Raw genomic sequence first — 288358 nt, 5'->3', positions numbered from 1 at the left:
GAGACTGTCCCAGCATCTGCAAGAGAGAAAGGCTTACAGGATTAACATGCTATTTAAAATTCAATACATATAAAAATCATTCAAGTTGAACAACAATCAGCCCGAGCATCTCCAGCATGTGACATATAAACATAAAAGCCAGACCTTGAAATACAAAACTATAATGGTGCCCCAAGATTAAAAAGAAAATGTTTTTTTTTTAAATGCTCCAGTTGAGTCCTGCATCATTAAGACAACCATAAAACATTCATTAGCCGACAGGATTAAAAGGCTATGTTTTTAATACATTCACAACTGTGCTGGGAGACGGATTTCAGATATTTCAAAAGAGTTACACATCAGCAAACAACTATTTTCTCGTGGCATATTATTATAGATTTGTTGCCATAGAGATAAATTAACGCGTGCTTCGCCATGGGCCATTGTACAGCAACAGTGCACAAAAGCAATGAAGAATCCAAAACAAACATGTGCAAACTTTGGAGGTGGATGGCGACATTTTGCAGGGAAAAAAAAAATCAAACTGGTTAGGCTTTTATTGATCCACCTCTAATCTTACTGCGTTTTGTGTATTTTCTCCACCTCTTGCAACATTTAGATGATTTTACTTCTGAGCAGACTACATATATGGAGATACAAAGCTAATCACTGTACTCATTGGGTCAATAGATCCTATTATCCCCAACAGTGCTCGGCATACATAGAATGCATTGTAAGGAGGCATCATTCTTCCCCTGTAGTGCGAGTGTGTTTTTAACAGTATGTGGTAAATAACTGTCAGATATTGCATAAATTGGCATAAAGGATTATTGCCTCTGCTTGGACCATCTCAGAATTATATTACTCATCTCTTCCCCCAATTCCATTCTGTAATGTATTTGCTTCATGGATTCTTTCTTAAGAATTCATAGCAACACATTGCTATTAAGAACTAGTTGGTTCATTAACAAAGGTTTAGCAATCACACTACACATTACCAGTTCATCCACTAGGCTCACAACATTGTCGTGGATGACCTAGACCCAACTGACGGTGGTTTTATTGAGTCTTGTGAATCTCACGTGACTGGCTAAGCCACTCACAATGCAACGGTTCTACAACTATTTTGTTGCAAGACAATAATCAAGTGCCTCCTGATTAAAGGGGGGCACACTCCAAAAAAATTTCTTTGCGTTTCTTTTTTGAGGGCACCAACACGCAAATTATACAAGTGCCAACTGGCTAAAAGGTGGTGGTGGGGGGGTGGGGGGGACACTAACACCGACACAATAAACAAATTAAACTTTCGACAAAAAACATCAAATTAAAATTTGGTTGCCGGGGGTGACGATGCACTCCAGTCCCTCCGGCGCCCACCTCTCATGGAAGGCCACGAGCGTACCGGTGGACACCGCATGCTTCATCCCCAGGGACACCCTGGCTCGGATGTAACCGCGGAAGAGAGGCAGGCAGTCGGGTTGAACAACCCCCTCGACCGCCCACTGCCTGGACCGGCTGATGGCCCCCTTGGCCATGCCCAGGAGCAGTCCTACGAGGAGGCCTTCTGACCTGCCCGCTCGCCTCAGGAGTGTGGGACTGAAGTGCAACCAGAATTTGAGGAGCAGCCCCTTTAAATAATGGAATAGGGGCTGCAACCTCGCACATTCCATAAAAACATGGAACACGAACTCTTCCAGACCACAGAAATAGCAGGCGGCCTGGGAGCCCGTGAACATAAGAATAAGAACATAAGAACATAAAAATTAGGAACAGGAGTGGCCATCTAGCCCCTCGAGCCTGCTCCGCCATTCAACAAGATCATGGCTGGTCTGGCCGTGGACTCAGCTCCACTTACCCGCCCGCTCCCCATAACCCTTAATTCCCTTATTGGTTAAAAATCTATCTATCTGTGATTTGAATACAGTCAATGAGCTAGCCTCAACTGCTTCCTTGGGCAGAGAATTCCACAGATTCACAATCCTCTGGGAGAAGAAATTCCTTCTCAACTCGGTTTTAAATTGGCTCCCCCGTATATTGAGGCTGTGCCCCCTAGTTCTAGTCTCCCCGACCAGTGGAAACAACTTCTCTGCCTCTATCTTGTCTATCCCTTTCATTATTTTAAATGTTTCTATAAGATCACCCCTCATCCTTCTGAACTCCAACGAGTAAAGACCCAGTCTACTCAATCTATCATCATAAGGTAACCCCCTCATCTCCGGAATCAGCCTAGTGAATCGTCTCTGTACCCCCTCCAAAGCTAGTATATCCTTCCTCAAGTAAGGTGACCGAAACTGCACGCAGTACTCCAGGTGTGGCCTCACCAATACCCTATACATTTGCAGCAGGACCTTCCTGCTTTTGTACTCCATCCCTCTTGCAATGAAGGCCAACATTCCATTCACCTTCCTGATTGCCTGCTGCACCTGCAAACTAACTTTTTGGGATTCATACACAAGGACCCCCAGGTCCCTCTGCACCGCAGCATGTTGTAATTTCTCCCCATTCAAATAATATTCCCTTTTACTGTTTTTTTTCCAAGGTGGATGACCTCACATTTTCCGACATTGTATTCCATCTGCCAAACCTTAGCCCATTCGCTTAACCTATCTAAATCTCTTTGCAGCATCTCTGTGTCCTCTACACAACCCGCTTTCCCACTAATCTTTGTGCCATCTGCAAATGTTGTTACACTACACTCTGTCCCCTCTTCCAGGTCATCTATGTATATTGTAAACTGTTGTGGTCCCAGCACCGATCCCTGTGGCACACCATTAACCACCGATTTCCAACCCGAAAAGGACCCATTTATCCCGGCTCTCTGCTTTCTGTTCGCCAGCCAATTCTCGATCCATGCTAATACATTTCCTCTGACTCCGCGTACCTTTATCTTCTGAAGTAACCTTTTGTGTGGCACCTTATCGAATGCCCTTTGGAAATCTAAATACACCACATCCATCGGTACACCTCTATCCACCATGCTCGTTATATCCTCAAAGAATTCAAGTAAATTAGTTAAACGTGATTTCCCCTTCATGAATCCATGTTGCGTCTGGTTGATTGCACTATTCCTATCTAGATGTCCCGCTATTTCTTCCTTAATGATAGCTTCAAGCATTTTCCCCACTACAGATGTTAAACTAACCGGCCTATAGTTACCTGCCTTTTGTCTGCCCCCTTTTTTAAACAGAGGGGTTACATTAGCTGCTTTCCAATCCGATGGTACCTCACCAGAGTCGAGAGAATTTTGGTAGATTATAACGAATGCATCTGTTATAACTTCCGCCATCTCTTTTAATACCCTGGGATGCATTTCATCAGGACCAGGGGACTTGTCTATCTTGAGTCCCATTAGCTTGTCCAGCACTACCCCCCTAGTGATAGTGATTATCTCAAGGTCCTCCCTTCCCACATTCCCTTGACCAGCAATTTTTGGCATGGTTTTTGTGTCTTCCACCGTGAAGACCGAAGCAAAATAATTGTTTAAGGTCTCAGCTATTTCCACATTTCCCATTATTAAATCCCCCTTCTCATCTTCTAAGGTACCAACATTTACTTTAGTCACTCTTTTCCGTTTTATATATCGGTAAAAGCTTTTACTATCTGTTTTTATGTTTTGCGCAAGTTTACTTTCGTAATCTATCTTTCCTTTCTTTATTGCTTTCTTAGTCATTCTTTGCTGTCGTTTAAAATTTTCCCAATCTTCTAGTTTCCCACGAACCTTGGCAACCTGAAACGCATTGGTTTTTAATTTGATACTCTCCTTTATTTCCTTGGTTATCCATAGCTGGTTATCCCTTCTCTTACCGCCCTTCTTTTTCACTGGAATATATTTTTGTTGAGCACTATGAAAGAGCTCCTTAAAAGTCCTCCACTGTTCCTCAATTGTGTCACCGTTTAGTCTGTGTTTCCAGTCTACTTTAGCCAACTCTGTTCCTCATCCCACTGTAGTCCCCTTTGTTTAAGGATAGTACGCTCGTTTGAGACACTACTTCCTCACTCAATTTTAAAACTTATTGCACGGGACTGTTCCGTGCACCACCCTTCAGGCCAAGTCCCCAATTAATAGAGGGAGGACTCCTGCGTAGAGTGCATCACCTCTACAAACCTGTGAGCATACATTACACATTTCAACGTGGCACTGTTTCTTCTATCGGTTTCAGTGCAAAAAGAAAATCTTTTTTAATGAAAAGTTCCATCTCTGTTCGTTTCATACTTAGTCAAATCTTTGGGTGAACTAGGAAGACAAATATATTTGTCATGTGTATAACAAATTAACAAAACTCATTAAATTGCATCAAGTAAAGCATTAAATGTGAAAGTAAGTTCAATAGAAAAAGTTTAGACTAGTCTCTTAAGATTACATTGCTTTGTATTATGAATGCAGCAAGTCCAGTTTTACACAGTGGTCCAATAAAATGGAGCACCAATCAATAGCAGAGTCAAGTCACGAGTTTACGTCTGCAATACCCCTCCCCTTCCCCACACACAATGCTGTGGAGGAAATGATGTTTTCCATAAGAACATAAGAAATAGGAGCAGGAGTAGGCCACTTGGCCCCTCGAGCCTGCGCCACCATTTAATAAGATCATGGCTGATCTGATCATGGACTCAGCTCCACTTCCCTGCCCGCTCCCCATAACTCCTTATTCCCTTATCGCTCAAAAATCTGTATCTCCGCCTTAAATATATTCAATGACCCAGCCTCCACAGCTCTCTGGGGCAGAGAATTCCAGAGACTTACAACCCTCAGAAGAAATTCCTCCTCGTCTCAGTTTTAAAAGGGCGGCCCCCTATTCTGAGACTCTGTTCTTTAGTTTTAGCTTTCTCTATGTGAAAATATACTCTCTGCATCCACCTTGCCGAGCCCCCTCATGATCTTGTATGTTTCGATAAGATCACATCTCATTCTTCTGAACTCCAATGAGTATAGGCTCAACCTATCTTCATAAGTCAACCCCCTCATCTCTGGAATCAATCGAGTGAACCTTCTCTGAACAGCCTCCAATGCAAGTATATCTTTCCTTAAATACGAAAACCAAAACTAAGTACTCCAGGTGTGGCCTCACAAATACCCTGTACAGTTGTAGCAGGACTTCTCTGCTTTTATACTCTATCCCACTTGCCTTCCTGATTACTTGCTGTACCTGCATACTAACTTTTTGTGTTTCATGCACAAGGACCCCCAGGTCCCTCTGTACTGCAGCACTATGCAATTTTTCTCCATTTAAATTATAATTTGCTTTTCTATTTTCTCTGCCAAAGTGGATAACCTCACATTTTCCCACATTATACTCCATCTGCCAAATTTTTGCCCATTCACTTAGCCTGTCTATATCCCTTTGCAGATTTTGTGTGTCCTCCTCACAATTTTCTTTCCCACCCATCTTTGTATCATCAGCAAACTTGGCTACATTACACTTGGTCCCTTCATCCAAGTCATTAATATAAATTGTAAATAGTTGAGGCCCCAGCACTGATCCCTGCAGCATCCCACTAGTTACTGTTTGCCAACCAGAAAATGACTCATTTATCCCGACTCTGTTTTCTGTTAGTTAGCCAATCCTCTATCCATGCTAATATATTACCCCAACCCCGTGAACTTTTATCTTGTGCAGTAACCTTATCGAATGCCTTCTGGAAATCCAATTACACCACATCCACTGGTTCCCCCTTATCTACCCTGCTCGTTACATCCTCAAATAACTCCAGCAAATTTGTCAAACATGATTTCCCTTTCATAAAACCATGCTGACTCTGCTTGATTGAATTATGCTTTTCTAAATGTCCCGCTACTGCTTCCTTAGTAATGGAATCCCAATGACAGATGTTAGGCTAACTGGTCTATAGTTTTGTGCTTTTTGTCTGCCTTTTTTAAAAAAATAGAGGCGTTACATTTGCGGTTTTCCAAACCACTGGGACCGCCCCAGAATCCAGGGAATTTTGGTAGATTACAACCAATGCATCCACTATCTCTGCAGCCACTTCTCTTAAGACCCTAGGATGTAAGCCATCAGGTCCAGAGGACTTGTTTGCCTTTAGTCCGATTATTTTATTGAGTACTACTTCTTTGGTGATAGTGATTGTATTAAGTTCCTCCCTTCCTTAAGGTCCCTTGATTATCGACTATTTGGATGTTTTTAGTGTCTTCTACTGTGAAGACCGATACAAAATATTTGTTCAACGTCTCTGCCATTTCCCTGTCCTCCATTATTAATTCCACAGTCTCATCCTCTAGGGGACCAACATTTACTTTAGCCACTCTTTTCCTTCTTATGTACCTGTAGAAACTCTTACTATCCACTTCTGAAATACTCTGACGAAGGGTCATCGACCTGAAACGTTAACGGTTTCTCTCTCCACAGATGCTGCCTGACCTGCTGAGTAATCCCAGCATTTTCTGTTTTCTGAAATACTCAAATTATGCTTCCAGCATACTTGTGCATGTATTAAACCAAGACCTTTTAATCTTTTAGGCACAGGAAGAGAAGGATTATTTGAAGAGGAGGCATCAGCATCTCAAAATGGCCAATTGAGAGGACTATTGCAGGGAAGATCTGGGAGTGGATTGCCTGTCCAGGTGTTCTCAAAGCCACATTGCTACATGAGCAGGAAGATCAGAGAACAGGGAGAACAATATAATGGAATTCTATTATCCATCATGATGGAGGTCAGCTCTCCTCCATTCCCGCCAGGGAAAACTATTTGGTGGTCCACAAGCATGGGAATGAAAGCAAACAAAAGAAACATTTGTGGGTTTACAATGAGTCTCGAGCCTTTGGTGGATAATTTAGATGGTGCACAATAGGAGCATGGATAATTGCCGGTGGAATCTCCAATAAAGCCTCGAGTTTTACTTCCAAATATACTGAATATGTGAAATGACTATTGCCATAATACTTTTACGAGGCTTTACTGAATAATCACAATTATATTGCTGAAAGGAAAACCACCACACAGGAATTCAGCAAACACAAAACCCACTTTAAAAAAAAGTTAACAAAAAGCAAAATACTGCAGATGCTGGAAATCAGAACTAAAATCACTCAGCAGGTCTGGTACCATCTCTGACTAGAGGAAGGTAGGGTTAACGTTTCAGGTCTTGTGTTTTGCAATTCCACCTACTTTGATCACTAATTCACCGACATGATGCTGCATGAAGTGTAGATAATCCATTCCCCCTCTTGAATTCTGCCAAATGATTTTCTAACATAAAAGCAAATCAAGAAATTCTTACAATGCTAAAATAAAATAGTGCAGAGCCATTTGCACGTTTAGTGGAGCAGGATTGATATTTACTCTTCATTATGGCGAGTGTTTGGTATTGACTTTGTGGATACCAGGCAGGTGTGCATTTCTGGCAATGATTTGCCTCTTATTCATGATTTAATGTCCAATCAGTGACCAGTAGGAAATGTTTAGAGATCGCTAGCAAGGAAATGGCTGGAAACAGAAATTGCAGCTCTGGTGCTAAGCAACCATATAATTCATTTAAGAAAACAAAGAGATTATACCATCTAAAAAAAAACACATAAAAACGATCAGAGTTGTAAATAATTCATACTCTTTAAAGTTAGTGTTTAGTTCAGTTCAGTACATTTGATGCAATCTTGGGAGTCTGACTGAATGTAAAAATATGATTAGCCTTCTTCTCAAGAGCCAGACAGCTTTGGAAGGGATATGCCATCAACACGAGACTTGAATATGATCGATAATTTCCTTTACATTCTGCTTCGTGCTGTTGGTAATGTTGCAGAAAATAAAGCTGATCTCTAGAGCAGCAAAGAATAATCGAGACTGATTTACACGTCAACTGTCGCAACATTGCAAAACAGATCCAATAGAGTTGTAGCTTTAAAAACATAAGAGGGAAAGCCAGTTAATGAAGAGAAGTCTAGATAAAAGAAAATGGGATATAGCAGAGCGAAAGAGACTGGCAAATGAATAATTGAGAGAAAGAAGATAATTGTACAAACTAACATCAAGCAAAATAAATAAACTTGGGAGAAAAGCATAGTGATAGGAAGATAAAAATTTTTCTTCAAATTTTTAAGTTGTGAACACACAACAAGCTCCTGATTTTTAATGTTGATGTTTCGAAAGGAAATACTTCATAACACTGTCAAACCCACATAAAAATCACCATTTCAAAGTCATTAGTCTTCCTCAGTTCATGTAAAAATGGTGCAATTTTAACGAAACTGTTGTTTTACAGTTCATATATTGTGCACCCTCGGGCATCAGATTAATGCTTCAAATTTTACTTTAAAATCTTAATTCAGTTGCTCTTTGTCGAAATATCAGCTCAATACCTCATTATTCACTGGAGTCGAAGTGAAGTTGTCTTACTAAAAGCATGTATTTTCAAAATACATCTGACTTTGTGTAACGAGATACTTTATAGATAATTCTCGAGTGTACACTAACAGTCATTATGAAACCAGAAACCAGCTCAGAGACATAAGAGGTGCACTGAATGAAGGAGGTACAATCGTAACAAAACCTTCTGGGAATGTGACAACTTGGAACAGAAATAGGCAAAATAAGATTCTTCACAGCTCCCAACAGCATGATTAAAAGCAAAATGCTTTACGCAACAACGTAATGAAATCTATTGACATTTAAAGTGAGCAGCGAGACATTCACGGGATATGATATGCAAAACACACAACACTGCACAGAAAGAGCATTAAACAATGGTTGGCTGGTCTCATATCTGTAAAGAGCAACACTGCAGATTTGCTTCGCACCAAAATCCAAGCTGATGCCTGCAGATGGAAATCTTTGTACGGGACAGTGTGTTTTATGAAGCTCAAATTATAATGAGAAGGAGCACTGGAGTACCACAAAGGAAAAATGGCACAGGTTGCCCTCACCCAATCTCTGCTGAACTGCCAGGGACAGAAGCTAGACCATTGCTCATGCATGTCCTGGCAGCCAGTTACAGAGTAGGAATGGAACAGGTCATCCATCTGTGATCACACACACAGAGTTCATGGGTAGTCTTGAGTCAGAAGCAGGAGTGTGACGTTTAGCTGTGAAACTGGGCTGTGCCTTTCACACCTCTAAGTAAACCCAAATAATGGCAGCTACTTTCAAACTGCGAAGAAGAAATCAGAAGAAAGGTGTAGTTGCTTGGAAATGTTAACCTCCGGATGAGCCATCGGCTCTCTTTCTCTCTTTTTTTGTTGGATTGTGTCACAAATGTGAAACCGTGTATTGCTTGGTGTGCCAGACATGTGCTACACGTGAAGCATTAAATATACAACAAAAATCTCGGCCGGAGTTTTATCTTGGAGGTGGGTAGGGAGCAGCGAGCCTGGAATGCTGATAGGACACCTGGGAGAACGGGTTTCTCTCGGGGCCCTGCAGAATCTAACGGCAGGGCCCGATTCAATTTTTTTAAATTTATGTTTCCCGTCTGCAGCCAGTCAGATTGAGAGGCTGGCTGGCTGGCAGGTAGGCCTGGGGAGCAGCGAGAAGGAAGGCCAGGAGCGTCAGGGGGTCAGAGATCAGAGGTCTCGGCTGGGGGTGGGGGGGGGGGGGCGGTGGGAAGAGGGGAAGGGTGGTTGGCGAGACAAGAACGCTGGATCCATCAGGTAAGTGGAAAGGTACGAGAGACCCGGCCACCAGGCGTTAAATTTAAAATGGAGCTTCAAAATGAGGCACTCAGTCTCATTTTAATATTTAAAGTGCCACCCCAACTTCTGGGGAGCAGATGAACTGCCCCGACCCCCACACCCACCGTCCCATCCCATCTCCGTTAAAACCGAAAGTGGGCAGGTTTCAGATTGTTAGCACCTTAACCTCCCACCCCACCCCAAACCTGTTTGAGGTTAAAATGCCCCCCTTGTGTCCAGCAGGCGTCTGTCACACTCCAGAGGCCACAGTGCTGCCGATGCGAAACAATAGCACTATAGAAGTTTACAGCACAGGAGGGCGCCATTCGGCCCATTGTTTCCGTGCTGGTTCTTTACGAGAGCAATCCACAACAAATATCAGTGCCTTGCTCTCTACCCATAGCCTTTTATCCTTCTCTGATTCAGATATGTATCTACTTTACCCTTGAGATACAATGGTTTCTGCCTCGACCACTTCCCTGTGGAGCATGCCATGCTCCAACAACTCTCGGAATAAAGAAATTCCTCCTCACTTCCCATGACAATTTTAAATTGGTAACTACTCCTGTAAACTTCTATGGTTCTAGTCTCATGTTACCAAAATTGGGTAAAAGAAATACATTTGTTTTGTTGTGTCTACAAGGCATAAAGACAATGTACAAACGGTTTCTTCAAGAAACTATAGGATAAAATCACCGATCATACGTTCCCAGCAGGGAGCGCATATAAAGGGAGCTAGGTCGCTGTATCTGCACTGTGGCCCTAGTTTTGGAAATGTAGGATAAGTGAATTGACTCTTGTACGACCCTAGTGAAAGCAACTTTCGACAATCCAGGTGTCTCTCCTCGGTTTTGTCCATGTTTGAGAACCTCTCAGCCACTCATCCCAAGGCCAGCAAAACCTGTCCCTATATTATCGGTCATGCATGACATGCAGACTGAAAAAGAGAGGAAGATACCCGGTTCCCTGTGGATTTGGGCAAGAACCTCATTATTATAATAAATCCAGTATCGCTATGAAAGGCTTTTGTAATTGTTTAACCCTTTTGAGATTGACTCCTCAGTGTCAATCATCATCTTTTCAGTGATTTGCAAATTAATTAGTTGAGAAGCTACATTGGCCAACATCAGTTCTTGCATGTTGAGAAATCAGGATATTATTAAGTTATAGATATTTTTTGTGGGAATGTTAAAACTACAATTTTAAGCATCAATGAAAGGTCTGATTTTAGTAGTTTAATTGGGAGTGAGTTATTGGACATCCATTGTCACTTTTTCATTGAAACATTGCTCTGTCCTTCAGGGAAGGACAATCCTCATAAGGTCCTCAGATACCTTGCACATGCTGAAGTGTGAACTTGGTTTCAGGATGGAGATCGATATGTTCTGGCAGCTGTATAGGTCTCACCTGTAACACCAGACTTGAGTGACCGAGTGCCATTCCTGATCGATTAATCTTTATAGTACCAAAAACCACATTAGAATTGCTATACAGGTGCAGCGTCGAGAATCCAGAGTTCCGGAATCCGGAATGTTCCAGAATCTGGACCGATCCGTGGCAGGGTCGCCAGGAATCCGTAAAATGTTCCGGAATCCGGCGACCCTGCCGACCTCGGGCCTCGCCTCGCCGCGCTCCACCACTGCTGCCCTTACCTTGGGAGCTCCTCGCCGGCCCGCCCAAACACCTCCTTCGTGGGGCCGGCCCACCCGACGATGACATCCTTGCTGGAGCCGGATGGCCCGAACAGCTCTTCAGCGGGAATCACCCTCCCTTTCTGACTTTCTGAAATCTGGAAATACCCGAACCTGGGCTCAGGTATTTCCAGATTCGTGACGTCAGAAAACAAATCGAAAGTCCGGAAAAGCCCGGAATCCGGAACGGCCTCAGGTCCCGAGGGTTCTGGATTTTAGGCGCTGCACCTGTATTATAGTTGAAAGAAAGACATGGGGCTGGATTTTAGGCTCTTACGTTTTTGGGGTGATATTGGTGACGGGGCGAGAAAGTTAGCGGCTGGAAATAGTTTGCACCTCAGTAGGTAAGTTTGGGCTTCTGGGCCCTGCATCGGGGGCATGTTAAGCGAGGCGTTGTACACCTCTCTTGGCGCTAGGAGGGGAAGGTTTCAAGCTAAAGAGCTGGCCCAGGAGCACTCAGAGACATCTGGGGGGGGGGGGGGCGGGAAACCCAAAACAAACCCACAAAAACATTCCCAAAACGTTGCCCGCACCACCACAACACAAATCGCTTAAAAAAAAATGAAAGAAAAAGCAATCACACTTACCTTAGGAGCCCATAACTCACCTCTTCACCGACAGGATGGTCGGGCCACCATGATTTCCCAGGGGGCCATTGCGAGGTGCGCTTCCAGGCGAACTGGGTCAGGCAAGAGCTCAAACTCGCGCCAGTGTCGCAACCAGGGGCGTTGCAGACCTGCGCAGCTCTTCGGGGCAGTGCTGCTCCGCACCGCCGCAAAATCCGACACGAGGATCGCTGTGGGGCGCTGGAGGCTGACCGTCCGGCCAAAATACCTCATCATCATCATCATAGGCAGTCCCGCGAAATCAAGGAAGACTTGCTTTTACTCTCAAAGTGAGTTCTCAGGTGACTGTATAGTCCAATACAGGAATTACAGTCTCTGTCACAGGTGGGACAGACAGTCGCTGAAGGAAAAGGTGGATGGGGTGTCTGGTTTGCCGCACACTCCTTCCGCCGCCTGCGCTTGTTTTTTGCAAGCTCTCGGTGACGAGATTCGAGGTGCTCAGCGCCCTCCCCGGATGCTCTTCCTCCACTTAGGGCAGTCTTTGGCAATAACCACACTCGACCAGCTCCGTTGGGCGGGCCCGACACAAGACTCCCAAAGCAAGCACTCTACTCGGAACTGCTACACGGCAAGCGACCCCCAGGTGGGCAGAGGAAACATTTCAAGGACACCCTCAAAGCCTCCTTGATAAAGTGCAACATCCCCATCGACAACTGGGAATCCCTGGCCAAAGACCACCCTAAGAGAAGACCTCATCACCGCCCTTGCTAGTGCTCCAGGGTGAAAAAGAACGCAGAAGACCGGAAAATCCAGCCCCTGGATTTATATAGCGCCTTTCACGACCACCAGACGTCTCAAAGCGCTTTACAGCCAATGAAGTACTTTTGGAGTGTAGCCACTGTTGTAATGTAGGAAAGTAATGTAATGTAATGTAATGTAATGCAAGAATAAATAAATATTGAGAGAAACTTCAAGGTTAAACTTTCTATATGCTAACAGTTAGCAAAAGTGGCACAATTTTTCATCATGACACTATTTGAGTAGTTTCAAACAGGGCATCTTTCAAATCACTCAAAAATATGGAGATTGGATACCCCAGAATTGAACAAAAGTGTGTCTTGCGGAAGGAAATGACTGATCAAGTACAGCTAAATCCAAATGAGCACACAACTATTTTATGATTAGGATTATACCTGGGATTTCTATAAACTGCGGATAAAAATAACCAATTCGTACAAGCCTTTGTTTAAAATCATTCATTCGCTTAATGTTAACCAGACCACAGAAAATTCTTTCTGCACAAGAATTTAAGAAAAGCATCTGGATTTCAAAATGGGTCATTTCTAGCTTAAAATTTGATATTGAATTTACTAAATCCAATGCCGTCAGCATTAAAAAGAACAAAAATGTTACACTTCAATTGAAACTTCATATTTAAATGATATAGTTAAAACAGGAATTCTACATAAATATGAAATGGTTTGCTGCATTAGAATTCTGTGCTGGGGTCAGATGTGAATTTATGAGGAGTCAGCTGTATTAACATTCAAATCATGCCTGCTCTGACTGTACTAACTCACACATGGTTAAATGGAACACAGATTTGCACCACTTGTATTTTTTCCATGTCATGCAAGAACTGTGGGTTTTACTTTATATGGTCCACATTCTGATGATTGCACAGTTTCAGCTAAAGGAAACATCGAAGGGACGTGTGTATTAGGATAATTATACTGTCTTTTCCATTGCTGGTAAAATGGTTCTACTCCATCAGCAGTGATTTAGAACAGTGGAACCATGCATTATTACTAGTGTTATGTATATAATGACTCAAAATACTTGTTACTGTAAACTCACTCAGGTGTAAACCTGGTCCACTTTATTCACGCCCAAAGTGACTACAAGCACTTATATACCAGGGCCCGTACACATGCACCTACAGCCCGATGACCTCCGACAGTGGCGCCCCCTGGTGTCTAGTGACCCAAGCATCAATACATGACAATTAGGAATTCTAGTTTTTAAACTCAATACATCCTCTTTACCAACCAATTATCTGGCGCAGGATGTAGCAGAAACTAGGGCTCTGCATTAAATATTTCTCATTAAAAGTTAATGTCCTGGCTGTTAATACTCTTATTAAAAAATATAAATCTTGGGTTACAAAGTGCGAGTTTACTTTTAAAATATTCATAAATGAATGGTCATGTGGTACAACAATACCTTTCCAATTGGATGATATTGGGCCCCCTGTCTTTTGATTCTGTCTTTTACCGCTGCGATGAGCTTTTGCAACTTTTGGCCCATCAAGTCGATGATGCAACTTGAACAACCTATATCCTGGCAATTGATCACCAGCTTACATTGGTAGCCGGCATTGGATGCGGTAACCTGAACTATGCCACCCTTCTATTTGAAAGCCTGGCTAGGCACACATGCAAGGTAGGTGCCTCATGAGGGAAATAGGAGAAGAATTGTTGATGTTCCAATATATCCAATGTTGTAATTGAAAACTTAGAAAGGAGTGCTTTCATACTGGAGAACTTATAGGCAGTTGAAAAGTTCCTGGCCTGTTCATAATCTGCTCAAAGCTCATCACGTTGGTTGTAAAGAAGCATTTGTCCAGCAGTAGATGCTATATCGGCTTTTGATGCAACCTTTTACAGCATGTTTTGAGGGAGGATGGGGTGGGATTGTGAAGCAACAAGTATGATTAATTCCCTCACCTGGTTAGCATCACATGACTCTGGGCCACAACCCTGCCCCCATTTGAAATCTTGGCAAAATATCTTGCAAGATATTCATCAGATGGCAAAATCTCTAAACTACTGTCCACATGAAGCCATGATGTACGCAATGTTGTGGATAATCACAACTATCTACATTTAAAATCTTAGGTCTGTGTTCCTTTTCTGATAAAGTACAGCTGAATCCAAATGAACACACAACTAATTTAGGATTAAGATTATGCGTGGGTCAGGAGTTATATTAACGACAGATGGAAATAGCCAATTTGAAAATCTTTACACGAGAGCCTATTTAACATTTTCCATCATAAATCCTTGTGTCCACATTTATAAAAGGAACTGCCTAGGTCAGTTTATGCTGCAATTACATATTCCAGCCAGTGGTGACATTATACTCTCTCAGCTGCTCATTTCCCAGCCCCTCAGTCTAAACTGCACAGAAACTCCTATGCTCCACCTAGCTCTACTTATCTGCTTGCCAAATTGTCATATATTTTGCTATTTAATTATAATGTAATATCAAAATATCATAATACTGAGGACAGAATGTGTGACTTTAGAATGGGTCTGAATTATATCTGCATGCTCTGATCCAATTATCCTCCAGCTTCTAAACCTGAAGGCCATACCTGGTTTTGACGTTCTATGCGCAATGTAATAGGAGATTATATTAAAAATAATTGTGTGTACACAAATATGTTCTGCACAAAAGCTTCACTTCCTGTTGTCACAATTTGTGTTCATGTTTTTTGAAGTCAATATTGAACATTAAAAATGCCTAATCAGTTATAATGTGAATTAGAAACACCACCTCTTCCACATTCCTCTCTGGCTTGGAAACACTTTGCTGCTCCTTCATTGCATCTGGGTCAGGATCCTGGAATTCCCCAACACCATCACTACAAAGATTGCAGTGGTACAAGAAGAGGGCCCATCATCACCTTCTCATGGCAACTATGGAGGACAAATAATTGCAGCCTGGTCAGCATCACCCACATCCCAGGAACAAATAAAAATGTTTTTTTTTTAAATCCTTTTGTAAGCAGGTGTATGTGCAACCATTCATCATCATAGGCAGTCCCTTGAAATCGAGGAAGACTTGCTTCCACTCTAAAAGTGAGTTCTCAGGTGACTGAAGAGTCCAATACGGGAACCACAGTCTCTGTCACAGGCGGGACAGACAGTCATTGAAGGAAAGGACGGGTGGGGAGTCTGGTTTGCCGCACGCTCCTTCCGCTGCCTGCGCTTGCTTTTTGCATGCTCTCGGTGATGAGACTCGAGGTGCTCAGCGCCCTCCCAGATGCTCTCCCTCTACTTAGGGCAGTCTCTGGCTGGGGACTGCCAGGTGTCGGTGTGGATGCCGCATTAGTGAGAGTAGTTCCACTGTATCGCTGTATCCTCTGACACACCATCGGAGATCAAGTAGTATTAAATCCTTATTTGTGGGGGCAGCCAATTTCATAAGCCAGCAACTTGACACTTGAAGGTACTCCTTAAATTAGACTTTACTTGTGATTTTCTTCACTTATAATTGTATCTCTCAATTCGGCACAAAGGGTGTAGGTTCAGATCCTAGGGTTTCAGACACTCAGATCTGACAGCTTCAATTTCTTTACTCTCAAGTTGTGCTACGAGAGCCAGCTCCTCAGAGAGAATCAGCTGAGAGAAGACAGGCCAGTGATGTGAGCGATAATGAGAGAAAGGTAAAGATGAACAAGTAGAATTGAAAGATGCCTTGATTAGAAAATTTGAAACAAATCATTGGCACCGGATAACCCAAAGTGAAAACTGGAGTGGAGAAACAAGTATTACAGCCTGTTACAGCCTCCAACTATATCCACAGGGCTACAAAAATAAATGCCTAAATAGCAAAGTGTTGAGTATTTTTAATGCTCATCAACCACTGCTGGGCAACGACTTTCATTTGTCAAATGGGAATACGGGATAAACCTGGTTTACACAAAAGTGAGGAGAGGACTTCTGCGCAAATATTTTCCTTTATGAACGTGCATTTTCTTCGTCAATTTGATCAACCACGTTGACCCTTATTTGTCGAGCCAGTGTAACACCGCTGACTATTAAATGAAGAAAAATGATTCCCTCTTTACCCATAAAACAAAATTCCAATGTAACACAAAGCAACAAAACCACCTGATATTTCAAAAGGTACAAGCTGAACACTCCATTTCCATTGCTCTGGTGAGGCTGTGGACTATTTTACTCACTGGATAAAAATAGCTTCAGATTCTTCAACGTATGCTCTCCTATAAAAATCATTAGAGGAAAAGAGGGAGTTGCTGCTCGGGACTAATGATCCTTTGGAAAGAGATTAAGACACTTGAACCTCTGTTTCCAATACCCTGCAAACCTGTTGCCAACAATTGATATTTTTCACCACATTGGGGAATTTTGTTACTGGTTTTAAATTATACATGTAATCATTCCCTTTGGAGGAGGCATGTTGCAGTTGGATAAAAAAAATGTCCTTGAAGAGGTAAGGAAGAAAAGAAATGTGTGATCCAAAACGTAACAAAAACGACCAAAGACTAAGATAAAACACACAAAAGCCTTTTTTTTTAAAAAGCACTTTTGAATCAGTTAACTTTGAAAATGGCTATTAATTAAATAAATCTCATCTTCAGTAGCAATAACAATGTGCATTTATCAATAAGGTTTCATATAAATTTGCCTCGAGAGTTAGTATAGATTCTTTTGCTGTGACAACGGGGATGCTGAATAGTTGAAATATTCGCCAGGCAAATTATATCGTGCTGCAAAGAAAGAGAAAATTGTCATTCTCCAATACTCAAAAATGTAAAACTACTCATGCATACAGACAGCTGGTACAAACCTTCTACAGCAAATACACATGGCCCTTGTTAATAGTCTAATGGTTTTGAAATTTCATTGATAAGGAACAGCATTCAGCAAATTGCTTTTAAGCTTTTACACTAAAAAGTATTACTGTGTTGCCGAGCATCAAATAAATGTTGAAATACAGTACTTTTAATTAGTGGCACTTTAGATATTCAGCAAACCGTGTAATAATTGTAGAAATTCCATCATGGTACAGACAGAAGAACTCATAAATCTGGTTCATCAAAAAGAAAATATCTTCTCAACACGACAGCCTTTCTTCAATTGTATTAAAATAAGATAGAGTCCAACAATGTAAATTTGGTACGTGTTGAACTTTAAAAGCCAATTGAAATGGAATGTTATTATAAAAATGATTCACTATTTTGTCGGGTTGGTCCAATTAGCATAAAATGGATCTTCCAAAAAGAACCATTAGAAACACAAAACACAGTCTGTGAGGCTCTGCAAAAGGGACATCATTTATTTTGCTTAATAATTATTACAATGGCACAGCTTTATTCAGAAAGAAAATGTGAATTCACCAAAGATTTTCTGTGTCTTTATAGGTCCCCAATTCAACCTCATCATGTTGACCATCAGAACTATAGAGAACATGAGGATGGTACGGCACAGCGAATGTGTGAAACTAGGCTTTTGCCCTCCAAGACTTGGATTTGAATGCAGACTAAACCCATGGGGGTCAAAGTCCAACCCGAATGTTGCAATATCCCCCTTATATTTATCATACTGGTTCCAAGCTCATCTTTGTGGAGACTATGCTGAAAGTGTGAAGTGATTTTCCAGAGTGCTTCTTGCACCAGTGTCAGAGGGACCTCCTCAGTCACAGAATAATTTTAACTGTGTAAAATGGGCACCAATCAATCGGCTGCCCTTCACATGCCTTGCGAGTTTCTGCTTTCCATTGAAGTTAATCGGGTACGGGTTACAACAGGCAGCCAATCTGATATCACCCACTTCACACTGATCGCCAAAGTTAAAATTACACCCATCCTCCCTTGCTCGTTCATTTCTGTAATATTCCACCTAGCAACAATACTGAGCTTACTTTGCTGGTCAATGTATTAAATCAGCATTTGAAAGTATTTATGTTTGTGTTATTACAGAAGGAAAAGAATAGGAAATGAAAAAAGTACACTTTTATTAGGGAACAAAATCAAGCAACAAATGCAAAATCTTAGTTAATAAACCATAAGAATTGTATTCTATTGTAAAGGAAATACCAGCGACTCCTTCAATAGCTGCCTAGTCATGGGATAAACATTAACCAATGCAAATTTTCCCATTTAATTAATTGATCTTGCAATTTACAGAAGTTAGAATGTACAGCAGCTACACTACAGCCAGCAACTCTCCATACCACTACATGTTATATGTCAGCTGTAGCTCAGTGGGTAGCATCCTCACCTCTGAGTCACAAGGTTGTAGGTTCAAGTCCCACTCCAGAGACTTGAGCACAAAAGTCTAGCCTGACTCTCTAGTGCAGTGCTGAGGGAGTGTTGCACTGTCAGAGATGCTATATTTCAAATGAGACATTAAACCGAGGCCCTGTCTACTCTCCCCGGTGGATGTAAAAGATCCCATGGTATTATTTTGAAGAAGAGTAGGGGTGTTATCCCCGGTGTCCTGGCTAATATTTATCCTTCAAATCAACATCACTAAAAAAACATATTATCTGGTCATTATCACGTTGCTGTTTGAGAGAGCTTGCTGCGTATCCTACATTACAACAGTGACTATACTTCAAAAAGTACTTAACTTTACTGTAAAGCGCTTTGGGACATCGTGGTCATGAAAGGCGCTATATAAAATCCAAGTCTTTCTTCCTCATCAGCCTTGTTGGGAACAGCTCCCATAAGTTCAGGGTGCAATAATACACATTTGAAGAACAAATTCATCAATCATTGCACAAATCCACTCCCAGATATCTAGCACGATGAGGGTCCAAGGTACCCAATTGAATGCTGGCCAGGCAGAATAAAATGCTGTTCATAAGGGAGGCATAAAACAGACTATAATTTAGCTCTAACTGGTAATCTCGCTCACAAGGACATACAAGATGTCCAAGGTACAAAACAGATGCATCACACTGGTGCAGTAGGGGACATGACTAAGGCTGAGCCTTGTGAACGAAGCTGTACGACACAACCGACTCATGGAAATGCAGAATGCGAACAGGAGTTGCAAAACTAGTGGGAGATCAGATTCTCCAGCACAACATCGTTCACTTTGCAGGGTTATTTAAAAAGTGCTTTTAAAAGTACTAAATAGAACATTATTTTTTTGAATAGGATTTTGAAAGCTATAAAAGGGCATTCAGCTCTTAAAGAATTCAATTAAGTTACATTAACACCCTAGCAATTACTGGCATCTATGTTTAACAGTATATTACACAATTAGTTTGCTGCCCATTTTTAGACCAGCTAAGAAGACATTTGTGTACAAGAAAATATACATTAAGTAAGGTGTACTGGTTGAGTAATCGATAGTTAGTTAGTTAGTTAGTTAGTTAGCTACAGATAGACAGACAGACAGACAGACAGTATATTCTCAGACACACACATGTACGCACGACTTTGCTACACATTATTCAGGTCATTACCTACTGCGTTTGTGAACTGCAAATGAAGAGAACTTACTGCTCCATTTTTAGATGAACTACCTTCTAGATAAAATGTGGCATTACAAATGAAAAAGATAGGCATGGACTGTGCTGGTGCTTACAATGCTTAATAGTAATGGATTTGCTATTTTTCTCTTTAGTCCAGGATGTAGCTGCTAACCTGGATGGAGCTTTAGGTTGCAAATTATCAGACAACGGCAGCAAAACACACACGCACTATTCGATTAAGAACACATTAGCTTTTTAAGAACTTAGATTTATATAGCACCTTGAACATAGTAAAATGTCCCAAGGCATTTCACAGGAGTATTACAAGGCAAAAAATTTGACACCGAGCCACATAAGGAGAAATTAGGGCCGATGAATGAGGTAGGTTTTAAGGAGCATCTTAAAAGGAGGAAAGTGGGGTAGAGAGGCGGAGAGGTTTAGACAGGGAGTTCCAGGGCATTGGGCTGAGGCAACAGAAGGCACAGCCATGAAAGCACAATAGCTACTTAATAAAGCGGTGTCACATGTATAACCGCCATAAAGTTTATTTGTTCTTCAAAACTCAAAAGCATGAAGCCAAGGTAAATAGGACATGCAATTCAGAACTTGGCCAATTATTTGCTTTGCCACTAGTGAGAAAGGATTTCTCCCCCCCGCCCCCCCTATCTCCCACAAAATAATTATGCTACTCTCCTTGTTCAAGCTGGCAGATATGTCAAGGTTACTTGCATATCTCTCACTGACCATCATCAACATTGCTTCTTGGTCAAGCCATCAGGAGCACTCCCTCAGCAATATGGAAAGGAGCCCTTTTCATCTCCCTCCCCCTAGCCTTTCACCTTCCACAAAATCAGTTTTTACATCCTGTATCAGACAACCTGGCTAGGTCCAACACAAAAAAAAGATATCCTACAAAGGAAGTCAAAATCCAAAACTCTCCAGATCTTCTATAAAAAGAAATCAACACTGGACCTTTATAGCTATCATCTTTCTAGTCACATACAGCTAATTAATAATATTTGCATTTATATAAATCCATTTACACTGAAACAGCTCAGGACACTTTACATAATTAATTACTTTTTGAAGTGCAGTAAATCTTGTGTAAACAGAGGTTACTATTATAAATTCTGCTAACTTGCTGAAATATGCACAGGTGAACTGCTGGAACACTAAGTTTGTTCAGCACCTTTTGAAATGTTTCCTACTTTTTCACCATATTACTGCTGCAAAAATAACTTTCTGGATCGTTCCAGAACTACAGAAAATATTCTTCACCTCATAGAATGTCTAAACTAGCTTTATTGCTCATCCCATTGATCAGATCAATTCCCAGTAAGATAAACCCAATCAGTTGAAAATGACTGCACTGATGAATTGCACCATTAATTATCCCTTCCACAATTGGAGTCAAATATATTCTGTCTTGGGATGGAGGCCAACAATGGACCAATCTGCAGGCTGCAAGATAAACAAATGGTGCGTTCACTTTCAGAGCTTACTTAATATACAGGGACTAGAGCCAGCAATGACATTGCTTTGAAACTGAGAAACTTGAGATGACATGACGACACATAATTAATCTCTACAATCAAGTTTGCACCATATGGGTGAGTGCGCTGTTGATTTGTCCTGTGGTTGTGCTCCAGTTTGACATTGAAACATTGGTTCGGTAGCAGAAATTTTGTAAAAAACAAGAAAATACTGTGCTGCTAGACTTACATCAACAACAAACCTTCATAGACTAACTTCATTCAGAAACAAAGCCAAGAAAACAATGAAAGCTGTGGCTTCCAGCTGAACCAACAGTTAGATCAAAATCAAAGGACTTACAGAACTTTTCCCTCAGGAGTGCAACAATGAGGCACGGTTGCGGAGGAGGGGAAACTGAAAACTGGTTGGCATCTACAATGTTGATACAGCAGTGGAAATCACACGCCTCCAATGAGGATTCATTGAGCAAAAGCTCTTAAACCAGATACTTCCATGTGATTTTTCCCTCACTTGAAAGTGAAGAATTTGAATGTACTTGGAGGATAAACGAATTATAAAGTACAAAGGCATGGTGTGCTGGCATGAATAGATGAACAAAAATAAACGTAACGTAAATGGGAATTGCCCAACGTGGCTGTGATTTGAAAAATGCACGAATACAACACAATTTTGCTACAACAATGAGGTAAATCTAAATATAACGAGACATTGATATCAACCGAAGGATGGGGCGGGGGCGGCAGAGATATAGGGACAATACCAGCTTTTGAAGCAAGCGGAGACAGAAAGGAACATAGGTCATACATACAAGGCAACAAAAAAAAAGAGTCGAGGAAAGATGTCTCCCTTGTCTCCCGGTGATTGAGCCCGAGTCCAAGCTCGGAAACGTTCCATTATTTGCAAGGATCAGATTCTTAATCTATGCACTTTGACAAGAAAGAAGTATGAGGCATCCTTTGATCACTTCCATTTGTAGTGTTTTCTTTAAACTCTCTCACACGCAGTAAAATTATGAGGATTCAGATGACAAGTTCTACAAGGGGGCATGAGGAGATTATTGTCTGAGTGGAGGTATCATGCTGCTAATTTGAGCCTTTTAGAAAAATCCCATATATCTAAAATGTCTGAAAATAACGTGAAATTGTTAATGGTCATTTTAGAAATAAAATGTGCCTTTTATATTGAAATATATTATTTAAATCCATCCCACCCCTTCACTTGCAGTGTCAGCTATGGCTCAGTGGGTAGCACACGCGCTCGAGTCAGAAAGTTGTGGGTTCAAGTCCCACACCAGGGACTTGAGCACATAAATCTAAGCTGACACTCCAGTGCAGTGCTGAAGGAGTGCTGCACTGTTGGAGGTGCTGTCTTTCAGATGAGACGTTAAACCGAGTCCCCATCTGCCATCTCTGGTCAATGTAAAAGAACCCATGGCACTATTTCAAAGAAGAGGAAGGGAGCTATCCCCAGTGTCCTGGCCAATATTTGTCCCTCAATCAACATAACAAAAAACAGATTATCTGGTCATTATCTGCTGTCTGTGGGAGCTTGCCATGCGCATACTGGTTGCCGCGTTTCCCAAATTACAACAGTAACTACATTCCAAATGTACTTCATTGGCTGTAAAGTGCTTTGAAACACCCCGTGGTCACGACAGGGGCTATAGAAATGCAAGTCTTTCTTTTCAAAAGGAATAGAAGCTTGCAGACAACAGTTAAGAATTGCTTGACAGTGAAAGCTCTTGGCATCTATAAAAGGGTTTTATAGGGTCCTTTCATACAGCTATACATTCCCCTTGATTGGGAAGCAGTAACACAATGATTTATAATAGATTCAATATTGCCTGCAACAAACACAATTCGAAGAATCAGCCAGCTTTGCTCTTTGGTAATAGGCTCTTCTAAAACATGGCTGCTGAAAATTTTGGAAATCAATACACCATGTCAAAAGAGTTATAGAAGGCTCCTAACACATTTGCTAAGCAAGCCACATGGTGCACTTACTCTTCAAGCTACAATATAATAATTTGCAAGAGAATGCAATATGACAAGCAGACAATTTATTACATTTGCTTGTCAAACACAAATGTAAATGTGCATACACTTGGGAGTACTTGTATTCGTGTAGCCAAAATCAATCCTAATAAATAATGATTGACAACCTCTTTAATCTTGCTCACTTGCCCTCTGTGTTTAATTTTACTCCCCAGGGTAACTGTCTGAACCCATCTCCTATAATCTTCAAAGACAACACATTGATATTTATGGCACATTGGGACAGAAGAACAAGTCACATATTATGTGTGCTAGTTCACATTTCCTCTCAGGTATAACGATGAGAAACTGATGCAAGTAGTTTAGGACAGTATTAATTAAGATTAGCTGAAGGCCAGTGAAACATCACCATTTCATAGATCTTGGAAGAAATGCAATAAAACCAATAGGTAAATGCAAGTCAGAGGTTTACTGGCCACTATAAGTGTTGTAAATCTAGTGTGTCACTGTAGCAATAAATCATTATTGCATTAATTCAGAATTATTCATTTCATGAAACAGTGATCTGTTATAGCATTCATATTAATGGATATATTTTGGCTGCAGCAGTTCTGCCTTTAAGCCAAATTAAAAGGGACATATATCTTTAAAAAAAAGACTCACGAGCCATCAAGGACACACAAGTAGATTACCATACTGCAGTGCATTGTTATACATACAGAATAACAAATTACTGAAAGGGAGCTTCAAGGCTGTAACATAATTGAAGCGATCTGATTACATTATGAAACTGCAACAGCACAGGTTATGTGGTTTATGAATGTCATCTAAATCCTGATTGAATTAGAGTCTTTAACACTCTCTCACCTCCTGTATTGCATTATTTAAAGCATATGTAATGTGTCTTTGTGTAATCAGTTAAATGAAAATCAAGTAATATGCTACTCTAGTAAAGCCCTACTTGGCATATGAATACTGGATCTGTCTCAACTCTGTAGCACCCCCTATGAGGGAACTTTCATTTTAGTACAGACAGTCGATCAGTCATGTTCCATAATTCAGGAGATAGGTGGAAGGGAGATATCATTTAATGTTGAGATATTTATGAAGGCACGATTCCAAATCATTCCAACAGATAAGTGGACAATTTAAGCTTCCCCATGAAAATTCCTACAGCCCTAGTAACTGAGGCCATTGAGGTATTATGGAGATAGTAGGCAGCCACTGAATCTCTCAGAAATTGAATACTTTCATCCAGCAAGAAGCCAACGTTCCTCATTTTGTTGCCAAAGCTTACTAGATATTCAGCAAAGTGGGAAGAGATTGATTGCTCAGCAACTTAGTGAAATACAACCTTAACATCTAGCCATGTATGGATAAGGTTAGTACAATTGAGGATCCTTCCTCAAAGAGTGACTCAATTGCACTACATGCACAAGGGTAGGTGTTGGCACTGAGACTCAGAAGACAGTATCTGCCTCCGTAGTCTGCGAGACTGACCTATTGTCTCGCCCTTTTGGGAAATATTAACGAACATTAGAGCCAAGGGAGATGGAATAGCCATTGGTAATGATCCTGAAATACGTTCATTTGACTTACTGTTAGAATTCCACATCAACCTGCTGGGACAAATTAAAGTCCTCAATTTTAAGATTTTTGTTTTAAAGTTTGTAGTTGGTCTGTACTAGATCCTTTACCTTTCAAATTCAGTAATAGAGCTAACAGGAGAACCTACTCTTAAAATGTAACTGGCAGTCGGATGTAAACAAGCAGTCATGTATGCGAGCTAGAATGAGTACTCTGTTGCCGTCCCAATTTGACAGCATCACAAGTGAAGCAATACAACTCCGTGCTATCACTAAGAGCTACTGTATAACTGCAGCATTAGTGTTCCCTCCCCCTCCACACACACACACACACACAAAATTAACTGTAGTGGCGAATCTTTCTGCACACATGTACAAGGGTACACATTTGGTACTTTATGAACAAACCAACAAAACTGAAATAATACATACCAAATAACAGATGCCTGGAGTGTATTGCAAATACATTTCAAGGGATTGGAAGATATTGTAAATCATAAGGGTAAAGCTCGCCTTGTTTAGGAGTGACGTCCAAACCCAGGGACCCATTACTCCTTGAAGCAGAGTAGAGATGCAAGTGACACAGGCAAGATAGCATTTATTGTCCATCCCTAATCTGCTTGAGGGCATGAAGAATCAACCATATAGTGTGGGGCTGGAGCCACATGTAGGTCAGGCCACACAGGGGGTGGCAGGTCCTCGTTAAAAATTGAGCCTGCTGATCCAATTGGGTTTTTAAAATGGCAATGCAGCAGTTTTCTTAGGCATTTATTTTCTGGCTCTAGCAAACAGATTTATAGAATTCAGTTTCACAACTTGCCATGCGAGGAGATTGGAACCGGTCTCGTAGTGAGACAACTTACTTTATCTTCACCTAACCCCCGGCCCCACTCCGCCTTTAAATAAATATGTAAAAATAACTGAACATCCGAGTCTGATATTAGTTGCAAGAAGATTTTTTAAACCATTCCCTGGGTGGCATAGTAGTCACACTGTGAAAGTCAACAAGCAGTGAGTTGAGTTTATTGTTTATTGCTGGTGGCAGTAGAGGTGTAATAAGTTGTGCTGTGACAGCAGTCCTGCTTCATGAGATTGTAATTTATTTGAAATCAGTACCTAAGATAACTTACATTATACTAAACTAGGGGATTAACAGCCAGTAGGAATCATTATTTTTGCTGGATTGTTATATTTTACTTCTATCATATAGATTTACATAACAACATACAAAAATAGGAGGAAGAGTAGGCCATTCGGCCCCTCAAGCCTGTTCCGCCGCCATTCAATGAGATCATGGCTGATCTTCTACCGCAACTCCACTTTCCTGAACTATCCCCATATCCCTTGATTCCATTAATATCCAAAAATCGATCAATCTCGGTCTTGAATATACTCAACGACTGAGCCTCCGCAGCCCTCTGGATAGAGAATTACAAAGATTCACCACCCTCCGAGTGAAGAAATTTCTCCTCATCTCAGTCCTAAATGGCCAATCCCTTATTTCTGAGACCGTGACCCCTGGTTCTAGACTCCACAGCCAGAGGAAACATCCTCCCTGCATCTATCCCGTCAAGCCCTGTAAGAATTTTGTATGTTTCAATGAGATTACTATTCTTCTAAACTCTAGAGAATATAGGCCTAGTCTACTTAATCTCTCCTCATAAGACAATCTCCCCCATCCCAGGAATCAGTTTGGTGAACCTTCGTTGTACTCCCTCTATGGCAGATATATCCTTCCTTAGGTAAGATCATCAAAACTGTACACAGTACTCCAGGTGTGGTCTCACCAGGGCCCTATTTAATTGCAGTAAGATGTCTTTACTCTTGTACTCAAATCCTCTTGTAATAAAGGCCAACATACCATTTGCTTTCTTAATTGCTTGCTATACCTTCTATAGGCTGGTCAGCCTGACATCAGTAGTGGGTAAAATGATGGAATCAATTATTAAGGATGTCATAGCAGCGCATTTGGAAAGAGGTGACATGATAGGTCCAAGTCAGCATGGATTTGTGAAAGGGAAATCATGCTTGACAAATCTTCTGGAATTTTTTGAGGATGTTTCCAGTAGAGTGGACAAGGGAGAACCAGTTGATGTGGTGTATTTGGACTTTCAGAAGGCTTTCGACAAGGTCCCACACAAGAGATTAATGTGCAAAGTTAAAGCACATGGGATTGGGGATAGTGTGCTGATGTGGATTGAGAACTGGTTGGCAGACAGAAAGCAAAGAGTAGGAGTAAATGGGTACTTTTCAGATTGGCAGGCAGTGACTAGTGGGGTGCCGCAAGGTTCTGTGCTGGGGCCCCAGCTGTTTACATTGTACATTAATGATTTAGATGAGGGGATTAAATGTAGTATCTCCAAATTTGCGGATGACACTGAGTTGGGTGGCAGTGTGAGCTGCGAGGAGGATGCTATGAGGCTGCAGAGTGACTTGGATAGGTTAGGTGAGTGGGCAAATGCATGGCAGATGAAGTATAATGTGGATAAATGTGAGGTTATCCACTTTGGTGGTAAAAACAGAGATATAGACTATTATCTGAATGGTGACAGATTAGGAAAAGGGGAGGTGCAACGAGACCTGGGTGTCATGGTACATCAGTCATTGAAGGTTGGCATGCAGGTACAGCAGGCAGTTAAGAAAGCAAATGGCATGTTGGCTTTCATAGCGAGGGGATTTGAGTACAGGGGCAGGGAGGTGTAACTACAGTTGTACAGGGCCTTGGTGAGGCCACACCTGGAGTATTGTGTATAGTTTTGGTCTCCTAACTTGACGAAGGACCTTCTTGCTATTGAGGGAGAGCAGCGAAGGTTCACCAGACTGATTCGTGGGATGGCGGGACTGACATATCAAGAAAGACTGGATCAACTGGGCTTGTATTCACTGGAGTTCAGAAGAATGAGGAGGGACCTCATAGAAACGTTTAAAATTCTGACGGGTTTAGACAGGTTAGATGCAGGAAGAATGTTCCCAATGTTGGGGAAGTCCAGAACCAGGGGTCACAGTCTAAGGATAAGGGGTAAGCCATTTAGGACCGAGATGAGGAGAAATTTCTTCACCCAGAGAATGGTGAACCTGTGGAATTCTCTACCACAGAAAGTTGTTGAGGCCAATTCACTAAATATATTCAAAAAGGAGTTAGATGAAGTCCTTACTACTAGGGGGATCAAGGGGTATGGCGAGAAAGCAGGAATGGGGTACTGAAGTTGCAAGTTCAGCCATGAACTCATTGAATGGCGGTGCAGGCTAGAAGGGCCGACTCCTGCACCTATTTTCTATGTTTCTATGTTAACTTTCAGTGATTTGTGTACAAGGATATCCAGGTCCTTCTGAACATCAACATTTCCCAATCTCTCACCATTTAAAAAAAGACTCTGCTTTTCTATTTTTCTTACCAAGATGAATAACTTCATATTTCTCCACAATATATTCCATTTGCTATGTTCTTGCCCATTCACTTAGCCTGTCTATATCCTCTTGAAGCCTCTTTGCATCCTCCTCACAACTTATCTTTGGATCATCAGCAAACTTGGATATGTTATATTTGGTCCCCTCATCCAAATCATTGATATAGATTGTGAATAGCTGGAGCCCAAGCACCGATCCTTGCGGTACTCTACTAGTTACAGCCTGCCAACCTGAAAATGATCCGTATATTCCTACTCTCTGTTTTCTGTCCGTTAACCAATCCTCAATCCATGCTAGATTACCCCCAAACCCATAAGCTCGAATTTTGTTCAATAACCTCTTGTGTGACACCTTATTGAATGCCTTCTGATAATCCAAATACACCATATGCATTGGTTCCCCCTTATCTATTCTGCTAGTTACAAACTCAAAAAATTCTCAAATTTGTTAAACCTAATTTCCCTTTCATAAATCCGTGTTGACTCTGCCCAATCCTATTATTATTTTCTAAGTGCCCTGTTACCACATCCTTAATAATAGATTCTAGCATTTTCCTTACCACTGATGTCAAGCTAACTGGTCTATAGTTCCCCATTTTCTCTCTTCCTCCCTCCTTTTTTAAATAGCAGGGTTATATTAGCTACCTTCCAATCAGCGGTAACCATTCTGGAATCTATGGAATTTTGGAAGATGACAACTAATGCAACCACTATCTCAATAGCCTCTTTCAAAACCCTAGGATGTAGGCCATCGGGCCGAGGGGATTTATTGGATTCAGTCCTCATTCTCACTGGATCCTTGATTCTCCACTATTTCCGGGAGGATTTTTGCATCTTCTTCCATGAAGACAGACACAAAGTATTTGTTTAATTTCTCTGCTTTTTCCTTATTCCCCATTATAATTTTCCTGTCTCACCTGTAAGGGACCCACATTTACTTTTGCTAATCTTTTCCTTTTTACATACCTATAGAAGCTTTTACAGTCTGTTTTTATGTCTCTCGCTAGTTTACTCTCATATTCTATTTTCCCTTTATCAATTTCTTGGTCCTCCTTTGCTGAATTCTAAAATCCTCCCAATCCCCAGGCTTACTACTCTGTTTGGCAATATTATAAGCCTCTTCCTTTGATCTAATACTATTTTTAACTTATCTTGTTAGCCACGGTTGGACCACTTTGCCTGTGGGTTTTTTTGTGCTTTAAAAAGGAATGTATGTTTGTTGTAAATTATGTATTCATTCTTTAAATGCTGGCCATTGCTTGTCTACCATCATACCTTTTAATGTAGTTTCCTTAAAGGCCCCTTTACTACATTATTAATTAACCCTTTCTAAAATAGCCTGCTCCCTAGTTGGTTCCTCAATATACTGATCTAGAAAACTATCCTGTATACATTCCATGAATTCGTCCTCCATACTATTACTGCAAATTTGGTTTTCCCAGTCTATATGTAGATTAAAGTCCCCCCTGATTACCCTTGTTACATACACCTCTAATTTCCTGATTTGTACTCTGCCCTACATTACAACTACTGTTTACAGCCAATAAACAACTCCCACCAATGTTTTTTGACCCTTGCTGTTTCTTAGTTCCACGCAAACGGACTATACTTCTTGATTTTCAGAGCTAAGATTCTTTCTCTCTAGTGTCTCTACATATATTTATAAAAGTATATGCTGCACAAACAGCTTCTAAATAAGGTTGAGTCTTGCGGGATTAACTGTCTGTTTTTAGGTTGGAAAAGGAATGTGTTGCAGACAGAAGGTGGTTATTAATGCTAGCGGTTCTGTTACTAGTGAAGCCCTGTTGGGATCAGCATTTGGGCTATTGCCCTTCATCATCTTAATGTAGATATCTGGGAACTGTCCACAAGTACATGGGTGGAGGACCTTAGATGAAGAGTAGATCTAAATGAAATGGGGTGGGGGAGGAAGAGAATGGGCCTATATCTAGCAAATGTCTTTTAATGCAGATATGTGGGAAGGGCAATACCTAGCATGCGTACACCATGCAGAGTTGAGTGCTGAGTGGAAGGCAGACTTGAGTGCTAATAGTTCATAAATCTTTGAAGATGATTAGATTGGGGAGGTGGGTAAAGAAAAAGGGGATAAAAGGATATGGGAACAAGGCACGTAAATACGATTTGGGCTATTTGCTTGTGTGGAGGATCAACACCAAAATGGACTGGTTGGTTGGACCGAATGGCCTGTTCCCATGATCTAACTTCCATGTCCTCAACCATGGCCAAGCAAATGAATTGTTGGGATGTATTGCCAGTATCTGCAAATACAAAACAAGAAATACTATTCTGTTTCTGTACAATGCCTTGGCTAGGGCCTCATCTAGAATAGTGTCCAGTTATGATCCCCTCACATGATTGGCGTTAGAGGCCTTGAAAAAGGTTGAAGGAGGACCACTAGGGTAATATTGCATTTAAAGGCCAGTTACCATGATAGAGAGCCAAGACTTTTTACTTTAGAAAATTGTAGGCGGAGAAGATTTGATTGAGCTCTTTAATATAATGAAAGGCTTAGATTTGGTCCACGTGGATAGATGATTCGAGCTAGATAGATTAGGGGATCAGAAAAGATGAGTACAAGTTAGGTAAGCATAGAACTAAGTTAAATGTTAGGAGGTAATTGACCGCTGAAACATGTGTAGTCACTGCAAGCAGTCAAAATGGAGCTGGATGAGTTCCTGAGTGTGATCAACAACACTGAATATAAAATGTAGCTGGGTATTGGGCAGTGTAACCCAGTCAGCTGGAACTTGTTTGATCATCTTAGATAGTCAGAAAGGAATTTCTCAACTTCTTCTACATTTGCCTGAGGTTTTCCTGTTTTTTTTGCCTCTTCCAGGATATTGCAGACTAGTGGCTGAAGGAGAGACTTGCAGGGGGTGGGTGGCGCAGATGGAGTTCATGGCATGCTTACATTACATGACAGTATTACATTGAAGCGTTGACCACACTTGATCAGCTCCACTGGGCAGGCCACATCGCTCGCATGCCAGACACGAGACTCCCAAAGCAAGCGCTCTACTCGGAACTCCTTCACGGCAAACGAGCCAAAAATGGGCAGAGGAAACATTACAGGGACACCCTCAAAGCCTCCCTGAAAAAGTGCAACATCCCCACTGACACCTGGGAGTCCCTGGCCAAAGTCCCTGGCCTAAGTGGAGGAAGTGCATCCGGGAGGGCGCTGAGCACTTCGCATCTCATTGCCGTGAGCATGCAGCGGAAAGAGTGTGCAGAAAACCTGTCCCACCCTCCCTTACCCTCAACTACTATCTGTCCCACCTGTGACAGGGACTGAGGCTCTTGTATTGGACTGTTCAGTCATCTAAGGACTCATTTTAAGAGTGGAAGCAAGTCTTCCTCGATTCCAAGGGACTGCCTATGATGATGATGATGATGGACAGGATTAATGGACCAGTTGGTCTTTTGCCATCCTTCATTTTCATAAATGTATTAATCTGTTAAAACACTCCATTATACAAGGTCAAAAAAAGAGTTGGCTGTTTGGTTGGCTGTGCAAATTGTACTCTTCCTGAACCCATGTACAAGAAAGAATCCTTACTGCCCATTTTTCGTAGGAGTTTCAGACAGCCAACATTATCTAGCTAGCTAAAATTATCATCTGATGTATGTAATTTATTTAGACTTCTAATCAATATAAAGTTTAATAATACAAGTGAAGCCTAAAGCAATTTAGAAAAAAAAACTTATTTTGTCTGGTGCTGAGATCTTGACATCTCAGGCCTGCAAAACTAATTGGACTCGTTTATTTATGTTTTATCTCAGTGGTCTCTTTTTCAGAAAATCCAGTCAATTTACAACACTTTAAGAAGCTAAACGTTTTCACAGGAATCCTGGCAGTTACAAAGGTAACATCAGCATTGCTAGCAATGGGCTATTTCGATTACTCAAGTGGTCTTGGCCAGTGCTGTAAATAATGACCTTGCAAGCAACAGTGAAATAAATATGGTTAAGGACGAGGTTTAGGGAAGATCTGAACTAGAAAGGCTGCCGTGGTCGCCCTCAACTAATTGATCATGCATACCCTCCGAGTCCTTCAGGACAGACTCATTTATTTACACTCAGAGCCAGAGCTGAAAGCTGATCTTGAGCATTCAGAAGCACAACCTGTCTGTGAAACAGCCTGGTTTACACTGCTGGGTTTATACTGTAAGGCAGTTTCACAAACAGGAAGGAGAGAAAGCTATTGGCTGTGACAGTGATGAAATGTAGCCTTGGCCAGCCAGCTTCCTACTACTTCCTATCCACTTCGACAGTGCTTTTACTCCAGTCCTCGAGCAGACATTTCCTCTCACCATATGACAATCAATTTACAATTAAAAAAATGAAAGAAAAATGTGTGAAAATCCCGTTGCAACTAAATATGAATACATAATCAAATAATGAGAGGGGCTGAGACACGCTGAATTGTTTCCAGAGAGGGCACTGTTTGAAGGTTAGAATTAACTAACCTAACTAAACTACATACACTTCAATAGTTCGGAATGGCCAACAAAGACAGTATCATCCCAATACTTTTAAATCAGCAGAAGACCATACCACAAAATTACTTTTCATTTTTATAATAAACCTGGTATAGCTAATGTGAACATTTAAATTTAAAGTTTAAACTATCCTTACAATAAGTACACAAGGCTAGGGCATTCAGAATACTGTCAGTACGGCTTGGGGCCAGAAGAGATGAGGGCCCAGGGATTGCACGGGCCAGCCCACACTGTGATATGTGTGCGCACTAGGTCCGGGCAGCAGAGCAGGTCTCCAATCGTCTTGGATAACCCTTGCCACTGGACCAAGACCTAGTTTTATCAAGCCCATGCGGTGGCTGGTGTGCAACGGCCACCACACGTTAAAAAAATCCACCCACAGGTATCTTCCACCCTTCAATATGTAGTTCAGGACTGGAATATTAGGTCCTTCATTGAAACACCTGTGAACTCATCCTTTTTTGGCATAGAAGCAAGTCATCCTCGATACGAGGGACCTCTATGATGATGACGAAACCTGGTATGTGCATATGCAAATACATACAGTATCGATAGATAAACACACACACACACAAAGTACAGGAATAGCAAGATTGTGATATTTAGACAAGTGTACATAAACCAAGGATCTAAAATTAAGGCTCTTAATTGTCTTGGTGGCAACAATAAATTTTAATTAAATGGACTGCACAATAATGCCTCTGGGATCCAGTCCAAAAAAATGCAAAGATCAGAATATAAAATCAGATATAAAAATGAGAAACACCCGATTCAATGGCAAATAGACATTTTCAAAAGGCACCTTGAAGGCACTTTCCAAGGATTTGTAAAGAGATATGTATTTGCTCAGGTTCCGACTGCTCCAGGACAGTGAAGCAGTTAAGATTAGGATATCAACCTGCAAGTTGAAATCAAGATGGACAAACTAATTGGGGGAATTGAAACAAAATCGCAAGTGCCCAATTGCTCGAGTCTTTGGCAGATTGGAGGACTTGAATTCCCCGTTGCTTGGTTATTTGCGCGAGTTACAAATGACCAAGCAGCGAGCTTTGGGAGAGGAGGACAGCCGGGAGTGTAACGGGATGACATTCTTGGGTTTGTTGAACCATTGTTCCTGCCAGCGATTATGGAAAACTGCCGTGCCCTGAAGACAACAGCAGCAATACTTAACAGTTAATCGGATACAGGTTGCAGTTTTAGGGCAACAGGTCGGTCGCAGGAATTAATCCTGGTCAGAAGCGACATTGAAACCATTTCACTTTTCGACTACAAAAACGGGGCACTGGCACTTTAAGAACTGTTACAATTAGACAGTCCTCATCTCGCTCATTCATTCACTTCTCTAAATGTTGGATACACCGAAAGGTTCGCCACGTGTTATTTTGATAAGGTACAAGTCAGCGACACAAGGTTTGGGGCAGGACAATGCAGCGAATGGAGATGTATGCAGCGGAGGGCGCTCTTCCGAAGCAGGAGTTAGACCACATTGTGCCGGCAATATCAAACCAGCTCGCATTGCAAGTGCTGGTGACTCCGGTCGAGCCTTTGCCGCGAAATAAAGCTCGTGTTAAGATAAACATCCATTCTTTTTTGAATTCTGCTTTTCTTGAAGGCGGAGGGAGGACTGACTGCCCTCTGCTTTACTTTGAGCCGCTCCAGCAAACTGAATGTATCCACATTAAATCTCGCTCTTCGTCAAGATTTCTCATTGCGATTTCGGGGGGGGGGGGGGGGGGGGCTACAGTCCAGAAAACTCTGCATCGAAAATTGCTCCTACATGTAATAAACTTGTACCGTGTACAATGTTTAACACTCGCCATACCAGCACCCGGAATGTAACTACACTCATTCACACGCCAATTAACAATTCTTCGTTGCTTCATTATCTGATGTCAATTAGTTTAATCAAAGTCATGAAAAGGGATAAACATTGGGATTAGAAATGCTTCAGTGGGAAATTCTTCAGAACTTGTGAATAGATTATTTGTCTCCGCAGTGATTATGCACATACGCATTAGAATGGCAATTATGTAGACTGCCAACTCTTTAAACAGACGGCGCGACAATTTGTTCAGAAAATATCTCGATGAAATCCAATAATCTAATTTACAATATGGACTTATTGACAGCCATTCGTCATTCAGTTCCCAATAACTTGGGTTGCCATTAACTCTTCCATCCGCGCTCCCTGCGCAACATGAGCACCTATGGATGGGCAATGTTCCACACTGCCCACCAGATGATCGTTGCCCCGAGGAAATCTTTGACCAGAATGCCTGCATGTGCGACCAAAACCCAACAGCACATTACTTTGAATGAAGGGTGAGAGGAAATACTCTCGATTTGTGTTTCTGTTACCGTGCACGTGAATCGTATCCAGTCACACAGCCCAGCCCGCTCTCAGCACACTTCATTATTTTTTTAAACATGCACATTATAGAATTTCTGCGGCTCTCTTCCTCCAAGTCTTACCTTGGCCGTGGACCCGCACCAGGAAAGCCAGGAGCAAACATAACGCGTTCATTTCCAATCGTCGGAGACAGAACGCGCTCTTATCCATTCCAGAGGTTGGCAGATCACCACGGCAGGCTTTCGGTTTCTTTCTGGTCTTTGTCTCTTTACCCCCAACTACTTTCCGTTGCAAATGGAGACAGAGCCCCCTCTCGCTCCCCCCCCCCTTTGCCCGTCCCCTCGCTCCGGTGAAAGAAGTGTCTGTTGGGTTGGAGCAGTTCACTTGGCCGAGGCGATGAGCGCTTTGCGCCAGTGTGAGGAGCAGCGTGTGTGTGTGTGTGTGTGTGATGTTCTGTGCAGCCGCGGCTGCCGTCAGCACCACCGACAGCTCCAGCCGCCAACCACGCACAACGTGACGCTCAGCCGCCGCGATTAAACTGACCCGTCAGACAGCGGCTGTCTCAAGTTGCACTGCACCGTCAGCCCTCCCTTCCCACTGAACCCTCCACTTCTCACTCCATCCCCTCACCGGCCACCAAGGCTCTCTTCTTCCTCCCTGCATCTGTCGCTGGGTTATTACATCGGCGGTTACTTCTTCAGGCGTTGCTAACCCTGTCCCTCGGGAAGTGGCCGGTTGCCCTTGTATTTTTGTTTCCCCTTCCCCGAAGTGTACACACAGGCAGCAACTAAACATGTACAGAATTTACATACATTCGGCGAACGGTGGGCACCAGAGGGACCGGAGTGCACGATCACAACATTTTAATTTGACGCGTTAAGGTTCGTTTCACATTTATGTTAAATTACAGTTATTTGTGGTGTCCCTTTAAACAGGGGGTTCAACTCTTTTAAATACTGGCAATTGCCAATTCAACATACAACATGTGCCTCCCTTTTAAAGGGGCACGCCCAATAAATACTGTACATTAACACATTTAAATGAAACTTAAATTAAAAAGAGAGCACGTACTTGACTTTGAATTGGCAATTGCCAGTATTTTAAAAGAGTTAGCACAGAAACAGATGCACCGGAGGGACTGGAGTGCATAAATCATAACCAGGAACAACATTTTAATTTAATTTATTTTAGCTACGAGGAAAGATTGGGATAGGCTCGGTTTGTTTTCTTTGGAACAGAGGAGGCTGAGGGGAGACCTGATTGAGGTGTATAACATTATGAGGGGCCTAGATGGAGTGGATAGGAAGGACCTATTTCCCTTAGCAGAGGGGTCAACAACCAGAGGACGTAGATTTAAAGTAATTGGTAAGATGTTTGGAGGGGATTTCACCCAGAGGGTGGTGGGGGTCTGGAACTCACTGCCCGAAAGGGTGGTAGAGGCAGAAACCCTCATCGCATTTAAAAAGTACTTGGATGTGCACTTGAAGTGCTTTAACCTTTCAGGCTTTGGACCAAGAGCTGGAAAGTGGGATTAGGCTGGATAGCTTTTTGTCAGCCGGCACTGACACTATGGGCCGAATGGCCTCCTTCTGTGCTTAAATTTCTATGATTTATTAAATTTCATTTAAAATTTGTCAATTTAAAGTATTTATCGGTCGTGCCTCTTTAAAAAGAGGGCATATACTTGACTTTTAATTGACCATTCGGCCCAACTGGTCTATGCCGGTGTTTATGCTCCACAGGAACTTCCTCCCACCCTATTTCATCCAACTCTATCAGGGTATCCATCTCTTCCTTTCTCCCTAATGTGCTTATGTTTTCTGATTATATATATGTATATATAGTGTGTGTATGATAAATCTGAGGACTATTCTTTATGGTAACATTTCCACAGTAGAGGCAACCTTGGGGAGTGTTGCTTTAGTGTACTCATACCTCATACTGTTTATCATTGCTGTTTGCCTCTGGGTTCTCCAAGGATATTCAGGTCCGAGATCACTGGTATTCCCAAGCCACAGAACTCGATTTCCCGCGGATTCCGTGAACAAAGCTGGAAGTCACCGAAAGAAAGGTTTAGACACAGTGTCTCTGAAAGTAACTTCAATATCATTTATAAAGTACAGATATCTTTCCTTCACCACAATTTCCCTACCGATTATAACCCCACCCTGGAAAATGGGTTTAACAGCAGAGTTTAACATGCTTCTGAAACTGACTCCTCCACCTTGAAACCCTGAATATGTTCGCAACCCTGTGGGCTGGAATTAAATGATTCCCCTCCCCCCTCTGGCTGCTGAGCTGTATTTCAGAAAGTTGTCATTACAATGCAACTGTGAAACGCGGCTGCTCTCGAACACGCATCTGATTGTATCAGGATTTTATAATGTTGAAAGCGAAGAGCCAATGATTAATGGCTATCTCGCCACAGACCCTATTGCAGCACCTCGTGTAAATAAATGGCTAATAAAATCACGCCGTAAAGAAGATTTTAGAATAAAATGTTGACACAACGACACATTTTGAATGCGCAATTACATGATGCTTTATAGATTAGACTACTGAAACCGCCACTCAAAACCAGCAATTGCACATTAAAATGAAAACGGAACAATGCAATCAAGAATCATAATACCAGTCCATACTCTAAACATAAACAGAATGGGCAGACAACTCCCCAGTTATACTGGTACATGAGACTAAAATGTCATCAGAACCAATTTCTCCCAATCATTTAGCTTTATTTTTGACACTGTCCAGCATCTGCTGGCATAATCCAAGGAATAAAAAAATGTCCCTCTTTTCTCCATACATTTCTACTTAATCACAATCACTATATATGTGTGTGTGTGAAAGAAGGTGTATCTAGAGGCAGTGACTTCATCATGAATCTTTTGATTTGTGTAGCAATTAGAAAGGAAGTCACTTCAGAACTTAAAATTGGAAGGGGATATTTTTGGGCCAACACACACTCTCTCTATTCAGTACTATGAATATGTTTGATACGGAAGGTATGGTTATGCTGCCACTTCCACGCTGATGTGAAGTGATTTTGGTGCAAATCGGCACTAAGATGGCAAGTTAAGTCCTGATCCCAGTAGGGTTGAGAAAGTGCTGAAGTAGGGCTGTTCATCTGAGTTTGATATATGACACAAATATTCTAAGCTGTGGTCTGAATCTGGATCCCTGCTATACCTATCCTGGGTGTACTTGATGGTGGCACTGGATAGCAAAAGTGAGCAAGCTCCCATTTCAGCATCAACATTTTTACATAGGATTACATAGGATTATACAGGATATACAGTCCAACCTGTCCATGCTGCGTTTATGCTCCACTCCAGCCTCCTCCCATCTTTCCTCATCTAAATCTATTCCCTTCTCCCTCATATGCTTGTCCAGCCTCCCCTTAAATGCATCTATACTATTCAGTTCAATCACTCCCTATGGTAGTGGGTTCCACATTCTCACCACTCTTAAGTTTCTTCTGAATTCCCTATTGGATTTCTTGGTGACTATCTTATATTGATGGCCTCTAGTTATGCTCTTTCCCACAAGTGGAAACATTCTCTCTGTATCCACTCTATCAAAATCTTTCATAATTCACTCACTCCTCAGCCTTCTTTTTTCAAGAGAAAAGAGACCCAGCCTGTTCATCCTTTCCTGATATGTATACCTTTCATTTCTGGTAACATCCTTGTAAATCTTCTCTGCACCCTCTCCAGTGCCTCTATAGCCTTTATTATCATATGACAATCAGAACTGCACGCTGTGCTCTAAGCTTTTAAGAGCCCCAAATTCACACACAAGTATAAATTTAATCTCCTGGGGGAGACAACTTCCAGGAAGAGAAAACTGAAGTTTCTTCTGACCTCTACACTGCAGGATATCAGTCTAAAATCTGCATTATGTTGCACTGACCAGTTGTACAAAGAATCCCTGGAGCCATATAATGTTCTGTAGAGTATTTGATCATCTGCACCTACACTGAACTCTGTTCCGCAATCCCTTTCATAACCGGATATTCTGAAAGTGTGGACAGCTCTTTTAGTGGTCACCTTGCATTTATTAATATTTTTATCGCCCTTGGCAATAACTAATTAATCTGCTTACAGCTTTAAACTGAGCTTCCAAAGATGATCGGTAATAAAACTTTGTACATTTTTAAAAAAATGAACATCATTTTAAAAATCACACAAAGAGAATCATGCTGTTTCACAGAAATGTTGTTATGTGTTTGTCTGGATCTTGAAAATCCTGGTTGGTAACCTTGACTGGGAACAAAGAGGTGTACAAGTCGTGGTTTCAAAAAGAAATTTGTCACACCCATTTTGCAGAGTAAAGAAGTAAGCAGCTGGAACCATTATTGAACACTTTTGTGAATTAATTTAACAGCATGGAGAGAAATTAATTCAGTAGGCTTCCGTTCGCCTCCTTCCCCAAGCATTTAAATGCCTCATGGATTGTATAAATTGGTGTGGAATGTGAGGGGGAAAGCAGGTATAAGTGATTAGCAGCATGAAATAAAGTCATAGGCCCAATCTTATTAATATCAGTCCTGTGGCTGGAATGATGCAAAATATTAATGTTCAGCAATACATAAATTAGAAAGAATGTATTTATTTCACAAGAAGAATTTATCATCATACATTAAAATAATATGAAAAAATTCAACTCTGTCCCCATCTCCAGCTATACCTTAAATTGCCTCAACACAGGTTGTGTGATATGTACTCTGGCATAATTTGAAGATGACATAACAAAGAGTAACCTTATCAGGTATCAAGTTGACATTGTGAATATATACCACATTTAATTCTGAATATAAAATATTGATACACTTACTGAAACTTAAGCACATGATCTCGGCCAATGCTTCAGTGTAGTACTGGGGGAGTGATGTAATGTTGGAGATGCTGTCTTTTAAACCAAGGCTCTGTTTACCCTCTCAGGGGCACTTTTCAAAGAAGAGCAGCGGATTCCTTCTACAAAGAAAGACTTGCATTTATATAGCACCTTTCACGACCACCGGACATTCCAAAGCAGTTTACAGCCAATGAAGTACTTTTTGAAGTGTAGTCACTGTTGTAATGTAGGAAACACTGCAGCCAATTTATGCTCAGCAAGCTCCCACAAACAGCAATGTGAGATTGACCAGATCATCTGTTTTTGTTATGTTGATTGAGAGATAAATATTGGCCAGGACTCTGGGGATAACTTGCTTGCTCTTCTTCAAAATAGTACCATTGAATCTTTTACATCCACCTGAGAGGGCAGACGGTGCTCCCTCAGCACTGCACTGGAGTGTCAACCTAGATTTTTGTGCTCAAGTCCCTGGAGTGGGATTTGAACCCACATCATCATCATCATCATCATAGGCAGTCCCTCGGAATCAGGGAAGACTTGCTTCCACTCCTAAAGTGAGTTCTTTGGTGGCTGAACAGTCGAACACGAGAGCCACAGACCCTGTCACAGGTGGGACAAACATTCATCGGGGTAAGGGGGGCTGGCACTGATTTACCACATGCTCCTTCCGTTGCCTGTGCCTGACCTCTTCACGCTCACAGCGTTGAGATTTGAAGAGCTCAACACCCTCCCAGATGCACTTTCTCCACCTAGGGCAGTTTTCGGCCAGGGTCTTCCAGGTGTGATTGGTGATGTCGCACTTCACCAGGGAGGCTTTGAGGGTGTCCTTGTAACGTTTCCGCTGCCCACTTTTGGCTCATTTGCCATGAAGGAGTTCTGCGTAGAGCAATTGCTTAGGGAGTCTCGTGTCTGGCCTGCGAACTAAGTGGCCAGCCCAACGAAGCTGATCGAGTGTGGTTAGTGCTTCAATGCTGGGGATGTTAGCCTGGGCGGGGACACTGATGTTGGTGCATCTGTCCTCCCAGGGGATTTGCAGGATCTTGCGGAGATATCATTGGTGATATACCTCCAGCGACTTGATGTGTCTTCTGTACATTGTCCATGACTCTGATCCATACAGGAGGGCGGGTATTTCTACTGCCCTGTAGACCATGAGCTTGGTGGTAGGTTTGAGGACCTGGTCTTCGAACACTCTTTTCCTCAGGCGGCCGAAGGCTGCACTGGCGCACTGGAGGCGATGTTGAATCTCTGCATCAATGTCTGCCTTTGTTGACAAGAGGTTCTCGAGGTATGGGAAATGGTCCATGTTGTCGAGGGCCGCGCTGTGAATCTTGATGACTGGGGGGGCAGTGCTGTGCGGCGAGGACAGGCTGATGGAGGACCTCTTTGTCTTACGAATGTTAAGTGTAAGGCCCATGCTTTCATATGCCTCGGTGAATACATCGACTATATCCTGGAGTTCAGCCTCAGAATGTGCGCAGACGCAGGTGTCATCCGCGTACTGCAGTTCAACGACAGAGGTTTGGGTGATCTTGGACCTGGCCTGGGGAGCTTGTTGACAGTGAGGTGGAGCATGGCAGCGAGGAAGATTAAGAAGAGGGTTGGGGCGATGACGCAGCCCTGTTTGACCCTGGTCCGGACGTAGAATGGGTCTGCAATGGATCCGCTGGTAAGGATCACGGCCTGCATGTTGTTGTGGAGCAGGCGAAGGATGTTGACAAACTTTTGGGGGCATCCAAAACGGAGGAGGACACTCCAAAAGCCTTCACGGTCGACAGTGGAAAAGGCCTTTGTAAGATCGAAAAAGGCTTTGTATAAGGGCTGGCGCTGCTCCCTGCATTTCTCCTGCAGTTGTCGTGCTGCAAAGATCATGTCCGTCACAACTGTCTGACTCACAGGCGAGTGTGCTATCCACTAAACCACAGCTGACATAGGATTAAAAAAAAATTGTGAGCACATGTGAAAATTGTGATGGCACATACCATTCCATCAGTGATAAAGTGATGAAATTAAGCACAAACAGTAGAAACTAGAATGCCAGATCCAGCTAAAGTGACTTATAGCAGCTGGGTCCAAGCTTTTCCTCATCATGAGCCACTTATATGCTTGCTATGGAGCCTCAGAGCCCATATATAAAGTTTAAATTGTATTCATGTGATTTAGAAACAATTCACCAATGTGGCAACAGCTCTAAGGATAACCTTTGACAAACCTCCAGCCCCATAAAATTCAAACATGACAAACCAGTAATAAAAAACAAGTGCAAATAGGGTTGTGTTGTCAGGGCTGAGGGGCCACTTATTTGGGCACACATGCTTTATAAAATCCAATCAGGTAACCTTCCCGACCAATGTACTTATTCAGGTGCTTGCTACTGATTGTATCCATCTTTTTAGTTGACTATTTTAGTGTCACTCTGTTCCATTGGTAGCACTCGTTCCTCCGAGTCTTAAGGTTGTAGGTTCAAGCCCCACTGTAGGACTTGAACTGCCATTTAAGTTCAGTAGGTCAGGAAGTTGGTTCTGAAGCAAGTTGAGAAGTTCGAAGGATGTGATACGGTATTATATAAATGCAAGTTCTTTTTTAAACTGTCATTAACTATTGTATTGTTTTAACAGAAGAGTTCTGACAAAAATGGCTGTCAAATTCAGTCAAAAAGACAGGTGATTGATTTTATAGAACCTTCACTGCAGCACTATATTCATCACCCTGCCAAGGGAAGAGTTCTTTTCATCCTGCTGACATAAAGAGGTCTGGCTATATTCATTAATCTTGTGAAAACAGTATGAATGTTTAATGAATTATAGTTGTCACGTTCCTGAATTCCTTTCTATTTTGCTTTCATTAGAAGATAACCAAATGCCAAGAAAAGAGGAACACTCATTGTACCTGCTCTTCTGTAATGGGGACATCTCAACAGGATAGGGTAAGATTGCAACACTTAAAAAAAAATAACATTACAATGGGCCTGGATACTCAGGGTTCCCATCAGAAGTGGGATAGGGTGGGACTTCTGATTACCGGTCTAATCCCACTGTGACCCTGTCCCATTTTCCTGAGATGAGGTTAATTATGTGTTCATCACAGGCACCCAGACTATATGCATCTTTAATTCGTTTCCCACCAACGACTAGTAGAGATATCCTATGCAACCGCAGCATTGCACTGAACAACTGCTTATGGGTGTTGTCTAGAAACAAACTAAAATGCAGTATCCTCCAAAGCGAAACCCTCTTTTAAATAATCCTTATGGGGCAAGGTTGGAAGAAGCTGAAGGAACTTTGTAATCATGCTTACTCTTTCATTCCCAGTGCCAAAATACTGCAAATGTCTTTTTAATCCAGGAATTGCTCCTGAGAGGTGGAACAGGGCTGGGAAAGTTGGAAAAACAGTCACTGGAGCAAGCCTTGCCTATTTACCACTAATTACATGCTGGGGAGTGTAGAAAAATCTCAGTGGCCATTTTTATGCGTGGGAAATTGATGCGAGGCTTCCCCATCCCATATTCCTCTATTACTTGCCTCAGTGCTACCTGTTTAGTGTAGATAATAGAAGAATAAGAGACAAAGAAGCCACCTGCCACATTCCCCTCCCTAAACAAATGTCCACCAGTGTTCCTGCCCAAAAGGGGTGGAGTCAAAGCCTTCAGCTTCAGCCCATGCCACAAACTCCATAACCTTGCAAGCAGTTTCATCCCCTCCCCGGTCGTGCTTCAGGCTGAACTGGACTGTTTTCAGCCTCAACAATCACCAGACTGATTCCCGGGATGGTGGGACTGACCTATCAAGAAAGACTGGATCAACTGGGCTTGTATTCACTGGAGTTCAGAAGAACGAGAGGGGACCTCATAGAAACGTTTAAAATTTTGACGGGTTTAGACAGGTTAGATGCAGGAAGAATGTTCCCAATGTTGGGGAAGTCCAGAACCAGGGGTCACAGTCTAAGGATAAGGGGTAAGCCATTTAGGACCGAGATGAGGAGAAACTTCTTCACCCAGAGAGTGGTGAACCTGTGGAATCTCTACCAAGAAAGTTGTTGAGGCCAATTCACTAAATATATTCAAAAGGGAGTTAGATGAAGTCCTTACTACTCGGGGGATCAAGGGGTATGGCGAGAAAGCAGGAATGGGGTACTGAAGTTTCATGTTCAGCCATGAACTCATTGAATGGCGGTGCAGGCTAGAAGGGCTGAATGGCCTGCTCCTGCACCTATTTTCTATGTTTCTATGTTTCTATGTTTGGCCCTCGGCTAAACGTTGCCCATATCCTCCCCATTACAAAGACCACCTAGTTCCCCCTTTGTAACATCACTTGCCTCCGCCCCGACCTCAGTTCATTCACTGCTGAAACTCTCAACCCTGCCTCCGTCACCTCCAGACTTGGCTATTCCAATGCTCTCCTGAGCGGCCACCACCGGTGAACTTAAGCTCATCCAAAACTCTGCTCTCTGTAACCTATCCTGCACTAAGTCCCGCACACCCATCACTCCTGTCCTTGCTGACCTGCATTGGGTTCTGGACCCCCAGTGCCTCCAATTTAAAATGCTCATCCTCTTGTTTAAATCTCTTCTTTGCCTTGCATCCCTCCCTATCTCTGTAACTCTCTGTTCCTACAATCGTGGCCTTGTGCATCCCACCTTCCTTTCACCCACCATTGGCAACCATGCTTTCAGCTCTGGAATTCTCGTTAGAAGCTCCTCTCCTTTGAGACCCTCCATAAAACCAAAGTGTCTGACCAAAATTTGGTTCAACCTTTCTAATATAACCTTCTTTGGCTTGAGGTTCCTTTTTTGACTGATTATAACAATAACTTTTATTTATATAGCGCCTGTAACATAATAAAACATCCCAAGGAGCTTCACAACAGTGTTACAGACAAACAGATAAATTTGACACCGAGCCACAGGAGAAATTAAGGCAGATGATCAAAAGCTTGTTTAAAGAGGCAGGTTTTAACGAGCGTCTTAAAGGAGGAAAGAAAGGTAGAGAGGTGTAGAAGTTTAGGGAGGGAGTTCCAGAGCTTGGGGCCCAGGCAGCTGAAGGCACAGCCATCGATGGTTGAGCAGTTATAATGAGGGATATTCAAGAGGCCAGAATTTGAGGAGCGCAGACATCGTGTGAGATTGTGAGGCTGAAAAAGATTACAGAGCTAGGGAGGGGCAAGTCCATGAGATTATACCTCATGTGAAGTGGCTTGGGACATTTTTCTACATTGAAGTGCTATATAAATGCAAGTAGTTGTTGTTGATCTGGTATTGGCTCATCTGTGTTTGATTAAATTCATTTACGTAAAGGATGGCATTTTGGAGAATTTTCAGATCTGACTATTACTCTATCAAATATAAATTACTACCAGCACATAATACAAAATGTAGAAGATACTATCTGAACCACATGGACTTAATGTCTGGTTTTCACTACTCAACAAATTAAAACCATACTGAGTCCGAATGTAGGCTGCTCACGTGTGATGGATTGCTGTTAAGGATCCTAAGGGAGATCAATTTGGATGTCTCAATTAAGTTCAGAGTGGCAACGCATGCCTTTAAATGAAGCATTAAACTGGCAATCTTGCAAAAAGGTAAAAATGGAAATATCGTGTGGATGCTGTGTGTCTGCCAGTCTGATCGTATGGGAGCGTACTCGATGCAACGGATGAGGCTAAAGAGGGTTTTTATTCCAAGCTCGAGACATTCCTGTCCCGCATCCCCATGGACGACAAATTGATCCTCCTAGGTGACTTTAATGCCAGGGTCGGCAAAGACACAGCCCTCTGGGGTGGCATGATTGGCAGAGAGGGGGTAGGGAAATCCAACTCCAGTGACACCCTACTCCTGACAAAATGTCTAGAACATGAACTCCTCATCACTAATACCCTGTTCTGCCAGAGGGACAAATACAAGGTATCGTGGCAACACCCTTGCTTCAAACACTGGCACCTGCTGGACTATGTCATCGTCCGAGCCAGGGATCGCAAGGATGTGCGTGGAGCTGACGACTGCTGGACGGACCATCGCCTAATCCGATCCATCATCAATATTAACATAGCCCCAAAGCAGAGAGGACAGCAGAAGCAGTGCCGCAAAAAAGTTAATACCGGGGCACTTAAAGATCCAGCTAAGAGAGCCCTATATAGCCAGCGCCTCACAGCCATTCTGGCATGCCTTGATGACCCTGAGATGCTCAATGCCCACAGCGTTTGTCTGCTCTCCAGGCCTCCATAACCAGTGTCTGTGAAGAGACACTTGGTTACTCAACCAGAAAACACCAGGAGATCCAAGAGCTAATAGATCGTAAGCGCAGAGCATTTCTGAGCCTCAAGCAACAACCCAACTCGGGAGCTACAAAACAACATTACAGATGGCTCAAGGCTGAGGTCCAACAAAAAACCCGGGACCTAAAGAACAGGTGGTGGTTTGAGAAAGCGCAGGAGATACAACAACTGGCCGACAGCCACGACACATGAGGATTCTTCATTGCAGTCAAGGCCACCTACGGTCCAAACTCCCAAGGCCCCACCCCACTCCTGGTCAAGAATGGGGAAACACTCATCAAGGACACCGAGGCTGTCAGGGCCCGCTGGAAGGAGCACTTTGAAGATCTCCTCAATCGAGACTCTGCCTTTGACTCAAGTGTTCTCAACTCTGTCCCGCAGCATGCAACCCGCCACCATCTCAATGAAACGCCAACGTTGCATGAGGTAGGAAAAGCCATAAAACAGCTCAAGAACAACAAGGCTACGGGAGCGAATGGAATCCCTGGTGAGGCGCTAAAATATGGCGGAGAGGCGCTGCTGGCGCGGATACATGACCTCATCTCTCTCATTTGGAGGGAGGAGAGCATGCTGGGAGATCTCCAAGATGCAGTGATCGTGTCCATTTTTAAAAAGGGGAACAAATCCGACTGCGGCAACTACAGGGGAATCTCCCTGCTGTCAACCACTGGGAAGGTTGTCGCTAGAGTTCTCCTCAACCGTCTTCTCCCTGTGGCCGAGGAGCTCCTCCCGGAGTCACAGTGCGGATTTCGTCCCCTACGGGGAACAACGGACATGATCTTTGCAGCACGACAACTGCAGGAAAAATGTAGGGAGCAGCGCCAGCCCTTATACATGCCCTTTTTCGATCTTACAAGGGCCTTTGACACTGTCGACCGTGAGAGCTTATGGAGAGTCCTCCTCCGTTTTGGATGCCCCCGAAAGTTTGTCAACATCCTTCGCCTGCTCCACGACAACATGCAGGTCGTGATCCTTACCAACGGATCCATTGCAGACCCATTCCAGTCCGGACCACGGTCAAACAGGGTTGCATCATCGCTCCATCCCTCTTCTCAATCTTCCTCGCTGCCTTCCTCACTGTCGACAAGCTCCCCGCTGGAGTGGTACTAAACTACAGAACCAGTGGGAAGCTGTTTAACCTACGCCGCCTCCAGGATCACCCAAACCTCTGCCATTGAACTGCAGTATGCAGACGATGCCTGCGTCTGCGCACACTCTGAGGCTGAACTCCAGGATATAGTCGATGTATTCACTGAGGCACATGAAAGCATGGGCCTCACATTTAACATCCGTAAGACAAAGGTCCTCCACCGGCCTGTCCTCACTGCACAGCACTGCCCCCCAGTCAACAAGATTCACGGCATGGCTCTCGACAACGTGGACCACTTCCCATACCTCGGGAGCCTCTTGCCAACAAAGGCAGACATTGATGCGGAGATTCAACATCGCCTCCAGTGTGCCAGTGCAGCCTTCGGCCACCTGAGGAAAAAAGAGTATTCGAAGACCAGGCCCTCAAACCTACCACAAAGCTCATGGTCTACAGGGCTGTAGTAATACCCGCCCTCCTGTACGGATCAGAGGCATGGACGATGTACAGAAGGTGTAAAGTCCTGTCCCCTCAGTACAGATTCACATGAGGCATGTAGTGAAGTCAAGGTCACGCTGGACCTGCACCTTTATTTCACAGCTCTGGAATGCTGCACTTACCTGAGACCTGTCCTTATATACCTGTCTCTTGCAAGTGCACCCCTGGTGGTAAGGTATGCTGGTAGTTGCAGGTCATATCTTATTACAGTCATGTATAGCATGTTAGGATACAATTATATATAACAATGTAAGATACATGACATCACCCTCCCCCAAGGTCTTATTGTCTTTATAGGTTCAGTCTCTCAGGTGGTCTACGCTCTCACGTGGAGCATCTGAGTTGTGGTTCAGTTGTTTGCCTTGGTGTCTGGTTTTCTTTGGGTGTGGTTGCTGATATCTCACCTGGGCTGTCTGTTTCGATTGGTGTGATTGTTGTTGACTCGCCTGGAATGTCTGTTGGGATTGCCCTTTCCTCAGGTTGTTCCCTCTGTCTGTCCACCAGGTGTGGTGCGAGTTCCACATTGTAGTCTGCCTCTGGGGTTCCGCAGTGTTGTTGGTAAATCTGCTTTTGACTTGGTCTACATGCCTCCGGCAGGTTTTGCCATTGTCCATTTGTAGCCTGTTTCCTTACTTGCCCGTTACTGTCCCTGCAACCCATTTGGGACCCCTGCCATAGTTTAGTACAAACACTTTATCCCCTATCTCATTCCATCTCCCCCTTGAATTTCTGTCATGGTACTCAGTCAGCTTACTGCGCTTTGCCTCAATGATTTCGTGCATGTCTGGGAGGATTAATGAGAGCCTTGTTTTTAAAGTCTTTTTCATCAACAGTTGCGCGGGGGGGATCCCAGTCAATGAGTGCGGACGAGATCTGTATGCCAGCAGCAGTCGCGACAGGCGACCCTGCAGCATGGGACCTTGGATTTTAAGCATGCCTTGTTTAATGGTTTGCACTGCTCTCTCCGCCTGGCTGTTGGAGGCCGGCTTGAACGGTGCGTCTTGACGTGATTTATGCCGTGGTCAATTATAAAATCTTGGAATTCTGCGCTGGTGAAGCACAAACCATTGTCACTGACCAATATGTCAGGGATTCCATGCTTTGCAAACATGGTTGCGAGGCTCTCCACAGTGGTGGAGGTTGTGCTCGAGTTTAAAATGGTGCATTCGATCCACTTTGAAAATGCATCTACAACTACGAGGAACATTTTGCCCATGAATGGGCCTGCATAGTCTACGTGCACCCGCGACCACGGTTTGGTAGGCCAGGGCCAGAGGCTCAGGGGAGCCTCCCTGGGGGCATTGCTGAGTTGGGCACAAATGGTGCACCTTCGGACGCAGAGCTCCAAGTCCGCGTCAATACCAGGCCACCAGACGTGGGATCAGGCTATGGCCTTCATGAGAACGATCCCCGGGTGCTCGCGATGGAGCTCCCGGACAAATGCCTCTCTGCCTCGCAGAGGCATGACTACTCGGCTGCCCCACATCAGGCAGTCTGCTTGTAGTGATAGCTCATGCATGTGCCTGTGAAAGGGTTTTAATTCCTCGGGGTAGGCATCACGAGCCTCTGCCCAGTCACCAGTTAGGACACATCTTTTTACTAAGGATAACGTGGGGTCGCTGGCCGTCCAGGCTCTGATTTGGCGAGCCATCATGGGCGAACCTGTGGACTCAAAGGCATTGATTGCCATGACTATCTCACAGTCCTGTTCGTCAGACCTTTCCGTGGTTGCTAGGGGTAGCCTGCTGAGCGCGTCAGCACAGTTGTCTGTGCCTGGTCTGTGCCTTATGGTATAGTCGTAGAACGCCAGCATGAGTGCCCACTGTTGAATTCGCGCTGAGGCGTTGGCGTTTATTGCCTTGCTCTCGGATAGGAGGGACATGAGGGGCTTGTGATCGGTTTCTAACACGAACTTGGCCCCAAAAAGGTATTGGTGCATCTTTTTGACACCGTACACGCACGCGAGCGTCTCCTTCTCTACCATTCCGTACTCGCGCTCCGCCCGCGAAAGTGACCTGGAGGCATAAGCTATGGGTTGTAATTTGCCCGCACTATTGACATGTTGTAAAACGCACCCGACCCCATACGCTGACGCATCGCATGTGAGAACTAGCTTTTTACCTGGATCAAAGAAAGTCAAAACACTGTTGGAACACAGAAGGTTGCGTGCCTTTTGAAGGTGCGTTCCTGGGCGTCCCCCCAAAACCAATCGCACCCCTTCCTGAGTAGCATGTGGAGAGGCTCCAGCAGCGTGCTTAAGTTCTGCATAAAGTTCCCAAAGTAATTGAGGAGCCCGAGAAAGGCGTGCAGTTCTGAGACATTCCAGGGCCTGGGTGCCAGGCGAATTGCTTCTGTTTTGCACTCTGTTGGGCGGATTCCATCAGCGGCAATCCTTCTGCCCAAAAATTCAACCTCGGGTGCGAGAAACAGGCACTTGGATTTCTTGACTCGTAGGCCTACCCGATCCAACCGCTTTAGTACTTCCTCCAAATTACGGAGATGGGAGTCGGTGTCCCTGCCAGTGATAAGTATATCGTCTTGAAATACAACCGTCCCCGGGATGGACTTGAGCAGACTCTCCATGTTGCGCTGGAATATGGCAGCTGCCGACCTGATGCCGAATGGACATCGATTGTACACGAAAAGGCCTCGATGTGCGTTGATGGTGGTGAGTAGCTTGGATTCTTCGGTCAATTCTTACGTCATATACGCAGATGTGAGGTCCAGTTTTGAGAAAAGTTTACCTCCAGCCAATGTGGCAAATAAGTCCTCCGCTCTGGGCAGCGGGTACTGCTCCTGTAGGGAGACTCTGTTTATGGTAGATTTGTAGTCCCCACAGATTCGTACGGATCCATCAGACTTCATGACTGGGACGATGGGACTTGCCCAGTCGCTAAATTCCATAGGTGATATAATGCCTTCCCGCAGAAGCCTGTCTAGTTCGTGTTCGATCTTTTCCCTCATCACATAGGGTACAGCTCTGGCCTTGTGATGGACCGGTCTAGCATCCTGTGTGATGTAGATTTTGACTTTGGCCCCTTTGAAAGTGCCCACACCTGGCTGAAAGAGATGTTCAAATCACTTTATAACTGTTGAGCAGGAGGTCCGTTCCTCTAATGATATGGCATGGACATCATCCCATTTACAGTTTAGTTTTGCCAGCCAGCTTCTCCCCAGCAGTGCTGGGGGGTCTCCGGGGACAATCCACAGGGGAAGTCGGTTCACTGTCCCTTTGTGTGTGACAGAGAGCATGGCGCTGCCGAGGACTGGTACGATTTCTTTGGTATAGGTCCTTAGTTTGGTGTCGACCCTTGTGAGTTTTGGTCTGTCTCTTTTATGCGGCCACAGTTGTTCAAATTGTTGAGCGCCCATGAGAGATTGACTCGCTCCCGTATCCAGCTCTATGTTGACAGGTATCCCGTTGAGTAGGACCCTCATCATTATAGGAGGCGTCCTGTTGTAGGAGCAGCGGCCATTGATCGTGTTGACCTGCTGTACATCGGTGTCCCAGATACTGTTCCCACCGTCTTCTGGTCCGCTTTCCGACACATCCGATTCGTATACCAGCCGAGCTGCCGTTTTTTTGCACATGCGGGCCAAATGCCCCGTATATTCAAAGTTCCTGCAAACAGCCTGCTGAAATCCACATCCCCTTGACGAGTGCCCACCCCCACACCTCCAGCACAGACTGCTTTCATTGTTCCCAAAGAATGAGCTGCGTCTGGCTGATCTCTCTTGAGCTTCTCTCAGTTTGTAGTTGATTGCTCGCATTGTGGGTTGATGAGGTGTGAACGGCCGTTCCTGTGGCCCTTGATGGCTTCTGGCGCCATTGCCTGCTGTCGAGAGCCTGTTCTCCTGTTTTTTTCTGTGTGCGGGTGTAGTAGCTTGTCTAATACTGTGAACTCCTTGTTCCATTATTTCGTTAGTTGTCGTACCTGCATTGTAAATCAACCTCGTTTCTTCTTCCCCTACCAAGAATGTCTGTGCAACCAATGCTGCTGCCTCTAAGGTCAGGTTCTTGGTCTCTATGAGCTTTCGGAATATGCCTGCGTGGCCTATTCCTTCAATGAAAAAGTCTCTCAGCATTTCTCTCCTCAGTTCATCAGAGAACTCACATAAACTAGCCAACCTCCGAAGTTCCGCCACGAAGTCGGGCATGCTCTAGCCCACACAGCGTCTGTGGTTGTAGAACCTGTGTCTAGCCATGTGTAGGCTGCTCACTGGCTTCAGGTGGTCTCTTACCGGTGTGCTCAATTCTTCAAACGACTTGCTTGCTGGTTTCTCGGCTGCCAGCAAATCTTTCATTAAAGCGTATGTTTTTGAGCCACAGCTGGTCAAGAGATGGGCTCTTCTCTTGGTCTGCCTTATCGTCGCCTAACCAGTCTTTGGTTACAAAGCTTTGCTGGAGCCTTTCTATAAAATCCTCCCAATTGTCTCCAGCATTGTACTTTTCATCTGATCCGTTGTTCGCCATTCTGTGGATTCTGTAATCCCATAATTCGTCGCCACTGTAAAGTCCTGTCCCCTCAGTACAGATTCACACGAGGCATGTAGTGAAGTCAAGGTCACTGTGGACCTGCACCTTTATTTCACAGCTCTGGAATGCTGCACTTGCCTGAGACCTGTCCTTATATACCTGTCTCTTGCAAGTGCACCCCTGGTGATAAGGTATGTTGGTGGTTGCAGGTCATATCTTATTACAGTCATGTATAGCATGTTAGGATACAATTATATATAACAATGTAAGATACATGACAGAAGGCACCTCAAGTCGCTGGAGATATATCACCAACGATGTCTCGCAAGATCCTGCATATTCCCTGGGAGGTCAGATGCACCAACATCAGTGTCCTCACCCAGGCTAACGTCCCCAGCATTGAAGCACTAACCACTCTCGATCAGCTTCGCTGGGCAGGCCACATTGTTCGCATGCCAGACATGAGACTCCCAAAGCAAGTGCTCTTCTCGGAGCTCCTTCATGGCAAACAAGCCAAAGGTGGGCAGCAGAAATGTTACAAGGACACCCTCAAAGCCTCCCTGGTGAAGTGCAACATCACCACTGACACCTGGGAGACCCTGGCCGAAGACCGCCCTAGGTGGAGAAAGTACATCCGAGAGGGCGTTGAGCTCCTCGAATCTCAACGCTGCAAACGTGAAGAGGTCAGGAGCAGGCAGCGGAAGGAGCGTGTGGTAAACCATTGCCACCCCGCCTTTCCCCCGACAACTATCTGTCCCACCTGTGACAGGGTCTGTGGCTCTCGTGTTGGACTGTTCAGCCACCAAAGAACTCACTTTAGGAGTGGAAGGAAGTCTTCCTCGATTCCGAGGGACTGCCTACGAGAATGGGAGCGATAACTCATTCCAACAAATCTTAGCAAAATAGGGGGAGACTCTACATTTTACGTCTGACTAATGCAACACTTGAACCGGAAGCTGGATGTTGTCAAAACAGCACACAGTTTAGAAAGGCTGCGGTTAAAAATTAGAATTTTATTCTTTGTCACATTTATCCCTTGGCTGTCTGACAGATTAACGCAGTTACATACAGTTATACTTTGAGGTGATCCAATTGCAAAGACATCTGAATTCATAATTGCAAAACAATGTCAGATCTCAAATATTCAGTTCTGCTTTGACACATGGAGGTAAAGCGCCTCACGATCTTGTTTATAGAACTGTTTACTAAGATAGTAAAATATAGGAAGGTTTATGCTTATATCTATCACAATTTTCCTTTTGTTTATTTGTTCCTGGGATGTGGCATCGCTGACAAGGCCAGCATTTATTGCCCATCCCTAATTGCCCTTGAGAAAGTGATGGTGAGCCGCCTTCTTGAACCGCGGTGGTGAAGGAACTCCCACAGTGCTGTTAGGGGGGGGGGGGAGTTCCAGGATTTTGACCCAGCAGCTATGAAGGAACGGCGATAAATTTCCAAGTCAGGATGGTATATGACTTGGAGGAGAATTTGGAGGTGATAGTGTTCCCAAGCACCTACAACCCATGACCTTCTAGGTGGTAGAGATCATGGGTTTGGGAGATGCTGCTGAAGAAGCCTTGGCGAGTTGCTATAGTGTATCTTGTAGATGATACACAAATGTAAAGTAAAGAAATGTATTGAATGGAACTGCGGTCAGCATCCAAATGTAATGTACGAAATTGCTGACCGCATCCAAATGTACTGAACTGCTTTCGAATGTATTGTGCAAATTTTTATATGAATAAAGTATATTTTGAAATAAAAAAAAACACTACAGCTACAGTGCGCTGGTGATGGTGGGAGTGAATGTTTAAAGCAGTGAATGGAGTGCCAATCAAGCGGGTTGCTTTGTCCCGGATGGTGTTGAACTTCTTGAGTGTTGTTGGGGGGCACTCAGTGGGGGAGTATTCCATCACACTCCTGACTTGTGCTTTGTAGATGATGGAAAGGCTTTCGGGAGACAGGAGATGAATCATTCACCACAGAATACCCAGCCTCTGACCTGCTCTTGTAGCCACAGTATTTATGTGGCTGGTCCAGTTAAGTTTCTGGTCAATTGTGACCCCCAGGATGTTGATGCTGGTAATGACATTGAATATCAAGGGGCGCTGGTTAGACACTCTCTTGTTGGAGATAGTCAGTGCCTGGCACTTGTGTGGGGCGAATGTTACTTACCACTTATTAGCCCAAGCCTGAATGTCGTCCAGGTCTTGCTGCATGCGGGTATGGACTGCTTCATTATATGAGGAGTTGCAAATGGAACTGAACAATGTGCAATCGTCAACAAACATCCCCACTTCTGACCTTATGATGGAGGGAAGATCATTGATGAAGCAGCTGAAGATGGTTGGGCCTTGGACACTGCCCTGAGGAACTCCTGCAACGATGTCCTGGGGCTGAGATGATTGGCCTCCAACAACCACAACCATCTTCCTTTGTGCTAGGTATGACTTCAGCTAGTGGAGAGTCTTTCCCCTGATTCCCATTAACTTTAATTTTACTAGGGCTCCTTGATGCCACACTCAGTCAAATGCTGCCTTGATGTCAAGGGCAGTCACTCTCACCTCATCTCTGGAATTCAGTTCTTTTGTCCATGTTTGGACCTAGGGCAGGACTTTGTCTCCACAAGGACTGTGCAGTGGTCACTCCTACCAATACTGTCATGGACAGATGCATCTGCGACAGGTAGATTGGTGAGGATGAGGTCAAGTAGGCTTTTCCCTCATGTTGGTTCTCTCACCACTTGCCCTTCAGGACTCGGCCAGCCTGGTCAGTAGTGGTGCTACCGAGCCACACTTGGTGAAGGACATTGACGACCCCGCAGCCATAGTACATTCTGTGCCCTTGCTACCCTCGGTGCTTCTAAGTGGTGCATCAGTTGAGGGAGGGCGGTAGGTGGTAATCAACAGGAGATTTCCTTGCCCATACGTGACCTGAAGCCATGAGACTTCATGGGGCCCAGTGTCAATGTTGAAGACTCCCAGGGCCACTCCCTCCCTGACTGTATACAACTGTGCCACTAGGAAAAAGGATTGATATCACTGTCAGAGATTCAGTAACTTCTAAATAGGACAGTTATATTGCAGCATTAACAAGACAGGTAACAATATGCAATATGTAAGTACATTTCATCATAAAGGTGCTATATTATGGAATAATCTTTGCAAAGAAATAAGAATCATGGCATTGCCCTGTGACTTTACATAGCTTTGATTGAAGGCTGCCTTCATTTTGACTTCCATAAACTTTATCTGTTAATTATGAATTTTGTATTTTTTTAGATCATTTTATATACAGTACTGTATGATATTAGTTTGGTATTTGTGAAATCTGTCTGTTAATGTGTTCAGAAACTGCATAGCAAAATGTCAGATCTGAACAAATGCAAAAATGCATGAATGTATGATAACAACGTAGTGAGCATGGATGATGTGAGGTTAATTAATGTTATGTTTCAATAAGAATTAATAATGTTACAAATCCATACCCCGTCCGATTCAGTGGGCTGTCTTTAATGAGACTCGAGACTGAGGGTGTAAAAGTCATTCTAATTTACTTAATAGAGATTAAAAAAGAAAAAGACTTGCATTTATATAGCGCCTTTCACAACCACCAGATGTCTCCAAATGCTTTACAGCCAATGAAGTACTTTTGGAATGTAGTCACTGTTGTAATGTTGGAAACGCGACAGTCAATTTGCGCACAGCAAGCTCCCACAAACAGCAATGTGGTAATGATCAGATAATCTGTTTTTGTTATGTTGATCGAGGGATAAATATTGGCCAGGACACAAGGGGTAACTCCCCTGCTCTTCTTTGAAATAATGCCATTTTACATCCACCTGAGAGAGCAGACAGGGCCTCGGTTTAATGTCTCATACGAATGACGGCACCTCCGACAGTGCAGCACTCCCTCAGCACTGCACTGGAGTGTCAGCCTAGATTTATGTGCTCAAGTCCCTGGAGTGAACCCACAATCTTCTGACTCAGAGGAAAGTGCGCTACCCACTGAGCCACAGCTGACACAGTTGTCTACATAGTTATGTTATAACTAATAAAATATTTGTTTAGGATCCTGGAATACTATCAAAGGGCAATATCATTTTTCAAAATTGTCTTGTAATATCAACTGTCCCACAGAGTAAAATTGTAGATAGCCAGTTGATGGTTTTGCAACCTGTTAAAAATAATTGTCACAATATTGTTTGTAGAACAGCTTTAAGGATACAATTCAAATTACGTCTTGAAAATGACTAAAACAATCTAATGGAAATGATGGCCGGGTCAATGAAGGCCGTCAGATTGTATACTTCCACTGTGAACAAGACACCTATAAGATGATACAAGCTTAGAAACTGCCGTGAACGATTTTGACATAAAATTGCTAGCAGGTTTGTATCAAATTCTTCTCGCCCCTATTTTAACAAACCCATCATTAAGCATTTATACGGTAAACATTGCTTTTTTCCAAAATGTTTCATAATTCTTTCTTCCAATATAAAATCACAAAAGGCACAGAAAATATATGTCACAGATATTGTAAGATAAATAATACGAATATTCTTGGCTAGCCTGGACAATCAGCATTCAGACAAAACCAATATATTTTCTACTAAAGATAATTAGAATATTTTATTGTGTTGGTAAATATTAAATTGAATAATATTGATGTATTGCTAATATGGAAAAATGATATTGCAAATTAACTTTGTTCATAACCTGGTTCTTGTCATTCTTGAATAAGGCTTAATAAATCAATCCACCAAAGATGTTGTAAAACCTGTATTTGCTGCAAATCTATTAATAATAACAAGCATCAAAGCACTTTTTCTTCATCTATTATATTTTCTCTTTCACTTTCTTTCACTTTCTTTCAGTTTTGCCCGTGTCCTGCACCATAGGCCTTAGTTCATCACCTTGGTTTCTCAGTGAAAAAAGACCACTGAGATTTAAATCTAGGTTCCAAAAATGGCAGTGTCACCTACTTGATTTGTGCTGGGTTTATAGTCAGGACGGAATTCAAAAGAGCCGGTGCAGACTCGATGGGCCGAATGGCCTCCTTCCGTGCTGTACTATCCTATGATTCCATGAATGTTGCATTACAGTTGAGTTTGTGGCAGAGGTGGGGGTGATGGGGAAACAGAAGAGGGTCCGTGACCGCATTTAACAAATTGTTAATCCCAATAAATTACATTTCCCTTGGCTTTGCATTGACAATCATTTAACAAATAGTATCAGCATTTCCTTTTAAAGAGAGACCAATCATTCTGTGGGCCGGGCTGGCCAGTAAATTAAACTGGAAGACATCTACTCAATGCAGTGTTTCCTCCCAAAGCTGTACACACTGCCTTACATTTACATGTTAACCATTTAACACAGCCAAGCAGAATATTCTCTGCAGTGGTACCATCTTTTCTTCAGACAAGAAAACCAATACAGATTTGTTTTCTTTAAGTGAATTGGATAACATTCATTGACTTTAGGCTTAGTAAGCGATTATTCAAATTTTTTGTCTTTCTTTATTTGTTTTTCTGAAATCTGGGTCCATTTTTAAAAAGGCAAACCGCTGATTTTAGTAAATTGTACAGGACCAATGAATGTAGAATTTAAAAGTGTTATTGCTGTAACTACATTCTGCACCATGAAATTAAAGGGGTACCATCATCTGTTTTGTTAAAAGGAATAACTGCTAGCAGAACAAGGAACGAGCCAGTGTTAACTGAGACCCGCAGACAGCTTTTTGCTTTCAAATGTGCCAAGTTCAGATGAGAAACAAAATGCTGCTGAAATGTCCCACGCTTCTGTGCTTTAATTAATCCTGTGCGGTCTTAGATCAAATGAAGCGCAGAAACTCAAGATTTATTTAAATTTAAGCCGATGCATCTTTTTTTTAAGTGAAAAATGATCAGCAGCCAGGCGTGAATGCTTAGCTGTCCCTGCCTCATCTTCCTTATTACATGTTCTTATCCTTCCTACATTCTGAAACCCACCCATACAAAATTGAAAAACATTCTGACAACGTGCTGAAAAAAAATGTAATGCACACAACTGCAGTTAGCAATAATGTTTTTTTGAGATACGACTGGATAAAAAGCTGTTGCAAATTTATGTAGTAAAGCAAAACTTTATTTTACTGCTGCATTAAGAGAATGCTTGCAATATTTTATAAGCATTTATCTTTCACGGCATTTAAATTATTGCAGCATCCCCTGCATTAGGCATACCATGGGAGATGGTAATGACGCTGTAAATCATATTTAAAAGCTAACTCTCAGCATTCTGAATACTTACATTTACCACTGTTGAGATATATCAGAGAACTATTATAATAAGTATATTTATGCCTAAGATTTTATAGTAATGTGGTGTTTATAACTATATTTATGCTACCAATTATACATATTTCACCAACCGGTAATGTAAATTGCATAGAAAAAAAAGAAATTAAAATTCAACAAAATTGTTTGAAATATTTAGCAACCCCACCTCTTGTATGAAATGTCACAATTGTAACGGGCATTAGTATTTTTCAATTAGGCATTTCTAAAAGGACAAAAAATGCTGCCTACACGATATTTTATTAATTATTTTTCAAAATATGTAATCACCTACAGGATCAAAGTTCAACATTTGCAAGTATTGCTGTAATTCATTCGACATCTGGCCTCTGATAGGAAAGGAAAGCATTAGGTTTCCAGATACTCATTAAATTTTAGATTTGTGACACAGAGCCAGTGCATTTATAGAACAAAAAATTGATTGGAAAATAAATCACGCTACACATGGACAACCTAAACAACTCGGTTAGCAAAAAGCTTAGCACTGCACAATGTCATTACCATCTCTACATTTAGCATGATTGTGAAGACAACTTCTGTGACAAAATCAAATACTTTTAAAATATATTTTGCACCACTGGAGAAACTGGAAATATCAGTTGTTTTTTAATAAGATCATTTTTTGACAGAATAAATCAATGTTGAGGTAAATGATCTTGAAGGCCCTTCAAACACCTTTTAAACCCCCTGTATGAAAATCTACGACAATACTAAGCAACAATCGCCCCCATTAGAAGTTTCTCAATTACTTCATCTCAGTCTTAATACATCGAGAGTTAAATCGATAAATTGAACATATTAAAAAGAGACTTAGCAAGTAATAAAACACCAGACCTAATTTTAAAAAAAGCAGCCTTAAGAAGGAACATACCCTGACACAAATTATCTTTAAAGGACCTAGGTTTTGGTTTGGTTTAGACCAAAGCTGCCTCAGGCATTTTAGATTTAAATCCACTTTACACAGCAAATCAGATTAGTGCCTTTTCACACTGATCTGTCAACATGGTTTCTATTTTGCAAAGACAATCCCACTGGGCCCTAGTGCTTCGATTGTCTTTGAGTTTCCTTGTCTTATTACATTGCTTGCTTAACAACTACAATAATCACATTTGAAAATGGTTACGCTTCAGATACAACACGGACATTTGGCTTACATCTCTTACTTGAAAGATATATTCCAGTTTAATTTCCACAGTAGTCATTCTTATGTCCTATTGAATCGCACATCCACTGTTTCTTATTTGGCATAAGAATACTTTCAAATTGTGGGGTCACATTCCTTACCTTATCAGCTCTTATTATTGGCCCACGCTCATCCTGATAGGCCTGGGGAGTTCGAAAACAAGAAGCAAGTGAGAAAAAAATGTTGATCTCATTAATGGAGCTCCCTTGTTCCTCTAGGGTTTCAAAGAGTTAATTTGGAGTGCTTTCACAGTCATTAATTTAATCATGTACAAGAAAAAAGAAGAACATCTATTAGATAAGGAAACTGCTGAGTTATCGATGGGAGGGAGTTCAAATGGATTAATGAAGACCAATAGTCAGAAACAACTTTATCATTAAAGTCGGTGTTTTGTTTCATTCTTTAACTGAACTTTTTTTTTACCCTAACATACTAATGAAGCAGGAAGGAAATAAGAAGGATTGCACTGATGCCCAAACTGTCACCACAATTTCTTGCTGCACTTTTATGCCAAAGGATGCATATATTAGCTATGGCCTACTCCACCTAATACTAAAGTTGGGAAGACTGCCAAATTCTCAGTCTAAAAGGTCCGACATTAAAGTCACATGTAGATTGACTCAGCAAGGTGTATCAAACTGCCCTAAATTGCCCACGGGTAAGTATGTCCTTAGTGTCAGCTGTGGCTCAGTGGGTAGCACACTCAACTCTGAGTCAGAAGGTTGTGGGTTCAAGTCCCACTCCAGAGACTTGAGCACATTAATCTAGGTTGACACTCCAGTGCAGTGCTGAGGGAGTGCTTTCGGATGAGACCGATGCCCTGTCTGCTTTCTCAGGTGGTCGTAAAAGATCCCATGGCACTATTTCAAAGAAGAGCAGGGGAGTTCCTCCTGGCCAATATTTATCCGTCAATCAACATAACAAAAACAGATTATCTGGTCATTGTCACATTGCTGTTTGTGGGAGCTTGCTGTGCACAAATTGGCTGCTGCGTTTCCCACATTACAACAGTGACTACACGACAAAAAGTACTTAATTGGCTGTAAGGTGCTTTGAGACGTCCCGTGGTCGTGAAAGGCGCTATATAAATCCAAGTCTTTCTCTAGGAAGATACAATAGTAATCAACCTGGGGATTATTTAAATGGATGTTTTCTGCCGTAATCTGTTCTTTTAATATAAAACAGTTCCTGTTTTTTTAAACATAAAATTATAGACATGAACAAAGCTTACCAAGTAAGAACTGAAGGGCACAGCCTGCAGCATAGACCTGAAAGAGATACAGAGGCAGGATGGGGCAAGATTATGAAGAGATGCGTAGACAAGAACGAGGAGGTAATTTTAATCTAACCCACCCGATGGGAAACTGGCGGGATCTGATCCTCCACCCATTTCACACCTCACCGATTGACTTCAATGGAAGGTAAATGCTGGCAGGGTGCACAACTGGCAGCCAATCCAATCAAGTCAGTTTCCTAGCGGGTGGCTTAGGTTAAAATTACCCACAAGGATTTAGAATTTATTTCATTGGAGGATACTTAAGGGGTTGACAGTGGATGGGCAATGGCAGACATTTAGAGACCGAATGGATCAACTACAGCAATTGTACATCCCTGTCTGGCGTAAAAATAAACAAGGGAAGGTGGCTCAACCGTGGCTATCAAGGAAAATCAGGGATAGTATTAAAACCAAGGAAGTGGCATACAAATTGGCCAGAAATAGCAGCGAACCCGGGGACTGGGAGAAATTTAGAACTCAGCAGAGGAGGACAAAGGGCTGGTTAGGGCAGGAAAAATAGATTACGAGGGGAAGCTTGCAGGGAACATTAAGACGGACTGCAAAAGCTTCTATAGATATGTAAAGAGAAAAAGGTTAGTAAAGACAAACGTAGGTCCTCTGCAGTCAGAATCAGGGGAAGTCATAACGGGGAACAAAGAAATGGCAGACCAATTGGACAAGTACTTTGGATCGGTATTCACTAAGGAGGACACAAACAACCTTCCGGATATAAAAGGGGTCAGAGGGTCTAGTAAGCAGGACGAACTGAGGGAAATCCTTATTAGTCGGGAAATTGTGTTGGGGAAATTGATGGGATTGAAGGCCGATAAATCCCCAGGGCCCGATGGTCTGCATCCCAGAGTACTTAAGGAGGTGGCCTTGGAAATAGCGGATGCATTGACAGTCATTTTCCAACATTCCATAGACTCTGGATCAGTTCCTATCGAGTGGAGGGTAGCCAATGTAACCTCACATTTTAAAAAAGGAGGGAGAGAGAAAACAGGGAATTATAGACCGGTCAGCCTGACATCGGTAGTGGGTAAAATGATGGAATCAATTATTAAGGATGTCATAGCAGCGCATTTGGAAAGAGGTGACATGATAGGTCCAGGTCAGCATGGATTTGTGAAAGGGTAATCATGCTTGAAAAATCTTCTGGAATGGACAAGGGAGAACCAGTTGATGTGGTGTATTTGGACTTTCAGAAGGCTTTCGACAAGGTCCCACACAAGAGATTAATGTGCAAAGTTAAAGCACATGGGATTGGGGGTAATGTGCTGACGTGGATTGAGAACTGGTTGGCAGACAGGAAGCAAAGAGTGGGAGTAAATGGGTACTTTTCAGAATGGCAGGCGGTGACTAGTGGGGTACCGCAAGGTTCTGTGCTGGGGCCCCAGCTGTTTACATTGTACATTAATGATTTAGACGAGGGGATTAAATGTAGTATCTCCAAATTTGCGGATGACACTAAGTTGGGTGGCAGTATGAGCTGCGAGGAGGATGCTATGAGGCTGCAGAGTGAGGTTGGATAGGTTAGGTAAGTGGGCAAATGAAGTATAATGTGGATAAATGTAAGGTTGTCCACTTTGGTGGTAAAAAGAGAGAGACAGACTATTATCTGAATGGTGACAGATTTGAAAAGGCGAGGTGCAACGAGACCTGGGTGTCATGGTACATCAGTCATTGAAGGTTGGCATGCAGGTACAGCAGGCGGTTAAGAAAGCAAATGGCATGTTGGCCTTCATAGCGAGGGGATTTGAGTACAGGGACAGGGAGGTGCTGCCACTGTTGTACAGGGCCTTGGTGAGGCCACACCTGGAGTATTGTGTACAGTTTTGGTCTCCTAACTTGAGGAAGGACATTCTTGCTATTAAGGGAGTGCAGCGAAGGTTCACCAGACTGATTCCCGGGATGGCGGGGCTGACATATCAAGAAAGACTGGCTCAACTGGGCTTGTATTCACTGGAGTTCAGAAGAATGAGAGCGGATCTCATAGAAATTTTTAAAATTCTGACGGGTTTAGACAGGTTAGATGCAGGAAGAATGTTCCCAATGTTGGGGAAGTCCAGAACCAGGGGTCACAGTCTAAGGATAAGGGGTAAGCCATTTAGGACCGAGATGAGGAGAAACTTCTTCACCCAGAGAGTGGTGAATCTGTGGAATTCTCTACCACAGGAAGTTGAGGCCAATTCACTAAATATATTCAAAAAGGAGTTAGATGTAGTCCTTACTACTAGGGGGGGTCAAGGGGTATGGCGAGAAAGCAGGAATGTGGTACTGAAGTTGCATGTTCAGCCATGAACTCATTGAATGGCGGTGCAGGCTCGAAGGGCCGAATGGCCTACTCCTGCACCTATTTTCTATGTTTCTATGTTTCTATAGCGAGCCAGTGAAGGTCAGTGAGGTTGAGTGAGGATAAATGTGGCTTAATATAGAACGGGATGCAGGTGGCAGAGTTTAGACAAGTTGCAGCTCTTATTGGTAGCACCAACTTCAGGAGAAGTTCCACTCAGTCTCACTGCAAGCGCTGCCTTTTATTGTCATGTTCTATCAACTTCTTAACTAAAATAGTTGAAGTTAGTATAGTGAGGAGCAGGTGGTTGTTGGGGAGGTTATTGGAGAAGTCAAGTCGAGCTAACAAAGGCATGGATAAGGATTTCAGTGGTGGTCCAGGTGACATTGAGGCAGAGTTGGAAGGCAGAAATAAGTGATATTGACGAAGGCTAGAATAGAAATGATATGAAGACCTTAGAAAGGCTGCAGAAAAGATGTACAAGAATGATTCTCAGGATGAGGGACTTCAGTTACATGGATAGAGCAAATAAGTTGGGGTTGTTCTCCTTAGAGCAGAGAAGGTTGAGATGAGATTTGATAGAGGTGTCTAGACAGAATAGATAGAGAGCAACTGTTCCCATTGGTGGAAGGGTCGAGAACCAGAGGATACAGATTTAAGGTGATTGGCAAATGAACCAAAGGCAACATGAGGAAAAACTTTTTTACGCAGCGAGTGCTTAGGATATATAATGCACGGCCTGAAAGGGTGGTGGAGGCAGACTCAATCATGGCTTTCAATAGGGAATTGGATAAGTACCTGAAGGAAAATAAATTGCAGGGCTCTGGGGAAAGGGCGGGGGAGTAGGATTAGCTGAAGTGCTCTTGCAAAGAGCCGGCACAGGCTCGATGGGCTGAACGGCCTCTTTCTGTGCTGTAATCATTCTATGATTCTGATTCTATGGAGTTCAAAGTTCAGCACAGGGTCGAACAGACAAATATTTTATATGTAACCTTATCAATAAATTATACAGAGAGGAATGATTTTGTTTTCTTGTCTGTAGCAAACTGGGGTGTAATCAGGGTATTAGCACGCAAAGTTAATTTATGAAAGATGGATGCAACTATAATAGTAGCCCAAGGAACAGCTGAATCCATGATTATTTGTGTTGCACAGAATTCCATAATGTCTGTTATTAATAGTGAGATGCAACTGTTTCTCTGAAACGTCCAATTTCTGCCTCTAAACAACTCCATGGATCTATGAATAGGAATTAATTCATCAGGGGCTTTAAATTGATCATTACCATTTCAATTTGGCCCATCATCCCTTTTGTCTCTCTAATCTCTCCTGTCTTTCACCCTATCTCAGACCTTCCCTTTTGTTCTTTCTTCCCCTCCCCTTTCCTGTGCTTGTTAAGAATCTGTTCTTTCCGAACACTCTCCAGTTCTGACGAAGGGTCATCAACCCGAAATGTTAACTCTGCTTTCTCTCCACAGATGCTGCCTGACTTGCTGAGATTTCCAGCATTTTCAGTTTATTATTCTTCCCGAAATAGGAATGTGCTTTGGCTTCATGCCATGAAACATGAAAAAGCATTAGCTTAAAGAAACATCACTTATGGTTTCATTTTCTTTTAATGCCCATGTTTTCTGCCCTTTTTTATAAGACCTCCAATGCCACTCCGATTCCCCGTGCAAGACGAGCAGTAACATACTTCAGATATCTGCCAATGTTGCTGTGTTACAATCACCTTGGAGGTGGGTGGGAGAAGATCACCAGAACTTGCCTTACCATTTTCTCCTCAGTCCCTTGGTTCTGCTCTGTGCCTCCACCTGTAGTTTTCCTGGGAGCAAGAAAGACGAGTTATAAACACACCAACATTTGAAATAGTGCTGGACGGTATTGGTAACTAATACGTTAATGCACCTGTATAAAAGACCTCAACCTGAAATTTGAATGAAGCATTTAATTTGTTTAAAATAAATGGGTTAGGGCTTTCAATAAATAGAGGACAACGGATATTCATGTAAATACATCAGCTCATTTGTTACTGAAATTCAACCCAGAAATGTCTAGTAGTGTGATTAAAACCATAATTTAAAGTCCTGGTGCTGCTGATGACCATGCTCTGTCATATTTAATGAGCTCATTAGAACCTCTTCATTAAATTTCTTTTCTGGTAACTCATCTCCAGCCATCTATTATTCGATCGCTAAAAGTTACTGTCCTTTGAGACCCTACAGAGAACACAAGCAGGTCATTTCGCTAAGCATGTTGTAGAAAGGCAATCCTTGTAAACTTTTCTGTGGTTTATGGTTTAGTCAAGTTCAATCTGAGACAATAAAATTACTCTTTGCATCAGGAATGCTATACATTTAAGAGGAAAAAAAGCAAGACCATAACATCAATCAGTGACTTTAATGGATTAGGCAGTGGTTAGATAGCCATAAACAGTCAGTGAAACTACTTAAAGCTGCCAGATATTATATTCCCCTTCCCTCCCCAACCTCTGAATAAACCATTAAGTAAATCGATTAACAGCTGCTGTCCTGCCTTTATATAAATAAATACCGAAATCCACACTCATTCTTCTTACTTTGTGAATTTTCTGTCACTGGTTTTTAGATTGCATTGACTAAACATTAGGAATCGGAATGAAAGCCAGCCTACAAAAAGAATATTGAATTTCTACTTTCCAAAATGGCAGCACACTTCAAGTCTGCCACAATCTTACATAGGATTACATAGGATTACATCGGATATACGGCACAGAAACAGGCCATTTGGCCCAACCAGTCCATGCCGGTGTTTATGCTCCACCCGAGCCTCCTCCCATCTTTCCTCATCTAAATCTGTCAGCATAACCCTCTTTTCTCTTCTTCTTCGCATGCTTTTTTAGCCTCCCCTTAAATGCATCTATACTATTTGCTCCAACCACTCCCTGTGATAGCAAGTTCCACATTCTCACCACTCTTTCGGTAAAGAAGTTTCTTCTGAATTCCCTGTTGGATTTCTTGGTGACTATCTTATATCGATGGTCTCTAGTTATGCTCTTCACCACAAATGGAAATATTCTCTCGGTATCTACTCTATCAAAACCTTTCACAATTTTAAAGACCTCTATTAGGTCACCGCTCAGCCTTACATTTTTCAATGGCATTTGATCTGAAGAGCTTCAACAGCAACAACTTGCATTTGTATAGCACCTTTATTGTAGTAAAACATCAGCGCCCTCATTCAGGCTAACATCCCCAGTATTGTGTTCCTAACACAGATGAGACTGCACACAGGGAGGTTAAAGTAACAGTGACCTCAGTCTTTATTAAGACACACCAGAGTGAAGAACGGGCCTGAGGGGCTGGCTTATATACAGTGCTCCCAAGGGATGCTGGGATCCCTTGCAATTTCAGGGGATGCACTCCCTGGTGGCGGAACATGGGAGTGCATGCTTTACAGATACACAACATCACTCCCCCCCCGCCACCCACCAAAGTCAACGTGAAAACTATTTACAAGGTGAGGCGGTCGGGAGCCTTTCTTTCCCTGGTGGACCGCCTCGGTACAAATGTCTGTTCTGGTGTGTCGGTTGTGCCCTCGCTGGGCTGGCGTGTTGTTGGCCCTGCAGGGCTGCTGGGTGAGCCTGGCCTTGCTGGGCTGTTGGGCGTGATGGGTTTGATTTCCTGGTCCAGGGTGGTGTCGCTGATCCTTTGGGTGTGTGTTGTGGGCTCGAAAAAGGTGGTGTCTGCTGTGGGTTGTTCAGGGCAGTCTGTGAACCACAGCCTCGTTTGGTTCAGGTGCTTTCTGCAAATTTGTCCATTGTCTAGTTTGACTACAAACACCCGACTCCCTTCTTTAGCTATCACCATGCCCGCGATCCACTTGGGACCATGTCCATAGTTTAACACATACACAGGGTCATTCAGATCAATTTCCCGTGACACAGTGGCGCGACCATCATTTACATTTTGTTGCTGCCGCCTGCTCTCTACCTGATCATGCAGGTTGGGGTGAACCAGCGAGACTCTGGTTTTAAGTGTCCTTTTCATGAGTAGCTCAGCCGGGGACACCCTTGTGAGCGAGTGGGGTCTCGTGCGGTAGCTGAGCAGTACTCGGAACAGGCGGGTTTCAAGTGAGCCTTCTGTGACTCATTTAAGGCTCTGTTTGATTGTTTGTACTGCCCGCTCTGCCTGCCCATTGGAGGTTGGTTTAAATGGGGCCGAGGTGACATGTTTGATCCCATTGCGGGTCATGAATTCTTTAAATTCGGCACTGGTGAAACATGGCCCGTTGTCACTGACCAGTATGTCAGGCAGGCCGTGGGTGGCAAACATGGCCCTCAGGCTTTCAATGGTGACGGTGGCGGTACTTCCTGACATTATTTCACATTCAATCCATTTTGAAAAAGCATCCACCACCACCAGTAACATTTTACCGACAAACGGGCCCGCATAGTCGACATGGATCCTCGACCATGGTCTGGAGGGCCAGGACCACAAACTTAGTAGTGCCTCTCTGGGCGCACTGAGCACACACTGAGCACACACGCTGCATTGCAGGACTCTAAGTCAGAGTCGATACCGGGCCACCACACGTGGGATCTAGCTATCGCTTTCATCATTACTATACCTGGGTGTGTGCTGTGGAGATCCGAGAGGAAAGTCTCCCTGCCCTTTTTTGGTAGCACTACATGGTTAACCCAAAACAGGCAGTCTGCCTGAATGAACAGCTCATCCTATCGCCGCTGGAACGGGTTGATTAGCTCTTGCATTTCAACAGGGATGCTGGCCCAGCTCCCATTCAGTACACAGTTTTTTACTAGGGACAGCAGAGGAGAGGAACTTGGCTGGTCCAAATCCTAATCTGGCAGGCCATGACAGGTGATTTATCATTTTCAAACGCTTCCATGACCATCAACAAGTCTGCGGACTGCGCCACCATCAACAAGTTTGCAGGCTGCGCCATTTCCACCCCCGTGGTGCGCAATGGTAGCCGACTGAAAGCAGCCGCACAGTTCTCGGTGCCTGGCCTGTGGCGGTTGGTATAATTATACGCTGATAGCGCGAGTGCCCACCTTTGTATGCGGGCTGAGGCATTAGTATTTATCCCCTTGTTTTCAGCGAACAGGGATATGAGGGGCTTGTAATCGGTTTCCAGCTCAAATTTGAGGCCAAACAGGTACTGATGCATTTTCTTTACCCCGAACACACACGCTAATGCCCCTTTCTCAATCATGCTGTAGGCCCTCTCGGCCTTAGACAAGCTCCGGTGGCATAGACGACAGGTTGCAACTTCCCCGCAACGTTAGCTTTTTGTAATACACACCCGACTCCGTACGACAATGCATCACATGCTAGCACAAGTCTTTTACACGGGTTATATAATACAAGCAGCTTGTTGGAGCATAAAATATTTCTGGCTTTCTCAAAAGCAATTACTTGTTTTTTTTCCCGATACCCAGTTCTCACCTTTGCGCAATAACATATGTAGGGTCTCTAAGAGGGTGCTTAACCCCGGTAGGAAGTTACCAAAATAGTTGAGGAGTCCCAGGAACGACCGCAGCTCCGTGACGTTCTGTGGCCTGGGCGTGTTCCTGACCTCCAGTCATTGGAGGACCTCCTCCAGGTTTTGAAGGTGCTCGACGGTGTCCCAACCCGTGACCAATATGTCGTCCTGAAAAATCACCATGCATGGTACCGACTTGAGTAGGCTCTCCATGTATCTCTGGAAGATCGCTGCAGCTGACCGAATTCCAAACGGGCATCTGTTGAAGATGAACAGTCCCTTGTGCGTGTTGATGCAGGTGAGGCCCTTCGAAGACTCCTCCAGCTCCTGCGTCATGTAGGCCGAAGTCAGGTCGAGCTTGGTGAACGTCATGCCTCCTGCCAACGTCGCAAATAGGTCGTCTGCCTTAGGTAGCGGGTATTGGTCCTGTAGCGACAAACGATTAATAGTTACTTTATAATCCCCGCAAATCCTGACCGTGCCATCACTTTTGAGTACTGGAACCATCGGGCTGGCCCACTCACTGAATTCCACTGGGGAGATGAGGCCCTCGCATTGCAGCCTGTCCAGCTCGATTTCCACTCTATCCCTCATCATGTGAGGTACCGCTCGCGCCTTGTGGTGAATGGGTCGTGCCTCTGGGACCAAGTGGATCCGCAACTTCGCCCCGGAAAAGTTTCCAATGCCTGGCTCAAAAAGGGAAGGAAATTTATTAAGAACCTGGGTACATGAGGCCTCATCGACATGTGATAGTGCTCGGATGTCATCCCAGTTCCAAAGGATTTTGCCCAGCCAGCTCCTTCCAAGCAGTGTGGGGCCATCGCCCGGGACAATCCAGAGTGGCAGTTCATGCACCGTGCCCTCGTAGGTGACTTTGATCACGGCGCTGCCCAGAACAGTGATAAGCTCTTTGGTGTATGTTCTCAGTTTCGTGTGGATGGGGCTCAGGGCTGGTCTGAGTGCCTTATTGCACCACAGTCCCTCAAACATCTTTTTACTCATGATGGATTGGCTAGCGCCAGTGTCCAGTTCCATGGCTACGGGTAAGCCATTCAATTTTACATTTAGCATTATAGGTGGACATTTTGTACTCCTGTGTACTTCAGCATCTGCCTCCTCTGAGGCTCGAAATTGCTTTGATCCACCATGGACCGATCTTCCTCTGCCACGTGGTGGTTAGCAGGTTTTGTAGAGCTTGCAGCTCGTTTGCAAGCTCGTTGGAGTTGCCCCATTGTTCCTCAGCTCTTGAAGCGGCATGAATAGGCTGAATGGAAGCCTCTACAACACCAACAAGGTGTGAATTGCCTTGCATTCATCCTTTGTTGCGAACTCTGAGTCATCTGGGTCACCTGAGACCTGCTGACAGTTGCAGACTCGTGGTTTCTGCCCTGTACATTTCTGCTCGCAATAGAAAATAAGAACATAAGAATTAGGAACAGGAGTAGGCCATCTAGCCCCTCGAGCCTGCTCCGCCACTCAACAAGATCATGGCTGATCTGCCCGTGGACTCAGCTCCACTTACCCGCCCGCTCCCCATAACCCTTAATTCCCTTATTGGTTAAAAATCTATCTATCTGTGATTTGAATACATTCAATGAGCTAGCCTCAACTGCTTCCCTGGGCAGAGAATTCCACAGATTCACAACCCTCTGGGAGAAGAAATTCCTTCTCAACTCGGTTTTAAATTGTCTCCCCCGTATTTTGAGGCTGTGCCCCCTAGTTCTAGTCTCCCCGACCAGTGGAAACAACCTCTCTGCCTCTATCTTGTCTATCCCTTTCATTATTTTAAATGTTTCTATAAGATCACCTCTCATCCTTCTGAACTCCAACGAGTAAAGACCCAGTCTACTCAATCTATCATCATAAGGTAACCCCCTCATCTCCGGAATCGGCCGAGTGAATCGTCTCTGTACCCTCTCCAAAGCTAGTATATCCTTCCTTAAGTAAGGTGACCAAAACTGCACGCAGTACTCCAGGTGCAGCCTCACCAATACCCTGTACAGTTGCAGCAGGACCTCCCTGCTTTTGTACTCCATCCCTCTCGCAATGAAGGCCAACATTCCATTCGCCTTCCTGATTACCTGGTGCACCTGCAAACTAACTTTTTGGAATTCATGCACAAGGACCCCTAGGTCCCTCTGCATCGCAGCATGTTGTAATTTCTCCCCATTCAAATAATATTCCCTTTTACTGTTTATTTTTCCCCCCAAGGTGGATGACCTCACATTTTCCAACACTGTATTCCATCTGCCAAAACTTAGCCCATTCGCTTAACCTATCTAAATCTCTTTGCAGCATCTCTGTGTCCTCCACACAACCCACTTTCCCACTAATCTTTGTGTCATCTGCAAATTTTGTTACACTACACTCTGTCCCCTGTTCCAGGTCATCTATGTATATTGTAAACAGTTGTGGTCCCAGCACCGATCCCTGTGGCACACCACTAACCACCGATTTCCAACCCGAAAAGGACCCATTTATCCCGACTCTCTGCTTTCTGTTAGCCAGCCAATTCTCTAACCATGCTAATACATTTCCTCTGACTCCGCGTACCTTTATCTTCTGCAGTAACCTTTTGTGTGGCACCTTATCGAATGTCTTTTGGAAATCTAAATACACCACATCCATCGGTGCACCTCTATCCACCATGCTCGTTATATCCTCAAAGAATTCCAGTAAATTAGTTAAACATGATTTCCCCTTCATGAATCCATGTTGCGTCTGCTTGATTGCATTATTCCTATCTAGATGTCCCGCTATTTCTTCCTTCATGATAGCCTCAAGCATTTTCCCCACTACAGATGTTAAACTAACCGGCCTATAGTTACCTGCCTTTTGTCTGCCCCCTTTTTTAAACAGAGGCGTTACATTAGCTGCTTTCCAATCCAATGGTACCTCACCAGAGTCCAGAGAATTTTGGTAGATTATAACGAATGCATCTGCTATAACTTCCGCCATCTCTTTTAATAACCTGGGATGCATTTCATCAGGACCAGGGGACTTGTCTACCTTGAGATCCATTAGCCTGTCCAGCACTACTACCCTAGTGATAGTGATTGTCTCAAGGTCCTCTCTGCCCACATTCCCGTGACCAGCAATTTTTGGCATGGTTTTTGTGTCTTCCACTGTGAAGACCGAAGCAAAATAATTGTTTAAGGTCTCAGCCATTTCCACATTTCCCATTATTAAATCCCCCTTCTCATCTTCTAAGGGACCAACATTTACTTTAGTCACTCTTTTCCGTTTTATATATCGGTAAAAGCTTTTACTATCTGCTTTTATGTTTTGCGCAAGTTTACTTTCATAATCTATCTTTCCTTTCTTTATTGTTTTCTTAGTCATTCTTTGCTGTCGTTTAAAATTTTCCCAATCTTCTCGTTTCCCACTAACCTTGGTCACCTTATACGCATTGATTTTTAATTTGATACTCTCCTTTATTTCCTTGGTTATCCACGGCTGGTTATCCCTTCTCTTACCGCCCTTCTTTTTCACTGGAATATATTTTTGTTGAGCACTATGAAAGAGCTCCTTAAAAGTCCTCCACTGTTCCTCAATTGTGCCACCGTTTAGTCTGTGTTCCCAGTCTACTTTAGCCAACTCTGCCCTCATCCCACTGTAGTCACCTTTGTTTAAGCATAGTAGGCTCGTTTGAGACACTACTTCCTCACCCTCAATCTGTATTACAAATTCAACCATACTGTGATCACTCATTCCGAGAGGATCTTTTACTCGGAGACCGTTTACTATTCCTGTCTCATTACACAGGACCAGATCTAAGATAGCTTGCTCCCTTGTAGGTTCTGTAACATACTGTTCTAAGAAACAATCCCCTATGCATTCTATGAATTCCTCCTCAAGGCTACCCCATGTGATTTGATTTGACCAATCGATATGTAGGTTAAAATCCCCCATGATTACTGCCGTTCCTTTTTCACATGCCTCCATTATTCTCTTGATTATTGTCCGCCCCACCATGAAGTAATTATGTAGGGGCCTATAAACTACGCCCACCAGTGACTTTTTCCCCTTACTATCTCTAATCTCCACCCACAATGATTCAACATTTTGTTCATTAGAGCCAATATCGTCTCTCACAACTGCCCTGATATTATCCTTTATTAACAGAGCTACCTCACCTCCTTTCCCTTCTTGTCTATCATTCCGAATTGTCAGATACCCTTGTATGTTTAATTCCCAGTCTTGGCCACCCTGCAACCACGTTTCAGTAATGGCCACCAAATCATACCCATTTGTAATGATTTGTGCCGTCAACTCATTTACTTTGTTTCGAATGCTGCTTGCGTTTAGGTAAAGTACTAGTTTTTAAACCATGATTTTTAGTTTTAACCCCTCCTGCAGCCTCTTTATATTCATACATATTGTCCCTTCCTATCACCTTGTGGTTTACACTTACCCCTGTGCTACTCTCCTCTGTTGCCTCCTGCCTTTTACATCCTTTCTTGGGGTTCTGTTCATCTGAGCTCTCACCCACTCTAACTAGCTCAGAGCCCTCTCCTGGGCTCCCATCCCCCTGCCAAGCTAGTTTAAAGCCCTCCCAACCGCACTATCAAAACCACCCGCGAGAACATTGTTCCCGTCTCTGTTGAGGTGTAACCTGTCCGACTTGTACAGGTCCCACCTACCCCAGAAGCGGTCCCAATTGTTCAGGAAAATAAAGCCCTCCCTCCTACACCAATGCCCCAGCCACGTATTTATCTGACTAGCCTTCCTATTTCTACCCTCACTAGTACATGGCACTGGCAGTAATCCCGAGATTACCACCTTTGAGGTCCTGGCTTTCAATCTTACTCCTAGCTCCCTAAACTCAGCTTTCAGGACCTCACCCCTCTTTCTACATATGTCGTTGGTACCAATGTGGACCACTGGCCACTGGCTGTTCCCCTTCCCTCCCCAGAATGCCCTGCAGTCGCTCAGTGACATCATTGACCCTTGCACCAGGGAGGCAACACACCATCCTGATGTCACTTTTGCTGCCGCAGAAGCACCTATCTGCTCGCCTAACTATTGAATCTCCTATCACTATAGCCCTTCCCGTTTTCTTCCTCCCCCCTGTGCAGCTGAGCCACCCACGGTGCTGTGGGCTGGGCCCTGGCTCCACTCCCCAGAGGCATCACCGCCCTCGCCAGTAGTCAGAATAGAGTACTGGTTGGAGAGCGGGATAGCCTCAGGGGACTCCTGCACTACCTGCCTCGCCATACTCTTGTGTGCGACGGTCACCCATTCCCTATCCTCCTGTACCCTTTTAATCTGTGGGGTGATCAACGCCTGAAATGAGCTATCCACGTACCTCTCGTTCTCTCGGATGCTCCTCAGTGCCTCCAGTCCTCGCTCAAGCTCCGAGACTCGGCGCTCAAGTTGGAGGAGCTGGAGACACTTCCTGCACATGTGGTCATCCCCATTGCGGGAAGCATCCAAGAATTCCCACATGGCACAGGTGTTGCATTCCATTTGAACAAGCTGCCCTGCCATCCCACTAGTTACCCTTAAATTACCCAGCAAAAACACTGACTCCCACTACACACACTAAACAGCTATTTAGTAATTTATCCTCTTATCTATTAGAACACAAAATCAAAGAGATATACTCACCAGCCGATCAGCCAATCACTTACCAGCTTGGCTGTGACGTCACTTTTTGATTTCTTGTCCCTCCTCCCCACACTGCTCGCTCACCGACTGCCGCTGGGCCTTTGTAGGCCGCTGACCCCAGACTGCCACTGACGCTGCTCCTCCCCGCACTCTGACGTCACACATCGATTTCTCAACCCTTTATCTTTGTCTGCAGCTGGTTGGGCTGGTCTCTGGGCCTCCGTCTCCTACTCTCACACTCCTTATCAGCTGCTCTAATGTCAGCACTGGTAGGAAAAACAAGACAAAACAGCACCTGCCACCCCCGCTTGCCCGAACTCATCCACTTACCAAACTCACAAATGCCACTCTATGCTGCTGCACTCTGTGCTCTGCACGAGCTGCCTCTTTTTAAACTGTATCTAGGTCAGATGACTCACTACTGGTCAGTCGTTTACAGAACTGGTTTTAACTAGCTGCTAATTGCCTCCTGCTGGAGAGTTACCGCAAACACAGTTCCAGTTAATTTATGAGCATTGCTAGCACTTGTGTGCTGAGAGATTTGTTTGGTGTTATCACTGGTGGACATAAACGCCTGTGCTATCGCAATGGCCTTACTGAGGGTCGGTGTCTCTACAGTCAAAGGTTTTCGTAGGATGGTCTCGTAGCCAATGCCCAGTACAAAAAAGTCTCTGAGCATTTGCTCCAGGTAGCCTTCAAACTCACATTGTACTGCAAGTCGCCTTAGCTCGGCGACGTAGCTCGCCACTTCCTGACCTTCAGATCGCTGGCACGGGTAGAACCGATACCTCGCCATCAGCACGCTCTCCCTCAGGTTAAGATGCTCCCGAACTAGTATACACAGCTCCTCATACAACTTAGCTGTGGGTTTCACCAGAGCCAGAAGATTCTTCATGAGGCTGTAGGTCCGTGCCCCACAGACTGTGAGGAGGAACGCTCTCCTTTTTGCAGTGCTTCCTTCTCCGTCCAGCTCGTTGGCTACAAAGTACTGGTCTAGCCGTTTGACATAGGCTTCCCAGTCCTCACCCTCCGAGAACTTCTCCAGGATGCCCACAGTTTGCTGTATCTTTGCTTTGGATTCGTATACTCGTTGCCAGTTATTGTGTTCCGAACACAGATGAGACTGCACACAGGGAGGTTAAAGTAACAATGACCTCAGTCTTTATTAAGACACTTCAGAGTGAGGAACAGGCCTTAGGGGCCTACTTATATACAGTGCTCCCAAGGGATGCTGGGATACCTTGGGATTTCAGGGGATGCACTCGCTGGTGGCAGAACATGGGAGTGCATGCTTTACAGATACACAACACCCAGCATTGAAGCAGTGACCACACTCAATAAGCTCCGCTGGGCAGGCCACATAGTCCGCATGCCAGACACGAGACTCCCAAAGCAAGTGCTCTACTCGGAGCTCCTTCATGGCAAACAAGCCACAGGTGGGCAGCGGAAACGCTACAAGGACACCCTCAAAGACATCACCACTGACACCTGGGAGTCCCTGGCCCAAGACCGCCGTAAATGGAGGAAGTGCATCCCGAGAGGGCGCTGAGCACCTTGAGTCTCAACGCCGCGAGCGTGCAGAAATCAAGCGCAGGCAGCGGAAAGAGCGTGCGGCAAACCAGTCCCACCCACCCCTTCCCTCAACGACTATCTGTCCCACCTGTGACAGAGTCTGTGGCTCTCGTATTGGACTGTCCAGCCACCAAAGAACTCACTTCAGGAATGGAAGCAAGTCTTCCTTGATTCTGAGGGACTGCCTATGATGATGATGATGATGAAAACAAATTGTGTAGAATATAATGAGGTAGAAATTCCAACGTCCCAGGCTTGACAGATCGTAGACATATCGGGAGCGAGGACATTTCTTGGGCAAGATTGCGGGATTTACGCATATCTTGCCCAGCAAATGTCCTCACAAAATCTTGCACCTGAAAAAGCAGGCACATAGCCTACTTTTACAGACGCAAGTGTTTTAAAACATAGAAAAACATGATAAAATTAAATTCTAAACACATCGTTTATTGTTAAAAACCCTCCCCACTACGGTAAGTTTATTTTTAACCATAATTAAAAAACCTTTTTTAAAAATAGGGAAAATATTTTATTTTTATAATTCATAATAACTGTAATTTCAATTAATTTTAAATATGTATGGTCTGTTTTTTATTTTTTATTGTTTTGTGTGTTTGGTTTTGTTCCCATTAATAGCACTGAGAACTTGTAGATACGTGAGCCTCAGTGCTATTAATGGGAACCTGTGAAATACTTACCTGATTGGCTGAACAGTCACACGTGACTGCATCTTCTGCGTGGGACGGGACCGCGCTTCGCAGCATGGGTAGAGAAGGCCTCCCCACCGGAATCCAGGGCGCTACCTAGACCATCAGGCACTTTTGTAAAAAATCTCCAGCAAAGAGGCAATTGCCTGCAGGAAGACCCCCAGAGGAATTTCTGGGCCAATATGTCAAACAGGCACTATTTCAATATTCTATGCAATTTAAAGATCGTGGTAAGCCCCACTACCCACACAAGCCGCAGCTTATTCGTTCACATAAGCTTAGTGACAGTGGCTCTTCAAGTATATTATTTCTCAAGTTACCCACTTACATCTCCCAGGCCTCTGGCTCATTTTTCATGTTGGAACTCCACGGTTGGTATTAAAATTGCTTATAGATGTTTAAATCCCCAGCAGAACTAGGCAGTTTGAGAGCCGCTGCTGTTGGATTTCTGAGTAATCAGCAGTAATTTGTGTAGATTGGCCAGTGACAGAAGCAATTCTCAATTTAAGACTTCAGAGGTAACCTGCTCAAAGGGGAGGCTAGGGATCTGAGGAGCATAAGAAAATCTGGAAATTTATCATTGTTTAATTTGTATTTTAACTTTAAACGTCTGTGTCATTATTTCTAGGAGGATCAACAATACATCACAGCCAGTCAGGGCAAATTTGGGCTATTAGTTCAATAAACGGGCTTTACATAGGTTTTTATTGATGCTTATGTACTCCATTTGTTCAGCTGCGTCTCGTTTGTGTCAGCAGTAGCTCAATGGGTAGCACCCTCACCTCTGAATCAAAAGGTTGTAGGTTCAAGTCCCGCTCCAGAGACTTGAGCACATAAATCAGTGCAGCGTTGAGGGAGTGTTGCACTGTCAGAGGTACCATCTTTAGGACGAGACGTTAAACCGAGGCCCCATCTGCCCTCTCAGGCGGACGTAAAAGATCTCATGGCACTATTTAGAAGAAGAGCAGAGGAGTTATCCCCGGTGTCCTGACCAATAGTTATCCCTCATTCAACATCACTAAAAACAGATTATCTGGCCATTATCACGTTGCTGTTTGTGGGAGCTTGCTGTGTGCATATTAGCAGCCTGTCAAACTCTCTAAGAATGTAATAAATTTCAATGAGGTCACATCTCATTCATCTAAACTCCAGAGAATATAAGCATGCAGAGACAACCTTGGGGCTTATAGTGGTGGGCGGAGACCACGATCGGTAGAGGAGGGGCCGAAAACTTCCTTGAGGGGATAGGGGGCACATTCCGGGTCCTCCTGGCCCACAAGGTGGGCTGCAAAAGGCACTTACCATCTGGAGCCGGCAGCTCCCGAATCCCTTTCACCGTCTAGTTTCCGATGACACTGTGGGAGTCTGATTTAAATAGGTTAATGAAGTGTTCCATTTCTCGAGGGCGGGACAGTGCACAACACGAAATCCTCTGCTGCAAAAATGGCAAGGGGCACATTGAGGGAACGGTAGCTTAGCGGTAATGTTACTGGACTAGTAATCCAGAGGCCTGGACTAATAATCCGAGGACAAGAATTCAAATCCTGTCCATGGTAGCTGGGGAATTTAAATTCAGTTCATTAAATTAATCCGGAATAAAAAGCTAGTATCAGTAATGGTGACCATGAAATCAGATTGCTGTAAAAACCCAGCTGGTTCACTAATGTTCTTTATGGAAGGAAATCTGCCGTCCTTACCCAGTCTGGGCTATAAGTGACTCCAGACCCACAGCAATGTGATTGACTTTTAACTGCCCTTTGAAATGGCCTAGAAAGCCACTCAAGGGCAATTAGGGATGGACAATAAATGCTGGCCTTGCCAGCGATGCCCACATCCCGTGAATGAATAAAACAAATAAGTAGCGGGTTAGGGATGTGTTCTGCCTGTTGTTGTGGAGGGAGGGTTAATATCAAGAACTTAATGTTAGTGTGTAGGTCATATTGGGTAGGGGTGATATTAATGAATAATTTGGGTCATTTGTTTTTCTTGGTACCAACCTGCAAATTACCAGATTAATTGAATTTCATTTCCCAATTTTCCATGACAGGATTTAAACCCATGACTTCTGGGTCACTGCTAGTCCACTGTCATAACCATTACACCACCATATCCTAATTGAGGACACACAATTCAAAGAAATTCAACAACAACTATTACTTCAGTGCTTTCACGAAGATGCTATGTATGGAAAACTTTTGGGGGCATCCAAAACGGAGGAGGACGCTCCATAAGCCCTCACAGCTGACAGTGTCAAAGGCCTTTGTAAGATCGAAAAAGGCCATGTATCAGGGCTGGCGCTGCTCCCTGCATTTTTCCTGCAGCTGTTGCGCTGCAAAGTCCGTTGTGCCCCGTAGAGGCCAAAATCCGCACTGTGATTCCGGGAGAAACTCAATGCCGCGAGCGTGAAGAGGTCAGGCGAAGGCAGCAGAAGGAGCGTGCGGCAAATCAGTCCCCCCCCCCCCCCCTTCCCCCGACGAATGTCTGTCCCACCTGTGACAGAGTCTGTGGCTCTCACATTGGATTGTTCAGCCACCAAAGGCCTCACTTTAGGAGTGGAAGCAAGTCTTCCTCGATTCCGAGGGACTGCCTATGATGATGATGATGTATGGAACATGTGGGGAAGCTCTTCCTGTAATTGTAATTGTAACAGTGTAAGATTTGCTGTGTAGTGAAGATGAAGGGATTTACAAACTGCATTGATGCTAGTCATAACCATTTTACAGTTTAACCCCAAAGTGTTAACTTTCTAATGCGCATTATTACTGATTCACGTCGTTGCCTCGGCGGTTCATTTCAAGTAGCATCCAGCACTCACCCTCATCACATAACCATAGACCTGCCACTCAGTCTCGTCTTCTCGAACACAGAAGGTTGTCGACTTCTTGCCATCAGATACATTTACTGTTGAACATGCAATTCCCCCTCAATCTTTCACCGATGGTCCCAGGACTCTGCACCAAGATGAAGATTACTAATTATAACGCAATCTTGCATGGTGTAAAAACCCTTTCACTATGTTATTCCTCTAATGGTGATTGAAAGTCATATCTACAGAAAATAGAATTTAACAAATGACTTACTTTAAAAAAAAGAGCTTTTTGTCCAGATACATTTAATGAGAAATAATGACTGAAATATTGTCATTCCATAATATTGTCATTAACAGTACAGCGCGATACTTCTTAAACGATAATAACATTAAAGAATAATATTGTGGTATCTCCATGTGCGACAGTTTCGAATTAATGCCTGGAGGCGACGAGGAAGGTGAACTCTGTCACGTCAGATTTTATTAATGCAAGTGTTTATGCAACCCAGAGCATACCTTGTCTTTAATTAATGGAAATGCACAGAGATCAAAAAAGATCACAGGACTGAATAACAAATTAACTGCTCATTGCTACACAGCGCTGTGCCCACGTGTAAATTATTATTTTTAAATAGAATCCCAAACCGACAGCTAAGTTTCAGCTCCGGTTATTTTTCCTTATCACAGTCTGCTGCATTGGAAGTCGCCCTTGAGATTCAATCGCGGTGGTTGCATGTCAATCATGCAAGAGTGCCCAAGGTGGTTTTAAAAAAAAAATTAGCTTGTCAAGTCAGCTTCTTGACAGTCAGAAGTCGTCAGTCACTGATGCAACTGATGAATTGAAACTGAACGTTGGGCAAAGAAAATGCTGCAGTGCATGCCTTTTGAGTCTCGGTCACAGAAAGTGATTTTATGGTCACACCTTCCCAGTGTGCGTGGCCATTAGATTTTGCACTGAAGTGCTGCTGATTGCGATGGTGTTCCGGCCTCACCACGGCTTGAACGTATACATGGCACTGAAGCAAGGCCGAAATGCTTTTGGTGATCAAAAAAATCATAATCGAGGATGCAAGTGTCTTGCAACAGACGGGCAATTAGTTTGGGAAGCATTTGTTCGGTTTTTGGTTGAGCACTGGCTTTTTTTTTAAAGCATCCAATAGATGCGTTCGCGTTACATAATACTGTTATAATCGGATGTTTAATGAGTTTGTAGAAACAAATCGACATGAGTGCAACACTTTTTTGCATTGTTCTGATAATGTCACCTACTATGATAGAATAAAGGTTGGTGTAACAGTAACTCAGCTGCAGTATGAGAAATGAGTCATTGATCAAGTTTTGCTTAATATTTTGTAGCCTAAATTAGATATATCAGCTGAAAAATACTTTTTATTTCATGTCTCCCACAACAGGAACAAAGAGAAACACATCCAATATGATATTTGCCTTGAATATGTAATTCAAACAGGAATATTTTTCCACAGAAGGCATAATTCTGATGCACAAGCAGGATTTTAAAAAATAACTCCCCCCACCCCCCCACCCAAAAAAAAATTTTTTTGTACCAGAACCAATTACAGTCTATATAAGGTGTGTATTTTATTTACTCTGTGTCTTATTATTGCCAAATATAGGGGAGTTTGGGGATAAAGGCTAACTTTCATCTCTTTAACCTGGGCAGGATTCAAACTCAAGTTTCACCAACAACAATAATTGCATTTATATAGCGCCTTTAACGCAGTTAAACATCCCAAGGGCATTACCAAACAAAATTGGGCACTGAGCCACATAAGGAGAAATTAGTGCAGATGGCCAAAAGCTTGGCCAAAGAGGTAGGTTTGAAGGAGCATCTTAACGGAGGAAAGAGAGGTAAGAGAGGCAAAGAGGTTTAGGGAGAATTCCAGAGCCTCGAGCCTAAGTAGCTGAAAGCACAGTCACCAATGGTGGAACGATTAAAAACAGGGATACTCGAGGTCAGAATTGGTAGAGCGCAGATATCTCGGGGGAGTGTGGGGCTGAAGGAGATTACAGAGATAGGGAGGAACGAGGCCATGGAGGGATTTGAAAGCAAGGATAATTTTGAAATCGAGGCGTTGCTTAACCGGGAGTTAACAGTGAAAGGATGTGGCCTTAACATATTGCTGAAGGTTGGTATCAATTTTAAACAATACAGAATATAAATGTTTCAACGAACTTAGTGAAAGATGATGGGTGATGGTGCATGAGAGGTCAGAGCCTCCTTTGGTCATAGTGGGCGGTTCACATCTCAAAATTATTACAGTCTAAAAATTACTATTGATCATATTAATAGCCAAATCATAACATGTTCCTCTGTCTGCTATTTTAGCATAGACATTAATGTATTTAATTTAAATGGATCAAGGGCTCTGCTGATATAGGGGACAGAGGAATGTTGTGTGAATACATCAGGGGTTCAAAATTGCCCCTTTTTGTGCTGCCCATTAGCACCTCCGGGGTCACAAAACACTTTTCACCTGGGGGTAGGGGGTGCTACCGGCTCTTGGGAAATTGCCCAGGAGTTAGCGGAGTTGCTGTCACGGCAGTGCCGCGCCCCGCGGTTAGCACCCCGGGTCGCCACACAACTAGCGATAACGTTATCGCGTGCGTGGTGACCCCCTTAGCCTCACGTGTGGATCTCTTGCCGCCCCGTGGTGAATATTGCCCCGCGGCCCGCGAGGCCGATGCGAGCGGGTGTCAGTGCCAGTCTCACGGGTTGCGAACTGGGCCGACATCCGTTTGCGGGGTGGGGGAGGGGGGGAAGTTAAAGGGGAGGTCGCAAGCGCCCCACACCGCCATCCTGGCGGTTTGACGACTCACTGCTCGGCTCCAAATCATCTCTCCTTGTGTGGTCCGGGTGGCCATCGTGCAGCTCGTCACGACGTTTTGGGTGCTGGGCTGCAGCCCAGGTACCACGCTGCCCTGGTGGCCTAGTGGAGGCCATCAGAGGCCCTTGCAGAGCGCGCAGTGGCCCTCCCCTTTAAGCGAAAGGGAGGGGCGTTGAAACATGTTAGCGCTACGCAGGGCATCTGCGTAGCGCTGCCGATCGTGCCCCATTAGCACCACTGGACCTGCCCCAAGAGGAAGTGGAGTACGCGAGATTGCGCTCCGCTCCACTTCCTCTGAGGGGCGGTAAGACCAATTCCGCAGCCAGGGCGGGACGTCTGCACAAGTACCACCTCGAGCAGGTTAACATCCCAATCGGGGCTCATGCCAATTTCTCCCCCTAGATATTTATCTGCTGATATCACCACCAGTCAAAAAATGGATTTTGAATATTATGTTACTGGTACTAACTGCTGAACTTGATGAAGGGAAGCTTTCCGTAGCGTATGTATGTGCGGATTAGGTTTGATTCGTCCTGGATTTTTATTTTAAAGCTCCACAAAAAAAACAGCCAAAAGGCTGCTCCTGTTTATAAAAGCAAGATACATGTCATCATAAAAAACATAATAAATCAAAACAGAAAATGCTGGAAATACTCAGCAGGCAAGGCAACATCTGTGGAGAGAGAAACAGTGTTAACATTTCAGGTCGATGACCTTGCGTCAGAACAATCCCAGTTTTTCTCCATGATGTCCTGTGCACTATTACAGAGGATGGATCCTAACTGGAACTTAGCACATGATGAATGGAGAGATGTGTGTGAGCCAGTGAGTTTGAAAAGAGCAGGATCCCTGCAGCACGGTGATTCCTGTCCAAATAGAGTAATGTTACCAGCACTGAACCACTGTCTGTGGTCCTGAAATCTACTGAACTTGCATCTTCCTACTTTAATCCCTATTCATTTTCTAAAGTGCAGTTGTAGATATCATTAGTGCTAATTGTAATGAAATTGATGCCATTGCTGGTAAAATATCGACATTAGTCAATGACACAAAAAACAAACCAGAAATTAAATTGACTTACTACGTGGTATGTGACATTTGGGGCCTTATCTATTGCATTCTAAAGAGAACACAGCGATGGACTAGAAAACAATTACAAAGCAACAGTGGTATTTATTAATATGACAACACAATAAAAATATTAATATATGATGAAAAAGGGATCTTAACTTTCAACCTTGGAACAGAATAACTCGCCAATTATTGGTTTTATTTTCAGAGTGAAATGAGGGTTGAGATTCCAGTCTCAATTTCAAAACCTGGGAGTCAGAGCTCAGTTGCATAAAAGTGAAATGATCCAAAAGGAAATTTATTTTCTTTTGAACTGGGGTTTATGAAATATGTTGGTTGAGTGAATAAATGTGGTTATGTTACAATGCCCATTGGAGTGATAAAAATTAGAGATGGATTTGGCCCACCATAGCCATTTTATAATAACATGATATCACTCATAGAATCATAGAATGTTATGGCACAGAAGGAGGCCATTTGGCCCATCGTGCCTATGCCGGCTCTTAGGCAGAGCTATCCCGTTACTCTCACTCCTCTGTTCTTTCCCCATAGCTGTGTCATTTTTTTCCCTTCAAGTATTTATTAAATTGTCTTTTGAATGTGACAATTGAATCGGCTTCCACCACACTTTCAGGTAGTGCATACCAGATCACAACAAATCTGTGGTAAAAAGATTTTTTCCTCAAGTCACCTCTGGTTCTTTTGACAGTCACCTTAAATTTGTGTCCTTTGGTTACTGACCCTACTGCCAGTGGAAACGTATTTTTCTTATTTACTCTATCATTTATTACATACATTATTTATTTACTCTATTATTATAATAACTATTATTTACATCTCCTTATTTACTCTATCCCTTCATGATTTTGAATACCACTATCAAATCTCCTCTTAACCTTCTCTGCTCTAAGGAGAAGGCTTCTCCAGTGCCTTCACAATAACTGGAGTCCACCATCCCTGGTACCATTCTAGTAAATTTCGTGTTGTGCCCAGAATTGAACACAATACTCTAGTTGAGGCCTAACTAGTGTTTTATAAAGGTTTAGCATAAATTCCTTGCTTTTGTACTCAATTAATTAAGCCAAGGATCCCATATGATTTTGTAACTGCCTTCTCAACTTCTCTAGCCACCTTCAAAGATTTGTGGACATACACTCCCAGGTCTCTCTGTTCTTGCAGACCCTTTAAAATTGTACCATTTCGTTCATATTGCCTCTCCTCATTCTTCCTACCAAAATGTATCACTTCACACTTCTCTGCGTTAGATTTCATCTGCTCAGTGTTTGCCCATTTCACCAGTCTGTCTATGTCCTCCTAAAGTCTGTTACTATCCTCCTCAATGTTTACTACATTTGCAAGTTTAGGATCATCTTCAAACTTTGAAATTATGCCCCGTATATCCAAGTCATTACTATATATATATATATACATAAAAGAGCAGTGGTCGGGGTACACATAACGGCCCCAAGTTTCCACACGCGGCGAAAAAGGCGCACCTCAGAGCTGGGCGCCTGTTTTTCGCCCTGAAAACGGCGTCGGAAAAAAAGTGCGGTATTCCCGAGCTCCTTGGAGCTCGATGTCTGCTTGGCGCGGCGCACAGGGGGCGGAGTCTACCTCTCGCGCCGATTTTGTAAGTAGGAGGGGGCGGGTACAATTGAAATGAGGCTTCTTGGTGCCGGCAACCCTGCGCGTGCGCGTTGGAGCGTTCGCGCACGCGCAGTCTGAAGTAAACATTGGCACTCGGCCATTTTTAAAAGTACTGCAGAAAAAGTGAAGATTTGTTTCTTGGACCCCTGCAAAGGCTTGTATTTTAATTTTCTTGATATTTCTGTGTGTGAGGGAGTGCTTTTAGCAGCACTGCTGAATAAATCACCTGCTGAAATCAGTGAGTTCAGTTTTTCACTGCTAAACTTGCAGAACCGGTGCTGCATTGGTGCCTGCAAATTAAGGACTGTGTGTTTGGAGAAATAAGAGTGCCAATTCAACTTTGCAATGGATCAACGTCCACCAAGAACAAAGAATTTCTTGCATGAGGAAGTGGAGATATTAGTCAACGTAATTGAGCAGAGATGGCAGGAGCTATATACCAGCAACAGAGGTCGCATAAAAGTGCCACCAAAAGAAATGAAGAAACGCTGGAACCAAGTTGCAGAAGATTACTGCGCAGTGGTGCATACCAGGAGATCTGGAAGTCAGTGTAAAAAGAAATGGCACGACCTTGGTCAAGTAGTTAGTGTAAATAATATTTCCCATTTTTAATTTAATCGTAATTGTAACCTGGCTATCTGTATGTCCCACCTTGCAGACTGACACACTCTGTAAAAAGTTATATTTTATTCTTTGCAGAAGAAATTGGCCCACAACAAAAGGGAGGCAACTCGGACAGGAGGAGGCGTGCCCAATCTGTATCCACTGACACCCTTGGAACAAAGGGTACCTGCTATGATAAGTCGTACATAGAGTAAAGCAATCAGTACAGCACAAGCTGGGCCCGCACGCGAGGAAGAGGGTAAGTCCTGAAAATGCATCATGGCCCTTTAAATCAACCTGCTGCCTGGCCTGCTATGTGTGAGAGTACTCATGCCACCCACCCGGCCCCCTCCCTTGCTGTTAAGCATTTGACTGTTCTGATGTATTTTGCAGAACATGATGATGATGACGATGATGATGCCGATGATGACGATGCTGCTGCTGCCAACCCTGAGGATCCTGAGGGTACAGAACAAGAACCAGTACAACCAGCTGCGGACGATCCAGACTGGATGATGGCAGCGATGACTGAAATGTCTGCAGGGGAGAGCTTCCAATTTAATGTTTATGAGCCCCCATCAAGGGGCATCAGAGTTTCAACCCCTAGCATAGGTCTTGGTTCCACCTTCCATGGTTTCGCTTCCGATGTTGCGGTCCCAGTGGTGCTGCTGGTATAATGCAGCATTCTACAGTCAGTGCACTGCCGTCCCAGCCTGCGCCTCCCTCTCGCATAGGTTCTGGTTCCACTTACTATGGTTTTGATTCCGACGCTTCGGGTCCCAGTGTTGCTGCTGATATCATGGAGCAGTTTACACCCATTCGTCCAACATCCCAGCCCACGGCTCGCACTCGAGTGCTGTCGTCTGGAACACCGAGCGTCGTACCGTTCCAGCCCGAGCCTCTCCCTCTAGTTCTGCCATCTGCAACACAGAGCATCCCACCATTCCAGCCCGAGCCTCTCCCTCCAGTTCAGCCGTCTGGAACACAGAGCGTCCCACAGTCCCAGCCTGCGCCTCCCTGTGTAGTGGTGCCGCTTGTAACACAGAGCATCCCACCGTCAGTGCCTGCGCCTCCCAGTGTAGTGGTGCCACGAGGCAGACCCAGGCAGAGGAGGAGGAGATTGGAGACACGCTCTCCTGAGATGCAGCGTGCAACAGATGCGGCTCAGGTTGTGGCACTGGGTATGGAGACCAATGAGCTTACCCGATCACTCATCGGTGGCGTCAATGCAGTAGGTGAAGAGTTGACGGTCCTGATGGGAGAAATAGCAGTAATGACACGGGAACTTAGGGAGAGAATGTCCGAGGGAGTGCAATCGACGGCACAGGCCGTCAGGAAGGGCATGCAAGTGTCGGCACAGGCCGTCAGGGAGGGCCTGGTTGAGGTAGCTGCTGCAATAAGGGCACACAGCCCAACCAATCAAATGACACCCCCATGAGGAAGTGAACATTCACTGAGATATGGATGAGACATGGTTGCAGCCTTTCTTTGCTGCTTTTGTTCTTGTTCTTGATGTAGCTGTAGTAGCGTTTTTCAAATTGAAATTGTTTTGTAAGTTTTGTAACTTTACAACTTATAAGGGATTTTATGGTTTTTAAGTGATCTTATAGTGTAAATGCTCTCACATTTTTTTGTATCTTATTTAATTTTGCACCTAAAAAGTGATCCTGAAGTTTAAAAGTGTTCTTCAGAGTGTAAGATTTTTCACAATGAAACTGTTTTGTAAGTTTTGTAACTTTACAAGTTTATAAGTGATCTTAAAGTTTTTAAGTGATCTTCAAGAGTCATATTAAAAAGTTTAGTTTGATACAACAAATATTTTATTCGAGTGACGTTAACTTTTCAATAAAATATTTTTTCATTAAAACTGTTTCATGTTCCATTTACACAACACAACGTAGGAACAACTGCAAAGAATAAACATGTCCATATGCAAAAGTGGTCGCAGAGCCCTCAGGCATCAGTAGTTGAAGCGTTCATGGATGAGCTGCTGGCGCAAGTCTCGAGCAATCGTTAAAGGGGCACGATGGACGGCCCTCCTCCGACCTCGTGCTCCAGCATCAGGCACTTGCATGGTTTCCTGATTGTCGTTATCATCTACATCCTGGTCTTCCGTAATACTATCATCATGCACTGGACCCTCACGTCGGTCTTCGGGTTCCACTACCAGCTCCTGCTGCCTCATGATGGCTAAGTTATGAAGCATGCAGCACACAACAGTGAAGTGACCGACAATCTGAGGAGAGTATTGCAACTGTCCTCCGGAATGGTCCAGGCATCGGAATCGCTGTTTCAATATGCCAATGGTCCTCTCAATGATGCTGCACGTCGCAATGTGCGCCATGTTGTATTGACGGTCAGCTTCTGTCCGTGTCACGCGTAGGGGCGTCATGAGCCAGGTGTCAGGCCATACCCTTTGTCTCCCAGTAGCCAGCTCTGCCCTTCTGGCTGCTGCTCAAACATGTCGTGTAGGATGAACGCATCGTGGGTGCTGCCAGGGTATCTCGCATCGACTGACATGATGCGCTGCTTGTCGTCACACATGAGCTGCACATTGATAGACTGGAAATCTTTCCTATTTCGGTACTGCTCAGATTCCTCCATGGGTGCTCGCAAGGCTATGTGGGTACAATCAATGCAGCCCTGTACCTTTGGGAAGCCGGCAATCCTGAAGAAGCCCACAGCCCTCTCATGGATCGCTTGTGCGGTCATTGGGAAATTGATGAAGTAATTCCTTCGCGCATAAAGTGCAGCCGTGACCTGGTAAACGCAGGCATGTATTGCACGTTGAGAGATGGCACACACATCTCCAGTTGTAGCCTGAAACGATCCCGAAGCATAGAAATAAAGTGCAGCTGTTACCTTCACTTCAACAGACAAGGCAGTTGTCCTTCTGCTTCTGGGCTGCAAATCTGCTCTCACCATATCACAGATCTCAGTGACAACTTCTCTGCAAAAACGCAGCCTTTTCACACAATCAGCCTCGCTCATGTCCAGGTACGAGCGCCTGGTTCGATATTGTCGACGTGGTTAAGGTCTCCTGCCCATCAACCTACGGGCTACGACGTTCCTGTTGCGGTGAGCACTAATCAATTCTCTCCGATGCAGTGAATTGATGGCAAACCATTGCATAATATGTGGTGTTGACAATGCGGCACCCATTCTGCAAATTTAAATATAAAACTGTCTATGTGGCTGCCTCTCCCTGTCCAAATGGCCTCAGTCCCCCTCACAGCTCGAAGGCTGCTGCTGTATCTTTGGCTGCCGGCCAGCCACTGACGCCGCCCCCAAAGCGTGGCCGAATGGCCTCAAGAACCTTAATGAGCTGCGTGTGTCCTGCGTTGATTCTTCGGCTGCCAGCCAACCACTAATGCCGCTGATATCTCATGGCCGAATGGCCTCGGGTCCGTCCGGTGCTGCTTCTTCGCAGCCAGCCACGAAGAGAATGAAGGCCTGCCTCAAGCACTGCAGCTCAGCTCGAAGGCTGCTTGCTGCCGCTGCCGTCGAGACACTGATGCCACACCGCTGCCTGAAAGGCCTGCCTGAAGCACTTTCACACAGGTAGGAACATGGTTTATTTAATCTTTACTTTGCTTATAAATTTTTATTCAGGTTGGATTTATTTGTATAATATTTGTATAAGTATAACTAAGGATTGATTGTAGAATTTAATGACTTCCCTTCTCCCCCCCTCCACCCCCCACCTCGTTCCCTACGCCTAATTTGTAACCTGCGCCTGATTTTTTAAAGTGTAGACAAGGTTTTTTCAAGCGTACAAAAATCTTCACTTACTCCATTCTAAGTTAGTTTGGTGTACGTTTTCACTCACGAAACTTTGAAATCAGGTGTCAGTGGTCGGACACGCCCCCTTTTGAAAAAAAAATTCTGTTCCCAAGTGAAACTGTTCTACCTGACTAGAACTGGAGGAAACTAAATGTGGAGAATTCCGATTTCTAAGAAAATCCGTTCTACACCAGTTGCTCCTAAAAATCAGGAGCAAATCATGTGGAAACTTGGGGCCAACGACTCCCGGGGAACACTTCCATCCAGCCTGAAAATCAACCACTACTCTCTGCTTTCTGTCCCTTAGCCACTGTTCATTTAATCCCGTGGGCTTTAATTTTGCTAAAAAGTCTATTATGTGGTACTTTGTCAACTGCCTTTTGAAAGTCCATATATATAACATCAACCGCAGTACCCTCATCAACCCTTATAGGCATTGATGATACTGATATATGCTAAATGTATGAGCTAACATAATGCAAATAACAAGTATGTGAAGAGGATTCTGTTATTTTTTTTAACTAATCACTCTCCAATGGCATTGCACATTGGGAGTTAACACCAAGAGCAGTCTTCAGGTGAAGTGGGGTTAAAGGACAGTGGATGTTTGGATCAGAGCACACAGATGTAATTCAATCCTTATTTTAAAGTCATCCCATAACTTTCCTTTTTGTATTTGACTTCAGATGATAATTTATAGTTAAATAGTAAAACGCTGACATTTGAGAAGAAGAGTTCTGAGAGTTGGTTGAAGTATAGGAGTTTGTCTGCAGTACAGGTTAAGGAGATAACAGATGCAAAACTGAGATCCTGTAGTGCCATCATTGATAGGAGCGTGTTATTATAGCATGCCAAGTTTACATTGCACTTTTCATTATGAATTCTGATGTCCATATTTGTAATGAAAAAGGTTGACAACAGGATGTGCATTCAGACTGAAGGTTTTTGACAGAGGTTATATATAAACTGCTACAAAAGGGTGGCCCAGTATGACTCATTTTATAGTAGATTGGAACACTTAAACACACTTGCTGCCCTGTTATGCTGAGGTAATCGAGTGTTCCAACATGGGGAAATGAGAGAAATGTCTACTCACCTTGCACACTTGCACCGCACAACAAACACATTTTACCATACAATTCCATTGCCAATGGTAACTAAGAGGTCAGCAGCCTGTGGAAAATCCCAACTGGAGGAGGTTATATGCAAGACAAAAGAGAAAATAGAAACAACTGCAAATTCTGTTTCAATGGCCTTAATATTTATTGAAATTGGTATTCAGATGAGTTGGAGAGACGTGCATTTGTATCAGTGACATTCACAGCATAATATATAAAAAGTTGTACACTACTCCAGAACTCACTGTGGAAATAAAATTAAACTGGTGACATTGTGGGTCTCGTCATAAACCGGCTGCACTTTTACATCCTCTGGTGCTGGCACAAAATACCTCCAAGTTTCTATTTCAAAAAATCAATAACAGTGTTTGTCCAATGTCACATGACATTGCTATAATCTTTAAATGGCAATGGGAATGCAGCATTGTAAAGGTTTAGAAAGAGAATTTGCAGCTTGTACAAGTAATAAAGGATCACTCTCAATGAATTAAAGACAATAATCTAATCCTAGGATTCTGATGACTAACATGAACCACTCTAGCTTTATTTACTGCTTATGAAGTCATCTGAAGTACTTCAGTTCGTTATTGATTGCAATTCACTGACAGGAGCCATTGTCCTCTATATTACGAAAGGACTTGCTTGATTTGATTGCCAGCAACAAGATATACACATATACTTTCAACAACATCGCAAGTTTCCCTTGCAAAAGAAAACAAAAGTTAAAAAAATTGTAAGAGGTTGGTTTCGTTAATTGGCTTGAGTCAAATCTGAGGACTAATAAGTCGCCTCCATCCATTAGGCACAAAGGCACGTGGTAAAGCCTTCATCTCCCATTTGTTTGCAGCAAAGGCAATTGCTACAGTGTGGCACTTTGTCACTTAGTATTCCTTTGGGGCAATATTCTTGGCCTTGGTGCTATTTGCTTTTGCTGTTACTGTTTGGTTATGATAATTATTGGTATTACTGCCTGCCAGATTGTTGTTTAATTTTTTTTGAATCTCTCTTCACTTTCCATGTTTTAAAAGATCAAAAAATAAGGGGACGAATTTAGTCGCCGCCCATTTCTTGGCGGCCCCCCCACCCACCCCGGGTAGCACCTACCTTTTTGCCGCCCGCTGCCGCCAGGTAAGGTCGGGAGCCGCTTCGGCTCCATTGTGAGGGCGGCAGCGTCAGCGGCAGGCAGCGGGTAGGAGCGGGCAGCGCCATCAATGTGCGGCACTTCGAGGCCTCTCCACTCGGGGACCTTCGGAGGGCCTCCAATGCGCACGCACAAGAATTCCTGGTTTTTTTTGTAGTTTTTCTCTTCGGACGTGCCGTCATTTCGGGGCCGTTTGAGGCTGATTGCTGTCCTGCGCATGCGCATAAAGGCACACCACTTTATTCCACCTGTGAGTGGGAGAGGGGAGAGGAGAGAGAGGAAAGAGTTGGCATTTGAGAGGACAAAGGTGGCATTTGAGGGGAGAGAGGTGGCATTTGAGAGGAGAGAGTGGAGGTTGGAGAGGAGAGAGAGTTGGAGGTTGGAGAGGAGAGAGAGTTGGAAGTTGTAGAGGGAGCAGTCGACGAAATTGAGACACACAAACTACTGAGTCATTTCATCATTGACGATGAGTGACCAAAAACCAGCAATGAAGACGGGCAAAACCAGGCCCAGAGCTCCATGGTTTAATGAGGAGGAATTGGAGGAGTTAGTAATGGAGGTGGAGCGTAGGTACAAAGACCTCACCCGGGATGGTTGTGGCAAGCCTCCACCACCCCAGTACTGACACATTTGGAGGGAGATCGCTGAAATCATGTCTGCAATGGGCAACACTGAGTGGGATGGGGACCAATGCCGGAAAAGTTGGAACGATTTGGTGCCGGCAGCAAGAGTGAGTTAAAATGTATTCGCCACCTTCTCTCCAACTCCAAAAAGGTTGTGCACCAGATGTGTGTGTGTGTGGGGGGGCGGGGGGGGGGGTGGGGGGGGCATTAGCAGAGGGGCTAAAGGCTGCAACGTTTCTTTGTGCAGAAGAAAAACGCATCCAAGGCAGTAAGCCAGCTTGGGACGGGAGGGGGATCAGCAGAGGTGGTCGAATTGAGCAGACTGGAGGAGCGTGCGTTGGCATTGGTGGATGACTGCCGCCATGCAACCACAGCGGTTGATGCAGATCTGGTGCTACAGCATGGTAAGGTTATACTAATTCTGCGGTGTGAGCCACGCTCATGGCGCAAAAGGTCATGCAATGTTAAGGCACTCGCGGTTTACCGCACAGTTTGTTGCCCAGTATTGGTGTACCCATGTAGAGATGGAACTCCTTGCTGGCAGAATGTGAGATGGCACAGCTCACATCTCAGCTTGACCAGTACCACCCCCGCAGCCGCCCCCCCCCCCCCACCCCCCCGACAGACTGAAATATCATCCTCTACTTGCAGATGTTGACTCGGACAGCACGGATCAAGGCACACCATCGACCTCTGACCTTCAGAGAAGCCGTCAGACCCCAATGTCTTCCACCGCAGCTGACGCCCCCAACCCAAGACAGCGGATCCCTCCTTCACTGCCCGCCCCAGATCCCACCTCCGCCACCCTGAGTCACAAAGAAGAGGAGAGGGAGGAGGGCCCGTCTTTGAGCCCCTTGAGCTCCAGGAGCAGGAACAGGATGACAGCAGACTCCTGCCACGTGAGCCAGGTGTCAGCAGAACCTCGTCGTCGGCCTCCGAGTTCCTGGGGTTTGGAACGGACTCCACACCAGCAAGCTCAACCAAGTGCAGAGGCCGTGGAGCGAAGTCAAGCATGGCGCCAGAACCCACCAGCAGCAAGCGTGCACCTGAGGATCCATCACGGCTCTCTGCAACTCTGGAGATGGTCCAGCTATCATGGACAAGCATGCAGCTAGATCGCGATCTGCTGCAGACCATGACTGGGATAGCTGGCAGCATGGCCACCTTCACCCAGCAGCACAATGACAAGATGGGCTGGCTCATCAAAGTGTTGGAGCGCACAACCAAGACCGTTGAGATGATGAGACAAGAGATGGCTTCTGGACGCGAAGTGCAAGGCCCCCGAGCCCACACCCTCAAGGCAGACAGATCCGGAGGAGCAGGAGATCCCGACGCCTTCGGTCACGCTCCCTGCCTTCTCACCAAGACAAACACGTCTGCAGACATCCTGCTGCTCTCCTGCACAAGCTCATCAACCAGAGGCAGTGAGGGGCAGGGGAGCGGGACGCCGTGGTATAGGCAGGGCGAGGAAGAGGAGCTTGGGCATGGCTTCAAAGGGAGGGGAAGAGAGGTGGTGGTACCGGGTAAAGGCGTGGGTGTTGGTGGTGTAAATGTTTGTAAATATAATAATGTTATGTAACCTTTGTTATTGTGCACTTGTAAATATACTCACATTGTTGACCCTCTCTTGGTGAGTGTATGATTTTAACGTCGTGTGTGGTGCCTTGTGAGAAACACACATCTGTCCTTCAGGTCATCTGCTTTATCAGGAACATCCTCCCATCCACATATGACTGCACTGTATAATGGGTACAGTCATCAGGCCATCGCAACATGCTTTATGTGCTGTGAGGGTTATTCAGATTAATTACATATCTCAGAATAGACTTATGTCTGTCACCACGCAGTCATGACTGGGCTAACCAAACTGGTAGCAATGCGGTGGAGGAGCATTTCCTGGAGTGTATTAGGGATGGTTTTCGAGACCAATATGTCGAGGAACCAACTAGAGAGCTGGCCATCCTAGACTGGGTGATGTGTAATGAGAAAGGACTAATTAACAATCTTGTTGTGCGAAGCCCCTTGGGGAAGAGTGACCATAATATGGTAGAATTCTTTATTAATGTGGAGAGAGACACAGTTAATTCAAAGACTAGGGTCCTGAACTTGGAGAAAGGTAACTTCAATGGTATGAGATGTGAATTGGCTGAATAGACTGGCGAGTGATACTTAAAGTGTTGAAAATGGATAGGCAATGGCAAACATTTAAAGATCACATGGTAACTTCAACAATTGTACATCCCTGTCTGGAGTAAAAATAAAATGGGGAAGGTGGCTCAACTGTGGCTAACAAGGGAAATTAAGGATAGAGTTAGATCCAAGGAAGAGGCATATAAATTGGCCAGAAAAAGCAGCAAACCTGAGGACTGGGAGAATTTTGTAATACAGCAGAGGAGGACAAAGGGTTTAATTAGGAGGGGGAAAATAGAGTATGAGAGGAAACTTGCTGGGAACATAAAAACTGACTGCAAAAGTTTCTATAGATATGTGAAGAGAAAACGATTAGTGAAAACAAACGTAGGTCCCTTGCAGTCAGGTTCAGGTGAATTTATAATGGGGAACAAAGAAATGGCGGACCAGTTAAACAAATACTTTGGTTCTGTTTTCACGAAGGAAGACACAAATAACCTTTCGGAAATACTAGGGAACCGAGGGTCTAGCGAGAAAGAGGAACGGAAGGAAATCTTTTAGTCAGGAAATTGTGTTAGGGAAATTGATGGGATTGAAGCCCGATAAATCCCCAGGGCCTGATAGCCTGCATCCCAGAGTACTTAAGGAAGTGGCCATAGAAATAGTGGGTGCATTGGTGATCATTTTCCAACAGTCTATCAACTCTGGATCAGTTCCTACGGACTGGAGGGTAGCTAATGTAACACCACTGTTTAAAAAAGGCGGGGAGAGAGAAAATGGGTAATTATAGACTGGTTAGCCTTACATCAGTAGTGGGGAAAATGTTGGAATCAATTATTAAAGATGAAATAGCAGCGCATTTGGAAAGCAGTGACAGGATCGGTCCAAGTCAGCATGGATTTATGAAAGGGAAATCATGCTTGACAAATCTTCTGGAATTTTTTGAGGATGTAACTAGTAGAGTGGACAAGGGAGAACCAGTGGATGTGGTGTATTTGGACTTTCAAAAGGCTTTTGACAAGGTCCCACACAAGAGATTGGTGTGCAAAATCCAAGTACGTGGTATTGGGAGTAATGTACTGATGTGGATAGAGAACTGGTTGGCAGACAGGAAGCAGAGAGTCGGGATAAATGGGTCCTTTTCAGAATGGCAGGCAGTGACTAGTGGAGTGCTGCCGGGCTCAGTGCTGGGACCCCAGCTCTTTACAATATACATTAATGATTTAGATGAAGGAATTGAGTGTAATATCTCCAAGTTTCAGATGACACTAAACTGGGTGGCGGTGTGAGCTGTGAGGAGGACGCTAAAAGGCTGCAGGGTGACTTGAACAGGTTAGGTGAGTGGACAAATGCATGGCAGATGCAGTATAATGTGGATAAATGTGAGGTTATCCACTTTGGGGACAAAAACACGAAGGCAGAATATTATCTGAATGGCGGCAGATTAGGAAAGGAGGAGGTGCAATGAGACCTGGGTGTCATGGTTCATCAGTCATTGAAAGTTAGCATGCAGGTACAGCAGGCAATGAAGAAGGCAAATGGTATGTTGGCCTTCATAGCTTGGGGATTTGAGTTTAGAAGCAGGGAGGTCTTACTGAAGTTGTACAGGGCCTTGGTGAGGCCTCACCTGGAATATTGTCTTCAGTTTTGGTCTCCTAATCTGAGGAAGGATGTTCTTGCTATTGAGGGAGTGCAGCGAAGGATCACCAGACTGATTCCCGGGATGGCGGGACTGACATATGAGGAGAGACTGGATCAACTGGGCCTTTATTCACTGGAGTTTATAAGGATGAGAGGGGATCTCATAGAAACTTATAAGATTCTGACGGGACTGGACAGGTTAGATGCGGGAAGAATGTTCCCGATGTTGGGGAAGTCCAGAACCAGGGGACACAGGCTTAGGATAAGGGGTAGCCATTTAGGACTGAGATGAGGAGAAACTTCTTCACTCAGAGAGTTGTTAACCTGTGGAATTCCCTGCCGCAGAGAGTTGTTGATGCAAGTTCATTGGATATATTCAAGAGGGAGTTAGATATGGCCCTTACGGATAAAGGGATCAAGGAGTATGGAGAGAAAGCAGGAAAAGCGTACTGAGGGAATGATCAGCCATGATTTTATTGAATGGCGGTGCAGGCTCGAAGGGCCGAATGGCCTACTCCTGCACCTATTTTTTATGTTTCTATGTTTCGACCACAACAAGGCATGCTGGGTACACGTCTTTTGTGATGAATCAGAACAGATTTTATTAAGTAGTTTCCTTGCAGTACAAAGAAAGACAAGGCGATGGTGACAGTCTAGTCGTTGAAACCTCAACGGTAGGCCACTGAGTCACTGCGGCGCTTGCCTCTTGCTGTGTTCTATTGACCGTAGTCCTTCCTCAGTTTGGTCTGTAAACGCACTGCCCCTAAAGTAGAAGAGCTATAACTTTATACCCTTTTCCTCCCAGACAAATGTTGTCCGAGTCTGCAGCTGTCTCAGGCTTACAGTAGATCATTTTAACCCTAACCCTCTCACCCTCTATGTGATATATGAGAACTTCTTGAAGGACTGTGGCACAGAATTAATTAATCAGCTTGGATGGGCAAAATATGACTTTTCACTTCTTCATAATTATTTTGCCCTCGCCATTGGGCTTCTCAATGAAGATTTTTCAGCAAGGTCAAAGAAAAAAAGTTTCCATCAGCCTAGACACATTTCAGTCACTTTTATCACATCCAAATTAAACATGACCATGAACAATAAAGTAAAGCAACATCCACCTAACTTTTCCCAGCAGTCCCACTCACGATGGTCCAGCATCTGCCCCATAGCGGCGATTCGTGGCGATGTGCAGCACTGCAGCACTCAGAGTTCTTCCTGCCACCCAACTCACGGCCAGCTCAGACCTGCTTTTTGCAAGCGGTCCTTCTGGCGGGCGGCAGATCGATCTGAGGCCCCTAACCAAAATGGCCGATTTGGAGCATCCGGCATGGGCGGGTGGCATGATGTCACACCGGCGGATCTGTCCGCGACCAATCTCGCGCCGGATGGAACCTGGACGGCAGATGCGTGGTTCCGGAGGAATCGGCCGAAAAACATACATTACCAGCGGATCCTCAGCGGCTGTGGGCACAATGTGGACCAAATTCGGCCCCTGAGTGTCTGTGTTGAAAGTTTCCAATTCTTGGTCTAAGTTAATTCGTTTCAGTTAGGATAGCAATGGGGTGTTACATTTAGCCTCAGAATACCCTCGGCAGGGAGGAAAAATTGGGAAACTATTGAACGGCCTCTGCTAAAATGCACATGTGTAGACTTTGGGTGAAGACCGATTTGCCTGTGATGTTCCCACTGTCAAGAATAGCCCCTGAAACTCATTGCCCAGGCTCATCCAGGAAGATACTGATCAAGATAATATCTGCCATGAATCCAACTCAAGTTACTGCCTTCGGAGAAGTAAGAGATGAAAAGAAGAATCTTAAAAAAAAATTCTAAAAGAGGGAACAAATTATGAGAACATTTAACAAATGAGATAATTATAGCTTCCATATATTTCATTTTGAGAAGCACAGTATTAATTTTCTTTTCATGGCGATGTATTTTGAATGATCAAATCCACACTCATTGCTTTTGTGTTTAACAGTGACAAATTAATTGCATTTAATTTAGTTTCAACATTTCATGCAATTTTGATTGTTGAAATGTTACAAATAGCTTACTAAACAGTCAGCTGCTGGCACGAATTAACAATTATTAATCATGTATTAATGTTGTTGCTTAATCAATTTTGTCAGCCACATTCTGCTGATATGAAAATTCCACACAATTCATAGTAAATGAAGAAAACAATCAAGACTTACTTTATATTCTTTTAATGAAAGATTTATGCTGACTTGCATTGCACAATACAGTGGGATCCTGATGCAAATGCAACCATTTAAAAGTCTCTGATGACAAGAACCGTTTCTCTGCATTTCACCAGTCACTGAATTCTAAACAGTAACAAAGACCTGGTCATTGCATTAAGGTCACTGTGTCTCAAGCCTCCTGCCAGTGATGAGAGCTTCTTTGGAGAGGAGTAGTCGGTGTTAACATCTGGCTACGAACCTGACCTTCATAGATAACTGGAGCACTTTTCAAAGAAAAGGAAAGCTTTTTAGGAGGGATGGTCTTCATCTTCATCTTGAAAGGGCTCAGAAGTTATCTGTGAATTTTTAGGCAGACATCAGCAAGCATTTAAACTCATTAAGTTTGGCGTTAGAATAGACAATTCTGTGTCTAGATTCTCAAGGTTAGATAACCTTAATGAACCACCCAGCTGTTCTATAGCCAAGGGGCTACGATACAAAAGGAAAATAACTTCAATTCAGCTAACAGATAGTCCCTTAACTTTTGTACAAATACAAAAGTATCAGAAGTAAGTTGGTGGAATTACTGTCCTATGCTTCTTTAGTGAATGTAGACATCGTGGCCTCACATTTCCGCTAGTTTGCGTTGGCAATTCGACTGAAATCGGCCAAACCAACATAAGCGCAAGTTACATCGAGTGTAAATCGAGTTTCCTTGATCTTTTAATGCTGGTTAAAAAAAACTTTGGATGCATTTATTTGTAACACCTACAGCTCTGATTGGGTCCCCTTGATCAAAAGACCTGATTACTGATTGGTGGGCAATATAAAAGTTTTGGAAAAAGTCCAAAAGAGGACCACGAGAATGATCCCCAGCTTTAAAAACCTTAGTTGTACAGAAGGGCTTAAAAGAGTGGATCTATTCCCTTAAGAAATGCATAAACTTTGGGGTGATTTGATAGAGTTATATAAAATTCCTGTATTGGATTCAAATCGCTGGAGAAATACCACCAACAATTTCTCTGCAAGATCCTTGGGAGGACAGACACACCAACGTTTGCGTCCTCGATCAGGCCAACATCCCCAGCATCGAAGCACTGACCACACTCGACCAGCTCCACTGGGCGGGCCACATTGTTCACATGCCTGACACAAGACTCCCAAAGCAAGCGCTCTACTCAGAACTCCTACACGGCAAGCGAGCCCAAGGTGGGCAGAGGAAACATTTTAAGGACACCCTGAAAGAGTCCTTGATAAAATGCAACATCCCCACCGACACCTGGGAGTCCCTGGCCAATGACCGCCCTAAGTGGAGGAAGTGCATCCAGGAGGGCGATGAGCACCTCAAGTCTCATCACTGAGAGTATGCAGAAACCAAGCGCAGGCAGTGGAAGGAGCGTGCGGCAAACCAGTCCCACCCACCCTTTCCTTCAACGACTGTCTGTCCCACCTGTGACAGAGACTGTAATTCCCGTATTGGACTGTTCAGTCACCTAAGAACTCATTTTTAGAGTGGAAGCAAGTCTTCCTCGACTTCGAGGGATTGCCTATGATAATGATGACAAAATTGCTACAGGGCTTAACTGTGTTTTTCTTGAGAGGCTATTTCAACTATATAGGTTGACGAAGACCAGATGTCATGTATATAAGCTCTGTTAGATGTTAAATGGTACTTCTTGTTCCAGGGGATGGCAGACCTATGGAACAAGTTACTGGCTCACATGGTGAGTGCAGATTCTCTGTATGCAAAAGAGCTCTGGACTATTCCTGATTGGGAAGAAGATCATGTCTTATAAAAGATTGGTGAAACACTAGAAATTGGCCAGCCTTGCGCCCATTTTTTCGGCAAATATTTCGCCTTTTTGGGGGGAGGGGGGGAAAGTTGTTCACCTAAATTGGCCAAAGTTGTACGCCGGCGGTTTTGAAATACCGCTGAAAAGCGGACCACCGTCGTGCAAGATGAAAAAAGCGCTATCGCTTTAAATTGGCCGTTCGGCGCACCCATATACTGGGCAAAAAAAAAATGCCCGAGAAAAGCTTGTGTTGCAGCCCCAGAAACAGCATTATGAAGACCTGCAAAAAAAGTAAGTTAAAGTTTTTATTTGTTAATTCTTTTTCAGCGATTTGCTAGATAAACGTCTTATGAATGTTTTGCTATTTTTTGTTTTTTGCTTTTTTTGTGTGTGTTTTCCCCCCTCCCAGGTCCTGTCTTTTTATGGCCTCGGACTAAAGTTGGTAAGGACCGTGGTTTCCACGGTGAATTCTCGTGCAACGCCGATTTTTACCGCCAGGTGCATTTTTTTGCCAATTTTAGGCCTTTAAAAAATAGCGGTATTTTTAACAGTATTTTTGGCGAAAAATGCCAAAAAAAAAAACGCTGTCATCAAAAAAACAATTTCTAGCCCAACATGTTATATGCATGGTCTATGTCGGCTCCAGGACTAATTTCAATCGCCCAAGGGGTTTGGAGAGGAATTTCCCAGATATTTTTTTCCCCCTTGATTGGCCTTGGAGGTTTTTTCCCGTTTGTTTTTGAGAATACATGGTGGGTATGTATGTGGGTGGGTAAGGGTGCCTAATCATGATGCGCCAGGCATCGTGGTTGGGTTGGGCAGGCTCAATGGACCAGCTGGTCTTTTCCTGCCCATCGGTTTTGTACGTTTGTAGTGGAAGAGCGCAATCCTCAATAAAATAAATCCCTGATGAGAAGGACTTCTTTACTGAGCTTTGGAGCAGAGAGGGTGACCATATTTGGTCAGTCACAGTTTCTTGTGATCAACAATGGCTGTGGGCTAGCATGCTGGTCCACAAGCCGATGGAATGTGAGCTTATCCCCATAGTGCTCCCTTATAGCAGCACCTCCCCAAGTCAGACACCCTTGCACTTTTTATAGCAAGGGGAACTGGCAGAGACCTGGCAACAAGGCTACTTCCCAGTTCTCCCTGGCAGGGAATAGTGCATAACAGGTGTCTGACAACCCTGAACATGGCAGAAAATATTAGTAAACGCGATCCCTTTCATGTGCTGATCATTGCATGGCTGCAATGACACTTTTCTTCAAAAAGTGTAACTTTGTTTAAAGAACTATTTAAAGAATATTGTGAGTAACAGATATTTGCTAGTCCTGTATGTTTTTTTCTGTCAATCTACTTTCTAACATCCAGCATTAACAATTTACAGAAAATCCACTTTGAAAGAAAAAAAAGACTTACATTTCTATAGCGCCTTTCTCGACCACCAGACGTCTCAAAGCGCTTTACAGCCCATTACAACTTTGCATTGTAATGAAAAGGGAAACAAATGCCGGTGCTCAATGGCCCAACAAGCTTGGAAGAACTGCGACATACGGAATGGATTCCTTATGGGGGACCCCACAGTACAACCTGAAGGATCAAACCTTCCTCGCAAACAGTGGACAACCATCAACCATCTCAGAACCGGTCATGGTAGCTGCTGCCACCTTCTCCAAGGTAGAAGATTAAAGCATCCCCATCATGCGACTGTGGAGCTCCTAATCAGACCCTGGAGCACATCACTGAGCACTGCCCTCAGAGCAAATTCACAGGCAGCCTACAAGATATCCACACTGTTACACCGGAAGCTTTGTTTGGATATCGGACTTGGATATTGACATTTGATTTGCTTTGCTGCTACTGTACGGAAGAAGAAGGAGTGGCAGTTATGTTCTTTTGATACGGACCTCCTCACTCTCTCTTTTAAGGCAGTAATGGTATCTTTAAAGTTACTTCTACAGATTCCCACTTGGAGCATCTTGCAGGGATATCAACCTTATGGTTCATTCAGTACAAATTAACTAAAATGTAGGGGGCACTCTCTAATAAGAAACAACCTCTAAAACATAAACGGAGGAGAGAGAATCGCGGAGGTCGGGTCGCCGGGGGGAGCGGAGGTCGGCGGCAAGGGGGGAGCGCGGAGGCCGGGTCGCCGGGGTGGGGAGAGCGGGAGTCAAGTCGTGTCGGGTGGGAAGTGAGCCTTATCCACGCAGCCCCAGTGAGGCCATTCGGCCAGGGTTAGGGGTTGCGTGCTTGGGGCTCATCCCACAGTTTTGGGCGCCTGGAGCTACTGCACATGCGCGGCCACTGTAGCGCGCATGTGCAGAGGTCCTGGCACTGTTTTCAGCGCAGGGACCTGGCTCCGCCCCCTACAGCTCGTGCTGCGCCGCGCCCAGCTCCAGAGGACCTGCAGCGAGCCGGAGAATAGGTGAGTTTTTTGTAGGCGCACTTTGTGGCGTGAAAAACGGGCGCGACGCAGCCTGAAACTTGGGCCCAATATGTGGTAGTGGGAAGGTGAACTGATTGTAAGCTGTTTTGGCCACAATTTGAATGGTGACGGAATTCAGTCTGAACAATAATCACTGTTATTATCATGTAACAGCTGTAATGAAAGTCAATTTCTTCAAAGGTTTGTTTTGTATAGAATTCTCTCCAGTGCACTAAAATAATAGATCTCGTGTTTCTATAAGTTTTTTTTTAAAACTTATCGATATTTGACTATATCCAATCCAATGTTACATTATTGTAATTTAAATTCGTTGCTTTTGGCATGTTCTATCATTTGTAAATTGAGCATTAGGTATCATTTTCCTTTTCACGGTTATATTTGAAGGCTCCAATTTTCCAAGACACAGCAGTTTTACTTTAAGAACAATGTTTTGTTCAATTAAAACAGATTTTTCTTGTGGTTTTATATTTAAATCAATCATACCACTTCATCTAAAGTACTAAATGCGAGCAGTGGAAGGCCTTGATAAATGAGCACTTTATATTGTACTATCAAATTTCAAAAATTGGTATGTTTCTATGCAATTGTGAATGCGACATTCTGATTCTGCTAGTTAGTCTTGGTTTAAGTCTCTGTTTATTTGTCAGGAACCACTAAATTCATAACCTGAATAAATTTATAATGCCTTTTTATGATTTAACTTAACTTCATAATTAGTATTTTATTGGCTACAGACCATCATGGAAGCTAACTACATATATAGCAATTGCCCATTAATAATATGAAATTCCAAATCATAAGTTTACCAAATTTTGATCAGTTCCTTCCATCAGATTCCTAGCTTCTTTCGAAAGTGCTTATGTCAGAAATTGTACCCATGTTCTGTAAGTACCAAATTGTTTCCTTAATAACTATTTAAACTTTAGTTAGAAATTATTACCTGTTGGAAATGCTTATGTTGAAATCTGTGTATCTTGCCATATGTTGATGTGCAATCAATTCACCGTAAGAATAAGGGGTAGGCCATTTGGGACTGAGATGAGGAGAAACTTCTTCACTCAGAGTTGTTGACCTGTGAAATTCCCTACTGCAGAGAGTTGTTGATGCCAGTTCATTGGATTATATTCAAGAGGGAGTTAGATATGGCCCTTACGGCTAAAGGGATCAAGGGGTATGGAGAGAAAGCAGAAAAGGAGTACTGAGGTGAATGATCAACCATGATTTTATTGAATGGTGGTGCAGGCTCGAAGGGCCGAATGGCCTACTCCTGCACCTATTTTCTATGTATCTATGTATCTATAATTAGACTACACTGGTGTTTCTGAAACCACTGCACGGCCAGCACTTTAGGCAGAAACAGGTTCACCTGTGATGCCCTCATGCTGGAATAGCTTTTTAGAGGTCGTTTCTTATTAGAGAGTGCCCCCTACATTTTGGTTAATGTATACTGAATGAACTATTCGGGTTGATGTCCCTGCAAGATGCTCCAAGTGAGAATCTGTGGAACCAACTTTAAAGATACCATTACTCATTGCCCAGGCCCTTGGGATATATAATACAATGCTGATGCAGGTCTCTTCAGATTCCTGTTCATACCAACTGCATGATTGTTCTGTTTTAACAAAGCTGCAACATTAGGTTTTCAATCTTATCATTTTGTTTGGACGGATTCACTCATTGCACATTCGGTCATTTCACAAAGTTGATAGTGTTTGTTTTTAATTTCCTTTTTAGTCTCAGCTTTGTTATGTCTCTGAAGTCTTGAGCAATATTGGTCACTGGTCTAGTTCAGCTGAACAGGCAGATTGAGGAAAAGTCAGCAACTGTGAAAATTGGAAAAAAAAAATCTGCTGATGTTCCAGTGTAAAAATATAATTCAATGAATGGAAAATACATTTCTCAGTGGTCTAACCCAGCTTTTGAGAACAAGTTTCAACATATATAGCTTGCCTGATAATCTCTTGTTATTATAGAGGTGTGTTCAATATTGACTTTATTTAATCCTCAGTGAACCGTTGCTCATTATATTGCATCCTCCGTGATAAAATAAGAGTTTGCTTCAGGATACGTTTGTACTGGATATATTATTTTTAACTCTGAAGGAGTACATTAAACATTGAAAATTGCAGATCCACATGAGTAAATACAGCACTGCAAAGTATTTCATAATGCATATTTAATAGCGAGTTGCATTTCATACTTGTACAATACAGTAAAATTAAATTAATCCATGCTAAATGCCTATCAGATTCAATTAGATAATGGTCTAAATAATTAGGCCTAATTGAACATACATTTTCATGATCCACAAGCAAAATGGGAAAAGTGGTAGATTTTCTCCAGTTGATTGAATCAGTGAAGGGTTTTATGACGACATCTGCATTAGCAGCAGCTTCACAAATCACAGTAGTGGAAGGATTCTTTCCGTCACCTTTTCTAGCAAAAAAAAGAAAGAGAGAGGCAGAGCATTTGCAACTTTTGGAAAGCAAGGCGAAGATGCAAGGGAAAAAAGGCAGCAGCCTCATTTGATTTCTTACACATGCTTTTTCATCTATACTTCTTGTGGTCACTGTATTCTATTGCTGCATCTTGTTTATGCCTTTGTTCTTTGGACTGAAGAGAAATGTACTATTAATTTTGAATGAATTCCAAATACAAGCGCTGGTAGATGCTCCTCGGAGACCCAATGAATGAATGGAAGCAGAAACAAGCTGTGTGTGTGTGTATATGGCGGCCGCCGCATTTTATGCCAGATTCCAAGTTCATTTTTAGTCACTCTTTATGTAAGTTTGAATTTTAAAATTATTATTTTGTCTACCTAATTCAAAAAATGAATTAGGTATGTCCATAAGTAAAGAGACCAAGTAAATATACATCTACGTAAAACCAACCATGCCAATGGCAAAGAAAATATTGATATGAATTATTTGTAAATACAATTTCCAAGGGACCAACTAAAGTTAATGAGATTATGCTAATATTTGTTTTACTGTTAAATTATTTAGCATCCATTTCATCAATGAAGTTCCATGTATATGAAACTGTATCTGTACTAAAGGATACCAAAAAAATGGCTCTGTTTAAAATCAGCTTTGGAGAGGTTGCTACTTGAGTTTGGACATCTGCCAATCCTTTTATCTTAGTAGGTATGCAAGGTCACGCACTTTTGTTTTGTGAGATTTTGCCTCAAGCTAAAGTGAGTGTTCAGCTCATAGGGAATTTTGTACAGGTACTTTCTGAATTTTTGCACTCATTAACTCTCTGTGGTCTATACATTCTAGTATCAATCTGCCGGTATTTCCACAGAGGTGTTTCAAAGTATCCTTTCATCATTTTATCTAGTCCAACCTGTCATGTCCAACCCAAATGCCCTTCGATCTCTTTGACAAACTGCTGTTAGCAATCTTAGAAATATAGGGCTCAATTTTGCCCAAGCCCGTTTTCTGGCGTATTGCCAGAGTTGCGCCCGTTTTTCTCGGCCAGGGATGCACCAGGCAGCTTAAAATAAGGTGGAGGAACAATGGGTGCAGCCTTTCTTTGCTGCTGCTGTTGTTGTTAATATTATTGTTACTGTTGTAACTGTTGTTCTCAAATTAAAAGATTTTTGTAAGTTATGTAAATTTACAAATTTAAAAGTTAGTAAGTGATCTTAAAAGTTTTTAAGTGATCTTAGAGTTTGTAAGTGATCTTAAAGTTTGTAAGTGATTGTAAATTTAAAGTTTGATACAAAATTATTTTATTAAAGTTAAGTACAAAGAATTGTATGTTAAATTTTTGAATAAAATATATTTTACATTAAATCTGAAACATTTTCATTATTTGTTCGATTATTAACACAACTTTTGAAGTGAACAAGAATCATTTCCATCATTTGTTCCATTAACACAACACAACATTACGGAACAGGTCCATGTGGGATAGTTGTCGCTGAGTCTTCAGGCAGTAAAGCGTTCATGGATGAGCTGCTAGCGCAAGGCTCGAGCAATCGTTAAAAGAGCACGATAGGCCGCCCTCCTCCGCCGTCGTGCTCCGGCCTCAGGCACTTGCATGGCTTCCTCGTTTTTGTCCTCCTGCTTGTTATCTGCATCTTCCTTATCATTATCATCAGCCACTCTCACCACAGCTGGGTCTTCTATTACCATCTGCTGCTGCCTCATGATGGCTAAGTTATGCAGCATGCAGACACAACAGTGAGCTGACCGACAATCTCAGGGCAGTACTGCAAGTTGCCTCCGAAATAGTCCAGGCATCGGAAATGCTGTTTCAAGATGCCAATGGTCCTCTTTATGATGCTGCGCATCGCAATATGTGGCATGTTTTATTCCCAATCAGCTTCTGTCCGGGTTACGCATTGGGCCGCCATGAGCCAGGTGGCGAGGCTGTACCCTTTGTTACCCAGTAGCAAGCTCTGCCCTTCTGGCTGCTGCTGAAACATGACAGATATAATGCTCTCGCATAGGATGAATGCATCATGGGTGATGCATGACATGGTGCGATGCATATCGTCACACACGAGCTGTAGATGAATGGAATGGAAGCTGTAAAGCCCTTGCACAATACCACAAATCCACACAAGGCACATTCTATGGACAAGGTCACTCCATGACCTGAACCTTTATTCACAGGACCCAGAAGTGATGACCCTGCGTGGGATCTCCCTTTATATACCTGGATGACCAGGTGAGGAGTGTCTCCCACAAGTTCACCCCCTGTGGTCAAGATGTGCATTTCTTAAGAATATACAGTATTGCAGTGTTGTTACATAAAGGTTACATACATGACATCACCTCCCCCTCAACATCTTATTGGGATCATAGGTTAAGTCTCTCGGGTGGTCTGCGCTCTCTCGTGGAGCTCCGCAGTTGGGGCTCTGGTTGTTGAGCCTTTGCATGCGTGCCGGTCACCTGTGGTGATTCCAGCCTGTCCAGGTTGACCGCAGGGACTGTGCATGCTGCTGAATGTTCTTGTTGTTCGTTCACTGGCGGTGGTGTGAATACCATCTCATGATCTTCCTCAGGTTCCTCAGTGTCCATGCTGAACCTTTTTTTTACTTGGTCCAGATGCTTGCGGCATATCTGCCCATTGTTAAGTTTAACCACTATGACTCTATTCCCCTCTTTGTCTATTACAGTACCCTCAAGCCATTTGGACCCCAAAGCGTGATTGAGAACAAATACGGGGTCATCAATTTCTATACATCTCCCCCTTGAATTTTGGTCATGGTACTTGTTTTTGGACTGGCACTTGCCCTCAACAATGTCGGACATGACTGGATTAATGAGGGACAGCCAAGTTTTGAGTGTTCGTTTCATGAGTAGTTCTGCGGGCGAGACCCCCGTGAGCGAGTGCGGTCGGGACCTATAGGCCAGCAGTAGGTGCGATAGGCGGAGGGAGGGTCCTTGAATCCGGACCATGCTTTGTTTTATGATTTGGACTGCACGTTCCGCCTGGCCATTGGAGGCTGGCTTGAATGGTGCTGTTCTGACATGGTTAATGCCATTACCCAATATGAACTCCCGGAATTCGTAGCTTGTGAAACATGGGCCATTATCGCTAACAAGGATGTCCGGCAAGCTGTGGGTCACAAAGACCGCGCGCAGACTCTCCACGGTGGTGAATGTCGTGCACGAATTCAAAATGATGCACTCGATCCATTTCGAGTACGCATCAACCACAATTAGAAACATTTTTCCCATGAATGGGCCCGCATAGTCTACGTGAATACATGACCATGGCCTGGTGGGCCAGGGCCACAGGCTGAGCGGGGCCTCCCTGGGGGCATTACCTAGCTGGGCACACGTCGTGCACCTGCGAACATAGTGTTCCAGGTCTGAATCAATTCCCGGCCACAACACATGTGACCGGGCAATGGCCTTCATCAGCACGATGCCTGGGTGCTCCCTGTGGAGTTCCCTGATGAATGCTTCCCTGCCCCTCTGGGGCATGACTACCCGGCTGCCCCATAGTAGGCAGTCGGCTTGGATGGAGAGCTCATCCATCCATCTGTGAAACGGTCTGACCTCTTCAGGGCATGCTCCATGTGCGGGCGCCCAATTCCCAGTCAGGACACATTTCTTAATCAAGGATAGGAAGAGATCTCTGTTGGTCCAGATTTTGATCTGGCGGGCTGTGATGAGGGAGCCTGCGCTGTCAAAGATATCGACAGCCATGACCATCTCAGTGCTTTGCTCTGCTGCCCCCTCAGTGGTGGCCAGTGGAAGCCTGCTGAGCGCGTCAGCGCAGTTTTCGGTGCCGGGCCGGTGCCGGATGGTGTAGTCATATGCAGCGAGCGTGAGAGCCCATCGCTGTTTGCGAGCTGACGCATTGGCATTGACAGCCTTGCTGTCTGACAGCAGGGATGTTAACAGCTTGTGGTCCATTTCTAATTCGAACCTCCTGCCAAAAAGGTACAGATGCATCTTTTTCACCCCATAGACACAGGCGAGTGCTTCCTTCTCAACCATCCCATATCCCCATTCAGCTTGAGAGAGCGACCTGGAGGCATAAGCCCTCAGCGTTACCCTGCATCAACACGCACCCAACCCCATAGGACGATGCATCACATGTCAGAACCAATTTCTTACGGGGGTCGTACAGGGTCAACAACTTATTTGAACAAAGTAGGTTCTGCGCCCGATTGAAAGCCCGTTCCTGACTGTCCCCACAAAACCAATCGCAACCCTTATGCAGGAGCACGTGTAGCGGCTCCAACAATGTGCTTAAGTTCGGCAGGAAGTTCCCGAAATAGTTCAAGAGTCCCAGAAATGAACGCAACTCCGATGTGTTGCAAGGCTTGGGCGCTTGTCGAATCGCCTCCATTTTGGATTCGGTCGGCCGAATCCCGTCTGCAGCAACCCTCCTGCCCAGAAACTCAGGAGCCAAAAACACACACTTAGACTTCTTGAGTCGCAGGCCTACCCGGTCCAGTCGGCGTAGCACCAGGTTGTGGAGGTGTTCCTCGGTGTCACGACCGGTGATGAGGATGTTGTCCTGAAATACAATCGTTCCAGGAATGGATTTAAGCAGGCTTTCCATGTTTCTTTGAAAAATCGCGGCCGCTGATCAAATGCTAAACGGACACCTGTTGTAAACAAACAATCCCTTGTGCGTGGTGATGGTGGTCAGTAGTTTAGATTCGTCAGCTTGGTGAACAGCTTGCCGCCTGCCAGCATGGCAAAAAGGTTCTCCATTCTCGGTAGCGGGTATTGGTCTTGTAGTTGATAGTGGCCTTGTGTTCGCCACAGATCCTGACTGAGCCATCCGCTTTTAGGACGGAAACGATGGGGCTCGCCCAGTCGCTGAATTCAACAGGCGAGATGATGCCCTCTCTCAGCAACCAGTTCAACTCGCTCTCAATTTTCTCCCGCATCACATACGGCACAGCTCTGGCTTTGTGGTGCACTGATCTGGCGTCCGGGGTGATGCGTATCACTACTTTGGTACCTTTGAACGTCCTGACGCCAGGTTGAAATAGTGACTCAAATTGCTGTAGGACCTGTGAGCATTAACTTCGCTCCACAGATGACATGGCATGCACATCCCCCCATTTCCAGTTCATCTCAGCTAACCAGCTCCTCCCCAACAGTGCGGGACCATTGCCCGGGACAATCCAGAGCGGCAGCCGGTTCACCGATCCATTGTGTGTGACCGTCAGCATTGCACTGCCTAGCACAGGAATGATTTCTTTGGTGTACGTCCGTAATTGCGTCTCAATGCGTTCTAGTTTGGGTCTGCTGGCTTTGAGTGGCCACAGCTTTTCAAATTGTTGAACACTCATGAGTGACTGGCTGGCCCCCGTGTCCAGCTCCATGCGTACAGGGATGCCGTTTAATAGGACTTACATCATCATAGGTGCCGTTTTGGCATATGAGCTGTGAATGTTTGCCACGTGAACCCGCTGAACTTCAGTGTCCATTGATTTGCCCCAAGCATCATCCTGCCTCGCAGACCCCTCATCTGGTTCATCCGCCTCATATATTAGCCTGGTTACAGGCTTTCTGCACATTCTGGCTAAATGGCCACTGAGGTTACAATTTCTGCAGACGAACTGTTGAAACCTGCAAATCCTGGCAGCATGTCTGCCCCCACACCTCCAGCATGAACTGAGATTCCCATTGTTGTGAACAAAAGAGTTGTTGCAAGACATTCCTCGCTGATTGTCCCTTTGACTGCTCTTGAGCACCATGTTAGTGGGTGTCAATGGCCCCATCCCAGGCCGCATTGTCCACTGGGGGGGGGAGGGCATAAATGTCCATTCAGCCTGCCATTGTTTCTGTTGGAAACTTACTCTTGGGTCTATTGCTGCCTGGGGTGTGCCAAACTGCCCTTGTCTGCCTGCGGGGCTCTGTGTCGCATTTATGATATTGACTCCCTGATCCATCGCCACGTTGGAGGCAGAGTTGTGCGCGTATATTATCTTGGTTTCCTCCTTCCCCGCCATAAAAGTCTGAGCCATCAATGCCGCCGCTTCCAAGGTTAAGTCCTTGGTCTCAATTAGCTTTCTGAAAATCCCAGCACGACCGATGCCCTCAATAAAGAAATCCCTTAGCACCTCCCCCCTGCAGGCGTCTGTGAACTTACAGAGGCTGGCCAAGCGCCGGAGTCCGCAACAAAATCTGGTATGCTCTGTCCTTCCCGACGTCGGTGGGTATAGAATCTGTGTCGGGCCATGTGTATGCTGCTCGCCGGTTTGAGGTGCTCACCGATTAGTTTGCTGAGCTCTTCAAAGGTTTAGTCCACCGGCTTCTCGGGTGCTAGCAGATCTTTCATGAGCGCGTAAGTCTTAGGTCCACAGCTGGTCAGCAGATGAGCCCTTCGCTTGTCGGCCACTGCATCTCCCAACCAGTCCTTCGTGACAAAACTCTGCTGGAGCATCTCAATGAAATCATCCCAGTCCTCAACAACACAGTACCGTTCATCTGTGCTGCCGGTGGCCATTCTCGTGGGTCGATGATTCCCGTTTCTCGTCGCCAATGTAGAGTCCTTACACAATACCACAAATCCACACGAGGCACATTCTATGGACAAGGTCACTCCATAACCTGAACCTTTATTCACAGGACCAAGAAGTGATGACTCTGCGTGGGACCTCCCTTTATATACCTGGATGACCAGGCGAGGAGTATCTCCCACAAGTTCACCCCCTGTGGTCAAGGTGTGCATTTCTTATGTATATACAGTATTGCAGTGTTGTTACATAAAGGTTACATACATGACAGAAGCCTTTTCTGTTCCTGTACATCTTTGAATCCTCCAAAGGTGCTCACAAGGCAATGTGGGTACAATCAATGCAGCCCTGTACCTTTAGGAAGCCAGCAATCCTGGAGAAGCCCACAGCCCTGTCACACATTGCTTGGGCGATCATGGGGAACTTTATGTAGTCATTCCTCCATGCATTTATTGCAGCTGTCACCTGATAAATGCAGACATGTGCTGCATGTTGCGAGATGGCGCACACATCCCCAGTTGTAGCTTGAAATGATCCAGAGGCATAGAATGAAAGTGCAGCTGTAACCTTCACTTCAACTTACAACTCCTGATGCTTCTAGGTTGCAGGTCTGCTTTCACCAACTCACAGATCTCAGTTACAACTTATTTGCGTAAACACAGCCTTCTGACACAGTCTGCATCACTCAGGTGCCGGCACGAATGCCTGTCTCAATATATCCGATGTGGGTAAGGCTTCCTGCCCAGCACCCTATGGGCTCTGATGTTCTTCATGCGATGCCGTCGAATCAATTGTCTCCTACGTAGCAACATCACGCAGAAGGCTTGCACAAGGTGTGGCATTGTCAGTATTGCCCCCATAGTTAAATTTTACCTTTGCAAGAAGCTCAAAATGGCAGGAAGGCGGGCAGGACAGGTTCTTTGTTCTCTCTCCCCAAGGTCTGTATGGATGGACCACACTCAGGTCTTATGACTTCTCCTCCACCCCCCCACCAACCCCCCCCCCCCACCCCCCCCCCCCAACTCATTGCAGTCTTGTGCCTAGTGCAGCAGCCTTCCAATCGCCACCTCTCCACCTCCCCCCACCCCCGGGCTTGAGGCCGTGTCCGGGCACAGGACCGATTCTGACGGCCGACGCTACGAAGCCCCCCCTCCAGCCCTGCTTGAAGACCTTCGGTGGTGGCGTGTGAGTAAAAAAAAATTGAAAACTTCAGAAATCCAAGAAACTTCCATGTACTCCGTTGAAAGGTAAAAAAAAAGTTGAACTTTATTACGGATATTTCAAGTGTTAGAGACTCCCTCCAAAAACTTTGATGAAAAACAATGGCGCCTTTCAGCGCCAATTTCTCAATGCGCGCTGCTTTCCGTTAACTCACCAGAAGGTTTTTCGGGAGCGGCCCGAAATGCCGACCTAGGAGAAAGAATTTTGGGGAAACTGCGAAAAATGCTGAAAACTAGCACAGACATGAGAGAACACCCCCATGACGTCAAAAAAAAAACTAGCCTAGAAAAATCGTAACTGAAGCAGTTACGCCGGCACAGATTCCAGGGGGAAGCTTTGAATTAAATAATTACACCAGAAAAAATAGCTTGCGCCCAAAAAAACGCCGCAAACGACCCAAGAAAATTGAGGGTTTAAAACTGGACCGACAGCATAGAAACAGTTCAAAGTTAACGCTTTAGTGTTGGAAGTGTGGCTGGAGAAAAGCACAGAAATCCTGCCCCGGCCACGGAATTGGCCGTACCAGCCCTCAGAGGAGGAGGAGTGCAATCTCGCATATCACTTCCTCTTGGGGCGGGTCCAGCGGTGCTGCTGGGGCACGATCGCCAGTGCTAAGCGGTTGCTGAAAGGGGAGGATTGCTGCCCATTCTGCACGGTCTCTGATGGCCTCCACTAAGTCACCAGGGAAGCGTGGTACTGAGGCTGCAGCCCGGCACCCAAAACGCAATGGGATAAGAATTCGGTCAAACAGGTAAGATGGTGGCGCGGGGCGCTCGCGTCCTCCCCTTTAACTTCCACCCCACGAGCGGACATCGGCCCAGTTCACGCCGCGAGAGGCTGGCCCCTGACACCCGCTTGCGGGGCACGGGGCAATATCCACCGCGGGCCGGAAAGGGGCCGGCACACGGCGCGAAGGGGTCACCGCGAACAGTGATGACATTATCAGCGGTTGCCCGGCAGCCCGGGACGCTACCACGACAGCGCCTCCGCAGACTCCCGGGCAATTTCGCGGGAGTCAGTTGCACTCCCCCCCCCCCCCCCCCCCCCCGGGCGAAATGTGGTTCGCGCCCCCCCCCCCAGATGTGTTAATGGGCATCACAAAAACGGGGCAATTTCAACCCTCACAATCTTGTTCCAGACTTCAGACTATCTGTGTGCAAAGCCACAGGCAGTCAGCTAGTTACATAATACTAGCATGTATACTCCATACTCCCACGGTGTGATCCCTGCCTGCAATGAGAATATCAGAGAAAAGCAGTGAGAGGGGTTGTAATTTTGTTAAAATGATCAAAGCTGCATCGTCCATGAATGATTGAGCCTCATTGAAAATAAATGAAGCTAAACAGATCTGAGTTTGACAATAGCTGGAAAAACATCTGTCTTTATTAATAATTCCATTCATTCCCTTTTCTTTTGTTACATTTATAATTGTAATTTACAGGTCCAGCAGGAATGAGCCACATTGCTAAGATTCCTTTCTCCACTGCATCGCCCTCTAGGTTTTACCTCCAAAATACAACTGTCTGGTTACATTTTGCATTCCCTGCATAAAACGCCAACCCTGAGAGTGGGCAGGGGGCCTGGTCATTCCCAGTGCCCCTTCAGTCAGCTGCCATGAGGTGTGGGAGTGACTCCACTGTGACAGAAACCCCCCGATTTTCCTTCCATCCCAATGAGGGATCGTCATGCCCCCACTCTGCACGTCCCCCGGCACCAATACGCAACGCAAGATGGATGTTCCTGGGTCAGCTTTGGCCAGGCCTCTGGCAGGATTTCTGGCTGTACCTGGGTGGCCATCCTCTGTGTGGGGAGAGGAAATGTTGCCAGTGGAGGCCTCGACCACCTGCAGATGTGTTTTGGCTGAGGTACAGTTGATTCACCCTGAAATCGAGGTCAAACCTCGGAACACTTAGGGGCCGAAATTGCCCACCGCCCGAAACCAGGGTCACCTACCGCTTCTTGCCGTTCATTACCACCGCAATGGATGCGGCAACCATTGGAGGGAATTTCAGCATTTTTGCTGGAAAAAAGGAGCGAGTGGTGGGAATGGACTCTTTGCAGCGGTGTGGGGACGGGAGCGGCTGATTGGGCGCCGAACTTCAGCTGTTGCCGCTTTGCTCATAACAAGGCAACTGCTCCCTGGCCTTCTTAAAGGGCAGGTTTTGCAGCTCGGCCCTGAGTACTGAGTCTGTCTCTGTTGGAAGGAATGGCTAATGCTAGAGCTTTGAGGAGGGCCAGCCGCTTCTCTGATGTGGTACCTGGAACTCTGGTGCCAGCTGTGGCGGGAAGGAGATGCGTTCTGTATACGGACACAGGCAGATCTGTCGCGCCGAGCTGTCAATGCCTGGACAGAGATCGCTGTGGAGGTATCGGAGAGCTCCATTCATGACCGCACCACCACCCAATGCCGCAAAAGGCTGAATGACATCATTCGACTGATTAAAGCGAGTACATGTTCCCCCCCAACTCCTCACCTTCCATCTGCGAGCCTCTCCTTCACCTTCTCTTATTTGCCATCTTCACTATATAGTCACTGAAACACCATTTGATTGGTGAGGCCTGTATATATATATGTGTGCATACTCACAATGGAGGGTCCCTTTCCTGAGAGAGTTACACCTGCCTGTAATGGACCCACACTTGCACTAATTGCCGAGGTCACATGACACTGCGACTCAGGAACTCTTCTTTGCTTTGCAGGCCAAGGTGTTTCACAACCGCTTGGATCAACAGAGGACTGGTGGGGCGAAGTCGATATCCAGCAGCTGACTGATCTAGAAGAGAAGGTTCAACGGCTAGTGGGCCCACATGTTGCCTTCCCTGTGGCCGCCGGTCGTGTGGATCCCACTGAGGGCAGCATCGGTAAGTGAAGGCCTTCCTTTGATGCCACCTCTCCCTGAAAGTCCAAGCGCCTACCAAGCAATTGCTTCTGCTTGTGTGCGGGTTGCTTGCTGCATGGTGCATTGCCTTTTCTCACCCTGACGAGACCCCTTGTGCCATTTATGATTGCAGATGAGACCCCGAGAATGAGCCAGGGCGAGACCGAGACCCTTGAGGCGGCTGTGAGCCAGAGTCAGGACAATATCCTTGAGGTGAGTGGCAGCTATAGTCAGGAGGACACCCTTGAGGTGAATGGGAGCCATCGTCAGGACGAGACCATTGAGACCATTGCAGATATTGCCGGAATGTCCGACTGGATAAAGGCCTAGCTCTGTCGAGCCCGTGTGGTGGCTGATGTGCAACGGTCACCACACGTTAAAAAAATCCACGCACAGGCATCAGCCACCCCTTCAATTGCAGTTGAGGACTGGAATATCGTGTCCTTCATTGAATCATCTATGAACTCATGTGGAAGCAAGTCATCCTCGTTCGAGGGACCACCTATGATGATGACTGCTTCCTACACTCCCACGGAGCGTCTTACTGCTGTCGCCTCTGGTGACATCGAGACTGTATCTGCTCTCATGCAGTCTCAGCTGGATGCCACGCGAGATCTGACTGCTGCCATCGCGGCTGGGTCCATGCAGTCCACCGGGAGCATTCCGGTGTCGTGCCACCCCACCAACCCGTGCTCCAGCAGATTGGTGGGGATGGTGAGGTGCTGCCCCGGGGGAGTGGCGCAGGCTCCTCGGACCAGGATCCTGATGTGGTCTCTCAGGATCAGAGCAGTCCTGAGCCGAGACCTGCCACTCCGCCATTGCTGCCAACCACTGAATTGCCCCAGCCAATTCCGACTGAGGGCGCCGAGGAGGATGTGGCCCAGGGCCAGAGCTGGTTGAGGATGCCCTAGAAGGACATCTGCAGCTTCTACACCTGAAACACAACAGCCTTCCCAGAACCATGATTCAGCCACTGCGGCGTAGTTCCAGAATGGTTATGTGTAAGGGAGGTGATAAAGAAATGCACAAGGGTGAGAACTGATGAAGTGCATGTTTTGCACATCCATTATTTCTGGTGTAATAAATCTTTATTTTGTGTTTCAATATCTGTGCAGGTCTCTCATTTCACTGTGGGCAATGAGGTGTGACAGGGCTCATTGGTTTGCCATGGCGATGCAGAGATGAAGGATAAAGTGCGGATGAACTCAGCGGAAGCAATGAAACGATTTAGGACTTCCCTTGCAGGGTCGGGACGCCGCCTTCTGCGTGGCCACCGACCCGCATCCTGGTCCTCCTCCTGTATCTCCTCCTCCTCCTGGTCCTCCTCCTCCTTCTGGTCCTCCTCCTGTATCTCGTCCTCCTGGTCCTCCTCCTGGTCCTCCTCCTGTATCTCCTCCTCCTGGTCCTCCTCCTGTATCTCCTCCTCCTGGTCCTTCTGCATCTCCTCCTCCTGTATCTCCTCCTCCTGTATCTCCTCCTAGTCCTCCTGGTCCTCCTCCTCCTCCTGCATCTCCTCCTCCTGGTCCTCCTCCTGTATCTCATCCTCCTCCTGTATCTCCTCCTCCTCCTGGTCCTCCTCCTCCTATATCTCCTCCTCCTGTATCTCCTCCTAGTCCTCCTGGTCCTCCTGGTCCTCCTCCTGTATCTCCTCCTCCTGGTCCTCCTCCTGTATCTCCTCCTCCTGTATCTCCTCCTAGTGCTCCTGGTCCTCCTCCTGTATCTCGTCCTCCTGGTCCTCCTCCTGGTCCTCCTCCTGTATCTCCTCCTCCTGGTCCTCCTCCTGTATCTCCTCCTCCTGGTCCTCCTCCTATATCTCCTCCTCCTAGTCCTCCTGGTCCTCCTCCTCCTCCTGCATCTCCTCCTCCTGGTCCTCCTCCTGTATCTCATCCTCCTCCTGTATCTCCTCCTCCTCCTGGTCCTCCTCCTCCTATATCTCCTCCTCCTGTATCTCCTCCTAGTCCTCCTGGTCCTCCTGGTCCTCCTCCTGTATCTCCTCCGCCTGGTCCTCCTCCTGTATCTCCTCCTCCTGTATCTCCTCCTAGTCCTCCTGGTCCTCCTCCTGGTTAGGAGACCAAAACTGTACACAATACTCCAAGTGTGGCCTCACCAAGGTCCTGTACAACTGTAGCAACACCTCCCTGCCCCTGTACTCAAATCCCCTCGCTATGAAAGCCAACATGCCATTTGCTTACTTAACCGCCTGCTGTACCTGCATGCCAACCTTCAATGACTGATGTACCATGACACCCAGGTCTCTTTGACCTCCCCTTTTCCTAATCTGTCACCATTCAGATAATAGTCTGTCTCTCTGTTTTTACCACCAAAGTGGATAACCTCACATTTATCCACATTATACTTCATCTGCCATGCATTTGCCCACTCACCTAACCTATCCAAGTCGCTCTGCAGCCTCATAGCATCTTCCTCGCAGCTCACACAGCCACCCAACTTAGTGTCATCCGCAAATTTGGAGATACTACATTTAATCCCCTCGTCTAAATCATTAATGTACAGTGTAAACAGCTGGGGCCCAGCACAGAACCTTGCGGTACCCCACTAGTCACTGCCTGCCATTCTGAAAAGTCCCCATTTACTCCTACTCTTTGCTTCCTGTCTGACAAACAGTTCTCAATCCATGTCAGCACACTACCCCCAATCCCATGTGCTTTAACTTTGCACATTAATGTCTTGTGTGGAACCTGGTCGAAAGCCTTCTGAAAGTCCAAATATACCACATCAACTGGTTCTCCCTTGTCCACTCTACTGGAAACATCCTCAAAAAATTCCAGAAGATTTGTCAAGCATGATTTCCCTTTCACAAATCCATGCTGACTTGGACCTATCATGTCACCTCTTTCCAAATGCACTGCTATGACATCCTTAATAATTGATTCCATCATTTTACCCACTACTGAGGTCAGGCTGACCGGTCTATAATTCCCTGTTTTCTCTCTCCCTCCTTTTTTAAAAGGTGGGGTTACATTGGCTACCCTCCACTCGATAGGAGCTGATCCAGAGTCTATGGAATGTTGGAAAATGACTGTCAATGCATCCACTATTTCCAAGGCCACCTCCTTAAGTACTCTGGGATGCAGTCCATCAGGCCCTGGGGATTTATCGGCCTTCAATCCCATCAATTTCCCCAACACAATTTCCCGACTGATAAGGATTTCCCTCAGTTCCTCCTCCTTACTAGACCCTCCGACCCCTTTTATATCCGGAAGGTTGTTTGTGTCCTCCTCAGTGAATACTGAACCAAAGTACTTGTTCAATTGGTCCGCCATTTCTTTGTTGGGTTAACCAAACTGGAAGCAATACGGTAGAGGAGGATTTCCTGGAGTGCATAAGGGATGGTTTTTTAGACCAATATGTCGAGGAACCAACTAGGGGGGAGGCCATCTTAGACTGGGTGTTGTGTAATGAGAGAGGATTAATTAGCAATCTCGTTGTGCGAGGCCCCTTGGGGAAGAGTGACCATAATATGGTGGAATTCTGCATTAGGATGGAGAATGAAACAGTTAATTCAGAGACCATGGTCCAGAACTTAAAGAAGGGTAACTTTGAAGGTATGAGGCGTGAATTGGCTGGGATAGATTGGCGAATGATACTGAAGGGGTTGACTGTGGATGGGCAATGGCAGACATTTAGAGACCGCATGGATGAACTACAACAATTGTACATTCCTGTCTGTCGTAAAAATAAAAAAGGGAAGGTGGCTCAACCGTGGCTATCAAGGGAAATCAGGGATAGCATTAAAGCCAAGGAAGTGGCATACAAATTGGCCAGAAATAGCAGAGAACCCGGGGACTGGGAGAAATTTAGAACTCAGCAGAGGAGGACAAAGGGTTTGATTAGGGCAGGGAAAATGGAGTACGAGAAGAAGCTTGCAGGGAACATTAAGACGGATTGCAAAAGTTTCTATAGATATGTAAAGAGAAAAAGGTTAGTAAAGACAAACGTAGGTCCCCTGCAGTCAGAATCAGGGGAAGTCATAACGGGGAACAAAGAAATGGCGGACCAATTGAACAAGTACTTTGGTTCGGTATTCAATGAGGAGGACACAAACAACCTTCCGGATATAAAAGGGGTCAGAGGGTCTAGTAAGGAGGAGGAACTGAGGGAAATCCTTATTAGTCGGGAAATTGTGTTGGGGAAATTGATGGGATTGAAGGCCGATAAATCCCCAGGGCCTGATGGACTGCATCCCAGAGTACTTAAGGAGGTGGCCTTGGAAATAGTGGATGCATTGACAGTCATTTTCCAACATTCCATTGACTCTGGATCAGTTCCTATGGAGTGGAGGGTAGCCAATGTAACCCCACTTTATAAAAAAGGAGGGAGAGAGAAAACAGGGAATTACAGACCGGTCAGCCTGACATCGGTAGTGGGTAAAATGATGGAATCAATTATTAAGGATGTGATCGCAGTGCATTTGGAAAGAGGTAATATGATAGGTCCAAGTCAGCATGGATTTGTGAAAGGGAAATCATGCTTGACAAATCTTCTGGAATTTTTTGAGGATGTTTCCAGTAGAGTGGACAAGGGAGAACCAGTCGATGTGGTATATTTGGACTTTCAGAAGGCTTTCGACAAGGTCCCACACAAGAGATTAATGTGCAAAGTTAAAGCACATGGGATTGGGGGTAGTGTGCTGACATGGATTGAGAACTGGTTGTCAGACAGGAAGCAAAGAGTAGGAGTAAATGGGGACTTTTCAGAATGGCAGGCAGTGACTAGTGGGGTACCGCAAGGTTCTGTGCTGGGGCCCCAGCTGTTTACACTGTACATTAATGATTTAGACGAGGGGATTAAATGCAGTATCTCCAAATTTGCGGATGACACTAAGTTGGGTGGCAGTGTGAGCTGCAAGGAGGATTCTATGAGGCTGCAGAGCGACTTGGATAGGTTAGGTGAGTGGGCAAATGCATGGCAGATGAAATATAATGTGGATAAATGTGAGGTTATCCACTTTGGTGGTAAAAACAGAGAGACAGACTATTATCTGAATGGTGACAGATTAGGAAAAGGAGAGGTGCAACGAGACCTGGGTGTCATGGTACATCAGTCATTGAAGGTTGGCATGCAGGTACAGCAGGCGGTTAAGAAAGCAAATGGCATGTTGGCCTTCATAGCGAGGAGATTTGAGTACAAGGGCAGGGAGGTGTTGCTACAATTGTACAGGGCCTTGGTGAGGCCACACCTGGAGTATTGTGTACAGTTTTGGTCTCCTAACCTGAGGAAGGACATTCTTGCTATTGAGGGAGTGCAGCGAAGGTTCACCAGACTGATTCCCGGGATGGCGGGACTGACCTATCAAGAAAGACTGGATCAACTGGGCTTGTATTCACTGGAGTTCAGAAGAATGAGAGGGGACCTCATAGAAACGTTTAAAATTCTGACGGGGTTAGACAGGTTAGATGCAGGAAGAATGTTCCCAATGTTGGGGAAGTCCAGAACCAGGTATGACACAGTCTAAGGATAAGGGGTAAGCCATTTAGGACTGAGATGAGGAGGAATTTCTTCACCCAGAGAGTGGTGAACCTGTGGAATTCTCTACCACAGAAAGTTGTTGAGGCCAATTCACTAAATATATTCAAAAAGGAGTTAGATGAAGTCCTTACTACTAGGGGAATCAAGGGGCATGGTGAGAAAGCAGGAATGGGGTACTGAAGTTGCATGTTCAGCCATGAACTCATTGAATGGCGGTGCAGGCTAGAAGGGCCGAATGGCCTACTCCTGCACCTATTTTCTATGTTTCTATGTTTCTATCATTCGCCAATCTATCCTAGCCAATTCATGCCTCATACCTTCAAAGTTAGCCTTCTTTAAGTTCTGGACCATGGTCTCTAAATTAACTGTTTCATTCTCCATCCTAATGCAGAATTCCACCATATTATGGTCACTCTTCCCCAAGGGGTCTCGCACAACGAGATTGCTAATTAATCCTCTCTCATTACACAACACCCAGTCTAAGATGGCCTCCCCCCTAATTGGTTCCTCGACATATTGGTCTAAAAAACCATCCCTTATGCACTCCAGGAAATCCTCCTCCACCGTATTGCTTCCAGTTTGGTTAACCCAATCTATGTGCATATTAAAGTCACCCATTATAACTGCTGCACCTTTATTGCGTGCACCCCTAATTTCATGTTTGATGCCCTCCCCAACATCACTACTACTGTTTGGAGGTCTGTACACAACTCCCACTAACCTTTTTTGCCCTTTGGTGTTCTGCAGCTCTACCCATATAGATTCCACATCATCCAAGCTAATGCCCTTCCGAACTATTGCCTTAATTTCCTCCTTAACCAGCAATGCTACCCCACCTCCTTTTCCTTTTATTCTATCTTTCCTAAATGTTGAATACCCCTGGATGTTGAGTTCCCAGCCCTGATCATCCTGGAGCCACGTCTCCGTAATCCCAACCACATCATATTTGTTAACATCTATTTGCACAGTTAATTCATCCACCTTATTGCGGATACTCCTTGCGTTAAGACACAAAGCCTTCAGGCTTGTTTTTTTAACACCCTTTGTCCTTTTAGAATTTTGCTGTACAATGGCCCTTTTTGTTCTTCGCCTTGGGTTTCTCTGCCCTCCACTTTTCCTCATCTCCTTTCTGTCTTTTGCTTTTGCCTCCTTTTTGTTTCCCTCTGTCTCCCTGCATTGGTTCCCATCCCCCTGCCATATTAGTTTAACTCCTCCCCAACAGCATTAGCAAACACTCCCCGTAGCACATTGGTTCTGGTCCTGCCCAGGTGCAGACCGTCCGGTTTGTACTGGTCCCACCTCCCCCAGAACCGGTTCCAATGCCCCAGGAATTTGAATCTCTCCCTGCTGCACCACTGCTCAAGCCACGTATTCATCTGCGCTATCCTGCGATTTCTACTCTGACTAGCACGTGGCACTGGTAGCAATCCCGAGATTACTACTTTTGAGGTCCTACTTTTTAATTTAGCTCCTAGCTCCTTAAATTCGTTTCGTAGGACCTCATCCCTTTTTTTACCTATGTCGTTGGTACCAATGTGCACCACGACAACTGGCTGATCTCCCTCTCTTTTTAGAATGTCCTGCACCCGCTCCGAGACATCCTTGACCTTTGCACCAGGGAGGCAACATATCATCCTGGAGTCTCGGTTGCGACCGCAGAAACGCCTATCTATTCCCCTTACAATTGAATCCCCTATCACTATCGCTCTCCCACTCTTTTTCCTGCCCTCCTGTGCAACAGAGCCAGCCACGGTGCCATGAACTTGGCTGCTGCTGCCCTCCCCTGATGAGTCTCCCCCTCAACAGTACCCAAAGCAGTGTATCTGTTTTGCAGGGGGATGACCACAGGGGACCCCTGCACTACCTTCCTTGCACTGCTCTTCCTGTTGGTCTTCCATTCCCTATCTGGCTGTGGACCCTTTCCCTGCGGTACGACCAACTCGCTACACGTGATACTCACGTCATTCTCAGCATCGTGGATGCTCCAGAGTGAATCCACCCTCAGCTCAACTCCGCAACGCGGACCGTCAGGAGCTGGAGGTGGATACACTTCCTGCACACATAGTCGTCAGGAAAACTGCAGTCCGAGAGGCGGGAGTTCCTGGCATTGGTGAGGCCTATAAAGGCTCAGAGGCGGCGGCAGTCCGAGAGGCGGGAGTTCCTGGCGTTGGCGAGGCCTATAAAGGCTCAGCGGCAGCGAGAGGCGGCGGCAGTCTGAGAGGCGGGAGTTCCTGGCGTTGGTGAGGCCTATAAAGGCTCAGCGGCAGCGAGAGGCGGCGGCAGTCCGAGAGGCGGGAGTTCCTGGCGTTGGTGAGGCCTATAAAGGCTCAGCGGCAGCGAGAGGCGGCGGCAGTCCGAGAGGCGGGAGTTCCTGGCGTTGGTGAGGTCTATAAAGGCTCAGCGGCAGCGAGAGGCGGCGGCAGTCCGAGAGGCGGGAGTTCAGCGAAGGTTCACCAGACTGATTCCCGGGATGACAGGACTGACATATGAAGAAAGACTGGATCGACTAGGCTTGTATTCAATGGAATTTAGAAGAATGAGAGGGGATCTCATAGAAACATAAAATTCTGACGGGATTGGACAGGTTAGATGCAGGAAGAATGTTCCCGATGTTGGGGAAGTCCAGAACCAGGGGTCACAGGCTAAGGATAAGGGGTAAGCCATTTAGGACCAAGATGAGGAGAAACTTCTTCACTCAGAGAGTTGTGGGCAAGTGGAATTCTCTACCACAGAAAGTTGTTGGGGCCAGTTCGTTAGATATATTCAAGAGGGAGTTAAATATGGCCTTCACGGCTAAAGGGATCAAGGAGTATGAAGAGAAAGCAGGAATGGGGTACTGAAATGCATGATCAGCCATGATCATATTGAATGGTGGTGCAGTCTCAAAGGGTCGAATGACCTACTCCTGCATCTATTTTCTATGTTTCTATCTTTCAATCTGTCGAGTCACTTTCCCCAGGCCCATTGAGATGGAATGTTGTTGTTGTTGTTGAATATTAAATACAGACAAAGACATTCGTATTAAAAATATATCCATTTGTTGAGTACTAATTTATAGTTTAAAATTCAAAACACTCATTACACTCTTTTGTGTAACATCTATAAAATTAAAATACAGCACACTTCACTTGAGTGCATAACTGTCAAGAGTATAGTTTAACAGCTCCGATTCCCTCACCTGTCAGTTCTACAGAAGCTCGCTGAATTAAGTGTAAAATGGGAGGGCAATTTGTATACCCGTGGCAGATCGAAGGCCTTTTTTAACTGAATGAATTACCGAACTGGCAGATTATTTGCTGTATTTTCTGGCAGTAGGACCCTTTACCAGCAACTTTATAATTATGTTTGGGTTTTTTTTTATTTGAAAGAAAAATGAAACATTGGTGACTGATGGTGCAACTAGTTTGGAATCTGTATTCTGAAATGGAAGTGGCAGCTTCCGAGAGCAGCTTTTAAAAAAGAATTACTTCGATGCAAGGTGTTCAGACACAGTCTGGACATGAAATAATTATATTTTTAATGATTTTAGTTATGATATAAATGTCACGGGCTAAAGCTTCCCCGTTGGGAGAACCGTGAAGCACACAGGCTGAGCTCAGTGCCCGATTCTCTGATCTGCACTCCCCCTGCCAAGGGAGGCTCCATGTTAGGAAAGAAATAACGTGAATTTGTACAGCACCTCATAATGTCCTCCGAACATATCAGCTTCACAGCCAGTGAAGCACTTGTAAAGTGCAGTTACTGTTGCTATGTAGGCAAATAGAGCAGTCAGGTGCACACAGCAAGGTTCCACAAACAGCAACATAAGAACATAAGAAATAGGATTAGGAGTCGGCCATTTGGCCCCTCTAGCCTGCTCCACCTTTCAATAAGATCATGACTGATCTGATCTTGGCCTCAACTCCACATCCCTGCCCGCTTCCCATAACCTTCACTCCCTTATCAATCAAAATTCTGTCTAACTCCACCTTAAATATATTCAATGACCCACCATCCACAGCTCTCTGGGGCAGAGAATTCCAAAAATTCACAACCTCTGAGAGAAGTTCCTCCTCATTTCCCTTTTAAATGCACGACCCCTTATTCTTAAACTATGCCCCCTAGTTCTAGATTCCCCCACGAGGGGAAACATCCTGTCTGCATCTACCCTATCAAGTCCCCTCAGAAATTTACATGTTTCAATAAGATCACCTATCATTGTTCGAAACGCCAATAAATATAGGCCGAACCTGTTCAACCTTTCTTCATAGACAACCCCTTCATCTCAGGAATCGATCTCGTGAACCTTCTCTGAACTGCCTCCAATGCAAATAAGGAGACCAAAACTGTACGCAGTACTCCAGGTGTGGTCTCACCAATGTCCTGTACAGTTGTAGCAAGACTTCCCTACTTTTATACTCCATTTCCCTTGCAATAAAGGCCAACATTCCATTGCCTTCCTAATTACTTGCTGTACCTGCATGCTAACTTTTTGTGTTTCATGCACAAGGACCTCCAGATCTCTCCGTACCTCAACATTTTGTAATCACTCCCCATTTAAATAATAATTTTATTTTTTATTTTTCCGACCAACTGAGATCAAGGATCAAATTAATCAATTAAGGATCAAGCTTTAGGTGTGTGGTATCCTTTCCCTGAACTCATTTCATTCAGTTATTGCTTATTTGCAAAATTGGCCATAACTAATAATACTGGATTGAGGTCCATTTGGAAAGGTGACTTTGAGAACTTTGCTTGAAGAGGACCTCCAAGGTTTTGACTGGAATCTATGGCACAGCCAATTGTAAGATCTGTGCAAGATTTGCCTGTCCACAACCTTCCCACATAGAGTGGTATCTTTCCACTGACAACAATACTAACACCTTACAGTAATTATATCAAGTCTGAATTCTCCATGTTCAGTTCTACCGAGTGATTGCTGTTTAGCACAAAATATTCTGTTTAGCATAAAATACCAATTCATAGGAAAGAAATAAAAGAAAGATTTGTATTTATATAGCGCCTTTTATGACCACCGGAATTCTCAAAGCACTTCACAGCCAATGAAGTACTTTTGGAGTGTAGTCACTGTTGTAATGTGGGAAACACGGCAGCCAACTTGCACACAACAAACTCCCACAAACAGCAATGTGATAATGACCAATGAATCTGTTTTTGTTATGTTGATTGAGGGATAAATATTGGCCAGGACACCGGGGATAACTCCCCTCCTCTTCTTCGAAATAGTGCCATGGGATCTTTTACATACACCTGAGAGAGCAGACGGGACCTCAGTTTAATGTCTCATCCGAAAAACGGCATCTCCGACAGTGTCTCAGCCTAATTTATTTGCTCAAGTGCCTGGAGTGGGACTTGAACCCACAACCTTCAGACCCAGAAGCGAGTGTGCTACCCACTGAGATACAGCAGCACAAATGTGACCAAATTGCAAGCTGTAGTTTTCTGCATTAGACTTATCATCATCATAGGCAGTCCCTCGAAATCGAGGAAGACTTGCTTCCATTCTAAAAATTAGTTCTCAGATGACTGAACAACCCAATATGGGAATTACAGTCTCTGTCACAGGTGGGACAGACAGTGGTTGAAGGAAAGGGTGAGTGGGGAGTCTGGTTTGCCGCATGCTCCTTCCGCTGCCTGCGCTTGTTTTCTGCATGCTCTCGGCGACGAGCCTCGAGGTGCTCAGCGCCCTCCCGGATGCTCTTCCTCCATTAAGGGCGGTCTTGGGCCAGGGTTCCCAGGTGGCGGTGGGGATGTTGCACTTCATCAAGGAGACTTTGAAGGTGTCCTTGAAATGTTTCCTCTGCCCACCTGGGGCTCGCTTGCCGTGTAGGAGTTCCGAGTAGAGCGTTTGCTTTGGGAGTCTTGTGTCGGGCATGCAGATGATGTGGCCCGCCCAACAGAGCTGGTTGAGTGTGGTCAGTGCTTCAATGCTGGGGGTGTTGGCCTGATCGAGAACACGGACGTTGGTGTGTCTCTCCTCCCAGAGGATTTGCAGGATCTTGTGGAGGCAGCACTGGTGGTACTTCTCCAGTGCTTTGAGGTGCCTACTGTATATGGTCCACCTCTCTGAGCCATATAGGAGGGCGGGTATGACAACTGCCCTGTAGACCATAAGCTTGGTGCCAGATTTGAGGTTTCTTCCTCAGGCGACCGAAGGCTGCACTAGCACACTGCAGGCGGTGTTGGACCTCATCGTCGATGTCTGCCCTTGCTGATAGTAGGCTCCCGAGGTATTGAAAATGGTCCACATTGCCGCGCTGTGGATTTTGATGACCAGGGGGCAGTGCTGTGTGGTGGGGTCAGGTTGGTGAAAAACCTTTGTTTTACGGGTGTTTAATGTAAGGCCCATGCTTTCATACGCCTCTGTGAAGATGTTGACGATCGCTTGGAGTTCGGCCTCTGAATGTGCACTGATGCAAGCGTCGTCCGTGTACTGTAGTTCGATGATAGAGGATGGGACGACCTTGGCTTTAGCCTGGAGGCGACGAAGTTTGAAGAGATTCCCATTGGTTCTATAGTTTAGTTCCACTCCAGCGGGGAGCTTATTGCGAGTGAGATGGAGCATTGCAGCGAGGAAGATCGAGAAGAGCGTTGACGCGATGACACCGCCCTGCTTGACCCCGGTTCGGACATGAATTGGGTCTGTGGTGGATCGGTTGGTCAGGATCACAGCTTGCGTGCTGTCGTGGAGCAGCTGGAGGATGGCGAATAATGTGCTTTAAGTCACAACTGAGGTATATTTGAATAAGCACTGGCACAAATTGACTCCTTTAGCCACGTTCCTGAGTTCAGCAAAGCCGCAAATGAGAAGCACCTTCACTTTAGCAGTATATGCTTTACAGCAGCAGTGAGCAGAGGAAGAGAGAGGCACCGGTTTTCCTTTCTATATTATTTAGTAGCCAAGGATAAACTACGCTGCATTGACAGCGCAGCAATATTTGTGTGGCTTCCATCTCAGGAAAGATGTGTTCTGATTGATTTCCGTTATGTGCTAAGTGCTGACCTACAATCGCCTTACTAATAGCTACTGCTTTACCTGAAGCTGTGAAGCTAACTGCAGCCATGAATTCTATGCCACATATTCTTTCAGGACACCGGGGAGTGATTACACTGGCATCTCATTTTTCACTACTTTGAACCATATGCAGGTGCACTGATCATGTGGACATCCAGATTTAATCATTTTCGAAAATCTGAGGAGCAACACTTCGCCACTTCCATCCCTTCAACAGTTTCGCAGGATTTCCAAGGATTCTCAGAGTGGGTGGACTGTACCCGAGTAGAGATCTGTACTCCATTACATGCTGCCACCTCATTATTCAGTAAAGCGCCAGCTGGTATGTAACGCCCAAGTTATTATATTCTAAGTTTGTGCCAGCTTCTCAGTTCAAGCCATGATATTTTCTGTTGCTCTATTCCAGACTGCACCGTGTGCCTGTGAGCGATGACAGCCATCAAGCTTCTGTCGGGTGTGAAATCCTAGCTCAGAGCGCCACTGCATCATCAGCAAACACCTACACAGCATCACAATGACAAGGCAGAATACAGCCAAAAGAGCAACACCAATGTGACATGAAGATGCTGAAACTATTATCGCTGAATTGGGACAGATCAGCAGCTTCTGTCCAGAATGCAAAGAATTAACAAAATTCCTTTTGGGACATTTAATGCTACATAGTTGAGCAATCCAAAATGCAACATCAGCATTTGTATTTGGAACAGCATTATAAAGAAAGACTTGCATTTATATAGCGCCTTTCACAACCACCGGAAGTCTCAAAATGCTTTATAGCCAATGAAGTACTTTTGGAGTGTAGTCGCTGTTGTAATGTTGGAAACACGGCAGCCAATTTGTGCACAGCAAACAGCAATGTGATAATGACCAGATAATCTGTTTTTTTTGTTGTGTTGATTGAGGGATAAATATTGGCCAGGACACTGGGGATAACTCACCTGCTCTTCTTTGAAATAGTGTCGCGGGATCTTTTACGTCCACCTGAGAGAGCACCGAAAGATGGCACCTCCGACAGTGCAGCACTCCTTCAGCACTGCAATGGAGTATTAGTCTAGATTTATGTGCTCAGGTTCCTGAAGTGAGACTTGAACCCACAACCATCTGACTCAGAGGCGAGAGTGCTACCCACTGAGCCACAGTTGAAAGAGAAAGAGCTGTATTTTGTCGTTTCCCACCTGCCCAGAGCAGTTTCCCAGCAGGCGGTGGAGACCACAGCATGTGTGCGGCGTAATGGGCAGGTTTGCTGCTGCCAGACTGGCTACCAGTCAGGCCGGGAGCACAAGCCAGGAACATAAGAACATAAGAATTAGGAACAGGAGTAGGCCATCTAGCCCCTCGAGCCTGCTCCGCCATTCAACAAGATCATGGCTGATCTGGCCGTGGGCTCAGCTCCACTTACCCGCCCGCTCCCCGTAACCCTTTATTCCCTTATTGGTTAAAAATCTATCTGTGATTTGCATACATTCAATGAGCTAGCCTCAACTGCTTCCTTGGGCGGAGAATTCCACAGATTCACAACCCTCTGGGAGAAGAAATTCCTTCTCAACTCAGTTTTAAGTTGGCTCCCCCGTATTTTGATGCTGTGCCCCCTAGTTCTAGTCTCCCCTACCAGTGGAAACAACCTCTCTGCCTCTATCTTGTCTATCCCTTTCATTATTTTAAATGTTTCTATAAGATCACCCCTCATCGTTCTGAACTCCAACGAGTAAAGACCCAGTCTACTCAATCTATCATCATAAGGTAACCCCCTCATCTCCGGAATCATCCTAGTGAATCATCTCTGTACCCCCTCCAAAGCTAGTATATCCTTCCTTAAGTAAGGTGACCAAAACTGCACGCAGTACTCCAGGTGCGGCCTCACCAATACCCTATACAGTTGCAGCCGGACCTCCCTGCTTTTGTACTCCATCCCTCTCGCAATGAAGGCCAACAATCCATTCGCCTTCCTGATTACCTGCTGCACCTGCAAACTAAAAGCCTTGTAAATGGTTGGTGTTTTCCCCCAGATCGGGGGGGCACGGTTTAATGTTTTTTGTTTACTCCCAAAAAGAGTTTCATGCACAAGGACCCCCAGGTCCCTCTGCACCACAGCATGTTGTAATTTCTCCCCATTCAAATAATATTCCCTTTTACTGTTTTTTTTTCCAAGGTGGATGACCTCACATTTTCCGACATTGTATTCCATCTGCCAAACCTTAGGACACCGCAGGACCAGGTAGGTGCGGGGCTGGGGGTGTGTGTGGTCCAATCACCGACTCTGGGGTGGGCGGGGAAGGGAGGTCGAATCCCTGACACCGGGGAGGGGCGGGAGGAAGCACTCCTGCCCCTCCCGGCCCACAAGGATCGCTCCCCGAGGCTGTGTTCTCCCCTTGCTGCAGCCCGGGAATCTCGAACCCTGGGATCCGCGGCCACCTGCAGCTAAATCTGCACAGCAGGTTAAAGCAAAGGCTTCGGGCCTCATTATGATATTTAAAATTTCAACCTGCCTCCTGGCAGCGGGCTGTTTGCCTGCCGCCCTCCCACCCCCGAGTAAAAGGTGAAAGTGCGCGGGTTGGGGTTGGGTTCTAGATATTTTAAACGTTAACTTTCCACACCAGCCCCGCCCGGTTTTTTTACATGAAAATCCCCCCCTCCCCCCGAAGCATTTCAGTAGCCTGTATATGACGAAGGCCTGGCAGTGGCCAGGGAAATCATGGTCAATTTGATCCGGGTGCATTTCCATTGAGAGATATCAAACCCAATGAGAAATGGAACAAAGTTGAAGCCTGAAGGAAAAATTGGCAAATACCTACAAACCGAAAACTAACAGACACACCAGCTAGAAAAACCATGGCACAGGCACTGGAGAGTCCAATCTTGTACACGCCGTGCACCTTTGTGCACCGTACGTCAGCTTGGTTGGGGGACCCTGTAGTCGTCCAGGGTGCCTGCCTGAAACAGGCACTGGGTCCATTGCCTATCAGGGGGCCTAACGCCGGTTTCAGGCCCTCTTTGCCAAATTGAGTTATAACTGAGCACAGGAGGCATCACGCACGCTGCAGTCAGTTTCCTCGGGTGCACGGCAGCCAAACCAGCTGTCCCTCAGGGAACCAAGAGGAGCCCGCCCGTCTCCACATCACAACTACAGGCCACTGCCAACCCACACTCACACCTCCCGATTACCTGCCAACCCCTCCCCCTCACCCTTCCTCCCTCCTCCCCCATCCCTCCCCCTCTCCCCTCCCCTCCTCCCCTCCCCCTCTCCCTCTCCCCTCCCCTCCCCTTCCCTTTACACCTCTCTTCCCCCTCTCCCCTTCCCCTACCCTGCCCCCCTCCACCCCTCCCCCCTCTTCCCCACCCTTCCCCCTCCACCCCTCCCTCCCCCTGCCCTTCCCCACCCCTCCCCTCTCCTTCCCTCGCCTCCTTCCCTCCCCTCCCTCTTCCCCCTCCACCCCTCCTCCCCTCCATCCCTCCCTTGTCCCCACCCCCTCCCCTTTCCCACTCCTCCCCTCCCCTCCCCTCCTTCCCTCCCCTCCCTCTCCCCCATCCCCCTCCGCTCCCTCTCCCCCATCCCCCTCCCCTCCTCCTCTCCCCCACCCCACTCCCCGCCTTCCCAGTCCCCTCCTCCTCCCCCTCCCCTCCCTCTCCCTCTCCCCCTCCCCCGTTAACTGGCGAGCTGCCTCTGAGGCCATGAATGCGGTCCGAAGCTCACTGGCAATATACGAAGGACGCCAGGGGACCAATTTCCCATCATCCCGCCTCTGGCTTCTTTAGGCAGCTGCAATGGCCGCTGCATCTGGATCGCACCCCAGTTCATCGTGACCCAAACTCTGAGTCTTCGTGACAAAAGTTGTGTTCCACAATAGAGCTCCATCCCAATGTGGACCTGGACCCTGCTGTAACTTATACAATCCAACTGTGCAGGAAAGAAAAACACACACACAATTGGAAATATAATGAAGGTAACTTTGGGCAATTGTCTTAAATCTCAACCTGTGTACACAGAAAGATAGTTATTGACAATAACCTTTTAAGATAGTTTGAACAAATTATATCAAACACATATGGAGGCGAAATTTGTTACCGCCCGCACTGAGGCGGTGACGTTGCCGGGGCACTACATTTAGCACCGGTGTCTACCGCCTCAAGTGGGATATTCAGTTGTTTGGAGCGCGAAGAGAAGCGTTCCACACCGCTCTTCAGGGCGCTAACAGAGTGATAGCGGAGGAGGCCTGCCCAATTTGTTGTCAGTATCCTAGCTCCTGAAGATGGAAAAAAATAATTAGTGAAAATTTCAATGAACTACACCCTACACACTTCCCCACTGCTGCAACAAATAAACAGCAAGTTAAAAACTTAAATTTCAGCACTGATCTTGGCCTGCGGACAATATCGCCTCGGGATCGTCGCCGTACTGACTGCTTTCCCCGTCGGTCTCAGCGCCAGGTGCTACGGCAAGCAAAAGACTGAATTTAGCAAACGTGCGCTACTACAGCGCTGCACACTTGGTGATGTCACTGAGTGGCCGACGCTAGCGAGCACGCGCAATCCGTCAATGGCGCCGCTCACCATCATCATCATAGGCAGTCCCTAGAAACGAGGATGAGTTCACAGGTGTTCCAATGAAGGACCTAATATTCCAGGTTCTGAACTACATCTTGAAGGGTGGAAGATGCCTGTGTGTGGATTTTTTTACCGTGTGGTGGCCATTGCACACCAGCCGCCATACGGGCTTGACAGAGCTAGGTCTTGGTCCAGTGGCAAGGGTTATCCAAAATGACTGGAGACCTGCTCTGCTGCACAGACTTAGTGCGCACACGTACCGCAGTGTGGGCTGACCCGTGCTGCCCCTGGGCCCTCTTCTGGCCCTGAACTCACACCTCTCCTTCGCCCCGACCTCGCCGCTCCTGCTGTACCTGCCCATGCTCCAATCACTGACCTGGACCTTGATGGCATCCCTCTTCGCTGCCATCGCCCTTCCGCACAAGCTCGCGCTGTACCTTGAAGTGGTATGCCGCCATGCTGTCCAGGGGCCGCCGCTCGCTGCTCCTTGTTTGGCCCTGACCTGCCGCTGATGGTCTCGCGCAGGTCGGTGCTGCCATGCTGTCGAAACCTTCACTGACAGCGCCGCGCTCAGGCCCCTTAGCGCCCGTTTCTGGCGCTAACGGGTAGCGCTAAACAGCTGAATTTCTACCCCATAAAATATAATGACACATATCGTACAATGTTTAGTGCGATTTTATTAATTAGTGAAAGGTTGCGTGCAATCAATCTTCTTTTGTATTTAGTGTTTCTATCTGATGAACTCCATTTTCCAGCTGGTTTGGTTTAATAAGATTTCAATAGGGTACAGTTCCACTTCAGGATGAGCTCTATTATAGAAGTTGCCTTGTTTAACAAGTGTTCTGTTTAGTTGCGTTTGTGTCCTTAATGTGTTACAAGCGATTGAATGGATATAGGAAGTAGACACATTTAATTCTAGATTGAGAGTGTGTGAACTGGGACTGATGAATCCCACTGACTAATGTTTTCATCTCAAGGTAATTTCTGTTGTTGTTTCAAAGGATGTGCTGCACGGAGTTGCCTCCACTGCAGAGGTCATAACTCCTTGGTCCCATCCTGAGGTGTTCTGCGATTTGCAGAACCTCAAGCTAGTCACTGATCAGCATGAATGAGATCCCGTAGGAGGCAAGAAAGTACATCCATTTATACAGCACCTTTCCTGACCTCAGTACGTCCCAAACTGCTTTATAGCCAATGTAGTACTTATGAAGTTATGAAGTGTAGTCATTGTTGTATTGTCGGGGAACACTGTGGGCCTGCAAGAGGACACCACCGCAGGTCGGGATGATAAAAGAGCTGGAGTGCGGGGCCCCTGCAACATCGTGGGCCACATAAAACTTCCAGCGCAAGCCGTTCCAGGTGTGCGACGACTTCGAGGTGGGTGACTGGGTGACATCATCAAGGCCTCGGTCGCGGTTTAGAGCGTGGGCAGGAACGTCGGCAGGGCCCAGGTACAGCAGAGGAGCAGGGAGGTCAGGGCGGATGAGCGGCGAGAGATCATGGTGGAGGTGCGGCTTGAGATCGAGGCAGAAATGCGGCAAATGATCGGGACGAATGAGCGGCGAGAGATCGTGGCGGAGGTGCTGCGAACGATTGAGATGGAGTGAGGCAAATGAGGGGACGGGGCTCAGAATAGCCGAGGGCCCAGGGGCAGCACGGGTCAGCCCACACTGCGATATAGAAACATAGAAACATAGAAAATAGGTGCAGGAGTAGGCCATTCGGCCCTTCTAGCCTGCACCGCCATTCAATGAGTTCATGGCTGAACATGCAACCTCAGTACCCCATTCCTGCTTTCTCGCCATACCCCTTGATCCCCCGAGTAGTAAGGACTACATCTAACTCCTTTTTGAATATATTTAGTGAATTGGCCTCAACACCTTTCTGTGGCAGAGAATTCCACAGGTTCACCACTCTCTGGGTGAAGAAGTTTCTCCTCATCTCGGTCCTAAATGGCTTACCCCTTATCCTTAGACTGTGACCCCTGGTTCTGGACTTCCCCAACATTGGGAACATTCTTCCTGCATCTAACCTGTCTAAACCCGTCAGAATTTTAAACGTTTCTATGAGGTCCCCTCTCATTCTTCTGAACTCCAGTGAATACAAGCCCAGTTGATCCAGTCTTTCTTGATATGTCAGTCCCGCCATCCCGGGAATCAGTCTGGTGAACCTTCGCTGCACTCCCTCAATAGCAAGAATGTCCTTCCTCAAGTTAGGAGACCAAAACTGTACACAATACTCCAGGTGTGGCCTCACCAAGGCCCTGTACAACTGTAGTAACACCTCCCTGCCCCTGTACTCAAATCCCCTCGCTATGAAGGCCAACATGCCATTTGCTTTCTTAACCGCCTGCTGTACCTGCATGCCAATCTTCAATGACTGATGTACCATGACACCTAGGTCTCGTTGCACCTCCCCTTTTCCTAATCTGTCACCATTCAGATAATAGTCTGTCTCTCTGTTTTTACCACCAAAGTGGATAACCTCACATTTATCCACATTATACTTCATCTGCCATGCATTTGCCCACTCACCTAACCTATCCAAGTCACTCTGCAGCCTCATAGCATCCTCCTCGCAGCTCACACTGCCACCCAACTTAGTGTCATCCGCAAATTTGGAGATACTACATTTAATCCCCTCGTCCAAATCATTAATGTACAATGTAAACAGCTGCGGCCCAGCACAGAACCTTGCGGTACCCCACTAGTCACTGCCTGCCATTCTGAAAAGTCCCCATTTACTCCCACTCTTTGCTTCCTGTCTGACAACCAGTTCTCCATCCACGTCAGCACACGACCCCCAATCCCATGTGCTTTAACGTTGCACATTAATCTCTTGTGTGGGACCTTGTCGAAAGCCTTCTGAAAGTCCAAATACACCACATCAACTGGTTCTCCCTTGTCCACTCTACTGGAAACATCCTCAGAAAATTCCAGAAGATTTGTCAAGCATGATTTCCCTTTCACAAATCCATGCTGACTTGGACCTATCATGTCACCTCTTTCCAAATGCGCTGCTATGACATCCTTAATAATTGATTCCATCATTTTACCCACTACTGATGTCAGGCTGACCGGTCTATAATTCCGTTTTCTCTCTCCCTCCTTTTTTAAAAAGTGGGGTTACATTGGCTACCTTCCACTCCATAGGAACTGATCCAGAGTCTATGGAATGTTGGAAAATGACTGTCAATGCATCCGCTATTTCCAAGACCACCTCCTTAAGTACTCTGGGATGCAGTCCATCAGGCCCTGGGGATTTATCGGCCTTCAATCCCATCAATTTCCCCAACACAATTTCCCGACTAATAAGGATTTCCCTCAGTTCCTCCTTCTTACAAGACCCTCTGACCCCTTTTATATCCGGAAGGTTGTTTGTATCCTCCTTAGTGAATATTGAGCCAAAGTACTTGTTCAATTGGTCTGCCATTTCTTTGTTCCCCATTATGACTTCTCCTGATATGTATGCACACTAGGTCCGTGCAGCAGAGTAGATTTACAGTCGTCCTGGTTAACCCTTGCCACTGAATAAAGGCCTAGCTCTGTCGAGTATGTGTGGTGGCTGGTGTGCAACGAACACCACGCATTATAAAAGTCCATGCACAGGCATCTTCAACCACTGGAGTTCAGGACTGGAATATCGGGTCCTTCATTGAAACATCTGTGAACTCTTCCCTTTTGGTGTGGAAGCAAGTCATTCTCGTTCGAGGGACCACCTATGATGATGATGTAGGGAAAGGTGGCGGTCAATTTTGCGCACAGCAAGGTCCAACAGACAGCAATTAAATAAATGACCAGATAATGTGTTTCGTGATGTTGACTGAGGGTTAAATGTTGTCTAGGACAATAGGAGAAATCCTTGCCCTTCTTCGACTAATGCCATGGAGTCTTTCATGTCCACTTGAGAGAGCAATTGGGACCTCAGTTTAACATCTCATCTGATGGTCAACACCTCCACTAGAGCACTCCCTTACCACTGCAGAGAAGTGTTAGCCTGGATTAAGTGGTCCAATCTCTGGAGTGGGGCTGGACCTGTGTGCTACCACAGAGCCTCGGATGACAGACTGCAAGCTAGCCACCTTGCAGATTAACATCCCGAACAGATTGCAATCAAGCTTCCCATCAGTTAAGCCACTAAACGGAGCAGATTCTAAGCCGACCCTTGTGTCTCCAGTGTTAATCTGCAGAAAATTCATCTCCCATGATAGTCAAAGTAACCTCCTGAGCAGAGTGTAAGCACCATCATCATCATAGGCAGTCCCTCAAAATCGAAGAAGACTTGCTTCCACTCTAAAACTGAGTTCTCAGGTGATTATACAGTTCAATACGGGAATTAGCGTCTCTGTCACAGGTGGGGCAGACAGTGGTTGAAGGAAAGGGTGGGTGGGGAATCTGGTTTGCCGCACGCTCCTTCCGCTGTCTGCACTTGTTTTCTCCATGCTCTCGGCGACAACGCTCTACTCGGAATTCCGACACGGCAAGCGAGCCCCAGGTGGGCAGAGGAAACTTTTCAAGGATACCCTCAAAGCCTTCTTGATAAAGTGCAACATCCCCACCGGCACCTGGGAATCCCTGGCCCAAAACCGCCCAAAATGGAGGAAGAGCATCCGGGAGGGTGCTGAGCACCTCGAGTCTCGTCGCCGAGAGCATGCAGAAAACAAGCGCAGACAGAGTGTAATAATCTCAGTTGCAACTGCAATCTTATAAAAGTGGATTGGAATACATTGTGAAACACACTTCTGCAGCCTTACCAGTCTTACATGAATGGCTACATTATTCTGTGTACATTAACCGTGCCATGCACATGCTGGACCATAGTTCCGTTGTGCTTAGCTCTGTCCAATTCAAATGCCTTCCTCCATATCGCGCTAATGCAATAGAATTATTTTATCCAACGATAAGGGAGTTTGGTAATGGGGAAAGGAAGGAATGAGTGAAAGCAAAAGTATGCCATAGCATTTGTCGGATTATCTGAACAAACTAAAAACTTGAGAATGTTATACTCATAAAAAAAATTGTTATTCTAACTATCTAAGAGCTAATGCCTAACATATAACAAATTTCAATGGTAAAAGGAATTGACAGATAATAGAGTTCATTATTTTAAATATTGTTTCTGTGTCCTCAATTTAACCCATTAAAGACCACCTTTTTGCTAATATAATACAGATCCCATTTATTCTGCGTGTCAATGAAGATCTCCATTGATAACGGGTTTTGTGTGCAAGTGATTAACAATGTTTCGGGTAGAAATTGGTTTTGGCCTGTTTTCGGGCCTGCAATAGATGAAGCACTCAGAGCATGCATCAGAAGCCGGAGGCCCTAGCATTATCCCAGATTGTGTTCCATCAGCACATGTTATGTGAGCTAAAGGTGTTTATCATTATTTTCTGGAATAATTAATATTATTTTCCATTTGTCTATTCCAATGCACACCTGGCTGACCTCCTACATTCTACCCTATGTAAGCCAAAACTCGGCTGCTCGTGTCCTAAGTCGCACCATCCCGTTCACCCATCAGCTCTGTGCTCGATGATCTACATTGGCTTCCGGTTAAGCAACACCTTGATTTCAAAATTCTCATCCTTGTTTTTAAATTCCTCCATGGCCTCGCCCCTCCCTATCTGTAATCTCCTCCAGCCCCACAACCCCCCAAGATCTCTGCGCTCCTCTAATTCTGCCCTCTTGAGCATCCCTGATTATAATCACTCAACCATCGGTGGCCGTGCCTGCAGTTGCCTAGGCCCTAAGCTCAGGAATTCCCGGCCTAAACCGCTCCCCTTCTCTTTCCTCTTTCAAGACGCTCCTTTAAACCTACTTCTTTGACTAAGCTTTTGGTCACCTGCCTTAATCTCTACTTACGTGGCTCAGTGTCAATTTTTTTAAATCTTATAATACTCCTGTGAAGCGCCGTGGGACGTTTCACTATGTTAAAGGCGCTATATAAATACAAGTTGTTGTCGCCATCACCTTGTTCTCCAAAAATGTGTCAGACACCTCCTTGAAGGACTGCGAAGAATTAGTCTTGGTTGCGGAGATTTATTTGCATGGAGCGCGAGCTCCTTGTGAAGGGAAAGAAGAAGAAAATGAATAAAAATCGATGTTTGCTGTGTTTTGCGGCTTTCTTTTCCCGACGTGGCTGTGTTCGGCAGTAGCGATCTCTTTCGACCATCCCTTCCCCTCCTTTCTCTCTCAAAATGTCTTCCTTGTAATGGCGACAATCAGTTCGCGAACAACTGAAAAAACTCAAATTGTGCACACGCAACGATTTGAATTTCGCTGGCTGCAGTCGCATCCTAAGTTTAAATAGTCGACCAGCTGCTACCAGAATGTGCCGGAGCTATTAGCTTGTTCCCAATAAAACTGTATACCTTCCAAATTTTGGGTTAGTTAGTTCCAGCAAATTGTTCCAATAAGACAGTACGATAAACTACTGTCGCTGTTGAGGACAGGATGATTTTTTTTTAAATCGAGAAATTTCGGAGCACGGCCAAAATCTATCGTGTCGGACAGCTCTAAGGGTGAAAGCAGTCGGCGAGAAAATCCGGTAAATCGAGATATAGTGACTAGATGATGTTCAGCTTGGATTTAAAGATCTGCAGACTAGAGGCTAGACTGAGAAAGGAAGAAAATTCCAGTTTTGAGGGAAAAAATGACTGAGTGGGAGATGACTTCATCTTGATTTTAATATAGCGAGGAAGAGTATGTCGGATGGTGTATTTGGAATTTAGGAGGAACAAGAGACGTTATAATATTGTTTATAAGAGGGCAAGACTATTCTTCTTGTCACACATCCCACCACACCTTCAATTCACAGCCAAATTATTTTTGCCCTCATCACATTAAAACTAACCTGAGAAATATAAGAACAGAAGAATGAGGAGCAGGAGTAGGCCATTAAGCTCCTCGAACCTGCTCCACCATTCAATATCATGGCTGATCTTCTACCTCAACTCCACTTTCCTTCACTGTCCCCGTATTCCTTGGTTCCCTTAATATTCAAAAATCTATAGATCTCTGTCTTGAGATCGACAGATTAGGAAAAGGGGAGGTGCAACGAGACCTGGGTGTCATGGTTCATCAGTCATTGAAAGTTGGCATAAAGGTACAGCAGGCGGTGAAGAAGGCAAATCCCCTTCATAGCTAGGGGATTTGAGTATAGGAGCAGGGAGGTCTTACTGCAGTTGTACAGGGCCTTAGTGAGGCCTCACCTGGAATATTGTGTTCAGTTTTGGTCTCCTAATCTGAGGAAGAACTATTGAGGGAGTGCAGCGAAGGTTCACCAGACTGATTCCCGGGATGGCTGGACTGACATATGAGGAGAGACTGGATCAATTGGGCCTGATCAATTGGAGTTTAGAAGGATGAGAGGGGATCTCATAGAAGCATATAAGATTCTGACGGGACTGGACAGGTTAGATGTGGGTAGATTGTTCCCGATGTTGGGGAAGTCCAGAACCAGGGGACACAGTCTTAGGATAAGGGGTGGGCCATTTAGGACTGAGATGAGGAGAAACTTCTTCACTCAGAGAGTTGTTAACCTGTGGAATTCCCTGCCGCAGAGAGTTGTTGATGCCAGTTCATTGGATATATTCAAGAGGGAGTTAGATATGGCCCTTACGGCTAAGGGGATCAAGAGGTATGGAGAGAAAGCAGGAAAGGGGTACTGAGGGAATAATCAGCCATGATCTTATTGAATGGTGGTGCAGGCTCGAAGGACCGAATGGCCTACTCCTGCACCTATTTTCTATGTTTCTATGTTGAATATGCTCAAAGACTGAGCCTCCACAGCCCTCTGGGAGGGCCCCCGAAACGTAGAGATCCCAAAAAAGAACCATTGCAAGGGGAATCTTGAGAATTGAGAAAAAACCACTATTCATAATTCAAATCATTTTTATTTTGTAAAATTTCTCTAACTTCCTAACCCATTAATCCATTCCTGCTGATGGGAGAGCAGCTGGTAGAACTACCAGAAAAACTGTCCTTTATAGGAATCTGAAATTCTGTTTGATATATTTGATGTGAATGCGCTATTTTGCCATAAATAGTACTGTTGACGGATTTCTTTCAAACCTCTGCTGGCAGGAAGTGAACCACTGCTCCAGTTCCAGTTTATGGCTTTTGCTCCATTTATTCCAGAAGTCCATCCATTTTCAAATGTACTACCAATCGCAGTTTACATATTGCCTTCAATTTTCAGTGTTATGTGCAAGGTAATTTCCTAGTAATCATCCCAGACCTGTACAAGCGAGCGTGTAAAGAATACTTGCACCTGACTAAACTAGCAATTTTGTGGTCCTCTCACTCACTACACTCTACATCACTGGCATTCATTGGGTATAAAAATATGTGCTCAGAATAAGATTTAGCAGAATCATTTTTTATCAATTCTAGCTTTTGAATTGTTAACCTATATACAGAGGGCGTTTGAACAAAAAGGCTTCCTGAACAGCACAAATCCGTCTGCAGGTTTACACTGAGATCTTCTTATATTTTCACCATAAATTAAATTTGGCATCTGGCTCGGTCATGAATTGAATGCAAAACAGGTGCAATTCAATAATCATTTTAAGTTTTAAACATCTATCGACAAAAATATTAAAATGCAGATTGATGAGAAGGATCACTCCAAGGATCTTTTTATTGCATGTGATTTGAGTTTGGAAAAGGAGGAACCATATCTGCATATATATCTAGAAATTATTGACGGTGATAATTTGCCGATGAATGCAAATCGTATTTGCATGACTTCCCTTGGACATTTTGCCACAGGTATTAATTAACCCGTACTTTTTAATTCCGTTAATGCCTCCACTAGAATAGTGGGCAAGAAAAGAAAGAAAGACTTGCATTTATATAGCGCCTTTCACAATCACCGAACGTCTCAAAGCACTTTACAGCCAATGAAGTACTTTTGGAGTGTAGTCACTGTTGTAATGTGGGAGACACGGCAGCCAACTTGCACACAGCAATCTCCTACAAAGAGCAATTTGATAATGACCAGATAATCTGTTTTTTTTAATGTTGATTGAGGGATAAATATTGGCCAGGGCATCGGGGATAACTTCCCTGCCCTGCTTCGAAATAGTGCCATGGGATCTTTTACATTCACCTGAGAGAGCAGACAGGGCCTTAGTTTAACGTCTCATCTAAAAGGCGGCACCTCCGACAGTGCAGCACTCCCTCAGCACTGCACTGGAGTGTGTGTGCTCAAGTTCCTGGAGTGAGACTTGAACCCACAACCTTCAACCACAACAAAATAAAGTAATATATTCTCTGCCAACACAAGCATCAGTTATATACAAGCTATAGCGCCCATGTACATCTGCTGTTATATGTGCATTGGTGGATGGTACACATTTCACAGATTGACCATTTCTCCTGCCACCAATCACAGCTCACACTGAAAACATCTGGTGGGCAGGTTACTTAAATACTCTCTTAATGTGATTTTAAGGTCAGTTTTCTTTTGCGAAGGTGAGGGATGTCAGTGCTGGAAAACTGAGCCGTTATCTGGTATAAGCAGCTACTATCAGTTCCTAGGTCAGGCGTAGCATGTCTCGATGCAGAGTAAAGATTCCTTTATCTCGCTCAACAATGAGTCTTATCTCTCCATCTGAGAAGAGAATTGCCTTCTGCACCAGTATGGTTTACTCCCTCCACATTTCCCACAGTTCCTGAGACACCCCCAACCCATTTCACATCGATCACTGAGCCAGTGGAGAAAGGAAGTTGTCAGACCACCAGTCTGGCCTGGTTTTGCTCCCAAAACCCAGGACAATGTTTTATTCATTCTCAGGATGTGGATATAACTGGCGGTGCCGACACTTATTGCCCATCCCTAATTGCCCTGACAACTGAGCAAAGTTGCGCGGTAACCAAGTTGGTGTGGAACTGGAGTCAAACATAGGCTGGGCCGGGTAAGGACAGTGGGTTTTCTTCCCTAACCGACATTGGCGAACCAGTTGGGCTTTTTACCACAATCCAAAGCTCCGTGGCCACTTTTTAAAAAAAATTATACCAGTTTTTCCATTTCCAAATTTCTTTTTAAACTGAATTCTGAAACTGCCATGGTGGGATTTTGATTCAGGTTCTCTGGATTATTAATTCAGGTGTCTTTCTTGCTATTCCAGTAAAATAACCACTACACTACCGTACCCGCTGCCACACACATTCTCCAAGGTGTCTTTTGTTTTCCAAATGATTATTTCAGGCTACTAGGCTTGGTGAAACTGCTCAGGTTTTGGATGACCAGCCTCCTGCTCTCATTTTCCCTATCTCTCTATTCCCACATTTAATTCCATACTTGGACCAATGTTGGAGATCAGTTCAAATCCAGGAAAATACCAAGTCAGATTACACAGGTTATTTTATTTGAACGATATCTCCAGTCCGTTTACTATTCTTCTGTGTAACATTTCCTCCACAAGAAACAGTGCGCAGTTTATGACCCATTGTTTGCAAAGGAACATGGCTGTTAGCCAAGTACGGCATGGTCTAAGTGACAGAGCCAGATTTTCCTGTTGTTGCGTTGGGTGGAAAGGATTGCCTGGGTGAGGACCAAGTTAACCGAGGGGAATTGATGACGGGAGATGTTGTACTGTAAGGTTAATTTTTTTTTAAAACACACCGCAACCATAGGACTAAAACTAAGTCCAACTTTCGTCTGTGTTTAAGACCCTCTTCCATGCTTTAAGAATCTAATTTCTTTGTCAGCTTCACTGCTCGATCCCTCTCATATGTCTTATTTCTAAAACTGGCTCCTACCATGTTTGGTTTAGTAGCTTTCACCTACCTTACAGGACCTTACTCTCTTGGTAAGGAGGCTATCGCGCTTTATCGGGCAACCCCTTCTTGCCCCTCTCATGCCATGTCCTGACCGTAAAATGTCTCCTGCCATGCCTGTTTAGGAGTTTAGATCGACATGTTTATTACATCTCAGTCATACAAATGGAATATAAATTCTCCTTAATCAGCTCGCCCAGCTCATCTGTCTTTGACACTGATCTTGAAAAATATGTTCGTGTCTTGCCTGTTTTTAGGAGATTAACCCTAAAGTAACCTCTGCTTTCATGCCAGGAGATTGTACAGTCCTTTGATCAGAAACCTAATTGATGAATTCCTCTTATCTTATTTTAGCAAAATAGCAATCATAGAATGCAAGTACCCGGCACCATGCTTGTCCATCAAAGCAATCTTTCAAATCTTCCCTACCTACTTTATCTCTGCCCTAACATACAATGTTCACTTTGTATTTATATTAGTACCAATTAGAGTTACAGTAGGAGAATTTGCAGTTCGCCTCGCCAATAAAGAAAGACTTGCATTTATATAAGCACCTTTTACGAATACCAGACACTGAAGTACTTCTGGAGTGTAGTCACTGTTGAAATGTAGGAAACGCGGCAGCCAATTTGCGCACAGCAAGCTCCCACAAACAGCGATGTGCTAAGGACAAGATAATCTGTTTTTTTGTGACATTGATTGAGGGATAAATATTGGCCAGGATGCCGGGGATAACTCCCCTGGTCTCCTTCGAAATAATCCCATGGGATATTTTACGTCCACTTGAGAGAGCGGACGGGGCCTCGGTTTAACATCTCAACCGAAAGGTGGCACCTCCGATAGTGCAGCATTCCCTCAGCACTGCACTGGAGTGTCAGCTTAGATTTTGTGTGTTCAAGCACCTGGAGTGGGACTTGAACCCACAACCTTCTGACCCAGAGGCGAGATAGTACTAACCACAAACACTGGATTTAAGTAGCCTGCTTCAAAAATGTTAATAATGCCTCGTGAATATATACTGATTTTCTATGACTCAGTACACCTGGTTATAATGCATGCGCTGCATTGTTGTGTGAACAAATAGGCCCCAGAGCTCTCAAGCACTGATATTGCCTATGTTCAGGGCTGTCTGGAAGAAGCAGGCCATCAAGAGGTCATAAATGGTACCACACACTTACTGACCAGTGTACATTTTAGTGATTTGACCAAAAGTACACCAACTTGTAACTACAGTCTTAATTTTGTACTTCTATTTGGTTTGCATGTTCTTAAAAGGAAAGTGGGTAGAAGTGGTATGGATATACCGCGGGTTGATATTTTTGTCTACTGCAGACTGAATAATATGCCTCTTCCTCCAAATCTAAAGTCTTCTTCTGGGTAATCACTGTGGTTAGTTTTTGAAAATCAAGGTGCGCCAATATTGTGGCCAACATTCCTCTTTTGCCAAAAATGAGATAAATGTTTGGTTGAAGTAAATGGAATGTTCACAACCGAAACACGCAGTTACTGGGAATGAAATTTCATTAACGATGACAAAAACATAATCAGCCAATCGTGACGCACTTTCAATAATGAGCCTTTAACATTCCTCAAGCAACTAAGAAGTAATTTAACTGATCTAAATGCTGAATGTTCTATTCGCCAAGCTACAGAGTTTGATGTTGTTGTAGAGAATGTGTCGTTGGCCAGTGAGAAAACCTGACAGCAGTGACCAGATACTGCGAGAGCTTTTTGTTGGTGGGGAAGGTTGGCCCCTAAATATGCAGGGCAGTGAGTATTCCTCAATGGACAGGCAAAAGTTCCCTTGAAGAACTCTACCTTGAAGGAAGAGCCCTTGGGCAGCACATGAATATGACTATAAAGAGGCAACACACGACATGCATGCTGGTGGGTAATATTTGTAAGAGATATACTTGCCAAAAATCACTGTAGTGACGTCGAAAAATGTCAGCAAGATTTTAGCAAATAAGTTATTCAAAGTGACTTAGAGTTATGCAAATTACATAGTACAAGCTGTGATTGGGCGGGGTGGGAAGGTTGCACTGCAGCGAACAATTTCAGTGGGCCACTTCCCAACGCCTCAATCTCTGCTGATTTTTGCTTGAAGATAAAGTTGATATAATCGGAAAACACAGGGTACAAAATGTGGTAAACGTCCAGAGCGCAATTTAAGTCTATATAAGGAAGCTGTTAAGAACATAAGAACATAAAAATTAGGAGCAGGAGTAGGCCATTCGGCCCCTCAAGCCTGCTCCACCATTCAATATCATGGTTGATCTTCTCCCTCAACGCCACCTTCCCGCACTGTCCCCATATCCCTTGATTCCCTTACTATTCAAAAATTTCTGTCTTGAATATATTCAAAGACCGAGCCTCCACGGCCCTCCAGGGTAGAGAATTCCAAAGATTCTCCACCCTCTGAGTGAAGAAGTTTCTCCTCATCTCAGTCCTAAGTGGCCGACCCCTTATTCTGAGACTGTGACCCCTGGTTCTAGACTCCCCAGCCAGAGGAAACATCCTCCCTGCATCTACCCTGTCAAGCCCTGTAAGAATTTAGTGTGTTGTAATGAGATCACCTCTCATTTTTCTAAACTCTAGAAAATATAGAACTAGTCTACTCGATCTCTCTTCATAGAACAGTCTTCCCATCCCAGGAATCAGTCTGGTGAACCTTCGTTACACTCCCTCTATGGCAAGTATATCCTTCCTTAGGTAAGAAGACCAAAACTGTACACAATACTCCAGGTGTGGTCTCACCAGCACCCTATATAATGCAATAATATGTCTACTCTTATACTCAAATCCTCTTATAATAAAGGCCAACATACCATATTGTTCAGGTATTTGAGATATTTGAAGTTGTGGAATTTGTGCAGGTTGGAAAAAAATGAAGCACTTGTCACATGACTTACTCTTCACATGGTTCCATGATTTGTTCAAAATGACCCATGAACTCATCCATATACAATGATTGTGGCTGCGTACATGATGCAGCAATTAAAAACAGTGCAGAACCCACAGGGATAATTCTGTTTATTTACTCATAAAAGTACCATCTGCTCTCCTTATGGAACAAGGAGAATACAATCAACCTTGAGCAGATCTAGAAGAGCAACATGCACTGGAGCACTAAGCAATATCCTGCACACTTGGATCAAATGCATACACCTCAGAGAGGTAGGTAGTGACGTGCACCAGGAAGCAGAGGAGTGGTGCTAATGAAAGAATGGCAGCTTTGAATAAGGGGTCAGCTGATGTAAGGCCAACATGCTGGAGTGCCCTTCCTGAGTTACTGCACAAATCAGCCCTTAGTGGACTTGCGTTGTAACTGAAGCCGATACACGACAGGAAAGTGTGGCGTATTCATTTGGCTCCTTGCATACGACAGTAGAAGATGGTCTGGATCATGGATCACCTCTGATTATGTGATACCATCACCCACATAATTGATGTCATAAATTGTATGGTTGTCTTCACTGCAGCACGTGATCATGTGGCAACACGAGAGGCATCTGCAATGATAACCATCCGAGGGTCTTAAAGAGATGGGGTACATGCTTTGCGAGCTGCTTGCCCACATCTTTAACAGCTCGTTAGACTCAGGGACTGTTTCCTTGGACTGGAAGGACCTCTAATTTCCAAATGATCCAAGCGATGCTCTACTTGATCATTTTGACAGTGAAAGTGCCTTCAGGGACGTTCAACACAGCTTCTGGAGAAGGCGGCCATGTCTGACTAATTTGACTACATTTTTTGAAGAAGTCACCAGGTTAGTGGATGAGGGTAGCCCAGTAGACATTGTCTTCCTGTATTTTTAGAAAGCACTTGATAAGATACCTCACAATAGGTTACTCTACACGACAGAATCTTGTGGCTCTGATGGGAAGCTCCTAGTGGATGAAAAATTGCCTGCATGGCCGTAGATAGAAAGTTGTTATCAGTGGGTATAGATATGCTTGGAGACCGGTTACCAGTGGTGTCCCACAAGGATCGGAGTCAGCACCTTTGTTCTTTGCGAGCTACATTAATAAGCTAGATGTGGGTGTCGGGGGATGATCCGCATGTTTTCAGAAGATGTGCGAGTATTAGAACTGCGGAGGAGACTAAATAACTGCAAGCAGATCTCGATATGTTGGAGGAATAGGCCCGCATTTGACAAATAGTATTTAACTTGGACAAGTGCAGTGTTTTGCATGTGGGCAGAATCAACGCTAAATATACATACACCTCACAGGGAACAGAACTGAAGCCTTTAATAAAAGAAAGGGTTCTTGGTATCATAGTTCATAACTCTCTAAAGGTTCACGGCCAATTCTGTGAAGCAATATATCTAAAATACTTAACATACTGGACTGCATCGCAGAACTATTCATTAGAAAACAAAACATACCATTTTGTCCTTGTATAAGACCTTGGTTAGGCCTCATTTAGAATATTGCATTCACATGGTGGGTGATATTGAAGCTTTGGAAAAGGTTCAGAGTAAAGCCACAAAGATAATTCCCAGTTTAAAACACCTTAGCTATTTGGATAGGCTTAAGAGCTGTCTCTATATACTTTAGAGATGTATTGACTCAGGAGCGATTTGATTGAGGTCTATAAAATAACGAAGGGACGAGATTGTGTGCATGCTAACAAATTATTCCACTTAGATAGGTTGGGGAAGACTAGAGGGCACGCGTATAAATTAAGCAAGGGCAGAAGTCGATTTGATGTTAGGCGGTTTTCTCAGAGAATAATAGACCTGTAGAATAAAAGTTGCCAGCTTTTGTGGAGAGAGCTAATGCATTGGATACCTTCAAGAGAGAGCTGGACATGTTTCTGGCAGGGGTGGAGATCATGTCATACAAGAGGTAGGTACCAAGTAATACAAATCAGGGTCAATGTGGTCTCCTGGACTAATTTTGATTGCTGATCCCTTTAGGCAAGGAATTTTCCAGATTTTTTCCCCCTAATTGGCTGTGGTTTTTTTTTTTAATCTTATTTTTCACCTCACCCAGATCTGTCATGGGGACAAGTGAGAAATGTACTTGCCTCACCTTCTAATAAAGACTCCATAAAAATTGTACAAATGCAGCAAATAAATTAGCAAAATCTAATTCTCTGAGGATAATACCCCCAAATCTTGCTGGAGAAGTCTTCAATGCTCATATCCCCCTTCAGAAACCTGCCATTGCTGGGCAGTTTACTCAATGACCTAATTCAACAATTTTTTTCTTGTTTTTTTTATGTATTCCCAAAGCAGTGCCATGCTCCATTTCTCCATTGGTCGATGGTCTCTGCCTGTGCCGGTACTTCAACCTCTTATCCAAATACCTTTGGAAAGCCACGATTGAGTCTGCCTCCACCATCCTTTCAGGCAGTGCATTCCAGATCCTAACCCCTCACTGCGAAACAAAAAGGTTTTCCTCATGTCGCCTTTGGTTCTTTTGCCACTCACCTTGAATTTGTGCCCTCTGGTTCGCGACCTTTCCGCCAATGGTTTTTAGATATTCCTATTCCTCTTCTGTGGAAGGCCAAAAGGATAAATTAAACCCTGAATGCAATGGTGCACCGTTTCTTGAACTGTGGATTGGTGTTTAGTTTCTTTCAGTTACCAGATCTTCTTTTCATTAGTAGGAAAGCCTCTCACTGGTGAGAGCCGTCAATAATTGAATTGGATAAATGGACGCGATTCAATACTGGGAACATACTTTATTGTGCTCTTGAAATATTCGGGCCAAACAGAAGTTCTAGAAGGTCCTATGTGGACCAACTAATGAAAAGTAACATTGTGTAGCTGTAAATAGAGCATAATAATAAAAGCTGAATGGCCTTCTTCCAACTGCATCAATTTTGCATTCAAGGTTAAATTTCCTACTCCATAAAGATTTAGTGCAAACATCCATGCATTATATTTCTGATTTACAAAATGAATAGAAATAATAATCCTTAAACAGAATGAGTGTTCACTGTGATGTTCTGAATATAACTGAAGAAATATATTGCAAATCACCATTAGATTTTGGGTGCCAGCCGACTCAGAACAAATTTAATTACAGACCCATCCATCCACACATCCTAATAAACTTCCCAGTCAGTATTTTCCAATATAAAGCTGATTGTCAGCACTCACTAAGCATTCTCAAAAACTGACAGCTATATATGAGCTCAAGACTACACAAAACAAAAGCAATGCATGAGGAATAAGACACCTTGGGGGGAAAATTCGTTCTCGCCTGGAAAGCAGTCTGTGTCCTCGCTAACGGCCGCCCAAAATGGCCACCACGCTAAACAAGGTAAATTGGTGCCGGGGGGGGGCGGGTGCATTGTGGTAGGCAGCACAGCGCTAATCTTAGGTGCAACGCTGTCCTGGTGGCATTGCACGAGGGATGCGGGACCAATTTGTTGTGCAGGTGCAGCGTTACTTGAGCGTCTGTGCGCGAGGCTGTGAAGCACGCAATGCATTGTGGGCAGTGAGGAGCTCGGCAATTTAAAGGGCCATGCCCATTGAAGCAAGGGAAAATAAAATGCACTGATTCAATACATTTTTACGCCCTTTCTGTCTTTTAACAAATAATCAATATTTAAAAGGAGTTCCAAATGTCAGTATTCAGCACTTAAAGCTGAATTACCTTCCTAAACTGCATATGGGAGAACTGCCTCAGCACTACCACAAATGGCTCAGCAAGCCAGGGAAGGGGCACCCAGGGTCTCACACGCAGCGCTGCAGCTTTGTGCAGGGGGTCAACACTGCAAGGCTGGCCCTCTACCCACAGGGGCCAGTGAACCCTCCAGAAAAAACAATGTGGGAGTATATTACCAAGGCCATCACTGCCAGCAGTGTTGCCCCCACCACCTGGCTCCAGTGTCCAAAGATGCTTCATGACCTCAGAACACTGCTCAAGGTCAGTGAATGCATCTTCAAAAGATGTCACCTACCAACTGAACCACTAGCCCCACACACTGATCGATGCCGGACCCCTAATCACTCACCTACCAACAATCTGCACTAATGACGAGGCACATCCCCATTCCTAGCCTCACCTCACCTCCTTCTAGGAGAGGGTGCAGGCCACTCTTGGCGGGGGCACACCTGAGCCCCTGGCTAGCGGTGGGGCTGAAAGGATACAAATTGCGGGTATCCTTGTACATTATCCTTCTTCTGGAATGCTTCCCGCCTTCTCGGCAGCACAACTCCGCTCTTGTGCCATCCTCATTTCACACACCCAAGAAATGCATCCTGCCCAGCCAATGCGACTACAGGCAGCTGATTTCATTCTGGATATGCTGGCCACAAAGGGGCTGTCTGGGATGCAACCTTCCATCTGATTGCTCCTCTTCAGCTTCCTCCTCTTCTGCGTCTTCCTCTTCCCTTTGCAAGCGGATGCTGTAAATGTGAAATGACAGCATAAAATGCTGCAAATACTCAGTTGGTCAGGCAGCATGTCGACCCAAGACGGATGTTGCGTGACCTGCTGAGTACTGGCAGCATGTTCTGTCTTCTCAAAGGCCTTCGTTTACCATCCGAGCCCTTGCAGGCATCCAGCAGCACTCCCAAAACAGTTGGTTAAAAAAAACTTTTCACATCTATTGCAGCAATAAAAAATATTTTAAAAACCAGTCCAAACCCTTCCATTCAAACTTCTGATTGATGTGTGTGTCCCTTTAATAGCTGTAGATATCGCCCCTGTCAGCGTCTGTCAGCCCGCTTGCATGCCCAGTTAACCAGGCGTGCTTAGGACCCAGAGCTGACTTGGAATTGCATATTGCTGCAGGATTTGAAACAATGCAGTAGTTTAAATGGGCAGGCATTGATATTGAACAATTTCTGAAACACTGGGAAGAGTGGGAGTTTTCCTCATCTCCCACTATAACTTGGGCAGAAGATCAACAAAAACTCTGGAGAAATGGCCTACTCGGATCCACTGCCAGGGTTATGTTAAGAGATCGGGAACACCCGATAGAAATTCTACATCAAAGAATCTTCTGGTGAAAAATTTGCTGGAAGGAGTGCAGTAGACCAAAGAGTGGTTCAGTTCACCATAGAGATTGTCCTTGAAGAAATGAAATTGAATGGAAGATTGCTCTTTAACAACGAGCACCGGAGACCCCAGGAATAGTAACCCAAGGGTAGTGGGGGGGGGGGGGGGCGGTGGGAGGGTGCACCTATTTTAATGTCTCCTCCACTGCACGGCTCACAAGAAAGCAATGTAGGATAGATAATACAGGACCATGTTCTTACCTTCACAGAGAGCGCCACTTCCAATTACCTCACCCTCACACTGTCTTAAAGTATTTTCAAACCTTACAATGAATGCCCTTTACACCCCTACCCTTCAAGAATTGGTCTTTCACTTACATCCTTTCAAGCATTCAATCCAAAAGAATCCTCTCATCTAATATGCCTGACTGTTACATATAAACATCATCACGTTCAGTTCAACCATCAAGTTGACATTTAGCTCTTACTATATGTCATCTTAACAACTGCGATTTTTTTTGTTGATTCTTTTACTCTACTTTCAGGAGAAGATAGCTCCCAAGAACCATGAAATATCAACCACAGGTGGTAGAGCTGGACTTTGAGTGTTACACTGGTGAGGAAGAAATTCTCATGAGGAAAGCCATAGAGAGTCTTTTTCTAGATGTGTCAACTGACTGTGAGCCAAGACCCAGGACACATGTCCACACCTGCACTTTGCAGCACACACCATCACAGGTTATAGAAATATAGAAACATAGAAAATAGGTGCAGGAGTAGGCCATTCGGCCCTTTGAGCCTGCACTGCCATTCAATGAGTTCATGGCTGAACATGCAACTTCAGTACCCCATTCCTGCTTTCTCGCCATACCCCTTGATCCCTCTAGTAGTAAGGACTACATCTAACTCCTTTTTGAATATATTTAGTGAATTGGCCTCAACAACTTTCTGTGGTAGACAATGCCACAGGTTCACCACTCTCTGGGTGAAGAAGTTTCTCCTCATCTCGGTCCTAAATAGCTTACCCCTTATCCTTAGACTGTGACCCCTGGTTCTGGACTTCCCCAATATTGGGAACATTCTTCCTGCATCTAACCTGTCTAAACCCATCAGAATTTTAAACGTTTCTATGAGATCCCCTCTCATTCTTCTGAACTCCAGTGAATACAAGCCCAGTTGATCCAGTCTTTCTTGATATGTCAGTCCCGCCATCCCGGGAATCAGTCTGGTGAACCTTCGCTGCACTCCCTCAATAGCAAGAATGTCCTTCCTCAAGTTAGGAGACTAAAACTGTACACAATACTCCAGGTATGGCCTCACCAAAGCCCTGTACAACTGTAGTAACACCTCCCTGCCCCTGTACTCAAATCCCCTCGCTATGAAAGCCAACATGCCATTTGTTTTCTTAACCGCCTGCTGTACCTGCATGCCAACCTTCAATGACTGATGTACCATGACACCCAGGTCTCGTTGCACCTCCCCTTTTCCTAATCTGTCACCATTCAGATAATAGTCTGTCTCTCTGTTTTTACCACCAAAGTAGATAACCTCACATTTATCCACATTATACTTCATCTGCCATTCATTTTCCTACTCACCTAACCTATCCAAGTCACTCTGCAGCCTCATAGCATCCTCCTCGCAGCTCACACTGCCATCCAACTTAGTGTCATCCGCAAATTTGGAGATACTACATTTAATCCCCTCGTCTAAATCATTAATGTACAATGTAAACAGCTGGGGCCCCAGCACAGAACCTTGCGGTACCCCACTAGTCACTGCCTGCCATTCTGAAAAGCATCCATTTACTCCTACTCTTTGTTTCCTGTCTGCCAACCAGTTCTCAATCCACGTCAGCACACTACCCCCAATCCCATGTGCTTTAACTTTGCACATTAATCTCTTGTATGGGACTTTGTCGAAAGCCTTCTGAAAGTCCAAATATACCACATCAACTGGTTCTCCCTTGTCCACTCTATTAGAAACATCCTCAAAAAATTCCAGAAGATTTGTCAAGCATGATTTCCCTTTCACAAATCCATGTTGACTTGGACCTATCATGTCACCTCTTTCCAAATGCACTGCTATGACATCCTTAATAATCGATTCCATCATTTTACCCACTACCGATGTCAGGCTGACCGGTTTATAATTCCCTGTTTTCTCTCTCCCTCCTTTTTAAAAAGTAGGGTTCCATTGGCTACCCTCCACTCGATAGGAACTGATCCAGAGTCTATGGAATGTTGGAAAATGACTGTCAATGAATCTGCTATTTCCAAGGCCACCTCCTTAAGTACTCTGGGATGCAGACCATCGGGCCCTGGGGATTTATCGGCCTTCAATCCCATCAATTTCCCCAACATAATTTCCCGACTAATAAGGATTTCCCTCAGTTCCTCCTCCTTACTAGACCCTCTGACCCCTTTTATATCCGGAAGGTTGTTTGTGTCCTCCTTAGTGAATACCGAACCAAAGTACTTGTTCAATTGGTCTGCCATTTCTTTGTTCCCCGTTATGACTTTTCCTGATTCTGACTGCAGGGGACCTACATTTGTCTTTACTAACCTTTTTCTCTTTATATATCTATAGGTTTGCTCCCTCCCAAGCTCAGATACGTGAGCATAAAAACAAACCAAAATGAAGGACAGGAAAAGAAAGGCTAGTTCGTTGAACCCGACTTATACAGAAATTTTCCTGGGTGTTTGATTGTCAAATAAATTGACATCACGAGGCTTAGCCTGACACAGGAAACAAATGACTGTTGACCCATTAGGCCATCTATTTCCAACTGAGGAATCATACATTGCAATACCATGGAGTCAGCCCACTTCATTTAATTTCCCAAGGGTGATGAATAATTGCAAGTAAAATTTCAGGATTAATTTCTGGGGAACATCTCATTGGTCATTGAATGCAATCTATGTGTCAGATGCGGTTCAGTGGATAGCACCCTCACCTCTGAGTCGGAAGGTTGTGGGTTCAAGTCTCGCTCCAAGTACTTGAGCATAAAAAAAATCTCGGCTGACACTCCAATGCAGTGCTGAGGGAGTGCTGTACTGTCAGAGGTGCCATCTTTCAGATGAGACATTAAACTGAGGCCCCATCTGCCGTCTCAGGTTGACGAAAAAGGTCCCATGGAACTAGATCGAAGAAGAGCAAAGCTGTTATTGCTGGTGTCCTGGCCAATATTTATCCCTCAATCAACATCATTAAAACAGATTATTTGGTCATCATCATATTACAGCATGTGGGAGCTTGCTGTGTGCAAATTGGCTGCCGTGTTTCCTACATTACAACAGTGACCACATTTCAAAAAGTACTTAATTTGCTGTAAAGCGTTTTGGGATGTCCGGTGGTGGTGAAAGGTGCTATATAAATGCAAGTCTTTCATTAAAACTCTTGGATATCAGTCGAAACAGATAAAGACATTCTAACAAAGAGCCACACCCCCTCGATCGTGGTCAGTCGGAAACAAGTCTATTGACAGCAAATTTAAAACTCTCCTGTCCCCTTCAGAGAGTGCTACTGGGTGCAGTCTTTGAGCGATCTGGGGCATATTTCCTCTGGAAATTTTTGGAAAAGGTGCATTCGGAATAGCTTTAGACCTTTGTTACAACAGTGACTCCAAAAAGTACTTCATTGGTTGTAAAGCGCTTTGAGACGTCCGATGGTCGTGAAAGGCGCTATATAAATGCAAGTCTTTCTTTCTTTTTTCTTTCTTTGTATTTCAGATCTAAAACGGGGAGGAAAACAGTGTTGGCATAATGAAAGACCAAATTTACAGCTAATTTGTCTGAACGATGTAAAAGTGCCTATAGAAGACAGACAGCTGGAATTTATAGTTTGTATTTTGATTTTCCATTAAAGGAATAAAACAAATTTAATGAAATAAGTTACAAGGGTTACTGTGTTTATCTCCAGCAATTATAAAATATTATTGAGGAAAAAATGTTCAAGCCTTAAAACCTCTGAAGAGCATTGGAATTGACAGGGGTCAATCCAGAGCTTGTTCCTTTAAATTTAAAAACTTTCTTCGGCAGCAGCAACAAGAAACACTTTTAAATTAAAAATCCTTATCTGACTGATCCAGGTCTCCATAGATTCCCCCTTCCCTTTATTAACATAAATTCAAAGAAAGACTGAAACAACTCTGCTTTGTAGAAGTTATATTATAAAAAGAATATTCTTGGTGTTTTCAAAAAAGTGTTTAAACAGATCCCTGAATAGCAAAGCCACTGGGATTCTAGTCCAATAGTCTACTGGGAACACCACCATCTCCACGTTCCTCTCCAAGTAACACACCATCCTGACTTGGAACTATATCGCCATTCCTTCATCGTCGCTGGGTCAAAATCCTGGAACTCCCTCCCTAACAGCACTGTGGGAGTACCTTCACCACACGGACTGCAGCGGTTCAAGAAGGCGGCTCACCACCACCTTCTCGAGGGCAATTAGGGACGGGCAATAAATGCTGGCCTTGCCAGCGATGCCCACATCCCAGGAACTAATTTCTTTTTTATAAAAGGGATTTAAAATAAATCTAACGCCAACCCAAAGGAAATATAATTGCAAATGTGAGAAATATGAAATAAGTACAGAAAATTCTAGAAATACGCTCTGTCAGCATCTGTAAAGGAAAAAAAAACTCAATGTTAACCTGTCCTTTCCTGTTCTGTCAGCATGTCCCGTTTTTCTTCCCAACACCAAATTACATTTTTGTGCTTTTAAGTGATCTATCACTCTTGTATTCTAAAGAAACCCCCTTGAGGAAAGGAGGAGAGCAAAAAGAGCAGCAAAATGTCTCGAGAGAGCCAGATGACTACGCTGTTGATTCAGCACAAATGCTCTCCCTTTGCTGTCAGCAGGATTCCTTTACTGGGTCGAGTCAGTTGTTCATTAACATGCCTCCGACTCCCGGAGCTTACGTCTGTTACAAAAGCACAAAAAAGTTGTCTTTAGTCTTAATAACTATGCAAATGTTACATATCTGAGTCAGCAGAAATTACAATTCTGTCCGTTGTTCAATCAATGACTCACATCTTACCTTTAGAAGACACGTGACTCCCTTACAGCTAAATGAACTTTTGCCAAAGTCAGAGGAAGATGGCTGATCGAAGCATGATCAACGACTTTGATACGATAGTTATTGGAGCAGGAATCCAGGGATCTTACACAGCCTATCATCTCTCTAAAAATAAGAAGGCACTGTTAATAGATCAGGTATGTATATTCAAGTAAAGTTATTTGTAGAGCTGTGATACTTCATCCACATGACACGCAACAGTTTCAGTGAGTGGCCTGTCAGCTGCAAGTCAAACTGCCTGTACTGTTAAGACAGTGCGGTGCTGGGCAATTTAAGCATGGAGGGGAAAAAATGCATTGTAACTTCAATATAATTTGCAAATTTAAATTCACACATTTTTCAATAGCTGCTACAAAAAAAAACAACTCTATTGCCCCCTTCCCTTTAAAGCTGGCACAAAGTAAAGCTAGCTATCTTAAAACACATAGCTTTAAGCTCTCCGCACTCAATTAATTTGGCTAAATATTAAATACACAGCTGCAGGTGTTGGCATCAGTTACGAAGATCATATTTTGATATTTGCATAAAGTTGGACGAATGGTTGATAAAGTTACATTATATTATTGGAATGGCAGTAAGTTTGCCAGTGTTTTGTGAACTGTATTTTGTGATTCTTAAGTATTTATAATCGGGGCACTGGTTTGGAATGACTGAATAGTTCAAATTCAGTATTTATTACATGGGAATCTAAGATTATTACCAGTGTTCTGGGAGTTGCATTCTGCAATTCTGTGCACTCTTCTGCGGAAAATGTAAATCAGTAACCTTGGACCATGACCAATGGTCTTGTTTGTACTGTAGGTCATTTTTTGTCCACTTTATGAAATCTGTAGAGCAGAAGACTGTCAAGTCTTGCACGTGCCAGCTCTCTGAAAGAGCAATCACCTTATCCCTACTGCCTTGCCCTTTCCCGAGACCCTTTTAAATTTCTCTTTTTCAAATGTCAGCCTTGGCTCAATGCTTGCAGGTTGCAGGTTTTCAGTATGGAGTTCACTCTGAGCCATGCACCATAGTGAAGGGCTTTAAAGTCCCAGAATACACATTACTCACCTCCACAAATACAACAAGAGTTCATCGGATGGACGCCAGTGGCCCAGGACAGGGACAGAGGATAGCGCAGAATCAGCACATCTGACGCAAGAGCAGAAGATGCTGGAAACAGTCAGCAGGTCAGGCAGCATCTGTGGATGGAGGAAGGTAGGGTTAACGTTTCAGGTTGCTTTATCTTTCATTTGTTTTTGACGAAAGATCATCGCCCTGAAGCATTTACGTTACCTTCTTCTCTCAACAGACACTGCCTGACCTGATGAGTGTTTCCAGCAATTTCTGTTTTAATTTCCGATTTCCAGCATCGATGGTATTTTGATTTTTGTTTCAGAACACTGAGCACAATCTTCCAGCCCGCCTTTCAGTCACCTTAAAATGGTCTTGTCCAAACAAGTGAACTTCATTTAATATTATACTGCATTATACTACATGAACAGTGCTGTTTTCTATCCACTGAGGGTGGGATTGCACAAAGCGCTGCTTTTGGCCTGCTGGAGGGGACGTAAGAGAGAACGCATGTGTCACTGAGCTGTGAATGGGGGCAGAAGCTTTATTGCCATTCCTTTTTATTTTCCAGTTTTGCAGAACACTTTAGTGCTGGCTTTTGTTAGTTGTTTTGTCATTCAACTGAAAACATTTTTTATCTATTGGAGTTTATTGTTTATGGAACCTAAAGGGACTTGAGCACATAAATCTAAGCTGACACTCCAGTGGAGTACTGAGGGAGTACTGCACTGTCAGAGGTGCTATCTTTTGGATGAGATGTTAAACTGAGGCCCCGTCTGCTCGCTCAGGTGGATGTAAAAGATCCCAAGGCACTATTTTGAAGAAGAAGAGCAGGGGAGTTATCCCCGGTGTCCTGACCAATATTTATCCCTCAAACAACATAACAAAAACATTATCTGGTCATTATCATATTGCTGTTTGTGGGAGCTTGCTGTGCACAATTTGGCTGCCACTTTTCCCAAATTACAATAGTGGCTACACTCCAAAGTACTTCATAGAAACATAGAAATTAGGTGCAGGAGCAGGCCATTCAGCCCTTCGAGCCTACACTGCCATTCAATAAGATCATGGCTGATCATTCAATCTCAGTACCATTTTCCTGCTTTCTCTCCATACCCCTTGATCCCGTTGGCCGTAAAGGCCATATCTAACTCCCTTTTGAATATATCTAACGAACTGGCCTCAACAACTTTCTGCGGTAGAGAATTCCACAGGTTAACCACTTTCTGAGTGAAGAAGTTTCTCCTCATCTCGGTCCTAAATGGCTTACCCCTTATTCTTACACTGTGACCCCTGGTTCTGGAACTCCCCAGCAATGGGAACATTCTTCCTGCCTCTAACCTGTCCAATCCTGTCAGACTTGTATATGTTTCTATGAGATCCCCTCTCATTCTTCTAAACTCCAGTGGATACAAGCCCAGTTGATCCAGTCTCTCCTCATATGTCAGTCCTGCTATCCCGGGCATCAGTCTGGTGAACCTTCACTGTACTCCCTCAATAGCAAAAACGTCGGTCCTCAGATTTTAAGAGACCAAAACTGTACACAATATTCCAGGTGTGGCCTCACCAAGGCTCTGTACAACTGCAATAAGACCTCCCCAGTCCTATACTCAAATCCTCTAGCTATGAAGGCCAACATGCCATTTGCCTTCTTCACCGCCTGCTGTACCTGCATGCCAAGCACTTTCAGATCAGCCATGATCTTATTGAATAAGCAGAGCAGGCTCGAGGGGCCAGATAAGCTACTCCTGCTCTTATTTCTTATGTTCTTATGTTCTTATGGTCGTGAAAGGCACTATATAAACTCTCTTTCTTTTCTACAATAGTCAAATGCTGTTTGCTAATTCACCAGGAAGTTGACCGTCAGTGAAACATTAAAAGCTTTAGCAGAACAGGAAAAACTGGAGATAGAGAGAGAGAGAGAGAGAGTATAAAATGTACTTGCACAAAAACTTTCACGGGAGCAACGAGGCATCTAAATGGCACCTAGACAGTGTTGCGGCTGTCAGCAAGTCAAGTTTAAAATGACTGATCGGTGCTGCTGTTACCAAGTATTTGTAGTATTGCATGGTATAAGGCATGCTCGGGAAGTCGGTAGTCATCAGATCCAGATGGCCTGACAATGACTGGAGGCAAAGTGCTCAGCAGGCTCGGCGGAGGTCACCAAGGACCCGGTTCCAGAGCTGTGCAGTACCTGCGATACCTGCACCATAGGGGCAACACTGCTCGCACTAGTCAAGGTCACCTCCACCCTCAACATTTCAGTTTTTGCCTCCTTCCAGCTTAGCAATCAACTACAGTGTCAGCCTGCGTACTGTCCACACATTTATCAAGCACTGATCAGCATAGCTGCCACTTTCATCTTTAACATTGAATAGTAACAGCAGCATAGCACGACTGCATTTCCCCAAATATAAGCGTCAATGTGGCATCCATGTGGTAATTGGTTGGGAGGTAGGAGGCAGAGAGTAGGGATAGGACAAGGCTGAAGCATTTGCAACCATCTTCAGCCAGAAGTGCCTAGTGGATGATCCATATTGGCCTCCTCCTGAGGTCCTCACCACCACAGAAGCCAGTCTTCAGCCAATTCGATTCACTCCACGTGATATCAAGAAGCAGCTGAGCGCACTGGATACAGCGAAGGCTATGGGCCCCAACAACATCCCAGCTGTCGTGCTCAAGGCTTGTGCTCCAGAACTAGCTCTTCCTCTGACCAAACTGTTCCAGTACAGCTACAACACTGGCATCTACCCTACAATGTGGAAAACTGCCCAGGTATGTCCTGTCCACAAAAAGCAGGACAAATCCAATCCGGCCAATTACCACCCCATCAGTCTACACTCAATCAGCAAAGTGATGGAAGGTGTCGTCAACAGTGCTATCAAGCAGCACTAACTCACCAATAACTTGCTCACCGACGCTCAGTTTGGGTTCCACCAGGACCACTTGGCTCCAGACCTCATTACAGCCTTGGTCCGAGCATGGACAAAAGAGCTTAATTCTTGAGGGGAGGTGAGAATGACTGCCCTTGACATCAAGGCAGCATTTGACTGAGTGTGGCATCAAGGAGCCCTGGAGAAATTGAAGTCAATGGGAATCAAGGGGAAAACTCTCCACTGGCTGGAGTCACATCGAGCACAAAGGGAGATTGTTGAGGTTGTTGAAGGTCAATCATCCCAGTCCCAGGACATCACTGCAGGAGTTCCTCAGGACAGTGTCCTAGGCCCAACCATCTTCATCTGTTTCATCAATGAGCTTTTCTCCAGCATAAGGTGAGAAGTGGGGATTGACCAGAAGCTTAATTGGACCAGCCACATAAATACTGTGGCAACAAGAGCAGGTCAGAGGTTGGGTATTCTGTGGTGAGTGTCTCACCACCTGACTCCCCAAAGCCTTTCCACCATCTACAAGACATAAGTCGGGAGTGTGATAGAATACACTTACCTGGATGAGTGCAGCTCCAACAACACTCAAGAAGCTTGACACCATCCAGGACAAAGTAGCCTGCTTGATTGGCACCCCATCCAACCCCTTCAACATTCACTCCCTCCACCACCGGCGCACCGTGGCTACAGTGTGTACGATCTACAAGATGCACTGCAGCAACTCGCCACAGCTTCTTCGGCAGCACCTCCCAAACTCGCCACCTCTACCACTTAGAAGGACAAGGGCAGCAAGCACATGGGAGCACCATCACCTCCACGTTCCCTTCCAAGGTCGCACGCTGTCCAGCCGTGGAAATATATCACCGTTCCTTCATCGTTGCTGGGTCAAAATTCTGGCACTCCCTCCCTAACAGCACTGTGGGAATACTTTTACAAGGACTGCAGCGGTTCAAGGCGACGGCTCACCACCAGCTTCTCGAGGGCAATTAGGGATGGGCAATAAATGCCGGCCTTGACAGCAATGCCCACATCCCAGAACGAGAAAAAAAATGAAATAAAGGGAACATCCTCTGTGACAAGTGCAGTTCCCGAGGGATCTGTACTGCAGACTCAGCTTTTCACTATCTATATTAATGATTTAGATGAAGGAATAGAGAGTTGTTTATCCAGGTTTACAGTAAGTTAGGAGGCAAAATAAGTTGTACAAAATCAAAATTCTACAGATGCTGGAATTCTGGAATAAAAACAGAAAATGCTGGAAATACTCAGCAGGTCAAGTAGTATCTATGGTGAGAGAAACAGTGTGTGACCTTTCATCAGAACTGGAAAAAGTTAAAGATGTAACAGGTTTTTAAGCAAGCGCAGAGGCAGTGAAAGAGGGGAGGGGAGGAAAGAACAGAAGGAAAGGTTGTGATAGAGTGGACGGCAGGAGAGATTAACTGGCAAAAGGGATGATGGTGCAAAGTCAAAGGAGAGGGTAATGGGACAAGTAAAGAAATAAAAGATGAGTCTAGATAGGGTGTGAACGGAACTGTCAGAAACATCAACAGCTCCCATGTAAAAAAAATAGGGACAGAGGTTGTGGTCTGAAATTGTTGAACTTGAGTCCAGAGGCTGTAATGTGCCTAATCGAACGTAGTGTAGATGGGAGTAAGAAGTTACAAAGAGACATAAATAGACTAAGTAAGTGGGTACATCTCTGGCAGATGGGGCTCAATGTGGGAAGTGTGAGTTCATACACTCTGGATCCAAACAATGTAAATCAGAATATTTTCTTAATAGAAAGAGACAGTGTAAGCCTATGCTGGTACTTGCAAACCTTTGAGAGGAAGATATAGGGTGCTGTCTTTTTCTGAATCACTAGCAGTGCTAACAGACATCTGTTCCTGACAAAAAAGGAAGATATATAGGGGCCGAAATTATCTCCCCTCCATAAGCTCCATTAACGCCTCTAAGAGGCGATAATGGAGCGGAGAGGCTTTACCGACGGGGAGCAGTCGGATGGGCTGACCCTTCCGAAATTGCCCCAGCCGGAAGTAGTGGCAACGGGTTTCCGCTCTGTCATGTATGTAACCATAATGTAACACCACTGTATTACTGTATACACTCAACCTAGATGCACACCTTGATCACAAGGGGTGAACTTGTGGGAGACACTCCTTACCTGATCACTCAGGTATAAAAAGGGAGGTCCCACGCAGGGTCACTGTCTTTGGAGTCCTGTGAATAAAGAGTTCAGGTCACAGAGTGACCTTATCCCCAGAATGTTCCTTGTGTGGTTTTATACTGTAGAGTAAGGACTTTACATTGGTGACGAGAAACGGGAATTCACGACCCACAAGAATGGCACAGAGGAACAGTACTGTGTTGGGGAAGACTGGGACAATTTTGTCGAGAGGCTTCAGCAAAGCTTCGTTATGAAAGAATGGCTGGGGGATGCAGTGGCCGACAAGCGAAGGGCTCACCTTTTGACCAGCTGCGGACCAAAGACTTACGTGCTCATGAAGGACTTACTAGCACCTGAAAAGCCGGTGGACAAAACCTTTGAAGAACTTAGCAAATTGATCGGGGAGCACCTCAAACCGGCGAGTAGCATACATATGGCCCGACACAGATTCTACACCCACCGACGTTATGAAGGACAGAGCATACCGGACTTCGTAGCGGACCTCCGGCGTTTGGCCAGCCTCTGTAAATTCACAGATGCCTGCAGGGGGGAGATGCTAAGGGACTTCTTTATCGAGGGCATCGGTCATGCGGAAATTTTCCGCAAATTAATTGAGACCAAGGATTTGACCTTGGAAGCGGCGGCGTTGATGGCTCAAACTTTCATGGCAGGGGAGAAAGAGACAAAAATAATATACGCGCACAATTCTGCCTCTAATGCGGCGATGGATCAGGGAGTTAACATCATCGATGTGACTCAGAGCCCCACAGGCAGGCAGGGGCAGTCCGAAGCAATGGATCCCAGAGCAGACGTCAACAGAGACAATGCAGGCTGAACGGACATTCATGCCATTACAGTAGACAATGCGGCCTGGGATGGGGCCATTGACACCCACTAATAGGATACTTAAGAGCAGTCAAAGGGACAGTCAGCATGGAATGCCTGGCCATAGCCCTTTTGTTCCCAACAATAGAAACTTGAACTCATGTTGGAGGTGTGGGGGAAAACACTCAGCTAGATCTTGCAGATTTCAACAGTTTGTCTGCAGGAACTGCAATCTCAATGGCCACTTAGCTCGAATGTGCAGGAAGCCTGCAACCAGGCTAATATATGAGGTGGATGGACCAGAAGAGGGTTCTTTGAGGCTGGATGACATTTGGGGCAAATCGATGGACAGCGAGGTTCAGCGGGTCCATGTGGCGAATATTCACAGTTCAAACACCAAATCGCCACCAATGATGATGAGGGTTTTATTAAATTGTATCCCAGTACGCATGGAGCTGGACACTGGGGCCAGCCAGTCACTCATGGGCGTTGAGCAATTTGAGAAGCTATGGCCACTTAAAGCCAGTAGATCTAAATTAGCACGTGTTGACACACAATTACAGACTTACATGAAAGAAATCATTCCGGTGCTAGGCAGTGCAATGTTGGCTGTCACACACAATGGATTAGTGAATCGGCTACCACTTTGAATTGTCCTGGGCAATGGTCCCGCACTGTTGGGGAGGAGCTGGTTAGCCGAGATGAACTGGAAATGGGGGGAAGTTCACGCAATGTCATCTGTGGAGTGAAGTTCGTGCTCATAAGTCCTACAACAATTCGATTCACTATTCCAACCTGGCGTCGGGACTTTCAAAGGCACTAAAGTAGTGATACACATCACCCCGGACACCAGGCCAGTGCACCACAAAGCCAGAGCGGTGCCGTACGTGATGCGGTAAAAAGATCGAGAGCGAATTGGACCGGTTGTTGAGAGAGGGCATCATCTTGCCTGTCAAATTCAGCGACTAGGCGAGCCCCATCGTTCCTGTACTAAAAGCAGATGGCTCTGTCAAGATCTGTGGCGATTACAAGGCCACCATCAATCGGGTATCCCTACAAGATCAATACCCGCTCCCGAGAGCGGAGGACCTTTTCGCCACGCTGGCAGGCGGCAAGCTGTTCACCAAGTTGGACCTCACTTCAGCCTATATGACCCAGGAACTGGCCGACGAATCTAAACTACTGACCACCATCACCACGCACAAGGGACTGTTTGTTTATAACAGGTGTCCGTTTGGCATTCGATCAGCGGCCACGATTTTTCAACGAAACATGGAAAGCCTGCTTAAATTCATTCCTGGAACAATCGTATTCCAGGACGACATTCTCATCACGGATCGGGACACCGAGGAACAACACCACAACCTGGAGGAGGTGTTACGCCGACTGGACCGGGTAAGCCTGCAACTCAAAAAATCTAAATGTTTGTTCTTAGCTCCTGAGGTTGAGTTTCTGGGCAGGAGGGTTGCTGCAGATGGGATTCGGCCCACCGAATCCAAAACAGAGGCGATTCGACGAGCACCCAGGCCCTGCAACACATCAGAGTTGCATTCATTCCTGGGACTGTTGAACTATTTCGGGAACTTTCTGCCAAACTTGAGCACATTGTTGGAGCCGCTACACGCGCTCCTGCAAAAGGGTTGCAATTGGTTTTGGGGTGACTGTCAGGAACGGGCTTTTGATCGGGCGCGAAACCTACTTTGTTCAAACAAGTTGTTGACTCTGTACGACCCCTGTAAAAAATTGGTTCTGACATGTGATGCGTCGTCCTATGGGGTTGGGTGCGTGTTGCAGCAGGGCAATGCTGAAGGTCGCTCTCTCAAGCAGAACGGGGATATGGGATGGTCGAGAAGGAAGCGCTTGCATGTGTCTACGGTGTAAAAAAAAAATGCATCAGTACCTATTTGGTAGGAAGTTTGAATTAGAGACGGACCACAAGCCATTAACATCCCTGTTGTCAGACAGCAAGGCTGTCAATGCCAACACATCAGCTCGCATACAGCGATGGGCTCTCACGCTGGCTGCTTATGACTACTCCATCCGGCACCGGCCTGGCAATGAAAATTGCACCGACGCGCTCAGCAGGCTTCCACTGGCCACCACTGAGGGGGCAGCAGAGCAAAGCGCCGAGATGGTCATGGCTGCCGATGCCTTTGACAGCGCAGGCTCCCCCATCACAGCCCGCCAGATTAAAATCTGGACAAACAGAGATCCCCTCCTATCCCTGATTAAGACATGTGTCCTGACTGGGGATTGGACGCCCGCACACGGAGCATGCCCTGAGGAGGTCAGACCATTCCACAGACGGATGGATGAGCTTTCCATCCAAGCCGATTGCCTAATATGGGGCAGCCGGGTAGTTATGCCCCAGAAGGGCAGGGAGGCATTCATCAGGGAACTCCACAGCAAGCACCCAGGCATTGTGCTGATGAAGGCCATCGCCCGGTCACACGTTTGGGAGCCTGGAATTGATTCAGACCTGGAACACTGTGTTCGCAGGTGCACGACGTGTGCCCAGCTGGGTAATGCCCCCAGGGAGGCCCCGCTCAGCCCGTGGCCCTGGCCCACCAAGCCATGGTCTAGCATTCATGTTGACTACGCGGGTCCGTTCATGGGAAAAATGTTCCTTATTGTGATAGATGCGTACTCAAAATGGATCGAGTGCATCATTCTGAATCCATGCACCTCATCCACCACAGTGGAAAGCCTACGTGCGATCTTTGCAACCCATGGCTTGCCGGATATTCTGGTTAGTGATAATGGCCCATGTTTCACAAGCTATGGTTCCAAGAGTTTATGTCGGGCAGTGGCATCAACCATGTCAGGACTGCGGCGTTCAAGCCAGCCTCCAATGGCCAGGCAGAACGTGCAGTCCAAATCATTAAGCAAGATATGCTCAGGATTCAAGAGCCCTCCCTACAATGCCGCCTATCGCGCCTCCTGCTGGCCTATAGATCCCGTCCGCACTCGCTCATGGGGGTCCCGCCCGCAGAGCTACTAATGAAACGGACACTCAAAACTCAGTTGTCCCTCATTCACCCAGTCCTGACCGACATAGTTGAGGGCAAGCACAAGTCACAAAACGAGTACCATGACCGTAATGCAAGGGGGAGATGTATAGAAATAAATTATCCTGTATTCGTCCTCAATCACGCCACGGGGCCCAAATGGCTTGAGGGCGCTGTAATTGACAAAGAGGGGAATAGGGTCATCGTGGTAAAACTCAACAATGGTCAGATATGCTGTAAGCATCTGGACCAAGTAAAAAAAAAAGGTTCAGCATCGGCAGGGAGGAACCTGAAGAAGACCATGAGATGGAGCTCACCACACCGCCAGTGAACGAGCAACAAGAGCAATTAGAAGAATGCACAGTCCCTGCGGTCAGCCCGGACAGGCCGGAATCACCACAGGTGACAGACACTCACGTCAGTGTCCAACAACCAGAGCCCCAACTGCGGCGCTCCACGAGGGAGTGTAGACCACCTGAAAGACTAAACCCATGATTCCAATAGGACTTTGTGGGGGGGAGGTGATGTCATGTATGTAATCACAATGTAACACCACTGTATTACTGTATACACTCAACCTAAATGCACACCTTGACCACAAGGGGTGAACTTGTGGGAGACACTCCTTACCTGATCACTCAGGTATAAAAAGGGAGGTCCCGCACAGGGTCACTGTCTTTGGAGTCCTGTGAATAAAGAGTTCAGGTCACAGAGTGACCTCATCCCCAGAATGTGCCTCGTGTGGTTTCATACTGTAGAGCAAGGACTTTAGACGCTCCATCCTTTTTCCTGCCACGTCAGGCACATGTCGACCCCTTACTGACCGGCGGCGACCCCCTTTCCGATCCCTGCGCGGAAATTGCCCCGCTGGGTATTGCTCCATGCGGTATTGCCCTGCGGGAAATTGCACCATGTGGTATTGCCCCGCGGGAGTGGCACCATGTGGTATTGCCCCGCGGGAGTGGCACCATGTGGTATTGCCCCGCGGGAGTGGCACCACCACCGGTCAGTGCCACTGACAGCTTTTTCTGTTGGGAAGCTGTATGTGTCTGGGTGGTGCGTCCGCCCTTAAAAGGGAGGGCATGCTGCCGCAGTCGCCATATTATTTTTTATTGTCGGCCGACTGCCAGGTCAGGCCGACAATTATGCCCCCCGGGTTCAGCCGGACTGCCAACATGCAGCCTGGCACCCCCTCTTGGTTGCCAGGCCACTGGCCCAGCCGAAATCCTCCCTGGTGGCCCAGTGTTTGCCATTAAAGCGACTGCAGAGTTTGCAGCAGCCCTCCCCTTTAACTGAAGGGGAGGGACATTGTGATGCGTGTCAGCGTGGCGCTGATGACTCGCAGCGACGGCCGCTCCGACCCACCCGCAATTCCGCCCCGATGATGAGACCACTTCTACCCCATTCCAGGGGACATAATCTAAGGATAAGGGGCAGGCCATTTAGGACTGAGATGAGGAGAAACTTCTTCACTCAGAGAGTTGGTAACCTGTGGAATTCCCTGCCGCAGAGAGTTGTTGATGCCAGTTCATTGGATATATTCAAGAGGGAATTAGATATGGCCCTTACGGCTAAGGGGATCAAGGGGTATGGAGAGAAAGTAGGAAAGGGGTACTGAGGGAATGATCAGCCATGATCTTATCGAATGGTGGTACAGGCTCGAAGGGCCGAATGGCCTACTCCTGCACCTATTTTCTACTGAGTTTATGGCAGGGGCTGAAGGTGAAGGCTGTTTAACTGGAGGAAATTACAGCTTATCCAAGACTTGTTTTGAATACTAGGCATGCAGTCTGACAACAGAGAAACAGTGAAGGGACCAAGAAAAGCGATGGAGAGGTAGATTTGGACATCATCGGCACACATGTGGAGCTGCCTTCTTGAATCGCAAGGACTATCAGTCCATTTTTCTGCAACTTGTGTGTGATGATCAGCAGCATATTATACAGGTCTGGGGCCGCTTTCCTGATAGCTGCCATGGTGCTTTTGTTTTGTGTCAATCCTGGACCCCTCTCTCTTTGCCCGAGCACAGTCAGCGAGAGGCTGGCTACTTAGGGACATGGGCTGTTTCCTTCACATTTGGTTCATAACTCCTGTCAAAGATCAGAAGCTGAACTGCGCTACAGTCAAATGCATGGAGCAGTTAGAACCCTCATTGTGCAAACCATTGGCGTCTTCAAGCAATGTTTCTGCTGCTTGAGCGGATCTGGTAGCACATTGCAATACAGCTCACAGATAGTGTTCCATATGCTAATGGTCCGCTTTATGCTGCATAACTTTGCTCCACAATTTGACAATCTTCAGCGTAATAAGGGAGATGACATTGATGATGGTGAGGCTGCAAAGAGCTCCAATAGTTGCCTGCAGCCAAAGCTCTTTAGCAGCAGCTCATTGAACTTCACATGAAGCATCCTTGCTTCCCTATGTAATGTATTTGCTTCATGAGTTTGTTGCTTAAGAATTCATAGCAACACATTGCTATTAATAACTAGTTGGTTTATTAGCAAAAGGTTTTGCACATTACCAGTTCATCCACCAGGCTGACAACCACCTGCCTCATCGTGGATCCCCGGAACCCAACTGGCTGGGGTTTTATTGAGTCCTGTAAACATCACGTGACTGGCTAAGCCACTCCCAACTCAACAGTTCGACAATTATTTTGGTAGAACGTAAATTCAAGTGCCCTTTTTTGGCAAGGGATCTCCAACCCGCAAATTAGCAAATAAAACTTTAATGGAAACTTTAAAAACGGTCAGATTAAAATTGGGGATGATGATGCACTCCAGTCCTTCCGGTGCCCACCTCTCGCGGAAGTACTAACCAGACCTGACTTTGCTTAGCTTCCAAGATCAGACGCGATCGGGCATTTTCAGACCAATTTGCCCGTAGGCATCAACAGTTCTACAGTTATTTACATTGTGCACTTTAATCAAGTGCCCCCTGGTTAAAATGGGGGCACACTCCAAACACTTTCAAACAAGTGCCTCCTTGTTTATTGTGGGGGTTTTTTGAGGGCACTAAAAACACAAATGTGCATGGGGGGGAGGCACTAAAACCGACAAACATAGACAAATTAAACTTTAAACATTAATGATCAAATTTAAATTTGGTTGCCGGGGGTGATGATGCACTCCAGTCCCTCTGGCGCCCACTTCTCGCGGAAAGCCGTGAGCGTACCGGTGGACACCGCGTGCTCCATCTCTAGGGACAGCCTGGCTCGGATGTAGCCGCGGAAGAGAGGCAGGCAGTTGGGCTGAACAGCCCCTTTGACCGCCCACTGCCTGGACCGGCTGATGGCCCCCTTGGCCATGCCCAGAAGCAGTCCTACGAGGCGGCCTTCTGAGCTGCCCGCTCCCCTCCGCACAGGGTGCCCAAAGATCAGGAGTGTGGGACTGAAGTGCAACCAGAATTTGAGGAGCAGCCCCTTCAGATATTGGAAGAGGGGCTGCAACCTCGCACATTCAATAAAAACATGGAACACGAACTACAACCACAGCTCTACAACTCTTTTATTGTGAACAAAATAAAACATTAAATCAAGTGCCCCCTGATTAAAGGGGGGGGGGGGGGGACACTCCAAACACTTTCAAACAAGTGCCCCCTTGTTTTTTGAGGGCACTAAAAACACAAATTATACAAGTGCCCCCTGGCTAAAAGGTGGGGGGGGGGGGCACTGAAACAGGCACAATAAACAAATTAAACTTTAGACATTTAAAATCAAATTTAAATTTGGTTGTCGGGGGTAATGATGCACTCCAGTCCCTCCGGTGCCCACCTCTCGAACAGCTCTACAAACCGGTGAGCATACTCACAGGTGCATACATTACACCCTACATTAACAGTCATGTCCAGCATGTCGCCCAGTCCACTCACACTCAAATGAACTGCAGCTTCCCAAAGACCAGCATCACTCCTCATGACAGCTAACGTTGTAAGGCCGCCAGTAACACAGTCTGCACACAAAGTTTTACAAACTTTCAGCACTTTTCCCCCTTTCTCCGGCTCTTGTCCTGCTGGCTCTGTGCAGGAACTAGAAACTTTCACCTCATATTTAATTGCCGAGCCATTCTGCGAATCAAGCAATGTTCTCATTGAAAATCCCTACACAAACCTCCGTGCAGCGGTACGACATGGATTTGCTGTGACAGTTCCTCTTGTGGCAAGTCCGCCGGACTTCGTTGACAAAGTGCTTCTCCACAGGGAAATCAGAGGGCAGATCACCCAGGCGGTTCTCGTTCATCTCCTACTGAGCAGCCACAAAGAAATACCTGGGCTTGGGGGAGCACGTCTCTGGCTTGTGTCGAGTACAAGAGGAGAAAAAAATGGTTATTAATGAAAATGACAACTTCCTAAATGTTAGGAATTCAGAATCAATTACAGTACAAGATGTAGCCAATGCTTTAATTAACTTTGCACTGGTCTCTAGCCTTCCATAAAATGTGCTGAAATGTTCACACATAGGAGCGAGGCAAGCATTAAGCAACAGCAGCACTTTAAGAATTCACCCAGTACCATTTTTAATCTGTTAAATTTGTTTCAATAAAGTGTCTGTCGGGTTTTTCCTTTTTGAACACGGGCCGACTGGCCTCCTTCTGTGCTGTAGCCATTCTATGATTCTATGATTCACACACCATGAAACATTGCCAACCAAGACCAGAGCTAGCAGGCAGTTTAACTGTTTCCTGGCATCTGTCAATGTCAATCTAACACCAGTTATTAGAGTTGGACGGTTCTGCCTCACGGTGACTCATTATCCCTCTCAGCAGATGTCTCTCAACAATCACAGCTAAGACTCGAAGCCACCATTTGCAGAATCACTTTGCGCAGTAAAGCATCAGCATGTATGTTTTGTAAATTTATTACAACCAAATGATGAGCTAAAAAAAGGTGGTAAATATCAAAGATGTAAAAAAACATTCCTTTCTTCTCATTATATATCATCTCTAATTAAAATATATTTAAATATTTGATTAAAATAATTGTAAATGTGTCTCCCCATCACAATTATTAATATTTTTAATGCTCATCATACTAAATAGTGGTAATTAATTTTCTAATTTCACATGAAGACAGCAGCACTTGTAACAAGTCTACTTTGGTCTGCATTAGCTCCCAGTATTGTGTTAACATTTAGATTCCGTTGCACAATGCAGCTAAATGGGCTGTGCTACAATTGCTGCGAGAGACAGTCTCTGGAAATGGGAATCTAAACACAAATTCAGAGCAACGTTCTGAATTTATCAGGGTCTATCATTTTAGGATATTTAATCACATAACAGACTTTTGAGTTAAATCAATTTGTTTAGAACCATGACTTCAGGAGACAATCAAATTCTGTACCTAGAAATCTGTTTTATTATAAAAAATAATTGTTAGCTGTATTTCAGTGAATTTTCATAAGCCACGATGTCCTTCAGAGGATCCGCTCGAAAAACACAAGCCAATATCAGTGTTTAATCTTGGCTCCACATAATCAGAGGTATCAAGCCTAAATCATTTTGTGTTTCTGATCACATGGGGACTAGCAGCTGGCTGAGCACACACTACAAACAGATCCTACACTTTTGAAGAAGCTGAGAGAGAACATCAATCTGTAGGTTTGCAACTGCTATGCGTCATCATTTTGAGTACAAAGATTCGTGCAAAAGAGGGACCTTTTATTTCTAACTTAAGTTGCACTTACCTCCAACCAGCTCAAGAGTTATCAACTGTTACATTCTTGACTTGTCGCGCATTAACTAGTGCGCACAGGTTGAATGTAGATTCTCTAAAGCACTGTTGCAAAATATAAAAGCTGCATAGGCAACATACACAAGATGAGGGGACATATATTTTACTGTTTGAAAAGACAGTTAGCTTTGCAAGATGATAAGCAGCAGATGTAAGTTAGTATTTAAGGGATTGCAACAGATTTATTGAGGTTTGACAATATTCTATGTGAAAGTAAACTAACTTATATATTTTTTAAACATGCACTGGTTACCATTTCTATCCCTATTGGAATAAATGGAAATGCCCCGACCACACGAAAGCGACACATCTTGTAATACTGCAGCATTTGTCAATTTAGCATAAAGACAAAACATTCCTTAGAGAACGACCATGTAAGGTCGACAATTTGGTTCTACTCTGCCCTACTTTAAAAAAAGTCAATAAGTCAACATCACTTTCATGCTTGACTAGGCAAAGTACAGCTTTTATCTAATTCTCTATAGCAAGTGTGTTGTGAGACCATACCCTATGAGGAATAGATTAAGACATCAACTGATTTAACTGTGACCTGCAGTCACTGCTAAATGCAGTAAAAGGTGCCTATTTTCCCTTTTGACCTGATGATTTTTTTTAAGCTAATCTTCATTGTTGTGAAAACTTTGTACTTGTCTCCCCACTTCCAGTTTGCCTTGCCTCATTCCCGTGGAAGTTCCCATGGGCAGACTCGAATTATTCGGAAGTCCTATAACAAAGCCTGCTACACAGAGATGATGACTGAATGCTACCAGCTCTGGAAGCAACTGGAAGCTGAAGCCAATGCTGAACTATTCAGGTAAATTAGCACCCAAGCTGTCCAGGTGACAGACACCCCCAGCAATAAAAATACATATTTTTAAAATTTATTTGTTCATGGAATATGGGCGTCGCTGACAAAGCCAGCATTTATTAGCCATCCCTAATTTCCCTTGAGAAGGGAGTGATGAGCCGCTATTTCAGAGGCAAGTTAAGAGTCAACGGTGGCCTAAATTGCCCCTCTCCTTAAGGCCTGTTACCACCGCAAATCGGCGGCTATGCTGCGGAGTAGAGTGGTCGGCAACTTTTGGTGGAATGGCTGCCGCTAGCTCAATTTCCCTCCCGAGTTTTCCCGGCATTGCCCCGATCCCCCCCCCCCCCCCCCCCCTTACTGCTCCGCTGCTGTCGATCGGTGTTAAGCACGTCATCACCATGCGCACTGCTGATCTAACCACCCCAGACAGCAACATTCCCCTTGGAAAATCTTCGGCCTGCCCGGTGGTGCCAAAACAAGCTTTTTCCCCGATGGTCCAGTGAGGCTGTGGCCTCCTGTACTGGCAGTGCGGCTTCACTTAAAGGGGAGGGCTCACTGCCGCTGCCGCCATGTTTTTTTTTTTGTCGGCCTGATAATTATGCCCTCAGGTTCAGCCGGGCCGCCAACAGGCAGTCTGGCACACCCTCTTGGGTGCCAGGCCACTGGCCCGGCCGAAACCCTCCCTGGTGGCCCAGTGGGCCGAAGTTTTAAAATCGCAGAGGCGCTCCCCTTTAAGGGAAGGGGAGAGCCGTGATGACGCGGCGCCTTGATGACGTCATCACGGCGGTGAACTCCGCTCCGCATCCAACTTCCACCCCTCAGTTGCTGTCACCGCTATATCTTCGCCCCTCAGGTGTAGTCACCGCCCCCATTTATATCGACATCCGGATCAAAACAAAAAAACCCAAAGAGTGGAATTTCGCAAAAGAGTCGACCTGAACCGCAGCTGCGGTAAAAACCACTGAAAACGGGTGGGAGCGTCCCGTTTCGGGCGGGGGGCAATTTCTACCCCGACCACTCTTGGGTCTGAAGTCACATATAGGCCAGACCAGGAAAGGACAGCAGCTATCCTTCCCTAAAAGGACATTAGTGAGCCAGATGGGTTTTTACGACAATCCGGTAGTTTCATGGTCACCATTACTGATACTAGCTTTTTTTAAATTCCAGATTTATTTAATTAACTGAATTTAAATTCCCCAGCTGCCATGGTGGGATTTAAACTCACATCTCTGGATCATTAATCTGGACGACTAGTCCTGTAACATTATCACTATGCTACCGTTCCCTCTTTATTGCTTTTGTTGAACCATCTCAAAGCGCTTAACATAAACAAATGACCTTTGGAGTGCAGTGACTGTTGTTAAGCGGGCAAACTATAACTACCATGCTGCATTTGCTTTTGGAGCGTGGCTAACTGAAATGAATTTGCATGAATGTATGGATCAGAAAAACTGTCAGAGACGCTCTACTCACAAAGCCACGCTGATGGGTTCACCTCAGCCTAAAATTTGCGTGATATTAGAAACACGTGATGAATTGAAAAATAATTCAGCATGGTATGAGATTGGGGAGTTCCCTTTAAAGAGTGTCCCACCTCACTGGAAGCATTATCACCATCAGTCCTGTTGACAGTGAGATAATATTGCTGAACAAAAACATGACAGGGCATGAGGTTGCTGCACTTATGTGATCGATACACACTGAACTCAGAAAAAGTTAGGGCTTGCCCATTTACAGAAAATTCATTTTTACAAGTGTGGAATCTTCACCTGGTAATGCTGCCCCCCACCCCCCTCCCCCGCCACTTACAATTCTGCCCCTCCCCTTAATTTCTCAGCCCCTCCCCATCCCCTTTCTTCTTGCCACACATCCCATCTGGTCCTCTGAACATTCATTTGCCCTGCGCACTTCGACCCAAAACTGATGGCAAATGCACTGGGCAGACCCCACGTCTCCTCATGCTTCTCTAAATGGCTGCCTTTGTACCCTAAAGGCGAGAACTCCCATTCTCCTCTCCTGAATGTTCCAGTTACAGTATACAGAGTCGGCAATCTGGGACCTTGGCACTGGAAGTAGCATGAAGAGAAGGAGCAAGACTTATCCAGTACACTCGTCAGAGAGTGGAACAGAGGGCAGAGTGGGGACTTGCTGTGCTGATTTCATAGAATCAGAAATTTACAGCACAGAAGGAAGCCATTTTGGCCCATCATGTCCGCGTCGGCCGACCAAGAGCTATCCAGCCTAATCCCACTTTCCAGCTCTTGGTCCATAGCCCTGTAGGTTACAGCACTTTAAATGCACATCCAAGTATTTTTTAAATGTGGTGAGGGTTTCTGCCTCTACCACTCTTTCAGGCAGTGAGTTCCAGACTCCCACCACCCTCTGGATGAAGAAATTTCCCCTCAAATCCCCTCTAAGCCTCTCCCAATTACTTTAAATCCAAGCCCCCTGGTTGTTGACCCCTCTGCCAAGGGAAATAGGTCCTTCCTATCCACTCTATCCAGGCCCCTCATATTTTTATATACCTCAATCAGGTCTCCCCTCAGCCTCCTCTGTTCCAAAGAAAACAACACCAGCATCTCCAATCTTTCATCATAACCAAAATTCTCCAGTTCAGGCAACATTCTTGTAAATCTCCTCTGCACCCTTTCCAATGCAATCACATCTTTCCTGTAATGTGGTGACCAGAACTCCAGTTGTAGCCTAACCAGTGTTTTACGCAGTTCAAGCATAACCTCCTACTCTTGTATTCCATGCCGCAACTTATAAAGGCAAGTATTCCATATGCCTTCCTAGCCACCTATCTTCCTGGTCTGCTACCTTCAGGGATCTGTGGACCTGCACTCCAAGGTCCCTTTGTTCCTTTACTCCTTTCAGTGTCATACCATTTAATTTGTATTCCCTTGCCTTGTTACACCTCCCCAAATGCATCACCTCACACTTATCCAGATTGAATTCCATTTGCCACTGTTCTGCCCACCTGATCAGTACATTGATATCTTCCTGCAGTCCGCAGCTTTTTTCTTCATTATTAACCACAGTGTCATCTGCAAACTTCTTAATTATACCCCCAACATTCAAATCCAAATCATTAATATATACCACAAAAAGCAGGGGACCCAGCACTGAGCCCTGCGGAACCCCACTAGATACAGCCTTCCAGTCGCAAAAACACCCAACAACCATTACTCTTTGCTTCCTGCCTCTGAGCCAATTTTGGATCCAACTTGCCACTTTGCCCTGGATCAAATGGGCTATTACTTTCGTGACCAGTCTGCCATGTGGGACCTAATCAAAAGCTTTGCTAAAATCCATATACACTACATCATATGCACTGCCTTCATCGACCTTCCTAGTTACCTCCTCTAATTCAAAATCAAGTTAATCAGACACAACCTTCCCTTAACAAATCCATGCTGTCTGTCCTTGATTAATCCATGTCTTTCCAAATGAAGATTTATCCTGTCCCTCAGGATTTTTTCCAATAATTTTCCCACCACGGAGGTTAGGCTGACTCATCTGTAATTACTCGGTCTATCCCTTTCTGTGTTTTTAAACAAAGGTACAACATTAGCAGTTCTCCAGTCCTCTGGCACCACACCTGTAGCCAGGGAGGATTGGAAAATGATGATCAGAGCCTCTGCTATTTCCTCTTTTGCTTCTCTTAACAGCCTGGGATACATTTCATCCAGGCTGCTAAGCCCCTTCATACTTCCTCTCTCATTATGTTTATCTTGTCTAATATTTCACACTCCTCCTTCCTCATTGCAAAGTCTGCATCGCCCCTCTCTTTTGTGAAAACAAGTGCAAAATATTCATTATAAATCATACCCACGTCTTCTGTCTCCACACATAGATTTCCTTTATGGTCTCCAATAGGCCCCACTCTTGCGCTTAAATGTATTTATTAAACATCTTTGGGGTTTCCCTGAGTTTACTTGCCAACATTCTTTCATGCTCTCTCTTTGCTTTCCTGATATATTTTTTTAATTGCACCCCTGCACTTGTTATACTCCTCTAGAGTTTCTGCAGTATTGAGTTCTCGGTATCTGTCATAAGCTTCCCTTTTTTTCCTTATTTTACTCTGTATAACCCTTGACATCCAGGGGGCTCTAGATTTGTTAGCCCCACCATTTTTTTTTTTTTTTAAAGGGAACTTACGTACTCTGTACCCTCAGGACTTCCTCATTGAATGCCTCCCACTGCTTCGACACTGATTTACCATCAAGTAGCCATTTCCAGTCCACTTTGGCCAAATCCCATCTCAGCTCAGCAAAATTGGCTTTACCCCAATTGAGAACTTTTATTCCTGGTTCACCTTTGTCCTTTTCCATAACTACCCTAAATCGTATTGAATTATGATCACTAGCACCAAAATGCTCTCCCATGCCCCTACCTAAAACCAAGTCCAGAACCGCCCCTCCTTGTTGGGCTTGTTACATACTGGCTAAAGAAGTTCTCCTGAATGCATTTTAGGAAATCCGCACCCTCTGTACCATTTACACTACATTTTTCCCAGTTAATATTAGGGCAGTTTAAATACCTCACAATGGTTTTTTGCACTTCTCAGCAATTTGAGCACATATTTGTTCTTCTATCTCCCTCTGACGGTTTGGGGGTCTATAGTACACTTCCGGTAGTGTTATCGCCCCTTTTTTGTTATTCAATTCAACCTATATGACCTTGTTTGATGACCCCTCGAACATATCATCCCTTCTCACAGCTGTATATTTCTTTCATTAATACTGCAACCCCACCCCCCTCTCTATCCCATCTGAAAACCCTGTAACCAGGAATGTTGAGCTGCCATACCTGCCCTTTTTTCAGCCATGTCTCAGTAATAGCTATAATATCGTACTCCCAAATGTCAATCTGGGCTCTCAGCTCATCTGCCTTGTTCCCTATACTCCTTGCATTGAAGTATATACCATTTAGTGGTGCCAAACTCCCCTGTTGTCTATTTTCCAGCTCTTGTTTCCTCTGTCTTCCAAATTCACTTTCGACTTTTCTGCTGCCCAATTCCAGCTTTGCTTCTCTCCCGATTGAATCTATTCTCTAGTTCTCTAGTTCCCATCCTCCTGGCAAGCTAGTTTACATCCTCCCCAACAAACAGCACTAGCAACCCCACCACCCCCGCGAGGATATTAGTCCCGGCTCTGTTGAGCTGTTGAGGTGCAACCCATCCAGCTTGTACAGGTCCCAGCTCCCCCAGAAATCATCCCAATGCCTCAGGAATCTAAAGCCCTCCCACCTGCACCATCTCTCCAGCCACGCATTCATCTTCTCTATCCTTCTATTTCTGTACTTACTAGCACATGGCACCAGCAGTAACCCGGAGATTACTACCTTTGCTTTTTAATCTCATTCCTAACTCCCTAAACTCTGCCTGAAGGACCTCATCCCTCTTTCTAACTATGTCATTGGTAGCAATATGGACCATGACATCTGGCTGTTCACCCTCGCCCCCCCAGAATGTCTTGCAGCTGCTCAGTGACACATCCTTGACCCTGACACAAGGGAGGCAACATACCATAGAAACATAGAAACATAGAAAATAGGTGCAGGAGTAGGCCATTCGGCCCTTCGAGCCTGCACAGCCATTCAATGAGTTCATGGCTGAACATGCAACTTCAGTACCCCATTCCTGCTTTCTCGCCATACCCCTTGATCCCCCTAGTAGTAAGGACTCCATCTAACTCCTTTTTGAATATACCATCCTGGAGTCACATCTGCACCACGGAAACACCTGTCTGCTACCTTGACTATCTTCTTCCTCCCCCCCCCACCATGCAGCTGAGCCACCCGTGGTGCCGTAGACTTGCCTCTGGCTGCACTCCCTAAAGGCACCATCGCCCTCACCAGTACTCAGAATAGAATACTGGTTGGAGAGCAAGATAGACTCAGGGGACTCCTGCACTACCTGCCTAGTCCTCCTCTTCTGTCTGGTGGTCACCCATTTCCTCTCTGCCTGCACACTTTTAAGCTGCGTCAGAAAATCTGTGTCAGAAACTGATGAGGTGTTGCCCATGCCCCAGAAGGCTGATGCCAACCATCAGAGTTTCACGCTGATATCTTTGATGATCTAATTATATATGTATCCAGCAGTCGGAGTCTAGTCTTGGAGGTTCTACCACACTGCCTGTGTCCTAGCTCGTACTAAGTCCCATTCACCCATCACCCCTGTGCTCGCTGACCTACATTTGTCCCTGGTTAAACGACGCCTCAATTTCAAAATTCTTATCCTTGTTTTCAAATCCCTCCATGGCCTCGCCCTTCCCTATCTCTGTAATCTCCCCCCACAGAGATGTCTGCGCTCCTCTAATTCTGCCCTCTCGAGCATCCCTAATTATAATCACTCCATCATTGGTGGCCGTGCCTTCTGTTGCCAAGAACCTAAGCTCTGGAACTCCCTGCCTAAACCTTTCTGCCTCTCTACCTCTCTTTCCTCCTTAGACCAAGCTTTTGGTCATCTGCCCTAATTTCTCCTTATATGGTTCAGTGTAAAATTTTCCGTCTTATAACACTCCTGTAAAGTGCTAAGGGATGTTTTACTATGTTAAAGGCGCTATATAAATACAAGTTGTTGCTATATTACAATTCATTTGGTAAGCCCCTTGATTGAGATCAACAAGAAGATGGGTACTGACAAATAGCGAGGCACAGAGAGTTTATAAAATGACCTGCCGAGTGTTTCCAGCATTTTCTGCTTTTTTATTTCAGATTTCCCACATCCGCTTTGATTACTTTTGATTCATCAAAAGTACGGGTTTTTCTTCAATTTTATTTAAACCCAGTTCCACATCGACCAGATCTGCTGTGCTATAGAACTGCTGTGCATCAACTAAACAAATGTATCGTTGGTTGGGAATTTGAGACATTTTCAAGCCTTGACAAGTTGAGTATTTATACCAAGTACTGTTAAACATGTGCAGACTGTCGGGCCTTGAAAGGCTCAGCCACCAAAGAGATGGTTCCACGTTAGTGATTGGTCAGCTAGGCACATGGTAAGTTCCAGTGGATTGATGAAGCTTTTCAATCAACGGATGGCACAGCCAGCAGAGCGATGTCACGGGGGGGGGGGGGGAGGAGACAGAGAAGTGAAGAAAACTTGCCATTATTCTTCTTGCACTGCAACATTGGAGGCTAGAGCTGTGTAAAAGTCTGTGGTTTAGATTGCCAGACCCACTTACTTAGGTCAATGACAGTTCTGACAAAGGGTCATCGACCTGAAATGTTTGCTCTCCTTTTCTCTCTCCACAGATGTTGGAAATACTCAGCAGGTCAGGCAGCATGTTCTGTTTTAATTTCAGATTTCCACCATTCGCAGTATTATTGCTTATGTTGACTCCTGGCAAAAACAAATATTTTTAACAGTATTAAGTTTTATTAAAAGAAATCTGTCACATTGAGCATTTCACAGTGCTTGTTCTTTGCAAAGTGATCCTCTGTCAGGGAGGTACAGTCTTGTGATCTGCATTCACTCAATATACAAATATATTCAGTGCCAGTCTCTTACTTCTGTGTTTTTAGCCTGCAGCCTGATGTGTTGGAACTTTCTGAGCAATTTTAAAGTTAGTGTTGTTTCCCCTGAGGAATGCAGATAGTATAGGTTTTATGCAGGTTCCAATGACTCCAGTTCAGTCACATACTACTGTTCAGTGGACTGCCATGTTATTTCTAGCTGTTTTGTTTGTCTACGTTCTATTTCCCTTTTTATACTTCACCACATTATACAGTGTAGCCAATTTAAATAATTGATGAGTGACTATTTCTGTCAAATACGCCTGGAAAACCCCAAGCTATCTTCTGTCTACACCCCTTATCAATTTTTGATAAGTGATTAATGTTAGCTGTAAATTCAGTTTGTGTGGGTGGTTTTTTTGAAGTAAGCTACATTGGACTGTAAATAGCAAATTCAATCACTCTCTGCCTGATGTGTTACTTAAATCATTATTCTTGAAACTGTAGAAAGTAGTAACAGTTCACATTCTAACAAATCTTCAATTCAAATTATTAATCATGCGAATTCCTGACGAGAATAAATGTTTTTCCTAAAAAAGGCTAATATTTAATTGGATGACAATCCATTGGATTCTCACTTCAATAGTTTCTTGATATTTTGAGAGAATATTTAATGAGTTTGTTAAAAAGTAGCTTTTTAATTTAAAAAAACTTTCAAAAGGCTCAGCAAGGGAATGGTCCGAGTGTTTGTCTTACAAACCCAACTTACAGTCACCCGTAAAAGTCCCAGTGCTGCCTCACACACAACGCACCAGCGATGGATTTTCAGTGGTCAGATAGCCTCCCATTGATGCTAGAAGAAAGGCGGCTTGTAATAACTGGTGGTATGGCAAGGAACCTACAAAATAAACTCAATGTTCTCCAATTATGCAACTACACCACTGGTATTGTTCAATTCCCCTAGTTAATTAAGTTTGCCTGCTATCTCGCTGTTCAGTACATATCTTCAGAAATTGTGATTGCAGGTTTTCTATGGTTACAGCAGGCTGGGTTAGTCAGTGTACATTACAGATACAGAACTGAACACAGTTCTGACATACTTTGAATTTCATTCGTTGAACAACGAAACACAGTTTTGGACTCCCAAATAAAGAGGGAATTACAGCCAGAATCTCGAGGCAGAAAATGTATTCTCATCAGGAATTCACATCTGGCACATGATTAATACTTTCAATTGAAGAATGTGAATCGTTACTACTTACTTCAGGGATGTAATTCCCGCTGACTTCGGGTTGTAGTCAGTCAGGACATGAAAATGAGGCCTGGGAGTTAAAATATCCCAGGCCTCGCGCAATTCACCACCCACTTCAACCTCCTGCATCCGGATTCCCACCTCGAGTGAAAATAGTCTCAAGGCAAAAGTTTGCAGTGCCCAATGTTCCTCTACCCGCTCCCTAAGCTTGGTAATCCCTGAGCCTTACCATTCAGCTTTGGAATGCTATCTTAATCTAGTTTGAACCTAATGCTTCAGACATTGGAATGCAAATACCCTTTCTGCTAGTAATTGGATTTAAAAAGTAAGATTTTGCTTCCATAATAATCTTAAAGACATAGCAGATACATAAATATGTAGTTTAGTGTGAAGTCAAACCATAGAAATTAGGAAAGCCTTAATGGCTGAATTTAATCCTCCTCCACCCCCTCCCTATTTTTACTTACCCGAATTCAGGCATGGGAAGGACACCTGGCTCAGAGGAGCAGGGACTCCACAGACCCAAGGGAGAGCTAGCAAGGATTTATTAAGGACAAATTGTGTTTGACTAACTTGATTGAATTTTTTGATGAGGTAACAGAGAGGATGAATGAGGGCAAGGTGGTTGATGTGCATATGGACTTTCAAAAGGCGTTTGATAAAATACCACACAGTAGGCTTGTTAGATAAATCGAAGCCCATGCGATAAAAAGGGCTACAGCAGCATGGATACAACATTGGCTAAGAGATAGAAAACAGACAGTTGTGGTGAATGGCTGTTTTCCAGACTGGAGGGAGGTATACAGTGGAGTTCTCCAAGTTTCAATACTGGGAGCACTGGTGTTATTGACATACATTAATGACTTGGACTTGGGGGTATGGGGCAAAATTTTGAAATTTGCATTCGATACAAAACATAAAAATAGTAAACACAGAGGAAGATAGCAATAGACTTCACGAGGACATAGACAGGCTGGTTGAAAAGGTGTAAACATGGCAGATTAAATTTAATGCAGAAAAGTGTGAGGTGATCCATTTTGGTAGGAAGAATGAGGAGAGACAATACGTGCTAAATGGTACAATTTTAAAGGGGGTGCAAGAATAGAGAGACCTGGGTGTGCTTGTGCACAAATCTTTGAAGGTGACAGGACAGGCTAACAAAGCAGTTAATAAAGTATATGGGATCCTGGGTTTTATAAATAGAGGCATAGAGTACAAAAGCCAGGGAGTTATGCTAAAGCTATATAAAACACTAGTGCAGCCCCAGCTAGAGAATTGTGTCTAATTCTGGGCACCACACTTTAGGAAGGATGTGAAGGCTTTTGAGAGGGTACAGAAGAGATTTGCTAGAATAGTTCCAGGAATGAGGCATTCATGAAGAGTTTAGAGTAAATAATGAAAAGCGGTTTCCAATGACTGAAGGGTTGATAACTAAAGGGCACAGATTTAAGGTGATTGGCAAAAAAACTAGCAGGGAGAGGAGGAAAAACATTTTTACGTGTGGTTAGGATTTGGAATACAACACCTGATAGGGTGGAGGATACAGATGCAATAAGAGCCTTCAAAAGGAAATTGGATAAATATGTGAATGAGAAAAATTGCAGGAATCTGGAGAAAGAGCAGGAGAGTGGGACTAACTGGATTGCTTTTCGAAAGAGCCGGCGCAGACTCAATGGGCCGAATGGCCTCCTTCTGTGCTGTGCGATTGTATGATAGCTGTATTTGAGTAGTCATTAATGTTCCCTCTACCAGCTCTACACAATCACTGGTCACATGTTGCCACTATATGACCAATGGGAGTGCCCAAAACACTGGCATGAACTCACTAACTGATAAAGGTATAGCTGATTATATGACAGTAAATGGTAAATCCAGAAAATGACTTCAAATTAAACCTTGACAAAAGGACAAAGTTTCAACCCAGTGATCCTATCAAAAGACAAATTTCAGACTGATGTAAGGAAGTTGTTCTCCATTCAAACAGTACAATACACAAAATGGACTTTCAGCAGGCAAAGGAGTCATTCAAGTAATAACAAGATGCTGAGATGGGAAATAGGTTTATTGTAGATTCTTTCTGGAAGGATGAGTCTGGATGGCCCAAATGGCCATCCTCATCCTTATCAATCATGTGACACTCTTGGAACAAAGTTGTGTTTGGGCTGGTATTCATGAGCTGTGGCAGGACCAGCTCTCCTTACAAGTATTTAAAGAGACTGCTGTTTCAGAGTTTGCAGACCGGTTCCATTCCTGCGTCAAAAACTCTACTTTGAATGTGTTACGTTAGCTTCACCTGAACAGAGCGACATGTGTTGTAGTTTTTGTGAAGTTATCTTAAACTTTTCATGTTTCAAAAAAGTTACTTTCCCCCATTGATATAAATGAGATGGTCGTCTCATTTATACCAAGCTAATTAGAACTGTTTGGATGAAGATTATAAATCAGTACCACCCTTATAGATTCCCGTTCAGAAGTAACATTTCTATTTATTCATTTTATTTTTTAACTGCATTTAGGAGCCTGTGGATATTTTATATAGGACTTAGTAACATTTTTATCTGCATGTCATCTCTGAGGATGGTGATAAATGGAGTCAGAAAATGGGAGTCACCTTTCCCATGAAATGACCGAGACCCGCTCCAAGTTATCTTCATGTGGCTTCCTACCAGTTTCCATCTCATGTTTTCCTCTTCATTCCATTTTCTCATCAGTTTTTATTTCCTTCCTTTGACTCTCTCTTTACATCTCTCTTGTTCATAGTCTTCTCTATCCAGTGCTGGTATTAACCTTCAAGACATCCTGTCAATTCCGTTTACTACATTTAGTGGGAACAAGAAATCTGCATGTGTAGTTCAGCATCAGAACTCCCATTGGATGCTAGCAGTGTCACTTTATAAAAAGACATGTTTAATAGTCTTGCTTCCTGCTGGTTGCAAGAAACTATTTTATCAATTAGACCCAAATTGGACTCCATGCTAATTATCAGCACTTGTTACCAACCTCTTGAACCAGTGCTCCTTGTCAATCCCAAGCCAGTGGTTTCATGTATGTAGTTACTGTGCGACGGGAAAAGAAACCTATTCCATTTTAATAATGCAATAGGAGGGAAAGTGTCCCTGCCGGACCATGGAAAGGACATTTAAATTCATTATCAGTGATGGCAAGTCTCTTTACATTGTAATCATGTTACAAATGGCTCTTGTTTATTGAACAGAGCAGCTCTGATGCTGAAGTATGGCAGAAGGTGATGGTGGAAGCTGCAGCATTTTCTCAAGGGGAGGGAATATAATTTTTCCCGTTTAATTATTAATTGGGCGGAGTCGGTGACTATTTGTCTTAACCCTGGTGGGAGTTAGGACAAATAGTCACTCCGTTAATTGTATTCATACCTCGTATCTATTGAGAGCATAATTAGACGCATGCGCAGGTGAGGATTGGTACAAATAGTCACCGAATCCCACCCTGCACTCACCCTTTTCTGCTCAAGTCCTTCCCCAACCCGTTCATTCCCGAGTCCCGAGCGGGGCGGCCGGGAGCAGGTCGTTTCTCGGGAGATCTGATGCAAGGCATCGGAAGCAGTCGTTACTCCAGTTACAGAGTCTGAGCTCCCCACCGTTACCGATTATCTCCGCAACTGTTTATTGTACGTGAAGAGTAAAGTGCTCCGTGAGGAGAGAGACACTGGGTGGAGAGAGAGAGAGAGAGAGAGAGCCTGGGGAGGGAAGAGAGAGAGAGCCTGGGGAGGGAAGAGAGAGAGAGAGAGAGAGCGCGCCTGGGGAGGGAAGAGAGAGAGAGAGAGAGCCTGGGGAGGGAGAGAGAGAGAGAGAGAGAGAGCCTGGGGAGGGGAGAGAGAGAGCCTTGGGAGGGGAGAGAGAGAGAGAGAGAGCGCCTGGGGAGGGAAGAGAGAGAGAGAGAGAGAGAGCCCGGGGAAGGAAGAGAGAGAGAGCCCGGGGAAGGAAGAGAGAGAGAGCCCGGGGAAGGAAGAGAGAGAGAGCCTGGGGAAGGAAGAGAGAGAGAGAGAGCCTGGGGAGGGAAGAGAGAGAGAGAGAGAGAGAGAGCCTGGGGAGGGAAGAGAGAGAGAGCCTGGGGAGGGAAGAGAGAGAGAGAGAGAGAGCGCCTGGGGAGGGAAGAGAGAGAGAGAGAGAGAGAGAGCTTGGGGAGGGAAGAGAGAGAGAGCCTGGGGAGGGAAGAGAGAGAGAGAGCTTGGGGAGGGAAGAGAGAGAGAGCCTGGGGAGGGAAGAGAGAGAGAGAGCTTGGGGAGGGAAGAGAGAGAGAGCCTGGGGAGGGAAGAGAGAGAGAGAGAGAGAGCCTGGGGAGGGAAGAGAGAGAGAGCCTGGGGAGGGAAGAGAGAGAGAGAGAGAGAGAGAGCCTGGGGAGGGAAGAGAGAGAGAGAGAGAGAGAGAGAGAGCCTGGGGAGGGAAGAGAGAGAGAGAGAGAGAGAGAGAGAGCCTGGGGAGGGAAGAGAGAGAGAGAGAGAGAGAGAGAGCCTGGGGAGAGAAGAGAGAGAGAGAGAGAGAGAGCACCTGGGGAGGGAAGAAAGAGAGAGAGCGAGAGCCTGGGGAGGGAAGAGAGAGAGAGAGAGAGAGAGAGAGCCTGGGGGGGGGGGGGGGGGAAGAGAGAGAGAGCCTGGGGAGGGAAGAGAGAGAGAGAGAGAGAGAGAGCACCTGGGGAGGGAAGAAAGAGAGAGCGAGAGCCTGGGGAGGGAAGAGAGAGAGAGAGAGAGAGAGAGAGAGAGCCTGGGGAGGAAAGAAAGAAAGAGAGAGAGAGAGAGAGAGAGAGCGCCTTGGGAGGGGAGGGAGGGAGAGAGAGAGAGAGAGAGAGAGAGCCTTGGGAGGGGAGGGGGGGGGAAGAGAGAGAGAGCCTTGGGAGGGGAGGGGGGGGAGAGAGAGAGAGCCTTGGAAGGGGAGGGGGGGGAGAGAGAGAGAGAGAGAGAGAGAGCCTTGGAAGGGGAGGGGGGAGAGAGAGAGAGAGAGAGAGAGAGAGCGAACCTGGGGAGGGAAGAGAGAGTGCCGTGGGGGGGGGGGGGGAAGAGAGAGACACCGATGGGGGGATTAGAGGGGAGAGAGCGAACTCGGAAAATGGCTAACCCCCTGGTGCGTGCAAGCTGGGATAAGGGACTTCAGCTGGAACTTGGTGGCTTTTGGGGAGATCTGTCTTCTGTGGCTTCTGAAGTCAAAATGGATCAAATTAGAAAGTATCTCAGAACGGGCTGGGCGGTTCCATTTACACATTCCAGAGGAACTTCAAGGTGTGGCTTATCCTCCAAGGGGACCAATCAGCAATAGATCATATAATGGAGAGCCAGTTAGAGAAATGGCTGTCTTTCAGTTAGTACAAATAAACGCATCCTACAATTTATGAAGTATGCATCGGTGAAGACGTCCCCATCCCCCTCCCAGATCCAAACAACTCTTAGCTCGAGGCTAAACTGTGACAAATAACATAGATTAAAGCTATTGTTTTCTGCACTGTCGTAATGCATGTTTTAATGAATTTCTTGCAGCAGTCTCAAATGTTTTGTTATAATTCATTAAAATATAAATTCAAAATGCCAGACCATTTCCTAGTTAACCCACTTTAGGTCATAATTTAACATATATATTCTAGTTCTATGTTGCAGCATGTCAGTAAGCCTGAGATGCAACTTTAATATCCTCACTGAGCTTAGATGTAACTTTCCTGTCCAATCATTCTAAGATCTTTGGTCATTTCACACAGCACTCACAAATGCTGATTTTTGTTTGACACCTTATGCTGTTCTCTCCTGCTCCTTGCATTTTCTAACCTTTCTCAATGTTCTTTTAGCCAAAGCCAAGAATCATTTTACTAAATTGCTCGCTGGATGGTATACACGTGTGTGTGTGTATATATATATAGACCCAGATATTGCAATGGTAATGACGGTGAAACTGCCAGTATACGCCATAATTAATCTCTTAAACTGACCGTAACTTCAGGATTTAGCACATGCGCAGATAAACGTGGAAATCCTGAAGTTGCAGTCAGTCATTCACTGCTCCACCACAGTCTGCGCTGTGGAACTTCTCATAGCCAGCAATCGTGAAATCACTTGAACTGACAAAAAACTTCCCCTTTTCCTCAATAATATCCATTCTGATTTCTGCTCTAATATCGCTGTTAAACACCCCATTAAATATTAAACCTTGTTGAAAGATATGTAACTGGGGTTTTAACGGCATATTGACTGCTGAACAACTAATTTTACATTTGGAATGTCAAATTTCTCCATTATGATAAAAAAACTAGATTTTTAAAATAATATAATTATTTTTATTTGTTTTAAAGTTTGTTTATGATAGTTCAGCTTCTACCATAACCCCATCTGTAAGTCCCAATCATTATTTCACTCTCTCTAAACATTTTAACAAGTGAGTGATAATCAGTGCGTTTTATTTCCTGGTTTGCTGTCGGTGAGAGTTCTTCAGTGTGATTGGCTGCATAGACAGCTTGATAACATCACTGCTGCTGCACGCTGGAGATCCCCTTTTGATAGCAGTACAATCAAATTAAGGTCAAAAGGTTAACATTTTCACCACACAGATTTAATATCTTTGTGGGCAGCTTTCTTAGGGTCAGCAGCGATCACTGTCACTTTGCCGCTGACTGCAAATTCCGGGCCATTAAATATTATTGCCTTCCTGCTCCTGTGCTATTCTCTCTGCAGTGGGAGAGATGGATGCTGTGCCAAAGAAATGTTCATAGCCACCATCAATATAGATCTGCTTTAAAGAGCAGGGTAGGTCTCGCTGTGCATTCTTCTTCCCACTGTGATCGAGCATTCCAGTAGCATAAGCCATTCATCCAAAAACCTGAAGAAAACTTATCCAGTGGGGAATATTTGTAGTTTGAACAAGGCCAAGATTCAAACCTGGCACTTCTGCTTGGAAGAGTTATTCGAACTACCCCAGAAAGGTTACTGAGCCAGGGTTATTCTCCAGGCAGTCTGGACATATCTGAATGACCCAATAAGAAATAGAACAGAAAGCAAATCAAATCAGAAAGAACATACAAATGAATAGGCTTCCCTGATGTCTCAGCTGGTTAAAGCACTGTGTGACTGAACCATACACTCCAGAGAATTCCCAGGATCAAACACCAATTTGCGCTGTTAGCTGATCACACGTGGGGCATTGAAGGAGTGCTGCAATTCACCTCTGGACTTTTGGATGGGGAAATTCTACCAGGGTTCCACCTCCTGATCACTAGAGAGTGACCTTGGCTGGAAGTGCAATTATGGCCCTTGCAACCATACACCAGCAAGCATCAACACCCTCTGGAAAGAAGGAAGGGAAGAAATAACTGGTGAGAAATGAAATAAAAAATATCAAGAGCAGTCCTATAGTAATGCGATTAATCTTGTATTTGTCGGTAGGCAAACCGGGTTATTGGTTCTCGGCACAGAAGAGGACCCAGAATTTCAAAGTATGAAGTCGACATTGGTTGTGAACAAGATCCCCATGGAGAGTTTGACATCTGAAGAACTTTCAAGGAGATTTCCAGCTGTAAACCTTCCAAAAGAAGTATCTGCTGTTCTTGACAAAACAGCGGGAACCTTGTATGCCGATCGAGCTTTAAAGACCATTCAGGTAATGTGCTGTGCTCTGTATCCATTCTTTCATGGGATATTAAACCAGCTAAAATCATTCCCAATCTTTGAAAATAGTAGAAACTAGGATACTCAAAAGAAAGAAAGAAAGATTTGGATTTATATAGCGCCTTTCATGGCCACCGGACATCCCAAGGCATATTACAGCCAATGAAGTACTTTTTGGAGTGTAGTCACTGTTGTAATGTAGGAAACACGGCAGCCAATTTGCACACAGCAAGTTCCTACAAACAACAATGTGATAATGACCAGATAATCTGTTTTAGTGATGTTGATTGAGGGATAAATATTGGCCAGGGCACCGGGGATAACTCCCCTGCTCTTCTTTGAAATAGTGCCAGCTGAGAGAGCAGACGGGGACTCGGTTTAAAGTCTCATCCGAAAGATGGCACCTCCGACAGTGCAGCACACCCTCAGTACTGCACTGGACTATCAGCCCCATTCTCTTGCAAACTGATACATTTCAGCAACTTATTCATAATTTTCTCTGTCAAGTGTATTAAACCAGGTGTTTTATTGCAGAAAAATGTAGCTGCATTCCCTCCCTTTAGTGCATTTTTGGTAAGAAGCAGAGCCCTAAAGTCCTCCTGTGGTTCAGTAGGGCAATGTTGTGTATGGTGTGGTACTGAGCCACCTGGACCTGTTGGTTTAATTCCTTGTCTGTGGTGAGTTGCTTGATTTTAGCTTAGTCAACGTTATGGGTTCTACAGTTGACCTCAGCTTGCCTGATCTCGTAAAGGAGAAAAATCAGCCAAGGCTATCACGTCACCATTCAGTGAGCTCTGCATGTTTTGATATAGGGCGAGGACTGCATAAAACCCAAGTGCAATGATAAGAAGAATTGTATTTATATAGCGCCTTTCACGCTCTCAGAATGTCCCAAAGTGCTTTACAGCCAATTAAGTACTTTTGAAGCATAGTCAATGTTGTAATGTAGGAAATGTGGTCAACTTACACACAGCAAGATCCCATAAATAGCAATGAGATAATAACCAGATAATCTGTTTTTTTAAATGTTAGTTGAGGCATACATATTGACCAGGACATTGGGGCGAACTCCTCTGCTCTTCTTCAAATAGTGCCATGGGATCTTTTACATCCATCTCAGAGGACCTTGTTTAATGTCTCATCCGAAAGACGACCACCACGATTGAATAACCTGCTGTCACAGTCTGGGCTCATAGATAAAGAATAGTCATTTAGGTGTATTGCCGCCAATAACACCTCTGGATCTTTAGAGCAGTTGTTTACAGAAAGGTTAACGGAACAAAAATAAAAGTTAAGGACCAAATTTCTTTTTAGAATACCGAATCAGTCAATGGTGTGCTATAAGCACCCGAGCTTCAATTTTCCAATTGCACATTCTCACCTGACCTTTAGTGTAAGGACCCCGTGTGCATTTCTGGGGTCAGATTCATTAACGTACTATAGGTGAGCTCCCAGTGTTGAACACGCCTGTGATTGGGAGCTTGCCCTTTGCTGGATCTGAAATCTGTCACAGAATTTAAAGGTTTGCAGCAGGGGGGGAGATTAGTGGAACAAGATTCAACATTAGAGATTCTCGTTTAATGCAGAGGGGAACTCGTCCGAGTTTGAATTTTCCTAATAAAAAAGCAAAATACTGCGGATGCTGGAATCTGGAATAAAAACATCGACCTGAAACGTTAGCTCTCCACAGATGCTGCCTGACCTGTTGAGATTCCCAGCATTTTCTGTTTTTATATTATATTTCCCTAATTTGCATGTTGCGGCTGAGCTGTAAATAAAAGAAGTGCTTGTGATAGGTAACGCAAGCAGGTGCTGCTGCTGCAGGTTTTCAAGGCCTGGAATAACTTAAGGTTTTTTAAAGTTTTTGTTTTAGCTGACACAGCAGGAACAAGTGTCAGGAGGTTCAGTAACATGTCTGGTCACATCATGGAATCAGTATTTTAGGTGGTTCAAATTTCGTGTACTCCAGATGCAAAGAGGTTGCTGAAATACTTGCAGCAACTGAAATGTGAAGAAGTCAAAAAATATTTCAATGCACTTCCTGGGTATCCAACATTATAGCAATCTGGGAAAATTCCCCTCCGACCCATCCAGGGGATCAAAACTAGTCCAGGAGATCACCCTGGCCATAGTCAATGGCAGTACTTACCATTATATCTGTGCCGGCCAACAAGAAGTTATCCAGTCTAATCCCAATTACCAGCTCTAGGTCCGTAACCCTGCAGGTTACGGCACTTTAAGTGCCCATCCAACCATCTCTTAAAAGTGGTGAGGGTTTCCGCATCCATCGCCCTCCCAGATCCCGTCACATGGCTCTAGTTGGGGTGGAGTGTAGAATGTTTCAGTGTAAGGGGTGTCGCAGTTGTGTGGGGCGGACTGGTTGGGCTGGGTGCTCTTTACCGTTCTGCCATTGTTCATTGGTCATAGGTTTATGTGTAACCTTCAGGGCTGCTGACTGAGGGCCGTGTGGCTCTTTGTCGGCTGGCACAGACACAATGGGCCGAAATGGCCTCCTTCTGCGCAGTAAATTTCTATTTGCAAGTGCTATTATGTTGGATACCCAAGAAGTGCATTGAAACATTTATCCTTGGCTCACTTCTTTGGGTACGCTTGACAAACAGGAAACTCTGCTTTGTAGCACTTGTTTTTCAAGTTAAGCATCCTTCTTGTTCTCAGAACAGCCTTTTTCAAGCTTAAGAAAACTAATGGTCTATTTGTGAGGCATTAGATCCAAACTGTGCTTCTGACAGTTTATCTCCACATGGAATCGTTTTACTGGTACATTTGTACACCAACCGAAGGGGAAAGCCCCTCTCGGAACACTGGGCATTTCAGAAAGGTGAAGAAGACACTAATGGAACCGTTTGCTAAAAATCTTGAATTATTCGCACAGACAAAATAAAATTTTAAAAACCCTTAAGAAGAAAATGGACCCTTTAGAGTTTTGAAAATGGAAAATAGCTGAGGAAAAAATTATTTCACATTTAAAAAATCAACACAATGTCTGTAATATTTATGTCTCAATCAACATAACAAAAACAGTTTATCTGGTCATTTTCACATTGCTGTTTGTGGGAGCAAATTGGCTGCCGCGCTTCTCACACTACAACAGTGACTACACTCCAAAAGTACTTCATGGGCTGTAAAGCGCTTTGAGACATCCAGTGGTCGTGAAAGGCGCTATATAAATCAAAATCTTACTTTCTTTAATGGAAAAAAACAATAATTTGTTCCCCTCTCTTGTTATTTTGCTTTGTTTCTTGGTTCTTTTTTTGTGTTTCACACCAACATTTCCAAATCTGATCAGAGCTCAGTCGCACTGTGACAGAGACCAGAACAGGGAAGAGAGAAGGAGATTATAATAGGAACGTACGAGTCCAGGAAAATCCATTGTAGTCCAGTCCAGGAAATATCACATCCCACCATCCCTCTCATGTCTCTTGATCAATTATTTCGGTAGATATGTATCCAAAGGTCCTTTGAATTTGCTGATACAATTAGCCCTCGCTGTCTCCCTCGACAGTTCAATGCATACAATCGCCACCCTCTGCGTAAAGCAATAAAATCTACGTCTAACTCACTTCAGCAATACCAATAACTGAATACAACTGAATAGTCCCTGCGTTTGTGATTTGCCGTGGTTATCACACTGCTTCCTCATCCCTTTACCTTAGATTCATTAGCTAATCTTATTAGTAGTCTCCAAAGCAAAATTCATATGCTTTATCTAAACAAGCATTACCCTGACATATTCTGGGAAGCAACTGACTGAAATTAGTCTATAATAAACTTACTCGGGTGGTTATTCAATATTAGAACAGCAGTGTGGAAATAACTACTTTCTACACAAGTGTATGCTCATGAATTAATTTAGATACTTATGACTTAGTTATTAATGTGGTATTTTAGCGTGAAAGCATGCAAAGTCTCTCTTTGTATTCAGAGATCATTTTACAACTCTCGCTTTCTGAAACTCTTTGGACTCAATTTTCTTTTCAGCAAAAGAGTGCAAGCAATTACAACTTGACCTCCTTTACCCCTTCCTGATATTATGGGGTGGGTTTTAACCCCAAGTGGTTTTGGGCTGGGGAGCAAATGAGTGCGAAACGCACTCACTGGGTTTAGTTGGGGGCCTGGGGGTATTTGAACTCCCGGGCCTCAACTGAATGCCGTCGGTCAGCTGTCTGGTGGTCGGGAGAGGGTGTTCGGGCAGTCGGAGGCCGCACGCCGGCACTATTGGAAAAGTCACCGGAAATTCGCAGGGCGAGGGTTTTGGGAGGACCCATGGGAGCAGAGAGGGGGGCTCAGAGGGTCCGGGTCCGGGGCAGGGGAAGGAGCGTGTGGGGCTCAGATGGTTTGGGCAGGGGAAGCGGGGCGGGATGCTCAGAGGGTCTGGGCAGGGGAAGCGGGAGGAGGCTCAGAGGGTCTGGGTCAGGGGAAGCAAGGAGGGGGGGCTCAGAGGGTCTGGGTCAGGGGAAGCAGGGAGGAGGGGCTCAGGGTCAGGGGAAGTAGGGAGGAGGGGCTCAGAGGGTCTGGGGCAGGCGAAGGAGCGTGTGGGGCTCAGAGGGTCTGGGGCAGGGGAAGCAGAGAGGAGGGGCTCAGAGTGTCCGGGTCAGGGGAAGCAGGGAGGAGGGGCTCAGAGGGTCTGGGCCAGGGGAAGCAGGGAGGAGGGGCTCAGAGTGTCCGGGTCAGGGGAAGCAGGGAGGAGGGGCTCAGAGGGTCTGGGGCAGGGGAAGCTGGGGGAGGCTCAGAGGGTCTGGGTAGGGGAAGGGGCATGTGGGGCTCAGAGGGTCTGGGGCAGGGGAAGGAGGGAGGGGGGCTCAGAGGGTCTGGGGCAGGGGAAGGAGGGAGGGGGGTGCTCAGAGGGTCTGGGGCAGGGGAAGCTGGGGGAGGCTCAGAGGGTCTGGGTAGGGGAAGAGGCATGTAGGGCTCAGAGGGTCTGGGCAGGGGAAGGGGCATGTGGGGCTCAGAGGGTCTGGGGCAGGGGAAGGAGGGAGTGGGGTGCTCAGAGGGTCTGCGGCAGGGAAGCAGTGAGAGGGGGATTAGAGGGTCTGAGGCAGTGGAAGGAGGGAGGGGGGCTCAGAGGAGCACTCCTGGCCCCACAAAGGAACATTTTACATTTACCTCGAAGGGCCTCATCTGTCTGCAGACCTGCTTCAGCCTGTTTGCAAAGTCACAGCAGCAAACCCACTCAGGTCACAGTTACAATGGCATCGGAGTCCCGTTGTGATAGTAAGACCCTGAATTGCATGAACTCATGAGCCCACCGTTTAATGTAGACAGGCTCCTCATCTGCCTGCAGAATTCTGCAGGTTAAAATCCGAAAAGGCGAGTTCGGAGCATATAGTAATCTGCTCGTTTTTACCTGCAAATGGTCACCCTTTGACCCATAACAATGAATGCTGTGTACCGTCGATGATATTAGTTATAATATGCGCTCAGTGATGTTGGCTCCATCAGGATCTCACACAATTTCAATACCTGTAAGCCACCCGGAAGTTTTATAGAATCTATGAATACAAATGAAAACTGTATTCCTGGTATCATAAAATTGAATACATAGATAGGTTGAAGGGAATTGAGCAATAATAAAACAGTCTCAAAGTTCAGATAATCTACCCTGCCACTAAACTTCTACTTAGTCTGACGTGAGCCCTGAACGGATATTTTGATCTAAAATGAAAACAAAAAATGCCCGAATGGGGATCAGGGTGACGGAGGTCAAGGACACTAGCCCTACCCCACAGACCGATGGAATGAAAGCCTCTATCATCTGGTATGATCAGCCATGATCATATTGAATGGTGATGCAGGCGCGAAGGGCCGAATGGCCTGCTCCTGTACCTATTTTCTATGTTTCTATGTTATAAGGATCCTATGTGAAATGGGTTTGGGCAACGTCACCCCAGTTCCTAGTGGGCACACGGCTACAGCGCAAACTGATTCTTAATTTGGCAATCTCACTCAGAGAGAAATTGGAAACAATTGTCACATGGCATCTGGTCTGCGCTATATCTCAGCTGGAGGTGTTTGATGCCGAGACTGAGGCTTGGATAGTAACAGGGTGGATTATGTAGGGGGGAGTTTTAGACGGGAAACCCAGTTTCCCCGCACGCTGTGGATTTGAACTCTATTCTGTAGCAGGCCGCAAGGCCAGGTAGACCTGATCCACAACCCCAGGGTTGAGGTGCAGGGGGGGATCCGATCCCGGGAGAGGTTTGATCCCCGATCCCGTGGGTGGTGGCCCATCCAGGAGAGTGTCCGATCCCAAGCAAAGGGGGCGCTTACGGACCCCAGGAGTCTTTCTATGTGGGGAGTGGGGTCTGATGTGGGGGGGGCAAGGAAGCTCTCCTGATCCTCCTGGCCCACAAGGCACTGACCTCCCCGAACCTGTCCTTGCCTCCCTACAGCTGCCCCGCAGGCCACAGTGAAGAATTGCCAAACCGCCTCCTGGGAGCAGGTTGACTGCTGCCCTCTGACCCGCCTCCGTTAAACCTGGAAACGGGCGGGTTTGAGAATTTAAACATTTTGCCCTCTGACCCGACCCCAACACCAACCCACCAATTTTTGGGTGTTAAAATCCAGCCCTGGGTGTCTGAAATGGAAAAATCCCATTCCTTGAGCCAACATCCCTTGCATCGATAAGCATTTAAAAAATAATGCTGGATAGCGACTGATTCGGATCTGAAAGAGAACGATAAGGTTATCTCCGGTATTATTGCCCTTTTCTTTTGAAGAAAGCCTTTAATGATGATCATCCCCTAAGATGTGTATTCCTCATGAAATTACCTTTAAAGTACACAGGGGCCGAAATTGCCCCTCCTTAAGGCCTGTTACCACCGCAAATCGGCGGCCGTTCTGCGGAGTGGAGTGGTCGGCGACTTTTGGTGAAATGGCCGCTGCTCGCTCAATTGCCCTCCCGCGTTTTCCCGGCGGTGCCCCAATCCCCCCCTTACCGCTTCGCTGCTGCCGATCGGTGTTAAGCACATCATCACCGTGCGCACCGCTGATGTCCCCCCCCCCCACCCCCCACCCCAACGGCGACATTCTCCTCGAAAAACCTTCGGCCCGCCCGGCGGTGCCAAAACAAGCTTTTCCCCGGTGGTCCAGCGAGGCTGTGGCCTCTTGCAGCGGCGGTGCGGCTTTCCTTAAAGGGGAAGACTCACTGCCGCTACTGCCATGTGTTTTTTTTGTCGGCCGACTGCCATGTAAGCCTGATAATTAAACCCCGGGGTTCGGCCGGGCCGCCAACAGGTAAAATCTGCATCAGTGATAGCTTCAACCAAATGTATTTCTGAATGCAGAACATGCTGGACAATTTAAGGAGTCTATCCCAATTGTTCCCTCCTGAGTGCCAAGCCGCTGGCCCGGCCGAAACCCTTCCTGGTGGCCCAGTGGCTCGAAGTTTAAAAATCGCAAAAGCTCTCCCCTTTAAGTGAATGGAAGAGCCGTGGTGACGTGGTGGTGACTCCGCCCCCCCCCATCCCAACTTCCGCCCCTCAGTTGCTGTCACTGCTGCGTCTTTGCCTCTCGGGTGTAGTCACCGATTTACACCAACTTCCGGATCAAAACAAAAAAAAACAAAGAGCGGAATTTCACGAAACAGTCAACTTGAACCGCAGCTGCGATAAAAACCATCGAAACGGGGTTTCGGGCGGGGGGGGGGGCGCAATTTCTACCCCACAAAGTTTCACACAATTTTAGTGGGTCTTTGGGGAGAAGGTAGTGAGGTGAAGGAGGGAAACGCTGAACCATAAGAATAAAAGGAGATGGGAAACCAATGTTACAGACTTCCCCGCAACCAGTTAGAGTAGAATGGGCAGATTCCTGGGAGCAATGAAGAAAATAATGGCCAGCAAAGAGGAACCTACAAACAAATGAAAGGATAAAAGGAGCTGGTGCACAAGACAGCTCCTGATTCTTGGCAGTGACATTGTGAAAATAATATCAGGTACAGAATGTGTAAAATGGAAAGATTTATCTAGCAGTTTATTGAAGGTTGACGTGTTTCCATGGCACATTAATTTGTCCGCAACTATATTTTAATTAAAGATTCACTTGTGTTGAAAAGCCAAAGTGTCATTTCTATCAACTTTGCAACATAGAACATATATTTCCACACAGGGTTCCACAAGTAAGTAAATTAGTAATATGTTTTTTAAATTGGTCAAGTGGACTTGCAGGACTCTTTAATTGTCTATATGTAACTGGAGATTAACCTCGGCACAATGTATTAATTTATTCACCATCACAGAGCTGTTTTGGTTCATAGAGTTGGTAAAAATCTTGACAACTATTGATTTCCCGTCTGTTCATCCTACATTTTCATTAGGATTACACCTTTTCCTGCAGGGATACTGATTAACTTACTCTTGCAAAGGCAGGCATAAAATCTTTCTGGAGCATAATAAAGATCTGCCACATCTTCTTTTAAACTATTAACAAACATTATTTGCTGGACCTTATGCTAAGGGGACAATTGGGATAGACTCCTTAAACTGTCCAGCAAGTTTTGCATTCAGAAATACATTTGTTTGACCCTATCGCTGATTCAGATTTTACTTTATAAACCTCTGGACTCAAGGTTTCATATCATGAAGTGGGCAATTGTTAACACTTAATACATAAAGTTTAAACATCAAGAAAAATCATGGTATTATATAAGCAAGAGCAAGTCCAACCTAAAAATATAAGTTGCAAGATTTCAAACAAGAACAGTTTCTGAGGCAGCGCTGAAAGCAATTTCATTGTTTTCGTAATGTCAGAAATTTCATTTTAGCATGAAGTGTACGAAATGCCTCTTGTTTCCCTCATACCTTCCACCCTCTGGAGTTCCTGCTGGGCCAGCACCTCCTGAAACCATGAGGGGACATAAACAACCGGTCTTACGTCAGCTGTGGCTCAGTGGGTAGCACTCTCGCCTCTGAGTCGAAAGGTTGTGGGTTCAAGTCCCACTCCAGGGACTTGAGCACAAAAAGCTAGGCTGACACTCCAGTGCAGTGCTGAGGGAGCACTGTTGGAGATGCCGTCTTTAAGATGAGACATTAAACCGAGGCCCCGTCCGCTTTCTCAGGTGGACATAAAAGATCCCACTGCACTATTTCTTAGAAGAGCAGGGGAGTTATCCCTGGTGACCTGGCCAATATTTATCCCTCAATCGACGTAACAAAAACAGATTATCTGGTCATTATCACATTGCTGTTTGTGGGAGCTTGCTTGTGTGCAAATTGGCTGCCGTGTTTCCCACATTACAACAGTGACTACACTCCAAAACTACTTCATTGGCTGTAAAGCGTCCTGTCTGGGAGTAAAGATCAGCAAAGGGTCGGGTCAGGAAAAAAAATAATAACTCATGATTTCTTACCAAATCTCATGATCATTAAGAGTTTGTTTCATTATTTATGAGACAGTGGGGTTGTCATTACTGTTATATAAACACTTTTGTATTCTAAACAATTAGTAAATATTAACTCATTAAAAAACATTACACTCAAATAATAAAATTTACCAGTCTGCAGAGTCTACACAGCAAGTAATTGATGTTCATGCTGCTGGTTTCAATGTGGAATAAAGAACACAGAACCATTGCAGTAATGTCAGTCACAGTTAAAGTGGCTTGATCCTGCAGGTTGTACTGTGGGGTCCTCTATAAGGAATCCATTCCGTATGTCAAAGTTCTTCCAAGCATTGCACCATTGGTCGTCAAAGCTGAGATATTCCTTTCCACCACCTCGGGGTGGCTTTTGCTCGACAAGTCAGGGCTGAATTTATATGAGGTGGGTGGTGTTATGTTTGTAACCCTTGGCAACCTGTATCATACCACCACCAGAGGGCCTACCTGTTGGAGTCCCAAGGGATCCCAGCAATCCTTGGGAGCAGTGTATATAAGCAGGCTTCCCATGCTGTATCAACACTCTGGAGTTTAATTAAAGGAGCTAAGGTCACGCTTACTCATTGCATGTAGTACTCAGTTGTATCACTTTATTATGAGAGTAACAGGTGGGTGGGTTGTTTGCTACAGGGAATCAATCTTAACATAGTTAAAAAGTTGCTCTCCTGTGGCATTGCACATGGAGTCAAGGCCAAGTGCAGTCTTCAGATCAAGTAGGGTTACAGGGCAGGGCATAAATTGGCTTAGCCAGAGGAGGATATTGGGGGGAATGCAAGAAAACTACCTTAGTGAGAGGAGAGGAATGCAAGAAATTAACCTCAGTGAAGAGTGGGGGAGCGCGGGGGTGGGGTGATGGCAGGAAGAGTACCTCAGCGGTGGAAAGGAATATCTCAGCTTTGATGACCGATGGTGCGATGCTTGGAAGAACTTTGACATACATTCCTTATAGGAGGACCCCACAGTACAACCTGAAGGATCAAACCTTCCTCGCAAACAGTGGACAACAAACAACCACCCTCAGAACCGGTCATGGTTGATGCTGTCACCTTCTCCATAGGTGGAAGATTAAAGCATCCCCATCATGCGACTATGGAGCTCCTAATCAGACCCTGGAGCACATCACTGAGCACTGCCTCAGAGGAAATTCACAGGCAGCCTACAAGATATCCACGCTGTTACACCAGAAGCTTTGGCCTGGATATCCGACTTAGATATTGAGATTTGATTTGCTTTGCCACTACCATACCAAATAGTGTTGGGTGGGATGTGTGTAACTACATAAATGGGGGGGGGGGGGAATGGGGGAGCAAGTAAACCAACTTGGTGATGTCTGGGTGAGGACCAACCATAGTGGGGAGAGAGGGTGGAAGGTTGTAGTGACGTCAAATGTTTAAAACTATCAGAGGTCACGATTTTGGTGACTTTGAGGAGGTCCTGTTGCAATAAATTGGAGGCCCAATTGCTGTCTTTCTGTGCGGGCCTTGTGAATTGTAGAGGGCAAGAATACGTTATTATTGCACAGGCACCAATATGTAAAGTTGTGGCTATATATGTTAACAATTAAAGGGCCGGATTTTCAGCTTTCAGGGTTTTTCGGCGAAAATGTTAGTGATACATGAAACTTACCGTTTCCACTGCGCTACCATTTTTAGCTTGAACTTTCGGCATTTATGTATGTCCCAGAGGCACATCGGTAAGGGAGGTATTGCACAAGTATTCACGGTGAAAACCGCAAGTTTCGACAACTTTAGTTCATGTCCAGGAGCGCTGCGAGAGAGACCTTGGGAGGGGGGGAGAAACCAAAAATAAATTCCAAAAAACATTCCAAAAACATTTCATAGGCAGTCCCTCAAAATCGAGGAAGACTTGCTTCCACTCTAAAAGTGAGTTCTCAGGTGACTGTACAGTCCAATACGGGAATTACAGTCTCTATCACAGGTGGGACAGACAGTCATAAGAACATAAGAACATAAGAAATAGGAACAGGAGTAGGCCATACGGCCCCTCGAGCCCGCTCCGCCATTCAATAAGATCATGGCTGATCCGATCATGGACTCAGCTCCCCTTCCCCGCCCGCTCCCCATAGCCCCTTATCCCCTTATCATTTAAGAAACTGTCTATTTCTGTCTTAAATTTATTCAATATCCCAGCTTCCACAGCTCTCTGAGGCAGTGAATTCCACAGATTTACAATCCTCTGAGAGAAGAAATTTCTCCTCATCTCTGTTTTAAATGGGCGGCCCCTTGTTCTAAGATCATGCTCTCTAGTTCTAGTCTTCCCCCATCAGTGGAAACATCCTCTCTGCATCCACCTTGCCAAGCCCCTTCATAATCTTATACATTTTGATAAGATCACCTCTCATTCTTCTGAATTCCAAAGAGTAGAGGCCCAACCTACTCAACCTTTCCTCATAAGTCAACCCCCTCAACCCCGGAATCAACCTAGTGAACCTTCTCTGAAATGCCTCCAAAGCAAGTATATCATTTCGTTAATATGGAAACCAAAACTGCACGCAGTATTCCAGGTGTGGCCTCACCAATACCTTATATAGCTGTAGCAAGACTTCCCTGCTTTTATACGCCATCCACTTTGCAATAAAGGCCAAGGTCGTTGAAGGAAAGGGTGGGTGGGGAGTCTGGTTTGCCGCGCGCTCCTTCCGCTGTCTGCGCTTGGATTCTGCATGCTCTCAGCGATGAGACTCGAGGTGCTCAGCGCCCTCCCGGATGCTCTTCCTCCACTTAGGGCGGTCTTGGGCCAGGGATCCCCAGGTCTCGATGGGGATGTTGCACTTTATCAAGGAGGCTTTGAGGGTGTCCTTGAAACGTTTCCTCTGCCCACCTGGGGCTCGCTTGCCGTGTAGGAGTTCCGAGTAGAGCGCTTGCTTTGGGAGTCTCGTGTCGGGCATGTGGACAATGTGGCCCGCCCAAAAGAGTTGGTCGAGTGTGGTCAGTGCTTCGAAACATTGTAAACATAAACAATTACAGGACCCTTATCTATTGAATTGCTGGAAAAAAAATTAAAAAATAAAATCTTTTACTGAACATTTTGGCAGGTTTGCATGCTTACCGCTGCTGGCAGGGCTGCACTGACAGGTTTGACCTGTCACTATTCTGGGTGCGGAGGGTCAGGAGAGAGCTGAAACTTGGGCCGCAAACGCAATCCGAGTTGTTGCACGTCGGCACACTTGTCCCCGGCGGGCTTTGCGACCGGGTTTTCGCCGCGGCGGGTCAAATCATGACGAAAACCCGGGCGCAAACCTGCCGAAAATCCGACCCAAAGGGTAACTGACGGTTGCAAGCACTTCGCATCGAAAACCCCGTCACACCGCCACCTGCAGGCAAGACGTAATATAAACAATTTGAAAAATGAAGTGATGACTTGCCTACCAATGTGCCTGCATTGGATGGAATGTTTAATACTTTGGTGTGTTAGAGCTTAGATTTTTATAATTTTTTTAAATCCCCGAGGCTAAACTTAGGCCTGAATTATGCAATGCCTTTAAACATCAAAAGTGCCTATTTCCCTCACAAACCTTCCATCGATGCAGTAGGGTTTTGTGAAATGAAAACTCTATAAAAATGCATTAATATATAGGATGTCTTTAACTAATTCTGTTCCACTGGGATAATGGGTTGAAGAGATAAAAGACAGAGAAACCGGTTAACAGATAACTGGAATGTGAGAGCAGTTTAATAATTTAAATAGGAAAGGAAGATAGAATGTCACTGTGAGGGTGAAAAAAATAGATCTCACCAGTTCCTTTGATATATATAAATATATTTTCTGGATCAGGGAGAAATAATTATTAGAAATAATTATGTGTTCTACATGGTTTCACACAACAAAATTGAATCTTTTGCAGGATTTGTTCCGGAGGCTTGGAGGAACCATTCGTGATGGTGAACAAGTTGTTGATATACAGCCTGGATCTCTGGTTACTGTGACAACCACCACAGGAATTTACAGAGCAAAAAGTCTGGTGATAACCGCTGGACCTTGGACAAACAAACTATTGAAGCTTGTGGGACTGCAGCTTCCTCTGAAGGTACAGGGAATTTAATGGATCTTACTCATATTCAACTTGCAGTAACATCATCCTGTTGTGGTGCTCAGCCTAAAGTGACCTCCAAATACATCAATGCAATCAAAGCTACATTACAGTAAAGCGTTCCAGGAAATTTCCTTGTACATAATATACACTGACAGTGTTGTACTCCTGGTAATCAGTGGGGAATTATCACTCAATAAACTTTGCAGTGATTGCTTTGCAATCATTAATCCTTACTGTAGATGTCCTCCCACATTAGCTATTAACAGGGCCCAGGCTGCTTCCTGTTCTTCCCTGCTCCACCTACTATTGCACAAATTACACAAATATTATAAAATCTACATTTTTTTGGCTCAGCCATATGTCAGGTTCCCAACCCGTCTACCGGAATAGGCGATTGGGCTCCCGAGTGCAGTGCGGGTGCCTCGGGAGAAACTGCCCTTGTATGCATGGTACGTGTATGCGCAGTGCCCTAGCTGTTGTGGCTTGCAACCAAGTAGTTTTGTCGGAACCGCCTGCTGGTCGCCCCAATATTCGGAACGCACTGCTTTGTCGGTGGTTGTAAGTGCCTTGGAACGTTTTTACTATGTTAAAGGCACTATATCAATGCAAGTTGTTGATGATGGCATTGGGGCCAATGAAAATTGCCTGGAAACTCCGAGAGTCCTGCAGGGCAACTGGGGGAGGGGGAAAGAGAGAGAGAGCAACATAAACTGGGGGATGGAAAGAGAGCGAGAGATACACAAACTGGAGGAGGGAAAGAGAGAAACATAAACTGGGAAAGAGAGACAGCAACGCAAACTGGGGGAGGGAGAGCAACACAAACTGAGGGAGGGAGAGAGAGAGAGAGAGAGCAACGCAAACTGGGAGGGAGGGAGAGAGAAACATAAACTGGGAGAGGGAAGGAGAGAGACTAACACAAACTGGGAGGGAGGGAGAGAGAAACATAAACTGGGAGAGGGAGGGAGAGAGACTAACACAAACTGGGAGGGAGGGAGAGAGAAACATAAACTGGGAGAGGGAGGGAGAGAGACTAACACAAACTGGGAGGGAGGGAGAGAGAAACATAAACTGGGAGAGGGAGGGAGAGAGACTAACACAAACTGGGAGGGAGGGAGAGAGAAACATAAACTGGGAGAGGGAGGGAGAGAGACTAACACAAACTGGGAGGGAGGGAGAGAGAAACATAAACTGGGAGAGGGAGGGAGAGAGACTAACACAAACTGGGAGGGAGGGAGAGAGAAACATAAACTGGGAGAGGGAGGGAGAGAGACTAGCACAAACTGGGAGGGAGGGAGAGAGAAACATAAACTGGGAGAGGGAGGGAGAGAGACTAACACAAACTGGGAGGGAGGGAGAGAGAAATATAAACTGGAGGAGGGAGAGAAACACAAACTGGGAGAGGGAGAGTTCATGATATGCGCTATGGTATCACGGGCCAAAGTTTGCGGTCAGAGGCATACCTCCAAAGTAAGCCTCCGACCCGAAAAAAGTCCGAAAGTTTTTGGTGTCTCCAGAGTGTTGGGGTCCTGAGCCTGCAGGTGTATGTCCACGTAAAGGCCCAGGGACCCCAGGGACCCAGGTGGTTCAGAATCATCCCTCAGATCACATGGGCCAGGCCAATCAATTAAAAAGGGGGATTCCTCTTCAGCTTATGGGGATTTCATTTATGAACAGAATCCTCATAAGCTTATGAGAAATCCCAAATAAATAATTAACACAATTCTAATAAAAATAAATATTCCCATCTTCAAAATTAATTAAAAGTCTCTTTGATTAGGCCTTTAAAATAAAAATTTAATTTTTTGAAAAATAATAAAAACATTTTAATCCAGCCCCAAATTTACATGAGATCATTTTAAATGTGTTTTAATCATTTTAAAAATTTTAATTTAACACTTATTTTAACCCTTAAGCTGGTAAAAGCAGGCCCTACACCTGCTTGTACCAGGCACAAGGGTTTCGCGGGCATTCGCTGGGCAGTGAAGGGAGTGAAGGATTATGGGGAGCGGGCGGAGAAGTGGAGCTGAGCCCAGGATCAGATCAGCCGTGATCTTATTAAATGGCGGAGCAGGCTCGAGGGGCCAATGGCCCACTCCTGCTCCTATGTTGTTCTTAGTAGTTGGGCAAATAGCCCAACACAAATAGCCCAACTCTGCGCCAGCAAAAGTGACTTTAGGGGCGCAGGCAGATGATCTGCCAAGGAGAAACTTGACAGAGAGCAAGTTCCTGTTTCTCGCGCAGGTGCAGCACGCGCGGAATCCCAGAACTTGCGGGGCCATCCTGAGAGCTTACGATGGCGTAAGGTTTGCGAATGCCATCGTTGGCCCCGCAAAATCCAAGCCAATGGGTTTTATTACGGGACCCAGGCAGCTTTGGTGCTTCTCGCTGAGGACTGAGCCTCACCTCCCCGAAGCTGGGCTCCAGTGGTGGAGTGTTGGAGTCAGTGAATTGGCCTTGGTTTTATTTATTGTTTTTATAACTTGCTGTGTACTGTAAAAAAAATCATGAAATTGTACGAAAACTTTAGTTAGAAGTAAGTTCTATCGAGGATGTTTTTATTGATTCAGTGGTGATTATTTGGTGTTTCTCGTCGCTTATAAACATCACAAATAGTTTTTATTTAAACATTACTATATCGTTCTATTCTTTGGTGCTCTTTGATTTATTCACCTCACTATAAAACAAAAAGTCAATTTTTGGTTCTGAACTTGGTGATACTGAGGTACTCAAATGATGAGCAAATGTCACATGAGCAAATGTGAAGTGATTTAGCATCACATGAGCGGTGTCATGTGATCGATTGGCATGTGATCAAATGTCACACGATCAATTCTCCAGGAATACGTCAAACCAGAGTTGGTAACCCTAGGCAGTGGCACAGAAACACATCACCATGCTTATGCGTTTCCAAAGCCAATCCATACAGTTTCATTGGCCCCAAGTTTCCACACGCGGCAAAACAGGCGCCCCTCTGAGCTGGGCGCCCGTTTTTCGCACCGAAAACGGCGCCTGAAAAAAAACGCGCTATTCTCAAGCGCTTTGCAGCTCGATGTCTGCTTGGCGCGGCGCCCAGGGGGCGGAGCCTACCACTCGCGCCGATTTTGTAAGTAGGAGGGGGCGGGTACAATTTAAATGAGTTTTTTTTTCGTGCAGGCAACCCTGCGCGTGCGCGTTGGAGCGTTCGCGCAGTCTGACGTACACATTGGCACTCGGCCATTTTAAAAAGTGCTGCAGAAAAAGTAAAAATTTGTTTATTGAACCCTTGCATTTTAATTTTCTTGATATTTCTGCGTGTGAGGGTGAGGGAGTGCATTCTGTAATTAAAGATAGACTGTGATAAACGGGACACATGCACTTGTTTGAGACTATTCAAATTATTTGTAGCTGTTCAATTTTTAACATTTTTTAATAAAACCACATTGCCCTTCCATGATCAGCACTGAGGCTTCTTGCAGCTTTCTCCCCCTGCCGTCCGTCGGGCCTGACGGCAAACGGCTGCCTCAAGTACTGAGGCTTCCTGCAGCTTTCTCCCTCCCTTCCCCCTCCCCCCTGCCGTCCGTCAGGCCCGACGGCAAACCGCTGCCTGAAAGGCCTGCCTGAAGCACTTTCACACAGGTAGGAACATGGTTTATTTAATCTTTTCTTTGCTTATAAATTTTTATTCAGGTTGGATTTATTTGTATAATATTTGTATAAGTATAACTAAGGATTGATTGTAGAATTTAATGACTTCCCTTCCCCCCCCCTCCCCCCCCCCCACCTCGTTCCGGACGCCTAATTTGTAACCTGCGCCTGATTTTTTAATGTGTAGACAAGGTTTTTTCAGTTCTACAAAAATCTTCACTTGCTCCATTCTAAGTTAGTTTGGAGTACGTTTTCACTGTGGAAACTTTCAAATCAGGCGTCAGTGGCCGGACCTGCCCCCTTTTGAAAAAAAAATTCTGTTCAAAAGTGAAACTGTTCTACCTGACTAGAACTGCAGAAAACTTAAATGTGGAGAATTCAGATTTCTAAGATACTCCGTTCTCCACCAGTTGCTCCTAAAAATCAGGAGCAAATCATGTGGAAACTTGGGGCCTATATGCTTGGCACACTGTCCAGAGGGACTCGCTCCACTCACCCAAGTCTAGAGAACTTCGGCACAGGTTGAAAAGAACCCTGGGGTAGATTTTATAAATGAGCATTCCTTCCTTTGTATGACAGGAATGCAGATCAGAAATTTGGATGTCGAAGTCAGCATAAGCTGCATAATTTACCATCCATAAAAATGAATAGACTGTAAATTATTAAGCACGAGCAGACCTATATGCCCAGATTCCCTTATGTGCTACTGGCACATGAAGCTCTGCATTAAGTGCGTTATAAAATCTAACCTCAAAGCTTAGGGACTCCCTAAGCATGCAATGGGATATTGCTAGAGCTTAACCACTGAAAGTAGGCACCTTATAAGCACATGTAGCTAGGAAAATGCTACCCGATATGTGATCTTATCTGGAAGATAGTTATTCGTTGGTTATTAAGTACCTGACAAGTATAGGTGTCGGCCATCACTGGGCGAACAGCAAATAACAGCAGCACATCTCATCATAAAATGTGTGTGCGCATTACCAGCATCCTCCTGACACTGAGAAGTGTAGAGGAACAGAGCGACCTTGGAGAACAGGTCCACAGATCCCTGAAGGTAGCAGGACAGGTAGATAAGGTGGTTAAGAAGGCATGCGGGATACTTGCCTTTATTAACTGAAGCATAGAATATAAGAGCAGGGAGGTCATGCTTGAACTGTATAAAACACTAGTTAGGCCACAGCTAGAGTACTGCATGCAGTTCTAGTCACCACATTACAGGAAAGATGTGATTGCACTGAAAAGGGTACAGAGGAGATTTACGTGGATGGCTCCGTGGCAAAGGGGAAATGGAGAATTTTAGCTATGAGGAACGATTGGATAGGTTACGTTTGTTTTCTGTGGAACAGAGGAGGCTGAGGGGGAAACCTAATTCAGGTGTATAAAATGATGAGGGGCCTAGATAGAGTGGATAGGAAGGACCTATTTCCCTTAGCAGAGGGGTCAATAACCAGAGGACATAGATTTAAAATAATTGGTTGGCGGTTTAGAGGGGACTGGAGGAGAAATGTTTTCACCCAGAGGATGTTGGGGGTCTGGAAAGGGTGGTAGAGATAGAAACCGTCACCACTTGAAGTGCCGTAACCTACAGGGCTACGGACCAAGAGCTGGAAAGTGGGATTAGGCTGGATAGCTCTTTGTCGGCCAACACGGACACGATGGGCCGAATGGCCTCCTACTGTGTTGTAAATTTTTTTATGATTCTATGACCACAGCATTAGGCATGTACCTTACCCCATAATTCCTTCAGCTAGGGATGCAGAGCATCTGCAGTAATTATTTGTCTCTGTGTAATCCAGTCATGATAGACATCAAACCTGGATATATGAGCATGTTCATGTTCATGTGTTCTCGTATCCAGTCTCCAGGTAAGGCTTTCACCTCAAGCCTCGGTGTTTTTGTAGCATATGTAGGCACCTTTAGTAATGACTCCATGAGGCAGGGTATGATACTTAAACTGTGTAGACCTGTAGTCCTTTATTTGCAGCTCCTGAGTGAGGACAACAAGCTGTGTTCCTTTTTATATTGTGCAGTGTGCAGGCAACCCTTAGGTCTCCAGCAGCAGCACCCTCTGGTGCACAGGCAAGGTGTGTATAGTATAAGGGTACATTCAGTGTTGCATAACAGTGTTACAGATATCACACAGTAAACAGGCATGCATACACAACAGTTTCCTCATCAGTTATACAAAAGACATCTGCCTTCCACATGGTGGAAGCACCTATGCAGGGCCGCTTGTGATACGTCCTTACTACACAGTATAAATGCACACGAGGCCCATGCTTGAGAGAAGGTCAGTCTGTGACCTGTCCTTTATTCCTTAGCACTCAAGTGATGAAGGTGGGTGGAGCTTCCCCTTTTATACCTGAAGGTCCAGGTTAGGAGTGTCTCCCACCTAGTGGTCAGTGTTCTCACGGTGTACAACTTAGGTCAGTTTATACATGGGTTACAATGCTGGTTGAATACATGACATCACCTCCCCACCCAAAGTCTTATTGGGATCACAGGTTGAGTCTCTCTGGTGGTTTACGCTCCCTTGTAGAGCGCCTGAGTTGGGGCTCCGGTTGTTGGGCGCTGGCCTGAGTGTCTGCTGTTTGCAGTGCCTCAGGCCTGTCCGGACTGCCTACAGGGACTGGGCTCTCCTCCCTTTGGTTCCAGTGTTCGGTCACCTGTGGTGGAGTGAACTCTATATCGTGTTCTTCCTCTGCTTCTTCTATGGGGTTGCTGAACCTCCTTTTTGTTTGATCCACATGTTTGCGGCAGATTTGTCCATTGGTAAGTTTAACTACCAGAATCCTATTTCCCTCTTTGGCAACCACAGTGCCTGCGAGCCATTTGGGCCCTGCAGCGTAGTTGAGGACAAAAACAGGATAATTTACATCAATACATCACGCCCTCGCATTCCTGTCATGGTAGTGATATTGTGACTGGCGCCTGCTCTCGACAATTTCTTTCATGGTGGGGTGTATAAGGGATAATCGGGTTTTGAGCGTCCTTTTCATTAGTAGCTCTGCGGGTGGAACCCCTGTGAGCGAGTGTGGTCGGGATCTATAGGCCAACAGGAGGCGTGATAAGCGGGTTTGTAGGGAACCCCCTTGGAATCTGAGCATCCCCTGTTTGATTATCTGCACTGCTCGTTCTGCCTGGCCGTTTGAGGCCGGCTTGAACGGTGCCGTTCTAACATGGTTAATTCCATTGCCTGCCATGAAGTCCTGGAATTCAGTGCTTGTGAAGCATGGGCCATTGTCGCTGACCAAGATGTCTGCTAGACCGTGGGCGGCGAACATTGCCCGTAGACTTTCTACCGTGGCAGAGGATGTGCTTGAATTTAAAATGTCACACTCGATCCATTTGGAGTAGGCGTCTAGTACAACCAAAAACATTTTCCCCATGAAAGGACCTGCGTAGTCCACATGGATGCGTGACCAAGGCTTGGCGGGCCAGGGGCTAAGGGGGCTTCCCTGGGCGCATGGCCCAGCTGGGCACACGTGTTGCACCTGCGAACACAAAGTTCCAGATCTGCGTTTATCCCTGGCCACCAAACGTGTGACCTGGCAATTGCCTTCATCGTGACAATGCCCGGGTGCCCATTGTGGAGTTCTCTGATGAACATCTCTCTGCCCATTTGGGGCATGACTACGCAGTTTCCCCACAGTAGGCAATCGGCCTGAATCGAGAGTTCATCCTTGCGCCTGTGAAATGGTTTAAATTTCTCAGGGCATGCCCTGTACGTGGCTGCTCAGTCCCCATTCAGGACACATTTCTTGACTAGAGACAATAGCGGGTCTCTATTTGTCCAGACTTTAATCTGACGGGCTGTCACGGGTGAGCCTTCGCTTCCGAAAGCTTCAACAGCCATGACCATCTCAGCACCATGCTCGGTAGCCCCCTCGGTGGTGGCTAGTGGGAGCCTGCTGAGTGCATCGGCGCAGTTTTCGGTGCCCGGTCTGTGCCGAATTGTGTAGTCATAGGCAGCTAACGTGAGTGCCCACCTCTGTATGCGGGCCGATGCGTTTGCATTTATGGCCTTGTTGTCGACCAAAAGGCACATTAGGGGTTTGTGATCTGTCTCCAGCTCAAATTTCCTGCCAAACAGGTACTGATGCATTTTCTTTACCGCATATACACATGTGAGCGCCTCCTTTTCTACCATCCCGTAGCCCCTTTCTGCCTGGGACAGACTCCTGGAGGCATAAGCTACCGGCTGTAACTGACTCTTGGCATTGACATGCTGCAATTGACACACCCGACACCATAAGACGACGCATCGCACGTTAACACAAGTTTCTTACATGGGTCATATAGCGTTAACAGATTGTTGGAACATAACAAATTGCGTGCTCTATTAAAAGCCCTTTCCTGGCTGTCCCCCCCAGACCCATTCGCGACCTTTACGTAGGAGCACATGTTGCGGCTCTAGCAGCGTGCTCAATTTGGGAAGAAAGTTACCAAAATAGTTCAGGAGCCCCAGGAACGAACGCAGCTCCGTCGTGTTACGGGGTCTGGGTGCTCTCTGGATCGCTTCCGTCTTGGACAAAGTAGGGCTGATCCCGTCTGCTGCTACCCTCATCCCCAGGAATTCTACCTCTGGAGCTAGGAAGATGCGCTTCGCCTTTTTCAGTCGCAGCCCTACCCGGTCCAGTCTGCGTAGCACCTCCTCCAGGTTGTGGAGGTGTTCTTCAGTATCGTAACCCGTAATGAGGATGTCGTCCTGAAAAACCACCGTCCCTGGAATCGACTTGAGGAGGCTTTCCATATTTCGTTGGAAGATTGCGGCGGCCGAGCGAATCCCGAACGGACATCTGTTGTACTCAAACAACCCCTTGTGTGTCGTGATGGTGGTCAGCTTCTTCGACTCACTCGCCAGCTCCTGGGTCATGTAAGCTGAGGTCAGGTCCAATTTTGAAAAAAGTTTGCCACCGGATAGCGTCACAAAGAGGTCCTCCGCTCTCGGTAGCGGGTATTGGTCTTGGAGTGACACCCGATTGATGGTGGCCTTGTAATCGCCACATCCTGACCGACCCATCCGCCTTGAGCACCGGCAAAATCGGGCTCGCCCAGTCACTGAATTCGACTGGCGAGATGATGCCTTCCCTCAACAGGCGGTCCAATTCGCCTTCTATCTTTTCCCGCATCACGTACGGCACCACTCTGGCCTTGTGGTGTACTGGTCTGGCGTCCGGGTTTATGTGAATCACTACCTTGGCCCCAATGAAAGTGCCAATGCCGGGTTGAAATAATGAGTCAAATTTGTCCAGGACCTGTGAGCATGATACTCGCTCCACAGAGGAAATTGCATTGACATCGCCCCTTTTCCAGTTCATGACAGCAAGCCAACTCCTCCCCAGTAGTGCGGGACCGTCCCCTGGGACAATCCAGAGTGGCAACCTGTTCTCCGAATCTTTGTGGGTCACGACTACCGTGGTGCTGCCTAGCACCGGAATGATCTGCTTTGTGTAAATCCGTAGCTGTGCGTCAATCGGCGATAATTTTGGCCTCCTGGCCTTGGATGCCCACAACTTTTTGAACTGTTTGATACCCATCAGGGACTGGCTGGCACCCGTGTCTAACTCCATTGATACTGGGATGCCATTGAGGAGCACTTTCATCATTATCGGTGGTGTCCTGGTGTATGAACTGTATACGTGCTCCACATGAACTCGCTGAACTTCAGCTTCCAGCGATTTCCCCCAGTGTCCATTTCTGCAATTTCTGCAGGTATTTTGCTCATCTCTGCAAACTCCGGCTGAATGTATGCCTCCACGCCTCCAGCATGAGTTGCGGTTTGAAACAAAAGGTCCCTTGCCAGTCGATCGTCCCTGACTGCCCCTGTTATTGTCCTTGAGTGCACCATTAACAGGTGTTGATGGCCCCATTACTAGCCACATTGTCCCTTGCAATGGCGTGAATCGCTGTTCAGCTTGCCATTGTCTCTGTCGAACTCCCCCTCTGGGTTCGACTACATGTTGGGGCATGCCCGACTGCCCTTGTCTGCCTGGAGAACTGTGTGCTGCTTTAACAATGTTGAATCTCTGTCCCAACCATTCCTTAACACAGTACCTCTCGTCTGTTCTGCTAGTGGCCATGCTCGCGTGGTTTAAATCCCAGTTTCTTGTCGCCATTGATACGTCCTTACTACACAGTATAAATGCACACGAGGCTCATGCTTGAGAGAAGGTCAGTCTGTGACCTGTCCTTTATTCCTTAGCACTCAAGTGATGAAGGTGGGTGGAGCTTCCCCTTTTATACCTGAAGGTCCAGGTTAGGAGTGTCTCCCACCTAGTGGTCAGTGTTCTCACGGTGTACAACTTAGGTTTATACATGGATTACAATGCTGGTTGAATACATGACAGCTTGCAATTGCCAACTTCCTTGATGTTCTAGGTGTCTGTCAAATCCAGATCCTCGTGTGAGGGGCTGTGGCTAAGAGATCTTCCCACTGCGAGAGCAACTCATCCAATGAACGGCAGGTTGGTGTAGGCCTGGGGCCTTCTTTCCTGCATCCATTTCCCCTTTGCCAAGGACCACCTCCCGAATCTCAGCCCTGGTCTAAAGGAATCCCTTCTGTCATGTACTAAAGATTTCCCAGCCATGAAGGAGAACTATTTGGATACATGTCTCTCATATCACACAATTAACTCACTTTACTGTCACTGACGAAAGGCCAAATCAGTTTTCACCCCTGTTCAGGCAATCCATAAGAACTAATTCAATCCCCAAGTACTGATATGAATCGACAATTAGGTCCAATCAATATCTTAGAGATCCCTCTTTAGCCCTGCAGGGCCATATTTCTGCTTTTGGGGACATGCACTGCCATATTCCACTGCTAAAGTCTCTGTTCAACTAGTTGAGCACACTAGAGGGGAAATTTCTGCTTATGCAGGAAAGTGGAGCTGAGTCCATGATCAGATCAGCCACGATCTTATTGAATGGCGAGCAGGCTCGAGGGGCCAATATGGAGCCTCATTGAATTGAGCACAAATTGGAAACAGGGCATTTATTTTATCGGGGTGGTTCTGTGACCCACACTTCCATCTAACAAGATTCAGTGCCAGGAATGGGGCCTGAAAACATTCACTATTAGATCCTCAGGCAAGTCCACCAGCACCACAATATCACAGGAAAAAAATAATTCTAAGTCTGATAACGTTGTCCAATATCAAGACATTGAATAGGATGGTCTGAGAGTGGAAAACCTTTGGCTCATTCAGTAATAAGCCAAATATCACTCATCTAAAATGTGTTCATGTACTCATGAGATACTAGCTCTAAAACCTTACAAAAATTGGATGGGAGTCCACTGATCCATACAATGTTCTGTAATTTCATGGAAAGCCAAAATATGATCCAGATATTTCACACAAGCAAAATCCAAGATGTTTCTGTCCAGATTCTGAGCAGATCTCCAAAGCATCTGATACATTGACCTGAATAACCTCTTGAAGAGTCATTAAAATCAGAAAGATTTTTTGGTATATTTTGATCTCACTGGGATTCACCTTCTCTATTAAAACAAAAGAATGAACAAGGAAGTGACTGGAAAACCATTGTCTCATCTTGGGGTTTAGGTGACAATTTTGCAGTTCATGATATCATCTGAACCCCTTAGTAAGATTACTGCCTTGTAAATGTTCCTTGATTCCAGTTCTCTTCTCATTGTGTTAGCTAAAACCCTAAATGACTAGTGTTCCTTTTGAGTATGCAATACCTGTACTACATACTTCTATATTTTTTTATTTATTCATTCACGCGATATGGGCGTCGCTGGCAAGGCTGGCATTTGTTGCCCTCCCTAATTGCCCTTGAGAAGGCGGTGGTGAGCCGCCTTATTGAACCGCTGCAGTCCCTGTGGTGGAAGTGCTCCCACAGTGTTAACTTTGTTGTATCAGTTTCAGTGGGCAGTTAAGAGTCAACCACATTGCTGTGGGTCTGGAGTCACATTTAGACCAGACCGGGTAAGGATGGCAGATTTCCTTCCCTAAAGGACATTAGTGAACCAGATGGGTTTTTAACGACATGGTCAAATTCCAGATTTATTTAATTAATTGAATGTAAATTCCCCAGCTGCCGTGGTGGGATTTGAACTCTGTTACTATACTTCCCATGGAAACAAAATGTACTGCCATATGGTAATGGTAGGTGTTTGAAGACTTGGAAGGCAGTAGTAACTTTTTTAGTCACCAATTTGTAATGCTCATCTCCTGGAGAAGTTGAGTCCTTACTGCAGTTCCATAGTTACCGAGTGAATCATAGAAAATTACAACACAGAAGGAGACCATTCAGCCCACTGTGTCCGTGTCAGTCAAAAAAGAGCTACCCAGCCTAATCCCACCTTCCAACATTAGGTCCGTAGCCCTGTAGGTCACGGCTCTTTAAGTGCACATCTGGTACTTTTTAAATATGATGAGGGTTTCTGCCTCTTCCACCCTTTCAGGCAGTGAATTCCAGACCCCCACATCCTCTGGGTGAAATTTTTTTTCTAATCTCCCCTCTAATCCTGCTACCAACTACTTTAAATCTATGCCCCCTGGTTATTGACCCCTCTGGTAAGGGAAATAGGTCCATCCTATTCACTCTATCAAGGTCCTTCATAATTTTGTACACCTCAGTTAAATCTCCCCTCAGCCTCTTCTCTTCCAAAATAAACAACTGTAGCCTATCCAATCTTTCCTCATAGCTAAAATTTTCCAGTGCCGTCCAGTATCTTTTCAAAGTGGTTCTTGTGTATGTGTGAGCTTTGGCAGTGAGTGCTGACACACTGTTCAATTGCTGGCAGTTACGTTTTCCCTCGGCATTCCCACACACACACATTTCCAGAGGAAGACATGAGGTAGCGATCAGAAATGTGACTCCTGGCTGTTTTCTATTTCCTAACCCAGGGCATCCTAACACCATCAATAAAATCATCACAAAATTGGTATTCAACCTGGGAACTTCTTGGTCTGCATGGCTCAGACAATAGCCACACCCGTTGAAGGATTGGGATAGTCGTGTTATTTGTTTCATACCTCCATGCTTCTGGGCTTTGAATGTTAAATAATCTTCTCTTCTTAGGTGGTCCTTCGTATCGAGGATGACTTGCTTCCACACCAAAAAGGGATGAGTTCACAGATGTTTCTTTGAAGGACCTGATATTCCCGGTCCCGAACTACATGTTAAAGGGTGTGCGTGGATTTTTTTAACGTGTGGTGGCTGTTGCACACCAGCCACCACACAGGCTTGACAGAGCTAGGTCTTGGTCCAGTGCCAAGGATATAGAAAGTAACCAAGACAACTGGAGACCTGCTCTGCTGCACGGACCTGGTGCGCACACATATTGCAGTGTGGGCTGGCCCGTGCTGTCCCTGGGCCCTCGCCTCTGCTGGGCTCCACTCTGCAAGGAAACACCAGCGGCAGGTCGGGGCCATAAAAGGCAAGCGGCTGCCTTAGAGCAGCGTGGCAGCATATCACCTCAGGCAGCAGCGCGAGCTGGTGAAAGAGACCGAAGGCAGTGAAGAGGGCTACTGGATTGGACGTCACCAAGATCCAGGTCGGTGATTGGAGCGTGGGTAGGTACAGCAGGAGCGGCGAGGTCGGGGCGAGGGAGCGGCGAGTGATCATGGAGCGACATGTTAAATAATAGCAGCTTTCTGTCAGCATATGTTAATACAGTGACGTGCTGTGCTATAGAAGCTTTGGAACAACCATTTGTTTCCTTAATATAATCAAGTCTTGATTTGAGCTGCATCATTAGATGAGCTACAGTGCAGAAAACAGGTGCTTTTCCAGCTGGAGAATGAGGGAGTTTAGCCATACATAACTCCTTGGTTGCTACTTCAGAACAGTGTTGTGAGAAGCTGGGGAACAGTTTGCAGAACAGGCTTAGACTAAACTATTGGATTTCAGGAGAGTCCATAAATTCAACTGCACATTTAACATGAGCTCTATCAGTTCTCAGTGAAGCTACATAAACCCTGACATAACTCACCTGATCCTTCTAACCAGGAAGATACCGATAATGAAAACACTACCCCCACCCCACCCCCCGCACACCCCTAGCGCTCCTCAAAAATAAAACAGCGTTGCTAAATAAAAGCTGATGTATTCCTTCAGCCTCTTCTCCCCCGTCCTTTGGCAGAGCTTGAAATAGTATCACACCGTAAATCACAAAGGGATGCACGATTGCTCCCTCTTCATCTTCGCTGAAGGCTTCTGCACGGAGGCGATAGTTTTAGAATGTGATCACACATATTTAATTAATAATTACAAATACTGCCTCCATCTGTTGTGTGCGCAAAAACTTACGGCAAATCTACAAACGTAGTCAATGGCTTCAAAAGAAAATTGATGACTATAATAAATATCCCAATATTAATTCTGATTTCCCTCGTAAATATACAAGATTGAAAACGCCAGGTTAACCTTGTGCAGTGAGGTCACCGAACTTATTAATGAGTGAGTATGTGGGAGGTGGGGAAAGGGAAGAGTTGATACTTCAGCCATTTAATCTTATAGAAAGTACACCCACGCTTGACTGAATGAAAAGCATAATTGGAATTGGTTTGCCAATTACTTGCGGCTCAGGAGCTCTGGCCGGTGGGCGATGCCTGCAGTCATGAGTAGAAACTCAGTAAGGCCAACAACACACAACTAAAATGTTAGAAACCTATTTACCTACTTTAATTTTATCTCTGCATAGAGATAGTATTAAATTGGGTGGGTGGGGGGCGCTGAGAGATGCACCAGAGGCACTCTCCGCCCAGCAGTCACAAGGGCCGTCTATTGCACCCTGAACCCACAGGAATCAAACCAGGTGACAGAAACTCATGGCTCTTTTTTCTTGTTCCTGGGCATCGATGTTCACAATAATAAACCTGCGGGCACTTCTGAAAAGTGCATCCATGACACGAGTATGAGAACAATGCGCTGTTGACTGGTAGATGTTGATTATGTCACCTGATCCCCCCTGAAAACTTCCTATGACAAATCATTTCAAAGCAGTTGTTACTTTGACAGCAAACGGGAGATTGCTGTCAACCCTTCAGTGATGTTTCAAGTCCTCCCTCAGGAGGCCACAGATCTCCCCCATCACCTCACATACCAGATGCACTGTTCCTCAGAGAGGTCTCAAAATTGACCACCAGCTCCATTATATTTTGTTTGGCTCATAATTACAGGCAAGTATATTCCTCTTTGATGCTGTCTCATCTCCTTGTCAACCATCATGGCTTCCCTTTCAACCTCATCCTATTCCTCAAAGTAGCACAGTTATACTGGCACCCTGAATGGGACAGCCAATTATGCCGTTTTTGGTTGCCGAGTTAGAAGGTATAAACATTTGCATCTCTTACATAACCTTGCCAGCAATATTTACACAGGCCATTGCTCCTTCTAAACTGAAAAGCATCATCCTGCTTTCCTGTATGTTTGGAACTAAAATGCGAATGTACCCAGATCGTAGTGCTCGACCTGTCTGGGTGTATTCTGTGACCAACGCTTCAAGGACACCCTCAAAGTCTCCTTGAAAAAATGTAACATCCGACACCTGGGAATCCCTGGCCCAGGACCGCCCAAAGTGGAGGAAAAGCATCCGGGAAGCCGCTGAACACCTCGAGTCTCTTCGGTGAGAGCAAGCTGAAGCCAAGCGTGCGGCAACCCAGGCTCCCCGACCTCCCGTTCCTTCAACCACCGTCTGCCCCACCTGTGACAGAGACTGTAGCATTGGACTCTTCAGTCACCTGAGAACTCATTTAGTGTGGAAGCAAGTCATCCTCGACCCCAAGGGACTGCCTATGATGATGATGAGGAACAAAGAACACAGTATGACATTATTGGGACCTCATTACCACAGAATTTTAATAGCAACATCTCCCCAAACACATCTAGCAAAGTGCAGGCCATGTGTTTTTTATTAGGGAGCTACATGAGTGCAGTGGGTTAGTGCTAAATGTTCTGTTTTGCTGGACTCCAGGAATGGATGCTTAAACCCAGGAAAATAAGAACATAAGAAATAGGAACAGGAGTAGGCCATACGGCCCCTCGAGCCTGCTCCGTCATTCAATAAGATCATGGACTCAGCTCCACTTCCCCGCCCGCTCCCCATAACCCCTTATACCCTTATCATTTAAGAAACTGTCTATTTCAATGTCCCAGCTTCCACAGTTCTCTGAGGCAGCGAATTCCACAGATTTACAACCCTCTGAGAGAAGAAATTCCTCCTCATCTCTGTTTTAAATGGGCAGCCCCTTATTCTAAGATCGTGCCGTCTAGTTCTAGTCTCCCCCATCAGTGGGAACATCCTCTCTGCATCCACCTTGTCAAGCCCCCTCATAATCTTATACGTTTCAATAAGATCACCTCTCATTCTTCTGAATTCCAATGAGTAGAGGCCCAACCTACTCAACCTTTCCTCATAAGTTAACCCCCTCATCCCCGAAATCAACTTAGTGAACCTTCTCTGAACTGCCTCCAAAGCAAGTATATCCTTTCCCAAATATGGAAACCAAAACTGCACACAGTATTCCAGGTGTGGCCTCACCAATATCTTACATAGCTGTAGTAAGGCTTCCCTGCTTTTATACTCCATCCCCTTTGCAATAAAGGCCAAGATATCATTGGCCTTCCTGATCACTTGCTGTACCTGCATACTATCCTTTTGTGTTTCATGCACAAGTACCCCCAGGTCCCGCTGTACTGCAGCACTTTGCAATCTCTCACCACTTAAATAATAACTTGCTCTTTGATTTTTTTCTGCCAAAGTGCATGACCTCACACTTTCCAACATTATACTCCATCTGCCAAATTTTTGCCCACTCATTTAGGCTGTCTATGTCCTTTTGCAGATTTTTTATGTCCTCCACACACATTGTTTTTCCTCCCATCTTTGTATCATCAGCAAACTTGACTACGTTACACTCAATCCCTTCTTCCAAGTCGTTAATATAATTGTAAATAATTGGGGTCCCAGCACTGATCTCTGCGGCACCCCACTAATTACTGGTTGCCAACCAGAGAATGAACCATTTGTCCCGACTCTCTGTTCTCTGTTAGTTAGCAAATCCTCTATCCATCCTAATATAGTACCCCCAACCCCGTGAACTTTTATCTTGTGCAATAACCTTTTATGTGGCACCTTGTCAAATGCCTTCTGGAAGTCCAAATGCACCACATCCACTGGTTCCCCTTTATCCACCTTGTTCGTTACATCCTCAAAGAACTCCAGCAAATTTGTCAAACATGACTTTCCCTTCATAAATCCATGCTGACTCTGCCTGGCCGAATTTTGTTTTTCCAAATGTTCTGCTACTGCTTCTTTAATAATGGACTCCAACATTTTCCCAACCACAGATGTTAGGCTAACTGGTCTATAGTTTCCTGCTTTTTGTCTGCCTCTTTTTTTAAACAGGGGCGTTACATTTGCAGTTTTCCAATCTGCTGGGATCTCCCCAGAATTCAGGACATTTTGGTAAATTACAACCAATGCATCCACAAACCCTGCTGCTACTTCTCTTGAGACCCTAGGTCACTAAGCTGGGTGGCAGTGTGAGCTGTCAGGAGGATGCTAAGATGGTGACTTGGACATGTTAGGTGAGTGGGCAAATGTAGATAAATGTGAGGTTATCCATTTTGGTGGCAAAAACAGGAAGGCAGAATATTATCTGAATGGTGACAGATTAGGAAAAGGGGAGGTGCAACGAGACCTGGGTGTCGGTACATCAGTCATTGAAAGTTGGCATGCAGGTACAGCAGGCGGTGAAGAAGGCAAATGGCATGTTGGCCTTCAGAGCGAGAGGATTTGAGTATAGGAGCAGGGAGGTCTTACTACAGTTGTACAGGGCCTTGGTGAGGCCACACCTTGAATATTGTGTACAGTTTTGGTCTCCTAATCTGAGGAAGGACATTCTTGCTATTGAGGGAGTGTAGCGAAGGTTCACCAGACTGATTCCTGGAATGGCAGGACTGATATATGAAGAAAGACTGGATCGACTAACCTTATATTCACTGGAATTTAGAAGAATGAGAGGGAATCTCATAGAAACATATAAAATTCTGATGGGATTGGACAGGTTAGCTGCAGGCAGAATGTTCTCGATGTTTGGGAAGTCCAGAACCAGGGGTCACAGTCTAAGGATAAGGGGTAAGCCATTTAGGACCGAGATGAGGAGAAACTTCTTCACTCAGAGAATTTTTAACCTGTGGAATTCTCTACCACAGAAAGTTGTTGAGGCCAGTTCGTTAGATATATTCAAAAGGAAGTTAGATGTGGTCCTTACGGCTAAAGGATCAAGGGGTATGGAGAGAAAGCAGGAATGGTATACTGAAGTTGCATGATCAGCCATGATCATATTGAATGGTGGTGCAGGCTCGAAGGGCCGAAAGGCCTACACCTGCACCTATTTTCTATGTTTCTATGCAGGTTATGATCACTGCATCCCTGAGATCTCCCGATATGTTTTCCTTCGTCCAAATGAAAGAGATGAGGTCATGTATCCGCGCCAACAGCGCCTCTCCGCCATACTTTAGCACCTCAGCAGGAATTCCATCCGCACCCGTAGCCTTGTCATTTTAGAGCTGTTTTATGGCTTTGCCTACTTCGTGCAGCGTTGGGGTTTCACTGAGGTTGTGGTGGGTCGCATGCTGCGAGATGGAATTGAGAACACTCGATCAAAGGCAGAGTTTCGATTGAGGAGATTTTCAAAGTGCTCCTTCCAGCAGACCCCGACGGCTCGGTGTCCTTGATGAGTATTTCCCCGTTCTTCGGCAAGAGTGGGGTGGAGCCTTGGGAGTTTGGACCATAGGTGGCCTTGACTGCAATGAAGAATCCTCGTATATCATGGCTGTCGGCCAGTTGTTGTATCTCCTGTGCTTTCTCCATCCACCACCTGTTCTTTAGGTCCCGGGTTTTTTGCTGGACCTCAGCCTTGAGCCATCTGTAATGTTGCTTTGCAGTTCCCGAGTTGGGTTGTTGCTTGAGGCTCAGAAATGCTCTGCGCTTATGATCTATTAGTTCTCAAATCTACCACCAAGCTCATGGTCTACAGGGCTGCAGTAATACTCGTCCTCCTGTATGGATCAGAGGCTTGGACGATGTACAGAAGACACATCAAGTCGCTGGAGATATATCACCAATGATGACTCCGCAAGATCCTGCAAATCCCCTGGGAGGACAGGCGCACCAACATCAGTGTCGTCACCCAGACTAACATCCCCAGCATTGAAGCATTGACCACACTCGATCAATTTCGCTGGGCAGGCCACATAGTTCGCATGCCAGACACGAGACTCCCTAAGCAATTGCTCTATGCGGAGCTCCGTCACAGCAAACAATCCAAAGGTGGGCAGCGGAAACATTACAAGGACACCCTCAAAGCCTCCCTGGTAAAGTGCGACATCACCACTCACACCTGGGAGTCCCTGGCCGAAGACCGCCCTTGGTGGAGAAAGTGCATCCGGGAGGGTGCTGACCTCTTCGAATCTCAACGCCGTGAGCGTGAAGCGGTCAGGTGCAGGCAGCGGAAGGAACGTGCGACAAATCAGTCCCACCCCCCTTCCCCCGACGAATGTCTGTCCCATCTGTGACAGGGTCTGTGGCTCTCGTATTGGACTGTTCAGCCACCAAAGGACTCACTTTAGGAGTGGCAGCAAGTCTTCCTCGATTCCAAGGGACTGTTTCTGATGATAATGAGGATGCAAGCCATCAGGTCCAGGGGATTTTTCTGCCTTTAGTCCCATTATCTTACTGAGTACCACCTCCTTAGTGATTTTGATTGTGTTAAGTTCCTCCCCCCCCCACCCATAGCCACTAAACTATCCACTGTCGGAATATTGTTAGTGTCCTTTACCGTAACGACTGATACAAAATATTTGTTCAGAGTTTCTGCCATCTCCATGTTCCTTGGTCTCGTCCTCTAAGGGACCAACATTTACTTTAGCCACCTTTTTCATTTTTATATACCTTTAGAAACTCTTGCTATCTGTTTTTATAATTTGCGCTAGTTTACTTTCATAGTCTACCTTCCCTTTCTTAATCATTTTTTTAGTCATTCTTTGCTGGCTTTTAAAAGCTTCCCAGTCTTCCGTCCTCCCACTAGTTTTGGCCACTTTGTATGCCCTTGTTTTTAATTGGATACCATCCTTTATTTCTTTAGTTAGCCACGGATGGCTATCTTTTCTCTTACATCCTTTCCTCCTCACTGGAATATATCTACACTTCTATCTCTGGGCGGCGGTGGGGGGGTGGGGGGTGAGGTGGGGGGGTGGGGGTGAGGTGGGTGGGGGGCGGTGAAGAAAGCCTGAGGGGACATGACCAGGCCATAAGAAGCATAGTGTTGTGGTGAAATAACCACTCCCGAGTCTGCGAGGTTCAAGCAAGTAAAGATTTTATTTGAGCATATGCAAGGGAGCAGGTCTCAGTTGCCGGAGGTGCCTCACTCTATTATATAGAGTTTTGCGGCATATCTTTATAGTACACAAGTTCCTGTAATTTGGTTTTGCAACAGTCATAAATCATTACCCACACAATCCAGCACTGACTTTACATGACGAGTTTCACAATCCAATCCTGCAGGCCCAGCAGATGTTCACTGTTATCTCAACTTTTAAGCCTTGGGCCCACGATTCCCATGGCAACTCTTGTCTGGCCTTCGATTCTCCCTATCTCCTTGTTCTGAGCATAACAATGAGCAATATGTTTACCAGAGCTTCTAAATGAGTTAGCCGTCTCTAGAGATACCTTTGGTCAAGTATATCATCATGCCTACACGAGGAGCCGCTATCACCTACTAACTCGTCGTCCAATCCCACCTACAGCATTTATTTCAAAGATTCAAATATTGCTTCTATGATATTAGCCCCACTCGTTCCACTTCAGTAGCTCCCATCAGCCAGCCAGAGCTCCAATGGCTATGATTGTAAAAATGTCTAAGTGCAGAGTGTCTCGCCCTTCTGGCTGCTGGAGAACTTGCAGCACCATCAGTGGGGAGCTAAGTTCACTAGCCTTTAAAACAGGGAATTTGCATTAGCAAAGAAATGGAGAGACCGTCTAATTATAACCATTCTTCTCGAATCTATTTCAGTGTAAAATGTCTGGCATCTAGCAGGGTTTCAATTTATTCATAAAACACAGTCATTTTCAGAGGCACTGTTCTCAGTTCAGCCATTCTTTGTACATTACTTCAGGAAGTGCTTCCTATCCAGGGTTATCAGTAATTGAGGTAGCTACAGGTTAGGTAATACATTTGGCAATGCTGTTACATCACAGAGTGCATTTGACTTGTATAAAACACCTTCATTACTCCCTGGCTTCTTTGTCACTTGAGCTATTGGTCAATCACTCGTGTAAAACATTGCCCAAGAAACATTGCTTTGCTGTGTGTGTTTTACGGGAGAGTTTTCTATCATCTAAATTACCCTTTTTCCTGTTGATTTAATAATCTTGTTAGACACTGAGGATCGTTGTTTGTTACTGGAAGGAGAAAGTCCCTGGAACCTACGGAATTTCCAAGGGGTTTCCTTGCTTTATAAGAATAAGCAGAGACACAAATCAACATCATTTCTATGGACTTCCTTCTAATGAATATCCAGGACTTATAAAGGTATGCACACGGCCATTATGTTCTTTATTCTGCTATGAATGGCGATTTAACTTATAACTAACACTTTACATCATAATTCTGAGATTGATTGGGCCGAGAGATCCTCTGCAAATATGTGTTAATAAAAATTGTACAGCTGCAGGGAGTAGAACCAAGTACAAATGCATAGCTTTTATTACATTTAAATCTGAATGGATTTGTGAATATGTGTCTGAGACTCACAGTGTCAAGCTTGTTGCTATCAAATATTCTCTTTATGCAACTGGTTTAGTGAGTATATTTGTGTGTTTTAATATAATTTTAGAGTGACTATTTTGCACTGGAGTACAGAGGATTGTTCCACATCAGTAGCCAGCACAGTGAGGGGATTTAGACTTGGATTTATATAGCGCCTTTCACGATCACAGGATGTCCCAAAGCACTTTACAGCCAATGATGTACTTTTGGAATGTAGGAAACGCAGCAGCCAATTTGCATACAGCTCGCTCCCACAAACAACAATGTAATAATGACCAGATAATCTATTTTTGTTATGTTGATTGAAGGATAAATATTGGCCAGGACACCGGGGATAACTCCCCCGTTCTTCTTTGAAATAGTGCCATAGGATCTTTTACGTCCACCTGAAAGAACAGACAGGGCCTCAGTTTGACATCTCATCCGAAAGACGGCACCTCCGATAGTGCAGCACTCCACTGAAGTGTCAGCCTGGATTTATTTCCTCAAGTCCCTGGAATGGGACTTGAACCCACAACCTTCTGACTCAGAGGCGAGTGTGCTACCTATTGTGCCACAGCTGACACTATAGTGCCATGGGATCTTTTATATCTATAGGCCAGAAATCCAGCTTGGGCGGTGTCGCAAAATGGGCGATATCGGTCGGCCGTACGTTATATGCAGCGCCTGATATTCAGTCAATGTTGCGTAAAACGGGCGGCCGATCCAATACCACTCGTTTTGCGACGCCGCCCAAGACAGATTTCTAGCCCATGTGTGTTTCTATAGACAAACAATTGTTCAGGTGAGTGGCCTTCCTGGAAGTTCAATGAAGAAATTGTGCCTGCTCATACATTAAACAGTACTGAAACTGCAAACCCAAGAGTAGCAATATCCACACACACTGTCAATACACGCAACTTTAACCTGCAAAATGAGACAGTACTAAACAGGGCATTTATTTTTGTCAACACAATGAATTTCAGAGAAAAAAAATCAAGCTTTAAATTCTTAATCCTGAATATTTTTTATGACAATGGATTTGGCCTTTTAACATTAGGGGTACGGTAGCATAGTGGTAATGTTCCTGGACTAGTAATCCAGAGACTTGGAGGAATGGTCTGGAGACATGAATTCAAATCCCTCCATGGCAGCTGGGGAATTTAAATTCAATTAAATAAATCTGGAATTAAAAAGCTACTATCAGTAATGGTGACTGTGAAACTACCAGATTGTCGTAAAAAACCATCTGGTTCATTGATGTCCTTTAGGGATGGAAATCTGCCGTCCTTACCCAGTCTGGCCTATATGTGACTCCAGACCCACAGCAATGTGGTTGACTCATAACTGCCCTCTGAAATGGCCTAGCAAGCCAGTCAGTCGCACCAAACCTCTGTGACAAAGTCAGCACTGTGAGAGCATCTTCACCACACGAACTGCAGCGGTTCAAGAAGGCGGCTCACTACCACCTTCTGTAGGGCATTTCAGGATGGGCGCTAAATGCCAGCCTTGCCAGTGATGCTCACATCCCATGAACGAATAAATAAAAAAAAGCATTGCCTCCACATGAAAAGAGAAATAAATATCTAAAATACATTAAAAATCTTACATCTGTGCATACTCCCTGTCTACAAAACCTTACTTCCTGTTGTCACATTTTAATCAACCTTTCCCACTATAAATTCTTATGTCTACATTTCTAATGAAAATTGCACATATAAAAATTGTCATGCTTCAATTACACCTTCCAGCCACTAGGGTGGTGCTGTCGGGCTTCAGTTTTGTGTCTCCAAGCACCACAGCCAGTAATGCTGAGAAATACACTCCAAACAAGTTTTGTAATCTAACTATAAGTAATATTATATAAGAATGATTTAAAAGTAAGAACAGAATGTATTACTTTAAAATAGGCTCTGAATTATGTCTGCCTGTCCTGATTCAATTATTCCCCACCATCTAACCGCGTGTCACCTGAAGACTACTTTTGGTCTGGACTCTATGTATGCAGCACCAGGGGAGATTGATTAGTGTAATTATATATGTGTGTGAATAAAATGCGTGCGTAGCAAAATGTTCCCGAATGTATGTGGATTTCTATTGAAAATACTGGACATTAGAGAATTGAAGGCAGTGGCTTTGCGCACTGTTCTTTCACTTCTGGAATTAATGTTTGAATCCAATCCAGACTGATAAGATCAAAGTTCTCACATTGGCAGCTGTAAAGATCCTGAATGAAAATGAGCTCGGAAGGCTCAACCTATTTCATAGCCGGTGTGAGTCCACAGCACAGACTTTTTTCCATACTGTGACACTAAATTGACTGCTTCTCTCAGAAAGGCAATGTAATTGGGGGAGAGCAGCGTGGACAAGACCAAGCACAGGCCAATAGCAAGGCTGTGAGGTAGTGAGGCTCACATTATGCACTATGGATTCCATGTAGAGAGAGTTCCTGTGGGAAGAAGGAAGGAAGGAGGACAGTGGGAGTATGTTTGAGTTTGTGTGTATGTATTGGCACATGTGACGGAGCCTAGTCTCCAGTCGTCTTGGATCCCTTTGCCACTGGACCAAGATCTTGCTCGATCAAGCCCGTGTGGTGGCTGGTGTGCAACGTCCACCCCACATTAAAAGAATTCACGCACGGGCATCTTCCACCCTTTAAAATGTTCATCAGTCATCCAAGTACTCATTTTTAGTGTGCAAGTAAGTCATCCTCTACTACGAGGGACTGCCTATGATGATGATGTGGGATATAAAAATATCACAATGTACTAGCCTTTTCTCTGAGCTTGAAAGTAGGGCCCATTGGAGAAGAATTGCTACATGTATATCTGTAAGGAAACAAGGAACTGCCACCTTTACTGCGGGAAACATGCCAAGGTACTTGTTCTTTATAAACCATTTCATTATACATAGCATAAAGGAAATGTTTCCACTTTGTTGGGACAGGTTTATTCTCTGACTTAGACTATACATAGGTAGAGACGGTTTGACATTCGGCTACCAAAAGTGGAAAGATGTTATAATCCCTAACATTAAGAACAAAAATCTACTGTTTGTAAGCAAGTGTTGAGAAAGCCTGAAGTCTCTTGTATGTGAAGAGTTAATGAGCTGATCGCTGAAGGTAGCTTTAGGCTTGATTAGATCACAATAATGATTTACACATCATTTTGCTCTGGCTTGATGAGCACTTGTCCTTGATGCTGGGATTAGTTGCAATAACCATTTCTGTCCAGCTTTCAATGTTTTATGTCATTATGAAACTGTCCACTTCCATGGTAATCCATTCCCAGTAAGTTTCCTGTTGGAAAGAAATGCCATACCTAGCATAAAGTGATAAATACCATTTCAACTTGAGCAGTCTGCAGAAGGAGCACTTTGTTGGTTTTGCAAAAAGACTTGCATTTATATAGCGTCTTTCATGACCACCGGACATCTCAAAACGCTTTACAGTCCATGAAGTACTTTTTGATGTGTAGTCACTGTTGTAATGTAATGTACCACTGTGGTAATGAGTTGGAGTAAAAACAGAAAATGCTGGAAATACAGAATCAGTGGAGGGAGAAACAGGGTTAATGTTTCAGATCGATGACCCTTCGTCAGAAGTTCTGAAACGTTAACTGTGTTTCTCTCTCCACAGCTGCTGCCTGACCTGCCGAGTATTTCCAGCATTTTCTGTTTTTATTTCAGATTCCAGCATCCACAGTATCTTGCTTTTGTGTTTGAATGAGCTGGTCTCCGCGGTGGCAGTGATTGACGAGTGACGTACTTTTAAAGCCTGGTTGCCGGGTGAGATGTTTCACTCAGGTGGAAACTGCAAGCTGGGTTGGCTTAATGTGCAGCTGTCTGTCAAAAAGACCACAGTGTGAAATTAATATTACAAGTTAAGAGCACAATATGGATTGTTACGTCCATCAGTTGCTGTGTGGACAGGGGGTAAAATAATTAGATCGATCTTGTTTTCTTATTGTCAGCCATGGCTCAGTGGCTATTACTCCCATCTCTGAGCCAGAAGGTTGTGGGTTCAAGTCCCACTCCAGCGACTTAAGCACATAATTCTAGGCTGACACTCCAGTGCAATGCTGAGGGAGTGCTGCACTGTCGGAGGTGCTGTCTTTCGGATGAGACGTTAAACCGAGGCCCCACCTTCTCTCTAAGGTGGACGTAAAAGATCCCATGGCACTACTTCGAAGAAAAGCATGGGAATTATATCCTGACCAATATTTATTCCTCAATCAACATAACAAAAAAACAGATTATCTGATCATTATCACGTTGCTGTTTGTGAGAGCTTGCTTGTGCACAAATTGACTGCCGCGTTTCCTATCATCATCATAGGCAGTCCCTCGAAATCGAGGAAGACTTGCTTCCACTCTAAAAGTGAGTTCTTAGGTGACCGAACAGTCCAATACAGGAATTACAGTCTCTGTCGCAGGTGGGACAGACAGTGGTTGGAGGAAAGGGTGGGTGGGGAACCTGGTTTGCCGCGCGCTCCTTCCGCTGCCTGCGCTTGTTTTCTGCATGCTCTCGGTGACGAGACCAGAGGTGCTCAGCGCACAGCAGAAATCAATCCACAAATTCTACTTTGGTTTGAAAGAGGTGTGTGTGTGTATATATATTTATACGACTAAAAGTTGAGAAAATGTTGCATATAATCTTGTACACAAAATTCTCCCTTTAGGTGTGCTACCACAGTGGCAGCGGTGTTGACCCAGATGAACGTGATGTCATATTTCAACAGCCTTCCCAGGACGTAAAGCTCGTGAGCGACTTTTTGTCTGAGGAGTTTCCTGGTTTGGACCCCAAGCCGTCTATTGTTGAATACTGCATGTATACAGTAAAGTATCATTCTCCTTAACTTCAAGCAACTAAAACGGCTTGAAAAATTATATTGGAAATCTGTTCCTCTTTGATTTTGAGGATCTATTTTCTTTGAATTGTAAAAGAAAGAATAATCCCTTATAAATATTAATGTCTCTTCAGAATCACTCTATAAAACCAGCTTCTGGTCTTTTAGACTGTGTTGAAGCTTTCATCAAAGGAGTTTGAAATCTATCTTTGAATAAAATGAGCACATTAAATGTTCGGACCTGTCGAGGACAGCAGGCTTCAAGCTCTGCATGTCCATCCTATCTTATTACTTTTGCAAAATTAATATTCTCTTTACTTTACTTAGTATTGAATCTTCAAAAGAATAATTAATATTATTTATTAGCTCAAAGCATATTTTCTATTTACAATAACTTCTAAATATGCAAAAAAATTGTGAATTTATATTGTTCCATTCCTCAGTCGCATAACTACCTGCTGTGTTATTAAAAGGACAGTATTTTATATGCTAGGCTCCTAATTGCCTTGAATAAATTTCCTCCGGCACTGTAAATGAATCTCTCATATGTTTCCTGTAATTCAACTGAAACATTCTTCTGAACTGGTTGTCTTAATAGTTTCTCAGCCTTTCGTCGATATCACTTTAGCATTACTACTGTTAATTGTCCTTATTATTCTCATTTTACGGAGACCATTTTATATATTATAAATAACAGGTGGTGAGTAAAGGGCGATAATTTAGACTCAGGTGTCAGAAGATATTTTCATGGTTTCTGTCACTACTTCCACCCATTTGATTAATTAATAGTATTATCAGTTACCCCTAACTATCCATGATGCCATGTCATAGTCGTCACATAGCTAGTAGAATTGAGTGATGTTTCCTCGAGCTGATTTAATGGCCCCTCTTCACTTTTACCAACACATGTCAACTGTCAGAAGCAAGATATTATAAAAACACTGAAATATTGATTCGACTTCAGCAACAGGAAAAGCATTAGATAGAGGCCATGTGATTAATGACATAGTACAGTGGTACAATGTTACTGGTTTAATTCATGCTTGTGAGAGGGAAATATAACCCACGTGGTCTCTCAATGGTTCGAGGGTAATTTCTTGCTTCATGAGGCTATGGGGCCGAAATTGGTCAAACACATGGTCCGCCCGTTTTTCACCGCCCGGTACCGCTGGGGCTGAGTGGGCGGGAATTTCATCGCATTTTTCTCGGTGGTAAGCCGAGCAGAGTGCAGTGGGCAGAAGCAGAGTGCAGTGGGCAGAAGCAGAGTGCAGCGGGCGGAAATGGAGTGCAGTGGGCAGAAGCAGAGTGCAGCGAGCGGTGGTCGGCGGAGGGGGCCGAGTTGTGCGACGCGCAGGCAGCTGTGAAGCTCCGCCCCCCTAAGAGGCACCAACGAGAGGCCAGAGACTGCCGGCTTGAGAGCGCTGTGTGGGGGGGGCGGAGATCGCAGTGGGGTGGCGGGGGGCGGAGAGAGAGCGAGACTGGGGGGTGAGAGGGTCTAATAAAATTTTTATTATATTTCATTAATAAAGGACTATATAAGGCTTTATTAGACCATTTATATTATTGCCTAACACTAGAAAATACTACAATCCATTTAAAAGCACATCAAACTGTGGAGAACTATAAAGATCAAACAAACCTGTCAGCTCTGTGTACATACCACCCAATTAAGATCCGCTTAAAAGCACCTTCTCCAGGACGGTATGCATTTCCGGCAGTATGTCGGCGGTATGTCATGAATTTTACACTTTTGGGCGGTATGTATGCGGTCTGCAAGGGCGAGCAGTGTGCATACCGCTGGTGGAATGACACTGATGATTTTTCCGCCAGGTGGTATGTCGGTGGTATGTAGGTGTTTTTTCACCAAAATTGTATTTTTGGGCGGTAAGCAGGTAGTGGGTGGTATGTCGACCAATTTCGGGCCCTTTATTTTTGTGCCAAATAGACACATTTTCAAGGCAAACAGTAATGGTATTTTAGTCAGAGAAATCACTAAAGAAATCACTCCCTTTTCAGAGTCCACTTTGCATGGTTATCAACTTCCCTGATTTCCGTGAGCTCACTTAGCTTGGAAACTCAAGCTGCTGGCAATTTCCTCTTTAAAAAGTCTTTATGATCCCTATTTGTAAGTCAGACCCTGTTCACAAAGCTTAGATTTGCTATGTTACTTGTGAATAAATGAATCTAACTATGCCATGAAACCCTCAAACAATCGAACTATAACTTTGATGTAAAACATTTGAAAAATTTGTTTAGAAACTTCTGCTTCATCTGAAAGGTTGAGGAATGTGAACCTTGGAATGTATGAAAGTTGGGAGGTGGGAATTTGAACCTCCCCCACCTGGTGAAACTGGACAGACCGGCAATTCAAATGCTCCACGTGACTTATCCCCTCCGATTCCGCTGCCTTCCTGTCGGTCCCGATATTAACCTGTAGTGTCAGCTGTGGCTCAGTGGGTAGCACACTTAGCTCTGAGTCAGAAGGTTGTGGGTTCAAGTTCCGGAAATACTAGAGGACCAAGGGTCTAGCGAGAAGGAGGAACTGAGGGAAATCTTTATTAGTCAGGAAATTGTGTTAGGGAAATTGATGGGATTGAAGGCAGATAAATCACCAGGGCCTGATAGTCTGCATCCCAGAATACTTAAGGAAGTGGCCCTAGAAATAGTGGATGCATTGGTGATCATTTTCCAACAGTCTATCGACTCGGGATCAGTTCCTATGGACTGGAGGATAGCTAATGTAACACCACTTTTTAAAAAAGGAAGGAGAGAGAAAACAGGGAGTTATAGACCGGTTAGCCTGACATCAGTAGTGGGGAAAATGTTGGTTTCAATTATTAACGATGAAATAGCAGTGCATTTGGAAAGCAGTGACAGGATCGGTCCAAGTCAGCATGGATTTATGAAAGGGAAATCATGCTTGACAAATCTTCTAGAATTTTTTGAGGATGTAACTAGTAGAGCGGACAAGGGAGAACCAGTGGATGTGGTGTATTTGGACTTTCAAAAGGCTTTTGACAAGGTCTCACACAACAGATTTGTGTGCAAAAGTAAAGCACATGGTATGGGGGTAATGTATTGACGTGGATAGAGAACTGGTTGGAAGACAGGAAGCAGAGAGTCGGGATAAATGGGTCCTTTTCAGAATGTGACTAGTGGAGTGCCGCAGGGCTCAGTGCTGGGACCCCAGCTATTTACAATATATATCAATGATTTAGATGAAGGAATTGAGAGTAATATCTCCAAGTTTGCAGATGACACTAAGTTGGGTGGCAGTGTTAGCTGTGAGGAGGACGCTAAGAGGCTGCAGGGTGACTTGGACAGGTTAGGTGAGTGGGCAAATGCATGGTAGATGCAGTATAATGTGGATAAATGTGAGGTTATCCACTTTGATGGCAAAAACATGAAGGCAGAATATTATCTGAATGGCGGCAGATTAGGAAAAGGGGAGGTGCAGCGAGACCTGGGTGTCATGGTACATCAGTCATTGAAGGTTGGCATGCAGGTGCAGCAGGCGGTGAAGAAGGCAAGTGGCATGTTGGCCTTCATAGCGAGGGGATTTGAGAATAGGAGCAGGGAGGTCTTACTGCAGCTGTACAGGGCCTTGGTGAGGCCTCACCTGGAATATTGTGTTCAGTTTTGGTCTCCTAATCTGAGGAAGGACGTTCTTGCTATTGAGGGAGTGCAGCGAAGGTTCACCAGACTGATTCCCGGGATGGCAGGTTTGACATATGAGGAGAGACTGGATCAACTGGGCCTTTATACACTGGAGTTTAGAAGAACAAGAGGGTATCTCATAGAAACATATAAAATTCTGTTGGGACTAGACAGGTTAGATGCAGGAAGAATGTTCCCGATGTGTTGGGGGAGTCTAGAACCAGGGGTCACAGTCTAAGGATAAGGGGTAAGCCATTTAGGATCGAGATGAGGAGAAACTTCTTCATTCAGAGAGTTGTTAACCTGTGGAATTCTCTTCCGCAGAGGGTTGTTGATGCCAATTCGCTAGATATATTCAAGAGGGAGTTGGATATGGCCCTTACAGCTAAAGGGATCAAGGGGTATGGAGAGAAAGCAGGAAAGGGGTACTGAGGTGAATGATCAGCCATGATCTTATTAAATGGTGGTGCAGGTTCGAAGGACCGACTGGCCTACTCCTGCACCTATTTTCTATGTTTCTATCCCAGGGACTTGAGCATATAAATCTAAACTGACACTCCAGTAGAGTGCTGCACTGTTGGAGGTGCTGTCTTTCGAATGAGATGTTAAACCAAGGCCCCGTCTGCTCTCTCAGGTGGACGTAAAAGATCCCATGGCACTATTTCGAAGAAGAGCGGGAGAGTTATCCCTGGTGTCCTGGCCAATATTTATCCCTCAAACAACATAACAAAAACAGATTATCTGGTCATTATTGTTATGTATGTGGACTTGTATTTACTCTGTACAGCCACCAGAGGGCTCATCCCCTGGAGTCCCAAGGGATCCCATAATCCCTTGGGAGCACAGGCATTTAAGGAGGCTTCACAGGTTGGAGAGGCACTCTGGAGACCTGCAATAAAAGACTACGGTCACACTTTACTTTGAGCTCACAGTGTTCAGTCTGACTCTTTCTCCATAAACAATTATCACATTGCTGTTTGTGGGAGCTTGCTGTGCACAAATTGGCTGCCGCATTTCCTACATTACAACAGTGACTACACTCCAAAAGTACTTCATTGGCTGTAAAGCACTTTAAGACGTCCGGTGGTCATGAAAGGCGCTATATAAATGCAAGTCTTTTTTGCTCTTTTTAGCAGATGGATCAGACACCTGCTGGAAGGCAGCACGGTCCTGCTTCCCCACCAGTCTCAACCTGTTGGGAAGCGGAGTTGGGATCAGGAGAGGCACGGAAATATTCATGTACCATAACAGTATTTTCAGTTTCTTTGCGGGCCAGAAAAAGCAGGAATGTTGGCTCCGGACCCCACAAGGAAATCTTGGGCATCGTCTCCCCGTGCTGCGATGCCTGTCCCACCCCCCTCTCTAAACCCCTCACCTTTGTGGCGGGAATCGTTTCTTCGGGCCCAGGTGCAAATCTCCTGCCACCCAAAATCCCACTCCCGTCAAAAGCTCATTTCAGGGTCACTGCAGGCGAGGCCTGGGAGGTAAAATCTCACAGGCCTCACACTGGGGGAGGCCAAATGGTTTCCCGTCCACCTCGACCCTTGACTGCACCGATCGCACACTTGGTTAAAATCGTCTCCTTTAAATCTCTTTATCAGCAAGCATTTTAGGTAAGGTTGGATCTACTGGAGAAATGGCACCAAAAAGCTTTGCATTTCACACAGTGATCCCCTTTTCTTTATTCAATAGGTCACCCCGGATCAGGATTTCATTCTGGATCATCATCCAGAGCACAGCAACATCATCATTGGAGCTGGATTCTCAGGTTGGTACAGTAATGAACTGCCTTCTGTTGCCTAAGCTCTGGATTCCCAGCCTAAACCTCTCGACCTCTCTTTCTTCCTTTCAGACGCTCCTTAAAACCTACCTTTTTGACCAAGCTTTTGGTCACCTGCCCTAATTTCTCCTTATGTGGCTCGGTGTCAAATTTTGTGTCTAATAATACTCCTGTGAAGCGCCGTGGAATGTTTTACTATATTGAAGGTGCTATATAAATATAAGTTGTTGTTGTTGAACTGGGTACATCTCTTCCAAAAATAGATGTACCCATGTATGTATCCACCCATTCATTATATAAAAGCAAAATAACTTAACTTTTTAATTTCAATAAAAGTGAACTTTTAGATGATAGATGTTCTGGTTCCAGGGCCCATTTTTTTTTTTAAAAAGGATAATTTTGCAGATATATGTTAATTAAAAAAAAACTCAGAGGTCTGTGTGAGGAACATGTCTTGCATAGGGAACGCACCTAATAGGGAAGTAGTTGACGGATGCAACGACTTAAAAAGTCAGTGGCTGCACACAGGAGCAAAAAGATTATTAAACTTCATAAAGGTTAAACATGCGACTGAAATAAGCCAGCGGCCTTTGGGAAGGGCTGTGTCGAGCAGGGGTGATGATGTTGAAGAGAAAGCAGGCAAAGTTTGCACTTCAGTGATCATGATTTATCGTCCATTGTGGGGTCATGGTGTCCCACACATACAATGTGAAGGCAAACCCAACACCCACAGTCAATTCTCGGATCTGACGAGACTCTCGTATGAAGTGCGTGTCAGCACTTGAGCAAATTCCCCGAGGCCAGACATTCCATGGGACCCAAGAATCAGGCAAAACCCCCACTTATGGTGTTCTTGCCGGTGAGAAGCACCAGGAAAAACTGACCTGATGTTGCGCAGGCTTTCCTGAAGTTGCCAGAAACTCAACCCAGTTAATGTACATGAATTATTGTGACAGGCCAGCCTGATTTCTAGCACTCCCAACATTCTGTTTGGAAGCATTAAATATGTAGTTCACAGCGGTGATTATTTATTGAAGGTAACCAGGATCTAACCAGACTTTGGTTCACAGTTCTGTCTCCTTCCTTAATGTTACACAAACTGTCCCTTTGATCAGCAAACCAGCTTTAAGTAAGTGATTGCAGCGTGTAATTTATTGGTTGTTCCTTCAGTTCAGTTCTAATTTAGTAACATCCACGTTGTTGTGACAGGCCACATACTGAAAAAGCCCCCAAGCTACAAATCCAATCTGCAGCCAATTTATAATTTAAATAAAAGTAAAAGCATTGTGAATGTAAAATCTACTTCACACTGAAGATTTCCCTTCCAGGCTATTTCCTTGTGCCAATCAGGACTCTACCAGTTGAGTCCAGCACAGCTATTATATATACTGTAACAATATATTTTGCTCCTGTGCTGACCAACCAGTTGTCTGATAGATTTATAAATTACACTGCACTGAGAAATTACAAACGACTGTTAGAGAAATTGTGACCATCGCTTTGACAAATTTTATAGGCATTTAAGGAGCGGCCATAAATTGCATCCCAATAAGACATTACCAGTATAATTTGGAACAATACGTGGCCATTTCAATCTGTGCTACCTGCACTGCCGTTACCATAACTTTTTCAACTGATTTCCAAGTATCCGAGAACAGCAGAACAGATTTACTGAGGATTTACATTTTAACTAGAGTGTGAGGATCATGTGGACTTTGGGGATTAATTCAGCTCTGGAAATGTTTCAAATTGGTTCCTCACAAACCTGAAAATCAACATGGCAGTGGTTTTAATTGATGTTTCAAAGGTAGGTAAAACTACCCTGTAAAATTGTAAAGCAGTTTCATCTGTGCTGAAAACCATGTGGAACAACCACTGTTATTCTAGTTTACATACAGCAGCTTAGACGGTCATCAACCAATAAGAACACTTAAGAACATAAGAATTGGGAGCAGGAGCAGGCCATACAGCCCCTCGAGCCTGCTTCACCTTTCAATGAGATCATGGCTGATCTTTGACCTCAACTCCACTTTCCTGCACTATCCCCATATACCTTGATTTCCTTTAAGTCCAAAAATCTATTAATCTCAGCCTTGAGTATAGTCAACAACTGATCATCCACAGCCCTCTTTGGCAGAGAATTCCAAAGATTCACAATCCTCGGAGTGAAGGGATTCCTCCTCATCTCACTCTTAAATGGCCAATCCATTATCCTGAAACTATGCCCCCGAGTTCTGGACTCTCCAGCCAGGGGCAACAGCCTCTCAGCAAATACCCTGCCAAGCCCTCTCAGAATCTTATACGTTTAATGAGATCACCTCTCATTCTTCTGAACTCCATAGAATATTGGCCCATTCTACTCAGTCTCTCCTCATAGGAAAACTCTCTCATCCCAGGAATCAATTTAGTGAACCTTCATTGCACCTCCTCTAAGGCAAATATATTCTTTCTTACGTACAGAGACCAAAACTGTGCACAGTACTCCAGGTGTGGTCTCACCAAAGCCCTGTGCAATTGCAGCAAGACTTTCTTACTCTTGTACTCCAACCCCCTTGCAATAAAGGCCAACATACCATGCCTTCTTAATTGCTTGCTGTACCTGCATGCTAACTTACACGATTCGTGTACGAGGACACTCTGAACAACAACATTTAATAGTTCCTCGTCATTTAAAAAAATTCCGTTTTTCTATTCTTCCTACCAAAGTGAATAACCCATCTACCACCTTCCTGCCCACTCACAACTTGTCTATATTCCTTTGCAGGCTCTTTGTGTCCTACTCACAACTTACTTTCCCACCTACCTTTGTATCATCAGCAAACTTGGATACATTATACTCAGTCCCTTCATCTAAGTCATTAATATAGATTGTAAATAGCTGAGGCCCCAGCAATGATCCTCATGGCACTCCACTAGTAACAGCTGCCAACCTGAAACTGACCGGTTTATTCCTACTCTCTGTTTTCTGTCCTTTAACCAATCCTCTATTGATGCTGGTATATTATCCCCAACCCCATAAGCCCTTATTTTGTGCAACAACCTTTTGTGTGACACCTTATCGAATGCCTTTTGAAAATCCAAATATATTACATCCACTGGTTCCCCTTAATCTACCCTGCTAGTTACATCCTCAAAAAATTCTAATAGATTTGTCAAACACAGTTTCCCTTTCATAAAACCAGGTTGACTCTACCTAAACATATTGGCCTGAATTTGCGGCCCCTATGGGCGCGTATGACGTGCGCACATGCCCATAGAGACCCTACAAATTCCGGATTTTGACAGATCGTACGCACCTGGAAGTAAAGGGCTTCGATGGATGGAGAGTTGGGCTATTTGCCTAACTTCTGCCCAGCAAATGACCTTGAAATTCTTACGACTGATAAAAGCAGGCCTAAGGCTTGCTTTTATCAACGCAAGGCTTTTAAAGGACAGAAAAATAAAGCATTTTCAATAATTTAAACATTTAAAATCCTGTTAAATAAGTTAAGTTTATTTTTAAACCTTGAAAAATATGTACATTTATTTTTCAAAAGATTAAATGTTTGTTTTAAATAATTAATTAAATTCCATTTTGATTAATTTTAAATATGTGAGATTTATTTTTACATTTATTTTAAGTATTTGTATGTTTTGGCGGGTATTCCAATTCATATTCGTATACGGAATCACCACGAGTATGAATGGGAATACCCCTACTTGGATTGGTTGGGCTGGCCCACGTGATCCCAGGGACGCGTGCAAAACGCTTAGGTCCCTGGAATACGTGGGCCTCTACACAGCCCTTCACATAGAAGCCCAGGACCAGAAGTCTCTGAACGTCCCGGATTACCAGGTAGATTCATAGAAATCTTTCAGGTCGGAACCTCAATTTCTGGGCCATTATGATTTTCTAAGTGCCTTCCTTTACAATGCATTCTTTCGTCACTGGATTACAAAGTGGTCAAAAGGTACATTTACACATAACAAGGCCTTGTGCTTCTTTTCTCACTACTACAATACTCTTAGCATTGAATAGAAACATCATAACTCCCACATACCGGGAAATGCATGTGCAGAGTAACATTGTGTACAAACATGCTTGTTAGGGTTTTATTTTCCGGCAACAGGCCAATCTAACCAGAGATGTGCGCATCACATTTCAGGATTTTTGACTAGGAGGAATTTTGGATTTTTTATATTAAGGTGTTTGTAGGGTCTCTTATTCTTAGCAGTTGACGAGACTGGAGTCCGGTGGTAGTATCCAGGCAAACTTTATTAGCTCAGTTACATCTTGCAGTGACTAAGAATAAAATGCACTCTACTGCGTGTTACAGCTGGAGTTATAGTCGTGAACGTGGGATCTTCCCATTCCCTGAATGGCCCCCTGCTGTTACTGGGGTCAGTTTGTCATCTCCGGATTGGCCGCTGGTTATGACCCAGTTGTCCATTGCAGATAGCAATCGCCTTGGTCATGATGTGATTACCACATCATGCCCCTTCCTCCTGCTGTTCACTGTTTCACAGCATGTTCCTGTTATCTGGTCGGAACAGCGCTTAACCCTGTGACTGTGCTTTGGCCCCAACCACGCTGCAACCTTTTCCATTGTTAGTGAGCACGTACACAGCACGCAGCTACTCTATAATTATAAATTGATTAGGTCCCAGTTAATCAGGTCCCACAATCCCCCCCTTTGATTCCCTCCTTAGCCAGAATCATAACGCCCCGATTATATATATATCCTCTTCTTAAGGTGCAGAAGTGGATGGCGAAAGCCCTCTTTCACATTCCTTATTCCAGGGTTAGTTGTTGTCATCATACGCATAGCCAAACATCTAATCAAAACAAACAAACAGTATAATACTACTATTACAGCAAATATAAATATAATTCCTTGTACCAATAAGCTGCCCATGGAGCCTAGCCATTCTGTGGTCCAGCTCCACAGTGTGGTAGCTGGGGGTTGTTTCAGCTGTTCTATCTCCTTTTTGATGTGGTCTGCTAGGTTGGTAATATCCTCGGAACTATCCGGGATATACGTGCAACATTCGGTGCCGATCAAGGCACATGTCCCTCCCGCCCCCCACCCCCCCCTTCTCCGCCAGGATAAAGTCTAAGGCCATTCGGTTTTGTAAGGCCACTGTGCGAATGGCCACCATTTCGGCGTTTATTTTATGTAGGGCTCCCGTGGTGTCATTAGCCACCTTTTCCAGGACGGATGCCATGTTGATGGACTCCCTTGCTAATTTACCAGTTCCATACCAAGGAACCAGAATGGTGAAGAACCTTTCAGTCTCCATAATCACCCGTTTACTCCTCCGTGGAGAAAACAACCCTGGAAGGGAAGTGGAGTGGTGAATGTAGGGTATCACATAATCCAAATAACAAGATCCTGTCCAGTTCTGTGGCAGCCAGGAATAAGCCCTGTGGCCGCAAATAAAGTAGGTACCGTTGTATGGGGAATATCGGCCACCTCCTATCACTACCCATCCTTGTGTAAAGTTCTGGCCCGGGGTGGTCTTATTCGGGAAATGCAGGAAGCTCTTCATGCTTCCTTTCGTCACATTCACGTTTTGCCTACACGTACTATTCCCCATTCCCTGCCGTCCGGTTTGGTTTCTGATCGGACATAACGACTCTTGTGGCCTTCCTATCCCTGAGATGTTAGTGAGGACCAAGAACGGGGGCTTTAGGGTCTGGTTATAATTGGGCTGATACCACCCCAAAAATGTGTTTAACCCATAACCCGCCGACCGCCATTCAGTCTTTGGTAATCCTACGTCTTCCCCCAGACTATTGGCCCTGTTCTTGTTCGTACGGTTCTGGTTAACAAAAACATTCCGCCATCTCAGATTCATTGAGGGGGACCGGTCTCAAAGGAATTCCTCCCTTTGAATGAGTAGGTACCCGCGTACATACCCAACAACTGGAGATGTTGGTTTCCTTAGCATAGCTATATGCCATGTACATAGAAGTATTTACATGTAGCTCCATGTTACACAGAGGTAGGGTCAGACCCACGAGTACAATCAGTCCAAACATTTTGTTGAGTTCAAAAGTTCAGTTCTTTTAGTCTGTTTCCGATACGGGTGACCGTTTAATGGGCGAGGCGTGGATCCAAGCCGCCTTCCCTTGGATTTTAACTGCCGAGCGGGTCGTCAGTAATACTTCCCACTTGGCCCCCAGCGGTTCTTTGTGTATTTTCTTTACGTAGACCCAAACTCCTGGGACGATATCGTGTCCTCCCTCCGGGGGTTCCCCCCAAGCCGCTTTTACCTGTTGGGAAGCAGAACTGATAGCATTTGTTAAATTCTGGCAATATTCCAACAATGTGTCACTCATCAGGTGATACACTGCTTTTCGCAGATTGATGGTCCCCGGGAGAGACATTGGTCTCCCGGTGATCACCTCAAAAGGGTTTAAGCCCGTGATTCGGTTTGGGGTGGCCCTGATGCTGCACAAGACCATTGGGAGCGCTTGAGGCCACGGGCTCCCCTCTTGGTGGTACTTGGCCAGTCGTTGTTTCAAAGTTCCATTCATACGCTCCACTTGACCTGACGACTGTGGGTGATTAGGGCAATGTAGATTCCATGTGATGTTGAGCAATCTGCGGACCTCTCGGCACACGGCTCCAGTAAAATGGGCCCCCTGATCAGAGTCAATACTTGCGGAGATTCCCCATCTAGGTATATAGTCTTTACACAGCACCTTAGCCGAGTGCGTGGCGGTGCTCCTTCGGGTGGGTACAGCTTCCACCCACCTAGAGAATCGATCCACAATCACTAAGACGTCCGTATACCCCTGACATGAGGGCAATGAGATGTAATCTACTTGTAAATCTCGGAAAGGCCCTGTCGGGGCCGGAGGTCGGAGAAGGGGCATTGTAGTGGAGGGCCCGGGGTTATTTTTCTGGCAAGTGACGCACCTGTCCACCGTGGCTTGAGCGTGTTTCGTAAAACCCTGCCCCACCGGCTCTTCTGGAATTGAGCCGTCATTTGTTGGGGGGGGCTAAGTGCCTCCACGAGTGTATTTGTTGGGCCAAAAAGGGCATTAGCGCTTGTGGTGCCACTGGTTTTCCTGTCTCAGGCTGCCTCCACATTCCATCCACCCATAGCTTTATCCCTTCATTTATCCATTCCCATTTTTCCATCCGGAGACATTCCTCCTGCAATTTTGCCAGATCCTGTGTCAGCGTTCGGGTTCCCAATTGACATACAAAGGTGCTCTTCTCTGGTTCCATTAAGGCGGCTTCCTTAGCTGCCTGGTCGGCCCGTGCGTTCCCTTTAGCCTCATTTGTATTCTCCTTCGTATGGGCCTTGCATTTCAGGATAGATTCCTCCTCTGGCAGCAGTAATGCTTCAAGTAGGTCGCGGACTTCCGCCCCATTCCGTATTGGGGTTCCTGCTGCAGTGAAGAATCCTCTCTTCCACCATAACTGCCCCGAAATCATGTGCCACCCCAAAAGCGTACCTGGAATCCGTGTATATATTAGCTGTTTGTCCCTCGGCCACCCTGCAAGCTTCGGTCAGCGCTCTCAATTCGACCTGCTAAGCGAAGGTTCCAGCGGGGAGCTCCCCCCTTCCTTACTACCTCGTGCAGCGTCGTGACTGCCCAGCCCGCCTTCCGGATTCCATGCTTCACAATTGAGGATCCATCCATAAATAGGATCAAGTCCGGATTGGGTAACGGCTCTTCGGCTGCCGCAGCGGCTCCTTCTGCTTCTTCTCACATGCCCGCACAGTCGTGCTGGTCTTCATACTCTTCTTCAGGCAGGGGGAGCATGGTGACCGGATTAACCGGGCTAGCTCGTACAATATGGAGGTTTGGAGCTTCCAGGATTGTTGTCCATCTGGCTGAGGTCACCTGGGTGGCCCGGTTCATGGATAGCATAGCATGTACTGTATGGGGACACTTGATGATCAGTTTCTGGTCTAAGACTAATCTCGCCGTTACCATTACTGCTCGGCATGTAGCTTCCATGGCCCTCAAGCAACTTCCCCATCCGAGAGCCACTGTGTCCAGTTTGGCCGAGTAGTATCCGATGGGCTTCCGTTGGTCCCCATGTTCTTGAGTCAGGATAGCAGTCATGTATCCTTCTTTTTCATGCACGAATAGGTTGAAGGGCTTCCTGGTGTCTGGGACCCCTAGGGCGGGTGCCGTGCACAGGGCCTGTTTCACTTTTTCAAACGCCTCCTTTTGCTCCTCAGCCAGGGTGATAGCTTCTTTTGAGGTCCGTTTTCCTTTTAGCAGGTCATTCAATGGTTGTGCCAATTGCATGTAGGAATCACCCAGTTCCTATTAAAATTGCACAGACCCAAGAAGGATCGAAGTTCCTGGATCGCGGCGGGCTGTTTCGCCGCGCGAATCACCTCAGTCCTATCCTGGGTCAGTCCCCGCTCTCCCATTTGAGATCTTTTGTCCTCGGTAAATTACTTCTTCCTGGGCTATCTGGGCCTTGGCCACACTGGCCTTGTATCCCTTTTCGACGAGATGGTCCAATAAGGTCAGCGCATCTCGTTCATGCTGTTCTTCCGTGGTGGACGCCAGTAGGATATCATCGACATATTGTATGACCATAGATCCCATCGGGGGGTAGCTCCCTTAAGTGACCCTGGAGGGTCATGTGGAACACTGTTGGGCTGTTGTGAAACCCTTGAGGTAGACGGGTCCAGGTGTATTGCTGTCCCTGGATGGTAAAGGCAAACCACGGCGGCAACTCCGGGGCCAACGGAATTGGACAGAATCCGTTGGCCATATCAATCACGGAGAAGTACTTGTCCTCCGGCGTCAGAGCCTGAAATATAGTGGAGGGATCCGCTACCAACGGGGCTTTTTGGTCAATGCACTGGTTGGCCTTCCGGTAGTCCACTGTCATGCGCCAGGCGTCTTTACCCTTCTGCACTGACCACACGGGGCTGTTGGATGAGCTGTGTGTCTTAACTAGTACCCCTTGTTCTTCTAACTGCCAGATGATGGGTAATATCCCTTGGATTGATGTCGGGCTGATCGGGTATTGTTTGGTGCAAGGAGGTGGAGTCCCGGTGAAGGTAACCGGGTCCATTTTAAGCAAGCTACAGTCATGTTTGTCCTTGGCCCATGTCGGGCGGTCCCTCAGCTCTTCCCTCTGCAGGGATCGGATCGACCATGTGACTTGGCTGTCTTCAAAGTCCAGGGAGGAGTCTATTTTCGTCAAGACATCCATCCCGAGTAGGGATTGTCCCACCGGTCCCACCCAGACCAATGCAGTTACTTCATGTGGTCCCAGAACCAAACACAGTGGCTGGGTTCGGTGGAGTATCAGCTTATGGCCTCCGACTCCATGTGCCGCACGGGTTGTCCCGTCGAGGGGGAATTTATAATTTTCGGGCACGCACGTCAATTCTGCCCCTGTGTCCAAAAAACAATCAATCTCTTGGTCGCCCACTCCCACACTGACACATAGTCCATCCTTGCGCTGATGTATTAATGCTAACAGGGACCCTGCCGGGGAAGGGGTGGGGTCTGAGTTTTTTGCACACTCCAGCAACTGCAGCTGCTGATCGAAGGAAAGTTCTTTAAACCGCTCCATCACCGACTGCCCGTCGGCCTGTTTCGGCCCATCCCTCAGCTTCCCTGGTTGTTCTGTTTCTTCGCTCAGCACGATCGGGCCCGATGTCCCTCTTTACCGCAATAGTTGCACTTTGCCGGCTCTTCCTGATGTCTGTCCCTCCCGATCCTTTGGTTTCCATCCAGTCTGCATTACTCGGGCCTTTGAAGTTAAATCCCGATCTAATTGGCTACACCGGTCTACCAACTGCGCGAAGGAGGTTCCCCGATCTGCCAGGGTCGCCTTCACTAATTTAGATAGTTCTGGTTTCAACCCCGCCATAAAGGTAGCCTTCAAGGGTCTGACTCTTTCGTCATCCATCTGCTCCGCATTTTGATGCAGACCCGAATGTTCCAGCCACGTAGACTTGAATCGCTTCTCATACTCGAGTACCCCCTCTGTGCTTTTTTGCTGGCACACTGCAATCTTACTCCAATCCGTCCTTACCGGCCCGTACTTTCTTAACTACCCTTTCACTTCTCCCCAGGCTGCGTCAATCCCCTGTCCAGTGTCTCCAAGTGCCTCTTTTACTGCCCTCTGGAGTTTACGTGCCGATCATCCCGGCACCATGACGGTCAAAATCTGGACTCCGTCCAAAGGATGGAGTGTGTAAATACTTCACAGTCGATCTAATTGTTCCCAAGTTCTCGACCCCCAACCCCGCCTTTTTCGGGTGTTGGAGTTCTTTAGACCATTTATCTTTTTTCGGGTTCCGCGGCTATGTGAACAATCATATTCTCATATTTTTGTTTGCGCTTCTTAGTTCAGCCTTCCGTCTTGGTCATCCTCTCTACTTTAAGTCTCGTTGTTTTTAGTGGGGCTAATATAGGGCTAACACCACTGCTGTCCAAGGATAAGGGGTAAGCCATTTAGGACTGAGATGAGGAGAAACTTCTTCACCCAGAGAGTGGTGAACCTGTGGAATTCTCTACCACAGAAAGTTGTTGAGGCCAATTCACTAAATATATTCAAAAAGGAGTTAGATGTAGTCTAGGGGGATCAAGGGGTATGGCAAGAAAGCAGAAAATGGGTACTGAAGTTGCATGTTCAGCCATGAACTCATTGAATGGCGGTGCAGGCTCGAAGGGCCGAATGGCCTACTCCTGCACCTATTTTCTATGTTTCTATGCCCCTTCCTCCTGTTGTTCACTGTTTCGCAGCATGTTCCTGTTATCTGGTCGGAACAGCGCTTAACCCTGTGACTGTGCTTTGGCCCCAACCACGCTGCAACCTTTTCCATTGTTAGTGAGCACGTACACAGCACGCAGCTACTCTATAATTATAAATGAATCAGGTCCCAGTTAATCAGGTCCCACAGTGTTGCTATTCAGTTTAACTCACAAAGGAGTTAAATCCATAGAACACACAAATTATGGGAAGGCAAATTTGATCTTGTTTAAGGGTCTATCCAGGATGGTGTTTCTTGCATACCACATCAGTTTGAGACATTGATGTTTGTTAACACAGTGCAGAGAGGAACGTGGGTGTAATATTAGAATGGCCTCTCCTCACAGAGCACAGCAGGGGTAGGAAATGGGGCAGTGGCCAGGAGTGCAGAACAGGGAGAAACAGCACCAATATCCTAGTACTGTCGTCCGTAGCCCAAAGAAACACATCCAATGTCATATTGGGTCGGGCAAAATGCAGGCATCCCTGGCGGCTGCCATAAACAGGCCCCTTGCATATGATAATTAGGGGCCTAATGCCTGTTTCAGGACTTCTCCCAGAAATTCGTTATAGCGGAGCAGAAAATGCTCCACTCGCTCTTGGTTTCTTCAGCGGCCCAATCAGTGGTTCTTAAAGGGACCGCTGGAGATCACCAAAAAGGGAAGTATTTTTCTTTTAAACTTGCCTTGCTGTGGAACCCTGGGTTGCGGGTGTGGTTCTCCCTGCTCCAGAGCACTAGCCCTCCCCTCCCGTTCTCCTCCCATATCCTTCCAGACTTACCTGAGGGCCGATAGCAAACTACCACTGCACGCCCGGTAGCGGCTGCAGATCATCGGCCCAAAGCCCAATTTCTGGCAAGACTCGGCGAGTGCGTCCAGGACGCTGACCACTCTCCGCCCGAAAAATGGCCCAAAAGGAATTTCTAGGCCTAATTACACTGGAGGGGGTGGGTTGGTCTCAGCACATTTAGGGGGTCTTAGCATTCGGAGGGGGGGGGCGCGGGATCTCTTAAATCAGGGGGAGATAAAAGATGGAGACTGATGAATGGGAGTTCAGGGGAGAGATGGAGACTGGGCAATGGGGGCTTTGGGGGGAAATGGAGACTGGGGAATGGGGACTGTGGTATGGGGAGAACTGGGGAATTGGGGCTCGGGGAGAGATGGAAACAAAATAAAGATCTTTTTAACTCAGCCCTCCAATGCTCAGCATGGAAATATCTTACACAACACCTCGAACACATGAGAAATGGAGAGAGACCTTCATTATCCACTGATAATCCCTTGTGAGTTATTGGTCTTTCACAGAAGTGATAGTCATCAGCATAATATCCCTTTATAATACTGTGTATATTTTATTTCTTGACACTGAACTGCAGATAAAAGCATTGAATAATAAAAGTACTGGTAATGCAGTGTTACACAGGAACAAGCATCGGTCATTCAGCCCCTCAAGCCGGATTCGATTAGGTCAAGGCTGATCTGCACCTCAACTCCATTCTCCTGCCTTTGCTTCATATCCCTTGAGATGCTTGTATCAAGCCTGTATTCTCTGGAATATGAAAGGTTAAGGGATGATTTGAAAGGAATTAACAGGGTAGAAAGAGAGAATTTTTTTCCCACTTGGTGAGGGCGTCTAGGACAAGGGGACATAACCTTAACAGCAGAGCCAGGCCATTCAGGAGAGAGGTGAGGAAACATTTCTTCAAACAGAGGGTAGTAGAAGTGTGGAACTCTCTCCCACAAAAAAAGCAGTAGATACTAGCTCAATTAATAATTTTAAATTGGAGATCAATAGATTTGTGCGAGCCAAGGGTATTAAGGGATATGGAGCTAATGTGGGTGGATGGATTGAGGTTATAGATCAGCCATGATCTCATTGAATGGTGGAACAGGCTCGAGGGGCTGAATTGCTTTCCCCTTTTCCTGTGTACATAACAATAATCTATTGAAAGCTTCAATTGTCAACATCCACAGCCTTTTGGGAGAGAAAGTTCCAGACTGGTGTGAAAAAGTGGTTCCTGATTTCGCCCCTGAATGGTCCGGCTTCAAGCCTCTCCGCCTCTCTATCCTTCTTCAAACCTACCTCGTTGACCATGCTTTTGGTCACCTGCACTAATTTCTACTTTTGTGGCTTGGTGTCAATTTTTAGCTCATAACACTCCTGTGAAGAGCCTTGGGACATTTTACTATGTGTTGGGTGTTGGTTATGTCCCCTTGTTCTTAATACCCCCACCAGAGGAAAGGATTTCTTCATATCTATCCTATCAAATCTTTTTAACATTTTAAACATCTCGATCAGATCACTCCTCAATCTTCTATACTCGAGGGAATACAAGCCGAGTTTATGCAATCTATCCTCATAATTCAACCATCTAAGCCCCAGTATCATTCTGGCGAATCTGCACTGCACCCACAGATTCTTCATATATCCTTCATGAGGTGAGGTGTGCAAAACTGAATGCAGCACTCCAGATGAGGTCTAACCATATCTCTCCAACTGAAACATAACATCTGCCCCTTTGTATCCCAGCCCCTTCAGATAAAAGCCAGCATTCCATTCGTCTTTTTGATTGTTAACAACAATTTGTATTTATATAGCGCCTTTAACTTGGTAAAATGTCCCAAGGCGCTTCTCAGCAGTGTTATAAGACAAAAAATTTGATACTGAGCCATATAAGAAATGAGGGCAGATGACCAAAAGCTTGTTCAAAGAGATAGATTTTAAGGAGCGTCTGAAAGGAGGAAAGAGAGGTAGAGAGGTGGAGAGGTTTGGGCAGGGAGTTCCAGAGTTTGGGGCCTAGGCAGCTGAAGGCACAGCCACCGATAGTTGATCGATTATAATCAGGGATGCTCAAGAGACCAGAATTAGAGGAGCACGAATATCTCAGGCATGGGGAGGTGGGGGGGGGGGGGGGGCAGGGTGGATGAGGTTACAGAGATAGGGAGGGGCAAGGCCATGGGGGATTTGAAAGCAATGATGAGAATTTTAAAATTGAGGTGTTGCTTATGTAGGTCAGCGAGCACGAGATGATGGGTGAACGGGTGTTGGTGTGAGTTAGGACAAGGGCAGCTGAGTTTTGGATGACCTTAAGTTTACATATGGTAGAATGCAGGAGGCCAGCCAGGAGTGCATTGGAATAGTCAAGTCTAGAGGGAACAAAGGCATGGATGAGGATTTCAGCAGCAGATGAGCTGAGGCAGAGGTGGAGATGGGCGATATTATGGAAGTGGAAATAGGTGGTCTTAGTTATGCCACGATGTGGTCAGAAGCTCATTTCAGGGTCAAATATGCAACCAAGATTGCGAACAGTCTGGTTCAGCATCAGACAGATCCTAGGGAGAGGGATGGAGTCAGTGCCTAGAGATTCAAGTTTGTGGCGGGGACCGAAGACAATGGATTTGGTCTTCCCAATATTTAATTGGAGAAAATTTCTGCTCATCCAGTACTGGATGTTGGACAAGCAATCTGACAATTTAGAGACCATGGAGGGGTCGAGAGAAGTGATGGTGAGGTAGCGTTGGGGGTTGTCAGCATACACATGGAAACTGACACTGTGTTTTCAAATGATGTTGCCAAGGGGAAGCATGTAGAAGAGAAATAGGTGGGGGCCATGGGAAGATCCTTGGGGGATACCAGAAGTAACGATGCGGGAGTGGGAAGAGAAGCCATTGCAGGTGATTTTCTGGCTATGATTAAATAGATAAGCCTGGACCAGGCGAGTGCAGACCTAGCCAGCTGGACGATGGTGGAGAGGCGTTGGAGATGGATGGAGTGGTCAGCCATTTCAAAGGCTGCAGACAGGTCGGGAAGGACGAGGAGAAATAGCTTACCTTTGTCACAGTCACAAAGAATGTCATCTGTGATTTTGATGAGAGCCATTTAGGTACTGTGGCAGAGGTGGAAATCAGACTGGAGCGATTTAAACATGGAGTTCCAGGAAAGATGGGCACGGACATACCTTGAGGTCTTCTATCCTCCATTATTATCCTCCTCTTTACATTATATTGACTCAACTGCACTCAGTGCAAAATTAAGAAGTTCATATGTATTAGTTTTATTAAGAGAATTTTGAATTGTTATATTTTTGTGGGACCCTAACAAGTTGCATTGGTTTTGCTATTCCAGCTATATTAAAAGTCTGTCTAGATATCACTGTGTTGGATTATATACTTGTTTTTTTTTCAATTTTTGTCCAGTTTAAAAGATTTTCTAGTTTGTCTCGAAACTTGTAATTTTTTTTTTAAGCTGGCAAATCCATCATGGTGTTACAGCAAGTTAGAGGTTTTATTATACTAAGTAATGCAAAGTAGTATTATCAGGGATACAATTTATCACCATTGGGCATAGCTTAAGGTGTCATAGACCAGCATTACTTCGAAAGGATCCCAAGGTCTGGGGAAACAAGGAGTGATTTTTCATTGTTCTTGGGACAACCCAACAAAGGAATAGGAATATTCCAACAGGTCCTGGGATCTGGAATCACTGGGAAAGCAATCCTGTGAAAGGGCAGAAAAGAGTCATGGGGTCTGGGAGCATTAGGGTCACCCTGTGATCAGGAAGCACATGGAATATGATCTTGGAGTTTGTAAGCACTGAGCGGAGAGTCATGGGATCTGGTAGCGGGAGACCGTGGAAAAGTCCTGTGGAAAGGGCTCCTGTGATCCAACTGGATTGGAAAGGGGCGTGGGAACTTTGGAACACAAAGTCTGGCAGAATTTTGGACTGCTGCAATCTAGCAGTATTGGGTGGGCAGGGCCGAGCATCCTCGTGAGGGTGAGGGAATGAGAAGAATGGGACGCAAACTCACCCTAAGCCCCAATTCCCCATCACAGTCTCACTGATCAGCCTTATCCCAGCCACTGTTGCACCATCAGACACCCGACCACTACTGCGTTCCTCATCATTAACCAATTCTTGGTTTTACATTCTGTCTTCAAGCAATTAGTGCATGCTTACTGTATTTGTTGACTTATACAGCCTATTTAATAATCAAATTTCAATGAAGAAAAAATACTTTATAACATGCTCAAAAGTAAAAACTCCATTAGAACATAAGAACATAAGAAATAGGAGCAGGCCACACAGCCCCTCAAGCCTGCTCCACCATTTAATACGATCATGGCTGATCCGATCATGGACTCAGGTCCACTTCCCTGCCTACTCTCCATAACCCCTTAATCCCTTATCGGTTAAGAAACTGTCTTAAACTTATTCAATGTCCCGGCTTCCACAGCTCTCTGATTTACAACCCCCGGAGAAGAAATTCCTCCTCATCTCAGTTTTAGCTGAATGTTCAACCTTTCAACCGAAAAAGAGATCCATTCTTCATAAGCAGTCTTTGTTGACAGATAGGAAAACAAATAATCCGTCACTGTTGGTAATGACAAGTCTGTTAAACCAGAGGTCTCGTCAAACTGAACATTTCTAATTGTTAATATTTTAAATAAAACCTACCTGACATAAACCCTTGACAATTCAACCTCCAGTATCTGGAGAAAGCACAGAAGTTCACCAATCAATGGGGACTCCCATCTGCTTCAACTCAGAAGCCTCCTGATTCATGCTGGGAAATTCTCCAATCCGCACATGCTCAGAATGCACAGCTGTGGTTGTACACACTGCAAAATAACAAACTCCAGTTGAACCTTAACTTTTTGAGTCGGGCCGAAGCCATGAAGTAAAAACTTTAAGGGAGATATTAGAATGTGCAAAAGATAATAATTCTTAGCTGATTTCTGGTAAGAGATTAAATCATCCTCCGCCCTCCCCCCCCCCAACAACAACAACTTGTATTTATATATCGCCTTTAACGTAGTGAAACGTCCCGAGGTGCTTCACAGGTGTATTATAAGATAAAATTTTTTGACACCAAGCCACCTAAGGAGAAATTAGGGCAGGTGAGCAAAAGCTTGGTTAAAGAGGTAGGTTTTAAAGCACATCTTAAAGGAGGAAAAAGAGATAGAGAGGCAAAGAAGTTTAGGCAGGGAGTTCCAGAGTTTGGGGCCTTGGCAACAGAAGGCATGGCCCCCAACGGTAACAGTCTCTGTCACAGGTGGGACAGACAGTCGTTGAAGGAAAGGGTGGGTGGGACTGGTTTGCCTCATGCTCCTTCCACTGCCTGCGCTTGTTTTCTGCATGCTCTCAGCGACGAGATTCGAGGTGCTCAGCACCCTCCCGGATGCTCTTCCTCCACTTAGGGCAGTCTTTCACCAGGGACGGTGGGGATGTTGCATTTCATCAAGGAGGCTTTGAGGGTGTCCTTGAAATGCCTCCTCTGCCCACCTGGGGCTCGCTTGCCATGTAGTTCAGAGTAGAGCGCTTGCTTTGGGAATCTTGTGTCAGGCATGCGAACAATATGGCACGCCCAACGGAGCTGGTTGAGTGTGGTCAGTGCTTCGATGCTGGGGATGTTGGCCTGATCGAGGACGCCAACGTTGGTGCGTCTGTCCTCCCAGGGGATTTGCAGGATCTTGCGGAGACATAGTTGGTGGTATTTCTCCAGTGATTTGAGGTGCCTACTGTATGTGGTCCACGTCACTGAGCCATACAGGAGGGCAGGTATCACTATGGCCCTGTAGACCATGAGCTTGGTGGCATTTTCGGACATTATACTCTATCTGCCAAATTTTTGCCCACTCACTTAGCCTGTCTATATCCCTTTGCAGATTTTTATGACCCCCTCGCAATTTTCTTTCCCACCCATTTTTGTAAGATCAGCAAACTTGGCTACATTATACTCGGTCCCTTCTTCCAAGTCATTAATATAGATTGTAAATAGTTGAGGACCCAGCACCAATCCCTGCGGCACAGTTACCGTTTGCCAAATGGAAAATGACCCGTTTATCCAGATTCTCTGTTTTCTGTTGGTTAGCCAATCCTCTATCCATGCTAATACATTACCCCCAACCCCGTGAACTTTTATCTTGTGCAGTAACCTTTTATGTGGCATCTTATCGAATGCCTTCTGGAAATCCAAATACACTACATCCACTGGATCCCCCTTATCCACCCTGCTCATTACATCCTCAAAGAACCCCAGCAAGTTTGTCAAACACGATTTTGCTTTCATAAACCCATGCTGACTCTGCTTGATTGAATTATGCTTTTCCAAATGTCCTGCTACTGCTTCCTTAATACTGGACTCCAGCATTTTCCCAATGACAGATATTAGGCTAACCGATCTATAGTTTCCTACATTCTGTCTGCCTCCTTTTTTAAATAGGGGCGTTACATTTGCAGTTTTCCAATTTGCTGGGACCTCCCCAGAATTGAGGGAGTTTTGGTAAATTACAACCAATGCATCCACTATCCCTGCACCCACTTCTTTTAGGACCTTGCATCCGTAAGCTTGAGGAACAGCACCTCATCTTTCGATTAGTCACTTTACAGCCTTCTGGACTCAACATCAAGTTCAACAATTCCAGACCATAACCTCTGCCCCCATTTTTTTTCACGTTAGCTGTTGATGTTTCTTCCGATCCCATTTACACCTCATCCAGACTCATCTTTTGTTTCTTAACTTGTCCAATTACCATCTCCTTTTGCCTAGCACCATCATCCCATTTGTCTTTTCATCTCTCCTGCCTTCCATCCTATCACAGACCTTCCCTTTTGTTCTTTCCTGCCCTCCCTCCTTTCCCTGCTCCTACACTTGATTAAAAATCTGTTACATCTCTAACTTTTTCCACTTCTGACGAACGGTCATCGACCAGAAACATTAACTCTGTTTCTCTCTCCACAGATGCTTTATTGTTTTTATTTCAGATTTTCTACATCTACAGTATTTTGCTTTTGACCTAAAACAGATTATCTGGTCATTTTCACATTGCTGTTTGTGGAAGTTTGCGGAGCTCAAATTGGCTGCTGCGTCGCCTACATTGTAAGAGTTACGACGCTTCAAAAGTACTTCATTGGCTGTCATCATCATCATAGGCAGTCCCTCGGAATCGAGGAAGACTTGCTTATATTCTTAACATGAGTTCTTAGGTGGCTGATCAGTCCAATACGAGAACCACAGTCTCTGTCACGTGGGGCAGATAGTCGTTGAGGGAAGGGATGGGTGGGACTGATTTGCCGCACGCTCTTTCCGCTGTCTGCACTTGATTTCTGCACGCTCTCGCCGACGAGACTCGAGGTGCTCAGCGCTCTCCCGGATGCGCTTCCTCCACTTAGGGCGGTCTTTGGCCAGAGTCTCCCAGGTGTCAGTGGGGATGTTGCACTTTATCAGGGAGGCTTTGAGGGTGTCCTTGTAGTGTTTCCGCTGCCCACCTTTTGCTCGTTGCCGTGAAGAAGTTCCGAGTAGAGCGCTTGCTTTGGGAGTCTCGTGTCTGCCATACGAATATGTGGCCTGCCCAGCGGAGCTGATCAAGTGTGGTCAGTGCTTCGATGTTGGGGATGTTGGTCTGGTCGAGGACGCCAATGTTGGTGAGGGGATTTGTAGGATTTTGCAGAGACATCATTGATGATATTTTTCCAGCGACTTGGTGTCTACTGTACATGGTCCATGTTTCTGAGCCACACAGGAGGGTGGGTATTACTACAGCCCTGTAGACCATGAGCTTGGTGGCAGTTTTGAGGGCCTGGTCTTCAAACACTCTTTTCCTCAGGCGGCCGAAGGCTGCACTGGCAGACGGGAGGCGGTGTTGGATCTTTTCATCGATGCCTGCTCACGTTGATAGGAGACTCCCGAGGTATGGGAAATGGTCCATGTTGTCCAGGGCCGCGCCGTGGATCTCGATGACTGGGGAGCAGTGCTGTGCGGCGAGGACAGGCTGGTGGAAGACCTTTGTCTTATGGATATTTAACGGAAGGCCTATGCTTTCATATGCCTCAGTAAATACGTTGACTATGTCCTGGAGTTCAGCCTCTGTATGTCCGTAGACGCAGGCGTCATCCGCGTACTGTAGCTCGATGACAGAGGTTGGGGTGGTCTTAGACCTGGCCTGGAGACGGCGTAGGTTGAACAGCTTCCCACTAGTTCTGTAATTTAGTTCCACTCCAGCGGGGTGCTTGTCGACTGTGAGGTGGAGCAGGCAGCGAGGAAGGTTGTGAAGAGGGTTGGGTGATAATACAGCCCTATTTGACCCCGGTCCAGACATGGATTTGGTCTGTAATGGATCCGTTGGTAAGGATCACGACCTGCATGTCGTCGTGGAGCAGACGGAGGATGGTGACAAACTTTTGGGCGCATCCGAAATGGAGGACACTCCATAAACCGTCGCGGTCGACAGTGTCAAAGGCCTTTGTAAGGTCGAAGAAGGCCATGTATAGGGGCTGGTGCAGTTTCCTACATTTTTCCTGCAGCTGTTGCGCTGCAAAAATCATGTCCGTTGTGCCCTGTAGGGGACAAAATCCGCACTGTGACTCCGGGAGGAGCTCCTTTGGGAAGACTAAGGTTGTGAAAGTCTTTCTGTAAAGTTACTTACTTGAGCTGTCCTGATCCCATCTGCCCAACGTCAGTGGGGTCCTACTTTGAAATATGCAGATCAGGGTCCGATATGCACATCTTTGGGCCCCATCTATGATTTTAATTCTGGCCTGAGCGGGATAAACTCTGGGGCTTTCCCGCCAGGCTGAAGAGTGGTGACCTGCTCAGAAGAAGAGATCCAAGCAAGTAAGGTTTTTGCTTTCCTTTGTGGGGCCAGTAGGAGCAGGAGTCCCGGACTGCTGTAATCAGGGCTTCCGTTGCATTTGAGATTGCAGACCCAAAGCATCTCCGAGGACAATTCCCACCATTTCCTCAGTCTAGAATGGCAGCTTCATTGGGTTTAATAGTTCAGTATTTTGAGTGAACTGAACAAAGGCATCATGGGAATGTTGTTTTGGTATTTACTCCACCTAATTGGGGACAGTCACTTGGTGAATTATTGGAATATAGTCATTGCCTAAACTTTGAATGAAAGAATGAATTATAATTAAGAGCTTTCCACTCCTTTTGTTTTTTAGGTCACGGTTTCAAACTTGCCCCAGTGGTTGGAAAAGTCCTCTGTGAGCTCAGCATTGGAAAGAAACCCTCCTACAATCTTTCTCCTTTCAAAATTCAGCGTTTCCAGAACAACTTAAAATCTTTGCTGTAGGGCAATAGTGCCAAGAAATGAAGATTTAAAATTATTTTTTCACCTGAAAATAATAGTGCAAAGAATAGATTTTGATTAGGAGGTGGAGGGTATATGGAGTTCCATCCAGCATCTTGAAAAACAGGAAAAACTACAACTGGTTATCTTAAAAAGGTTGGATTATAATGGCTGGAATTTAGCCAGTATTCTGAACGAGGTAACTTAGAGCTGATCATGTCACAATCATTTAGGGGCATTTTATTGTTTGATGGAAAAGGACACGAGAGCTTTGCACAGCGCAAGACAGTTTTCATCGGCAGCATTCTGATAAAAATCAGCAATAGTCGACAGAAGCACCTGAAGGCCAAGTTACTGTGTATCAAAGATAATTAACTCCAGCAGCTGAAATTGAACCTTGATCTATTAATTCTTTAAAATTCAGTTTAGGAACAGTCATTCAATGAAGAGTCATAAGAAAATAGCCTCAATTCACTACAGCAGACACATAGCAGTTTACAGATGAAGTTAATGGGAGTGACTTTTTTTTGTGCTCATTTAAAACAAGCTAATGTTAAGCAAACTTTTGCAGAGTGCAAGGCTAACCATAGAGTAAGCTGGAGTTACTGATCATTGGGATGTTTTGTGTTGTACATGTTATTGTCTCCCCTGACTCTTATACTGCTCAATAATTGGCTGCTGGGAATGACCCAGGATGACTGTCTCTCTAAAATTGATGACAATCCTCCCTCGCTGTGAGGAAACATCTGGCCTCTGCTTGGTGGCCCCCAGCAAATTAAAAAATGGTCAAAATGATGTCTGACTGTGTAGAGAATTACAGCCACAGGAGTATTCTGCCCCTGTATAGTACAGCAATGTTAGCCATTCAGTGCACAGCACTGTGATGAGAATTCTCTTTTCCTTGCTTCCATGCAAGAAAAGTCAGGGTTTCACATAATGAGCACCTAGTCCGTTGCGATCAGTAACAATAGTCGATCAAGTTGGGGTTGGCTGGGGTTGTTGCTTCTGGCTGTTCACTCACCTTATCTGTAGTATGGGTAACAAATAAACTTTAGATTTTGGGTCCTAATTCCCTGAAACAGTAACACATAAGGATATCCTGAAAGCTCTGAAGAAAGGTAGGTGAGCTATCTGCAAAGTACCTTTGCTCCAGCGAGCACAAATAAAACACAGCAATGTTAAGCAACTTTGCAGCTTATCCAAAATACTGATTCTGATGAATTTGTTCTTTTGCCAATAGAGGAAAAGCTGTGACAACTGCCTTATTTATAGCAATTTGTAAACAAACAAACAATAAAGATGATCTCACTGCACAGAGAAGTCCACCATTTTGTGATCAGCAGAGCAGGAGGAGGAGGTGATCAGCTTCTGTCATGTTAGTATGCCTGACACAATAACCAATAATGCACCGACAATCATTTTAAGAAACACTTTAATCCACTGTTAACTTTGGTTTATATTTCAGTTGCAAAGACTCATAAAATGGCTGATTAGAGATGTGCTAAGATAGTGTTTTTTTTAAGCCAGTAGATTTCCCGTGATGCTGCTTAGTAAGTTGAAGAGTCGTGTTTTATAAGGACAGAATTACGATATCACATATTACACAATATTATATTATTCTTTGGCTGAAGCAAAACTATATGTACCTTGGTGTCCCTTTAAGATCACAGCTTCTAATTGTTTTCAGCAATTAGACCTTAATTGTTTTTCGGCAGACCGTCAGGTCAATTAGAGCTCAGACTGGTGTAAACGTAGGACTCCTTAAGTGAATGAGAGGCTGACGTTAGTGGGAAATTATCTCTTGTAAAATAATTGACTTTTCATCAGTGTTATGTAGAAATGTGCATGTGATAGCTGCACAGGTTTTCATTCAGGTTCATATACAGTTTAGTAGACAAGGAACATTTTTTGTTGTTGTGCATAACTAAGGACTTAAATAGTACTCCTTTTTTGATTTGGATGAATGGTAAATTATGCACTCTGCCTTCATGTTGCCTACAGTACTCTGCCCCCATTCATAATGGAACTGGAGAATACCAACTCCACAAAAGCTTGCTCTTAGGCTACCTCTGACTGAACTATAACATTCCTCAATGAGAGGCACTCTTAAGTAGGTCCCTTTGTAATTTAGGCTTATGCAATAGGTCCACTAGAATACCCTTCTTTATTCTTTAAGTCTGCTCAAAGCTGACTTTTTCTATGGCAAACAAAACTGATTTTATTGGGCTCCTCTATGTTATTATTCACTAATATACACTTAATCAAATTTCTGCAAGGAACAAGAATTTTGTACTTCAGATATAGATTCTCTACAACTACAAGAGTACATTTATTCATTAGTTTTGATAACCTGGGACTCTATAAAATGAAAGTAACTTCATTAAATGATGTTTATTAGACTGGGCAAACATGTATTGTTATACAAATCATTAATTAGTCTGCAGTTAGAACACTTCATGTAGAATAGTACAGCACAGGAGGCCATTTGGCCCGTCAAGTCTGCACTTTCGAAGAGCATCTCAGTTAGTCCTGCTTTTTTTCTCCTGCAATTCTTTCTCTGTCAAGTATTCATCCAATTTCCTTTTGAAGGCTACTATTGAATCTGTATCCACCAGCCTATCAAGCAGTGCATTCCAATTCCAAACCACTCGTTGCAGAATAAAGTTTTTCCTCATGTCACCTCCGGTTCTTTTGCCAATCACCTTAAATCTGTGCTCTTTTGTTATCAACCCTTCAGCCATTGAAAAAAAGTTTCTCTTTATTTACTCCAACTAAACCCTTCATAATTTTAAACGTATATATCAAATCTCATCTTAGCCTTCTCTGCTCTAAGAACAACACTTTGTCCAGTTTTAGGTACAATACTTTAGAAAGGATACGAAGGTGCTGGAGAGTGAGCAAAAAAGATTCACTGAGATGGTACCAAAGCTGAGATGTTATTTACAAAAAGAGAGTAGAGAAACTGGGGCACTTTTCATTAAAACAGAGGATAATCTGATAGAGATGTTCAAAATTATGAAGGATTTTGATAAGGTAAATAGGGAAAAGCTACCAGTTAGCAAGTAACTAGAGGTATTATATTTAAGATCATCATTAGGAGAATCTTATGCCATCCACCACCTCAACAGGGGGTTGCTAGAATATGGAATCTGAGGTTGTCATATATTTCCTATTCATCAGCATTCCTCACCTTGATGAGCAAAAAACCCCCATTTTTTTTTTTAGAATTGGACCAACTTTGTAACGTACCCATAGATCCCAATAATTAAAATGTTCACTTTACTTCGAGGTCAGGACCCAGATTTGCTTGCAGTCATCCAAAAATGTGGAGAGATTAGTCAGTTAATAGAACATCGTCACTGTCGGATTTGTTTTTGTCTCCATCAGTGTTCAACTCAACAGCTTGCTACAAAACTGATGCACCTCAGGCCAGTTTAAAGTTTTATTCAATTCTTACAGGAGTTCTATGGTGAAATTTTAAAAAAGTACACTTTGCAGGTTACACCAGTATTGTGCTGGAGTATACAGTATAGGACTGCTTTCAAACTAACATGACTTGCTGGGATAGAACTGAATCAAAAATAGAAGTTCCTGTGGTTCGGGAGAAGGAAACATCTACAAGTGGCAGGAACGCAATCAGAAAAAGTGAAACCCAACAGATTAGGAATAATGGTCCGAACAAACAATATTGTTTTGTTTCTGTTCAGCCTTGAAGTAAACTAACTATAATGAAAAATGTTGCAGAATAAAATTCCTAAACCTTAGAGAGGTTGCTAAAAGCCATTCTACATTATGACCGTCTTTGTTCAAAATTGCCTAAATGTGCACATTTCAGCGTTTATAATTTAATAGACTGTGCAACTGCTATCAAAGAGAGGTCACTGGCAGCTGTGTCTCACTGGGTAGCACACTCAGTCAGAAGGTTGTGAGTTCAAGTCCCACTCCAGGAACTTGACCACATAAATCTAAGCTGACACTTCAATGCAGGGTGGGCAGTCACAGCAGGAGGGAGCGAAGGAGCGGCAAGAGTTTGTAGACAGGGGCCCAGAAGAGGTGCAAGTCTTGGCCCAGAAGAGGTGAGGGCGCTTTGTCCGTGCAGCAGAGCTGGTCTCCAGTCATCTTGGGTAATCTTTGCCACTGGACCAAGACATAGCTCTGTCAAGCCTGTGTGTTTTGGCTGGTGTGCAACAATTTTTTTTTAAATCCAAGCACAGGCATCTTCCACCCTCCAAGATGTCATTCGGGATCTGGAATATTAGGTCCTTCATTGAAATACCTGAAAACTCATTCCTTTTTGGTGTGGAAGCAAGTCATCCTCGCTTCGGGGGACTGCCTATGATGATGCACTGTCAGAGGTGTTATCTTTTGGATGTCTCAGGTGGACGTAAAAGATCCCATGGCACTATTTCTAAGGGAAGGGGAGTTATCCCCAGTGACCTGGCCAATATTTATCCCTCAATCGACATAATAAAAAACCAGATTATTTGGTCATTATCACATTGCTGTTTGTGGGAGTTTGCTATGCACAAGTTGGCTGCCGTGTTTCCCACATTACAACAATGACTACTCCAAAAGTACTTCATTTGCTGTAATGCACTTTGGGACACTATATAAATGCAAGTTTTTCTTTAATGTCAATCACAACAAAAACGAGTAAAAAAAAAAACCCCTAACTTTTCTCATTAAATCATAGTAGCTTTTGTTTTAGCCCAACATACCTGGGCTACAAACTGTCTGAAGCCAACCGAGAAAAAATCCTACGGATTTGGGGATTGAGCTGCCTCTGAATTATCCTCCCTCCAAGAAGAGAGGCTCATGGTCTTTGCTCAGTGTCTCCTCACAACAATAGATCACAGATTTGCAACTCAGTGGTGTAGGAATAAATTGGATCCTACCGTTCCATAACTCAGCATGCTGCTGTTGCACAACACTGCGTGATGCCACACAAAATCAGTGATAATTTGAAAGAAAATTGTGCACTTCAGCAAAACACAGCACTTCTAGAATCCTGCCACAAGAGCTCATCCACGTATGTCAGATTTGACAAGCCCTCTTTCATTTAAACATTTTGCAACTTTATTATTTGGTTACATATGAACTGCATGTTTCTCATCTCCAGCATCCATTCCCTCATCCCCAAGAAAGTGTGGAAGTTCCAGAAGGCTGATTAGCAGGAATCGGGCACAATGAAAAACAACAGCCTGCAATGAGCGCAGGAATTTTAATATCTTCAGAAAGGATAAATTAAGATTCCAGGTTCAATCCTGTGCCGAGCTGGCTGATCTCAGCTGGAGCAGCATTTGGATTGCTACAACTGACCTTAGCGCGCATTGGGCTAGGGAGGCTAGCAAGCGTTGTGGTCAAATTCAAAGGGCTAATAACAACAAATGGCCCATTGTACATTGAATTTATATAGCGTCTTTCACGATCACCGGATGTCTGAAAGCGCTTTACAGCCAATGAAGTACTTTTGAAATGTAGTCACTGTTGTAATGTGGGAAACGTGGCAGCTAAGCTCGCACAGACAGCAATGTGATAAGAAAAACAGAGTAACTAGTCATTATGTTGAGGGATAAATACTGGCTAGGACACCAGATAACTCCCCCGCTCCTCTTCAAAAATAGTGCCATGGGATCTTTTACGTCCACTTGAGAGCACAGACGGGACCTCGGTTTAACGTCTCATCAGAAAGACAGCACCTCAGACAGTGCAGCACTCCCTCAGCACTGGAGTGTCAGCCTAGATTTTTTCATGCTCAAGTTCCTGGAGTGGGACCTGAACCCACAACATTCTGACTCAGAGGCGAGTGTACTACCCATTGAGCAACAGCTGATGAGGGGAGTAAAATGGTAAATACAAAATAATGGTGCACCTGTGGAATTTGCCTTGATAGCATACATGTCTCCCTTTGGTCGGCTGCAAGAATCCAGAGTGAAACGAGTTTTGAGCAGTTTTAAATCTAGTTCTGATCTGGTGGAAGAACCCCATACCAAAATAAACATGCTTTGGTAATAAGTGCCAGGGTACCTGGAGTGCAAAATGGAATTGTACACCAATGTAATACTAAGGCTGGAGTTTAGACACATTGTAGTGGTACAGCTCAAAGACACATTTACTGTGCATATGGCGCGAGCTACACTGACCGGGTAGTGCATAATGCCGATGTTGGGTGTAAAAAAGACATTCCTCAGCAGAGAACTTTCTCCATAATAAACACAAAATTGACCTTAAAAACAACCTCAAATATGTATAAATAAAAATGTTCATTCTAATATTAGGATGCAACTTGCTGTAGATTACCTTTTAAATTCTTTTAGCACATTTCCCAAATATCCATTGTTATTGACAAATCTTTCCATAGCCCGAGAAAATTCAGATGGATTAAAAGCTTAAATCACAGAGCTTCAAAAAGCACAATTATATCTGTAAGTTACAGGTTTATAACTGGTAAGTACAAACCAGTAATGCCACTGTACAGTGACTTAATCACACTTGTGTATGCTGGGGATATATGGAAATAAGAATTACTTGAAACAAATTTATTAAATCCTTGTACAGGGTATTGCCTCAAGTCCCTTACTGACCTAACAATAAACCTTTCATAAACATAAAATTCTCACAAATCATCAACTAAGGCATTAACTGCAAAATACTCATTCCTACCACAGATATTTAATGTTGAATGCAAATCCTTTTTGCATGTTTGATGCCACAACACCAGAGTACAGCTGGAAACATTTATCACAAGGTGGTGCCTCACACGGGACAATGGGGTATTTATTACTGATATTCAACACCGGTATTAGAAGTCTATGACAGATAAGCATCCCCCATATAAAATACTTCTTTTTGCAAGTATTGGTTTTATATTTTTAATGAGTGCTATTATTTCAATATTTTATTGAAGTAATCAACTGGAAATCCTTGCTCAGAATGGGGAAGAGTCATATTTTCATTTATGAACCACAAATAAAATTTATAACATCACCAAAATTCAATCTTACACTTTAGAATCAGAGTAATAATTTCTGCACATAAAACAGTTTCATGATTCTATTTTAATAAACAGCTAATTGTGAACATGACATATGTATAGATGTTAAGAGAACTTTGTAATGCTATAACTGATGCAGCACTGCATATTTGAGCAATAGTGTGCAGTAGCAGGAGGGAGGCAGGCTCAAGCCTCAATTCTGCTGAGCTCCTGTTCTCAGCTGTGCAGTACAGGAATCTGCTGAGCAGTGGCCAGGCATCTCCCTGCAAAGCAAAGAGAAAATGGGATGGTGTTTTCACCAGGTCACTCTCAAATGTGCTGCTGGCTAGCTTGCAGCCGAGAACATAAGAACACAAGAAATAGGAGCAGGAATAGGCCATTTGGCCCCACTAGCCTGCTCCGCCATTCAATATGATCATAGCTGATCTGATCATGGACTCAGCTCCACTTCCCCACCCGCTCCATATAACCCTTTACTCCCTTATCGCTCAAAAATCTGTCTATCTCCGCCTTAAATATATTCAATGACCCAGTCGCCACAGCTCTCTGGGGCAGAGAATTCCATAGATTTAAAACCCTCAGAAGAAATTCCTCATCAGTTTTAAATGGGCGGCCCCTTATTCTGAGACTGTCCCCTAGTTTTAGTTTCCCCTATGAGTGGAAATATCCTCTCTGCATCCACCTTGTTGAGCCCCCTCATTATCTTAAGTTTCAATAAGATCACCTCCCATTCTTCTGAACTCCAATGAATATAGGCCCAATCTACTCAGCCTATCTTCATAAGTCAAACCCCTTATCTCCAGAATCAACCTAGTGAACCTTCTCTGAACAGCCTCCGATGCAAGTATATCCTTCCTTAAATACGGAGACCAAAACTGTACGCAGTACTCAAGGTGTGGCCTTACCAATACTCTGTACAGTTATAGCAGGACTTCTCGGCTTTTATACTCCTTGCAATAAAGGCCAACATTCCATTTGCCTTCCTGATTACTTACTGTACCTGTATACTAACTTTTTGTGTTTCAAGCAATGACCCCCAGGTCCCTCTATACTGAAGCACTTTGCAATTTTTCTCCATTTAAATTATAATTTGCTTTTCTATTTTTTCTGCCTAAGTGGATAACCTCATTTCCCCACATTATACTCCATCTGCCAAATTTTTCGCCCTCTTAATTTTTTTAGTCGTTCTTTGCTGGCTTTTAAAAGTTTCCCAATCCGCTGGCCTCCCGGTAGTCTTGGCCACATTGTATGGCCTTGTTTTCAATTTAATACTATCCCTTATTTCCTTAGTTAGCCACAGATGGATTTCCATTCACTTAGTCTTTCCTTCTCATTGGGATATATTTATGTTGCGAGTTATGAAATATCTCCTTAAATGTCTGCCACTGCTCCTCAACCGTTCCATACTTTAGTCTATTTTCCCAGTCCACTTTAGCCAACTCTGCCCTCATACCTTTGTAGTCTCCTTTATTTAAGCTCAGGACCCTAGTTTGAGAACCAACTTTCTCAAGCTCCAACTGAATCTGAAATTCATTATGGTCACTCATTTCTAGTGGATCCTTTACTACGAGATCATTTATTAATCTTGTCTCATTACACAGTTTTAATCTAAGATAGCCTGCTCTCTGGTTGGTTCCGCAACGTACTGTTCAAGGAAACTATCCCGGATACACTATGAATCCTTCCTCAAGGCTACCTTGGCCAATTTGCTTTGTCCAATCAATATGAAGGTTAAAATCGCCCATGATTATTGCCGTTTCTTGATGACAAGCCTCCATTATTTCTTGATTTATACTCTGTCCAACAGTGTAGCTACTGTTATGGGGCCTATAAACTATGCCCACCAGCGACTTTTTCCCCTTATTATTCCTTATCTCCTCCCAAACTGATTCAACATCTTGATCCTCTGAGCCAATATCGTTTCTCACTAACGCACTGATCTCATCCTTGATTAACAGTGCTACCCCACCTACTTTTCCTTTTTGTCTGTCCTTCTGAGTTGTCAAGTACCCCTGAATATTTAATTCCCAGTCCTGGTCACCTTGCAACCACGTCTCTGTAATGGGTATCAGATCATAACCATTTGTATCTAATTGTGCCACCAACTCATCTATTTCATTACAAATGCTATGGGCATTTAGATAAAAGAGCTCTTAAATTTGTTTGTTTTTTTAAAACCATTTTTTCCTGCTTTGACTCCACTTTCTGATTCACCTTTATGTTTATATATTCTGTCCCTTCCTAGCACGCTCTGGTTTTCATTTCCCCCAGTGCTACCCAGATCTATTACCTTCTCCTTGTTCTTTGACTTTTAAAATTTTCGCTCACCTGAATCCTCACCCCCACTAATTAGTTTAAAGCCCTCTCTACAGCCCTAGTTATTTAATTCGCCAGGACCCTGGTCCCAGCACGGCCAAACGGGACAGCTCCCTCTTATCCCAGTACTTCCCCCGGCCTCTTTGGCAGTAGCATGGGAATAGAAAATCTCTCCTTCCTCTCAGCCTTAGAGGTGCATAGTCAGAGAGAACAGAAGATAAAGGAGAGCATGCACTTCAAGATAAATTAACTACTAAAGTTAAAACCCTGGTAAAGTATATTTTTGTCTTTGTAACTGACTATTGTGGCAACAATTTCAAACTCAATTAAAGCTGGTTAAATACATATTAGTAGATATTTACAATGCAAAATACTGTCAGTGCTTGTTCATGTCTCCCTAAAATATGCATCAGTTTGTAACATTTCATACCTGATTTGGACTTAATCAGATTTACTGTAAAATATTTGGACTTATATTTAGTACGTTACATTTGTAATTGTTGCATCTTTAAAGAAATACTTCTTGGGTAAAAAATAATCTTAGATTTAAAAAAAAATGTAACAACAGCATCGTAATACGTAAGTAATCAAAGCAGGAAATGAGAATCACCACATTATTGTAATGAAACTTCCATCCTTTCATCCCCATTCATCACATCATTTTAATGTAACTGAATTTGGACACATGCAATAAAACTCATGAAAATTATTGACCTCTGCTTTTTTCTATGTAATCACATGCAATAAAACCCCACAATGATTTAGACTTTTTTCTACAAAAATCACATTTCCAACTGTTCAAAATAATCCATTCCAGCTAAGTCTAAATCTGCCTGTATTGCAGCAAGCAATAGTAATATACAGATATTTGGGGCTTTACACACTAATACAATATGACAGATGTAAATTATGCAATCACAAAAACGACAGTACAAAGAATCATTTTTGACAGGGTTGCTGCTGGAGCATTGAGATTCACCACAAGGGAAATTGGAGCTTGTGCTCATTTTAAGTTACAAACACACAAAATATAAATGCATTCTGACATGCAGATTAAGAAGGGCATCTCCATATATGATGGCACAGGGCAGATAGAAAAACTTGGGTACTTTAAACCAAGTGGTCATTTGCCCTTTGCTGTGCATAAATTGCCAACAATGAATTTATCCAGATGCCCCATTCATTGTTAGTAATGTGCTTTACCTTCATGGTTTACATTTTCAAATTGAAAGATCTGGCTGTTAAAATAGGGCCAAGCACTCGCATTCAACAATAATTATTTTAAGACTGTATATTTATATTCTTGTTGAGCCCTACTATGGAGACATATAACTTGTAAAACTATTTCTTCTCAAGCGTGATTACATTTTCTTGCTATTTATTCTAGGTCTTAGCACTATATTGTAGACCTATCCTCGGTACAGAGGCATTACCCAGAATAATAGTATCTTTGAACATCTTAACCTACAACCTTTGGATATTTACAGCTGTTCTAACTAAAAGGAACAAAAATGTAGTCATTGGATTAGATACCTCCCTACATTTGTTTAATCACTCGAATACAAAATAATGCACGACACCAAGATGTGTCCTTCATCTGTGCTTTATCACTTATCTGACAACATAACCATCTCTCAAAGTGTGAAATGTGGATAAGAATAACCGTCTCAGGATGGCTTGTGTGTATCAATTATAAGGTCCCACTGCTCCAGAAATAGAATCTGGTCACCACTGTTCAATATCAATTGAGAAACCACTATATAAAACTTTTCCTCCTATCCACCCTCTCTTACAATTCTCTTCTTGTCTAAAGTACACGAACCTTCGAAAATAGGAGGCTGCAGTTCAGAAAGAAACCTTGAATGGGCATGCCAGATGGACAGTTAGTCAATTTATGTGGAATGCATCTAACCAGTCTGCTATTGGTTTCTTTTTTATTGGCAAATCAAGGCGAAAGGCAAGGCCTATTGAGGAGGATATCACAAATGAGAAAAAAAAAAGTTTTTGCTGGTCAAAAAGGACATGAGAACATATTCTAGGCCAACACTCCAAGGCAGTGCCGAGGGAGTGCTGCATTGTTGTAGGTGCCATCGTTTAGATGAGATATTAAGTGAAGGCCCAGGCTGCCAATTCAGGCGGATACCAAAAGTCCCTTGGCAGATTTGTAAGCGCAGGGTGGTCTCCCAGTGTCTGGCCAACATGCCAATCTCATTTAAAAAAAACTGCTATTTCTGGGATGTTGCTGGGCACAAAATGGCTACCACATGGCTTATACAACAGTAGAGTCTGCACTTCAAAGCAATTCACATGAAATATTGGAATGTTTGAGAGATTCAATAAGGTGCTTATGAAGGCACATCATTCTTTTTCCAAATAATTTTCCTGAGTGGGAGCTGTAAAAGGGAAATCGTACTAGAAATCCATAAATCTCCAAGAAATCTGAGTCTACACAGCGGGGACTTGCATTTCAGACTGCAGTCTCATATTGAAAATAGCACTTCAAAGGCTCACAAAACTGTTTTGATCAACACCATTTGGCTGGTGGCAATCACAACTGATTAACTGATATTTTGATGAATGCTCCTTATTCCAATTTCATTACTATCCCTCACCACACCCTTCCTCATCTGAGAGGGCAGGCAAATAACCTGGTAATGGACTAATGCTACTCGAGCCAGTCACAAAGGCACCTGTTATTGAACTGTTTCTCAGTTTTACCTTTCGTTTGATGGGAAAATGTCAAACTTCTGCCCCAACTGTCCATAATTGTAGAAGGTTGACAAAATTTACAGAAACCTTATTGCACTGCATGAATGAAAACATGTAAAGAAATGGTTCATGTAGCTTAATGTTATTTTCACTTCTTTCATTTGCTTTTTATTGATGTATGTAGATCAAAATTATCTAGGAAAAGCTGATACAAATTCAATTATTCCTATTTCACAAAAAAGTCCTCTTCAGATTTCCAATGACAATGCTCAAATTTTCATCCTTTAAGTTCAGAGGACAACCCACTATTCCCAAGAATGTATCTTGTATTAAATAATAATTAATAGAAGTCACTGCACTGATAAGGAATGTCAATTATTTAACAGCCAAAATCTTGCAATATTAAAAAAAAATAATCAGCTTAATCAACACAACTTCTAACCCTATCAAGCTAATTATTTTGTTTGGAGATACAGGTAAGCTTTTAATGTAAATTCTACTACTTATACATTTTTTTTGTACAATTATTAAAATAAGCCAGGGAATTCATAAATCTGGAATTCTGTGCCCCATCTAAAACAATTTTATATATTTAATAAAAAAAACATTTTCAACAAAGTGATTTTGTTTGTGGTTTCTTGAAAATTCATTATGCAAGTTGTTCAATCTTACATGCTGAAAAGTAGGTTTGAGCTTCATATATTTGATTAGTAGCTCTTTCACACTGTAAATCAATTGGGCTTCAACAAATTCAGTTCAAGGTCACACTTACAACACAATTCATGACAAATATAAGCTGTATTTAGCAAGTAACAAATGAGGAGTCACTGCTTCTAGTAGCAAGTTCCATAAATTGAGCAAACATAAAGTCAACATGAAAAGAACAATGTAAATGAGGAAAATAAATCTATGCAATAAACACAACTGATTGAAATTATTTCATTAAATATGAAAATTGTAGGACAGAATAAAGAAGAAAATAGTTTTGGAACTTCTAAGACAACCAAAAAGTTTATTTTGTCACATAAATAGTCACCAAAAAAATACACATAATAGAGGACAATATGGTTTTCCCAAGTTTGCTATCTTCCAAAGCAATTTAAATCCATCCTCATCTTACACATTTGCTCATCTGGTAAATCTGTTTTGTTTAAACTAGAAGATAAATCTTTGAAGCTAGAGCTACAGAACTCTTGATATCACAATAATCCAATTTGCAAATTAACTGTAGAACAGGACTTTATACATCAGTGCTACATTATGACTAAATGAATAAAACAGTACCATTTTAATAACATTACAGTACAAATATTAATAAACCTTGCAGCACTGCAATCTGTTTGTTATTATCTGTACTGACTAAAGACATACAGTCTGCATTCTGGAAAAGTGCACAGTTATATACTGAAGAATAGGTCTTCATACAAACTTCATATCCAACAATTATGGCATAATGAGTCACTGAGCATTCAACGAAAACTATCAGAACAGTATTTGCAGTTGGCTTTATATAGAAATGTCTTAATATTCCAGATAGTCGTTTAAACAATCCATGCAACTTTATAAAAAGTGAGGCTGTCTATAGTATGTAAAGATGGTGGTTGTTTTATAGAATTAATTCAATCTCCAGCCTTGATTTCAATGGTCACTAAATTGGATTGATAAACAATAATACTACAAGGATTGATTTTATATACAACATACCCAAAATCTAAGATAACAACTGTGAAGGAGTGATCTGCCAGACAGAAAATTTGTTTAGGTATTTAAGAACCACAGCCATGAGTTTATTGCATCTGCTTCTTCCCAAGCCATCGTCATTTGCAGACATAATAATTCATGGTATTTGTTCTGATTTACACTATGATTTAATCGCAATTAAAAGAGCGCCAAGTTCTTTGTTATTTATGACATTGTGCATCACTTTTCCTGGTGTATAAACAAACCAAAAAGTGAAGAAAACCAAAACATAAATAGAGAGTCTATACATTAATGGAACTCAACAATAACGTTCAAAATAACTTTTCCCAATACCTTCCCTTCCCAATTACCTTCTGTCCAATTAGGAATATAAATCTTGATTACTGAAGATTAAATATACAATTGGTTATTAACTATTTGTTTCAGTGTGTGTTGTAAGAGGTATGTTATTAACTGTATCTTACTGTTTTGAGCTTCAAAATACAAGATAAACAGAATGTGTAAGAGCATAGGTATCAGCAAACTACCAACACCAAATTCAATTCTTTTCAAAAAGTATTAACATATGCACACACACCTCATAGGAGAAAAAAAAGTTTGAAGCCAAAGAGTTCTGATATTTTGCTATTATTTTAGTTCATGTTTCCAGTCCACAACAGCTAAATAAAAAAACAAATCTTTGGATCAGGTAAAAATAATTACATGAAAAGCTCAGTGGCGCCCTAGACCCCAACCAGAGATGACAAGTTTAAATTCGAATTTGAAAGCAGGCACTGGTAAGAAAATTCAGCCATAGCAATAGAAAAACAAAAACAAACCCTTATATTTCAGGGTTTCAAATTATTCATTTGAGAGCAGCAGCAGCCATACTTGTAAGAAATACTAATCAAAGTACGCTTAGAAGTTAATTTAAATTTCAAGTAAATGCAGTCTATCAATATCATGCAAACCTATTAAGATGATAAAGCATCAAGAACTTCTCGTATTTCATTCATCCCGTTTCCATTTTTATTATTGTGGCCTAACACTGCAGTAATATCCCAAGAAATTCAAATCTCACTTGCTGAGCTTTTTCAGTTAGTATGAACCTGTCTATAAAAGCCACAATTGCCGCTATGCATTTGATTCCACAATTTTGGTATCACTGTCACTGTTGCTAAGTGGTCGTCTAGTTGATAACCTGGACTTGAGGGTGTCTTCCATACTGTCCATCTCATCGTCAGAGTTCATACTAGGGATGTGCCGACGATATAAAGGAGGGCTGTGAAACGAATAGGAGAAAAAAGTTATTTTATAAACCCGTTCATACATTGGGAATTATAATTTTCTATGCTGCATTTATAACTGTAGCATTGATGCAAAATGGTATTAGAAATATAAAAAATAGTTGCAAGAGTAGGCCATTCGGCCCTTCGAGCCTGCACTAGCATTCAATAAGATCATGGCTGATCATTCCCTCAGTACCCATTTCCTGCTTTCTCTCCATACCCCTTGATCCCCTTAGCTGTAAGGGCCATATCTAACTCCCTCTTGAATATATCCAATGAACTGGCATCAACAACTCTCTGCGGCAGGGAATTCCACAGGTTAACAACTCTCTGAGTGAAGAAGTTTCTCCTCATCTCAGTCCTAAATGGCCTGCCCCTTATCCTAAGACTATGTCCCCTGGTTCTGGACTTCCCCAACATCGGGAACATTCTTCCCACATCTAACCTGTCCAGTCCCATCAGAATCTTATACGTTTCTATGAGATCCCCTCTCATCCTTCTAAACTCCAGTGAATAAAGGCCCAGTTGATCCAGTCTCTCCTCATATGACAGTCCAGCCATCCCTGGAATTAGTCTGGTGAAGCTTCGCTGCACTCCCTCAATAGCAAGAACGTCCTTCCTCAGATTAGGAGACCAAAACTGAACACAATATTCCAGGTGAGGCCTCACTAAAGCTCTGTGGGCTTTAGTTTTTGGAGCAACTGGTTTAGAATGGAGTATCTTAGAAATTTGAATTCTCGTCATTTAGTTTGCTCCAGTTCTAGTCAGTTAGAACAGTTTCACTTTGGAACAGAAATTTTTTTCAAAAGGGGGCGTGTCCGGCCACTTACACCTGTTTTCAAAGTTTAGGCAGTGAAAACTTACTCCAAACTAACTTAGAATGGAGTAAGTGAAGATTTTTGTACGTTCGAAAAAAACCTTGTCTACACTTTAGAAAATCAGGCGTAGGGAATGGGGGGGGGGGTTTAAAGGGAAGTTTACAAACATTAAATACCTCAGTTTTACAAATAAAGAGCCATCATCAATAATAAATGATAAATACATCAATAAATCAAAAAAAATGAATAAAAAATAATTTAAAAAAAATCAATAAATAAAACATTTTCTATTTACCGACTGCAGCACCGGGAGTCCTCCAACAGCGTGCTGGGACGGTCCCCCCAGTGTGTTTGTCTCACTCTCTGCCTGTGTGTGTCTGTGTTTCTGACAGCGAGGGGAGGGGGAGAAGGGGGAGGAGGAGGAGGAGGAGGAGGAGGAGGAGGAGGAGGAGGAGGAGGAGGAGGAGGAGGAGGAGGAGGAGGAGGGAAGGAGAGAGGAGGAGGGAAGGAGAGAGGAGGAGGGAAGGAGAGAGGAGGGAGGGAAGGAGAGAGGAGGGAGGGAAGGAAGGAGAAAAGGAGGGAGGGAAGGAAGGAGAAAGGGAACGAAGGAGAAAGGGAGGGAGAAAAGGAGAGAGGAGGGAGGGAAGGAGAGCGGAGGGAGGGAGGGAGGGAAGGAGAGAGGAGGGAGGGAGGGAAGGAGAGAGGAGAGAGGGAGGGAAGGAGAGAGGAGAGAGGGAGGGAAGGAGAGAGGAGGGAGGGAGAGAGGGAAGGAAGGAGAGAGGAGGGAGGGAGGGAAGGAGAGAGGAGGGAGGGAGGGAAGGAGAGAGGGAGGGAAGGAGAGAGGGAGGGAAGGAGGGAAGGAGAGAGGAGGGAGGGAGGGAAGGAGAGAGAAGGGAGGGAGGGAGGGAGGGAGGGAGGGAAGAGAGGAGGGAGGGAGAAAAGGGGAGAAGAGAAAGGGGGGGGGAAGGAGAAAGGGGGGGGAAGGAGAAAGCGGGGGGAAGGAGAAAGCGGGGGGAAGGAGAAAGCGGGGGGGGGGGAAGGAGAAAGCGGGGGGGGGGGAAGGAGAAAGCGGGGGGGGGGAAGGAGAAAGCGGGGGGGGGGAAGGAGAAAGCGGGGGGGGGGGAAGGAGAAAGCGGGGGGGGGGAAGGAGAAAGCGGGGGGGGGGAAGGAGAAAGCGGGGGGGGAAGGAGAAAGCGGGGGGGGAAGGAGAAAGCGGGGGGGGAAGGAGAAAGCGGGGGGGGGAAGGAGAAAGCGGGGGGGGGAAGGAGAAAGCGGGGGGGGGAAGGAGAAAGCGGGGGGGGAAGGAGAAAGCGGGGGGGGGGGAAGGAGAAAGCGGGGGGGGAAGGAGAAAGCGGGGGCGGAGGAGAAAGCGGGGGCGGAGGAGAAAGCGGGGGCGGAGGAGAAAGGGGGGGGAAGGAGAAAGGGGGGGAAGAGAAAGGGGGGGAAGAGAAAGGGGGGGAAGAGAAAGGGGGGGAAGAGAAAGGGGGGGAAGAGAAAGGGGGGGGAAGAGAAAGGGGGGGGGAAGAGAAAGGGGGGGGGAAGAGAAAGGGGGGGGAGAAGAAAGGGGAGAGGGGAGGAGAAGAAAGGGGAGAGGGGAGGAGAAGAAAGGGGAGAGGGGAGGAGAGAGGGGGGGGAAGGAGAGAGGGGGGGAGAGAGAGAGGGGGGGGGGAGAGAGAGAGGGGGGAGAGAGAGAGGAGGAGGAGGAGGAGGAGGAGGAGGAGGAGGAGGAGGAGGAGGAGGAGGAGGAGGAGGAGGAGAGAGAGAGAGGGAGGGGGGAAGGAGAGAGAGAGAAGGAGGCTGAACGGCCGGGCCCAAGACTTCGGGCTGGATTTACAGGTAGGTGGCGTCGGGTCTCTGGGGGTGTCGCGGAGGTCCGGGGGGGGGGGGGGGGGGGGGGAAGAAGAGTCGCAGAGGTCCGGGGAGGGGTGACAGCGGAGGACGGGTCGCCAGGGGTCGGGTCACCGGGGGGAGCAGAGGTCGAGTCGCGGAGATCGGGGGGGGGGGGGGGGTGGGAGAGCAGGGGTCTGGTCGGGTGGGAGGAGCCTTATCCACGCAGCCCCAGTGAGGCTATTCGGCCAGGGCTAGGGGGCTGCGTCCTTTGGGCCCCTCGAGCTACTGCACATGCGCGCCCACTGTAGCGCGCATGTGCAGAGGTCCCGGCACTGGTTACAGCGCAGGGACCTGGCTCCGCCCCCTACAGCTCGTGCTGCGCCGCGCCCAGCTCCAGAGGGCCTGCAGGGAGCCGGAGAATAGGTAAGTTTTTTTTAGGCGCACTTTCTGGCGTGAAAAACGGGCGTCCAGGTAAACGGCGCAGCCCGAAACTTGGGCCCTGTACAACTGCAGTAAGACCTCCCTGCTCCTGTACTCAAATCCCCTAGCTATGAAGGCCAACATACCATTTGCCTTCTTCACCGCCTGCTGTATCTGCATGCCAACCTTCAATGACTGATGAACCATGACACCCAGGTCTCGTTGCACCTCCCCGTTTCCTAATCTACCGCCATTCAGATAATATTCTGCCTTCGTGTTTTTGCCCCCAAAATGGTTAACCTTACATTTATCCACATTATACTGCATCTGCCATGCATTTGCCCACTCACCTAACCTGTCCAAGTCACCCTGCAGCCTCTTAGCATTCTCCTCACAGCTCACACTGCCACCCAGTTTAGTGTCATCTGCAAACTTGGAGATATTACACTCAATTCCTTCATCTAAATCGTTAATGTATATTGTAAAGAGCAGGGGTCCCAGCACTGAGCCCTGCGGCACTCCATTAGTCACTGCCTGCCATTCTGAAAAGGACATTGCTTTGAAGATCAAAATGTTCTAGTATATAAACTGGAGCTGGGATTTGACTCGACTCCAGAGCAAATCGGAGTTCGACTTTCTTCTCCGGATTCATTTTGCACTGACGTTACAACTGTAGTTTTTTTCAGGAGTGATATTATGACAAAGTATAAGTAATTTTGTGTTTGAGTAACAATTCACAGAAGGCATGTCAGTTGCAGTTGTTAGGTTAGTTTCCATTAGATCCTCCAACAAAATCCTGAGTGCAGTGAACATAATGTTAGACTAGAGATTATCAACTGAGGGTTAGCTGTGATCAAGATGCTTCAAATATGCAGATAGTTGAATTCATTTTTTTTCTCTTCTCCAAAGTGGAACATATTGGCCATGCAGTGAACTCCATCCAGTATCATGCTAAAGAACTGACAAACTTTACTTACCAAAGGCAAGGCAGCTAGGTGACAGACAACTACAAGACATTTTGTAGTACATGTACCAGTCATCAGTAATTTTGTTTTCATGAATTATGCAAAGTTATTATATATTGTTTTAAATAAAAACTGTTAATCAGTGTTTACCAGATGGTATTAAGATAATGCATGTTATATTATGGAATAAAGGTTTAGTGCTGGTTGAAAGAAATTATTTTTTTGTTATTTGTTCATGGGATATGGGCATCGCTGGCAAGGCCAGAATTTATTGGCCGTCCCTAATTTCCCTCAAGATGGTGCTGAGTTGCCGCCTTCAACCGCTGCAGTCCTTGTAGTGAAGGTACTCCCACAATGCTGTTAAGGAGAGATTTCCAGGATTTTGACCCAGCGACAATGAAGGAACGGCGATATACTTCCAAGTCAGGGTGGTGTGAGACTTTGAGGGGAACATGGATGTGGTGGTGTTCCCATGCGCCTGCTGCCCATGTCCTTCTAGGTGGTAAAGGTCACGGGTTTTGGAGGGGCTGCCGAAGAAGCCTTGGCGAGTTGCTGCAGTGCACTGCAGCCATGGTACGCCGGTGGTGGAGGGAGTGAATGTTGAAGGTGATGGATGGGGTGCCAATCAAGTGGGCTGCTTTGTCCTGGATAGTGTCAAGCTTCTTGAGTGTTGTTGGTACTGCACTCATCCAGGCAAGTGGAGAGTATTCCATCACACTCCTTACTTGTGCTTTGTAGATGGTGGAAAGGCTTTGGGGAGTCAGGAGGTGAGACACTCACTGCAGAATACCCGGCCCCTGACCTGCTCTTGCAACCACAGTATCTATGTGGCTGGTCCAGTTAAGTTTCTGGTCAATGGTGTCCCCTAGGATGTTGATGTTGGGGGATTCGGCGATGGTAATATCAAGGGGAGGTGATTAGATTCACGCTTGTTGGAGACTGTCATTGCCTAGCACTTGTGTGGCGCGAATGTTACTTGCCACTTATCAGCCCAAGCCTGAACGTCGTCCAGGTCTTGCTGCTTGTGGGCATGGACTGTTTCATTGGGCTCAAGTTTCGGCCTGAGTTGCTCCTTTTTTTTGGAGCAACTAGTTTAGAATGGAGTATCTTACAAATTGCAATTCTCGACATTTAGTTTTCTCCAGTTCTAGTGAGTTAGAATAGTTTCATTTTAGAACAGATTTTTTTTTTTTACAAAAGGGGGCGTGTCCGGCCACTTACGCCTGTTTTGCAAGTTTAGGCAGCTAAAACTTACTCCAAACTAACTTAAAATGGAGTAAGTGTAGATTTTTGTACGCTCAGAAAAACCTTGCCTACACTTAGAAATCAGGCGTAAGGTACGAGAGATAGGGGGAGGAGGGGGAAGGGAAGTTTACAAACATGAAACACAACACTTTTACAAATAAAGAGCCATAATCAATAATAAATGCTAAATAAATCAATAAATCCAAAAAATGTTTAAAAAATTAAAAAATAAAGAAAAATCAATAAATAAAAAATTAAGTTTCTATTCACCGACTGCAGCACCGGGAGCCCTCCAACAGCATGCTGGGACGGGCACCCCCCAGTGTGTCTCTCTCTCTCGGTCAGTGTCTCTCTCTGTTTCTGACAGCGATGGGTGGGGGGAGGAAGTGGGGAGGGAGAGGAGAGGAGGGGGGTGGGGGGGGGAGGGGGGGGAAGAGGAGAGGGAGGGAGGGGAGGAAAGGAGAGGGGAGGGGGAAAGGAGAGGAGAGGAGAGGGAGGGGGGAAGTGGAGAATGAGGGAGGGAGGGGGAGAGGAGAGGAGAGGGGGGAGAGGAGAGGAGAGGGAGGGAGAGAGGAGAGGGGAGGGAGGGAGAGAGGAGAGGAGAGGAGAGGGGGAGAGGAGAGGAGAGGGAGGGGGAGGGGAGAGGAGAGGAGAGGGAGGGGGAGAGGAGAGGAGAGGGAGGGGGAGAGGAGAGGAGAGGGTGGGGGAGAGGAGAGGAGAGGGAGGGGGAGAGGAGAGGAGAGGGATGGGGAGAGGAGAGGAGAGGGATGGGGAGAGGAGAGGGAGGGAGGAGTAAAGAGCGGAGGGAGGGAGGTGGGGGGGCGGAGAGGGAGGGAGGGGGCGGAGAGGGAGGGAGGGAGCGGAGAGGGAGGGAGGGAGGGAGGGGTCGGGGAAGGGTCTGAGAGGGAGGTCGGAGAGGGAGGGAGGGAAGGGTCGGAGAGGGAGGGAGGGAAGGGTCGGAGAGGGAGGGAGGGGTCGGAGAGGGAGGGAAGGGTCGGAGAGGGAGGGAAGGGTCGGAGAGGGAGGGAGGGAAGGGTCGGAGAGGGAGGGAGGGAAGGGTCGGAGAGGGAGGGAAGGAAGGGTCGGAGAGGGAGGGAGGGAAGGGTCGGAGAGGGAGGGAGGGAAGGGTCGGAGAGGGAGGGAAGGAAGGGTCGGAGAGGGAGGGAGGGAAGGGTCGGAGAGGGAGGGAAGGAAGGGTCGGAGAGGGAGGGAGGGAAGGGTCGGAGAGGGAGGGAGGGAGGGAAGGGTCGGAGAGGGAGGGAAGGGTCGGAGAGGGAGGGAAGGGTCGGAGAGGGAGGGAAGGGTCGGAGAGGGAGGGAAGGGTCGGAGAGGGAGGGAAGGGTCGGAGAGGGAGGGAAGGGTCGGAGAGGGAGGGAAGGGTCGGAGAGGGAGGGAAGGGTCGGAGAGGGAGGGAAGGGTCGGAGAGGGAGGGAAGGGTCGGAGAGGGAGGGAAGGGTCGGAGAGGGAGGGAAGGGTCGGAGAGGGAGGGAAGGGTCGGAGAGGGAGAGAAGGGTCGGAGAGGGAGGGAAGGGTCGGAGAGGGAGGGAAGGGTCGGAGAGGGAGGGAAGGGTCGGAGAGGGAGGGAAGGGTCGGAGAGGGAGGGAAGGGTCGGAGAGGGAGGGAAGGGTCGGAGAGGGAGGGAAGGGTCGGAGAGGGAGGGAAGGGTCGGAGAGGGAGGGAAGGGTCGGAGAGGGAGGGGAGGGAAGGGAAGGGTCGGAGAGGGAGGGGAGGGAAGGGAAGGGTCGGAGAGGGAGGGGAGGGAAGGGAAGGGTCGGAGAGGGAGGGGAGGGAAGGGTCGGAGAGGGAAGGGTCGGAGAGGGAGGGGAGGGAAGGGTCGGAGAGGGAGGGAAGGGTCGGAGAGGGAGGGAGGGGTCGGAGAGGGAGGGAGGGGTCGGAGAGGGAGGGAGGGGTCGGAGAGGGAGGGAGGGGTCGGAGAGGGAGGGAGGGGTCGGAGAGGGAGGGAGGGGTCGGAGAGGGAGGGAGGGGTCGGAGAGGGAGGGAGGGGTCGGAGAGGGAGGGAGGGGTCGGAGAGGGAGGGAGGGGTCGGAGAGGGAGGGAGGGGTCGGAGAGGGAGGGAGGGGTCGGAGAGGGAGGGAGGGGTCGGAGAGGGAGGGAGGGGTCGGAGAGGGAGGGAGGGGTCGGAGAGGGAGGGAGGGGTCGGAGAGGGAGGGAGGGGTCGGAGAGGGAGGGAGGGGTCGGAGAGGGAGGGAGGGGTCGGAGAGGGAGGGAGGGGTCGGAGAGGGAGGGAGGGGTCGGAGAGGGAGGGAAGGGTCGGAGAGAGAGGGAAGGGTCGGAGAGAGAGGGAAGGGTCGGAGAGAGAGGGAAGGGTCGGAGAGAGAGGGAAGGGTCGGAGAGAGAGGGAAGGGTCGGAGAGAGAGGGAAGGGTCGGAGAGAGAGGGAAGGGTCGGAGAGAGAGGGAAGGGTCGGAGAGAGAGGAGCGGGAGGGAGGGGGAGGAGCGGGAGGGAGGGGGAGGAGAGAGTGGGGGGTGGGGGGGGAAGAAGAGAGGAGGGACGGGAGAAGAGAGAAGGGACGGGGGGGACGAGGGGTGGAGAAGGGAGAAGGGGTGGGGGAGGAGAGAGGGAGGAGTGAGTGAGGGAGTCGGAGGGGGGGAGGAGAGTGAGGGAGGGAGTCGGAGGGGGAGGAGAGTGAGGGGAGAGGGAGGGTGAAGAAGAGGGGAGAAGGAGAAAGGGGGGCAGGGAGAAACGAGGAGGGGGGGAGGGGGAGAAGAGGAGGGGACGGGAGAGTGGCTAAACAGGCTCGGCCGACGAGGTTAGAGGAAGGGGGGAGAAGGAGAAAGGGGGCGGGGAGAAAAGAGACGGGGGGGAGGGGAGCTGAACCGGTGGTGGGGGGCCGGGAGAGCGGCAGGGCAGGCAGCGGACCTGAACTGGGAGGGAGGTGGGTGGAGGGAGCCGGAGCAGGAGCTGAAGAGGGGGGAGGCCAGAGTCCAATCCGCCACCCCAGTGAGCCCATTCGGCCAGGACTAGGGGCGGTGTGCTTCGGGCCCCTCCCACATAGCTTCGGCGGTCTGGAGCTACTGCACATGCATGCACACTCTAGCGCGCATGTGCAGAGATCCTGGCACTGTTTTCAGCGCCGGGACCTGGCTCCGCCCCCCACAGCTTGTGCTGCGCTGCACCAAGGGCCTGGAACATTCCAGCAGCGGGGAAAATACCGAGGTAAGTTTTAGGCGCGGTTTTGAGTGCGGATATCAGGCGTGGCTCGCGGGGCTGCACTGTTCTAGGCGCGGCCCGAAACTTGACTCCATTATCTGGTGGAACTGAATACTGTGCCGTCATCAGCAAACATCCCCACTTCTGACCTTATGATGGAGGGAACGTCATTGATGAAGCAGCTGAAGATGGTTGGGCCTAGGCTACTGCTCTGAGGAACTCCTGCGGCGATGTCCTGGGGCTGGGATGAGTGACCTCAAAACCACCACAACCAGCTTCCTTTGTATTAGCTATGACTCCAGCCTGTGGAGAGATTTCCTCCCCAATTCCCATTGACTTCAGGTTTCCTCGGGTTTCACGATGCCACATTCGGTCAAGTGCTGCCTTGATATCAAGGGCAGTCACTCACACTTCACTTCTGGAATTCAGCTCTTTTGTCCATGTTTGGACCAAGGCCGTAATGAGGTCTGGAGCCGAGTGGTCCTGGCGGAATCCAAACTGGGCATCAGTGAGCAGGTTATGTGTGAGTAAGTGCCGCTTGATAGCACTGTCAGTGATTCCTTCCATCACTATGCTGACGATTGAGTGTAGACTGATGGGGCAGTAATTGGCTGGATTGGATTTGTCCTGTTTTTTGTGGACAGCACATACCTGGGCAGTTTTCCACATTGTCAGGTAGATGCCAGTGTTGGAGCTGTACTGGAACAGCTTGGCTGGAGGCGTGGCTAGTCCTGGAGCACGTCTTCAGCATGACAGCCGGGATGTTGTCGGGGCCTAGAGCCTTTGCTGTATCCAGTGCGCTCAGCCGATTCTTGATATCACGTGAATTGAATTGGCTGAAGACTGGCTTCTGTGATGGTGGGGACTTCAGGAGGAGGCCGATATGGATCATCCACTCAGCACTTCTGGCTGAAGTTAGTTGCATGGACCTGCAACATGCAATGTATTTCATGTTGCACGCCAGCCTGCTGATCTTTTTAGAGCCAGCAAAGAGCAACACTTCATGTGTCTCTTTGGGGCAATGACATCATAAATAGTGACTCTATGGTATGCTACTTTTCTCTTTTGCAAGTAAAAATACATGGGGTTGATAGCAAATATGAACGAGTTTGGGAAAAGAAAAGTGGGGAACAAAGATGCAGCAACTTTCACATCAGGGAAATAGGATGAAAATGTTCAGCAGACACTTTTAGTACTTAATGAGGGATGTTAATGCTGGTGAAAAGTAGTCTCAGAAGGAAAAAAACATGCATTTTGTGACGTATTCATTATGAGGAATATTAGTGCTAGGGAATGGAATGCATCCCATTTCAGAAACCCAGGGGTTTCTGACCTATCCTGCTGGGCAGGGAACAGGTGGGTTTGGGTCGGAGGCCTTTTTTTGCACCACACCCGATTTTACTCTACTAAGAGAAAAATGGAGAGCAAGATCAAGCAGGGTAGAAAATGAGTGGTCAACGCGAACCAGCCTGTTTACTGCTAGCAGGTTAGATTAAAATTACCCCTACCCAGTATCAACATTAAACACTTCCATATCAGCAGTCAGATGCAGGGTAAAGCTCCCTCTATTCGGCCCCAGCCTCAGAAAAGCACCCCTTACTGTACCAGTTTGACATTTTTTTCATTTTCCACACTAACATTCAGCAGCCTCTCTGAGCGATATCAATTGGGAGCTGAATTGTTGCCGATTGTGTGCTGGAGACCCATGCCCATTAGGAACTGATTGAAACTGTCCTAACTCCTTTAATATAGCCAGGAGAAAGATGAGACTCTCATCCCATGAATCAGGGCTTGATTTGTAACCAGTCCCGTATCTAATCCAATGTGCCAACTAGTTTTGTTCTGCGCTACTTTATTATTGCTGCAGAACACACTGCTTACTGCATAAACCAACTTATTTTTCAACTTCAGTTAGTTTCAGTTAGGTAAAGTAACTATAAAATAATCATGCATCTTTATGCTCCATTCCAAAGATTCAGATAAACCTACTTTACTCATCACTATCCGGCCTGTACAAGTACTTCATCATCACACTGTCAACCTGCTTCGTTCTCTTCTTGTCGTCTTTCTTTGTTTTCTTTCCAGATTTTCCATTGGTTATGTTTTCTTTACCACCTTCATCGTCTGAATTAGATTCTTTCTTTTTTATACCTCGTTTAACACTGTTGATACTGCGATACGAAACTGCGGAGCCAGAAGTGGAGGAACTGGAAGATGATTCTGAGGACTCCGAGTCACTTTCCTTCTTTTTGGATTTCTTCTTGGACTTCTTGGAGTGTTTCTTGGAGCCTTTTTTTCTATGCTCCTTCTCTGATTCGGATGATTCAGAATCTGAACTTTTACTTTTCTTGCTTTTGTTTTTCTTACTTTGTGACTTACTGAAGTCTAAAGAGGAGGAAGATCTCTGGAGGTTGGATGGTTGTTTATTTACTTTTTCCTCATCCTCCTCAGAGTCTGGGTCTAGACTTTTTCTTTTAAATGTAATTGGTTTGTAGTTCAAAACTTCATTAATGGCAGCTTCTAAATCTGGATCCAAATAATTCCTGTGACCCACAGGCTTGACATCAGAATTATCTGGCTGCATTTCATCTGAGACAGATGATCTAGGTCTGGGGGGAACGCTGAAACTGCGTCCTACGGAATGCTGACTATACGATGACCTTTCACTCAGCGCTACACTGACAGCAGCATCGTCATCATCATCCAACGCACCCAATCTACTCCGTGAAAAGGACAATCTTGAATCTGTACGACTACTAAGTGTAGGGCTTTGCAATCCTAATTCTGATCTACGGTTGAGCGAAGGGCTAACTGGACTGAACAAGTCACTATGATTGTCATCAAGTCGTGAAAGGCTTCGTCTCAAGCTAGATGGAGGGCTGGTTATAGCAAAACTAACAGATGATTTGACATCGTCATCAGCTTCCAAGCCTCGCCTTGTGGAAACGCGACTTACAGGAACTGATACAGTCGAAGCTTTGTCAAAGTCAGGACTGGTAATGGCCCATCTCCTGTCTAACCCTTTTCTTGCTCTACTTGTGGCCTCTGAATATGCCTGGGAAATAACAGATCCCCTATCATCTAAGTCATCAGCTCCTTGGGATTTTTTCCAAGAAGTAACAGAGAAGCTGTCATTTAAATTGTCTGCACTGGTGGTCTTCTTTGCTCTTCGGAATGATCTATCTGGCGACACCGACCGTTCTTTACTGAGTGTTGACAGAAGGGAGTCATTATTGCTTTTACCACCGAGAGAATCTTTCATATTCCCTCGTTTACGATAGCTGAGAGAACTCATTACAGAAATTGGTCGACTGTCCTCTACTTCTTTCCCTTCCTTTAATTCTTTCCCTTCCTTCCCCTCTTTCAGGTCCAAATTAATAGAAAATCTAGTTAACGAACAGACAGGAAACAAAGAGAAAGAAAATCAAGGTAAATGAATTATAAAATGGAATACATAGAACAAAATAAAGTACCAATGGCAGAAATGGACAATAAAAGGACAAGAAAAAGAAAAGGCACACAAAAATAGATTTTGAAATAGACACTTGTGATGGGCTCAATTCAAAGGTTTTGTTTTAAGAACGCAAATGTTATTGCTTTCATCAATTGTCGTGGAAACTTTATTTCATTATTTGTAAAAGGAGGGTGTGGACTACTTATTTGATAGATGCATAATAGTTACTAGAAAAATATTGGCAAGCTATCTTATCTCTGCATTTTATTAATATATGTAAAAGTAATATTCAATTTGATATTCTTCTATGAAGGTAACATTGGTTGGAATAGTTATGTTAATTTTAGAATTTAAACCAGTTGCAATTTATTCAAACTGTTTAATGAATTCAGATTTTCTACTAACCTTGAACTTTTTAGGCTTCCATCATCAGAGTGTGTTTTGGCTGAGCCCTTGTTTTTTGACAGCCAGGATTTGACACCATCCACACGTTCTTCGACTTCAGAGTCTGTGTCTGAATCACCTTCACTGTTCCAAGACATAGTGAAAAGACATGTTTTAATGTTTTTGAATCTCTCTCTCTCTCGAGTGATATACGGTAACGGGAGAACAGAACACTAACACAGGAGCAAGGTGATCAGATTAAATAAATTTGCATGTCGCTTTTCCAGCTCTTTGTGGCAGTTAGTAGTTTTTTTGTATTATTTCACGCATATTCTTATTTGTACTTTTCAGTCACAAGTGAGAGATGCAGTTAGTATAAGTAATAGACCTATCTGCAATTCTACTTAAAACTATAATTCTATCACTATAAACATCTTGCAGATCACAATTTTGATAAACAGATTATTTGTTTTCCGACAAACAAAGAAACGATCTGAAACTCCCTATATTTTTTGTATGGTTTTCAGCAGTGTTATAATTAGTAAGAAGGTATACCGCAATTTTATTTTAATATGTTTTATCCATTTCCCTCTTGAAACCTGGCCCAAGTAGCCATCAGTCACACATGAGCCTTAACAATAATATTGGCAGGCTATTCATGTACTGGGGCATGATCGGCGAGCTCAATTCTGTCCTTAGCTAATGTCCACACTTACATGTCCAGCAGGTGTCACTGAGAAACAGGCACCCTGGTTGACATCGTCCACTCTAATCCATGGGTAAATTGTCCCCGCTAACTCAGTGCAGACCAAGGGGCCGAAATTGCCCCAGCCCTGTTTCGGGGTGGTAACCTTACGGGCCCGGGACTTTTACCGCCTGGGCCGGAAGTCCCACTCCCGGCATGGAATTGGGCTTTGTGCCCCTCAAACGAGGCAGAGCGCCGTCTCAGGGTGCTCCACCTCGTTGGAGGGGTGCTCCCGGGGCGTCAGTGCTGTGCCGAAGAGGTCAGCGCTACGCGAAAGCTCCGCTTAGTGCACAATCTGCAGGCCCTTTGGTGTCCAGCACTGGGCCACCAGAGACGTGCAGGACTGGGCCAGTGGCCCAGCACCCAAACGGAAGTGCCGGGCTGCATGATGGCGGCCCGGTCGAGGCGAAGGCCGCCATTGTCGGGTCGACCGAAGAGTCGCCTGGCAAAATAAAATGGCGGCCTGGGACGCACATGGCCTTCCCTTTAAGGGGCGCCCTGGGCAGATGTCAGCACCCCGTGGGTCGCAAAGGGGATTAGCGTGCACAGCAATGACGTCATTGCCTGTTGCCTGCCAGCCTAGGGCACTAATCATGGAGAGCAGCGCTACCGGCAAATCGCCCCCAAAATCTCTGGGGCAATTTCACCCGAGGCGCTACCGCCATCTGCCCTCCGGCGAAAAGGCCATTGCGCCCCATTAATGCCTCCCGGAGGAGCTAATAAAAAGCAACAAAGGGGCAATTTCGGCCCCAATGATCAAATTGGAATATTTCTACTCTCAATAGCTCAGGTACTTACTGTGTAAATCTGCAAGGCCATCAAGGAAGCTATAAGTGCGATTTATTTTGTTAGTTAACATTTCTGATAATATGCACTTAACCGCAATGGACTTTTATGATATTAAAATACATAGCCTTGTTAAAGAGGTAGGTCTCTGTGTTTCCTGCCTTGCATGATTTCTGGCAGAATCAGATCAATAACAGCTGTGAATAAACACATGCTTACCCACATTGATCATCATCATTTCCAAGTCATTATTTATGAATTCACCTGAAAGATCACCTTTAAAGACAATTACATTCTAAAATAAAATGCTCACAAATCATATGCAAAATCAACTGGACACATCAAAAGGAGAGATATAAACTAAGTTCTGCTAACTGTTAAACTGGAACATTCGTCATCGTCATCATCATCATCATAGGCAGTCCCTCAAAATCGAGGAAGACTTGCTTCCACTCAGAGTTCTCAAGTGACTGAACAGTCCAATACAGGAATTATAGTCTTTGTCACAGGTGGGGCACACACTGGTTGAAGGAAAGGATGGGTGGGGAGTCTGGTTTGCCGCATGCTCCTGTCTGCGCTTGGTTTCTGCAAGCTCTCTGCGATGAAATTCGAGGTGCTCAGCACCCTCCCGGAGCTTTTCCTCCACTTAGGGCGGTCTTGGGCCAGGGATTCCCAGGTGTCGGTGGGGATGTTGCACTTTATCAAGGAGGCTTTGAGGGTGTCCTTGAAACATTTCCTTTGCCCACCTGGGGCTCGCTTGCCGTGTAGGAGTTCCGAGTAGAGCGCTTGTTTTGGGAGTCGCGTGTCGGGCATGTGGACAATGTGGCCCGCCCAACGGAGCTGGTAGAGTGGAGTCAGCGCTTTGATGCTGGGGATGTTGGCCTGATCGAGAACACGGACGTTGGTTCGTCTATCCTCCCAGTGGATTTGCAGGATCTTGCGGAGGCAGCGCTGGTGGTACTTCTCCAGCACTTGGAGGTGTCGACTTTATATGGTCCACGTTTGAGTCCTATAGGACGGGTATCACTACTGCCCTGTAGGCCATGAGCTTGGTGCCAGATTTGAGGTCCTAGTCTTCAAACACTCTTTTCCTCTGGCGACCGAAGGCTGCGCTGGCACACTGGAAGCGGTGCTGAACCTCGCTGTCGATGTCTGCCCTTGTTGATAGTAGGCTCCCGAGGTATGGAAAATGGTCCACGTTGTCCAAGGCCGTGTTGTGGATTTTGATGATAGGGGACAGTGCGGTGTTGGAGGGTCAGGTTGGTAAAGGACCTTTGTCTTATGGATGTTTAGTGTAAGGCCCATTCTTTCATACACCTCGGTGAAGATGTTGACAATGGCTTGGAGTTCGGCCTCTGAATGCGCGCAGACGCAAGCGTCGTCCGCGTACTGTAGCTCGATGACAGAGGATGGGACGACCTTGGATCTAGCCTGGATGCGACAAAGGTTGAACAGGTTCCCATTGGTTCTATAGTTTAGTCCCACTCCAGCGGGGAGCTTGTTTAGAGTACAATGGAGCACTGCAGTGAGCAAGATCGAGAAGAGTATTGATGTGATGACACAGCCCTGCTTGACCTATACTGACGTGGATAGAGAACTGGTTGGCAGACAGGAAGCAGAGAGTCGGGATAAACGGGTCCTTTTCAGAATGGCAGGCAGTGACTAGTGGAGTGCCGCAGAGCTCAGTACTGGGAGCCCAGCTCTTTACAATATATATCAATGATTAGGATGAAGGAATTGAGTGTAATATCTCCAAACTAGGGTGGCAGTGTGAGCTGTGAGGGGGACGCTAAGAGGCTGCAGGGTGACTTGGATAGGTTAGGTGAGTGGGCGAATGCATGGCAGATGCAGTATAATGTGGATAAATGTGAGGTTATCCACTTTGGGGGCAAAAACGTAAAGACAGATTATTATCTGAATGGTGGAAGATTAGGAAGGGGGGAGATGCAACGAGACCTGGGTGTCATAGTTCATCAGTCATTGAAAGTTGGCATACCAGGTACAGCAGGCGGTAAAGACGGCCTTCATAGCAAGGGGATTGAGTATAGGAGCAGGGAGGTCTTACTGCAGTTGTACAGGGCCTTGGTGAGGCCTCACCTGGAATATTGTGTTCAGTTTTAGTCTCCAAATCTGAGGAAGGACGTTCTTGCTATTGAGGGAGTGCAGCGAAGGTTCACCAGACTGATTCCCAGGATGGCTGGACTGACATATGAGGAGAGACTGGATCAACTGGGCCTTTATACATTGGAGTTTAGAAGGATGAGAGGGGATCTCATAGAAACATACAAGATTCTGACGGGATGGGACAGGTTAGATGTGGGTAGATTGTTCCTGATGTTGGGGAAGTCCAAAACCAGGGGGCAGTCTTGGGATAAGGGGTAGGCCATTTAGGACTGAGATGAGGAGAAACTTCTTCACTCAGAGTTGTTAATCTGTGGAATTCCCTGTTGCCGAGAGTTGTTGATGCCAATTCATTGGATATATTCAAGAGGGAGTTAGATATGGCCCTTACGGCTAAGGGGATCAAGGGGTATGGAGAGAAAGCAGGAAAGCAGTACTGAGGGAATAGATAGAAACATAGAAACATAGAAAATAGGTGCAGGAGTAGGCCATTTGGCCCTTCTAGCCTGCACCGCCATTCAATGAGTTCATGGCTGAACATGCAACTTCAGTACCCCATTCCTGCTTTCTCACCATACCCCTTGATTCCCCTAGTAGTAAGGACTTCATCTAACTCCTTTTTGAATATATTTAGTGAATTGGCCTCAACAACTTTCTGTGGTAGAGAATTCCACAGGTTCACCACTCTCTGGGTGAAGAAATTCCTCCTCATCTCGGTCCTAAATGGCTTCCCCCTTATCCTTAGACTGTGTCCCCTGGTTCTGGACTTCCCCAACATTGGGAACATTCTTCCTGCATCTAACCTGTCTAACCCCGTCAGAATTTTAAACGTTTCTATGAGGTCCCCTCTCATTCTTCTGAACTCCAGTGAATACAAGCCCAGTTGATCCAGTCTTTCTTGATAGGTCAGTCCCGCCATCCCGGGAATCAGTCTGGTGAACCTTCGCTGCACTCCCTCAATAGCAAGAATGTCCTTCCTCAGGTTAGGAGACCAAAACTATACACAATACTCCAGGTGTGGCCTCACCAAGGCCCTGTACAATTGTAGCAACACCTCCCTGCCCCTGTACTCAAATCCCCTCGCTACGAAGGCCAACATGCCATTTGCTTTCTTAACCACCTGCTGTACCTGCATGCCAACCTTCAATGACTGATGTACCATGACACCCAGGTCTCTTTGCACCTCCCCTTTTCCTAATCTGTCACCATTCAGATAATAGTCTGTCTCTGTTTTTACCACCAAAGTGGATAACCTCACATTTATCCACATTATACTTCATCTGCCATGCATTTGCCCACTCACCTAACCTATCCAAGTCGCTCTGCAGCCTCATAGAATCCTCCTTGCAGCTTACACTGCAATCAACTTAGTGTCATCCGCAAATTTGGAGATACTACATTTAATCCCCTCGTCTAAATCATTAATGTACAGTGTAAACAGCTGGGGCCCCAGCACAGAACCTTGCGGTACCCCACTAGTCACTGCCTGCCATTCTGAAAAGTCCCCATTTACTCCTACTCTTTGCTTCCTGTCTGACAACCAGTTCTCAATCCATGTCAGCACACTACCCCCAATCCCATGTGCTTTAACTTTGCACATTAATCTCTTGTGTGGGACCTTGTCGAAAGCCTTCTGAAAGTCCAAATATACCACATCAACTGGCTCTCCCTTGTCCACTCTACTGGAAACATCCTCAAAATATTCCAGAAGATTTGTCAAGCATGATTTCCCTTTCACAAATCCATGCTGACTTGGACCCATCATATCACCTCTTTCCAAATGCACTGCTATGACATCCTTAATAATTGATTCCATCATTTTAC

At 45.1% G+C, this 288358-nt stretch overlaps 2 protein-coding genes and 2 long non-coding RNA genes across 19 annotated transcripts in view; 2 read left to right on the top strand and 2 right to left on the bottom strand.

Annotated features, from left to right (window-relative positions):
- The window catches only part of LOC139226993 (uncharacterized), a 53110-nt gene extending 34595 nt beyond the window's left edge, over positions 1-18515 (top strand). The window contains exons 3-4 of the long non-coding RNA XR_011587347.1: positions 6453-7057; positions 18026-18515. This is a non-coding gene — a long non-coding RNA (uncharacterized lncRNA). The remainder of the gene's footprint in view (positions 1-6452; positions 7058-18025) is intronic.
- An 86835-nt stretch (positions 18516-105350) lies between these two features.
- Positions 105351-156960, bottom strand: LOC139226992 (uncharacterized). The gene is made up of 3 exons (XR_011587346.1): positions 156821-156960; positions 154733-154916; positions 105351-105368 (listed from the first exon to the last, which is right to left on the bottom strand). It is a non-coding gene; the product is annotated as an uncharacterized lncRNA (long non-coding RNA).
- pipox (pipecolic acid oxidase) lies at positions 156839-256890 on the top strand. The gene is made up of 8 exons (XM_070858085.1): positions 156839-156996; positions 173190-173338; positions 189439-189652; positions 202914-203096; positions 224150-224302; positions 229197-229352; positions 234714-234789; positions 255480-256890. Exons 1-8 carry the CDS (start codon positions 156853-156855, stop codon positions 255608-255610), a joined length of 1206 nt encoding a protein of 401 aa, XP_070714186.1. The 5' UTR covers positions 156839-156852; the 3' UTR covers positions 255611-256890.
- Positions 256891-268606: 11716 nt separating this feature from the next.
- Positions 268607-288358, bottom strand: part of myo18ab (myosin XVIIIA b) — a 299468-nt gene continuing 279716 nt past the window's right edge. For 15 of the 16 annotated variants that reach the window (XM_070857110.1, XM_070857108.1, XM_070857109.1 and 12 more), the window contains 3 exons: positions 282904-283026; positions 281034-282430; positions 270497-270588 (listed from right to left, as the gene is read on the bottom strand). In XM_070857110.1, coding sequence (XP_070713211.1) covers positions 281035-282430; positions 282904-283026 — 1519 coding nt within the window. In that variant the 3' untranslated portion in view covers positions 270497-270588; position 281034. Of the gene's footprint in view, positions 270589-281033; positions 282431-282903; positions 283027-288358 lie in introns of all 16 variants that reach the window. The other variant, XM_070857122.1, reaches the window with a different exon arrangement.

The sequence above is a fragment of the Pristiophorus japonicus genome, chromosome 16 (assembly GCF_044704955.1).
Source record: "Pristiophorus japonicus isolate sPriJap1 chromosome 16, sPriJap1.hap1, whole genome shotgun sequence".
NCBI lineage: Eukaryota > Metazoa > Chordata > Chondrichthyes > Pristiophoridae > Pristiophorus > Pristiophorus japonicus.
The sequence above is the reverse complement of the archived record's forward strand: the minus strand, read 5'-3'. Positions and strand labels throughout refer to the sequence as shown.

Bases quoted from the DNA above. Each gene is read 5' to 3' on its own strand.
- pipox (XM_070858085.1), top strand. From the start codon at position 156,853: ATGAACTTTTGCCAAAGTCAGAGGAAGATGGCTGATCGAAGCATGATC. The intron at 156,997-173,189 runs GTATGTATATTC...CCCCACTTCCAG, and splicing joins AGGCACTGTTAATAGATCAG to TTTGCCTTGCCTCATTCCCG. The intron at 203,097-224,149 runs GTACAGGGAATT...TAATCTTGTTAG, and splicing joins GACTGCAGCTTCCTCTGAAG to ACACTGAGGATCGTTGTTTG.